The sequence below is a fragment of the Podarcis bocagei genome (genome assembly GCF_964188305.1).
Source record: "Podarcis bocagei genome assembly, chromosome: 11".
Lineage (NCBI taxonomy): Eukaryota > Metazoa > Chordata > Lepidosauria > Squamata > Lacertidae > Podarcis > Podarcis bocagei.
This window is the reverse complement of record NC_138136.1, coordinates 14,092,026-14,335,818: the sequence shown is the minus strand read 5'-3', so window position 1 is coordinate 14,335,818 and position 243,793 is coordinate 14,092,026. Positions and strand designations below refer to the sequence as shown.

The 243,793-nt window shown below is 42.7% G+C and overlaps 1 protein-coding gene across 1 annotated transcript; it reads left to right on the top strand.

Moving 5' to 3' along the window:
- The first annotated feature begins 1,706 nt into the window (after positions 1-1,706).
- On the top strand, positions 1,707-114,243 carry CHSY3 (chondroitin sulfate synthase 3). Its single transcript, XM_081213667.1, has 3 exons — positions 1,707-2,659; positions 8,876-9,159; positions 109,615-114,243. Exons 1-3 carry the CDS (start codon positions 1,900-1,902, stop codon positions 111,175-111,177), a joined length of 2,607 nt encoding a protein of 868 aa, XP_081069793.1. The 5' UTR covers positions 1,707-1,899; the 3' UTR covers positions 111,178-114,243.
- The last annotated feature ends 129,550 nt before the right edge of the window (positions 114,244-243,793 follow it).

Here is a 243,793-nt window from a genome sequence, read left to right as displayed (position 1 = left end):
AAGGTGCAGATGAAGAAGGCGGTGGGTGGTGAGAAGGGATTTATGTGACCATTTGTGAAGAAATGATGAGCTGCCGACGTACGAGAGGAATCCCGAACTCTGGGCACAAAGAGTTACTGGAAGAAATGCATTGTGGGAAGACTAATTCTGGGGTTGCCATATTTCAAAAAGTAAAAAGTAAATTTTTTAAAGGAACACCTGGGAGTTGTTCAGCTTTTTTTAGGAAGACCCAAAATTGTTGAGCTATTTTTTTTTAAAAAAATAAAATAGGAAAACCCAACAATTGTTGAGCTTTGTGGTGTCCAAACTTTTTCCAAAGGGGGCCAGATGTGATGAAGTGAAGGACCATGAGGGCCGACCAAAGGAGCAACCAAAGTTGTTGACCTTTTTTAAGCTTTTTTTTAGGATTGAAGTTGTGGAGGTTTTTTAGAATTTTACCCCAAGAAATAAACTGCCACAAGGGCCGGATTAAACCAACCGGCGGGCCAGATTAGGTCCCTGAAATGGACTTTGGAGGTGCCTGGTTTAGACATGTCTAACATTTCAAACATTTGCCCAATTTCCGAAAAATAATCCAGGCCCGCCTATTTCTGGTTTATTTCTGGAATTATCACGTTTAACAAATGGAATGTGAGAGCAAGAAGAACCGGTATTTAAAGATGAGTGGGGAAATGATACAGTGGTACCTCTGGTTACGAAATTAATTCATTCCGGAGGTCTGTTCTTAAGTTCAAACCGTTCTTATCCTGAGGCGTGCTTTCGCTAATGGGGGTCTCCTGCTGCACGTGCGCCTCCATCGCATGATTTCCGTTCGCATCCTGGGGCAAAGTATGCAACCAGGAGACCTACTTCTGGGTTAGCGGAGTTCGTAACCAGAGCTACCACTGTATATGGAAAACCATAGCACAGGTGAAAACGCGGGCAGAATGAGACAAAATCGACATTGCAAAGTGACATTTGTGGGTGTTGCAGGAGCGGAGAACTAATAAAGAGTGGCTATAGTTAAAATATGCAGGAATAATTGTTAACAACAACAACAATAATAAAATTTATTTATACCCCGCCCTCCCCAGCCAGGACTGCGCTCAGGGAGGCTAACATCAAAGTATGATACATTAAAAACATAAATCAAACAATCAATTGAAATACAGTTTAAAATCAAATTTGGAGCAGAATAAAATCAGATGGCAACCCACGGATTATAACTATAACTATAGGGGATGAAATGAACCTTGGAGGAGGGAAGAAACTGAATATAGAGAATACGATGGGAAATGTTTGTAGTGAGACGTAAAAATGGAAAACTCAATAGAAACTCTCTCTATATATAAAATAATGAAATTTAATACTAATCCCGGACGCGAGGCGAATTGCTGGACGTGTCCTGGAAAACACGGACGTATGGCAGGCCTGGGAATTCTGAACCGATTCCCTTGCGGAGAGGCGGTTGCGGAGGAGTCTCGTGTAGCAGCAACCCCCCCCCCCGTGGGAGTGGCGCCGGCTGTAGCCGCTCCTTCCTGAGGGAGGCGCTCGGAATCCACGGCCGGCGGCGCAGAGCGAGGCGGCGCCGGCCTCCTTGCCCGGCTCCAGCAGCAGCAGCAGCAGCAACAGCAGCGGCCGCTCGTTCGCTGGCCGCTGCTTCTTCTTCTTCTTCTGCCGCCCTTGCGCGGAGGAGGCCGGGCCGTGGGAGGGGCCGCCGCCGCCGCCCAGGTGCCGCCGCCGCCGCCAGCGAAGCCCGACGTGTGCCTCCGCGGCGCCGGCGGCGGGAGAGAAGTTTTCGCTCGGAGCCGCCGCCGCCGCCGCCGCCTTCTCTGCCTCAGCTGCGCGCCGAGAAGCGGACTCTGTGGTGACGGCGAAGAGGCGGCGGCAGCGGGACCCTCAGCTCGCCTCCCCAGCGCCATGGCCGCGCGCTCCCGGCGCCCGTGGCTCAGCGTGGCGCTGGGGCTGGTGCTGGGCTTCACCGTCGCCTCGTGGCTCGTCGCGCCCAAAGTGGCCGAGCTGAGCGAGAGGAAAAGGCGAGGCGGCGGCGGAGGAGGAGGCGGCGGCGGCGGCGGCGTGAGTTCCGCCGGGGCGGGCGTCGTCGGCGGCCGCCTCTGCGCTTTCTACGGCCGCGCGGACAAGAGGCAGCTGCGCCCTGAGGCGGCTGAAGGGGAGAAGCCGAGGCGGGAAGCGGAGGGCCAGCCCGCGCCCGCTTTCGCCGTGGCAGCCGCCGGAGAAGGAGACCCGTCGCCGCCGCCGCCGCCTCTGGAGGCGGAGGAGGAGGAGGAGGAGGAAGAGGAAGAAGGCGCCGGGCGCCACGGCAGCAGCAGCCACAACGGCAGCGGGGACTACGCGGGCGCGCCGGGCTGCGCGCCCCGCGGCCGCTTCCTCTACGTCGGGGTGATGACCGCGCAGAAGTACCTGGGCAGCCGCGCGCTGGCGGCGCAGCGGACGTGGGCCGCCTCCATCCCCGGCCGCGTGGAGTTCTTCTCCAGCCAAGGCTCGGTGCCTCCGGCCGCCTCGAGGGGGGAGCGGCCGCTGCCCGTGGTCGCCTTGCCCGGCGTGGACGACTCGTACCCGCCGCAGAAGAAGTCCTTCATGATGCTCAAGTACATGCACGACCACTACCTGGACGCCTACGAGTGGTTCATGCGCGCCGACGACGACGTCTACATCAAAGGTGAAAAGGGGAGGGATGGAGAGGGGCGCCCTAGTTCACAAAGTAAAAGCCAGGGCACCCCAAAAGTTGTTGAGGTGGTTTTTTTTTTTTAGGAAGACCTGAAATTGATGAGCTTCTTTTTAAAGGAAACCCCCAAAAGTTGTTGAGTTTTTTTAAGACAAAACCCAAAAGTTGCTGAGCTTCCACCCAAAAATGATTTTTTTGATTGACTTCAGAAATCGCCCCCCCCCAAGTCAATCCCGCCTTTGAAATCTCAGCAGTGTCTTTGAAAATCTAGACATATGGCTGCCCCATATTTTTATGAACATGAAATTTATAATGCAAGTTGTATGTTCTTTGGAGCAAGTGTGAAGTTGATTTGTCGTTTGGCCTGCTAAATGATGCTCAAGCTGTGTGCAGTGTTAAAACACCTGAAGGTATGGCAGCCCTGTGGATGGATGGCGGGGCTGAAGGGCTGAGCCCCGGGACTTGCTGCTGACGTTTCCCGGGTTTTTAAGCTCTGAACAACCGTGTGAGGTATGGTAAACAAGGCGGACCTGAGCATGGGCAGAGTGCATGGGCGCACCACTGAGAAAGTCTCGGTGCCTGCACGTGTGAAACTGTAGACCACCAGGACTTCTGGGCATGCAAGAGTGGAGACTCAATGCCACTCATTTTAGGAGTTGTTCTGGAGCGGCGTCTTAAACGTGTCCTGCAATCCTGAGCGTTAGGGCAGTGATGTTCCCCACTGACCTCAGTGCAAACATGAATAGGATTGTGCTGCAGCCCATAGGTGCTGGTGCCCTGGGTGCCCGAGCACCCACCAAATTCCCCATGAAGGGGTTGGGCAAATTTCAGTGCCAGGGCCATTCACACTGCATGGCAACCTACAAGTGGTTAAGAGTAGCACCTATCCTATTCAGGCGATTTCTCCGGTTGGCTTACCTTGCAGAGTTGTTCAAAAGGGACACACTGAGATGTATCCCTCCCCCCCCCCCGTAAAGCTGAGTTTGTTTCATCAGGTTTCAACAAGTTGGTTAGAATCTCAGGTGCTTTGGGTAGCTTTCTGCTGCATCCTACCTGCAATAAATAACTTGGAAAGTTATGCCATTTAATGACCCCTTTTTAAAACAGACGTGAGTGTGGCAGCGTGGCTGGCTTCCTAGATCTCTAGTGGTTTTGTTGAGCACACGCCTGCCTATGCAGGTCCCTGCCCCACCTTCCAAACTCCAGGACTTTGCTTAGACCTGTCAAGTGTTTGTCAGAGTTTTAGGCTCTGTTTTTCCTCTGGCCGAGAGCCCATCTTATGGAAGAATCTTAAGTCACCTGCAGAGTGGGATGAAAACAAACAAACCCAGTCTTCCCTCTGGCCTTAATTGATAGAAATACACACATTCACTTATTATTTCTACAGATTTGGAGTTTTACCTGCATTAACATATTATCAAGAGCAGTGATGTTCACAGTAAATGTTCTGAAGTACTGTACTCACAGAAACTGTGACTTGCTTGAAAGTGTGATGGGAGACCTGTGGCAACAACCAGGAAGCTTCAGGACTATTTTGTTGTGCATTATTATTAGACTATTATAAAAGTTATACTGGTAGATGGTGGATGAGTTGGATTTCTTCCTAGCAGTATACGCAGTCTGATGTGGTATTTAATTGCATGAAAGCTTTTATGGTTTGCAGCTTGTTAAGGATTTGCAGGTTTGTGATGAGTTCCAGCAGAACAGCTGGAATCCAGTGCTTAAGTATAAAGACAAACCAGTTTATTGTCTCAGAAAGTTTTGCAAAGTGAAGCTGGAAGTGGACAGAGAAAGTTGTAGGATGCATATACATTGTTGTGACAGGCTGAAGGGAAGAGAAGTGAACAAGGCAAGAGGTTGAAAGTGCAAGGAATAATTCATGCCAATAACTGGGTGTAAAACAAGATTATGATGCCTCATCCATACATAATCTATTCTCTTTTTTTAGATTTAGAAAGCATAGCCAATATTTTTGTACTCAGCCACATGTAAACATTTCTTTAATGTCATTAACAACAAATACTGGAATTATCCTTCAATTCTTTGCTTATTTTCAAGATCACTTGGCATGTTGTGCGAGTGACATGTTGAGATCCTGGTGTCCATAGCTCTGTGGGCAATGCAGAAAGGAGCATGTTTTTCAGAAGTAATGTGCTTGTCAGCATAATAGTTTACTCCATGCATAAGTAGTAAGAAATGTTGATAACATTTACTCTTAGAAATAAGATTGAAGTGTTCACTTCAGTCCCTAATGTGGTTTAAAAGGTCTTAGTTTCACTTAAGTAACTGTTTATGTGTTACAGAGGCAGCAAATGGTCAAAGTGTGATCATTCAGATGTTATCTGTTTCATATTTCTGCATTGCACTGGTTACCAGTGTTGTTCTTTAGTTGGAACTTTAAGTTACAAGGCAAAAGGAATTGACTCAAGACTTTTCAAGGAATATCAATATTAGTTATGGAACCAAGGCATCTTTTTCCTCAACTATGCCCCTTAGTGATCTCTGTGACCAACTGGGAATCTAGCCTTCTAGGAACACAGTCACAGTTCAATATGTCTTGGGCTGCAACCCTAGACTCATTTACTGGTAGTAAAGCACATAGAACCTAGTGGAATTTACATTTGAGTTAATCATGAGATAACAAAAAGGTGCTGGAACCTGTCAAATGTTGTCCAAACATAATTGTTCTCTGGCCTCTCCAGTAAAAATAAATAATCCTCCCTGAGCCCCCCGCCAGGGAAAAAGGGCGGGAGATAAACAAACAATCTAGTTTACATGGTGTGAAATAAAATGCTAGGGAGATGTTAATTTAGGGTTGCTAGGAATTCAACATTGTTGTTTTTTAGTATGCTACAGTTGAATTTCTTGCATCACTCAGCTTTGCAACCTAAGGGTGGCAGTCCATCCTCATCTTACCCTTTGTAAGTATACAGGTAGCATTACATGTTGGTTATCCATTGCTGTCCTTTTTAACTTAGGAACTGGAATGCAAACGCTTTGTTTCTTTAATGACTTTAAATACCCCCCCCCCATTTTAAAATGTAAGGAAGATAAAAGTAAAACATTGTAAAGTATATGTTATGTTGTTGCTTAATTCAGTGCATTTTTGTTGTTGTTCACAATCTTCCCTCCTCTTCAGCTCTTAATAGAGATAGGCAACTTGTCACATTCCTGGTCTGGGTTTGCAGCAGGGCATTGTGGGAAACCTTTATACGGATTCATCAGGACAGAATCTGCATGCATAAGTACCCTCCCTTTGTGCACATTGCTGATGTACTTCCAGGTGCACATCTCTACGTGCATTAGGATACTTACCTGAGCCCCACTGAAGTGGATGGATGTGTCGCTTGTTGCAAATGGGAATGCAAGTCCTTTGACTACAGCTGGCTTTGGGCTACTGACAGTATATATGTTTTATTATTGTAAATCCAGAGAGTATGTTCTTGAGTGGAGAAATTTTAAAGCAGTGCCCAAGGTTTTGCAGTACTTCCTTAAGAAACTCAAGTCCATTGATTTCATTGGGTATGTTCTGAGTATGGCTAAGGTTGGACGTCACACACTGTAATTATGTAGCAAATAATGGTCAATATTACCAGTGATGTTAAGAGACTGTGAAAATTGGTAATGAAGTGGATCAATCTGAGTTACACTGCAAAAAGAATAAAAATCATTTAATTTGTGCATTGTGGTAATCTCTCTCTCTCTCTAAACAAACTGTGTGTCCTCATATGAAATGGCCTTCGTTACAAGTTTCAGTTTTCAAGTTAACATATTCAGCCATGGAAGTGCAGGGGAACATGTACTTATTGATGGTTCAAATTGCTTTCTACACTAGGGCTAAACTTTTAAAAAATGTTAATAAACTCAGCCAGATGGGCAGGGTATAAATAAATTATTATTATTATTATTATTATTATTATTATTATTATTATTATTATTATTATTATTATTATTACTTTGATACATAACATTGGACTCTGCAGCTGCTTTTGAAATTTGCCAGGTGCTAGGCACATATTGTACCTGGCTATCAGTCAATTGTGGCCAAGTGAAGATGTCCGGGCGCCAGAATGATACCTGACGTCTCCACCATCTGGAGATACATGCCTGGAGATCCTTGGCTCTAGTTGAGGCCAGCCTAACTTCTCTGTGGCCTGGGACCTTCAAGATGTTTTTATTTGAAGACCGTTTCTCTGTGGGGCATACCAGGAGAGGCGGTCCCGTAGGTACGAGGGTCCTAGGCCATATAGGGCTTTAAAGGTTAAAACCAGCACCTTAAACCTGATCCTGTACTCCACTGGGAGCCAGTGCAGCTGGTATAGCACCGGGTGAATGTGATCTTGCAGCAAAGACCTCGTAAGGAGTCTCGCTGCAGCATTCTGCACCCACTGGAGTTTCTGGGTCAGTCTCAAGGGCAGCCCCACGTAGAGCGAGTTACAATAATCCAGTCTGGAGGTGACCGTCGCGTGGATCACAGTGGCTAGGTCAGGGCGAGAGAGGTAAGGAGCCAACTGCTTAGCTTGGCGGAGATGGAAAAATGCCGCCTTTGTTATAGCTGCAATCTGCGCCTCCATGGAAAGGGAGGTGTCGAAGATTACACCCAAACTCTTAACGGACGGTGCCTCTGGTTAAGAACCTCTGGTTAAGAACTTTGCTGCAGGATGAGAACAGAAATCGGGCGGCGGCAGCGGGAGGCCCCATTAGCTAAAGTGGTCCCTCAGGTTAAGAACAGTTTCAGGTTAAGAACAGACCTCCAGAACGAATTAAGTTCTTAACCCGAGGTACCACTGTATTGAAAAATAGACTTTTGAGGCATCTCACCCCAAAATGGCAACCAGGCATTCCGTTTTGGCAGCTGTAACTCTGGTTTAAGGAGCCACTTGGCGCCTAGAGTATATACAGTATCTGAGTTTATAACACTGCTCTGCAACAGTGACGTTGCGGTAGCCTGCAACAGAATCAAAAGAGGAATGGAGGAAGCTGCCTTATACTGAGTCAAACCATCTAACTCAGTACTGTCTGCACAGACTTGCATTGGCTCTTCAAGATTTCAGGCAGAAGGTCAAACCCAGTCCTATCTGGAGATGCCAGGCATTGAACCGCGGGCCTTCTGTATGTAAAGCAAATACACTGCTACATTTCATGGCCCTTCCCCTTTAGAAGGTTTTTATAAAGTTCATTTATCCATATAACTATTGCCCTCTATTTTAAATTTAATTTGCACTTCAGTATATTCAATTAGAACTAAATTCCATCGATTTTAGTGGGATTTACTTTAAGGAAAATAAATAGTCATAGTTCCTTATTTTAACTTGCATTATTTTTCACTGTCATAAACACATCTCATCCTTGCAAATACACGTCTATGTCGGTAATTTTATTTTAATTTTTTTTTAAAAAGGTGCATGCTCCAACTTTGCTTGCTTGGGCTCTTCCTCTACTTTTTCCATATTCTTCTTGTTCCACTGTTGTAGTTACTTACCTCCCTTTATTGATTTTGGATCTAGTTGGACGAATGGATGACCAAACTATTTTAAGTTTAGGTATGCTTTTCTTTCACCCAGGGGCTTGAATAGCCCTTGAATGCCCAGAAACTCAGCAGTGTGTATATGATGGTAACAGTCATAGAGAAAGGGAAAATGGGTACAGTTGCATCAGTAACTAAGTGGGGAGAAATTGGATGGCGGAGATTGGTGTATTTTAAGCTTGCCACTTAACTCTTGAATCTGAGAATTAGTTTCTATCCACAGAACTCAGTGTAGAGTTCTGCTTGCGTAATGGGGCTTTCCATTCTCTTTATCCCACTGCAGATTCTGAAAAGGTTGCTCATGAAGTTTGAAATCCAGTGTAGAAGGTTGACTGGGGGTGATGGAGGTTGGAAATGGTAGGAATCTGATTTCCCCTTGTGTAAGCAGAAGTGTCTTTTACTGGTTCTAGGGACTAAGCCACTGTCCTAGAAAAACATTGACTTAATGTTACAGGCAGTCATGGCCCCAGTAGCGTGTAGAAAGTTTTTCAAAGTCCTACTATCCTTGTCTTCCTCTTGCCTTGGTATGCTTGCATTTCGTTGAAGTGGAAGAGAGGTAATTGCTGTGTTAGTGAAAGAGAGGTAATTGCTGTGTTAGAGCAAGTGATTATAGTTGTAATGTTGAAAGACAGAATCTCTTGATTGTGTGTCATAAACAATATTTCCTCTCCTTTTTCTTACAGGGGAAAAATTGGAAGAGTTCCTTCGGTCACTGAACAGCAGTAAACCTCTCTATTTGGGCCAGACAGGACTGGGGAATATTGAAGAACTTGGAAAACTGGGCCTTGAGCCAGGAGAGAATTTCTGCATGGGAGGACCTGGGATGATCTTCAGCCGCGAAGTTCTTAGGAGGATGGTGCCACATATAGGTGAATGCCTTCGAGAAATGTACACTACTCATGAGGATGTGGAAGTGGGCCGATGTGTTCGCCGGTTTGGTGGAACTCAGTGTGTCTGGTCGTATGAGGTAAGGAAGAGTGGATTAGTAATGGTGGTTTTTGAAGTTAAACGTCTTCCAATATACATAGAAGTGTAAAGCTGTCATCACACAGTCCTGATTGGAGGATATGTCCGCACACTGGAGGATTTGTAGTGCTCCATCACAATCCTGGATTTGCATGAAGTCAGGTTGGGGGGTGGGGGAGCAAAAGAGAAGGCAGGTTTTAAAATGGCGGTTGAATAAAGGAAACAGAGGGGGGAGTGGTTTTTTAAAACAATGCAGTGGCGTAGCGTGGGGGGTGCAGGGGGGGCCGGCCGCACCGGGCGCAACATCTGGGGGTTAGGGTTAGGGGGCGCAAATCCACGGGTTAGGGGGCGCAAATTACTTGCCTAGCCCCGGGTGCTGACAACCCACGCTACGCCACTGAAACAATGGCAGAGGTGAGAGCTGAGTGAGCAGGATGGGTTGGGAGAAGTGGCCATTTAAAGCATAACTGCTTTGCCTCAAGCTCATTTCCTGCCCCTCCCCCCCCCTGCTATATAGGTCCAATCTCTGATGACACCGATCAACCCACTAGGATGAGGGGAGCCAATTTAGGGGTGTGACGAAACTACTATATGTCTGCTTAATATACACGGAACAGAAAAACTCTGTTTTCTACATCCATAGCCCACCCTAAAAAAACAGCTGTGAAAATCTGTACCAAGCTTGAAGCCCTATGCACATTTGATATATGTTTTGTCAAAATTACATGAAAACATCTGAGTGAGTGTGGTCAGGATCAAGTTATTAATCCCCATAACTTTTCAGCAAGGTGACATGCCTTTTGCATAACATCAATGGATGACATAAACAGTCATAACTTTTATTATGCATATGATCCATGTTTTTGTGTTGGTTTAGTATTAGAATATGCTTGCCCCAGTGTCACTATCTCATTAAGTAGTGAAAAAAATCAATTTAAATAGGCCAATGAAAGAGGTTATGTGCCATGAAAAACAAAACGCAGAAGAGCAATTGGATTTGTGCATTATACAGCAAATTTCAGCTAAGGGTACCCTGTTCTTTTGATTGAATGTGTTTTTTAAGTAACGCCTATGATTTCTAAACATCTATGTTCTATAAATATATTAAAACCAGTATGATATATTAAAATGTAATATGTAAAATATCAGCTTTATAATTATTTCAATGAAACTCCTTAATTGAGTTGTGACCTTTGGGAGGAAAATACTATTTTCAGGAGTTTTTCAGGGCATTATTCAAGAATCTGTTTTGAGCTTTGGAAAGTAAGATGATGTGCTCTTTCTTTATCCAAAACATTTACTTGTGAGTTCATCTTCATTATTTCAGGCTGCAGTCATAAGGACAACCACCTTGGAGTAAATCTCATTGAATATAGTGGGGTTAACCTGAGTAAATATGTATTTGTTGTTTAGTCGTTTAGTCGTGTCTGACTCTTCATGACCCCATGGACCAGAGCACGCCAGGCACTCCTGTCTTCTACTGCCTCCCGCAGTTTGGTCAAACTCATGCTAGTAGCTAACATGTTAGTTAGCTACTAATTCATGTTAGTAGCCAAACCTAAATATGTATCTGTTTGCATAATGTGTTGGTTTTTAAAGTGAGAATGTGACCATTTTTATTTGGTTGGCTGTACATTTACATTTTCAGTGTGCAAATGCTGAAGTACTTACATTGTCTTTAGTGGGCCTTTGCTGAAAGTAATTTAAAGTGAGTGCAGATTATTTGCCGACCTTAAAAATAAATCCTTTGAGAAGAATCTCTACTGGCATTTTAGATATATTCTTTTTCATTTCATGTTGGCTATCAGCACACGGTTTCTCTAGATCCCCTGGGATTAATGGTGTAATGCTAAATTAAGTACAGGATTTCACTGAATTTGCGGGAGCATACGTATTAATGGTACATAGTTCAGGGGAAGACCTGAAAAGGCTTAAAACATTGGGACTATTGGGATGGCCATTTAATCTTGGGTCGTATATGGAAATTTCTGAACACACTGCAACTCTGTGATGGAGGATCTTTGAATCAAATACCTGGAACATGCCACAAACAAGACTGATACTCACTGTCAAACATTTCTAGCTTGAAAATGTGACTGCCATGCAGAGTGGGAATATTCCCTGTAAATGCCTTGCTCTTTTGTGTTGGTACATAATTTCTTCACAGCCACTGCTTCAGTTACATTTTTCTTTGAAATCAGAACCTTGTCTTCCTAGGTGACGGCTGTCAGATTTTGCCTGGTAATGATGTCAGTGAGAGCAAACCAAGCTAGTTCAGAGTGACGACAACTTTGTTATCATCTCTTGTCTTGTACTTAGTTTGCAGCCTTAGGAAAACAGTTCGTCTATCTAATCCAGCATTCTGGTTGCAGCTGCTTTCTGTGTGGCAGAGAATATGGACAACCGTGGCCCCATATTTGTCTTAATGTTGTTCAAGGTAGAAAGATGAGGAATGTGTCATTTGTGACTTGGCTCACTTTCCGGAGGTATTTGCTTGAACAGCAAATTCCAACCAAAGAAACTGCATTGGGATGTCTGTTTAAGAGTGGAGGAGCAGTGTGTTTGGTTTTTTTGGGGGTGGGGGAAGATATGGTTTCAAAATCAGTTTGGTTTGGTATGATTTAACAAACCATAGTTACAGCATAGATCTCCCTGCAAAAACTGCTGCTGTGCCGTATAGAGTAGAGTGTATTCATGAACCTGATTTGTTTTTATTTTTCTCTGCAAAGGTAATTAAAAACCCTGTTTAGGGAAAGGTTATCTCAGTAAATACCAGGTTAATGAAATCGGTTCATTTTGACTTTCCACTGACAAGTTGCTATTACTTATTTTCTGCATCCATTCTCAGACATGCAGCATGACCACAAATATACTATACTGTACTAGTACCATCAGATTTCGAGTCCTTATAGTAAAAATACATAATTATGGGATAGTTTGGGCATCTTGCTAAACTGTAGTTTTATGAACATGCTGGAACAAGGCTTACAAATTCCCTCATTCATGGCTGCAAAGAGTTATGAAACTTTTGCTTCCCTTTTAGTTTAACTGTAGCTGGATGTGACATTTGAACTTGCGCAAACTGTGGTTAGTCGTAACTGTGGCTACTTCAAACTGTTTTTATATTAAGCTACTTTGTTTCAACATGCCATAGTTCAGACTCTCCAGTTCAGGATTTGATGACATCTGATCCAAAGTTGGTCTAGGATGAAAATGGAAGCTTCCAATCTCCTTCCAGACACACTGGAATCGGAGAGATGAGCATGTGAGCCCGTCTTGCTGCTGTTCGTTCACATAATGCAAATCTATTGTTTAAAGTTCTGTCTCATTGTGGCCATACTGGGGGAAAAATGCAAATATAGAAGCGTAAGTAACTTGCAATATCGCTTGTGAAGCTTCCTGACCCCCCCATATGTATTGTTTCTCTAATAGTTTTTGTATTTGTTAAATATATTTTAATTATTTCACATAGATGTATTGGCTTTTCCAGCTGGCTTTCATTGGTATTTGGGTTAAGATAAATTAGTTACAGAATGTAATAGCTTAATATCTTGCACTATTAGGCAAGCTGATGCTTATTTGCTGAATTTGTTGGCCTAGTGAGCTAGTAAAATTGCTAATGAACAAGAACCCATTTTTATGCCTATAACCTAGTTACACAGCAATAGCCTAACTGCAACATACAGCCAAATATTGCTCTGGGGCTTGTGGACATCACTTGTACATGTTAATATTATCTTAAAACAACAATTTGGCATTCCTTTGTTCTGTCATTGTACTCTAAGGAGTAAAGAGAGTATGTAAACAGAAGGAAAAGGCTGAGGGAAGGTGGGTGGCTCTTGTGTCCTGGAAATTGGCATTGATTCTGCTTTGGAATGAGTTGTGCTCTCCCAGAAAGAACAAGTATGCCATTTGATGGTACTCCTCGATCTATCGTTCACTTGGGATCCTGATGACCAGAGTGTTTTTTACCAGCTTCAGCTGGTTCACCAAGAGTGATTGTTCCTGGATAAGGATAGCCTAGCCATAGTGAGACAGGCTTTGGTGACCTACTACTTTATTACTGTAATGCATTCTATGTGTGGTTACCCTTCAAGACAATCTAGAACAGGGGTAGGCAACCTAAAGCCCATGGCCCACAAGTGGCCCACAGGGGTCATTTAACCACCCCACGAGCCACCCCCAAACTGAGCCGCCTACTCGGCGAGTCCCTGCGTGCGGTGCGGGAACTCACTTCCGTGGCCCCAGAAATCGCATCTGCGCAGACGCCGGAAATCGTGGGTGCAATCCGGCCCATGGAAGGATCTCCACTAGAGTGAAATGGCCCAGGCGAGGTAAACCTTGCCGACCCCTGATCTAGAAGCTTCATTAGTACAGAACCCAGTTGCAATAATTTTCATGGGGGTAGAAAGAGGTGTTCCATAATTTTTTGAAAAATCTGCATTGATATAATCTACCCACTTTCAAGCCCGATTTAAGATACTTGTGCTGGTCTTTTAAAGCCTTAAATGATTTAGGACCAAGATACTCTAGGAGAGCCTTTCCCCATCTTTTAGAATCCTGCTTTAGCCAAGGGTATGTTGTGGTTTAACGTAAAGGTAAAGGTGCCCTGGTCAGTTAACTTGCGGTTGCTCTGTCCAGCTTCTGCCAACCTAGCAGTTCGAAAGCATACTAGTGCAAGTAGTAAATAGGTACTGCTGCAGCGGGAAGGTAAATGATGTTTCCGTGCGCTCTGGCACTCATCACGGTGTCCTGTTGCTCCAGAAGTGGTTTAGTCATGCTGGCCAAATGACCCGGAAAGCTGTCTGTGGACAAACACCGGCTCCCTCAGCCTGAAGTGAGAGGAACTCTGCACCCCATAGTCACCTTTCACTGGACTTAATGGTCCAGGGGTCCTGTAACTTTTTTTTCTTTTCTAAGTTGTGGTTTCACTAAGGCAAGGTTTTTTGGTTTGTTTTTTTAAAAAAATGGAAGGCTTTTCCTAAGAAGACATGTGTGGCATCATCATTTGTAGGCAAATAAACAATTAAGAATTATTTAAATACAACAACATTTAGTGAGCATAATTTGGACTGGGGATGTGGAACATCAGTTCTACTGCTTTCAAAACATTTCACATTTCAGGCCAAATCTTGATTTTGTTATTAAGTGTGTCTCTTTACAATATCACAATTTGAAACCACACTGAGGTGAGTGTGCTCACTGTGGTTTGAATACAAACATTAACCATAGTTTGCCTGCTCATACTTCATTAAAAGGAGGAGGGAACTTGCATGAGGAAAGAGCAAAGACTCAGCCTTCAGGTTACAGCAGTGAAAAATGTGAGCCTTCTTTTAATTACTCATTTGTTTTTAGGAATAAAACATTTGTCAGAAATATTGAATGATTAATTACACTGTCAATAGCATTTTAATTTTATGTGCCAAGGAGACTTAAGCTCACTTCTGTTGGACAAAATGGCAATGGCAGCTGCCAGTGCTTATAGCTTAAAACTGGTAACTTGAGCAAATGTTTCAGATATGCTTCCCCATCAAGAGACGTTATAAGGTGGTTTGCAGAATCCAGCTATTTTCCAAAAAGAACCTAGCAGTTTTTCATGATAAAGCAGAGGGCCTCTTTGCTTTGGGAAACTTGTGGCTTAGAAAACTATTGGAGCGTCTCCCTATTTTATAATTCAATAGGTGTTTAATTCAAAAGGTTGAAGAAGGACACACATAGGAGCAATACTGCAAAAATAAGTGTATAAGAATAGATCTGTGTTCTTTGATTTCAAGCCTGAGGTGCAGTGCTAGCAGCTCAAAATAATTTTGACCTGTTGGTAGCTTCAGATTAGTCCTGGAGCATAGACAGGATTTTAGAAACTCTTAAGTATAATCTTTTTTTTCTCCCATTAGAGGTAAAGAAGACTGTGATTGTATATGTTGACTTTTCCATCTGTAAGAGTGTCTTCTCCCTGGATTTAGGAACTTACTCACCCCCCCCCCTTTATATAGAAAGATGCACTCTGATTCCTGCTTTCTAAAATGAAAACAGGTAGGATTTATCTAATTGTAGGAGGTTGGAACTATGGAAAGATTTTCTTTGTGATCAGATGGAGTGACTAGCACAGTAAATGTGACACAAAGTAATTTATTAGTAATTCTTGTATGTATGCAATCTTGGTTTATTACCCTGATTTCTTAAGTTCCTTAAGGCAGAGTTCCCCTGTTCGGATGTATTTATTTTTATTTTATTTGCAACTGTTTTATACCATCAGTTAACCAAGTTCTCTGGGTAGAGGACAGAAAATATTCAAAATAACAAACTATTATATGCCTCAGGAACATAAAACCAGAAAGAAAATTTTTAAATCATCAGAAAACACCAAAGTAACATCAGCAACAGAGAAGACTAGTGATAAAGATCTCTAAAGCACTAAACCAAATTTTTAAAAGTTGGGAAAATGGAAAAGTTTTCACCTGGCACCGAAAAGATCACAAACTAGGCACCAGATGAGTCTCTCTATTGAAGGCATTCTAGAACCAGTGTGTTACCACTGAAAAAGCCCTTTTCTTTAAAGCCATTCAATTTGCTTCATTTTGTGGGTGCACCCAGAGGAGAGCACCTGATCATTATCTTGGGGTCTGGGCACATATCTATGGGAGGATGCAAAAAGTACCTTATGGTGATACCAAATGAGGGTGTTTTTTTGGTCTTTTCTCCAAGGACATCCAAATGTGGCCATATTCGCTAAAGATATTAAATACTTCAGGATCATTAGAACAAGAAGAGATGGACTTCTTCAAACTGAAAATGGCAAATTCACTTCAGTGTAAACAAGTGTAAAGACTTAATCTCACATATATGTTCATAGGATCTGAACTGGCCACATCTGACGAGGACCAAGACCTTGGGGTTTTAGTACAAAGCTGGATGAAGACATTGTCTCATTGTGTGTCAGCTGTGGAAAAGCCAAAATCCATGCTAGGGATCATTAGGAAAGGAAGTGACAACTGTTGATACCATAATGCTGTTACACAGATCTATAGTGTGACTGCACTTGGAGTGCATTGTACAGTACTGGAAGCATAGTTATACAGGTGAAACTAAAAAAATTAGAGTATTGTGGAAAAGTTCATTTATTTCAGTAATTCAACTTAAAAGGTGAAACTAATATATGAGATAGACTCATGACATGCAAAGCGAGATATGTCAAGCCTTTTTTTGTTATAATTGTTATTATTATGGCGTACATAATCATCAGTACAGTGTCTCCATTCCTTCCTCGAGGAATGAACCCAGAGTATGGTGTTGGGGGACTCCTGTTCAGTGCCTTGGCTGTTGGCTTGCAGGGTCCCTCCCTCAGGGTTCTGTTCTGTCTCCACATGCTGTTTAACATTGACAGGAAATCCCTGGAAGATGTTGTCCAGACTTTTGGGTTTCAGTGTCACCAGTATGCTGTTGACTCCCAACTCTATTTTCTCATTTTCTCCTAAAACCAAGGAAGGTGTGTCAGTTCTGAACCAGTGTCTGTCATCAGTAATGGACTGGATGAGGGTAAATAAATTGAAACTTAATCCAGACAATCAGAGGTGTTACCTGTCTTTCTTGGGAGACAGTGGAGGTGTGTGCCTTTGAGGGTGATGTCAAACTGTTGGAAGGTTACAACGCTTGCTGTGGTTGTAGAGACTGATATAGGAGAGACATAGTTTGTTGTAGCTGGGGCAGATGAAGGCATCTTCTCTTCACTCCTCCCAGCAGTTATTCCTTCTCTGGTCACTGCTATGGATGCATGACCTGACTGTCTCCAGACACTGTGGTCATCTGCAAGGGATTTCCGCATGGTGGGGTTGATGTTAACAGCCTTCATGTCGCATTTGCAGACATCTTTACAACACAGAGTTGGTCTGCCAATGGGCCTGGTGCCTGAAGCCAGCTCCCCGAGGACAAGACAGGTTGTGGTGACAAGGATGGCCGGCGAATGAGTACTGATTTTAATCTCCAGAATACAGATTTTAGCTGAAGGCCTCCTGCCGCCGGTGCCCTTCCACAGTTCGGCTTCCGTTCGTAGACCAAGGCAGAGTTTGCTAACTGGAATACCTACTTCCGGTTTTGCGGAGCTTGTTCACCGAATAGTTCGTTAACAGTGCTGTTCGTAGTCTGAGATACCACTGTATAGGGAATTTTTAATTACATCAACTTCTTCATGCAGATTTGGCATATGTTGCTGTTGTTAACTTTGCTGTCTGGTCTTTGACCACAGTAATGATTGATTGCCAGCTCCCTGTAGAGGACATCCTTGGGGATCCTGCCATCTTCCATTTTGTGGACATTTGGGATTTTTTCGTTCAGAGAAAAGGCGAGTAAGATGCGACATGATATAAATTTATAAAATTATGTATGGCATGGAGAAAGTAGTTAGAGAAAGGTTTTTCTCCCTTAACAACAAAAGAACTTGTAGACATTCAATGAAGCTGAACGTCAGAAGATTCAGGACAGATAAAAGAGGGTACTTTCCCCCCGCAAAGCACATAGTTAAATTATGGAACTCACTCTCAGAGGAGAAGGTGATGGCCATCAGTTTAGATGGCTGTAGAAGGCGATTAGAGAATGGAGGAGAGGGCTTCCAAAGGCTGGAAGCCGTGATGGTTATGCTCTGCCTCTACAGTCATGCTTCCATATACCAGTGGCTGGAGAACACAGGAGGAGAAAATGTTCTTGTTCTAAGATCTAACCCCTAAGTGTTCTTGAGGGTTCCCCACAGGCATTTGGTTGGCGGCTGTGAGAACTTGATGTGTACTGTTTATTAATACGTTGACCTGCGCAAAGGTGCTAAAATGTTCACATTTGCCAGTTATAATTTGGGAGGTGTCAGAATTAAGAAATATTTTGACAATGTGCACTTTATAAACTCAATGTCCCTGTTTTAAAGCAGCACATAATATCAGTTTTGTCTCTTTATCTTTATTTATTTCTAGGTTCCAGAAAATGCTGGTCTCTTGATTTGTTTACTTTTGCCAAAACACACACATATAGTATAGGCCTATGGGGCATGGGGAAAATAAGATTTTTTAAAATAAAAAAACCCCTCAAGTATCTGTAGTTATAAATAGAACTATTGACAGTAGTACATGGTGTTTTCTTGCATGAATATTAAGTGAAACACTGGCAGAAATAAATTTTAAGTGTGGCAGAAAAATATGGATGAAAAATGTGTTATATCTTACTGCAACATTGTGCAAAGCTATTTTAATTTGATTCTAAGAGGAACATTGCTTAGTTTATTGCTTCTGTAAATTAGTCAAGAGGACCACTGGTAAGTGAAAATAGTGTTATATTCCTAGATCTTGCCAGTGCAGATAAATATACCGTATTTTTTGCACCATAACACTCACTTTTTTCCTCCTAGAAAGTAAGGGGAAATGTCTGTGCGTGTTATGGAGCGAATGCCTGTGGGTGGCGGGGGAATCTGCTGCAGTCGTGAGCAGAGGATCCATGGTTCCCCTTCCTTCCCTCCTCCGTGGTTACAAAGCATGGATCCACATGGATCCTCAGGATTTTTGCATTGGACTACTCCAAAATCCAAACTCACTGTCAGATCACATGTCTGTGGCCACAGCATGAACCACAAAAATCATATATCCACTATTTTGTTCAGAATATTTTTTTTCTTGTTTTCCTCCTCTAAAAACTACGTGCGTGTTATGGTCTGGTGCGTGTTATAGAGCGAAAAATACGGTATATCTCTCACAATTGAAAAATGTGTACTAAGTAGAAACATACAAATAAGCATATCAAATGTCCAAATTAAATTCTTATACAAATTAAAGTTCAGAGCAACCCTTATTTTAACAACAGTCTTTACTGTCACTAGCTTACCTTGATCTCTGCAGGGAGAACATTCACCTAATCAGCTGAATGCCCTAGTTGGGATAATCGTGAAAAGGTGGCACTCTATATCAAAATTTCTGTAAAAAAACTGCACAATAGCAATATATAATTGAATGTTTCATTATTGCCATCTCTTCATACAGTTTTGGAATAACATGCTCTTAAAACAACCCTCAAGTACTGCTGAAGACAGCACATTAAATTGTTCTCTCAAGAAAGCACTTCTGTATTTTCCCTTGCTCAGGAAAGCTCTTTCATATTTTAGAATAGATACATCTTTTAGGTAAGATCATTGTATTATGAATGTTATGCTAGAAGCACATTTTGTTGGACCACTGTTAGCATTGCACATCCTGGTCATTTTCATGGTCTTATATTGTATAAAAAAGAGGCCCAATTTGATTTTTTGGGGGGAGGGGATCTGTAAAATTCATTTATTTTGACAATTTATATACCACTTAATTACAGTATAGTGTACAAGAAGCTCAATACAAAACCAATAAAAATCAGTTAAAATTATAAAACTAGAATTCAGTAAAATTGGCTGCTGGAATTTTTTTTTAAAAAAGTACCGTATTTTTCGCTCTATAACACGCACCCGACCATAACACACATGTAGTTTTTAGAGGAGGAAAACAAGGAAAAAAATATTCTAAACAAAACAGTGGGTGTATGATTTTTGTCAAAATAAAAAAATTCCTTCCAGTAGCACCTTAAAGACCAACTAAGTTAGTTCTTGGTATGAGCTTTCGTGTGCATGCACACTTCATGATTTTTGTGGTTCATGCTGTGGCCACAGACATGTGATCTGACAGTGAGTTTTGCCCAATGCAAAAATCCTGAGGATCCATGTGGATCCATGCTTTGTAACCACGTTTTTTGCAGCACTGCGGCCCCAGGCAACAGTGGGTGCATGATTTCTTTGGTGCAAGATGTAGCCATGGACATGCTATGTGATCTGATGGTGAATTTGGGGTGACCCAGTGCAAAAATCCTGAGGATCCATGTGGATCCGTGCTTTGTAACCACGTTTTAAGTGGGGAGGGAAGGAAAAGCACTCAAGGGACAAGGAGCACGCGTGGGGTGGGTGGAGAAGGATGCTGCTAATAATGAAGAAGAGGGGTATAAGGGGAGAAGGCTCCTCTCCTCTCCCGCTTTGCTCCTTTAAAGCAAGCAGGCTCTCTGTCCCTCTCTCCTCCCCACTCCGCGGCTCTTCTCCTGCTTTGCTGTTTCAAAGCGAGCCACGGAGGAGGGAAGGAAGGGGAACCATGGATCCTCTGCTCACGACTGCAGCAGATCCCCCCGCCATCCGTAGGCATTCGCTCCTTAACATGCACAGACATTTCCCCTTACTTTCTAGGAGGAAAAAAGTGAGTGTTATGGTGCAAAAAATACGGTATTTAGTAGGTGCCAGAATTTCAACAGGGAGTGGACCTCAGCTGAAGTGGAGTTCCATAAAAGTGAGCCCATGATACTGAATGCAAAGCTCCTGGTGGATACAGGCTCTGCATCTGAGCCATGGGGGTGTGCCACCACCACTGACTCCCCTGAAGACCTCAGTGATCAGGCAGGGATATAAGGGTACAGCTGGTCCTTGAGGTCTCCTGGACCCAACTTGTTAATGGCCTTGTGAATTATTACAAGACCTGGATAGCTCAGATGGTTAAAGCATGGCGCTGATAATGCCAGGGTTGCAGGCTCTATTACTGCATGGGACAACTGCATATTCCTGCAATTCCAACTATGATTCTATGAAGAACCTCAAACCTGGTTGCAAAATGTATGGCCAGCCAGTGCAAGATGATCAGCCCTGGAGTTATGTGCTGGAAACAGTCTGTCCGCATCAACAGTGTAGCTGCTACCTGCACTTTTTTCACCAGTTGGAGCTTCTGTATCAGGCAGAAGGGTAGCCTTAGACCTAGTAACCAAATATACTTGGGTCAGTTTTACTTAAGAATAAGCTAGGGTGGGAAGCCTGGTGCTATTTATCTCATATAGTTTGATGCAGTTTGCAACAGACTGCTAGAATAGGACTGAAAATTACTAAATAGCTCTCGTGAGGTTTCCAGGGGAACCGTGGATTGTGAGTCCTAAAACGATGGCTGTAATCCAACGCGTAGTTTTGTGAAGATATAAAACCTATTAAAATCATACTACCTGTGTACGGGATTGCAGCCCTTTTCTGTCTTTCAACTTGCAGTGTTTGTCATTGTGAAAAAGATTGCGTGGTTAGAAAGCCCAATAGATTACTTTGCAAGCAATCATTTTCACACTTGCAACAATACCATTATTTCAGCTTCAGAAAGCAATGTTTCCTGTTTCTGTAATGTTATTATAGCAATGTTTTTCTTAGTTTTAATATGCACTCTACATAACTAATATATGCACCAAGATGCATTGATGTGCATAAAGAAAAGAAGCAGGATTAGTAAAGCACATTTCCAAAAAGTGATTATGGGATTACAAATCTAAGCATGGTTTTAATCCCATAATGGTCTCATCACCCTTTTGAACCTTTTTGGAAATCTATATAGGTTTAGGAGTTGGGACTTTTTTTATATATAACAATGTGCTGCTGTTTTGTCAATTTGTCATCTATTTTCCAAGATGTATATTAAAGCCATAATTGTTTTGCAACTGTTTCCTTTTTTAATTAGCCAAGTTTATAATAGTGATCTGCCACATTGGAGAGGAATACAGAGGAGGAATGCTTCTAGCTTTGGAAAGCATTGGAAAGAGAATTTCTTGGAAGTATGGAAGGAGAAAGTAAGATATTCTCTGGAAAGTCTTAGCTCCCTCCCCTCCCATTTTTATTTTTTAATTTTTGCAGTAGTGGTTCTAAACTATGGAGCCAAGGGTTAGATATCTCTCTCTCTCTCTCTCTCTCTCTCTCTCTCTCTCTCTCTCTTTTTCTCTCTCTCTCTCCCTCCCTCTCTCTCGGTCCACAGTTATGATTACTTATTTAAATTCTACCCTTTCTCCAAGAAACTCAGAGCAGTTTACATGGTCCCTCCCCCTTTTATCTTCATAACCACACAGTGGTACCTCAGGTTACAGACGCTTCAGGTTACAGACTCCGCTAACCCAGAAATAGTACCTCAGGTTAAGAACTTTGCTTCAGGATGAGAACACAAATCATGCTCCGGCAGCGTGACGGTAGCGGGAGGCCCCATTAGCTAGAGTGGTGCTTCAGGTTAAGAACAGTTTCAGGTTAAGAACAGACCTCCAGAACGAATTAAGTTCTTAACCCGAGGTACCACTGTACAGGGAGGAACATTAGAGATTGTAATCAGCCCATAGACACCCAGTGAGCTTCATGGTTGTGAGGATTTGCACCTGAGATTCCTGGTCCTAAACGAACACTCTGAGCACTGTGCTACACTTGCTATGATTCTTTGTCAGACAACTTAAATAACTTTTTGCCTGAATCCAGCAAGTGTGATTTTAAAATGGTCGAATCACGCTTTATCCAATAGAGAGTGAATTGTTTTCTCTCCTCTTGTCTGTGATACAACTCCTGCCCAGAAACCTATGTCCCCTCTGTGGAAGGTTGTGCGGATCCAAAAGTGGCCTCCACAGTCACTTACGGACTCACTGTTAAGACCGTGTTCATGGAAGACAATCTTACTCAGCTATGCGTGATCACTACAGGGGGGGGAAAAAGGATATACAAGATAAATTAAATGGCAAAATTTCCACTCCAGACCATCATTGTAGGATCACCTTATTGGTTTAGTGCCACCCATTGTTTTTAGAAGCTGATCAGCTCTCCAAGGCATTCCTAGGAGAAATAAAGGGGACTGGCAACATCACTGGGGAGCTACAAAATATTGGTAGATGAATGTGAAGTTGGCTGGATCATGGTATCTTTGTATGTACATTTACAGCATATCTTCAGAGTGCCTTTTTGGTGTGTGTTATTGATGAAAGTGATTAATTTTAATAACTGAATTACTATAAATGATAAAATTATGTAACATATAATGAGATATTCCATGCTTTAAAATCTCCGTGAACTTGCTCAAAAGGCTTAAAATGTGGGTAAAAAATAATAATTCAATCACATTCCTTTTGTCCACAGGTGGTTTTGTATTTTAAATAACTTGCAGCTGTAGATTTTCCAAGTGTGATTGGTTTTAAAAATACCACTATGGCTGCTCTGCTGCTGATGTGAAAAATCATGTGTGACCAACAAGAACCTCTAATTTGAATGGTATCTGATCCTATTTATATATAATCTGGTGCACAGATTTGCCTAGTTATTGGCACATTTGCTTTCATAATACAACCAAGGAACATCATGCTGAAATATATTTACTCTGCGTAAATATAGAAGTGATTTTGCTGAAATTGCAGAAGAGGAAATTGGGAGTGCATAATTCAGAATATACTAATGAGAATTCATTGAATTGATTTCCTTTTAGCATGTGGATTAGAAACTGCATAAAACGGCAGGCGCCATCTATGTACCTAATAAGCCATGTGCTCATGTTCAAATCTGATGTGTGTGGTAATGGTGGTGGAAGACAAATGTTTTCGCCTGGTGCCTAAAGATATGTAAATTAGAAGATGGTACTATTTGCTTCAAGATATTACATTGGGATCCAGGTTGGCCATGGAATTTTGTTGTTGGATAAAAATTGAATGGTTTTTGTAACAGTTACTATCCTCGATCACATTATTGAAATATATTCATATTTCATTTATTCATTCTTTATGGGGGTATGGAAGGTGAAGGAATAAGGATATTGGGATGATAAAGGTAAAGGGACCCCTGACAATTAAGTCCAGTCATGAACAACTCTGGGGTTGCGGCACTCATCTTGCTTTAAAGGCCGAGTTTGTCCGCTTCCGCAGACCGTTTTTCCGGGTCATGTGGCCAGCATGACTAAGCTGCTTCTGGCGAAACCAGAGCAGTGCACAGAAACGCCGTTTACCTTCCTGCCGGAGTGCTACCTATTTATTTACTTGCACTGTGTTCTTTCGAACTGCTAGGTTGGCAGGAGCTGGGACCAAACAATGGGAGCTCACCCCGTCATGGGGATTTGAACCGCCGACCTTTTGATCGGTAAGCCCAAGTGGCACAGTGGTTTAACCCACAGTGCCACTTCTTTTGACTAGAAGTGAACCAGACCAGGATCCTGCCAGCAAGGTGTCTTTAAGGGGGCCTCTTTTGGTGGCATGTGTGGGGAACTGACTCTCCATGCCCAATGACTGTGGTTACTGTTGGGCAACCAAGTGTTACGACAATTCAAAGTGTTTGAAGATGGTTATGGTGATAGTTACTATAACCACAGTCTACTGGAAAGGGACTGGATGAAAGATCCTCAGATCACTGTTTCCTATGAAAAAGGCAAAAACCTTTTCCTTACCTCCCAAATGGATACCCAGGTAATAATTATTATTATTATTATTATTATTATTATTATTATTAGTGGCCTTGTCTGCTGGTAGCTGACAGAAATCCATAGCAATATGAGAAGTGGATAGATAGAACTTACTTTACCTCTTTCCCAACACTCAGCAATGCGGAATAGTGGAAGATTCTCGATGGATAAAAGGAAATATTTCTGTAGCCCTGAACTCAACTTCACTTTGGACCTATTTTTGTAGCTTTAGGAATAGATCAGAGGGAAGGAGGCTTTCTCATCTGCATCAACTAGAACTCCCACCCCTGAAGCTTGTCAGCTGAAGAGAGGGGTCAGTGTGGTGATGTGGCAAGGGACATAGGACTTAGAATTTGGGGTCGGGCGCTGAAGCCACATCTTTATGTGCTTCCCTCTTTCAGGCACAGTAAGCTTAGCTTATGGTCAGTGTATTCAGTCAAAGAAGTGGGCTTAAAGTTGAATATTCCATGATAGAAAATGGGGAAACAAAGGTGCTGGTTTTTGTAGTGAAAGTGTATATATAGTCATATCTTGGGTTACAGATGCTTCAGGTTGTGTGTTTTTGGGTTGCGCACATTGCCGAACCTGGAAGTACTGGAACAGAACCACGCTTTGCTCACGCGCAGAAGTACCAAATTGCAACCTGCGAGTGCGCAGACGTGGCGCTGCAGGTTGCGAACGTGCCTCCCACATGGATCACGTTCGCAACCCAAGCATCCACTGAATATTATTTTGTAGCCAAAAAGACATTATATTGCTGATGCAATCAATTAGATGAAAATAGCAATGTATCACATCACTGGATTCTGTCTCTTTCTGGCTCTGATTATATTATGGCTAGAAAACTACTTCTAAAAACTAGTAAACATTTCCATAGACATGGATTTTTGTAGTGAATAAATGCCTTTATGTGGCAATAAGTATGTTTCTCAGAAGTTGTGAGCTTTCTGGTGGATATTAAAGCCTTATTCATGAGCACTGGCAGACTTCTCCCTCTCTCTTGGCAAGGCAGACACTTTTGACATAAACGATGTGGTTGCCACAGTCAGGGTTTTTTATAGAAAAAACTGAAACACTCTAAAACAGTTTTAGGCACAGGGCATGACTTTGTGCCATGATGCCATAATTTACTCCTCTGACCTTAATATGTATTTAATAATCTTAAATATCCCACCAAACCAAGTATCCATCAAAAACAAGAAAGCTGAATCATAGTTGTGAGTGCTTCTTAGCATGACTTTTTTAAAAGCTTAGTTGTTTGAGCAATCAGTTCAAAGTAGGTGAAATATTTTCTACCCTTTAATGAGAACATAAATACACCATTGTTGCATGCTTTAAATGCAGCATACAGAACAGAAAATACTTTGTTACTGTACAAATTAAAATAATGCATGTTGCTCACCGATCTAAGAGGACAGATGAGATTTAAACTAAATGGAGCTCCAGGTTAAGAACCTTCATTTGTAAGAACCAACCTGTTTTCTTCCCAATAGCATTGATGTTCTGTTGTCATGATTCCAAAGAAGCAAAAGACACTACTCAAAACATCAGTTCATGCTATAGTACTTTTTCCATTTGTTTCCTGAATTTTACTTCCTTTGTATGGATGAGGTTATTGTTCAAGGCCTTAAAAAATTCCCACACCCTTGTGGGTCTAAACACACCTTATGCATCCTATAGATACAGCTATATAACCCATGAATATATCAACAAATTGACCTTCCTAGCCCTAGACAGCATCTTAAAAAGCAGAGACATCACCTTGCCGACAAAGGTCCGTATAGTTAAAGCTATGGTTTTCCCAGTAGTGATGTATGGAAGTGAGAGCAGGACCATAAAGAAGGCTGATCACCGAAGAATTGATGCTTTTGAATTATGGTGCTGGAAGAGACTCTTGAGAGTCCCATGGACTGCAAGAAGATCAAACCTATCCATTCTGAAGGAAATCAACCCTGAGTGCTCACTGGAAGGACAGATCCAGAAGCTGAGGCTCCAATACTTTGGCCACCTCGTGAGAAGAGAAGACTCCCTGGAAAAGACCCTGATGTTGGGAAAGATTGAGGGCACAAGGAGAAGGGGACAACAGAGGACGAGATGGTTGGACAGTGTTCTCGAAGCTACTAACATGAGTTTGACCAAACTGCAGGAGGCAGTGGAAGACTGGCGTGCTCTGGTCCATGGGGTCACGAAGAGTCGGACACGACTAAACGACTAAACAACAACAAGCCCTTGTGCAAAGAAAGAAGGAGTGATAGGGGGCCAGACTCCTTGGTGGATGAAGACTATTAAAAGGGACCTCCACTTTGACCTTGGCTAAAGTTATAGCAGAAGGATAGTCTTGAGTCATTGGTTACCTTACCTCACCTCTCATAATCTCAAGTTGCTGTGGGATCCAAGCATCATCAAGAAATTGTGCAGTGTGCATGTTTACTGCTAAGGTGTGTTTCAGTATGTCATAGTCCAGGATGTATGTTGCTTACCCTGCTTCAATGTATACAGGAGGAAAGACTGGCTATAAGTTAAACACATAGATAGGATGCAGACTGCTCCTCTTAGTGCTCTGGCTTTATACTCTGCAGATGACCCAGTTCCATGGAAAACCAATCCCACATTGAAAAATTTGGACAGTATATGGATGGTTGCAAGGGAGCCAGTAAATTTATTCTGCCTCTCACTTTCAGCAGAGGTGAGAGTGCCTGCCAATTGCACAGACAAGCTGATGAACAATTAGGGCACAGTGTCTGAATCAGCAGTGGTTGTTGGCGCTGTAAAAGGCAGACTGGCTGCCTAATATTTATAATTAAAGTATGAAGAAGGGACAGTCTTGACCTTAATGGGACTCTTGAGAAAGTAAACCAGGGGTGTCATCCATGCCAACCATTTTCATGGTGGTTTATTGAATCTTTACATAAACACACACAGTTTTTGAAGATGTTTCCTTGATCTAAACATTGTATGTGGAGGTAAGGGAGTCCCATATCTCTTTAGGATTGTTGGCTTCTTCCTGCAGATAGACATTTCTGAACTAGGAGAACAGTAGTCATGTATCTCCCCCACCTCAGAGTTTCTTTACTGGCATAAAAACCACAAGGCATGAAAGATTCTTTCTGTTGCTTCATGAATATGCAGTATCTAACTTGGATGCTAAATCAGGTAGACTGCTTTATGACAAGGTAGCATTATAGGTTTATTCAAGCCATTGACAAGTACATTTCCACTGATTAATATTTCATATTGACTGGGCAATATTTATTGCAGTTACTTTAGTAGTCTTCACATTTGCCTGTGCAGTGCTTCCCCCCCTAAAAATGTTTAGGGGTACTCTCCTTTTCCTACTCATATTGAAATACTGCCCCTCAATGAAGCCAAAGTTTAATTCACAAAATGTTTAGGGGTATGCGTCCCCTAACGTCCTCCCAGGAAAAAAAGCACTGAGCGTGTGTATAAGTTCTGCAGCGTTGGATGGGGCAAAATTATAAAAATCCTGCCAATTGTTGGCTTCCTTATAGGCTTGCCTTGGGGGAAATGAACAGCTGTCCCTATGACAGTGGTACATAAAATATGGAAGACAAGAAATGCGTACTTTAAGGCAGATTCATATGAGTGGCATATGTAGTACTTTTATGTTCCAAGTTATGGAGAAAATGTCAACCAATCATCAGATATGAAAGAAATCTGAATCCATGTGAAGAAATGTTCAAAGTATGTGACTTGTCTGCTGTAGAATGGGGATTAGACTTTGGCTTAAGATTTTTTTCAAGAACATGCTGTCTCCTACAGAGTGCCTAGGACTGTGATGAATTAATAAACTGGGAGATATTTCACTGAGCATTTGCCAGTACTAAACTGAAAAGACCATCTGACTACGAGGCACTAACTTGTAACAGTTCTTTGCATTTCACATTGATACCTGGTTAGTTATAGTAGCGGTCTGGGGTAGAAATAGCAGGAAACGGAGGTTTTCTTACAAAGTCTATTCATTTGTAGGTTAGGCATTTGTATGTGCCCTACAGTCAGCCAAAAAGGATACAATTACCACTTTTATCTACAGTGGTACCCCGCAAGACGAATGCCTCGCAAGACGGAAAACCCGCAAGACGAAAGGGTTTTCTGTTTTGGAGGCGCTTCGCAAGACGAATTTCCCTATGGGCTTGCTTCGCAAGACGAAAGCCCATAGGGAAATCTCCGGGGACCTCTTTTAAATGCTGGCGGTGGGGAGCAAAGCCTTTCCCCCCCTCCGGCCTTCAGAAGAGGTCCAGGAAGGCCGGCGGGGGCCGAAAGGCTTTGCTCCCCACCGCCAGCATTTTAAAAGCAGTCCGGGATAGCAGGGAAGCGCTTCCCGCTATCGCGGACGGCTTTTGAAGGCAGGCGGGGGGGAGCAAAGACTTTCACCCCCTGCCCGCCTTCAGAAGAGGTCCAGGACCTCTTCTGAAGGCGGGCGGGGGGCGAAAGTCTTTGCTCCCCCCTGCCTGCCTTCCCGGGAGAGCGGAGAAAGGCAGCGCCTTTCTCCGCTGTCCCGGACGGCTTTTGAAGGCAGGCAGGGGGGGGGGAAGACTTTCGCCCCCCGCCCGCCTTCCCGGGGCAGTGGAGACTTCTCTGCTGTCCCGGGGGATCTTAAAATGCTGGCGGGCGGCAGCGAAGCCTTCGCTGCTGACCCCCAGCATTTTAAAAGCCCCCGGGGCAGCGGAGACTTCTCTGCTGTCCCGGGCGATCTTAAAATGCTGGCAGGCGGCAGCGAACCCTTCGCTGCCGACCCCCAGCATTTTAAAAGCCCCCGGGGCAGCGGAGACTTCTCTGCTGTCCCGGGCGATCTTAAAATGCTGGCAGGCGGCAGCGAACCCTTCGCTGCCGACCCCCAGCATTTTAAAAGCCTCTGGGGCAGCGGAGACTTCTCTGCTGTCCCGGGCGATCTTAAAATGCTGGCGGGCTTTCGCTGCCACCCACCAGCATTTTAAAATCGCCCCGGGACAGCGGGGGCTTTTAAAATGCTGGCGGTCGGCAGCAGAGCCCTCCTGTCCCCGGAGCTTGCGGGGCGGGAGGTGGGGAGAAGGGCTTTTCTTCCCACCGCCAGCCTTCAGAACAGCCTTCTGAAGGCTGGCGGTGGGAAGAAAAGCCCTTGTCCCCCCCCCAGCCTTCAGAAGAGGTCGGGGGACAGACTGTCCCCGGACCTGGTCTGAAGGCGGTTTCCCTAGGAACGCATTAATTGATTTTCAATGCATTCCTATGGGAAACCGTGCATCGCAAGACGAAAAACTCGCAAGAAGAAAAAACTTGCGGAACGAATTAATTTCGTCTTGCGAGGCACCACTGCATGTTTAAGACTAGGTTGTTGTTGTTTTAAACCAAAAAAAAAAGTTTAAAATTGGGGCTTGTCTTATACCGTATTTTTCGCCCTATAGGATGCACTTTTCCCCCTCCAAAAATGAAGGGGAAATGTGTGTGCGTCCTATGGGGCGAATGCAGGCTTTCGCTGAAGCCTGGAGAACGAGAGGCGTCGGTGCGCACCGACCCCTCTCGCTCTCCAGGCTTCAGGAGAGCCCCAGCGCCAGCCCCACAAGGTCGGGGGACAGCGAGGAGGCGGAACGCCGCCATCCCGCTGTCTCCCCATGTGGTTTGGAGGCTGACGGCGGGGAGACGCGTGCTTCTCCCCGCCGCCAGCCCGCAAGCTCCGGGGACAGCGGGGAGGCGCAGCGCATCTTCCCGCTGTCTCCGGACCTGGTCTGAAGGCGGGCGGCGGGGAGAAGAGCGCTTCTCTCTGCTGCCTGCCCCGCAAGCTCCGGGGACAGCTGGGAGGTGCAGCGCATCTTCCCGCTGTCTCCCGATGTGGTTTGGAGGCGGGCGGCGGGGGAAAGAGCGCTTCTCCCCGCTGCCTGCCCCGCAAGTTCCAGGGACAGCTGGGAGGCGCAGCGCGTCTTCCCGCTGTCCCCGGACCTGGTCTGAAGGCGGGCGGCTAGGCCCAGGTTGGAAGTTCAGGATGATAACTGGGGGACTATTCCAGTACATTATTGGTCCAACACGCTTCACAGGTCACTTCCTTAAGTTAGGGTTTTGGGGGGGGGCTGGTCTTGGCTCCATATTAGAGGTGTTATGTCGTGAACTGACCATGTCCTGGTGAGGTTTGATCTGACAGTGACAGCCACCCCCTGAACAGAGGTAGGGAAACAATTAGAATGGTTCATCTCGAGAGACTGATTGACTCTCAAAGACCCTCCTTAACGTTTTGAGGAATTTCCTGGTTGGCATGTCAGAGGATCCCGTCTTTAGTTTCATTATTGAATGGCACACTGGAAAGGGCCTTCCAACAGGATTGCTCCTAAGAGACCTCTCTGATACCCCTGGTTTGCCCGTGAACGTCAGATGGGGAACACACTTGAGAGGGTTGTGAGTGTGCAACTTCAAGTGTTCTTGGGTGAAGCTATTTAAGTCTGGCTTCAGACCTGGTTTTGGCACTGACACAGTTCTGGTGTCACCCTTTTGGTTCTCCTCTTTTTTCTTCTATTTGTTTTTAAACACTGCATTATTTTGATGGAATGAATTTTATGGTGCATTGTTCCTTGAAGACAATTGTAGGCAATGTTTGCCAACACAGGTGAAAGCATTTAATTAGCTGAGGGTATGCCTCGTAGTTCTGCTTTAGGATTATGAATAGGACTACTGGGCATGAATGTTTAAAATGAATTCTGTGTCTGGATTCATAATAATAAATGTTAATATAGTAGACTTGAATGCCTTGAGGTCTGTCTAATGGCATTATTTTTTATTTTTAAGTTTTCCAGTTTTACATTTGCACCTTTCCCCCATTCTTATACAGTAGTTCTGTTTGACTTCCCACCCAGCATTCCATGACAGTTCTTTTTACATCTTACTTAGCTGCATATACATTAATTCCTTCACCTTGTTTTCCACACTCTCGTATCTTTAAAATTGTCAACCGTTGGTCACAAAGTACCCCCTACCTGGAATTTGTATTTGAGGTCATTTTTTTGGTAAATATTGCCCTAAGTACTCCCATTCACTCCTCGTCTGTTTATCATATTGATTTCTTATTTTAGATGTCATGCTGGCAAGCTCTGCATATTCAATTAGTTTATACAGTCATTGTTCTTTCCCTGGGGTATCTTTTTATTTCCAGTATCTTGCATATACTATTCATGCTGCTGCTGTTGCATATAAGAATAGGTTGTGGGCTTTCTTTGGTAACTTTCTTTGGTTTCTTGGGGAAAGTAAATTTAAAGATTTTCTTTAACTCATTGCACACTATCTCCCAGAATTCCTTTGCCCATTTACATTTCCACCATAAATGATGTCTAATGGCATTCTGTGCAGCAGGCATGTTGACATATGTATGTTGAAAAGTGCTCCATAAATATACTAAATAATTAAATAACATAGGCAATATATAGAATAGTTTGGCATAATGGCATAATATAGCCACTTTTTTTAGTTCCCCAAGTTCTTATAGTGAAAAGAGTGGATTTTAAGAGGGCAACTGAGAAACAACAAAAATCTTACTTACATATATAAACAGGATATTAAAGAGACTTGGGAAAACTGCATATAAACTACTCAACTGATCTTGATAGTAGCCAACCTTTAAGGATTTAAAGGAATTATTATGTGTTCTTACGAAAGTCATGGAACAGCAGATGGCATTTGAAGATTGGGAAGAAAAGCCCCAAATGTACTGCTGTTCAAAAATGAGAGAGAGAGAGAGAGAGAGAAGAAGAAGAAGAAGAAGAAGAAGAAGAAGAAGAAGAAGAAGAGGATGATCCAGATAATGTTTGATTATCAAGTCCCTATCCTTTATTCTTTAGTAAGCAACTAGCAAATGCATCAGAGGCACATAATGTGTAGTTGTAATGCTTTTGTGTGCTGAACTAAAAGAGTTGTTTGTTAAATATGGAATAGACGTAAGCAAGCAAATTCCAGCCTAAAGTCACCTACTATTTATACTACTATTTATACTACTAGTGCAACAATTATGGTACCCACTGTAGCCACGGCACAAAACAAAATGTCAATCCGGAGGGAAGGGACAAACAGAGGTTAGTACCCTGGTTGCCAACTAATTTTCAACAAGGGCAGTTGACCAAGGGCTGAAGGGACAACAACACTTTTTCTTGTCCCCATTCGAGACAAACACAGGAAATGGATTCCTGAATCTCCCAGTGTGCACAGGAACAGGGCCTTTTCTAGATTATCTTTTTGCTTCTGGGCTGCTTGCACTCATTTGTCTTGGGGATGCTTGGGTGCATAATGGGATAGTATTGGGATCAGAACCAAACTGGGGGGCAGAGTTTTGTGGGGCTGGACTAAGCCTCATTGATAAGGGACCAATACTGCCCCTCTGTAGAAGTTTTCCTGCATATACTGAGCTTTGCATAGAGGAGAGAGCAATACTGTGGTTGCTAGCAGTGCTCTGACATTGTGCACCCTGCCTCTGACATAGACTTGCCTTTTGCAAATATCATGCTTCGTGCAAGCATATGTTGGGCTGTGTGGCTTGCAAGAGTGGCCCTGCTCTTTTCTCCACATGTAGTGTCAACACATAAATGGAAACATCTGTATAGAACTACTGAGAAATAGGGATACAATATATCAAGGGTGGTCTTCCCATTTGGCCTGTGAGCCCATTTACCCCAAACCACACCCAGCTTCCCCATATTGACAGGTGTGGAGCAGGTGGAGGTGTGGCTGGATTGGCTGTATATGCTCCCAAATCTTGCAAAATGCAGCATTAAAATGTATAGGGAGTTCAATTCTGCTCCGTTCAGTTGCACCAGTGAGTCGAGGATGGAGCAACATAATCAAGAAGATGGGAGATTTTCATTTATGTTAATGACTAGAACCTTGAACTAGACACAGAACAGAATAAGAAACCAGTGCAACCGGTCAGATAGAGAAGAGACATCTTCACATCAGTAGACAGTGTGGTGCCCTCCAGGTGTTGCTCAGCTACAAGTCCTCATCAGCATGGCTCATGGTTAGGGTTTGTGGGAGTAGTAGTTCAGCAATGTATTCACACCATATTGGCTATGCTGTGCTATCATAATGGCAGAAAAGACAGTTACGTTTGGAGAGGCATTCTGAACCGCTTAGAGAGGGAAGATGTAATTACTGTATTTTTTGCTCTATAAGACTCACTTTTTCCCTCCTAAAAAGTAAGGGGAAATGTGTGTGCGTCTTATGGAGCGAATGCAGGCTGCGCAGCTATCCCAGAAGCCACAAGAGCAAGAGGGATTGCTGCTTTCACTGCGCAGTGATCCCTCTTGCTGTTCTGGCTTCTGAGATTCAGATTTTTTTCCCCTTGTTTTCCGCCTCCAAAAACTAGGTGCATCTTGTGGTCTGGTGCGTCTTATAGAGCGAAAAATACGGTAATAATAATAATAATAATAATAATAATAATAATAATAATAATAATAATTATACCCTGCCCATCTGGCTGGGTTTCCCCGGCCACTCTGGGAGGCTCCCAATCAAATATTAAAAACTTCCCTAAACAGGGCTGCCTTCAGATGTCTTTTAAAAGTAGAGTGGTTGTTTATCTCCTTAGCATCTGATGGGAGGGCGTTCCACAGGGCGGGCGCCATTACCAAGAAGGCCCTCTGCCTGGTTCCCTGTAACCTCCCTTCTCACAGTGAGGGAACCGCCAGAAGGCCCTCAGCGCTGGACCTCAATGTCCATGTAGTATGGAAGGCAATCAAGATGGGAATTGCATTCGGTGCTTTCACAGTCACATATGGAGGGATGGTTGTATAGTGGACATTGTGAGAAGGAAAGACTACACAGGCTACTTGGGACCAACGTCTTCTTTAACACTACAGCTGCAGTCGATACACCGCACAACCGAACGAAGTCCCAAGTAGCCTTATTGTACAAGGACAATCGAACTAGGACATATCTGAGGAGCTGAAGGACCCTTTAACGGTCCTCCTCCAGCCTCAACAGTTGTTTTTTGTTTCTTTGTTTGTTTTGTTTGTTAAAGTAATCGCCCAGGACGATATCTACCTTTACCTCCCCACCCCTATTTTATGTTGTTATCTCAATGTATATTATGCTATGGCCACACGGCTAATGCAATAAATAAAGATGACTACACAGGGTTTGGGAGCTGCTTGGATTTGTGAGGGGGTGAATAGTTTGCTTGAATTCAGGGATGGCTGTACCTCAAGAGAATAGAATAAGTGTGGGAAGGAGAGTATATGCTGTACCATCATCTTTAAGATGTTGGCAATACACGTAGTAGCCAATATTGTATCACCTTAACATAATAAAAAAAATTTATAAACAGTTTACGTAGAAGTTATACAATGTAGAAAGTGGGCTTGGGATACAATATTTCATGTTAAGTTGCAGAATGAGAGAAGTCAGGCATAGAGATTATCTCTAAAAGAAAGAGAACAAATGAGGTCACCCAGTGCAGGGTGACAGAAGAAGAGATGTATCGAATCCAAAGGCTAAGCCCTGAAGAGCCAAAGCAGGCAGGGAAAACATTGAATGGAAACATGCCCCAAAGAGACAGAATGTGTACTGTATTTAGGAAGACAGAGAGAAGGGGACCCAGGAGATGGTAGTCATAAATATTTTTTGGGAACACAAAATTAAATATAAGCATCAATTGATTGGAGCAAGAGTTAAACTCCATGGAAATTGATTTTTTTACTTATTTATTTGTACAAATTTGTACACTCCTTATTCATAAAGACAATATCAAAGCAGTGACGAACAGTAAAACTGAACACCAAATATTGGGATAAAATTCCACAAAGCAATAAAACAAACAGTAATTGTTTATAGAATGGAAACATGCTTATTCATGCTACTGGATAATTTCACAGACTTCCCCTGTTTTACTGGGCATGTGTGGGCAAAGAAAGGACTTGGCAACTTGTAGAAATACATATTTTTTTTAAAAAAACAACAACCCAAAAACCCCCAACAGATGCTTAGTAGCACCTAGAGGGTTATATTGTGAATCCAATATTTTGTTATAGGAATCTTCACACTTCAGTTTATAAATCAATCACTGATTGCCTGAAGCTAGAAATAAACTTACCTGGGCTCCTTTTGCTCTTCTGAAACGTGAAATAAAAGCTGTTTTATGGGACAGAGTGCTAGATACATTGAACTACTAGGTAAATCTTTTATGGCATCTTCTCTCAGCTGGATCTATCAACCAAAGCAAACATGACACAATGCAGTAGAGAAGAATTTATAAATCCAAATGATCTTTTTTTTTTAAAGTTTACTTCTGGGAACTCATAAAATAAGGATTATACAGTATTTTTTTTTCTTTTGAAGAGGACAACATATCAACACCCCCCCCCCATTTTAAACTCTGCGTTCACAGTCACCTAACATTTGAACAAGTACTTTGAAAATCCGCCTCTTTTCCCAACGCTCATACAGATAGAACATCCTTTTTAAAAAAAAGAAGAAGGAAAATAAGCTTCTGAGGGCATTTGAAGAAAGTTGACTGATTTTTGATGCAGCTGGAAACTAAGGAGAAAAGATTGCAGTGTCTATGAAAAGCATAACTTCCAAATCTAAAAGTTCTGAAATAATACTTTGTTAGGTTCTACATTTACCCCAGATCACACATTTTTTATTTCTGGAACTGCACTAAAAATGCAATGTTCAAATTGCTGACGGTTTTTATGGTGTCATCAGTTCTGGAAGCTGCAGGGCTCATATTTAGAACCTGGACCTTACCACAGGTGAGATTTATGTTTCAGTGAAGATTACATCTGTAGTGCGGATACAGATATTTATCTGGTTCCTCTGTCAGAAGTACCTGATAAAATTTGATATCTGAATTGCCTAGATTGAGTAAGGAGTTTAAAGGCACTCAGTTTATCTGTTACTTTTCTTTTGCATGCAGATATAAGATAGACAGAATATCTGGTGTTGAGATAAACAACAGAGATGCAGTTGAAATCTGGTAAAAACTGCCAAATAGAAGGAAACTAATTTTCTTATGTTTCTTGTGCTAATTTTCGTATGTTATAACATCATAGCATCAGCACATTCATATGAAATTTGCATAGTTGTGAAAACATAATATAAACAAGAGTGATTGCAAATAAATTTCTTTTAAACTTTATATTTCTTCTCAATTTAGAAACTGGGATTTGGGGAAATCCTCTTAAACATAGCCTTTGAAGCAAAAGTAAGCAATCATTTATATCCTGTTTCTAAGGGTGAAACATTTGCTCTTCTAGTAAATGAGTCTAGAGGTCTACAGATTGATCTTCTGGTGTTTCAGTTGGGACTAAGAGTGACCTAGTTGATAATATCTGACAAAGGGTTAGTGTAAGATGAAAAACTGCAGAAGTTGTTCTATCTTTAGAACGTTTGCTAATGTCATTTTTTGTCTTTTCTGTCAAATGTGCTACATTTCTTAAGAAGAGGCAACTTAATCAGTGTCATGCTTTACTCATCATATAGCAGATGCAGTCATGAAATTTTCTTAACTGTTTTAAGCAAACAACAGTTGGGTCATCTTCAGTGAAAGAAACAGCATGCAGCATTTATCCATTCGCGCAACAACTTGTGCAATATGCGTTTGCCAGTGAAAATGTGCTGCTTTATGCTGTTGATGGCAAGGAAACTGAAGAAGTATGTGATTCTTACTGCATACCGGTAATTATATGGCATTATTAAATGATAATATTTAATATAATATATTTAGATATTCCTAATTAAATATGAATTAAAGTCTTCATATAAATTACAATTAAAAATATAAATCTTTTAAAACTTTTTTTAATATGCAGAGATCAAATTTATCTGCCCTATGGAAACGAATGTAGCTAAGATTGCAATCCTATATATGTGCACTCAGAAGTAAGACCCCCTGCATTCAATGAGGCTTATGTCCAGGGAAGTGGAAATAGGATTACAGCCTTAATTGTACAGTGATGAGTTTACAATCTTGTTATTTTTACTCTTGTTAATATTTAATAGACATATAGAACAATTATTAACTATTAATGAAATGCATGTTTAGTGTCCCCATACAAAATCAGTTCAAGAGTACATAAGTGGGTTCAAATAAAGGTACACTTTTAGAGGGAGGTTTAGAGAACCACCTAAAATTATAGGAATAGGGTCATTTTGTAGGATATTCACCCTCCCCGCTGGGAAGGCGCTCTGGCGATCCTCAAAGGAATGCCTGTGTGTCCCGGCAGGATTGGCTGTCATGCATGTGGAACGCTCCCTCCCATGTTGGGCCCAACTCAATGTGCCTGGTGATGTATATGCATATATTGAATATTAAAACGTGGTTTCATTTGCGTTGTGGATCTTGGTAGTACAGAAGATTGCTGCTGCAGCAGATACCATATTTTTCGCCCTGTAGGACGCACTTTTCCCCCTCCAAAAATGAAGGGGAAATGTGTGTGCATCCTATGGGGCAAATGCAGGCTTTCGCTGAAGCCTGGAGAGCGAGAGGGGTCGGTGCGCACCGACCCCTCTCGCTCTCCAGTCTTCAGGAAGCTCTGCGCAACCCTTGGGAGACTGGCTCCGAGGGTTGCGCAGAGCTGCCTGCAGTCCCGGGATCAGCGCAGCTCTGCGCGGCCACCAGGAGCCGGGGGCGAAGCCCCGCCCCGCTCCAGATGGCGGTGCAGAGCTGCCTGCAGTCTCGGGATCAGCGCACTTCTCCCCATCGCCAGCCCCACAAGCTCGGGGGACAGCGGGGAGGCAGAGCGTGCCTTCCCACTGTTCCCCGACCTGGTTCTTCCAGCCCCGCACCTGGGGGGGAAATAAATTTTTTTTTCTTTATTTCCCCCCCAAAAAACTAGGTGCGTCCTATGGGCCGGAGCGTCCTATGGGGCGCAAAATACGGTACTTTATTTTTTATAGTTATTTATAAAATAAAATGGTGTGTAGCCTACCTTGCACAGTGCTAAGAAACTGGTGTTGAGCTTTTATATTTTCCTTTGCTGTTCAATACTTTGGAAATGAAATAAGGCATTTGTCATTGTGGAGGCATTTGTCATTGGCTGTATTCACACTATACCTTTAAAGCACATTTGAATAAGGATTTCCCTCAGAGAATTCTGGGCACGGTAGTTTTGTTAAGAGTTGCTGGTAATTGTAACTTTGTGAGGGTTAAACTACAGTGCCCAGAATTCTTTGAGGGAAATAAGGTGCTTTGAAGGTATAGCGTATACACAGTCAGGATTTGTTTTGTTTCCTTTAACAAGGGTGGGGGCATAGGGAAGGTGTTTTTTTAAATAAAAACAAGAAACTGTAAAATGGCCTGGATGAGTTTTCAATTATTTCCTAGTCAGCATGATTACTGATTTATTAGTGCCAGCATCAACAGCCTGGCAATCTTGTGTAATAAGCAGTTGTCCTTTAGAGCCAATGTGATGCATAAGCTTGTTAATTTAATATACAAGCTGCTAAGGTAAGCAGAATTTGCTATGATATACTGCACTTCTGAATTAATAAGCGCATCCTATAAATATATTAGGCCTACTTCTTACTGAAATACTAAACCTGTGTCTGGGCCTGGACTACAGACTGCAAATGGGACTTCTAATTGATATATTTCTTCTTGCAAACAACAACAACCCTCTGCAGATAAAATGACATGTCAGTGGGAAGGCTGGCCTAGAAGCTTTCTCCTTTTACATCTATTTTTTTTATAGATTTTTTGGTCATTTCAGCCTGAAGTTGTACAGGCCAGGCACATGTTTAACACCTCATTGAGAACTAGGGCTTGGACTCAGCTACATTAGTAAAGAAAAGGCATTTTAAAATATGTTATAATACTGTGATGGCACTGTGGCACCCGTCTTTTGGCAACATGGTTTTCCATTATGAGGTCTACAATACGTTTTCCTGAAATGCTTTGTTTGATGTGTCTAGATCCTGCCCTTGATAGGAAAATTACACAAATTGCAGGTATTTGAGACTTCACATAGAATCATAGAGTTGGAAGGGATGCCCAGTGTCATCTAGTTCAACCCCGTTCAATGCAGGAATCAAAACACACAGTCCCCCATCCAGTTTGAAACCATACCGGCCCCTGCTTAGCTTTGCAAATGTGCTAGCAGTGACATCCGGCTTGTATGCACATTACACTGAGCCACAAACCAAAGCTTAATATGCAGAATCCAATTGCACTTCTCTCTCTTAGTACTGGGGAGAAACAAACAATGAAGCAAATCATGATTCCTGGTGTAGTGTTAGTTTAAACTTAAGGTTGTTTTAGGGAAACAAACAGCAATCCTTGTTTAGGATATAGGGACAAACCAGAGATTGTGGTATGTTTCTTCCATGCGCTAGTGGGGAGGAACAAAACAGCTCAGATAGGCATGTTCATGGGTTTACTGTGACATGTGAACTGAACCAGTATGAAAATTCTTGTAAGTGTTGAGACCAGATAGTTGTTTCCAGATAGCCTCAATATCTCTGAGTAGCACGTTGCTAGTTTCGGGAAAAGGGCAGGGCTTCTCTGATTCAGCGACAGCTTGCATGGAGTCTATAATATCTGGAGGTCACCAAGCTGGTAACCCCAACCATAATTTGTGCTGGAGAAGCTAAAATAAGAAAGAAAAAGAGCCTTCTCTTCTCCTTGTTTACCTTCCTCAAATAGCGGCACAAGCAGAGGGGAAATCAGAGTCTGGTCTGAGTTGCAGGGTATTGCTTTGACAGCCTGAATGGTGGAGAGATGACAGGGGAAAGGAAAACCCATCACAGATTTCTCAAACAAAGTGTGGCCAAAATAGAAATCAAGGTTTCTATACTCAGCTGTTTGCTGCAGCTTCAGTTTAGGATTCAGACACAATTATATTAGAATTATGACATTTATTTTGTTGTACAAAATTTCTTTACCATTTTTACTTTTCCAGTTTTTAATTTGAAAAAGTATTTTTTTGCTTTCCATTCAGTAAACTATTATTAGGGGTATTTTAATATTAAAATCATGCAGCTTTTTATTTTGTCAATTGTGTAGTCAAACCCTTCAGGGCAATTTTCATATATGATACTGTGTGCACTGCTTTAATATTCCAATCTAGAACTCTTAGCTTTTTGGTTTATATGCATATGATTCATATTCAGCAAATTAAAAGGTCTTTCAATTGTCTTTAAAGAGATATGGTGTAGCATCAATGACTTTTACTATGGTTGTTGCTGTAAATGAAAAGTGAATAAAGTATTTGTATGGATTATTGTTGTAGTTCGGGCAGGGAGGGAGTGCGAGAACTCACTCACTCTCTTAATTTCTTTTCTTTTTCGCTTCTTCGTGATTTTTTATCAGGTTTTTTTTTTTTAGGTATGCCTTATACCAAAAAGTAAGATACACTGATAAACAATGCAGTGTTACAAGGATTGTGACCATTTGGTGGGCAGAAAAGCTCCAGCAAAATGAGATTTTGGCAGCTTATTTTTTCCTTTGCTGCTGTAGTGCGTGTTTATGTATTGGTTTCTACATAATCTCCTGGGTTTTTCTCTCTCCCCAAATACTAGAAGTAATAATGACTTGTACAGCAGCTGTTTTGCTGTTTTTTACATAAAAGTACCACTATACACTTTTAAACCTATTTCATTGTGACTTTCTTTCTGTTTGTACATGTTTGTGTGGAGCTGCTTCCCCTTAACTAAGGCAAGTGCCCAAATTTAATTTAATTTAATTTAAGTTTAATTTGGCTAATTAAACTATCAATGGCCTTTTAAACAGTGTGGGGGGTATTGTTTTTGTTTGTTATTAGGGAATGTATTTTTGTGTTTTTATATTGTAAACTACCCTACTGCTTTATTTTTTATTGTAATTTTAATGTACTTTTTGCTACATACCAATACCGTTGACTGCTCTCCCTTTTCCCCATTGCAGACAGCATTTTCAGTACATATTTCTCAGAAACATGGAGACGGAAATAATGAGTAGGTTTAGAAGGAAGCTAGACATTCCACTAAAGAGTAATGACTGCATATTTTATGTAACTTGGGATATAAAGGCCAGGATCTAAAGGAACAGTTTGGTGTTTCGGATTAGTGTTTCTTAGACAGTAGCTCCCTGTGCTCTGCAGCAAACCACATTTGAAATTGTGGAGCTCATAACACAGCATGGAACTTGTGGCACAACACTCAAAAAATGAATAAAATAATTAAATTATAAGCAAATTTAAAATCTCCGTAATCATGTGAGCCTCTGGGTTTGCCGGAAGTAGTAGTACTTTTGATCCTCCCCCAAAAGAGTAGAGCCCTTTTCCTAATGGGTAGCAATTTATTATTTCCAATACTGAAATGTCCAGTAATATCTACAGAATGGATTGAATGTTCATTCAGGCTCCTGGAAAAAGCTAAGGATGTATTAGAGTAGCTGTCTCTTGGGAGGTGTTGTGTAGAAGAAGAAGAAGAAAAATTAAGAGTGCCAGATTTGTGGCTGCACAGCTGTTCCCTCTCCCAGATTAGACTTTCTCATCTGTTTTCTTGCCATGTCGACCTACCATTACATTCTGCATTCACTGAACTTCAATAATAAAGCCTAACAGACAAGAATATGCTGACTGCAAACAACTTGCAAACTGGATTTTAATTTACAATAGAAGGTCCAGCAAATCTGTTCACCTAGAAAATTCATTTACACATACAGTGGTACCTCGCAAGATGAAATTAATTCGTTCTGCGAGTTTTTTCGTCTTGTGAATTTTTCGTCTTGCGAAGCACAGTCAAGTCACAACTGCACCTCTTCAAGCGGTTTTAAGAAAAAGGAAACAAACTTGCAAGATGTTTTCGTCTTGCGAAGCAAGCCCATAGGGAAATTTGTCTTGCGAAGCAACTCAAAAAACGAAAAACTCTTTCGTCTTGCGAGTTTTTCGTCTTCCGAGGCATTCGTCTTGCGAGGTACCACTGTATTATTCATTGCACAAAACAGAGATTGGATTAGGCACCCAACTAGAGAGTAGTACTATTCTCTTCTGTTTCTTTTTTTAATAAAGAAATGAGAGTGTTTATAGATTCATGGAGTTGAAAGGGACCCCAAGGGTCATCTAGTCCAACCCCTGCAATGCTGGAATCTTAGCTAAAGCATCCATGACAGATGGACATCCATAATGTAACATTGCTCCATAACAGGCATTCTTATAAACTTCACGTTCTTTGTTCAGTGCAGGAAACCGCAACATCTACAGAGAGTTTGTGGTTAAGGGTGTTTTGATGTGTGGTGCTCTGATCATTTTGTGTGTGTGTGTCAAAATAAGAGTGGAGTGTTCATTCCACTCTGAAAAAAATATTCTATATGACAAATATATATTGTGGACCAGGCATCTGTCTTTTGCATTGCAATAGACCTACCGAAAATTCACTTGTGTATTGACAAGCACAGTGCAAGTATTTCAAACCTACCCATTTTCAAGATATGCTTGCTTGATTTTGTGGGACAGCTATACATGTTAAGAAGTGTGCATTTTGGGCCCCACGTTCAGTGTCTTGTGAGTGGACTGCCCTTTCTTCTCATCTCCCAGGCAGCCTCTCTGCTAAAGAGGGTCCCTACCAATCTTCTTGAGTAGATAGGGTGCGCGCAACAACAGTTGTGCATTCTATTGGTGGGAGAGCACCATGGCTATGTTCTACTTGCTTTTGCAGCCCTTTCTGGTTAGAATATTCTTTTGTGTGACTATGGTTTGTTCTCAGCTACAGCTCATGGTTAACAAGGACAGAGTTTTATCCATAAGTCCTGGTTTGGACAGCACACTCAGTCGAACCTTAGATTAGATTAGTGTGCAGATTTCTATCTGGAAGCCCACTTGATTGCATGGTTTCATTAAGCCAAGGTTTGCCTTAGCATGGCATGCAAATCATGTTTAAAAGATTAGAATATTAACAGTATTTGATCCTTCTTATAGCCTGCTTTTCTCAGGGCCAAAGTAGACATAAGGAAACTATTAGAACTGTCCAGTGGAATGTGATCTTCACTTGTAGTATGTGCTGCACACCTACACATTACAAATGTGTGTGCGTGCGTGCACGTTGTCACATTTTATGATACTTGGAAGCATGCACCCAGTGGAAGAAAATCCATAAAACTGGGAACTTTAGAGCAGTAGCACAGAAGCGAAGGAAATAGCTGAAGGATGGGGGAGAGCTTTTTATTTGCTACTCATCTCTTCCTGTTTCTGTTGGTGGGTAGAGCGAATTAGCATGCACACACCAAAAATATTTCTTGCTACTCCATAGGTTCCCTAAGCTCTTTGTTGCAATATGTTAAGGTTTTGTGTAGCATAGATCAAATTGTAAACTTCTGTAGGCGTCCTAAAAAATTAAACTCTGCCCTTCTGAAGGCAAGGTCAGCAGAAGCTCTAAGCCCAAGTTAAAAGCTAGGACATCTTGAGGATTATAGTAGTAGAAAAAATGATGTGTGTTGCCACATTTTTGTCAAATACAGAAAGTTTTCCCTTTAGTTTCTTTTTTCATTAGACTATTGAATCAGAACAGCCCAAATCCCCATTAGATCTGGTCTACAGCAGTGCATTTTGTGTTGAAGTGTGCATTAGTAAAAGTCCTGACTAGACATGAGACCCATCTACACTAATTGCTTTATAACATTAAGGGATCATTATGGAAGGGTTATGTTATGTACTGAGTTGACTAGGATCCAAACTGCAGCAGTCTGATTGGTCCTAGAACAATAGGATCCAAATTGCAGCAGTCTGATTGGTCCTAGAACAATAGGATTCAGAATGCAGCAGTCTGATTGGTGCAAGAACAATGCAGCAGTATGATTGGTTGGCAGGAACCACCCAATCATGCTCCAGATATAAGTGAATCCACAACCTGATTGGCTTACAGTAGAATTCCAGAATTAACCAATCATGTGCAGCCCATTGTGTAAATAATGTATATAAGCAGATACTTTGAGGGGACTTTCATTCATTCCTCCTCACCACTATGAGCTGAATAAAGAGCATGAAATCACTTTGCGACTCTGAGTATATTTCACTGGCGACGAAGGTGGGATCCCGCTGAGCTGACTGCCACACACAGCACCGCAGCACCGCCACCTGCCGCACCGCTGCCTCGCACCGTGTATCCAGGCTTCAGCTCCGGGGCACAAGGAACTCAGAATGGCAACCAACAGCAGCTTCTCGCCGTTCAACCCGGCATCTGGAGACTGGGAAGCGTACGCCTCCCGTTTCACCTTCCTCCTAGAAGCCAAAGGGGTCACCGACGAAGAAGACGCCAAGAAGAGGGTGATATTCTTCAGCGTCTGCGGAGAGGAGACGTTTGAAATCGCCCGGGCTCTCCTTGCGCCTGAAGACGTCGCTACTGTTCCATACAAAACAATAATGGAACAGCTGAAGGGGCACTTTTCGCCGCAGCCCTCAGTGGTGGCTCGTCGAAATGCCTTCTACGCAAAGCGGCAAGCCCCTGGGGAAACCATAACTGGGTTTGTGACCTCTCTCTGCCAAGCTGCCCGGTTCTGCAACTTCTCAGAGCTGGAGAACATGCTTCGTGACCGCCTCGTCGGTGGCCTGAAGGATGAGAAGCTGCAACGACGTCTCTACGCCAAGAAAGACCTAACGTTCCAGGTCGCTCTGGAGGAGGCCCTAGCAACGGAAGCTGCCAAGAGGTCGACGCAAGAGGCACGGCCGAGCCTGCCACCCCAACCGAGGGTCCACCATGAAGACCTCACCGACGACTCAGGATCTGACAGGGAGGAGGTGCACCGAGTACAGCAGCGCTGTATAAGGGCAGACTACGTCCTTCTATAATGCTATTAATGTGTTGTTACCTTGTATGTTATATCACTTCTCTTTTAATCGTTTTGTAGCATTTTACTTGCTTTTCTGCATTCAAACGCTGACCACCATCCAATGGTATTTGAGGGGCAATGTTAAGTAAAATCGTTCTATTCCACAAGCTTGTCCTGTGATGTTATAAAACAATCTATTTCAGATCATTTTGAAATCATTCTAGAGGTCAGTTTAGATCCAGCCATGGACTGTGTTAATGTGCACATTTTTGTACATATTACAAAAGCTTGGCTAGCTCACAGATCCTTCAGGTGGAAAGTGTAACTCCCCCCACCACAATGGTGAAGATGACCTGTCCTGAACCTGCTATCTGCATCTCGTTGAGATTCTTCCTCTCTACTCTCGTGGTCCTGGGGCGAGTTGGGCTTCTCCACAGCTGCTACTTACATAAAAAACAAAAGTGCAAATTAATTGCATCCATACAATTAATGCATTTGATTTGACTTTGAGTTTAATGATTTCGCTGGTGTCAATTCATAGTCTCTATAAGCTTCTGTTGATTGTGCATAATATATATTTCCTTCTAAAAACGTAGCGCTAGAATTAAAACCTACGATACTGATATACCCGCAAGATACTGAATGGTTTTTGAAGAATATTACAAATGAGTTCTCGCAAAGATGCAATTTAATTTCAAGGCTGTAGGGCCTGGGGTTAACCCAAGTTTTCAAATTGCTTTGAATAGTTTAAACCTAAAGGGTAACATCTTGGATTTATGTCAAAGTGGAAGGAGGCTGACTTTTGGCAAGTATTGGTTCTCTTTAGTCAAAATCTGCTCTCTGCCAAGACAGCCGTGCTTAAATTCCTGTTTTCCTTCTTGAGTTAAAAAATACACAAATGTTGCTACAGAAATGTGCGCTTGTGCATATGAGTGCACGTCTTGTCACTTGTCGGCTTTTGTTTTCACTCAACAGAGCATTTTAACTAAAATATGCACTGTGGAGAGTGCTGGGCTCGCCTCAATTTATGCCCCAGGGGGCGGACCCAAGCAAGGCCCATTGGCTGGTTGGCCCCACCCACTGGGGAATCCCCAGACCCAGGCCTGCCTGCAGTCCCCCCCAGCTGGCTGCCAGATTGCTGACCAAGTTCGTGGCCAGGCTGCAATACCGCCTGACCACTTAAGGTAAGCGGGCCTGTGGCGTAAGTTTAAGCATACCTTGTTTATTCAGTTTATTTCTTGAATGGTATTGTAAGAGTTGTCCTCTTACTTACTACATGTGTCTTTAAATCACTTTTCTTATCACATTTTGCTATACTTGTATGCGTGCAATATAATTTCAGTAAATACAATTAGAAAATATAAAGCAACGTCACAGAAGATGCTTCTTCCTCTTCTTTTATTTAAAGAAAGATTGGCTTTGTATGTGTCTGTTTAAAATATTAGACAGTAAGCCAACACTTGTAGTTTAAATCTTCCAATATCCTGATCAAGCCCCGAATGATTATTTTGTAAACCCATCTAATTAATATTTTAATATTTAATATTAATATTTTAAAACTTAAAATTATGTGGTACTGCCTTTTTTTCATTTTGGGGACTGGTTCATGCTCTGTGAGGAGCAAGTTTTCACCCTAAGATTTGAGTTACATAAAACTGTCTTATAGAACATGGGTGGGGGAAGACTTTGAAATATTGAATAGGTGAATAGAAAGATGAATGGAGTAGTCTTATAACTCATGCCCCCCCACCGCACACCTACATCACATCAGTTGTTTTTCTGCCAGCTGAACTATGAGGATGCATATAGACTATAACATTTATTATTATTGTTAGTTTCTATTAAATTTACATATGGCCCTTCATCTGAAGATCATAGGGTGGGTTACACTATAAAAACACAAAAACACATACCATAATAACAAACAAAAACAATAGCCGCCCGCCCCCAAGTTTAAAGCCATAGATTGGCTAATTAAATAAAGGGTTGGGAGTAGAGGAGCATTTCTGCATGGTGCCTAAAGATATGTATCAAAGGTGCCAGGCGAGTCTCCCTGGGGAGAGCGTTCTACAAGCGAGGAACCAGCTCAGACAAGGCTAGTTCTTCTGTTGCTGCCCAGCATCTGTGAATAGTATCCCTTGGGTGAACGTGCACAACTTTCCTCAGTGTCGTATTCTGAACTAGATGAAGTTTCTTCAAAGGTAGCCATATACACACGGGTGGCGCTGTGGGTTAAACCACAGAACCTAGGACTTGCCGATCAGAAGGTCGGCAGTTGAATCCCCGTGACGGGGTGAGCTCCCGTTTCTCAGTCCCAGCTCCTGCCAACCTAGCAGTTCGAAAGCACATCAAAGTGCAAGTAGATAAATAGGTACCGCTCCGGCAGGAAGGTAAACAACGTTTCCGTGTGCTGCTCTGGTTCGCCAGAAGCGGCTTAGTCATGCTGGCCACATTACCCGGAAGCTGTACGCCGGCTCCCTTGGCCAATAAAGTGAGATGAGCGCCGCAACCCCAGAGTCGGCCACGACTGGACCTTATGGTCAGGGGTCCCTTTACCTTTACCTAGCCATATACAAAGTGTATTGCAATGAGCCAGTTTTGGTGCAACTAAGGAATGTCTCGCGGTGGCCAGGTCTACATACCTACACAGGAAAGGACTCATTTCCCACACTAGCCTAAGCTGGACAAAGATAATCCTGGCTATAGCTATCACCATAGCATCCAGCTGCAAAGCACAACCAAACTGCAAACCTAATTCTGCAAAGGGAGTACTGTCCAGTAGAAGGTGCCACCCTGGGACTACTGTGGCACAGCCCTCCCAAGGAGAATGTCAAGCAATTAAAAACAAAACATAACACCTGAAATGGCCAGTTCTGACATACGTCTTTGCAACTGAATCCCCAACACAATTGCATTATTGTTTTGCATGTACTATCTACATTATTTATAAGATGGCATTGCTAAATGATACTTTCTGAAACATTTAAACATAGCCCAGGTTACAAAACACAGCAAAACCATATGTTTCTGGGACTAAATAAACCTGCATTTTCTAGCAAGTTGCACAAAATCCAAGGAGTCGAAATGAGGGATGATTAGTGTGATTTAAACTGAAAAAGTAATACACTTAGGTAGCATGTAATTATCTGAATTGCAAGTTGGCCAAGACATGAGGGTTAGCTCCTCACCCAGGAGAATGAAGAACGTTTTATTATAGCTAGCTACATTGCAAGATTTAGCTTGCTGAATATATATATATCATACACACACACACACACACACACACACACACAAGATTAACTGTTCATAATCCTAAATGATACTTACTGACAGTGCAATTTGGCAGACTTTATTACTATGCAGTGTTTCCTACTTCTTGAATGCATTAGCACTTTAATAGCACGTATATAATTTCTGTTGCTCATCTGTTGTTACCAGTCTGTGTTACACAAGAGAATTAGCTTGAGCAAGACAAATAATTCACATTATTGCTAGACATACATTGTTACCCTTTTACTGTCATTATTAAAGCAATGCTAATTTTCATTTTCCATAGGTGAAATACTCCCACTGGTCAGCAACAAGTCCTACTCTCTTTTGTAGAATAATATAAAAGTCCTATATAGTACATAAGTTGCTAAAAAAAAAGCAGTAGTGGATGGTACTTAGATCAGTGTGAAACCACAGTGTTCAGCTGGCTTGTAGCTAACATTTGGCCCTCAGTATTTTTTGGACTCAAACTATCATTTCTGACCATTGGGTGTTGTGGCTGATAGGAGCTTGATGACAACATCTGGAAAGCGATAAGATAGCCTTTAGTGCCATAAACTATAGTTAATACTAAAGCAGGATGCGGGTGGCGCTGTGGTCTAAACCACTGAGCCTCTTGGGCTTGTTTATTGGAAGGTCAGTGGTTCAAATCCACATGACTAGGTGAGCTCCCATTGCTCTGTCTCAGCTTCTGCCAACCTAGCAGTTCGAAAGCATACCAGGGCAAGTAGATAAATAGGTACCACTGCGGTGGGAAGGTAAACGGCGTTTCTGTGTGCTCTGGTTTCCATCACAGTGTTCTGTTGTGCCAGAAGCATTTAGTCATGCTGGCCACGTGACCCGGGAAGCTGTCTGAGGACAAACGCCAGCTCCCTCCGCCTGAAGCAAGATGAGCACCACACCCCATAGTCGCCTTTGACTGGACTTAAGCATCCAGGGGTCCCTTACCTTTTACCTACCTAGTTAATACTAACCAGGTTCAGACATGGGAAGTAACTGTAGCTAGCTGAAAATGCAAAACAAAGCTTCCCATCTCATGTCTGTGCTGGAGGAATAAAAGAGATGGATGAACTCAAGAATCTAAGTCTGACCCATATAACACTAGAGAACAGTGTTTCCCAAATTTGGGTCTCCATCTGTTTTTGGACTACAGTTCCCATCATCCCTGAACACTGGTCCTGCTAGCTAGGGATGATGGGAGTTGTAGTCCAAAAACAACTGGAAACTCCAGTTTGGGAAACCCTGGCATAGAGTTATGTCCCATCATAACCATATTGGCTGACTGCTTTATAACTCTTTCCCAGATAACTAACAAGCTAAACATAAAAAACAAAAAGCTCTCACTGTCACATGACGCAAATAATCTGTCCTAGTGGTTAAAACTACCAGTGACCGCTCAGTTCTAAACTGTAATTTCATTGTGTTTACACATGTCTCTGTAAGACTGTAGCCCTTTTTGAGGTGGAGGTTTCTCACTCATTAATTGGATACAAGAAAAACATTTTAAATGTATATGACAAAGATTATTGCTTGAATAACTTTGCTGGCAGCAAATATTTCAGAAATGAAGTGTTTTCGTGATTTGAAGAAAAGGGGCTAATAAAGTAGTGTTGGCATTTCATTACAAATGGCAATCGAACGTTGGGGTTTAGGTAATTGTACAGTTTATCTTTTTTTCCAGGGTTAATGGAATAGAACCAAATTCTGATTAATTCACCTGATGTGTCAGACTTATGTAAGGGAAGAGCAACATTGTTTAATCATTTATAATTGTAAAAGTACAAGTGATTTTGCTTTTCTACTTGCAGGCATTAATAATAAAGAGAAGTGAGCAAGTTTATATCCTTCATATTTCTGGTATAGCTTAGTGGAAAAACTATAAAGTAGTACTAGTAATAGATTTTATTTCTGTCTGTTAACTGTACTGTGGTACCTCAGGTTACATACGCTTCAGGTTACAGACTTCGCAAACCCAGAAATAGTGCTTCAAGTTAAGAACTTTGCTTCAGGATGAGAACAGAAATCGGGCTCCGGTGGCGCGGCAGCAGCAGGAGGCCCCATTAGCTGAAGTGGTGCTTCAGGTTAAGAACAGTTTCAGGTTAAGTACGGACCTCCGGAACGAATTAAGTACTTAACCCGAGGTACCACTGTATTACGTTGAGTTACAAATGGTTAAAATAAGAGGCACTTTGTTAGAATCATAGAACTTTAGAGTTGGAAGGGACCCCAAGGGTCATCTAGTCCAACCCCCTGCAGTGCAGGATTTAAACAGAAATGGCGGCTGCTTTCACAAGTGACAATAAGCCCGAAGCATGGCTCAGTGCAAATGTGCTTTACTGCTCTCAGGACTTTTCAGATATCCGAGCCCCAGATTATGGTTAAGGTCTCTATTCCTTAACGACGATCTGTAGGCAAGGCTTTTCCTATGGTTATAGATTGTGGTTAAACTGGTTTTGACGTCATTTGTTTCAGCTAGCCATAGTCAAGATGAATCCTAGTTTTTCCAGGATCGGGCAGCATGTCAAGAAAAGAATCTAAAACAGAAGCAAAAGCTTCCAAGCTCTCCTGGTGATTGGAGCATATTAGCCAGAAGTTCACTGCAACTCATTCCTGTATTGTTAAACTATAGCTTTTAGAATGCTGGAATATTCCCCTTCCCGTGCAGTTAATTGTGTTAAAACTATCTTGTTTAATAAGATCGCATTTCAGCAGTAATGATTGTCCGGTAGTGCATTGTTTATCCTTAATTTAATAATTGAAAGATTAAATGAAATCTTAAATGGGTGGTTTGGTGTTATGTAATGGTTCACTTGCTTTGGTAGCTGTTAGAAATTCAATTAACCTTAGACTCTTTTTCTAGCTCCTTGCCAGCAGAGACTTAAGTATTATGAGATGCTGTATTTGGCATCTGAGAAAATGGAACTTAAATGTACTAGATTATATACAAAAAAGGTAAAGGACCCCTGGACGGTTAAGTCCAGTCAAAGGCAACTATGGGGTTGTGGCTCTAATCTGGATTATTATGTATGTAATCCTGTTGCGGGTAATGCCTCTCATGGTAGCTTGTCTCCAAGAAAGAGTGTATAAAAAAGGTAGAAAGAATACTGATGGGAGGGACTGATTTATTTATTATTTAACATAATTGCATACCAAGAAAAATGTAAGAAGCTATTACAGAAAACAAAACACTAACATTCTTGATAAAAGCAGTCATATGAAAGACAATTAAAATCAACAGTGGCTAAAAGAAGATAAAACACATAACTTCTGTATGCTTGGATAGGTTTGCCTAAACAAAAACGAATAATGCAGGTGCTGGAAAGAATACAGTGATATCAATAGGTGGGAAGTTCTGAAGTATGCTGGAAGACTGATTTCTTACAAGTACAGAGAAAGTATTATATGACGCTTTCAACAGTGCCAACTGCACAGATTGAAGCAGTTGACTGGGCACATATATTTTAGCACGTGGTTGGGTAGGCGGCTGCCACCACACTGGGATAAGTTGAAACAGATCCCACAACACATCAATCATGGCACTGGACCTGTAGTAACTGCAGTGTCAAGAAGGAGAAGAAGAAGAGGAGGAGGAGGAGTTTGGATTTGATATCCCACTTTATCACTACCCTAAGGAGTCTCAAAGCGGCTAACATTCTCCTTTCCCTTCCTCCCCCACAACAAACACTCTGTGAGGTAAGTGGGGCTGAGAGACTTCAGAGAAGTGTGACTGGCCCAAGGTCACCCAGCAGCTTCATGTGGAGGAGCGGAGACGCGATCCCAGTTCACCAGATTACGAGTCTACCGCTCTTAACCACTACACCACACTGGCTCTCAAGGTCAGCAGTAGTGTAGCTGGGGGCGGGGGCGGGGGGGGAGAGCCTTCTAGAGGACAGCCCAAAGCTCACTGCTGGACACTGGTTGCGTGTGGCCTGCAGGGTACCCCAACCGTGCCCACGTGCAAGATGTGCACGCCTGCCCCGAGCACCTGAGCAGCTTGCTATTCCACTGAAGGTCACTGTAAGCAAATGTGTCCTCAAAATGTGTAATCAGATGGGCACAGCGGGTCATCAAATGCTCTAGAATTCCTTCCGCACAGAGGGAGTCAGTAGCCTTTGGACCATCTGAAATAACTCTGTGGGCAGGCTACTAGAAGGTCCAGTGCAAGCTGCCAAATAAGCCACCTTCACAACCTGCATTGCCGCATGATTATGTGTACTACCCAGCAATTGGTTGGCTTCAGAACAAGACTTGCACCATTCATGCTCTAGTTTTCATCACTATGCCGGCATGGTGATGAAAATTAAGATGAATCATTTATCCATAGTGGGGGAAACTGATAGATTTATGTAGGAGATTAATTGGTAAATATAATGATGATTGCACAACTGTATAAGTATATTATATTTATCTTATTTGTCTTGAACTCTTACTACATTGCTACTTACATGTTGAGGAAATGTTATGCTCCCAAACTTTAAAACTTCATATTGCAATTTCTTTTCTGTGCATGTCAGTCTCTTGGCCTCAGAAAATACGTGATGGCATCCCCTGGTTATTTAAAGGAAAGTGTTTTGCTCCATGGGTTATCAAAAATGTGCCTTATCAAGAATGATGTCCTTGCAACTCACTCATCTTTTAAGAAGTGTGAGAACGTTTTTTCTAGCTTCTGTTGCTCTTTCTCCCCCTCCCCCCTTTTTTCTGAAGATCTGAAAGGGTGGTGCTTTATAATTCTTCACGCTGAGCAGATATTATTCACAAACATTCAAATCATCTTGCTCTGTCTAAACTCAGAGAGCATAGAACCCCTGACTTCCTTGAATTTTTGCAACCTGTCTTAAGCTTTCACAATAATGTAGCATTATTTTACTTACAGCTCACAGTAACCTCTTTTTAAATTATGAATCTCCTCCATGTATAATGCTTAAACCAGAACAAGGAACCCAGTGATCATGGAATATTGGTACGTTCATTTAAGAAATCTCAGAGTAGCTTTATGATGCAAATACAGTAATGGCCTATAATTCTAGTCTAAACTGGTTTATCCTTTAATGCCTGGATGATCTTTTATTTAACTTTGCCATATTTAATACTCTTGAGTGGGAAATAAGGCAGATGCACACTTAAAGATTTTCCAGAATCATTTCTTGTAGCAGTCTCTCACTTGAAATATTACAGGGACTTGAATTCATAAGAGTTATTGCATGAGTGGAGTCATTGTGGGAGAACTGAGAACCCCCAGAGCAGATTTGTATAGGTTTGCAGAGGGAGGAGGAATGAGGAGGGGAAACTTCATTGCACAAGTGGAAGTTGTGAAACACAATCATTTTATGATGATTCATAAATCTTTTTTGGGGGGGATTTTTTAATTACAATGAGTGAATGAATGAATAAAAACAGAACTGCACTTTTAAAAAATGCATTTTGACTGCCAATAATAATGATGCACAAAATGGAAAAAGAAGCTTAATAAAACACAACATTGTTACCTGTATCGACTGCGTTGTTTAATGAACACATTCAATACTTTACCATAATCTCCCTTCTGGTTGCAGCGACAATCATAGACACACTCCCAAAACAGAAGCAACACTGAACAATTGTTTAGCCTTATGGGAAATGAGCCTGCTGAAGCCTTTGGATTTAGCACTCCCCTTTCCTCTTTGTGTCTCCAATGCATCTCAGATCAGGAGACTAGAAGCAAATGCATCCTGCTTTAAGCTAACTATTGTGTGTGTATATCGATGGATTCTTCCAGGGATGGGGAACTGCCATCCTCTTGCTTGGCTTCAGCCTGCAGAGCCTTTCTATTTGGACCATAGCATCTCCTCTTTCATCAGATTTTTCCACCAGATTATAATTGCCCTTATGAAAAATATTCAGTTACTCAGGGCCGTCTTAAGCATATCTGGCGCCGTGGTGCAAAGATGCCCCCTTCTCAGAGCTGTCGACCAAAGGGCTGGAGGAGACGGGCAGCAGCTGGAGGGTGGCTCCTCTGGAGGGGAAGAGGCAGAGGCTGGCTGCGGCGCCTCTTGGCTCAGCTGGCCGCTTCGTGCTGCGGTGGCTATGGCAGGCAGGACACCGAGCGAGCGGCCTGCACTGAGCGAGCGAGGGTGCATGCGCTGCTCCTGATGAGCGTTGGCTCGGTTTTGTCCCTTTTAGCCTTCTGCCGCCCCACAGAATTCGGTACCTGTAGGCTAAAAGGGAAAAAGCTGAGTCGACGCTCTGCGGGAGCGGTGCACGCACCCTCACTCACTCACTCAGCGTGCTCGTTCGGTGTTCTCTGGACTCTCGCCTGGTGCCCTCCAGAACCTGGTGCCACTAGCCTCTATGCATAAGACAGGCCTGCAGTTACTCTTCCAATGTCTCCTGAGACAATTGGATGCCAAAAATTACCCTTACAACTACTATTCAGTTTGTTGCACTGACAACATTCTATATTTTAAGTAGTAAGTAAAGGTAAAGGGACCATTAGGTCCAGTTGTGGCCGACTCTGGGGTTGCGGCGCTCATCTCAGCTTTCAGGTCATGTGGCCAGCATGACTAAGCCGCTTCTGGCGAACCAGAGCAGCACACAGAAACACCGTTTACCTTCCCGCTGGAGCGGTATCTATTTATCTACTTGCACTTTGACGTGCTTTCGAACTGCTAGGTTGGCAGGAGCAGGGACTCAGCAACGGGAGCTCACCCCGTCATGGGGATTCGAACCACCAACCTTCTGATCGGCAAGTCCTAGGTTCTTTGGTTTAACCCACAGCGCCACCCGCATACCTTTAAGTAGTAGATTCTCCCTCTATTCTCTAGAGATGTTTACTCTTGAGATTACTGTTCTGAAGATACATTTGTTAATATTTGAAACTTTACTTTGTTCACTTTATATCCAGATTATTTAATATAAATTCATATTATGCTTTCTGAATTAACAGGGTCAGTAATTGAAACAACACTGTCATTCACATATAACACAATTAAACTCATTGTTGTGAATTGTATTAATTCTTCATTGTTTTCCTCTGTCCTTGAATAATGAGAGTCAAGGGCTTCATCAAGAATATGAATATTATAGGAGGGAATGGACTCCTAACATATGCTGCTCTGAAGATAAAAAGGTTCTTTGTAATTCACTTTTCCTGCAACTTTCATGTGAATACTTCCTTTAATAGAGAAAGTAGGCTATCATTCACAGGATTACCTGATTTATGAGGTGTGACACAGTATGGGAATTGACTCAATTTTGGCTTAAAGCAACAAACCCAAACTTCCCATTGCTGTATTCTTCAGCCATCTGAACAACATCTTTATTATTATTTTTAGTTTCATTTATACAGGAAATTGCTTGATACCACATAGAATCTATGTGAAACACAAACCATAGCAACAGTAAAAGCAAAAATAGGAATAGCAGCAGTTCATTTTTTTTTAAAAAAAGGATCAGTCAAAAGTCAGCACCATCTGTTTCACAAAAGCCAAAGTAGATGGAAAACTTTTATTTTGCTTGTAGAGAAAGACAATTGCTGTTTCACCACATCATGCTAAGCCAAACCATGGCTTCGTGCAAACGTACAAGGACCTGAAAAGACAATCAGCCACTTTGTCCCTCTCCAATCATTTTATCATTTTGCTGATGTACTGTGCTTTGGGTTGCCATATTTCAAAAAGTAAAAACCAGGACACCCCGAAGGTTGTTGAGCCTTTTTTAGACAAACTCCAAAGTTGTTGAGCTCTCCCTAGACTTACTGGAACAGTAAGCCAGGTTTGTCCTGTGGTTTACAGCTCTTTCAGTGGATCTGGGAAGGCTCCCTCGCAGAGAGAAGCATTCACCACCCTGCAGAGCCCATCGCCCAGCGCTTCCCAGCTCTCTTTTATTAGCCCGGATGGGCAAGGATCAAGGAGACACATGGTCAGTTTCACTCGTCCGAACAACCTGCCACATCCTGGGAGGTAACAGCATGGAATTGATCCCATGTAACATGACTAGACAGGACTCTAGCACTCTCCCCTGCTCCCACGGTGGAGTCTACCTCCTTCCAAATCTGAGCGACTTTATCTGCAAAATACTTTGCAAAAGCAAAATAACTCTCTTAAAAACAGCACTGGGGGGGGGGGTTGGGGGACAGCACTAAATCATTTCAAAACCTTTAAAAGCACACACAGAAGTACAACACCTACCCTCAGAAGACTGTGATAACAGCCAGTTAGTGGCCCAAGGTCTTTTAGAACAAAGAAGTATTTGCCTCCCAGCAAAAGGAAATTGGGGAGAGAACAAGTCTAGCCTCCTGTGAAAGGGGGTTTCACAATCTTGGAGTAACCACTGAGAAGGCCCTCTCACCTGTATTCACCAAATGTGTCTGCAAAGCTCCTTTCCAGAAAATCTCACAGCGCAGGCAGGCTCATATAGGGAGATATGGTCCTTCAGATGTAGGAAGATGTGATCTTTAGTTTTAAACTTAAACATGAAGGTATGAGAAGTGGTCAAGGAGGTTAATCAGCCGTCAGAATAATATAAGATTCACCTGATCTGTTATGTGGTGGTTTAAGCAGTGTTAACTCAACCACCATCCAAGCAACAACTGCCCTGTCAGGGAAAGAATATGCTATTGCCATAAATTAAAATTACTTTAAAATTTTGTTCTTTTGTTGATTTTTGCAGAAGGTTCAGGATCCAAATTTTCATCAGTAGGGAAATATTGCCTGCTTAATGTAGTTTCACATAGGGCAGTACTACAGTTGTGGGCTTACTTAACTTTGCTGCCCTATCCTATTTCTGCTCTGCCTCCTGCCGCTTAAAAAACTGTCCCATGGCGTTCAGTGAGGCTTTCTTCCAAGCATATGTGTATAGTCCCCCCCCCAGCATTTCATTTTCTAGAATATGAATTATTTTTATATATGCTTATATGCATAATTTGAAAATTTGTTTGCTCCCTATACTTAGCATTGCTCCTGAAGGGTTCATGCTAGGGAGCAGAACAATAAATGTGTAAAGCATGAAGAAAAGACACCTGAGGCACAAAATTATTGTGGAATCAGTTAAATGTTTTCATGTGTTGTTGTTGTTTTTAATTTTTTTATCATTTGGATTTCCTCAAATCGAGTTCCCTCCCCATCTCACAATTTATTTTCCTGGTGGGGAAGGGGCACAATTGGTTGTTCTGCTTCAGGCAGCAAAATGTATTGGACCTTATTTAGGTGGTAAATTTTATGAGTGACTGCTGTTACGGATAACCATGGGTATTTTTTTCCTTTTCACACAACAACAGCAAAAGTTGCTGGTTTGCTAGTCCCCCCCCCCCCCGCTTCTTTTGATTTCTTATTTGCTGCAGATGGTGGGAACAGATCATTTGTTCTGTAACTCGTTAGTTTGGCAAAGGCCCATTTTTCCGCTACTGTTGAAGCAACAGATGTAAGTAGCTGAGAACAAATGTTTGGCATAATCTTTTTTTTAATGTGTGGCTTTATTCTAAGAACAATCCACTTTATTGTTAAACTTAGTAGCAAATTAGGCTATAGGTACTAAGGAAAGTCAAGGAGAAAGCGCACCCATGTTCCACCTTTTAAATGGTAATATCTGTAAACTTTTTAAAAGACAACAACGTGAACATTCAATATGTAAGCTTAGGTGTAAAGTCAGTGGAGAGAATAAACCATTAGTTGCGTGTCGAGGTCCCCAGGTCCACCCCAATAACTCACACATCACACAGAAGTTTTTGTTTAAGATTTTTGGCATAATTTTGGCCACAACTTTATTAAAATACAGATTTGTGAGTGGTTGCGTAGGCATTGGTTGCGACTATCTGCCCCCACCATGGGGGACAGACTGACATTCCGCACAATGCGAATCACCCCAAATGCAACCAGGAGCTCATTGCTATGGCCCGAGCCCCCTTGACAGAGTGGACAAGCAATAGTTAGCCCCCAATTCCTTTAACAGAATCCCTTGCAGCAGCAGCATTAGAGGGGCAGGCACAGCCAATCCATGCCCCTCAACCAACCAAACCAACCATAAACCAATGCCTAACCGCGAACCTTACAAGTTGTGACGATTTGCTACGCAGTAGGCAAAAACCAAATGGCCCCAGCCAATCAGCCAGATGGACAAAATTCCTACCAGGCCCCCGCTCCAAAGCAGACGACCCCATGACAGGCATAGCAAGGTCAAAGCGAACAACCCTATTCTAGTAGTAGATAGGTAGCCGTGTTGGTCTGCCATAGTCAAAATAAAAAAATTCCTTCCAGTAGCACCTTAAAGACCAACTAAGTTAGTTCTTGGTATGAGCTTTCGTGTGCATGCACACGAAAGCTCATACCAAGAACTAACTTAGTTGGTCTTTAAGGTGCTACTGGAAGGAATTTTTTTATAACCCTATTCTAGGGAGGGAGGGACGGGCAATCTGATGCATGGGCGAAAAGAGGAAGCTCTAGCCTCGTGCAAGGAGTTTTACTATTTCTGGCTGTCAATCAAAAAATGGCAACATTAACTTCTTCCCAACAACAAGGGAAGCCCCAATCGTATCAGTGGCCAACGATCAATTAGCCCGCCCCCCAACTTTGGAGTGTCCTGGCAGCCCCCACCACAACACGTGCTCTCCATGAAGGAGAACACGCTATGTAGTCTTGTATAAGTGTAATTGTTCTTGTTTTTGTATTTGTTTAAAAACCAGTAATAATAATAATAATAATAATAATAATAATAATAATAATAATAATAATAATAATAATTATTATTATTATTATTATTATTATTATTTTTAAAAAGGTGTTGGTGTGACACCACTAGAACAGTTTCACAAGTGCAGCATTTAACAGATTTATGGGAAATCCATCACTACAAGTTTAACACATACTCCAAAGATCTTTCGAGTCAGTTTATTTAGGGGTTGCTCTGTTCAGGGCCTAGGAATGGTGAACCTAACAGCAAAATTTTCAGCAAAGCTCAGTAAAGGCTTTAAGTATCGTATGCAAAAGTGCAGCATTAACAAATGTGTGTGTTTACTTAGTATATAAAATTGAAAAGGTTGCAGCATTAAAGGATGGAATCTACCATGTTTACTCAAGTCTAATGTGCCATCGAATCAAATGTGCACCTCAATTTTCAGAACCTTGAAACAAAAAAAAAAAGTATTTGCTGGCGAATGTAAATGTGCCATTGAATCAAATGCGTGCCTTAATATTCACAATGTAATTTGGCCCGAAATGGTGAGCATTAGATTCAAGCAAATACAGTATTTTTATTTGAAAGTAAGTCCCATTAAACTTGGAGGAACTTTCTTTCAAGTAGACATGTATAATAAGTTCATGCTTCATCTTATCACCCATGCATGGAATACTCCTAAGCGATGGAGAATGGAGGGAATATCCATGGGGATATTGATAGCACTGTCATGTGGCAAATATAGCAGACACCTTCCCTCTTAAAGTGTGCTGTTGACCACATATTTCATGGCCACCAGCCTTACAGTTTACATATCCACAGTTCATGCATGTGTGGTAGTTTGCAGCACAGTGATGACCAGCAAGGTCAGCTACACATTGACAAGGTCACTGGGGCAGGTCTTGGGGTCATATTTTTCTGCCACCACATTTAGGAAGGAGCATGTGGCTAGATATACGTACAGAGGAAAATGTAGCATAACAAATGTGCCCAGTAGTTCTCTTTCCATAACTTTTGGGAGGTGAAGATTTCATCTAATGCATTTCTCTATGCTGATATTGGAGAAAAGGAACTCATGGAGCCCGGAAAAAAATACATTGTTCGAAAACCATGCTATAAATAGGACTTCCGGGGGCGGCGCGAAACTGTAATGGCGGTCCTCTTCGGGCTCTGAAGAGGGGCTCCGCGGAAAAGGGTCGTTCGCTGCGGCATAGCGACGACCCATCAAGATAAACCACGGGTAGAGTGAGCCCGTGGCCGTGGGACTCGGCGGGCACCAGAAGCTGCTCCGAAAGCACAGAAGGGACCCCGTAAGGAGACCCGGAGTGAAGGAGGGGTAGCGGTGCTGTGAGTTCATCGCTCTTTCCGCGGAAGCGAAGCCGCGCGGCTGTTACAGATGAGCGCTGATCCTTCTTCCTAAAATCAACGCTAAACTGCAAGCAACATACCCGTGAGTAAAGGGGTTTAAAATTTGGCAAAGAAATTCGGTTAATTTGGCTGAAAGCGGGAGACGAGAAAAGGGAAGTCCGTCTTCCGACATTGCTGACAAGATCAAAGCAAAGCTCTTAGAAACGGAAGCATTTGAAACGGGACTTTGGGAAGCTTAAACTTTTTCGTGCTATAAAATTTGCCTTTTTTAGGTGGAAATGGACATTGACTAAAAGAAGCAGCAGATGGTGACTTTCCTCCTATCTTCTCTCTTCTTTGGGCTGTATTTTTAAAGAGCCAGATTGTCGGGCTGCCAGAGAGAGAGACTGTGTCAAACTGCGGAAACAGTTGCAAACTGTGCTAGAAAGTAATTGTTACATTTGAGCAGAAAAGACTGATTGGGATACTGTTACAAGCACCTTTCGTGAAACTTTGTCGATTTATAAAAGGTGCTTTGGGAGATCTTGAATTTATGAAGGGACTTTTGGATTAACGAATTTATTGTTTTGAAACAATTTGGAACTTCAATGGCGGATTACCTCCTTCCTTCTCATTGAAATCGGGTGGCACTCCCCCTACAGGGCTTTCGGATTACAAAATCCTGGGAACTGACTTTTGTTTTGAATTCCATCTCACTGGCTGTTTACTCCTGAATTTGTCTTTCCCATGGAACAATAGACAATTTGACCTTGAACATTGACAGATGTGTAATGAGTGGTGCAGGGAGAACAAGAGCGTCTAAAGCAAAGGAAACTAAAGAGGCTAAGGAAAAAGAAAAGGAAAAGGAAAGAAGACCAGCACAATTTGTACAAACAACATTGACCCAAGGACGCCGTTCGTCGGTTCCAGCTGTACTGGTGTCTCATAGAGAACAAGGGGAAATAACTGAGAAGTCCACTGAGGAAGATATGGCAGCAGGTGGGTCAGACACACTATTAAAACAAATATTGGAGCAACTATCAAGTTTAAATCAGAAGGTGGACGATCAGTCTGTGAAGATAGATAAAGCAACTTCCTCGATCCAAAAACTGACTGACCAAGTTTCCCAGCACACGCAAGCCATAGAGAAATTGCAAGGAGCAACAGCGGAAAATCGAGAATTAGCTGGAGAAGCAATCCAGAAAGTGGGAGTCCTACAAAAAGAGGTTGAAGAAATAAAAGGAGAAGTTAGGCCCCTGCACAAACAGGTGGGTGAACAACAAGTCTATCTGTCAATGGTGGAACTGAAAAATCGTGAGAGCAACATCAAATTGAGAGGTATTCCAGAACTCGAGCAAGGAGATTTGATTGGATACTTAACACAGGAATTCTCGAAGTTCTGGGGTTTAAAGGAAGACACGGATTTTAGGATTGTCTCGGCATATAGATTGGGAAGACTGGTAAGGAAAGACAGATCCAGAGACTGCTTGATAATTTTAAGAACAAAGGAAGAGAGAGACAAGATCCTAGGCCTTCACTTCAAAAAAGCAATTGAAATACAAGACAAAAGAGTGGAAATTTACAGAGATATCCCGAGGCAGCTGCTGGACCTTAGAGCCACCTATACAGAATTAGCAAAATTGCTGAGACACAACGCAATCCCCTATAGGTGGGAGTTTCCACAGGGATTATCCTTCACCTACAAAGAAAGGAAGGTTAAAATAAGAACACCTGAAGATAACCAAAGGTTCCTTCACGATCACGGAGAAGATCTCCAAAAAGGAGCGGATTGGTTTCCAGTTTTACCAGCACCAGCACCGCCCGGAGGTGGGCCAACGCCTATACCTTCGGGATCTGAACAAAAGGAAGACACCCCATCTTAAGAACATCTTAAATAGAACAGGATGTCTCTGCAGCTACTTAGTTGGAACATAAATGGCGGGAATTCTCCGGAAAAAAGGAGAAGGATATTTCATATCCTAAAAAAAGAACAATTGGATGTAATATGTTTGCAAGAAACACATGTGACTAGGCTCCACAGGAAAGTATTAATTAATAAAAGACTTGGCCAAGAATTTATCTCATCAGACAAAGTTAAAAAAAGAGGTGTTGTAATTTATGCAAAGGAGAACCTGTCGCCAAAATTTTTATTTAAAGATGATCATGGAAGAATCCTCGCAATTGAAATTCAAACACAAGGGGAAAAGATTTTGATATTAGGAATCTACGCGCCAAATGATGGAAAATCAGAATTCTACAAGAAGCTGCATGAGACAATGATGGACTATTTGGACTATGCTAATATTATTGTGATGGGAGATATGAATGGGGTGGTGTCTACAAATATGGACAAATCCCAAAATCAAAACTTAACATCAGACGGCAGACTCCCTAAAACTTTCTTTGAAATGACAGACAATATGGACTTGATTGACATTTGGAGGACAAAGAACCCCTTGGGTAAAGAAGGAACTTTCTTTTCTGAGGCCCACTTGTCATGGACACGAATCGACCAAATTTGGATATCTAGAGGGCTGGCTCCGAAAACGAGAAAAGTGGAAATCTGCCCAAAAACCTGCTCCGACCACAATGCCATAAAAATGGAACTGAGACTTTTCCCAACTGGATCCTTCAGATGGAGAATGAATGACACCTTGTTAAGAGATCAAGAGATTGTGAAGAAGGCCCAAAAAACACTAAAGGACTACTTTGAAATAAATTTGAACACTACGGTGGAGAAAAGAACAATCTGGGATGCAAGTAAAGCTGTAATGAGAGGGTTTCTGATTCAACAGAATTCGATAAAAAGAAAATATTGGAATGGAAAAAAAGAAAAAATTTTAGAGAAAATAAGTGAAGGAGAGAAAAAATTGAGAATCAAACCGAAATCTAAAGAGGTGCTAAGAGAGATCAAATTTCATCAAGCACAATATTCGAAACTGATCAATCAAGAGATTGAGTGGAAAATCAAACAAATGAAGCAGAGATCGTTTGAATCAGCAAATAAATGTGGAAAGTTGCTGGCTTGGCAGCTGAAAAAAAGACAAAAGTTAAATACGGTTACAAATCTGGAGATTCAAGGAAAAATAGTTCAGAAACCAGAAGAAATAAGAAAGTGCTTCCACAGATATTTCAAAGAGCTCTACGCACAGGGGCCTCAGAAAGAATCGGAAATGGACCAATTTTTGGAAACAAATGGACTACCTAAAATAAGTCAAGATAAAAGATCAATTCTTAACAGCAAAATAACTCAACAGGAAATAGAAGGTGCCATCCAAAACATGCAGCTGGGCAAATCTCCAGGCCCGGATGGACTCACCTCCAAATATTACAAAACTTTGAAGGATTTCTTGATACAACCGTTGTTGGAGGTTTGTAACCAGATCATGGAGGGGAGGAAGGCACCGGAAACGTGGAAAGAAGCATTTATCACATTGATTCCCAAGTCAGAAAGGGAAAAGACTCAGCTTAAGAACTACCGTCCCATCTCACTCCTGAATGTGGATTACAAAATTTTTGCAGACATTTTAGCAAGTAGACTTAAAAATGTATTAAATGAAGTAATTCACAAGGACCAAGCAGGCTTTCTCCCTGGTAGACACATGTCGGACAATACCAGGAACATTATTGATATTTTGGAGCTGTTGCGAATTAGAAATACAAGGGCTGCTTTAATCTTTATTGATGCGGAGAAAGCATTTGACAACATTTCTTGGATGTTTATGAAGAAAAACTTGAAGGGGATGGGAGTGGGACGGGGGTTTGAAAATGGACTAGAAGCAATTTATTCAGAGCAAAAAGCCAAGTTGATAGTGAACAATGTGGTGTCGGATGAACTTCTAATTGAAAAAGGGACACGACAGGGGTGCCCCTTATCCCCTCTGCTATTTATCTCTGTTCTGGAGGTATTGCTGAATATGATTAGGGAGGATCAGTTGGTGCAAGGTATAGAGGTCGGAGCGAAACAATACAAACTGAAAGCCTTTGCAGACGACCTAGTCTTGACAGTACAGGAGCCAGTATCTAGTACAAAAAGAGTTCTGGAACTTATCCTGGAGTTTGGTCGGGTGGCGGGATTCAAGTTAAACAAACAAAAAACTAAGGTTTTGGTCAAAAATTTGACACCTACAGAGATAGAGGGGTATCAGAAAGAGACAGAGCTAAGTGTGGTTAAAAAAGTGAAATACCTGGGGGTATACTTGTCCACCAAAAATTTAAATCTTTTTAAAGACAATTATGATAAATGTTGGTTGGAAATTAAAAAGGATTTGGATATTTGGTCAAGATTGAAACTTACCTTGTCAGGCCGAATCGCAGCTATAAAGATGTGTGTTTTGCCAAAAATGCTATTTTTATTTCAAACCCTTCAGGTCGTGGACAGAATGGAATGTTTTGGAAAATGGCAGAAGGATATTTCTAAGTTTGTCTGGCAGGGCAAAAAGCCCCGAATAAAATTTAAAATACTAACCGACTCAAAAGAAAGAGGGGGGTTTGCCCTGCCGGACTTAAGGTTGTACTATGAAGCTGCAGCCTTCTGCTGGTTGAAGGATTGGTTCCTGTTGGAAAACACTGATGTCTTAGATCTGGAGGGGTTTGATAATGTGTATGGTTGGCATGCATACTTGTGGTATGACAAGGCGAAGGTTCATAAACTGTTCAAAAACCATATTGTCAGAAAATCAATTTTTGCCGTCTGGATGAAGTACAAGGATTTATTAGAAAACAAGACCCCGAGGTGGTTATCACCTGTGGAAGCCAAGATCTCAAAAAAAAAGCCCAATATGGAGGCCTATTGGCCAAAATATTGGGAACTGATCGAAAGAGTTGGAGACAATTGGAAGCTCCAAAGCCAGGACAAATTAAAAGGTAAGGTGCGAGATTGGTTACATTATGCTCAAATTCAAGAGGTATTCAAAATGGACAAAAAAGTGGGTTTCCAGTTGGAGAAATCGAAACTGGAGACGGAGTTACTAGAACCAAAGATTAAGGTACTTTCGAGGATGTATGACTTGCTGCTTAAATGGAACACACAGGATGAGACAGTTAAATCTGCTATGATAAAATGGGCACAGGATGTAGGACACAACATTATGTCTGAGGACTGGGAAAGGTTATGGAACACCGGTATGAAATTCACGGCATGTAGTGCCTTGAAAGAGAACATTATGAAAATGGTATACCGGTGGTACATGACCCCAGTCAAGTTGGCTAAAATATACCATCTTTCTGATAATAAGTGTTGGAAATGCAAGGAGGCAGAAGGGACATTCTTTCACCTCTGGTGGACCTGCCCGAAAGTAAAGGCCTTTTGGGAAATGATACATAATGAGTTGAAAAAGGTATTTAGATATACCTTTTCTAAGAAACCAGAGGCCTTTCTTCTGGGCATGGTGGACCGGAAGGTGCCAAGGAAGGACAGAACCTTGTTTATGTATGCAACCACAGCAGCTAGGATTCTCATCGCTAAGTTCTGGAAAACACCAGATTTACCCACACTGGAGGACTGGCAGACGCAGTTGATGGACTATATGGAGTTGGCAGAAATGACTGGCAGAATCCGAGATCTGAGCGAAGAAACTATGGAGGAGGACTGGAAAAAATTTAAGGACTATTTGCAAAAACATTATAAGTTGTTTGAATGCTAAGATAGCGCACGATTAAGAAATGTTATGTTTCCGCAATTTATTTTAAGAAATGATAAAGTAAGTAATGATAGAAAAAACGAGAAATATTTGAAACAAATTATTATGTTTATTAACAATGTCAAAACTAAATTACAATTTTTTGAAATTGGTAACATAATACATTTAAAGGTATAATAAGATGGGAAACAAGATAACAAATTGCTGAACTGGCTAGAACAATGAATGCAATGCTGAGAGGATGCGAGGAGGTCCAAAAGTGAATTGCTGAAAGATGTTAAGGAAAGTTTCATAACATTTTTTCTTGTTTTTATTTTTCTTTATATATATATATAAAAAATGTTTCTTGTATGTTGCCATGTAAACAAATTTGTTAATCTATGAAAAGAAACGCAATAAAAAATCTTTTTTAAAAAAAAAAAAGAAAACCATGCTATAAATAGTAGTGGGCATGTATATGAAATCCTGCCCTCTCATAGGTGGAATATTTGAGAAGCTTTCATGTTTCACCACCCCACTTCAGTGGTTGCAAAAGAGGCTGCATTTAATCATCCTAAAAAACTGTAGAATCTGATATCTAAACATTTTAATAAAATAATAAAGGTAGTTTTTCTATATCCTGAATGTTTTCTAGAAAAGATGCAAAATATTATTTCTTCAGATATTGTCATCAGTTAGCAAATCTTGTTAGCAATGCCCTCTTTACTACAAAGCCTTATTTCTTTCTCCACCCATCAGGGCTGGTACCCAAATCTCATTTTCAGAGCAGGGAGCAGATTATATTCTGTCTTCATACGCAAAGAACAGGCATTAGACAGCAGAACAAGTGAACCCAATTATTTCACTGTTCATCTGAATAAAATGAATACAGATTCTGGAGATACTTGCAATTTTTGAAGCTGTTCGCTTGTCAAAGATTCCTGCCTTCCTAATGGTAACCATTGGAAGGTCATTTCATGATACTTGAAAAGGTATTCTTAATTGATGTGGAGAAGAGCTGGGAAGTTTTAAGCAGTTCCTATTGCTGCAGACCCATATAATAGTTTAGACAGCTCCAGTAAATGAAGGGGAAACTTGTTGGAATGAAAGCAGTCTGAGGGGGAGAAGGAGAGGGAGGAAGGGGTAGCTAGCAATAACTTAAAATGTGCTAGGAAAATAGGTCAGGCCTAATCGTGCTATGCTTCCTTACATAAGCATATCCGTTTACATGTGCTCATGTAGACTTTTGTTTAAAGAACTGTGCGTGCAAGTGTGTTCAAGTAGGAACTGAAGCAAGAGACATTATTTTATTTTTTGTCAACTCCCCTCTGCCTCTCCCCAAATTATCATCTGCAAGAGAAAGTGCTTTTGTGGGCAGAAAGGCTTGTTTTAAGTAGGGTTGCCATATGGCCACAATTTCCCGGACGTATACTGCAGTCGGCAGTAGTGTCTGGGTGAAAATCGGGCAAGTGTTTGGGAAAAGCCAGACATTTCCCATAAAAATAGCTCCGTTTTTTAGGTGTGTGTGTGTGTGCGCGCGCGTGCGTGCTCATAAACCAAGAATTTTAGTGGGCTATGCAACTAGTTGCTGGTGTGCCAACAGCAATTGGGGGAGATTTCCCTGCCCCCCACTGACTGCGTTATGACACTGGACACTTACTGTATGATAGAAATACAGAGCAAAATCAGTTAACTTCATAGGATAGCTTTGAACAATAGATATGATAACGATCTATCAGGCAGGGTTACCAAACCACCCGCCTGTGGGGCTTATAGTCTTTCCAGTTCCTTGAAACTGAAACAATTCTAACTGTTCAGTCTATTAAACACTCTTTGCATATAGAACAAACAAACGTGCCTCTTTATGCTCTATATGCTACAAAAAGGAGTCATCAGAATGTTATAGTGGCTTCCTGGATCAGGCTAATGGCCCATCTATTCACTGTGGAAAAAGCAGTAATGTATCAAAACAAACTTTATCTTCTTGCTTTGCTATTTTGAATAAATATTTTTGAATGCAGGGTATTTCAAATGGGGTACTTTTAGGAAGTGACCTTAATGTAGACGAAACCTTGACTTAATAGTTTGGGGATACATTTATATAAATTCAAATTGAAATACATACTAATTTTTTTATTAGAAAATGTTTGTTTACAAGTCAATTAATAGGCAGTGATGCGCATATATAGATATATTAATAATAGTAATTCCTGTGGAAATGGGGTGCGCACAGAAGCAGCTTTAATAATAATAATAATAATATTTTTTATTTATACCCCATCCTCCCCAGCCAAGGCCGGGCTCAGGGTGGCTAAGAAGCAATAATAAAAACAAGCTGAATGAATACAACTTAAAAACAAGATTAAAATACAACATTAAAATACTGAAACAATAAAATATTAAAATGCAGCTTCATCACAGGAGGAGAAAAAGAAAAAAGAAAGAGGGGGAGGGAATAAAATTGGCTCCAAGCCACAGGCCAGGCAGAACAACATAGGCTTGTTTATAACTATGCAGTCAATAGATTAGGCTTGCATATCTTCTGTTATACAAAATATTATAGACTATATCTCCTAGGTTTATTTTTACACTGCCTGAAGGCCTCCTCCTCCTTTTCAACAACTGGAACTGGAATATTTTAACTATGCAGGTTATTGCTGATACAGTATTGTAAGGGTCTCAGCCCTTCATTCCACTTCTCACTTGTTATTACCATATGAAATGAATGGATAGTTATAAGATGTTAAGATGCTTATAGTGCATTCAAGTATCTTGAGTATTTCTAACCATTCAGTCTATTAAGCACTCTCTGCACATAGAATAAAGAATAATTGTGTCTTTTGTTGTCCTGTATGCTACAAAAGCAGACTGTATTCATTCTGCATTTTCAAATAGCAAAGTATTACAGTGTAAGTGTTTTCCTACTTTATTAGGTGTTATATGGCTACTTCTATTCCATTATGGCTGGTATCCAATAAATATTTTGACAATCACTTAGTTGTATGAACATGGCAGCCTTAAGAACAGGGGTCAGCAAACTTTTTCAGCAGGGGGCCGGTTCACTGTCCCTCAGACCTTGTGGGGAGCCAGACAATTTTTTTTTTTTTTGGGGGGGGAAATGAACGAAATCCTATGCCCCACAAATAACCCATTTTAAATAAAAGGACACATTCTACTCATGTAAAAACACGCTGATTCCTGAACCATCCGCAGGCCAGATTTAGAAGGAGTTAGGTCCGTATCCGGCCCCCAGGCCTTAGTTTGCCTACCCATGCTTAAGAAGCACAATGATTTTCTTTAAAAATGATAGTCTTATCTAAGAAATGGTGGAGATATCTTAAAAACAACAACACAGCAAGGAATGTTTGCAGCAGGTTAAGTAGTAAAGTGATTTAGTTGCTCACCAGAGAAGTAAGTGCTGGTGCCTATATTTATATTTTAGACAACTGTTAAAAAAGGAAAACACCTATTGGTATTTTTTTAGAGATCTTTGAGAATTTGTGAATTGCGTTATGGCAAGATAGAGAGAGAGGGTTCTCTAGTCACTTACTGACAGAAGTTTCAGGTTTCGTCACCATTTGGGTTCAAACTTGAGATTTAACTGCCATTTCAAAAATGTTTGGAATGCATGAATGAAAGATGGGAAGTTATGTACTAAAGTGCAATCACAGGTCACTTATAGGCTGATATCACCCACTTAAACTGTATTCCAGAGTCCTCTAGTATGCTTACCTAAAATATTGATGGAGGCAACTTTAAACATGCCTTGGTAGTTACTTGTCAGGCACTCTCTAGCTTGCTATTTTATGAACTCTTGGGCATGAAATTTTAAATGCAAGTTGTATGTTCTTTGGAGCAAGTGTAAAGCAGATTTGTCATTTGGGCTGCTGAAGCTGTTTTCTGTGTGCAGTGGTAAAACACTTGAAATCATGTGAAGCGTTCTTTGCACATGACTGTCAGGAACAGTGGAAAATACAATTGGAAGAGATGGGCTTGTGAAATATTTATAATGACTACTTTAGCAGCGGATAAATGCTAACGAAGTTGGAAGCACTGCCAAGACTGCTCAGATTCGTTTCCTTTAAAAACCTTTTTAGTTCTTGTTTAACTGAAAACCTCTTGGTTTAATTCCTGCTTGCATAAAGGAGAGCTGATGTTACATACAAGGCCAACAAAAGGTGGTTTCATATCTTGCCTTATTGATTCAGTCACATAGTGTGGTGCAAACGCAAGAGTTGTAACATCAGGTCATTTTGCTGAGGGTTAAGTTCAGTCATCTGATACTAAGAATTGAAAGGGCTGATATGCTTCTGTAATTTTAGTGATGGATCTTGCTTTTCATTTATATCAAAAATTGGGGGGAAAATTAGTTTAGAAGAAATATGTTCTTAACCTTTTATTAGTTCCTTTAAAGTAGCATAGATTGATGATACTGTTCTACCTACTAAAGTCGTCTTCTTCTTTGGCGATCACTCGTAGCCGAATAAGATTGTCTTCCATGAACACTGTCTCAACAGTGAGTCTGTAAGTGCCTGTGGAGGCCAATTCTGGATCCACATGTCCTTCCACAGTGGGGACCTAGGTTTCCAGGTGGGGGAGTTGTATCACAGACAAGAGGCAAGCAAACCCCTAGAAGGTTGAAATCATTTTGGGATTCAGGAAGGATATCTTTGGATATAGTTAGACGGCTTGCAAGAATTTTGCTGGCTGCAGATAATAAAGAGATGCGTCGATAATTTCTGCAATGTGTTCTATCCATTCTAAAAGGTAAAGGTACCCCTGCCCGAACGGGCCAGTCTTGACAGACTCTGGGGTTTGTGCGCCCATCTCACTCTATAGGCCGTGGGCCAGCACTGTCCGGAGACACTTCCGGGTCACGTGGCCAGCGTGACAAAGCTGCATCTGGCGAGCCAGCGCAGCACACGGAACGCCGTTTACCTTCCCGCTGGTAAGCGGTACCTATTTATCTACTTGCACCCGGGGGTGCTTTCGAACTGCTAGGTTGGCAGGCGCTGGGACCGAGCAGCGGGAGCGCACCCCGCCGCGGGGATTCGAACCGCCGACCTTTCGATCGGCAAGCCCTAGGCGCTGAGGCTTTTACCCACAGCGCCACCCGCGTCCCATATCCATTCTATAACCCACTAAAGGAGGAGGAGGAGGAGGAGTGGAAAACACTGATCTGCAAAATTCTTCCATCCTCATGGCTAGGTGTTGCTGAATAACTTCGAATGCCTGGAATGGATCTATAGGAACACAATCTGGGGCTGTTGTCAGTCTTGTAGGATCTGGTTCAAGTGCAACCAATCTATTACTGGGGGTATTACCCTTAATAGGAAATGCTGGAGAAACCAAAAGGAAACTCTTTTGTTTTGGCTTGAGCACATAAGAAATGAAGCTGGGTCTACTTTGGCACCTGATAAATTGAGAAAAAAGATGATTAAAACACAACTTATTAAAACATCCCAAATTAAGTGAAATCCAGAATATGACTAAAATAAAGGATGAAATTTTAAATCTTGGTATGTCATATATATTTCAGAACTCTGAGATAAAAAGAACTTATATAAAGGCAATTGATGATTAAGATACCGTATTTTTTGCACCATAACACTCACTTTTTTCCTCCTAGAAAGTAAGGGGAAATGTCTATGCGTGTTATGGAGCGAATGCCTATGGGTGGCGGGGGGGGGGGGATCTGCTGCAGTTGTGAGCAGAGGATCCATGGTTCCCCTTCCTTCCCTCCTCCGTGGCTCGCTTTGAAACAGCAAAGCGGGAGAAGAGCTGCTGAGTGGGGAGGAGAGAGGGACAGAGAGCCTGCTTGCTTTAAAGGAGCAAAGCGGGAGAGGAGAGGAGCCGCTTACACGAGTGTAAGCGGCTCCTGTCCGGTTGGCTCCTTTAAAGCAAGCAGGCTCTCTGTCCCTCTTTCCTCCCCACTCAGCTCGCTAAATAGCATTATTAGCAGCATCCTTCTCCACACACCCCATGCGTGCTCCTTGTCCCTTGAGTGCTTTTCCTTCCCTCCCCACTTAAAACGTGGTTACAAAGCATGGATCCACATGGATCCTCAGGATTTTTGCACTGGGTCACCCCAAATTCACCATCAGATCACATAGCATGTCTATGGCTACATCTTGCACCAAAAAAATCACGCACCCACTGTTGCCTGGGGTCGCAGTGGTGCAAAAACGTGGTTACAAAACATGGATCCACATGGATCCTCAGGATTTTTGCATTGGGCTACTCCAAACTCACTGTCAGATCACATGTCTGTGGCCACAGCATGAACCACAAAAATCATACATCCACTGTTTCGTTTAGAATATTTTTTTTCTTGTTTTCCTCCTCTAAAAACTACGTGCGTGTTATGGTCTGGTGCGTGTTATAGAGCGAAAAATACGGTACATTCGTGTGTTTTTTCTAGTTCTCTAGAGTGAAGTTAGTGTGTTACACACTGCCAAACATTCTTAAAACAATGAACAGGTGATTAGGCAGCTATAATTTTTCATTTGAGCCTTCTAAATCTGTATTGCAACTCCTACAATTATATTTTCTTGATACAGCTCCACACATCTAAAGGACAAGTTCTTATTTTCAAAATAGCAATTAATTAGAAATGGTGTGATACAGTTTCCATAGCAGCTTTACAGAAATGATGTACTTTTCACTGGTTTCTGGCAAGAATGTTATCTCTTTGAAATTCAAATTCAAAACTTTATTAGCAAAGCCAACAGGCCACAGCTGTACAAGAGTTAAAAGTGAGAATAGGGATAAAAGGAAGAAAAGAACAGGCAAAAGGAGGTCCGTCGGGTGAACAGGTCTGTCACTCAGATGGTGGCCCTCAATTTCGCAGCTCTCTCGATGTACCTCGCGACCTTCTCTGTTATCTGACTATCCGTATCAGATAATAGAAAATACAGTGTAATGTCTGGTGAACGGCCGGGGTTGGAGAGAATGAGTGGAGTAATAATCTCATTCCTTAGGTCTTTATAAAGGGGGCAAGTAAGAAGGACGTGGGACACTGTTTCCGTGTTACCATCTCCACATGGGCAGAGTCGTTTTTCAAATGGAGTCTTTTGGTAACGACCTTCGAGTACAGCAGAGGGAAGAACATCCCATCTAGCCAATGTAAAGGCACGTCTGTATTTTGGGATGGTTAGTTTAGACAAATATGAAGCTGGAGAATCAAAATGAGAAGGGGGAAAATAGGTATACCATGGGCACAGTTTCTTTAAGATAGTCAGGTTGTTTTGTCGTTCAATGTCTTTCAGGCGCTGGCCTATTAGACTCTTTGCTTTAATGAGGCCCATTGATAGTAGGGACTGTGAGTGCAGACCGCATGTAAGGAGTTTTTGCTGCACAGTTTTAAACCACTTGCTTTTGTGAGGGTCTTGCATTACTAGCGGCAGTAGACCAGGAGGATTCAGATTAAGACGAAGCCAATAATTAAATGTTCTCTGCCAGGTCCGAGTTTCCACAGATGGAAGGCAGGCCTCGAGTCGTAATGCTGCGTTTGGAACACAGGAGGGGACACCGAGTATCTGTCTTAGAAATTTGGACTGGACAGTTTCGAGACTGGAGCAATGGATCCCTGTCCAGATTTGCGCCCCGTACAGTAACTGCGCCAGAGGTTTTGCTTGAAAAACTTCAAGGGCTGCTGGGATGTATCTGCCCCCCTTCGTATAGAAGAAGCGGGACAGCATCTTGATGCTTTGAGCAGCTTTTTCTTTGGCACGTTTTTGATGGACATCCCAGGACCCGGTCGACTGGAAAACGATACCCAGATATTTGAAGGCTTTGACTTGTTCAATTGTCTGGTTGTCCATCCTCCAGCTGTACTGTCTGTGTTTCCTTGCAAAAACCATGATTTTGGTTTTCTGATAGTTTATTGCAAGTTGCTCTCTTCTACAGTATGCTGAGAATTCACCTATGAGCCTATTTAAACCTATTCTTGTTCGAGATAGGAGTATCGCATCGTCAGCGTACAAAAGCACTGATATTGCTTTGTCAGCCAGTTTGGGGGCGTGGAAGTCCGGAGATGACAAACAGTTAACCATATCATTGATGTAGATGTTGAATAGAACTGGGGACAGGATGCAGCCTTGCTTGACCCCCTTACTGACAGGAACTGGTCCTATAAGAAGGCCATTTAACGAAGTTCTTACATGCAGCACCGTGTCTTTGTATAAACAGCTGATCAGAAATAATAGTCTTTTGTCTATGCTAGAGGTGCTCAATTTGTCCCAGAGTCTTACACGTGGAATTGAATCGAAAGCAGCCTTTAGATCGATAAAGGCTGCATATAACACCCCATGGGATTTTTTGGCATATTTGTCAATTAAATAGGCTAGGGTGAAGCAATGGTCTATGGTGGATCTGCCTTGCCTGAAACCCGCTTGCTCTTCCGCTAGAATAGCTTCGGTTTCCAGCCAGCTAGTTAGCTTGGTATAAAGATGTTTGGCATATAGTTTGCTGGGTATAGGCAGAAGGCTGATTGGTCTATAACTCGCCGGATCTGTCATGGGTCCTTTTTTATAGATTGGGATAATTATTGCCTCAGTCCAACCATCTGGGAGTAAACCCGTTGAGTCGATCCAAGAAAATAAAGACGCCAGCAGGGGGGCCCACCAGCCAATGTTGGACTTCAGAAGTTCGGCAGGGATGTAATCATTCCCTGGGGCCTTGTTGTTCTTTAATTGTGCGATTAAATTCTCAACTTCCTTCGCAGTTACTGCTGGCCAATGAGGTAGGTCCTCCAGTTGAATGCATAGTTTGTAATGTTGGGCTTCCTGGTCATAGAACAAAGATTGAAAATGGCGCAACCACTCCATTGGTTCCACTGTACAGATGGAATTAGTACGCTCCTGGTCCAGTAGACCAGATATGGTTCGCCAAAAGCAAGTAGTATCTTTCTCGTGCGATGCCTTAACCAACCTGTGCCATGCGGCTCTTTCAGCTTCCAGTTTCTTTCTCCTTAATAATTGTTTGTACGACCGTCTCAGATAAATATAAGCATTAAGTAGGAGGGCAGTCCCTGATTTCCTGTATCTCCGGTAGGCTGTTCTCATTTGTCTCCTTGTTTGCCTGCACTCCAGGTCAAACCAGCTAGCTCCGTCCTTTGCCCTCTTTGTAGCGGAGCTATGTATCGCTGTTGTTAAATGGGGTTTCAATCTTTCCAAGAGTAATTTAAAGCGTTCCATAATCGCAGCTGCTGAATTTCCTGATACAATAGCGGAGCGAATAAGCTTTAACTCCACTGACTGAAGAAGGAGGGTTAGGTTTTCATTCAATATTGGGGACCATTTGAGTCTTTTGGGGGCAGGTATATCCAAATTTACAGAAGGTATATATTGTGGCTCGGCAATAGAATAGTCAAAAGGCCCACCTGCAAGCTCTAAAATTAGAGGTAGGTGATCACTCAGAGTATTATGGCCCACTTGAAACTTCCTTATAAAGCTGTGAGCAAATCTTGAGATTAAGATATAATCTATAACACTTCCCCCAGCCTTGGAGAAATGGGTATATTCCCCGGGGCGGTCCCCCTCTATATTGCCGTTTAATATCAGCAGTTCCCTCCGTCTAGCAGCCTGCACTAAGCAGAGACCTGGGAAATTACTTCTACTATCTTTGGACAGACGTGTCGCGCCAATATCCATCTGTTCTTCAGGGTCCATAAATTGGTTGAAATGAGTGTATAGACTGTTGTCATCTGTTCCTATACGAGCGTTGAAGTCTCCACACACAATAGTCAGGGCAGACGGGTAAGTAGATTCGAGAGGCTCTAAGAACGCCTCTAGCTCCGCCCATGTAGCCTTAACAACGGGTTTTTTTTGGCCTGGGGGAATATAGACATTGACCAGCAAGAGAATAGTTCTCTTGAAGCTAAGTAGAGCGGCTGTTGCTAAGGAATTGCAGCTGGGTAGGGCTGTTAGAGAGTGCGCTAGCTCCGTGGAAATGAAGCAAGCTAAGCCACCACTAGATCTGCCGCCCCTTTGAGATGGAGAGGCAGGCAGGTAGTGGCAGTTATACCCATTAAGAAATATAGGGTCATTCTGCCATGTCTCCTGAAAGAAGATGATGTCAAATTGCTTAAGGTAACACAAAAATTGTTGATTATTTTTCTTGGCGTGCCAGCCCGCGATATTCCAAGACAGCACTTTTAGGCCCCGGGCCCTTCGGGGAGCTGGATCTATGTCACCACCATGTCCAGCAATTCTTTGGTGTCTAAAAAAACACACCCGTTGGTTCTTTTCGAGGCTGGCTGCTTGGAGAGAGTGTAGTGATCCTCTTTTCTTGGTGATTTGGGGCTAGATTTTGGAGTTGGGGGGGAAGCTAATTCATTCGGAGACAATTTAAGATAGCTGTGCCAGGAGCTTTGAGGTTTCACACCTTGCTTTGGTCTTACTTTATTGTACATCACAGGGGGCTCTGATTGTAATTCCACGTCTACACATTTAAAGGTGCCTCCCACTGTCTTCTTATCCACCAGACATTTGGGAGATATGGGCTGCACATAAGGGTCCTTCATTGTCTCACCTTGATCATCCTTTTTTTCTAGTCTACTTCGAAGTAAATCAAATCTTTTCAGGATCTCTGTTTGAGCTGGAGAGTGCAGTGACCAGAATCGCTTTATCAGCGAGAGTTCTTCCTCCCAAACGGAGTCCTCACTATCCCACGTGGGAGGCCCGACGCCAGTTGGATGTGAGGCTTCCTTTTTTTCATTTGATGCTGTTTGGTGGGGATGATCCTGCTGGAGCTTATGCTTTCTATTTCGATGGTTTTGGTGGTTGGTTTTTTCCCTTTTGTGAACTTCCACTCCTATGCTCTTGGGCCCTATCAGAGAGGTTGCAGGTGCTCTATTTTCAAATATTCTTAACAGAACTATTCTTTCTTTTTTGAATAGGTTTTTAGCTCTAAAAATGAAACTGGCCAGATTATGATCTAAAAAAGTAATCAATGCTCGTACCGAGCAATCATCTTGATGTAGATACTCTATAGCGGCTATGTCAGTTGCTTTTACTACCCCCGGTAAAATGCCACTTATAATAAACAAAAAGTGGTCTATACGGTCCAACCCTGCATAAAATCTAGGCGGTTTAGGGTAATTAGCAAAGACAAGCTTTTGTGGGATTAGGACTAAACTCCATTCTCTTTTGGGACACAACATCTGTCGAACTTGGGAGGAGTGGTTCCCCTCAATAGTTTGGATCGCCTGCTCACCTCTGTCTGCTGATTCTGTGCTGGCCATGAGAGGACTCTGGGGCGATATGACTGCAGACGGATCAGTTCCTTTGTCCCAGCTCGGTGTTGATTCTTCAGAACTTAATTTAGATTCTTTTATGGGTGTATCTACTTTACGTGTCTCTTTGATGGCACTCGACTTGGATTTGTTTTTTCCACTTGTAGAAAGGGATGGAAGAAGATTAAAGAGCTTCTGCCAATATTTTTTACAGGTACGGTGAGTTGTCTTAAGCCGCCTTAGGTTTTTCATGTTTTTGCTTTTCTTCATCTTAGGCTCAGCTTTTTTCCTCCGGGGTTTGCTGGGGAGTGGTGGATCCGGGCTGGCTAGGGGATTTGTATTCTGGTCTGAAGCGCTCACATGTTGTTTGAAGTTATCCACTAGGGTCAGGAGCAGCCCGTTTGTTATCGCTAAAAAATTTTTAACGTTAAGGAGATCCTTAGAGATCTGGTATATCTGCTCCTGAAGATGATCACCCCACATTTCTATTCCACAGTCATTGGCTTTCACCCAGTGGGTTGAAAGATTACCTCCAAGTTCCAGCGGTGACAAATGAGGATTGGCATCGGGTGTGTTGGCTGTGTTAGCCTTTGTAGCATTCTCTGCTATGGCAAGTTCTTGGGCCAGGTTTGTTGGATGGTTTGTCCTCTTGTTGTTTGTTTGCAAGTCCTTTAGCTGTGTTGACCAATCCAACACTGTGAGTGGCAAAGGCATAGCTACATCTAGGATACTCTCATCCTGAGTTCTCTTGCTCGAGTCTTTTTGGGGAAAGTAGCTGGTAATTTTACTTTGTCTCCTTCGTCTTTCCATCGGCCTCTGTGGTGAATTAGGCAGAATTCCTTGGTCCTTGTAATTTTTCCTGGTGAGGACCATAGTGGGTATATGGGTATATATGGATGTATAGTAGGAGGTGCTTGCTTACCGGCGGCTTATCTTTTGTTCTAAGCTGGAGTAAACAGTAGCAGAGGTGCCGATTTATGGAGATTTATGGAAGTTACCTCCTGAACCTCTCCAACCTCTCCAACCTGTTTAGTTCTCCAGCAATTTACATCGGGACTTGTGAGGTATCAGTCATTTAAAAATGTTAGAAAATATTACTGGTCTTATGCTTCCATACTGTGCCTTGTTTCGTTAAAGTTCAACTAGGTCTTTCTCCCTCATTCAACAGCCTCACGACGTAACCAATAAAGTAGCTAGGCAGTATAGCGAAGCAGAAAAAAGAAAACAAAAGTCCCTTGTAATAAATATCGGGTTGAACTTGCCTTGTGTTTCTTGAGGTTATAGCAGCTTCAATTCCTTCCCTTTTTTTTTATAGATAAAAAGCTCGGCGTCCTTCCGAAGGAGTAGTTGGCCTCCCCCGTCTGCTAATTACCAGCTTCGTGAAGATAGGGCGGCTTGCTGAGCCTCCTTTGGATAAAAATAGGCCTTTGGCAGTTAATAAAAAAGAGTGATAATTTAAAACTGCTAAAGCTCGGTTAAAAGAGAGGAGAAGAAAAAAAAAAAGAAAACTTTAAAAGAGCTGAAAAATACTAATAAATCTATATATCAACGCGGAGCACAAAATTGAGCTACCACTAACGACGCCATCTTGGCTCCTCCCCAAATGTAATTTTGTGTAAGCAATAAATCAAACAAAGCCCTCTGAAGTTTCAAAGAGATAACATGGCAAGAATGTTATCTCTTTGAAACTTCAGAGGGCTTTGTTTGATTTATTGCTTACACAAAATTACATTTTCCCTCTAATCTCACACATACGCTGATTTCTCTCTCTCTCTCTTTCAATGCAGATAGTTTCATAGAAACTAGTGGGGCTGTTGATCATTTTAAGGTGCTCAGTTTATTTTAGGATATAACATTGTGAGGTCAGAGGAGCTGGGTTTACTCTTAAGTACCACAGAGCTGTATGCTGTACTAACGGTGTAATAGCTAGTTCATGTCTTCCATTTCTATGCAAATGTCTCAAAGAATTAATTAGATTAGATTACTATTGTGTACCTATTTTTCCCAAAGGCACCAAAAGAGATGTAGGAAATACTGTTCTCTCTGAGTGCCCTGGGGACACATGTTTGATGTTTTGTTTAAACTGGATTCCTCAGTTGCAATTCCTACACTATGGTAGCAATTTCCACTATTTTAGGTCAACTTCTTTTACCCCCTTGCAATCACTGGAATCACCCAAGAATAATCATTCTCTGTGTGAATGCATCCCTGAGAACTTTGATGAGAATCACACGGAGACAGTGTTGATAATAGTGCCAGGCTGTTGTCTAAGAAACGCTGAATTATAAGTAATAATTTATCTACACTGAGACCGTGACTGCATTAATAAGGCAAGAGATGAACACACCTTTTGTCTGCCTTGTATGTAACATCATCTCTCCTCCTTTATGCAAGCAGGAATTAAATCAAGAGGTTTTCAGTTAAACATAGCTTAGCTCTCTGTTTGCATCTAAACCAGGAAACTATTTGAAGGAAACCAGGGCTGGATCTACACAGATATAAAAAATGCTATGAAAAAAATGCTATTAAAAAACACAGCTCCCAATGGAAATTTTCATTGAATTCAGATCTCTGCTCTACAGTGCCATCTGGTGTCACCTTTTTATAACGCATATATAGTGCTATAAATTTACCTGTGTAGCTGAGTCCCAGATTATTAAATCACAGTTTATGCTGCCTTGTTCTGAAGCTGGTACATAATCAATTTCCTGGTTTGGCAAAATGGAAAACGGTGGTTAATTGCAGGATTCCTGGTTTGTTTAATCATTCCACAAAGGGAGATATGGTCAGTGACTCATTCATATCTCTGCTTGTTCAGTTGATATATGATCACCCAGCAGGGCTTGTCTCTTTATTCAACATGTATTATTTGTCACTGTTACAATTCATTACAGTGTTTTTTTGCATTAATTTAAAACTGAATGAATGCAAATTAGACTAGCAGAATTTGTTGTTCTATATTCAGAACTCAAAGGAGACCTGAAACTCAGTGCAAATTTACACTTGGTTTCTCAATACTCATTCTTTCTATCATCACAGAGAATTAAAATGTGTTTCTAAGGACTTGGGTGGTTAATTCAATAATACCGTATTGGCCTGAATATAAGCCTCACTCCCCCCCCCCCCAATTCTGACCGTGAAAAGTTAAAGTGCGGCTTAAATCTGCGACCTTACAAAAATTGGCTTTTATAATATCACTGCTGAAACAGACATACGGTAAAATGGAATGGGTGAGTGCCTGTGGAATTTTAAGGGAGCGGCTTCTATTTGGGTATTGATTTTCTCTCCCTCCCCCCCCCCAAATTTTAAAGGTGTGGCTTATATTCAGGTGTTGCTTATATTCAGTCCAATACGATACTAGTGTGACTAAAAATATCATAGCAATGCTTTAAGTCTGATTGATGGAGCATAATATTATATGATGTACAACTGAATCAGGTTGTCATTGATATTGCTTGCTGCTCCAATGTTGCTTGCTTAAGGACACTAAAATCAGTAGTAATTAGTGAAGATTTTGGAAGTGGCAGATACTTGCCTTCCACATTTTCATTCAGCCCTAGTTAACTCACAGCCTGATATTTGAAACTTCCTAGAACCCTTGAAGTAACTTTCTGCTTTTAGTAACCTATTTGCACACCTTGTTTGATTTTTATATACTGGTCATCTAAGTGCCAGGGACGTGGGTGGCGCTGTGGGTAAAACCTCAGCGCCTAGGGCTTGCCGATCGCATGGTCGGCGGTTCGAATCCCCGCGGCGGGGTGAGCTTCCGTCGTTCGGCCCCAGCTCCTGCCCACCTAGCAGTTCGAAAGCACTCTTAAGGGCAAGTAGATAAATAGGGACCGCTTTATAGCGGGAAGGTAAAAGGCGTTTCCGTGTGCTGCGCTGGTGCTGGCTCGCCAGAGCAGCTTCGTCACGCTCGCCACACTCGCCACGTGACCCGGAAGTGTCTCCGGACAGCACTGGCCCCCGGCCTCTTAAGTGAGATGGGTGCACAACCCTAGAGTCTGCCAAGACTGGCCCGTACGGGCAGGGGTACCTTTACCTTTTACATCTAAGTGCCTGTAGCACATAAAGGAAGTCAATTTAGTTGAGTTGATGTTTAACAAATATCTCACTTCCTAAAAAAAATATATATACTTTAGGTAGAGCAAATGCACTGCAAATTGGAGCAGTGTGGATTTCTTATATTGCAGCATTTGCAATATGTTATCAAAACCATAATATTTTCTTTTAGCCTTTCTAAGGTTCTACAGATGCAGTACAGTCAGTGAAAGTTACTCTTATAAGTGAAGTTTATTTTACTCCTGTATAGTAGATCTGGTAATTCTTTTTCAATGTTTCCCTTTACAGCGTTGGTCGTAGCGCTACGGGCATTTTTCATGGAATAAAGATCCATAAAACAGGAAACACAATGAGTGATTTAGTACAATGCATTAGAGTATACCATAGGGGGGTGATTTTGTATTAATTCTAACATGAAAATGGTTGTGTTGGCTTCTGTTCCATTGTTTCTGCAAAGGGAACAGTTGTCACATATGTCAATAGGAATCTGAAATTGAGTTTTGCTAGCCCTTCCACGAGTCTTGCCATATTTTTTTCACTGGACTCTAAGGAGAAGACATGACTGAGAAAAATACTTTGGCTTCCATTTAGAGTCACTGATTGGTAGTCAAAATGCATTTGCTTTCTCTGGTGATACATTCACTTAAAAATGAAGACATCAATTATGTTCCTATGCATTCTTAAGTACCACTGGTGTTAACTGAATTTGTGAGTCGGTAAATAATTTTACGACGCCAGACTCTTTCCACTTTTATTTCCTAATTGATAACAAGGCTTGGTTTTTGATACGAAACACATACGTACTTGGGTTACAGAATGTAAATGTTGACTGCTATGAGCCACAGTATGCAAAGAAATCAACTTCAATATTTGAGTGATACAAAAGCCAGGACCAAACATAGATTAAAATGTTTAGCGAATGAAAATATGAAGCTGGTACTTTAGGTCTGTTATGTCAGGTTTAATAAAAATGAAAGAAATAGCTGTTCTCAGAGAAACATGCTAAGAATTGAAATAGATTTCATCTAAGGATGCAGTCTGCCAAGCATTTTTCTTATTGAAACGAAAGGGGGGGGGTCACAGTTTTTGCACTACTTAAATAATTTACTAGGGGATGCCTCTTCTTGCCAACTTCCTCTCCATGTCTCAGTTTTCTTTCCCTAGAGATTCCCTCTCCAGGATCATATCTCCTTCTTGCCTGCCTCATTTCTCCCTCACAACCATCTTGCACCCTCCTCACGCCTCAGTTTCCCTAACACCTTTCTTCTGAACCCACAAAATGTTCACAATATCTGCCCCACCTTAGACCATGCTCTCTTCCAACTACAGCTTCCCACCAAAGAATAGTGATATCCCCCTTTCTCCCTCTCCCTCCTGCTAAGGAGAAGAGAGAGAAGAGAGCCCCACAACAGGTCTTGGCAGTGCCTCAATCTCTATCCTCCCCCCCCCCTGCCAAAGTGACCCATTTGGGCTATGAAGTGGATTGCTGCAGGATACATCTTTCAAGTCTCAGCTCAGTCTTGTGCCCTCTAGCGACTCAGACTGACATCACAGTATAATGGCAAGCCAGATATTTCTTGGACTTGTTCTAAGATGAAAGTAAGTCCCCCCCCCCCCCAGCAATGAGCACTGCAGCTACCAGGCTGCCTTTCAAGGTTTGTCAGCTCTTTACCATATTGCTGTAGTGACATTATTTACTCTGATGTGTCTGCCCAGCTCGTGTGTGTGTGTGTGTGTGTGTGTGTGTGAGAGAGAGAGAGAGAGAGAGAGAGAGAGAGAGAGAGAGAGATAGCCTGTTGGTAAAATAATGGGAGCAGTAGATCTATTACCTTCTTTTTTTAAAAAAAAATACTAGACAAATAAAAACCACCAACCATAAAATTGGTTCATTTTGTCTTTGGTGGCAGATACCAAATGTTTTATTTCTTTCCACAAGCTGCAAATCCATCTCTCTGGCAGTTGAGATAATGAAACAGGTCTTGGGGCTTGAGAATGGTTGGACTTTTGTCTTCTCACAGCAACCTGTTTTTGAAACAGGATGTTTTTTTTTTATATAAAATTTTTATTGGGTTTTCCGCTTTTATAAAGACAATACAGACACAAAAATAACACAAGACACAAACATGTATAAATTCAGCAGATCCTCATTTCATAACCTTGTTCCCTGACTTCCCCCACCCCCCCTCGTGCATCCCAATTCCCAAGATTATATCAGCAAGTTGGTATTTCTCCTCTTAACCATCTTATTCATTTTGTTACCTCTTTTCTAATAAAAAAAAAAATTGATTTTCCTAAGTTGGACTTAAGTTCTCTTCCATCGATTTTTCATTTTATCTTGATTAAAAGTCATATTAACCAAACCTGAAAGTCTTAAGAGTTTTTAAGTATCTCCTCTTCCCTCCCTCCCATCCCCGGTTTTTGTCCCTTCCCAATAAAAATCCAAAATCAAGATTCTCAGCCTGGGTTCCTCACGTCCGAGGCTTTCAAGTCTCTTTCAGTCCCTCTCCGCCGGTCTTGTTGGTAGTCCTTTATGTCAGTCGTCGAGTCTGGAAAAAGATCTTTCACCATCAAAGCATATTCTCTTCCCACAAGGAGATTTGAAAGCAACTGCTGGAGTATTTCCACAAAGCCTGTATCTTCAAAATCAAAGTCCAAACGGAGGCCCCAATCATATTTCTTTATTTTAAGTTCCTGTATTCCATATTGTCCCAGAACCTCCTCCTTCTTCTTCTGCGTCTTTCGCAGACTTGTGGTAGATATGTTCCCAGAGTCTCCTTGCTTGTGTTCCACAGATGTCAGCTTTTGGTTGTTGCTTCCCAAGGTTACTTTCTCTTTTTCTTGTTTAGTCTCTTCCTCCTCTGTAGACATTGTTTCCCATTCAGCTGTGGATTCTTTCTCATTCAGGTCCTCAATACAAACAGCAGAGTTGCCTGTTCCCAAGGTCATAGTGATAAGTTGTTTATTCATGGCTAAGCTCTGCTCTTGTAAGATTCCCACCAATTGAAACATCCTTTCGATTTCCACTAGTAACTTTCCATCCACAGCCATTGTATCCATTGTAGTTTCACAGAATTCCCCCTAGGGGGAATCTGGTTACTTATTAGTCTTTTCTCCAACAGTCCTTTAGCTTATTATTATTACTTTGTTTCCAACAATTTTAGCTCAATTATAACTCGTCTTAATCCAGAGGGATCTTAGATAGTGATTTTTCCACTTTAAACTGCCCGTTTGGCAGCTTTGACAGCTGTCAAACTCCGCAGCTCTTACACAGGCACAAAGGCAGGACGTTCCCGAGCCCGGGAGGGGGGGTTGTTTAAAACATAAAGAGGGTCTCCAAAACTCCACTCTCCAGCACAAAATTTCCTTTAGCTAAATCTTGAAAGTTAGTGTCCTTTTTAACTCACCCCACCAAGGGTAGGCTCTCCAGCTTAGCTCTTATGTCGTTGCTTAGATCGTCTGCAGGGGGGGGGGTGCGGACTTCCTTTTAGCACACCCCCCGGTCGTCTCCAATTCAGAGTAAAATTTTTAAAGTCCCAATCCGTCTTACTCACGGGTAATTCTTTCAGTCCAGATTTTCAAGGAAGAAAGTCAGCGCTCTCTGGTCATGGCTCGCGGCTTCGCTCCACCGAGGTAGCGGTCGACTCTCAGTGCCACGCCACCCCCCGTATCCTCTCCGCAGCCTTTAAAAAGGCTCTTCGTGGATCGGGGGGGCGCTTAAGGCACCCGCCGAGTCTTCAGTCCGCAGGCTTCTGCGCCTGCGGTTTTTAAGGGTCCCCGCGTCGCTGGCGCGGCAAAGACCCGTCCTCAGTAGAGCCGATTCCCTCCGCAGCTCGGAGGGAATCCGCCATTTCCAGATCGCGTCAACCCGGAAGTCCCCTGAAACAGGATGTTTGGCCATTGTTCCACAGCAGACAACTTGCGCAAGAATATATAGTGTTCAGTATTTCAGCTTGAAAGATATGTATACAGACAAATTCCTACATGATAGTACACACTGTGTTAGATTAGATTTTATTTAGAACACTTTGCCAAAACAATAACAACTGTCAAACATAAAAAACCCCCAAACTTCTAAACCCAAGGATCAAATTCAAAGTTACACATGGATATGCGTGATGTTTTCTCATTAATTTTTCTTAAGCTGAAAAGCAGCTTTGGAGCAGTGTTAGAAACTGAGATACGACTGTTAGGAGATAAATGGCACCTTGAACCTAGGCTATGGGTGCAACAATGGAACGTCTAGGCACACTTTTTGATAACAAGAATACAAAGTTGAAAATTAATGAACTGCAGCTGAAATATTGTGTTCATTTTTCACATGGTCTAGTCCTTCCCTGCCCACCCCATAATATTCTTAAGAGGGTCATTATCCAGCCTTCAGAGAGTAGCTGGAAGTGGGGAGGCAGAAAAAGGTCCTCCTTTCTTTCCACTTTGCATTTTTAATCTGAAATCTTAGGCGCAGTACTGCACCCAGAGCTCAGAAACTGCTTGTGCTAATGAAATTCCCTGTCACAAAATGCGCCTGGAACAATGAAAGTTTCAAACACTGCTTTGGAGGTGAATAGTTTGATATGTCATGGGGCAAGGGATGGTGGTATATTCCACTGAACATGGTTTGTTTTCGCAGCTACTTGCCCCATAAAATCATGCAAGTTAACCATACTGATCTTGATTTAACTAGCTAACTGCATGGAGAGGTACATGAAGGCAGATGTGATGCTATAGTAGTATCTGGTGGGCTTTAAAAGAACTATTGGAGCATGTCTGCTTCACCTTTCAGTCCTATTATGTTTTTGGTTAACACGTGTGGGTGCCCATATCTTTGTCCCCACAGGCATGAAAATTATCTGGGGGCTTGGACTTTTGAGTAGAAATGCAGTTGGTGAAAATGAGTTAAGCATTCCTTTCCTTCACCATAGTCCTCCTATTAGACAAACAGCCATCCTAGGTTGCTTTTCTTGTGCATTGAACGTAGTACAGTTTTGATAACCAATTAGGTAACTAAGATTTGATTAGCAACCAAGAGCTTATTACCTTTATTTGAGGTAAACCTGAGATGTTAATCTTTGCACAAAGAAACCTTGATATATTTTGATATAAAATGGTGCTTTTTGATCCATTAACTACTGTAGGGGCTTATTTGTATTTGAATAAAGATAGGCAATGAATACAAATGAATGACTGATTGCATTTTCACTCTTTCACCCCTATGTGTGCAAATTGGGCACATACCTGCTGTCCTTAGACAGTGTCAAGGCAAGGTTATGCCTGTTTCTCATAGTGACAGGAAGGTTGGATACGTGGAATCTAGTATTTTACTTCTTCAAGAGTTCGTTTAGAGTTTGCTTCTCTAAAAGCAAATGATGGCAAAGTGATTTGAAAACAGCAGTAGATTACCAGTGTTAACTTTTAAAGCGCCCCAGGTAATCACTCCATTTCGAGCTTGCTCTGTGTGTGGCTTGAATTCTAAGAGTCTCATTGCTGTTAACGTAGGTTTATAAATAGCAATTTAAAAGTGCTTATAAAAAGCTTTGCAAAGTATGTTCAAGAATAGTCGACGAGAAGACTTCAAAATGGCATTACTTTTTAATAATCCCTAAAATAAAGATTCATTGTTTATTAAAGTATATTAGGAGATCGTTGGCATAACATTATTCTTAAAAATTGTATTGACCCATAGAAGCAGAGTAACAACCTGGACATAAAGAAAGCCATACCCTCAGGGATGATAATCAAGAACCAGGATCCAATTATGATAGGTTATTCCTTCCCAAGGGAAAGGTTTTCTTGAAGGGCTAGGCTGCTTTCCGTTTCAGAGGAGACTGCAGAATCTTGACCCAGCTCAGAAGGCAGCATCCTGAGAGTCCACTGTTGCTTATGCTGTACCTCTGGGTGCATTTCCCCCACTGTTCTGATGAGTGCAGAGTGACTACAGACTCAGCTACATTAGTCAAGAAACAACGTTTTGAATGCGTTATAAACATGCAACACCAAATGGTGCCAGACAGAAAAAAATTCTGAGCAATTTTCCATAGCATTTTTGTTTTGTTTTAACGATTTAATTTCTGACTTATTTATAGTGGTTTTCCCCCTGAGTGTAGCTCTCATCAGTGATCTGCTACTATTACAGACACCACTGCCCATGTCCTCTATTTCTGCTCCTGCCAAGAGCAGCTATCTACCGCCATGAGGAGGCCACATGCTGAGGGCCTTCTCAAACCCAAGTTCCTACATAAAAAGGAACAAGAGGAGACACAACAGACCTCAAAAGTCTGAAATGCTCTTGTGCAGATGGTTACTTTTTACCTGTTGCAACAGAGGACAGGACTAGAATCGATGGTTGGAAATACTTGCAAGGGAAGCAGTTTTTGGCTGAAAATAGGAGAAAGAGCTATTTGATAGTGAAACAGACTTCTGCTCTTTCAGTGGAGTTATTTAAGTGGAGGCTGGCTAGTCACCTGTCAGAGCTGCCATAGTTTCATACTGCACTGTAGATCTTGCATTGAGCAGGGAGTTGGGGTTGGGTTAGACGCTCTTCCGTGTCTCTGCTAATGTTATAATTGCATGCTTCCAAAGAACAGAGTTATGTTCTTGTTCAGTTGCATTTTATGTGCATTGTTCCTCCCCCCCCTTAAACCCCTTAAATGCAAATCATATTAGCTGGAAGGGGCCCTGACAATTAACTGGATCATATCAGGTGTGGAGGTGAAATTATAACCCCTTTCTCCCAGAGTTTTGGAGCATAGCTGAATATGCCTGTACAGTGGTGCCTCGCAAGACAAAATTAATTCGTTCCGCAAGTTTTTTCTTCTTGCGAGTTTTTCGTCTTGCGAAGCAAGGTTTCCCATAGGAATGCATTGAAAATCAATCAAAGCGTTCCTATGGAGACCGTCCGGGGACAGAGGGGAAGCGCCGCGCGCCTTCCCCTCTGTCCCCAGACCTATTTTAAAGCAAGGGAAGGGGCGGAGGGGAGAAGATCGCTTCTCCCCGTTGCCGCCCCTTGGTTCAAAAGGGGTCCGGGGAGAGAGGGGAAGGCGCGCGGCGCTTCCCCTCTGTCCCCGGACATTGCGGGGCTGGCAACGGGGAGAAGCGATCTTCTCCCCGCCGCCCCTTGCTTCAAAAGAGGTCCGGGGACAGCGGGGAAGACGCGCTGCGCTTCCTCGCTATCCCCGGAGCTTGCGGGGCAAGCTTCGTTTTGCGAAGCAAGCCCATAGGGAAATGCGTCTTGCGAAGCAGCTAAGAAAATGAAAACTCCTTCGTCTAGCGAGTTTTTCGTCTTCCGAGGCGTTCGTCTTGCGGGGTACCACTGTATGTGAAATTAGCAAGTGGTTACAACGTTTTGGAATCAGCCCTGTCCAAATACCACTGCCATCCGTCTTGTAAGCTCAGCCATAGGGCATGAGAAGATTGTAAGGAAGGCAGCTGAAATAGTGCTGCAGTTCCCTGTAGCTAGGTCTCTGCTATCCCTCTCTGATAATGAACTCATGCTGCAATACAATTCCTGTACCATCACATTATTTCTGAATTTTTCACTACAACATAGTTATTAGCCTTTCTTGGAATCACTTTCTGTGACTACTGTTGGCGTGGTCACACCTTGGCACCTTTGGATATTTACAGTGGGAAAAGAAATGGGTGAATGCAGAAGCACCAGATATTCTGGAGTTACCATTGTAGGACAGTTTGCTGGGGCTTGCATAAATGTTGGTAAACTTCAGACCATTTCTCCTCATCATTTTTCATTTTAAAAAATCAAGTCTAATTTTCTAAGTCCCACTGAAGTCTAGGTCTCAAAAGGCAGGTTCCCATCTTGTCATTGCTTAGATTTCTCTTTGCATTGTAATATAAGACTAATAACCTGAAAACTTAAAATGTATGTAAATTCCACATTGAAGACAAGATTGCATTCTAAAGTAGTACCGTTCTGCTCTGTGAATGCTTAAGTGTCTTCTATACAGATGGGGGTAACTAAGCTTTTATGACAAGTTCACAGTCTCTGAAATCAATGTAATTAAATTTGGACTTTGGTTAGGGCATATGTACTCTGGTTTTAACTCATTCAGCTTTTAAGCTGTTTATAGACTGGTGTTTAGACGTATGAATAAACATATCCCAAAATACCACTGAGCTGTCAAGTTCGCCAAATGTTTCAGAAATAGGAATTTGGCTGAACTGACAAAACTCATTCATACAGCTGCATGAGGCTCTCATTGGCCCAGAAAGACAGGCAAAAAAATATTTTAGAAAGTCTAGCTGCCATTAGAATGACCTAATTATCTCTAGTTTGCCAGCTGCTGAACTGAATAGGGCTTGTTTTAGCACAGCAATTGATTGACTGAGGTTCCGGTTATCTATGTAGTGCAGCTTAATGTGCACTGCCTACTCTCAAGATGATGCTCTGAGGATTCAGACAAAATGCTCTGAGACACAGGGACGGCTCAGAGTTATTCCAGTACTGCAACAATTTATTACAAAGCTACAGCAGACTCTGCTGTTTACTGCTTGTTCTCTTTGAGGCCTTCATCACATACTCCTGGTCTTGATAGAAATGGTACAGATTCATACAGTCAGCAGCCCCCAGCCATGTGAAGGGGCCCTTTCTATTAATGAACAAAAAGGCAAGTGACTGAAAAAATGGACATAGCTTGTTGTACAAAGGTAGCAGTCGCATAACTTTGCAAATGTCCCTATTTTCAAAGGGGCAATCCTGGATTGACAGATGCACCCACATTTTCTGATTTGATCCTGAAATGTTCTACTTTCCCTATTTTCATCAGAGAAATGTTGGCGGGTACGGAATCAGCTGTCCCTATTTTCATTGGAGAAATGTGGAAAGGTATGCAATTACGCCACCCACTTTTGTCTCTGCTCCCCCCCCCCATTGGCACGTAGCCTCCCAAAGTGCAGTGTTTGGGCTGAAAAAGGTCTCCCACTTCTGTTTTAGGGGGATGGACTAGGAGTAATTTTGAACCATTTCCTTCTGTAATTCATTCATCTTTTTTCTTTTTAACATTGAGCTTTATGATCATAAATAATAGTTCCTGCTCTTCTTTTTCTTTTCTTCTCTCTCTCTTTTAAAGAAACACATTTGCTGGATAGTGTGCTTTGCTAGGAATAGCTATTGATAATTATGCTCACACTTTATGGCTTTGTAACATGAAAAAAATGAAGTGTATAAAAGTATGCTTATTAAAACTGATGTGCACCGCAGTCTGTCTATAAAAGCTTTCAACTGTAAAAGCCTTTGATTGGTGTTTCGAGTCACAAAATGAAGTGAAGAGCACTGATTGTTCCAGATCTTGTTTGCCTCTACTCCTGCAATTAGAGCTTTTACAACAGTTTTGATGTTTTCCTTCATTTTCAAAAGGAAGGGTATACACTTCCAGTTTTATTTCAGCAGTTCTTCCTCCTCCCACCATTATTTATGACTTCAAGGCAATTGTGTAAGATGGCTGTTTAGAGGATAGCTTTTCAGTCATAATTATCAGTCAGTGTGTGGTGTGATATTTTATGATGGCCCCAATCCAACCGTGTGCACTTGCAGCAGCTGAGGCTGTGCACATAGAGACCTGTCAGAATAACAGTAATTACACCAAACAGAGGGGAAAGTCAAGGAGACTGAATATTGACTTGGCTTTCTTTCCTGAACAACCGAGTGGCACAATTATTGCTGTCTTAGCATAGTTCCATGGATGCTAGAATTGCAATTGGACTGGTGGATAGAGGATATGATGGAATATCATTTGTGCTGAGTTTTCCTCCCAGGTAGGTAAACAGCTGTCCCCATCATGGTTTCTTCAATATGTTGTTTGAATATAAGCCCCATGAGCCCTGACCATTGGCCATGCTGGCTGGAGCTGATGTGATGAGTTCTAGTTCTAGTTTGGGAAGGCTGAGCAGGAGATCTGGTACACAGGTGTTTATAGGCAATGATGGCCATCTGTGGGCCTCACCCAGTGATGATGCCATAAGAATAGTGCATTCAAAACAATAACTTTCTTAGGATTAGCCAGTGAACTTCACAACTGAGCAGGAATGTAAACTTGCATTTCTCAAATCCACACACAAGTATGCTCTCAAGCCACATGGTGGTGACCAACTATTCAATAAAAATGTTCCTGTTGCTACTTGCCAACGAAATGTCATGTCTCCCTTTCATAAACCTGAAAAAATATAACAAATGACACTATAATGGCAATGCAACCTCAGGAGCAGAGAAAAGGTAATCTTGCTCTATGATGGGTAAATAGCACCAGTATATGAATGCTTAATTGAAATTACCTCCTCATTATATGTAGAAACCTGGCAGCAAAAGCTTGCAAGAGGGTTGATGGTTTTGTTACATGGCTTCATACTTTCTGATATTTCAGTATTTAGCAATAATCAAAATTAAATATATTTCAACTATCAGTTTGTGGGTTCTTGAAGTCCTAAATGTTAAGTCATGGCTTAATCATAATTTAGGGCTGCCATATGTCCGGGTTCTCCCAGACACATCTGGGACTTAGGCAGGAAAATGGTGTCCAGGCAGATTTTCAGCAAATCAGTGAAATTTCCAGCAGGGTTTCACTTTTGGCAATATAGCAACCCTATCATAATTTGAATTAAGGAAATTACCTGATGTGGAAGATATTGTATTTACTCAAGTCTAATGTGCCATCAAATCTAATTGCGCACCTCAGTTTTCAGAACCTTGAAACCAAAAAAAGCATTTGCTGGTGAATGTAAATGCACCATTGAATGTAATGCACACCTTATTTTCTGCAATGTAATTTGGCCAAAAAAGGTGAGCATTAGATTCAAGTAAATACAATAGTAATGGGGTTCAAATATAGGCTTCCCTTGGGCTTAACATGGAAGCTGTAACTGGGACAGAACGCAGTATAATATCCAGGTTGTTGACTGGGTCATCCTGTCAGGCACCCTATAACACCTCTCCTGAGGGAGAGTACTGTGCCTCTCCTTATGCTACTGGGTGCTCTTGAAGGTTTTGCTATTAGCATTTGGAGCCCTGAACAACTTGGGACCAGGTTACCTAAGGAACCACCTCACCTCATGTATTCCTGCCTGCCAATGGCACTCCTCAGATGTGGCACTTTTGAGAGTACCAGACGCCCTAGATGTGCTCTTGGTTTGTACTAAAAATCAGTTCACTAGTGTTGCTCTCTGGAATCAATTGCGTGCCAAACCGCAGAACTCCCACCCGGCACACCTAACTACTGAGTGGGAAATCAATGGACACGACAACTGTCTGGGATTTAGAATGGCCACAACTTCATTGATTTCTGGTGTAGGAAGCCTTGGCATAGGCATTGGGCGTGTATCCTTCTCAGCTCCCCTGTGAGGGGACTGAGGCATGACATTCAGGGGGTAAATCCATCGCAAAACACAGGTTTTCACGGATTGCCCCCAAACACCGAAGGAAACTCTGTGGCCTGCTAGCCCTACGCAACTGGTTCTTTGGACAGAGACTTCCCTCCTGACCCCTCTAACAGGGTACCCTGTTATCACCGCCACAGACAACAAGGGGTGGGTGAGTCACCACTTTACTGCACCCCAATTGGATCCTGGCTGAGTAGTTGGCTGAGCTAAACAGATGGTGAATGGACCCTAGGGAAGCCTCCCTGCCTCAGGTCCACTCACCATGCCCCGCCCCCCTGGGCTGCCACAAATTGGCCCATTTGAATGGACGAGTTTGGCGGGAACTTGTGAGCCTCTGTGGTGGTTGAGGGTGATGGGAAAAACAGCAAAATGGCATGGTGTGTGCAGGTGAGAGTGGAGGTGCCGCGATTGGCCTCAACCACCACTCAACAGGAGGATGGTAAGCGGCCATTAGTAGGCAAAATTATAGGTGCTCCGAATAATGACGGCTAGGCCCCAGCTAAAGATATTTCTGTTTTAGAAGGCTTTATCTGAGGTGTGACCCACCGTACATCTGTAGGACTGGCTTTTTGCTTTTAATTATCCTTATCATTATTAAATTTATATACTGCCCTCCGTTTGAGGAGCACAGGGTGGTTTACAGTAGAAAAACACAAAATACATGACATTATAACAAACAAAATGAAACAATCACAGCAATCTTACAGGGTTTTTGCAGTTCACACTGGGCTATACATAATGGACAGATGCTTTTTTCTTTGTCTTCATCTTTTTATTCTTCTATGATTATGTTTGTTGTTGTTATTACTATTTATTTCATTTGTACCCTGCACCTCCTTCCAAGGGGAAATGCCTCTTTAATGAATTGTTTCTCACAGAGAAAGAGACCACGGGCTTCATCATGCCATGTACTATAAGACATGAACAAACCCTCACACCAGTAGTGTATAAAACCCCAAAAAGTTGTAAAACGTTGTTGCCTGTAAATTTAATATCTGCTTCTGTTTTTCTATCAAATAGACCAGCTTTTCAATTTAATTTTAAATACACTTCATTTACCTTGTGGCTTCCACCTTCAATAGCAGCATAGAGCAAACATTTTTATTAGCACACCAGCTAGATATTAAGTTAGCATCCCAATCCTTTTTAAACCTTTCTGTTGTGCTTGCCTAATGTGTTTTGGGAAAATGAATCTTTCATACTTCTATTTGTACATTAAATTATGAACTGCGACATTCAACCAGGTAAAGACTTATTGATACCATCACAGGCTAGGATTTGTAAGCACCTATTCAGCACTATGATGTAATATATTCAGATGAATATGCAACTGTGAAATTATGTAATTTACTGTAAAAGCAGAGTATAATGTTTGCTCTTTTGGCTGCTTGCCCTACTGGGTTTCATTCAGATATAAGGATCTTTGTTCGGTGTGAAGACTTGAGAGCTTTCTTCTGAGACTGCTCCAGTTTATAGCCAAGTCTCTCTTTCACTCTGTCATAATTACCTTTACAGCAAAAAGTAAAGTGTGTGTCATATCCAGAAATTAACCAGTGTATAGTCCAATTTTGATACATCTTCTGAGGTGACTTGTTATACAGGGAATATAATTCCAGGAATCACTGGGAAATGTGTTTATTTAATTTGTTTTAATAATTTTTAAAAGTTGCACACATTTTTCCATTGTGGAAGAAAGGTTTACTTGTTTTTTTATTTCATTTTAAGTTTAATGGGCGAATCCTGAGTTGACCAAAGCTTGAAGCAAATACAAGAGAAAATGACTGCTTTCACTGCACTGCCTGAGCAAGGGCCCCTGAACCTTTGAAAACGTCAGCATAGCCCTGGGTCCTTCACCACATTTTAGATCCCCCCCAGCACCCCAGTGATTGTGTGATGCTGACCCAGCAAGGCAACTAATTTTCTTATTCTAGCACCAAAGCTAAGGGACTGTGTTTTCCTCCAGCTGAATGTATGTGTGTGTATGTCATTGGAATGGATAATGTATTTTGTTGTTATAGGTGTAGGTTCTTAAGAATGCAGTTCTTGAATTAGACTTGCAATTATATGAATTACAAGCAGCTCCCCGTTTATGCCTGCTCTGTTTGTACACAACCACACACACACATGGTGCCAGGACTCTAGAAGTGAATCCCAGAAATGCGGAGCACCCTGGAGAGTCCTTCTGGCTTGCAAGGAGACCCTTCCCAGAGCCCAAAGAGGGTGTCCTCCTCTTCAGGCACCTAACTAGCTGGTGTGCGGGGTAGCACAGCAGCAGAAATTGCTTCTCCGCATGTCAGCTGACATGCATGGAAGAACTTTCTCCACCCATCAGCTGTGTAAGAGCCGCACTGTTGGGTATGTGTGTGAGTGTGCATGTGTGTCTTTTCTCAGAGCAATATATTCTGGATTGGTGTCCGAAAAAGTGCCTTCATAGGTGCCACTTTCTGCAGCAAATAAATGCTTACAAAAAAATGCAAAGCTATTTACACAGTGAATTGACAAAGCCATAATCAGCAAATTTCGAAGCAGTTGTTCTGTGACTACAGTACTATGTGACCTAACAACCTGGGTCCAGCATACCTTAGGAAAAAGGCTCACTATGTATAGACCAACCTGTTCCATGATATCTCAAGGAGCATGTGGTAATGTAGGAGTCCATGTGAATGGAGGGTTCATCTGAATAACCACCTTTAGTGTGTATGAGACATGAATGGAAGCCTGTTCACATGCCAAGATTGTACTTAATTGAGTTGATAACAAAACTTCCTTGATCATATCCTGCTTTCTTTTACCTAGGAGATTGTGTCTGCTTTACTAGGAATAGTGAAAGCTATTTCATTTTCATTTTCTCTGTCTCGTTATGCTATATTTATGGGCAGTCAGTTCTTCATGCATAGACCTTCCAAGAGACAGCATCACTTTCAGGGCATCACTTCCAGAGAAAATGAAGTTATTGGAATTCCTAGCCATGAGTAATAATAAAATGTGTGTGGTTTTGTTTCTTAATTTTAAATAGGGGCCAAGGGGGTAATTCAGGGTTTAAGATGCATGGATAGAATACGGGTGATGAATATAGACTACATAAATTATGGAGAAGATCTAGAGACCAATATTTTAAAAGCAGTTTTTGAACATCCTACTGTGCCTTTTTATTTGTTTATTTATTATAGGTATTTAGATATTTGCTGTTGCAAGTGTATCTGTATATGTTGAACAAGACACTTTCCCAGCAGCAAAAGCTTCCTTACATAACATTTCCATTATTAATCCAGGAGCTCCTTTTCACTCAGTTAAATTGTATTTCTGTACTTGGTCTATAATCCCAATTAGCATTCTAACTGCTGTAACCAGTGTACATCAGAATATTTGTACATAAACACTTAACCACAATCATCTTCCATGGGGAAATGACCATTAAAACATAGTTGTTTTTTCTATCTATGTCGCTGTTGAGCACGATTGAAATAGAGAACGGCCTGGAGGCAATTTTGCAGTGAAAGGCAATTATAAAAAAATATACTAAATTATAGGAGCTGCATATAATCCCCAATTAGTCTGTGTTTTAATGACCCAACCTGTCTCCAGTGTTTTACCCCAATGGAACAGATTTCTTGACAAGTCATACATATTTAGTTCTGCATTTTCTTGTCAAGTCACAGGTTTTCACTATTATATTAATAACAAAGCAATTTCTGCTTGTGATAAAACCTGTTATATAATTTGTCAAATCAAACTCCATCCTGAGGGTCCTAAATGAAGGATTTCCCATGCCAGAATTCTGGTTTCATCTTGAAGTCTGATTAAGAAGAAACATTGAAGTAGATTTTAGCCTATAAAAATGTATCCCACAAAAAGGTTGTTAGTTTTTAAGGTGTCACAAGACTCATTGAAAAGTTTCAAACAACTTAAATCAAATAAAGCAATATTCAATAATCCATTAGTATCTGAAGAAGTGTGCATGCACACGAAAGCTCATACCAATAACAAACTTAGTTGGTCTCTAAGGTGCTACTGGAAGGATTTTTTTTTAAAAAAAATTATTTTGTTTCGACTACGGCAGACCAACATGGCTATCTACCTGCCATTGGAATCTAATAGTAAACAGTAAAATTAAACATCAGCAAATAATAATTAAGCAGTTTACACTTATCAGTTACAATAAAGAATTACTAATCTATGATCTAAAAATAACAAATCACAATGCATAAAATACCATAAAACGTACAAAACCATGTAAAACGATCAAATTGAGAAACAAGGACACACAACTTATAAAATTATTTTTTAAAAAAAATATCCCTGAACTCTTCTATTCCCAGATGATTCTGCAGTCTTCAAATTCATGCTCTGGGAAAGGCTCCCATGGTTGGAGTTGGGGCAAGGCGAGTGGAAAAGCCATTGCCTCATGACCATCAGAAAGTCTCTCTCCCCCCATAAATGTCTGCCTTACTGGCTAAAATGCATACTTCCTCCACATTTTTGTCCTGACCCAAAAAACCCCAACAACAATGTAGCGACCGCTACACTATTGTACTTTTATGGAAATACATATATTGGTGTGGCAAAAGCTGTCTTAAAACTTTGGAAATGAAAAGAACCTGTCCCAAACCACAGAATGAATCACAGGTAGATTAGAAAGAAAAGACAGAAAGACACTTCCATCTGTTTGTTAACCTAGATAAAGCCTGATCTTACATAAATCAGTTTTATTGGATCAAAAAATATTTATTTTGAAAAAAAGATAATATTGGTGCAGTATCATAGTAAGCTTGGACCATAACTGGTAATGGTTTGCTGCCAGGGCCAGGCACAATTTATGCAGTTGGCACTGGTCCTACTCCTCCACTTCTCTTCTATAAGCAGTTTCGTGACAATCTTTCAATTTTATGCTTGTGTAGCTTATATTAAAGAAAGGGGTTGCAATTAATTATTTACCTTGGAGTGGCAATGTTATATTGTGTTCAGCCTATTTTGCAGATTATTCAGCACCCTTCCTTCTGCTTTGAAGAAACGGCTTTATTTTGAAGAGAATTCTGCACTCAAGCAGCAGTCCTCCAAACACTGAAGATCCACTGAACAAAGTGAAACTTATTTATGAGTAAACTTGAAAGTTGGCATCAAACTATCCAGAATATTGTGTCTTTTATTTCTAGAGAAAATTATTTTCTACAAGTAACTCTTGCAGCAAAAGGAGTGTATCCTTCCTCCTAAAAAGAACTGCTCCTGTTCAGGGTTCCAGTTTGCCATTCCTTCCTTGCAGGACATTCAAAGACCCCCCCCCCATGACTCTTCCCATTGCACCCGTCTTTTCCAGTCCCAGGGCTTAAGCCCTTGTTGGACTGGTTTTTGTTTTGCATTGCTCCACTGTTTTTTAAATATTCTTTGTACTTCTGTAAACCTCAGAGTTTTCTCAAGCATGCTGATACTTTCCTCTTGTTTCTCATGACCCCGTTCTGGCTTCAGTCCTGGTGGCACAAGTCTTGAATTTGCTATAAAAGATGGGAATAATACAGAGGATTTGGGCATGTTTCTTAACTCATCCCATAGATTGATAGATAGAATAGAAATACTTACTACGTATATAAAAATTACTTGGAATCAGAAAATATTTATAATGTAATCTTCTGGCAGTTTTTCTGGAAATTACAATTTTCAGTTTCTAATGTTACTTAGTCCTGGTAGAAAAGTGAACCTTCTAAGGAAGGAATTTTCAAAGAATACTAATTTGCTTTTTAATGAAATGGTGCATAAGTCTTGAGTTTGCTATAAAAGATGGGATAATACAGAGGATTTGGGTGTGTTTTTAAACTCATCCCACAGCTGATAGATTAGAGATAGATAGATAGATAGATAGATAGATAGATAGATAGATAGACAGACAGACAGACAGACAGACAGACATACTTACTACATTATAAATTACTTATTTGGAATCAGAAAGTATTTATCCCATAATCTACTGGCAGTTTTTCTGGAAATTACAATTTTCAGTTTCTGATGTTACTGAGTCCTGGTAGAAACAGTGAACCTTCCAAGGAAGGAATTTTCAAAGAATACTAATGGTGAAAACTTTTGAAAGATGTTTATTTATTTATTTAATAAAATTTATACACCACTTGACTGTGGCTGGGGAAACCCAGCCAAATGGGCGGGATATTATTATTATTATTATTATTATTATTATTATTATTATTATTATTATTATTATTACCACTACTACTACTTGTTACTTGTAGTGTTCAGAGCCAGTCAATATTGAATAAAAGAATCTAGGAAATAAATGATAGGATAGGAAATAATGTTTTTCAACTGATTTCATTATTATGCACACTATGGATTTTTAGAAGGTCACAGTTGGGGTGGTTTTAATTAACCATATGGTTTGAAATTGACAGATGTGGGTTGTGGATTTGTCGGAGGAAATAAAACTTGATTCCCAGAATTAACCAGATGTTCTATGCAGTAATACAGTGACCTTGTTGATTAAGCAACATCTATGTAATGCACACAAAGAAGAAACTGGAAAAGTTTGATATATCCTATCTGCTTCCCACAACAAATTTACAAGTATCATTCACTGAAATATGAGGTAGAAGATGACAGATGTGGAACTGTGACTAATAAACAACTTGTATTCCTCTAATAAGATTTCAGTGATAGCGCTGACTTAATATCGCTGGGATTCTATTGAGCATCTCTAGTGCAGCTAAATGTAGTTAGATATTTGTACCATACAGTAGAGCAATAGTTCTTTTTAACTGGAAATGTCTCAAGCACAAGATTGCTGGTTTTATGACATATCAAGGAGTTGTGATCACATTTGTTACTGTATTAGACCATCAGCCTAGGGATTACATTGCTTCTAATATCATCTCATGAGTCACAAAATGTATTAAGACTATTCCATTCAAACTGGAGTGACATTGACATAAATGAAAATGTAACCCCAAGAGGAAAAATAAAAGATCAGTTTGTTAGAACATTTACACCCCATCTTTCAGTTCTACAATAGTACCTCCCACAAACATATTATGATCTAAGCAAAAAACCAAAACCAAAATACATACCATAGCTATAAACAAAAACAATAACACAGAGAGAGATTAAAAGGCTATAGATTGGTTGGTAGTTGTTCTAATCCTAATTAAACAATCACAGATGTCTCTTGTGCAAGGTGTTGAATTGTGTGGTTGCTGACTAACTCCAGATGAAACTAATACCTATATTTGTTGCAGTTTGAAATCTCACTCATATTGGGAACTGAATCTACCTTGGTTGCTGTAATTGATGACCTCTACCCAGAGAAGTTGGGTGAATGCAGCTGAATTGATTCTGTTGGATTTATTGGTGGTATTTAATACCATCAGCCATGATACCGTTCTGGATAGGCTCTCTGGGATGGAGATTGGAATCACCATTTTTCATTCGTTCCATTCCTACCAGGAAAGCCAATTCTACAAAGTAGTATTAATGGGCTTTACTTTTCTCCCATGGCATTTATGTTAGGGGACGCCCTTGGGGATCCATTCTACCCCGCTAAGTTTTCAGCATATTTATTTGAAGCCAGTGGATGAAGTCATCAGAAGATTTGGAACTGGTTGTCACTCATATGCTGATGATAGTTGACGTTGGAGAGATCACTTTCAGGATAGTGGCATCCACAGTAGGATCAGCCTTGCATTAAGGTCAGCTTTGTGTCAAGGGTAGGTTATAGCAGTGTTTCCCAACCGGTGTTCCGCGGCACACTAGTGTGCCGCGAGACGTTGCCTGGTGTTCCGTGGGAGGGAGGCCGGTGAGTCGGGCGGTGAGAGGCGGGGCGGCGGCGGCGAGGAGAGGCCGCCCAGCGCGGGGCTCTCGCCGTCTGCCTGCCTGGCTGCCTGCGTGGCGCTGATGTCACGGGGCTGTAACGTGCCCCACATAGGCACACGCGGGGTGGCGAGCGAGCTCCCTCCCACATCCCATCGCCGCTCGCTTCGGCCGGCCTACTGGGCTGTCGCAGGCGGAAGGCCTGCGCATGAGCGAGGTTTTCGTGCCTTCGGGATTCCCTTCACGCCTTCCTCCTCCCGGGGCCTTGAGAGCGCGGGAAGCGGCAGCGCGAGACCGGCCGTTGAGCCTGGCAGGTATTGCGCTTGCCAAGGCAGTCATGCAGATCATCCTTTATTATCCTTTTTTAAAGTTGCATGTGGGATTGTGGCATTGTGCAAAATGCATGAATAAATCTTTCATGGAAATGGGCAGGGACACAAATCCATAGTCATCCAGGAGGTTCTGTAAAGCAGGCAGCAGTTGGGCTTGTTTGGGCGGACAGTCTCTTCCCATACTATGAAAGAAAATGGATAGTCAGCACAAGGAAAGCCAAGGCCAGGTGAAAAAAGGATCACCTGGGAAATACAGAGAACTGGACTATCAGGAAATTATTGAAATCCTAATCACAAAGAGTTTGAACAGTGTCCCACATAACCTTTGTGGAGCTTTAAATAGATTTTATTTTATTTTATTTTATTTTATTTTATTATTTTATTTATTGCAATGCATTGCATTGCAAACCACTCTGTGGGGATTTCTTTATCCCGAAAGGCAGCCTAAATACTTTAATAAATAATAAATCAATTCATTATAAATGAAATTGAATTTAGATTCACAGTATAAGCACAATTTAAATCAGACTCATGCCAGCTACATTACTGCCCTGGAGATGTTTGGGTTGAAAGGCAGAATACTAATTCAATTAACAACGCCAACAACAACCTTTTTACAGGCATATGTCAAGGGCTCAGCACCTCCTTTTAAGTATTTGAATCCGTTACGTTTACATGGATATTTCCCCAGCTTCTAATAACATTTGCTCTCTTCTCTCATAGGATTTTCTCATAGGATTTACTTTCTTTGTGTTTATTTGATTCCTATTAAAGAGAATTACTTTATATATAGTCAATATAGGCGCAGAGTTAATTTTTTAAACATTTTCTAATGGTGGTGTGCCTCGAGATTTTTTTCATGAAACAAGTGTGCCTTTGCCCAAAAAAGGTTGGGAAACACTGGGTTATAGCAACACTCCTATAATTTTGGCATATGCTGAGCTGTAAAACAGAAGAGGTGCGGGGTGCGTATGAGCTGTTCTTAATATATCATGTATTATTGTCTGTGGGTTTTCTTTTGTTCATTAGCGGTAGCAACTAATTCATAACCCTTACAGTGCGACAATCCATAACATCCTGTTAATTCTCTATTAAGATGGAAGAGGAATTGTAAATGTGGTATTTTCAGTCTCTGTGAAGCATGTAATTCCAGCTTGGATTTTACTTTTTTTTTTGGTTAAGACTGATTCTCTATAAGGTTTTAAGAATACATTTATGCTAATTAATGCTGTATTTTCATCTCATCCCCTAACAAAACATAACTATGGCACTGGAAAAGTATAATGGCAATATAATTAAAATTTCTTCTAAGAAAAACATTGTAATAGACATCCTGCCATGCTTATGCTATTTTAATTGGATGTTTAGCTCTAGGGATGTTCATAATTTATCATAAAACTTTAATGTTAATAAAATCAGCTGGGAGGAAGCTGTACTTAATCTCCTTGATTACACCATAAGGGCTAAAATCTTAATTTAATTTTTTTATGTGCTAACAATGGAAGAAAGAGAAGGCAGGATGTTTGGTTCCTCATTTGTGAACTGGCTGCTCCTCTGTGTGTGAACATGTGTCTGTATGCAAGAAAATTAATTCTGAGCTAAGATAAATCTTGTTATAGAAGCCATGCTATATGTTAAACAGTTTTGGTTTGTAGTCCTGGGTGAGCTTCCCAAAGAAAGTTTGATATCATTGACAGTGTTCTAACAACTTTTAGCATGGTTCTAGTTTCTTTTAGTCCCCTGCTGTTATTACAGTGGTACCTTGAGTTACATACCCTTCAGGTTACATACGCTTCAGGTTACAGACTCCGCTAACCCAGAAATAGTGCTTCAGGTTAAGAACTTTGCTTCAGGATAAGAACAGAAATTGTGCTCTGGCGGCACAGCGGCAGCAGGAGGCCCTATTAGCTAAAGTGGTGCTTCAGGTTAAGAACAATTTCAGGTTAAGAACGGACCTCCAGAACGAATTAAGTACTTAACCCGAGGTACCACTGTATTGAAGTCACTCCAGTCCCCTCTCCCCATGGGTTTTTAATCTAGTCCACTTAATCAGTTTTGAAGAAGTATTGCACATGTTTCATCTGTTGTGTAATAACACCTACTGTTGTAACATAGAGTTAAAGTCTTAGTGGTAATTTAAAGAAGGTAAATTTCCAGGGGGGCGCTGGGTAATATATATATTTTTTTTTCTGAAAAGGGGGCGGTAGGGTAGGCCAAATATGTTGGGAACCTCTGATCTAGTTCAACTCTCTGCAATGCATGAATTCTGCCCACAGCTGTCCCTGGGTGGGCAGGCTTGAACCACCAACCTTCTGGTTAACAGCCTGATGCACTGACTTGCATGTGTGTGAGAGAGAGAGTGTGTGCACGTGTGCACACACAGCCCTTCAACAGGCAAGTGCATGCAGTACACAGCTGCCCAAATTAGTGAACAATGGATGTCTCTGTGTAATCTGAAACCCTTTGGCCTTTGGTGGCTGAGATGGAGCCACCAGAATGGAGTCTATATATTGCCATTCAGTTAACATTATCTAGAGAAGTTTACAATACAAAAGCAAAAACAACACTAAAATAATATTCAAAATATTATTTGTCTTAAAACTCAGTAGATGTATAAAAAGCCTGCGAAAGGAGAAGGTCTGCCTGGAATTGAAAAGCTAGTAAAATGAGTTGCCAGGCAAGCCTTCGGGGGGGGGGGGGAATCCATTGGTGAATGTCATCTGTTCAGCTGCCTCCCATCCTCCTCAGATTGAAGGGGGGGGGTGTCATCTAAAGACACAGACACAGAAGTCATAGACACAGAAAATCCTTCAAGCACCCAGATCTTACATAAGCTATGTAGGGCTTTAAAGCTAAGCCCCAAACCCTTGCATTTATGTTAAGCATACAGCTGGGTAATTGGTAGCCAGTACAGTTCTTTCAGCAGTGGTGTAACATGGTGGCGATCAGCTGCTCCAGTGAGCAAGTTGAAAATTTTGCACTTGCTGCAGCTTCCTGGCCAGTCTAAAGGACAGCCCCACAATAGAGCTCATTGAATTTTGCTTAGAAATGGATCAGGAGCTATTGGAACTGTTAAGCACTGACAAGAGGTATTCACAACGACCAGTCTGAGTTACGTGTCTGTGTTGTACCGGATGCAGTTTCTGAACAGTCTTGAAAGGCAGTCCAGTGTACAACACTTTGCAGTAGTCCTCCTTAGAGGTTACCAGAGTCTGGGTAACAGGAGTGCCAAGTCGAATAAGATATTGTGGGTGCCCAGGTAAGCCCCATACCACATAATTGATCGCATGATGCAGTGCACACACACCATTTGAATGGCAATGGCCACCAACTTTGTGGGGAGCCAGCCTCCTCAAATATTTTATTTGAGCCCCTAGGAGTTGGCTCCTATGCAGGGTAACTATGGGCCAGACTATCTGTGTCTGCAAAGAAGAGCTGCTGCTTCTATTTAGTCCAGAAAGTCAACTTACACCTCCTTGGTCTCAGTGGTGCCCTTGTAGAACTCAACAGGGAGGAGAATGGGGACAATGACTAGAATGAGTCATTGGGTCTGGTGCAATCTAGTGTTGGCCTTTCTATCTTCTGCCCGACCAGACCCAGTGGGCGCCAGCCCCCATTGAAAAATGCATAAATCAAGACAGCTTATAAAGCCTTGATGCAGGACTTCAGAGCAGTTGCTGCTCTTAGAAAGCTCCAAAGTATCCTTCCCTTGCTTCAGGGACAACTCAGTTCGCTTTGGAGGAGGTCCAAATACCAAACTGAAGTGGAGCTTCACTTTAGCATTCAGGCTTTGTTTGAAGTAGATGCATATTGCTAATACGTAATTGTACAAGTTAGCAATATGCATTCAGGAATATTATATAGCTAGAAACCATAAACCGCAGCAGCCTACAAAGAGTGTGTGTCTTCTGAGTTGTCTGTGCAGTTTCTGCCATTGCTGTTCCATCTGCAAACCACAGACTGCTTTTTAAATCTAATACTTAAACAGTGGTTTGGATTTGCTAAACTTCAGCATCAAACACTGGGGGGAAACTAGGTTATTTGACTTAATGATTAACATATTTTATACAAGGGAACTGGCTTTTAGTTTGATTCTCAGTTTTTATTTTGTTTTTATATACTGGTAATGAATTCTGCAGAAAATGTTTATTAGATTATGGACTACACCATCTCTGACCTGTTGTAGATAATTAGACTTCTATGGGGGACAAAGAATGGATTGTGCATTGTGACCTTAAAATTGAAATATCCTGCTCCGTTTACAATGGAATCCTCTACTGGACTCAGAAGTCATATACTTGCAGGAAAAATACTATGAATCATTGCTAATTACAGATAATCACATAAATTGTTATGTATTGCTAGAATGAAATATGTGACTTAAACTGAAGTAAAAGGGTCACTACAAGTCAAAAGCAGAAAATCTTGCACTCTGTAGGAGCCTTCTACGTTGCCTTTGATTGTATTCCATTTTTTGACTGAAATCAATAGGCCAGAATTGGATTTGTAGTGGTGCAGTATTGCCTGAGGGCCCAGCATAATTGTGTATTCTGTACTTCCACAAAGTTTCTAATGGTTTAAAAGGAGGACAAAGACTTATAAAATCCATTGTACCAGGCCTCTGCATGTTTGCATAAATGTTTTTGAAATGTCCTCTTTTTAATAATGCTTTCAAAACGTTGTGTTTTTTTTTCCTTACGAGGCCCTCTTTTGTAATAATGTTTTCTCCCGGAGCTAAAAGGATTTCCCATTTGAGAAGATGGGAATGTAATCCATAGAAATACTGAGTTGCTTTAACTGTAGTCTGAAAGCCGGGAAGTGTAATCAAAACGGAGAAAAAACAGCTGTCATTCCCTTTATTTCTGATGTTCAGTCTCGAGTGCTGATACTTATGTAGACAAAAGGACATCACACAAATGGGGTGGTGGCGGTGCTGTTGGCAAGTTCAGAAGAACTCAGAACTTTTCAGAAGTACATTTTTTAAAAAACACACCAAAGGGGTAAAACCATATCCAAAATAATCTGCACATGCTTGTACTTGCACGTGTGGAGAAGGAGAGAGAAAACACCGAGGAGGTGATACTTTGGAGATGTGGCTCTCTGCTTTCAAGGCCTCTCTGGTATCCCTCCACAAGCAAATAAATTTCCTAGAACTGTACATTCTCACCTAAGAAGGGAAAGCATTGAAGATGCTATAGAATCATAGTTGGAAGAGACCATGAGGATCATCTAGTCCAACTCGCTACAATACAGGTATATTTTGCCCAATGTGGAACTCAAACCCACGACTCTGAGATGAAGGGTCTCATGCTCTCCCGACTGACCCACTCTCATTCCTGATATGCACACACAACTTTGCATATACATGCTCCACATTTTTTGGTGGGGTCCAACTTATTAATTCATCAAGAACTGCACAATTGTATAAATAGTAGGAATGATCCAAAAGCAGGTATTGATGATGATAATGATGATGAATGCCCATGCTTTTTGTAGTGTATGTAGCAGAGCTGGAAAAGCCTGAGCAGTCTTGGGACAGGGTGGGTCTTAAGAGATGCAGTTTAACTCTGCCTCTCACTGCAACGGATTTAACATTAATCACCTCAGGAAAGCTATTGTTTGCTCTAGAAGAGAAGCCTCCTTTGGCACCAATGGGAGCTTCCTTTGAAATGCAAACAATAGCTTCAGAGAGGTGATTTTTTTTCAGGACCATGGAAGGGAGAGAGCCAGCAGGCTAACTCAAACCTTCTACAGTGCCAAGGGTCCACAGAGCTGCTATTTACATAACAAAAAGCATGCACATGAATTTCATTAACACAATTAATACCATGTTTAGGTTCGCCTTCCTTAACTTCCTTCTGGACTGCACTGTTTCTTCTGGCATATCTTGTTAGCTTCTCCCTGCGAGGCTGCTATACTATGTGAGTCTTTTTACTCACTAAAAACAGAAAGTACAACAGTGTGAATTGCCATACAGTGGTACCTTGGGTTACAGACGCTTCAGGTTACAGACTCCGCTAACCCAGAAATAGTTCCTCGGGTTAAGAACTTTTTTCAGGATGAGAACAGAAATTGTGCGGTGGCAGGGGGAGGCCCCATTAGCTAAAGTGGTACCTCAGGTTAAGAACAGTTTCAGGTTAAGAACAGACTTCAGGAACGAATTAAGTTCTTAACCAGAGGTACCACTGTACTTGAAAAAGTATTATGAACTTTTTCCAGAAAGTGACAACATCATTTTAGCAGTTGAATAGATAACGCTAGTACTGAATCAGCAGCTAATAAATATTTATTGTTGTAATAAACAAGCAGCCACAACCTCTTGATGATTGCTTACTGGATTTGCAGACTACTGTAGGAAAGAATGCCTAACTATTAAGTATAAGGAAACAAAGGTTTTCTGAAATGGGGGCCAAATATTCTTGGGCCACGACTGGCCATAATTCAGAACAAGTTGATTCTTCCAAGTACTTTGGGATCTGATTTCATGACTCTACCAAATGCATTGTTCCAGGCAAGCTAGGAAAGGCTATAGTGGTGCACTAGAGCATTGCTTCAATTTTTTTCTGCGCAAAAGGAGGTGCAATTGCTCTAGCGGCCCTAGGGTATGCACGGCAAAAGTTGTGAACCAGGTTTTATATGGAGCCTCCGTCTGGTTCCTTGGACTTCAATTTTCTTTTGCTCTTCTTTGAGCTATAATAGTTATACCTACATTTGTTGCTAGCGCTGCTCTTAATTTCAAAGTGGACTGAATGCATTCAGTAGCTTAGCATAAATATCCTCCATTCATTATGGTCTCTGAATCTGCTGCTCTGTCTCTGGCATTGTTGCTTGAGTCTTTTGTATCCACATAGAGAACAGAGTTGTGGGGAAAGATTTCAGCAGCACGGGTTGCCAGTTCCCCCCCCCCCCAAGTCCAATTTGATGTGTTCACATTAATCTTTAAAGCCCTAAATGACTCAGGCTCCAAGTATCTGAAAGACTGCCTTCTTTGCTACACACACTTGGGTGCTAAGAAGGCAGAGAGGGCCTTCATGATAGTTCCGCCATCCTCAGAGGCTTGGCGGGGATGGCCTAGGAGAAGGGCATTCTATGTGGTGCCCCCTAAGCTGTGGGACTCTCTATAGAGGTGTGTCTGGCGCCTTCATTTTACAGCTTCTGTAAACACTTGATTGAAAGCCTCCCAGAGTGGCTGGGGAAACTCAGCCAGATGGGCAGGGTATAAATAATAAATTATTATTATATTATTATTAACTTTGGCTTTTGACCCTTGAGGTGCACATTTTTAGGACCCGCCTTGCTTTTCTGATTTTAACTTGTTTTAAACTGTTTTTAATATTGTGCTTTAATGTTGTAACCCACCCTGGGACCTTAGGGTGAAGGGCGGAAAACAAACAAACAAATGTTAATAAATGTTGGTTTTCTGTTGTCCTTGGACCTAGTGCAAACCAAATCTATTGTTACGCAGAATAAAATATAACAAATGTGCAAAGGTTGATGCATCAGCTTAAGGGGCAACAATCATGGGTAGGCAAACTAAGGCCCGGGGGCCGGATCCGGCCCAATCACCTTCTAAATCCAATCTGCGGATGGTCCGGGAATCAGCATGTTTTTACATGAGTAGAATGTGCCCTTTTATTTAAAATGCATCTCTGGGTTATTTGTGGGGCCTGTGTGGTGTTTTTACATGCGTAGAATGTGTGCTTTTATTTAAAATGCATCTCTGGGTTATTTGTGGGGCATAGGAATTTGTTCATTCCCGCCCCCCCCCCAAAAAAAAATATAGTCCGGCCCTCCACAAGATCTGAGGGACAGTGGACTGGCCCCCTGCTGAAAAAAGTTTGCTGACCCCTGGGCCACGTACACCACCCTCACTGTGCCATACTTAATCTACTTCAAACAAATGTACACCATATCTATATTTTTTAACAATAGCCAAGTGCAGAAGAGTAGTTTGGCTGGCACATTTTAACATTTTATCCTCCAAGATCATGGACGACAGATTTGCGAAAGTTCCTTCCAAGGACAGATGGTGTTCTTTCATTCATTCAGAGCTTGAAGCAGTCTCTCATGTGTTTTTCTGTTGTAGATTCTATAGAGGGGTCAGAGGGCACAATTTATCCCCTTAAGAGGCAGTTTATTGTTTGATCCTTGGAGATGAGACCCTGTTGAGTAGAAGGGTTCTAATAAATTCATTACTAAACAAGTGGCAATATGTCTGAATGTAATACGTCTTAGACTCACTCTGATTGTTGGCTCCTAACTTGACACATTTGTTCTTCTGAGGCTTTGATTTTATATTTTTTTTATACTTTGTACTTCCTTTAAAACTTTGATTAATTGATAACAAGTAGGAGCAGAAATGTATACACGATCACCCAACTGTAGTAGCAATATTAGGTCACTAAAAATATGAGACTTGGACGCTTACAAAAATGTACTTGAAATAGTGTTTTCACATTTTAAGATTAGAAGAACTGATTAGCTGGTCCCCCCGTTCCCTCTTCTTTCCTTACCCTTCTCCCCAATATACACATTTGTACTCTAAAATAGAGTAATTTTCCTGTAAAATAGATAGAATTTCTTTTCCTTACATGAGTGAGTGAAGAGAAATACTATAGTTGGAAAAACCTCTTTTTTAAAAAAATAATAATAATTCAATGGTGAAAAGCAAGCTTGCAGTATAGCGTATTATTTAGGAAAAAATAAGTTAATATAAGTGAGTCATTGTTTTTCCTGATATGTCATAGCTGGAAGAAACACACCTAATAATAGTTATTATTTTTGTTTTCTAGATGCAGCAGTTGTTCCATGAAAACTATGAACACAACCGGAAGGGTTATATACAAGATCTTCACAACAGCAAAATTCACACAGCCATTACACTTCATCCAAATAAAAGGCCAGCCTATCAGTATAGGCTTCACAATTATATATTGGCCCGTAAAATTTCAGAATTGCGTTATCGTACCATCCAGCTTCACCGGGAAAGTGCCCTCATGAGCAAGCTTAGTAACGATGAAATCAGCAAAGATGATCAGCTTCTTGGAATGATGCCATCTTTCAACCGTTTTCAGCCACGTGACAGGAATGAAGTCATTGAATGGGAATTTTTGACTGGAAAGCTGCTTTACTCAATGGCTGAGAATCAGCCACCTAGACAGAGTATTAATAGCATCCTGCGGGCAGCATTAGATGATACTGTAATGCAGGTAATGGAAATGATAAATGAGAACTCTAAATCTAGAGGAAGGCTGATTGACTTCAATGAAATACAGTATGGGTACCGTAGGGTTGACCCTTTGCATGGTGTGGAATACATTCTGGATTTGCTTCTTTTGTATAAGAGGCACAAAGGAAGAAAAGTCACTGTTCCAGTTCGGCGCCATGCCTACCTTCAACAATTATTTAGTAAACCATTTTTCAAAGAGGAAGAAGAGCTGGATGTAAGAAGCCTGGTAGAAAACGTGAACAGCGACATGCAGTCTTTCTCCTTCCTTTCTAATTCTCTGAAAATTTTTTCATCATTCCAAGGCGCCAAAGAAATAGGGGGAATCAGTGACAAGAAGATTCACATTCTTGTCCCTCTCACAGGGAGATACGATATATTCCTAAGATTTATGGAGAATTTTGAAAAGACCTGCCTTATTTCCAAGCAGAACGTAAAGCTGGCAGTCATTCTCTTTAACTCTGATTCTGGTCAGGATTCCAGCAAACACACAGAGCTGATCAATGAATATCAAAGGAAGTATCCTATGGCAGACATGACCGTCATTCCAATGTCGGGAGTTTTCTCTAGAGGTTTGGGTCTTGAAATGGCCTCCTCTAAGTTTGACAATGACACTTTGCTGCTATTTTGCGATGTTGACCTGATATTTACCCCCGATTTTCTCCAGCGGTGTAGAGCTAACACCATTCAAGGACAACAGGTTTATTATCCTATTATTTTCAGTCAGTATGACCCCAAAGTAACACATGGGGGCAACCCTCCAGCGGACAGCAACTTTGTTTTCACAAAGAAAACTGGGTTTTGGAGGGACTATGGGTTTGGGATTACCTGCATTTACAAAAGTGACCTTGTGAATGCTGGTGGATTTGATACCTCTATTCAAGGCTGGGGACTTGAGGATGTAGACCTCTTTACTAAAGTAATAAATTCTGGACTTAAGGCGTTTAGGAGCCAAGAGGTGGGAGTTGTACATGTATTTCATCCAGTTCATTGTGATCCCAACCTAGATCCTAAACAATACAAGATGTGTTTGGGGTCCAAAGCAAGTACATTTGCCTCTGCCATGCAACTAGCTGAAATATGGCTAGAAAAACATTTAGGTGTCAGGTATAACCGAACACTCTCCTGACATTCTAACTCGCTCTGCCATCCTAGGGGATTTTACCTCATTCCTTCTTTCTTTTTGTTTGTTGCATTCTTACAACTCCATTTTTGTCTTCCAAAGGATATGTTTTTGACCTCAAACGAACAGAGTCTGCTGTCGGGGACATTACAGATTCCTACTGAACTGATTCAGTGTGGTCTCTTTCTACTCCCTTTGATCAATAAACTGAGTGAAATCATGGCAATCAAATAATCCCACGGAGCACATCCGTCACGTGGAGCTGCAACAGAAGAATGTTCTCTTTGGGCTGTAGGATTCCATATCAATCTTCATCATGTCTGTCAAACTTAATGTGATACAAATATTTTCTGGTGAAGATACCACAAAAGTGCTTTATGCTTCCTCTGGGAAAGAGACTCTGCCAAACTTGAGTTTTATAATTTATATGAGAACTAAAATAAACAGTATTATTCTTCATCTTTATAATTTTTAAAGTAAACAAATAACTGACTGTATCTCTATTTTTTTAAAAAAGAGGAAAAACCACATACAAACTGAGGGTTTTCTTTCCTAGTGCAACTGGTACTGGCTACCAAGAACCTTAAATGTCGTACGCGAATGATCTCCTTATTACCGTCTACTCTGAATGCAATTGGACTGTGTTTTCTCAAGGAAGCATGACTTAGTCAAATATTTACATATGCTGAGAAGGTTTCTGAACCAATGTCCTTCATTTGCTGGCAAGAAGAAATCATGACACAATGTGGTTATTTATAATAAAAGTACAGACACACCGTATTTTTTTGTCAAAGACAAGAATATGTTGCTTTGTCTCTGTTTAGAATGAGCCTCTAATATATAAATAATTTTATATTTTGTTCCTTTCATAAGACTGCACTTGATACAAAGGGAAATAAAAGGGTACTTAATATTGTCTTTTTATAATTGTGCATTAATATTGATATTCTGAACCAATCCTTGTTAAACTTAAAAGGAAATGTAATTATTTAAGTATGAAATGACTATTGCTGGTCAAAGTTCTTGCCAATATATTTATATTAGTGAAGATTTATAGGAAATGGAATGTGTTAAGACCTCTCTCTGAAGAATACAGAAATGTCAAGGTATATTGATGGAATACTGAATGGAAAATCAATTAGATACCAAAATGTTAGGTCTGTTTTTTGTATTAGTACTATTATTATTATTATGTTGTAAAAGCAAAGGAATAGCCATTTCAAACCATTTCTTGCCCAAATTCTTTTAAATTGCATTTATGACAGAGAGGTAGAATATTTTGCAACAAAACTGTTCTAAGAATCCAGAGGACATATCCAAGAAATTTAAAAAATAAATAAATATCAAGATGCATATGTAATATAATGCAAACAACAGGGAATCTGAGCATATAATATTTATGGATGTTTTAAGGAAGCAACCCCCCTTACAATACGTGTTCAAATACATCATATGTATGTCTTTCGGTTACAATAACCTTTGATCCTATTTCCATAAGTTTCCAATGAATCGCAAATCAGCAAATGCCACAGTTGAATGGGCTCATAAGGCTTGTAAGGAAATGAAAGGGGAATGGGCATTAAAGCGTGTATCCTCAAAACTCCTTTAAAAAATGACAAAGTCCTACCTAGCAATCATGTATCTAGATCAGGCATAGGCAAACTCGGCCCTCCAGATGTTTTGAGACTACAATTCCCATCGTCCCTGACTACTGGTCCTGTTAGCTAGGGATGATGGGAGTTGTAGTCCCAAAACATCTGGAGGGCCGAGTTTGCCTATGCCTGATCTAGATACCCTTAAACCAGCATGAATTGTAACTGGAGAGACATCACATAGATTTAAGAACTAGAAAAATATTGTGAATTGATTAGAATATTTAAGTCAGAGCAGCATTATCCCCTGAATATTATCACCAGGTTCCCAAAGCCTTTTTCTGCCATATTTAATCTTCCATTCTTCTTGGTGTTGGGAACCTATGATGCTGTTCTTAAATTATGATTTACTGTTCCTGCCCTTCATCTCTCAGAATCTCCCTGCAGATCTGAACAATCACATTTCACAGTCATTTGCGCATGTATGTATTTCATGGCTAGCAATCCATACCAGTTCAAAAACAAGCAAGGCATACCCTTCCACCAAGCACTAGCAGTTTCTCTCCTCTTGTGGTTGAGCGTTGCTACATGTTGCTCCCTGCATTGCTTGCGCACTTCATCGAAACCAGGTTGGAGCTGTCATGAAATAACTATCATCTAGGGGTTTGTCCCTGACATATATTTAGCCTAAGGTGTAAATCCTTTTGGCACATGACACTCTCAGAATTTCTTGCATGCATAATAAAAGTTTAGGTTTATCAAAAACTTCACTAATACAAAAGCTAGATCTGGGTAAGCCAACACATTAGATTGATGTGTCCATCACAGTACTCCCATCGCCTTATATGAAGTCAGATTAGGCATCACTCATTTTTCTGGCATTTAGACAAGATGTTGAAAGGCAGAAGAACTCACAGTCTCAGTCCTTTGTCTCTGAAATATGTTGTTCCCCAGTTACTGAACTAAATTCTTCAAATTGAAATGCGTAACCATATGTCAAAGCCAAAACCTTTACTTTCCAGGATCTGCACATTCTTATGTTGTTCTGTTTTAATTTATCCAGCCAAGCCAAGCTTTGCTTGAAACTCCAGATAATTTACAATTTGACTATATATATATTTCATTTGACTGTGCACAGCATTTGAAAAACTAAGCTCATTGCTGATGGCAAATAAGTCCTGGCAGTCTGTCTTAATTATTCCTTTATATACCTGCTAAAATATTTGTGCTCACCTTTGAACTAAATTTACATTGTTTGATCAGACTAAATTGCACCATAGAACGTGAACTGAACTGGGTGACTGCAGAGGGAGTTCTGTGTATTAAGGACTTGCCGGATCGGGTCCTGTGTTGAAAAAAAACTTTAAAATGTTAGTTCCTACTATTTAGAGATATTTATTTAGTGTATGACGAATTCATTTGTTTATATGATGGATTTCTTTGTTACAAACTGGATTATAAATGTTTGTTATAAAATATTGCATTGTGTTTGGAATAACTGTTCTCAGATAAATCGTGGTAGCTATTTTGTGGTAGCAGATACCTTCTATAGATGACATAATGGTTGTAGTCTACTGAGGTTTTGCCATGCCCAAGTCCTAGTGGGTGAATAGGAGCTGTGCCCAAAAAATTACAGCTGTTGTCCATTCCAAAGGATCCTGTTGAATTGCAGGTTGATTCCTGCTGAGTTACACCCAGAATTAGAAAATACAACACAGCATTATGTTGTGAACATACGTCTCAAAACTACATTATCTTACAGTTCCCCCCTTTCATCTAGTGTCTTGTTCAAGCATCATTGCTTATGTTTCTAGCGTGTCTTTTTGACAGTATAGATAGTAATAGCCAATTTCTGCAGACATCCTGAAGATAAAATGATATATTATTTCTCACACAATTCTCTATTAATTTATGGTTGGGGGGGGGGAATGTGTAATTTGAAGTGCAAATGAAAACTGAGATATTTTTGTCCTCTCAATTCAAAGTAGTTTTCATTGTAGTTTAATTAGCAGTATATCTGGCAGAGAAACTTAGGTGCTAGCTAGTCATGTTGATTTTAGCCATTTGCTTTTGGTACAAGTTTTACGAGAGACCTAATGATGGTGCAAAGGTTTCCCTCTTGAAACAGTTTGGAATATTGCAACTGAGATCAACAGTCATGTGGGACTTAGGACCCTGTTTTATGTAAAATTCCCAATTGCCAAGGACAAATGACTGCATATAAGAGTAGGATTTATTCACTCCCTCCCATGCACACCCACAACTCATTACTTCAAGAGTTGTATTGTAAAATACTATCTGCCCAATTACACATTACCCATCCCCATGAAAGCAGTGAGTAGGTTTTAAGAAGAAGAAAATATTAAACCTGTTCAACCTAATGCTTTCATTTTCCCAATGACTGTGTACCCCAATCATGTCTACCCTTGGCATATTTCAAGATGGTTAGTCAAAAATGCCACCGACCTAATTAGCCAACAATCTGATTAAAGCCACCGATCTAATTAAATCTTTCAAAAGGGGGGGAAAGAGGGATCAATAATGCAAGGTGATAGCTGTTCTTTTCAAGGTTTAGTTCTGAGAGTTGTGAAAAACCCTCCGGAAAAGCCCTACCTTTAAGTTCACCCCACCCCCATTTTTTTCATTCCTGTTTGGAAACATTGTTCAGCTGATGCTTTATTGTCATTTCCCCCGTTAACATGGAGTTGTTGATAATGTAATACATATGATGATTTCACAGAGCTACGAGCTATACATCCAGTTGAAGTTGACTGTATGCTGCCTTGAGCGAAGAAAAATCTGTATTTTCCCCGCTCTGAAATGCCAAGCCAGCTTTAATTGCACCAAACAACATCTGGGCATAGCTGCACATGGATGCACGTTGAACCCAGCCAGTTCAGACCACCTCTAGTTCAAATGGCCAGTCAAATGATACTAAAAGGTAAAGGTAAAGGACCCCTGACAGTTAAGTCCAGTTGCAGACGACTCAGGGCTCAGCTCGCTTTACAGGCCGAGGGAGCCAGTGTTTGTCCGCAGACAGTTTTTCCAGGTCATGTGGCCAGCATGACCAAACCGCTTCTGGCACAATGGAACACCGAAACCAGAATAACGCATGGAAACGCCATTTACCTTCCCACCGGAGTAGTACCTATTTATCTACTTGCACTTTTTAGGTCTTTCGAACTGCTAGGTTGGCAGGAGCTGGGACCGAGCAATGGGAGCAACGGATGCTAAAACCAGCTCTCAAATCTAGTAAACCAAACAGCTAGTTTCAAAAATGTTTTAAAACCAGAACTGGCTGCCAAATCAAACCAACTGAAATATATAAACATTCCTCTTTCTTTCTCTCATTTGTATCCATGGTAGTGCAGTTGATGAGATGATTTTGGAGGAGGAAACTGAACAGCTTATCTCAGCTTCACTGTGCTCATTCCATCACTTAAGTCTCCTCAACTCCATGTTTGTTGTTAATACCTCATTCTTGCCTGTTTTCCCTTTGTCACATGATTATGATAAAAAAGTACTTGAAACAACACTACATGAAGCAGAATATGAATAACAATGCTGGTTTCTCCACTCCTTAGAACACTCCCAAGCCATGCGCCTTCCACAGGCCTTGTTACATGCCCTCTTCAACTGGTTTGTTTGTTTGCTGAATTTCTATATCGCACTTCACCCAAAGATCACGGCATGGTTTCCGCCTGGCTGAAATGTGTTGTTGAACTATGATAGATAAAGCCTTTTGCTTGTTTCAGAAATGGAGAGGGGCATGTTTATAGAAACATTTGGATTTTGCATGGCTGGAATGTAGGTATGAATTCCATCATCCATGGTCTCATCGACTTTTGGCTTCTGGCTCCAACCAAGCATTGTCATGTGACACCCCCCCCCAAACATGGCTTCCAGACTAGAAAAATCTTCTGCACCTGTTCCCTATGGACACTAATGTCCATTCGAGAGAGGGGAGTGTCATATTCCTGAAAGGGTAAAAATTTGGAAGGTAAACTACATCTGTCTAAACTTCCCGTAAATGTTGTGGTAATGGAAATTTGCAAGGGGTAGTAGGGGAAGGAGAGTTCTACAACATGTTCATGTACTTCCTGTTTCAAATAGGGTTCCCATCTATTCATTTTGTAAAGACGTATTCCTATTGTGGGAGCACCTGTTTCAAGGAGAAGACATAGGGTATATTCAGATGTGAGATTATTGCGTTAGGGGACCCTCAGTTAAGTTCCACTGCCTGGCTCCCTCAATTTTAGCCAAATCATCTCCCCATAGTCTTCTGAAAGCAGTAGCTAAGTTGAAGCTTTCTTGTGAAATCACATAGTGATGAAACTTTTAATTGTAAAGCGAAACTATAACTTAATTTAAATAACAGAAAACTGTGTTTTCACTTTACGTAAAAGCAAACATCCATGCAGAACCAATGATAAGCTTTGTGCAATTTTTTTTCTTCATTCCACAACCTAGTTTCTTGAGTAATGCTGTTCCAGGACACATAATAAGGACAGAAAGCCATGTCTGGCTATATTTCTGTATAGATGAGTAAGGCTTTTAAAGGGTTTCCTTGACTCACTGGGATTCCTGGATGAACAAGGAAAGGTTAGGGATGAAATAATACCATTCATGAGGCTATTAAAGTATTGTTGACAGGCAAATGGAAATCATTTGCAACAGAAGTAGAGACTCATTCAAGAAAGTGCTCTGCTTCAGCTTTTTTCAATAAACCAAAACCAGAAATATCATTTTAGGAGAAGTTTGTGGCAAATCTAAAAGGGTAAATGCCAGAAAGAAGGAAAACTTGGAAAAGTAGTACTGAAAGAGTGAATCATGGAAATTTTTCAGCACTGTAGTAGCACGTTAATAAATACTAGCCTCAGAAATGTAAGACTCCAGACTAATTGGTAAGATGATACAGCCGTTCATGTTGACATTAGCAGTGTTCAATACAGTGGTACCTCAGGTTACGTACTTAATTCGTTCCGGAGGTCCGTTCTTAACCTGAAACTGTTCTTAACCTGAAGCACCACTTTAGCTAATGGGGCCTCCTGCTGCTGCTGCTGCACTGCCGGAGCGCGATTTCTGTTCTCACCCTGAAGCAAAGTTATTAACCCGAGGTAATATTTCTGGGTTAGCGGAGTCTGTAACCTGAAGCGTATGTAACCTGAGGTACCACTGTATAGTATTTTTGGTCACAATGTTTAAAGCACTCTTACACCACTTTAACAGTCATTACTTCTCTCAAATAATCTTGCGAGCTGTATGTTAAGGATGCTGGGAATTGTAGCTCTGTGAGAGGTCTCCTAACAAATCTCAGAGAGTGAGTTCTTTAAATGTGATGTGTATGTGATCAACAGTGGAGGCATTTATAGCTTAGTGGGACTCCTCATGTAGGTTTTTGGAATCGACCAGGGCTATCTTTATATTGGACAATACAAGGCTTCCATAACAATTAGCTTAGTTGTGCAGCATATTTCATTGTCAAGGTTCTTCCATGGCTTAAGCTGGTATTTATTGTGTGGCTGAGCTTAAGAAAGGTAAAGGACCCCTGACAGTTAAGTCCAGTCACAAACGACTCGGGTTGTGGCGCTCATCTCACTTTACTGGCAGAGGGAGCCGACGTTTGTTCGCAGACAGTTTTTCTGGGTCATGTGGTCAGCATGACTAAGCCGCTTCTGGTGAAACCAGAACAGCACATGGAAACACCGTTTACCTTCCCACCAGAGCAGTACCTATTTATCTACTTGCACTTTGATGTACTTTTGAACTGCTAGGTTGGCAGGAGCTGGGACCGAGCAATGGGAGCTCATCCCGTCGTGGGGATTCGAACCGCCGACCTTCCGATCGGCAAGCCCAAGGCTCAGTGGTTTACACCACAGTGCCACCTGTGTCCCTTGTGGCTGAGCTTACTTTAATCTATTTATTGTGTCATAGAATAATAACAACAACAACAACAACAATTTATTATTTATACCCCGCCCATCTGGCTGGGCCTCCCCAGCCACTCTGGGCAGCTTCCATAGAAACCAAAAATACACTAAAATATCACACGTTAAAAACTTCCCTCAACAGGGCTGCCTTAAGATATCTTCTGAATGTCAGGTAGTTGTTTATCGCTTTGACATCTCGTGGGAGGGCGTTCCACAGGGCGGGTGCCACTACCGAGAAGGCCCTCTGCCTGGTTCCCTGTAGCTTTGCTTCTCGCAATGAGGGAACCGCCAGAAGGCCCTCGGTGCTGGACCTCAGTGTCCGGGCAGAACGATGGAGGTGGAGACGCTCCTTCAGGTCTACTGGGCCGAGGCTGTTTAGGGCTTTATAGGTCAGCACCAACACTTTGAATTGTGCTCGGAAACGTACTGGGAGTTCGGAAAGGAATCCCAAGGTGAACAGCAAAGTAGGAAATAATTAAAAAATTGAAATACAAAACAAATATCCTAAAATGGTTCATTCAAATTCACCAAAAACAAAAATATCCACCCCAACTGAGCACAATAATGAGCACTGACAACATCCACTCAAAGCAGGACTACTGAAACTGTCGAAATGCCCAGCAAAAAACACAAAAACACAAACACAAAAAATATTACTGCCTGATGCCAGAGAGCCCTTGGCAGGCAAGTCTTAACAGTTGCACTGATATAATAAATCTCATATGAGGGATTGCATGTACTGAAATGAAATGAGAAAAACTGGGTTAGGAAACTACCTCATTTTGATTTTACCAAGTATGGGAGTATCATGAGACCCAGACCTCAAATATAATTGTAAATTACTTGCAAGTCTATAGGATATAGTTAGGATATTGGTCAGAAGGGGAGATGTCTAAAAATAAATTCCTGCTTTGTTCAAATTGCAGCTTTGATTGTAGCTTTCTTTCTCTTCCCATTACGTAGCTAACAATTATCCATCCTGAAAATTGAAATATTTAGAAAGACATTTCCTCTTATTTCAGGAAAGCTCTTAAAAGCCAAGCTAAATAGTTCCAAATGTGTTTCATTTCTACAGACAGGGCAGGAAGATTAACGGGGAAGTTCCTCCCCATCCTTCTTAGCAATATCATTATTATCTTATAACCCATGGCAATCTCTTAATGTCTTGAGTTCTAAATTGGATTTCTTAGAACTGCCCTCTTTTATCAAGAAAGATGCGTAACTTCATGAATGAAAATTCTGGGCTCCATTCCCGTTTTAGAAAAATTGATTATTATTATTATTATTTTTTTACAATTTGAACCATTAATTGATGCAAGTAAAAAATTGCAGAAGCAAATTCCTTTGCTGGAAGCAAAAAGTGAAGAACACTAAGGCAAGGGTTGAATGGAAATATCAGCTAAGGACACGGAGGAACAGGAGAAGGGGTGCTGTGTTTGTTTAAACCACTGACTTGGAAGGGCTTATTGAACTCCTTCACAATTCTTCTATTAAAGAGTAATATCCTCCTAAATAAACATGTTGTGCTGTAGCAGCCTGCACACTGTCAAATGGCTGGGCATGTACTTTTTAAATTGCTGCCTTTTGCAAGTCAAGGAAAAGGGTAGGTTGTTTTGAAACATCTGAGAAGTAGTCAGGGCAGAGGTCCTGCCAGATTCATCTACAGCAGTGATGGCCAAACTTGGCCCTCCAGCTGTTTTGGGACTACAGTTCCCATCATCCCTGACCACTGGTCCTGTTAGCTTGGGGTGATGGGAGTTGTAGTCCCAAAACAGCTGGAGGGCCAAGTTTGGCCATCACTGATCTACAGCGAAACTTTGAGCCATTATACTAGAGCCAAGGTGGTTGTGTCATACAAAATACCTTCTTAGGCAATACCCAGTGCAGCTCCGCTGACCTCAATTGCCTTGGACCGTTAGAGAGGGAGCAACTTCGGTGTGGTTTAGGCTAACAGAACGTCTCATTAATTCTGTCAATAGCAGCAAAGGGAGAAACGTAGAAGAAGGAAAGCACAACCTTAGACACAGAGCCAAAACAGGCAGCATGCGAGAAGTCTATGATCAAATTTCCTCATCCTCTCCTTCCCCTACTTGTCTGGGGCATAAAATACTGTGTTGTAGAATTGCAGAGCTGAAAGGCTCATCTTGGAAAATCCCCTATGATGCAGGAATCTTTTGCCCAACGTGGGGCTCAAACACACAACCCTGAGATTAAGGGTCTCATGCCATAGCGACTGAGCTACCCTGGACTTAGTATTCTGGAGCAAAATGGTAGCCCCTCCATTGCTAGGCAGCTGGGTTTTTCAGATGGCACCACAGCTGTATGGCAGCATCCGTACAGTTTTATTTTATTTATTTGCTAGTCTATTACGATGCAAACTGCACATCTGTGATCATGAATTTTACCTGGTGTTCGTTGGTTGTACATAGAGGGTCTGTACCTGTGATTGATGGACAGGAAAGGAGCCAGAATAAAACTCTGACCTCTAATAGATCCTGTGTGGCTAACTCAAAAATTCCTTTCGGCAAATGAAAGAAGAGGAATCCATTGCACCAGAGGCTGCTTTGCAGAAAAATAAAATCAAAAGTCTCTTTATATTGCTTATTCCTGTGACCATATGCACAGGGAGAGGGAATCTTTGTTTTCCTGACGTCTTTTCTTCAAACTGTACATACTATGGCTTCATATTTACTAGTTAGCATTAATCATGGAAACAATGATATAATATCCAAAACTACACCAGGTTTATTTAGCAGTACTGGTCTGGTATGAGTCTACTGAACTATGTAATTCAGTAATGGACAGAGAAAATTGAATGGATAAATGTGATTTTCCATTTTTCTCTTTGATTCCTGCCTTGTGGGGGTTGGACTACTAGATGACCCTCCGGGTGAGAAGACAAGTTTTATCTGCTGATACTGAATTCAGAGGCATACGAAGTGGGGGGCAGAGGGGGCTGTCTGCCCCAGGTGCCACTCTGGGTTGTGTGTGTGACAAGATGACCCCTGCCTCCCCCCAGCTGTAGAGCGGCCAAGGGTGCGCACAGTCAGTATAGGTGCCACCACTCTCATGCGCTGCCCATACAGGCATACGTATGGGCTGCCTCTCACACAGCGACCATACGGGCTGCTGCACGTGCACATTCTGTACGGGATGCCACACATGCGCATGTGCAGCATCCCATACGGATTGTGCATGTGCGGCAGCCCGTACCGAGTGCGCACGCGCGGCAGCCCGTACAGTTGCCGTGTGAGAGGCAGCCCATATAGGATGCTGCACATGCGCAGTCCGTATGGGATGCCGCTTGCGCAGCAGCCCATATGGATGGCACGCGAGCGGTGGCCTGTACAGACTGCGCATGTGTGGCAGCCTGTACCGAGTGTGCATGCATAGCAGTCCATATGGTCGCAGTGCGAGCGGTGGGCTGCTGCACATGCGCACTCTGTACGGGATGCCACACATGCACAGTCCATACGGGATGCTGCATGTGTGCAATCCGTATGGACGTCATGCGTGCACCACTGGGTGGTTTGTCCCACCCCTCAGCGTCCCACCCTGGGTGCCAGAGAGGATTCCTCTGCCACTGATTGAATTATGCCTTACATTTTTGACAGTGTTCCAGTGGTGCTTAAAGTCATTCTGTAGGAGGCTTATATGTTTTGATTGGAGATTTCTATTGAGCCAGAGTTGGGGGAAGGATTATTTTAACAAAATATGCTCCATATAAGAGCAGCAGTGGGAGTATGCATGTGTGCAAGAACACTGATTTACAAACCATATGGGAAGACATCAAATGTGCTTGCCGGTGTTTTCTTACTAAAAATGCATTTATTCAGTTATTCTGGTTGGATGTGAAATCCAGAATAAACATGAATAATACCGAGGAATCTGTTTCTCTATAAAACCTATTTTAAGTAACTGGTCCAAATGGAACAGAAGATTTGTTATTGAACTATGTCCCAGACCACGTCTGGAAGATAAGATATTAAACAAAAGACATACACACACCTTGGATGAGAATAATTTTAATATCTTGGAAATAGGAAAAAGGATATCATCACATCTTTTCACTCTAATACATTTTGTAGGTCCTTCATTTTAGATGGTTGTGTTTGTGTGACAAATTCACTGCGGTTATTCTATGAAGATAAATTTATATGTTTCCTCACTTGCTGAGAGGTGTTTAGAAAGAATAATCTGAATCAGCAGTTGCTTTTAGGTATCTGATATTTGCTCACCATGACAGCTTTGTATCGGATTAGATTTTGTAATATCTTTTATGTAAATTTATCTTGCTCTGAGAAGAAGTCAGGATGGACAATGTGTGTTTCATTGGTCATTTAAGGAGATAAATGGATGACCTTTCCAGATGTTTGCAACAATATTAAAGAGTTGGTGTGGTACAGTTTACTAAGGTTTCAATCTTATGAACAGCTACCAGGAAGTAAGTCCCACTAAAAGTAAATTTTGGTGGTGGGGATATTATTCTTAGCAAAGAACCATCAGGTATATTCAGAATTAACTATAGCAATAATATCAACCAAGGACAAACAGACATCCTTTCTTTAAGCAAAGGGATTTGTGAATGTGTGAATGTGTTCCGACATTGCTGATACACTCTCATGCTGTGGCAGTGTTTCTTGTGGTGGGGAGCCACATAATTTGTAGGATAAATTACCAGAACCTCCATGATAGCTGGATAGAGGTGTTTTTTTTTGGGGGGGGGGATACAGGGAAGGGAAAAAACTTAGCACAGCAACCCACTGAATGTCTGCTTAGAAGTATGCCCCATTGAGTTGAATTGGATTTCCTCCCAGGTGTGTATAGTAGGGTTCCCAGACGTCCCCAGTTCCCAGGGACAGTCCCCGGATTCACCAATCTGTCCCCGGACAAAATCTGTCCCCGGAATGTCCCCGGATTTTAATTAATGTCCCCGATTTATGCCTGGTTGACTTCCGGCGAGGCAACATGGCGGGTGGCATGGCAGCGAGCAGCACTGGAGGTCCCGGCCACGTCAAAGTTCCAGCCAGCCAATCTGCTGGCTGGTGGGGGGCGCTATTTAAACTGAAGCGTGAGCCAGAGAGCTTCCTTCTGGCTCGCTTCCTTGATCAACACTTGCCCTGAAATCGTGCAGAGCAGAAGAGCCTGTGGTGCTTTTCTGCTACGGGCTTTGCACACCCAAGTTGGGGGGGGGGGGCGAGTGAGGCGCTGAAGTGGTGAAAAAGAGGAGGAGAAGCCTAGAAAAGAGCTGTGCTTTGTTGTGTGTGTGTGTGTGAGAGAGAGAGAGAGAGAGACAGAGCCTTGTGTGTGTGTTTTAATGCGTGTTTCCCCAAGACCAGCAAGCGCCTTTACTCAATCTCTCTCTCCCCCCACCCCAACCCCTCTTTTGGGCATTTGTGTGTTTGTAGATGGGCTTCTCTGCATGACTTGTGTCAAGGTGAACGCCCGACAACTTTGGGGTTCCCCCCTCTAAAAAAGGCCAAGAACTCTGGGCAACCCTTTCCTAAAATAATAAAGCATGGATTTTTATTTTTTTTAAAGTCTCCCCGGATTCCTTGTAAAAAAATCTGGTAACCATAGTGTATAGAGTTGTGCCTTTCTAGAAGAATGCAAACTTTCAGAAAAACGTGCTTCCCCGTTTCAGCTCTTTCCTAGTTCCATATAGGACAGGGGAATAAAATGTCTTGATTTTTACAACTGGAAGGAATTGTCTCTGTAGGCAGTTTTGCCCATGTGTCCATTTCACACAGCGTTACATAAATCTCAGCTAGACCAACTTTTTCCTACACCTCGCAGCCTATTTATAAAACTGCAATGAGTTTGGATGCTTTTACGTCACTGCTTCATAACAGCATGGTCAGAAAGACTGCAGAGGGAGTTGTCAGGTCAATTACTAATGGTTTTGAAATGCCTTTCCCTGAACTTGAAAGAATTCTGGGTTTCATTACTTCACTCTTTCCTCTCTCGTGTACTTTTGTTTGAAACCCTCAACTGAAAAGGAACAGAAGAAACACAGCCGGCTCCCTTCTGTGGAAAAAGCAAGGCCAGCTGTACTAGCAAAGTCTGTCTCCATCCTTAAGTGAAGCACACAGGTTCCCTGATGGGCGAAAAGCAGGAAGAACGAGAAATTGGGCAGTCTTTATATTAGCAAAAATGAACCTGGTGGTGTGCCAGGTAAAAATAACTGAGTAGCTTTTGCTAGCGTTCGGAGAGTATGTTCTTTTGGAGAATAACATTCTGTTCTTTTCCTGCTCCAGTTTAGGGTCCCAGTTTTCAACTGCTATATCTGCTTCTTTCACAGTTACACAAAGGCAAATAGTGTTGGCCAATATGGAAAAAAATAAAAATAAAAATAAAAACCACATTAGGCCAATACATTTATTAGGCCAATCCAAATAACACAACATAGGGTACCAGCTTTTGAATGCTCCAGAACTCTGCATCAGCCTAGTCAATAAACAAAGGGCAGGGGAATGTGTTCGAAGCAGTATTCAAGGCAGCACACAGAGAAGGGAAACCTCTCACATGCACACATTTAAAGCCAAAAATAATAGAAGCATCAGCCTGAGGACACAAGCAGAGTCCTGTTGAATCTGCCCAGTGATCCGTCTAGTCCAGAATCCTCTTTTCCACAGGGACCAATCAGGTACCTCTGGCTAGCCTGCAAGCAGGGCCAGAAGGCAGGTACCCTCTCCCATTTCTGCTCCTCAGCAACTAGTTTTCAATAGCATATTCAAATACCTCAAAGCAGTGAGGTGGTCCCACAAGAGGAGCACAGCTACCACAAACCTATTGCCAGGCTAGAAACCTGCAATAGTGTCTTTCATTCTTCCACATCAGAGCCTCCTTGCACATCACTTTAGTAAGAGTGCATAGAATCACATAGTTTGGAGAGGGCACTGATGGCCTGAAGGAGCATCTCCACCCCCATCGTTCAGCCCAGACACTGAGGTTCACCTCCGAGGGCCTTCTGGTGGTTCCATCACTGCGAGAAGTGAGGTTACAGGGAACCAGGCAGAGGGCCTTCTCGGTAGTAGCTCCCGCCCTGTAGAACGTCCTCCCATCAGATGTCAAGGAAATAACTATCTGACTTTTAGAAGACATCTGATTGCAGCCCTGCTTAAGGAAATTTTTAATGTTTGATGTTCTATTTTTAATATTCTGTTGGGAGGTGCCCAGTGTGGTTGGGGAAACCCAGCCAGATGGGCAGGGTATAATTATTATTATTATTATTACTATTATTCCGCCCAGGAACTCCAGAGTTGGAGCATCTCCAATAGCTATCAAGCTTGCACTTGAAGACATCCAACAAGAGATTGCCCACCACCCCTTCATTTTCTTTAACAAAATTCATATACCTCTTTATTCAACAGAAAGCCACTAAGTGCTATGCCTTCAGAGCAGTGTCATTTTTCTAGAAAAAGAGGTGCTGGAACTCATCTCTTTTAATAGCAATGACGCCCACCTGAGAAGTGCTGGAACTCATCTGAGAAGTGCCAGGACTGAGTTTTGGCGAGTTCCCCCTGGAAGCGCAGCTTCAGAGTACAATGTCCTGTCTAGGAAATAAAGCTCTGTCTTAAGAGTGTGCACCCATCACATTTCCCAGTGACTACGTGCCTTTGCTGGAAAATAGCCACATTTGAAACCTTTTCTACTTGACATCCGCTTGATCCGTAAGACGCAGGTATGAGCCCACTACTATCTGCTTGTCTGCATCTGTCATCTAATCTTTAAGCTGCTTGTTGGCCGGCCAGCAATAATTTAGTGCTGTTCTAGTTTTCCACCGCATCATTGTGGTTTTCCCTCTGCTCTGTGCTGACCTCGTATCTTGCTGCAAGTATTTCGTAGCATAATCTTACCTCGAGGGCTGTTCTCTCATGGAGGGGATTATACACAACTCCCATTAATGCTAATGGAGTTATATGCATCGTTGGCTCCAGAGACTATAAAATGTATGCACGTCACACTCCTCCAAAGTATAATCCCATTGAATAGTGATGGTACATTTGTGTTTCTCACAGCAAATTATACTGAGAGAAAGGCAACTGTTTTGTACGATGCTGAGATCCACTCATGTATTTTTATCTTATTTTGCAGCTCATGATTATATTAGGATGGGCACACATTCACAGAGCCACGTTTTCAAAACAGTTTTGCATAAATTCAGTGCTGATAAAGAATGCTCTGCTTTGGGGGTTATTTTATTTCCAAGTAACTTGGTTCAGTAATCCCCTTTCCCGAATGCCTCAACAAAAGCTATCTAGGCCCCAGGGAGTCTTCCATAAATGTCCATTGTTAGTTTCAATAGGCAAGTCAAAGAACAGAAACAGACTCAGAAGCCGTAAAATGCTTCAGTGCAACGGGTGGTTAAAAAAAACTGACTGAAGAGAATCAGAAGATTGCACAATTAGCTTGTTAGAAATCTCAAAGCTATATGCATGACATCGTCTTCAAAAAATATCATACTGGTTGCAAAGGAACAACATTATTCATGAAGATCAAGCAGGGTTCATAGGAGGATACAGGTGGTTTTTTTACAGTACCATGGATCCATGTTTTAACCTAAGCCATATTATAAGGAAATACACTAAGAACAGTAAGAATAGTCTATGTAGCTTTTATTGATATTTCTGCTGCATTTGACTCTACTGGTTGAAATAGACTGTGGGAGAAATTTCAGTTTGCCAACATTGACTGCAGACTTTTGCTATGGACCCAAGAACTATATAACAACAAAGAAATGAGGGTCAGAGTAGTTTTAAATGGTGGTATGACTAATAATAATGATGGAGGTGATAATAATAATAATAATAATAATAATAATAATAATAATAATAATAATAATAATAATACAGTGGTGCCTCGCAAGACGAAAAGAATCCGTTCTGTGATTCTCTTCGTCTAGTGGTTTTTTCGTCTTGCGAAGCAAGCCCATTGATGGATTAGCGGATTAGCGCTATTAGCGCTATTAGCGGCTTTTAGCAGCTTTTAGCGGCTTATCGGATCAGCTGATAAGCGGCTTAGCGGCTTAGAAAAAGGGGGGGGAGAAAAAACCCCGCAGGAACTCGCAAGACATTTTCGTCTTGCGAAGCAAGCCCATAGGAGATTTGTATTGCGAAGCACCTCCAAAACGGAAAACTCTTTCGTCTAGCGAGTTTTCCGTCTTGTGAGGCATTCGTCTTGCGGGGCACCACTGTAATGTATTTATTATATTCTGTCCATCTGACTAGGTTGTCCCAGTCACCCTGGGTCGCTTCCAACAAAAATACAGGAACAATAACAACAAACATTAAAACCTTTCTTGGAGTGTCTGGAAGTGTTTGGAGGATGGATGGCAGCTAACAGATTGAGGTTGAATCATGACTAGACAGAAGTACATTTCTTGGGGGACGGGGTGGGCAGATGTGGGGGTCTCCCTGGTTCTGAATGGGGTAAATGTGCCCCTGAAGGACCAGGTGTACATTCAAACTCTATTAAAGTTTTGGAAATGCTGCAGAATATTTCCTTTCCAGAAGCTACATTTGCTACCATCAGGAATATCAACAGTTTCTCTTTGTACAGAATCCGGTTGGCCAACAATTAAGGCAAGAGTGGATTGCACTCAGTCAAAATATATTTTTAAAATTGCTGCTATGCCTGTTGAGCATTTTCCTGCTCTGTGATATATGAAACTGGATGGTAAGCAACTCTCGAAAGCAGCTTGTCAATTTAGACTATTATTTTCCTGAACTGAGCTCTGCTTTGACCGTAAATAAGTGTCATCTAAGCGATTGGCTCTTCTGGATAGAATCCAGAAGGAACCTGAAACTAACTGGAAACTGAGCATTTTGGAGCTGGTTATCAGACCAAACTCACCAGCTTCCCTAAGAAATGCTTTTAGTGGTGTCCACTGCAATCTTAGGTGGCTCCTACAACTATGAAAGCTGTTTTCTATTAATATGCTCAGTAAACGAATCATAAATTATCACTGTGTTCATTTTCAACAGTATTGCCTGAACAAATCATTTGCTGGATGAGAAATATGCCTTGTTAATGATTTAATAACAATACACCCATAAGTCATCTTATATGTTTCTGACCCAATATTGACTTTCTAATTTGATCTTTGGCAATTGGCGACTGTGGGGAACACATATGAGACACCTTTAATCGTTCAGGTAATTTCATTTTATACAAGCAAATGTCAGGTGTCAAATTCATAATTAACTGAGCAAACACTGTCTTCCAGAACACTGATGGCAGAAATTATGGATAAAATAGCTTTATTTCTAATTAAGTGATTATCACTGATGACATTTTTAGCAAATAAAAAGGGCAGTAATGACAGTTTTGTGAAGCTGCAAAGATTACCACTAATAATGTAACATCTGTTGGAACTTTATATGAAAGTTCCTCTAATTAAAAAAGAGAAAGCGAGAGAACTGATGAAGGATTGCAAGCTGTAAAATTCATATCTCTGTCCCATCCCATGCGCAGAATGCTGGTTGATGGTGTGCTACTAAATTGCTGATTATACCCATCAGAGTTCTGCAGTTTCAAAGTAACGTTAGCTTTCACTTGTTCCCAATGACTAGAACAGAATCATTCCTAATTCTGCTTGCACTGCTGGAACATGACACACCAGTGGAGCAGTATCCCTTCGCTGGCAGGACACAAGATGGCCACAGCAAGGTGGAAAACTGGATAAAGTTGGGGTCGGTTCGGTATTTATGTCTTGTATATCAAGACACTTGGCTCGGAGTTATATCACTCGTTCTCCATGTTCAGAGAACTAGAAGCACACGATAAGGAGTTTGGGTAATGACTTAGTGCAAAAGGACAGACGGATAACACCTATGTTCCCAGAACTCTAAAAGGTGTGTTAGGGTTTGGTTTTACCCAGGGGCATTCTGAGGGGTGGGGTGGAGGTGGGGCGGTCCACCCCGGGTACCATTCCAAAGGGTTTTTTTTTTTTTGACAAAATGTCAACCCCTGATCGGTGGCATCCCCCAGGGCATGCACCGTGCACTCCCCCGGTACAGGCACCACACCCCAGGGATGCATGCCACGCCCCCCGTGGGCAGTGCGCCATGTCCTCTGGGACGAGCGCCACTCTTGATACCGGAGCAAGTTGCTTCGCTTCTGGTTTTATCTGTGGCAATAGCAGAGCTCTTACAAAGATTAGATGGACTATGAAAGAACTTAATGAAAGGAAGTGACTGAAGAACAGATATAAAGGTGAATTAGATAACCAAGAGATGTGTGGTGAATGCGGTGGAAGTCTTTCATAATATTTTAACTAGGATTTATATATTGTAATGTTTGAAGTATGAATTTGGAATTATTGATTATGAAAAGTATTTTTTCTCTTCATTTTTTTTTTGTTTCTTTCTTTTATCTTTCGTCTTTCTTCTTTTCTTTTCTGCATTCTGGAAAATTGTGTAGATAAATGTTTTTATGTATGATTATGTATTGTTTCTATTTCGTTTTTTCTTTTCGGTGTTTTTTTTTTTTGGTAACATCTAATAAAATTTAGCGTGCTCTGGTCCATGGGGTCACGAAGAGTCGGACACGACTAAATGACTAAACAACAACAACAACAAAATTTAATTAAAAAAAAGAATGTGCAGACACAGTTTCATTCTAAGAAGTGATTGTCATGAAATCGGGGGCTCTCATTGATGCTTTGTTTGGGAATTCTGTTAATAAAAATAAAAATGGCAGTTATGAAGTTGAGCTGTTGCTGGGTGGTGAGTTTGGTCACATCCCTGAAAAGTTGTTGAAATTTTCCCAAACCACTATTTTTTCTGCTTGTAAATGGGGTAGTAAAATAGAAGGGCATTTTAGTTCAGCCTTAATTTTTATAGCGGGGAAAGGAAACAGCAGCAACAAAGCAACAACGAGGAGATGAACCCATGATGGGGGCGAGTTTCTCCCATCGATTTACTTCTGTTCCTTGTGAAAGTTGCAGGGTGGTGGTGATTCAGCCAACCTTTGGAGCCCCAAGTTCAGAAGTTCTCCATAGCTCACTCTCAGCAAACACTCAGAACCAAAACATCTAATTTCTGTTGTTTTCTTTGGTTTTTGAGACACTGAGTCACAAGCCCTAATGGACAGGATGTATTTCCTAATATTGATTTATTAGAATGACGCTGAAGCACCTTAAACCATTAGTAAGCCGAGAGCAGCTTGCAGTTTGATGAATTCCTTAAGTTTTATGAGGTTATGTAACCTGAATTTTAATAGCTCTAAGTGCTAAAAAAGAAATCTGTAAAACTATCACCCAGTTCCACAAGTGAAACACTTTCTGTCTCTTCATCTGCTCGCACTTGAAAACTAAGACAGAAGGAATGGCTGTTTTTATTTCATGGCTGATTTGAAGATCCTTTGATGTAGGATTTTTCAAGATTTTTGCAGGGAGAGGGTTTTTTTTTACATATTAAAAAAACCAATTCTGTGGGGAAGAGGCATGGACGAAAGGACGAATGTCATTTGGATGACATTAACTGACAGATTAAAAGAACACAAGACAAGGTTTGAAAAAACTGAACACAGTCCTAAATAGTCTCAGAGGCGCTTCCAATTCTTTGTTGTTGTGACTTAAGAAGAGCAGAATTTGAGAGAGTATTATACCTGATAATGATATTCATTCCCTCTTCCTGCCTACACACACACACACACACACACACACACACACACACTGTAATCTCTGTGAAGAAGAATTAGTGTAAAAAGTTGTGAGACACCATACTATATTTAGTTATGTTGAAGTCTACCCCTTACCCCTGGCTCACCCCAAAAGCCATCAAATCTGACAATTCTTGTGGAATATTTAAAAAACCCAAGTGGGTAGGTGAACCTATTTATCTGCCCTTGCTCCTTCCCTGAGCCCTCTCACTCGAAGCCTTACCTGGCAGAAGGGAAGGAGTAGCAGGTGTTGAAGAAGGCCTATTACCACACAGGGGAGACCCTTTAAGTCAGGCTTTCCCAAACCTGGGTCTCCAGCTGTTTTGGAACTACAACTCCCATCATCCTTGACCACTGGCCCCACTAGCTAGGGGTGATGGGAGTTGTAGTCTAACAACAGCTGGAAAACCGAGTTTGGGAAACCCTCCTGTAAGTTCCCCCAAGCTGACCCAAATGCCAGGTAGAATGAAGTGAATGCCTCAAGCAGCTGATCTGGAGTGTCATGACAGCAGCAAATATTTACAATAATGTATTATTGCTGAATTTGGCTGCCAGGTAGGGGGAGAGGTGGTGGTGTAGGAGTTTCTGCCTAAATTCCCCGGAATAACTGAATTAACCTTTAGTGCTAGGCTCCTTTGGTGTTATATTCCTATGGATTGGGGGGACTGCTATTTGCTGTTCTAATTCAGATAGCGAGATGCCCTGGGTCAGCCCTGGTCAGCCATCATGGCAGGGATCTGTCAACATGCAGAGGGCCGGGAGGCCAGCTGGCTAGCCCCAGCTGGGCTGTCTCCTTCCAGCTGTCCCGCTGCGAAGACCCATCGGCCTCTACTCTGACTTAAATCAGCGACCCGGGCTTCAAAGTCAAGGCACACTAATCAGCAGATTGAACTGTGCACACTGAATAGGCGTGAGGCTTGTGAAAGCATACTACAACTACAGATTTATTAATCATAAATCAGGACAAAGAAACATGTCGTCTTGTCTTCTCAGAGAGAACAGGGAAAAGCAAAAGCTATACACACAACGGAAGTTCCCAGCAAGCTGTGCTAGAATGTAAACAGACATGTGACACAGAACAGTTCTACATGTGTGCTCCTTAAGGTGGAATGGAAATTTCAACAGGATCCTGCTGCTGTCCATCTGGCAGCAACCAGAAAGAGGCCCTTCTCTCACCAGACTCCGGAAGGGCACTCTCCCAGAAATAAGGCACATGCCAGCACTACTGCAATTTTGATGCATGTTGAATATCTTATTTACCTTGGCCTTTGCTAGTTCATCAGCCATCATGAGTTTACATTTCTTTGGACTACTGATTGTATTTGGGTTTTCATTTTATTGTGATTGTGTAACATACCCTCCAACATTTCTCCGATGAAAATAGGGATGTCCCAGTCCACAATGATAATTTTACTATTTGTACCCCACACATCTTACTGGGTTGCCCCAGCCCCTCTGGGCAGCTTCCAACATAGATAAAAACATAACAAAACATTAAACATTAAAAAACTTCCCTGTGCAGGATTGCCTTCAGACGGCTCAGGGGTTGGATAACTCCATACCCTCCAACATTTCTCCAATGAAAATACGGATGTCCTACCATATCCTTCAACATTTCTCCAATGAAAATAGGGACATCCTGGGGGAAAGTGGGACATTCCAGGATCAAATCAGAAACCGGAACTGCTTCTCTAAATCAGGGACATCCCTGGAAGATCGGGACACTTCTAGGGTCTTGTGTAATGCCTGGAGAGCAGATTTTTTCATGCCCGAGGCCCTAGGTGCAAACCCTGGCATCCCCAGGTAGGGCTGGAAAGGTTCCTGTCTAAAACCTTGGAAAACCACAGCTACAGCAAAAAACATTGAACTAGGTAAAGGTAAAGGGATCCCTGACCGTTAGGTCCAGTCGTGGCTGACTCTGGGGTTGCGGCGCCCATCTCGCTTTATTGGCCGAGGGAGCCGGCGTACAGTTGCCGGGTCATGTGGCCAGCATGACTAAGCTGCTTCTGGTGAACCAGAACAGCACATGGAAATGCCATTTACTTCCCGCTGGAGTGGTACCTATTTATCTACTTGCACTTTGATGTGCTTTCGAACTGCTAGGTTGGCAGGAGCAGGGACTGAGCAACGGGAGCTTACCCTGTCGTGGGGATTTGAACCACCAACCTTCTGATCGGGAAGTCCTAAGCTCTGTGGTTTAACCCACAGCACCACCCGCTGAACTAGACGGACCAGTAATTTACCTCCATATAAGGACACTTCTTTAATTGCCTTGAGTTATGAATTCCTCTCACACTGGATATGCCAGATGGTGTACTACCACAAAAGATTTGCACTGTATTGAGTTATAATGAACAAAGAACTCCCCTATATGCTGTACTTTAAAATAATAGTAAGACATTTTTTAAGGGCAAAAATCAATGTGACATAACAAGTCTCTAGTGCTCTAAATAGAGGAGAATTAATTAATCCTCCTCCTTGTGAGTGGGAGGCTTTGAGGCATTTTTGTGCTCCATTTTATGACAATAATATGAGACAATTCTCCTGACATGTGGATCATCATAGCTCATGCAATTCAAACTGTAAATCCTCCCTGTCAATCCATATCCATCTCAGTTCCAGGTCTGCAGGTTTCTCTTGATCCATTTTTTGGGGACCCACAGTCTTAGGGACAAACTACATGTTACACCCAACCGTACCACCTTAATGAAAAACACGATGGAGGAACCTGCAATTCTTAATGAAGGAGTGGTGAGGGAAGAGAGAGGCCAGGAAGCTCACATATCTGAAAAGTGACTCCTGAACCAACTCCAACTTGCAAACTGGCCAATCAGCATTGGTGTATGTTGCTCTGCCGCCCAAAACACATATTTTCATTGGACTTTGACAAACTGCCAAATTTTGATTGGCCAAGACCAGTATTGCAGTGTTTTCTTACAAAAAACACACAGGCTTCCTCTGCTACTGTTCTGCCTGTTATGTCAGCATACAGTCTGCCAGAGAAGTTGGGATCTCCATCTCAAGAGGACATAGCAGTTTGGAGTAGTTGGAGACCGTTGAATCGAAACGCATGAAGGCAAATATGGTCTTAAGGGGAAATAACTGTAGATATATAAGGGTGTATGTGGTGCCTTCATTTACATTTCCTTCAAATCCCTTCTAAAGTGTGTTGTTGTTGTTGTTGTTGTTGTTGTTTTGGGGGGTGTTTGCATGCATTTTTGCCTAGACTCTGAATCTCTATCCCCTACAGTAGCGAAGTACACATAATGATAGGGTTGCCATGTGTCCTCTTTTTCCAAGACACACTCTCTCTTTCAGGGGTAAATTTTCTGTCCAGGTGGATTTTTTTAAATTTGCCAAAATGTCTCTGGCTATACTTTCTAGATAAGACATAGACATAACTGGTGGTTGAAGACTTGCTTTCCTCTTCTCTTCTTCTGCCCCCCTCAGTAATATTATCACACCTTCTATAGCCGACATATAGTAGGAGTATTTAAAATGAGAGTTGTCATGGCATCCTCTTTTTTGCTCTTCAAAATATGGCAACCCTACATAATGATATCTGCCCCCCTTCACCCCTTCCTACCAGTAGTGGTGTTTTGTTTTTAGGAAATGTCATTGATGTGTTTTATTCTTTTTATGCAAATTGCTTAGAATTTTTTTATTATATTAAGCAATAAATAATTGCCATACATGAATGAATGGCAGAATGGTAGTTGCATCCTTCCAGTGGCAGGGCTTAGAATTTGCCAGTTTGGTGGTGAGGTGTGTGAGGTAGTGGCAAAGTTGAAAGAGCTTCACAACTTCATCGACACTTTACTTCACCCTTCCCCAGCCCAGTGTACAGCAGCAGCACTGCTGCCAGGGGTACAGTACTACAACTCTGCCCCCCACCCCATGCCACTGCCGCTCCCTGTCCCCACTTTCCTCTGTCTTCCTTAGTTATTTCTCCAATGTCTATTTTATATTGTACATTTCTTGGAAATGGGTATATCAGACCCTTCAAGTGTCCCTTTTTTCCAGTGATGTCCTTGATTCATAGAAGCTGTCTCGGTTTCCAGTTTGATCCTGGAATGTCTCATTTTTCCTTAGGATGTGCCTATTCTCATTGGAGGGTATGGAATTATCTGACCCTCAAGCTGTCTGAAGGCAATCCTGTATAGGGAAGTTTTTTATATGTTTAATGTTTTATTACGTTTTTTATATGTTTTGGAAGCTGCCCAGAATGGCTGGGGCAACCCAGTAAGATGTGTGCGATATAAATAGTAAAATTATCATTGTGGAATGGGACGTCCCTATTTTCATAGGAGAAATGTTGGAGGGTATGGCATGTTTATGTTGCCTTTGTAGCTCTGTAAGGCACTGAATATATTGCACGCTGGTTGTACGATATAATTAGTAGCAGTTAGGAATAAATCCCCATGCAATTAAAGTAGCTCTTGGAAATAGAAAATGCTAAGCAGAATATGCCAGCAGAGGGGCAATATCATTGAGCTGAAATTGAATCACTTCTGACTTTTCTTGGGTGGTGGGTTTTCCAACGCAGGCCTGTGTCTAGAGAAGTCAGGGGCATTTCCAGAATCAGAACATGGGATTTGTACTTGAGCAGAAACCAAAGGTGACTGTGTTAACAAATGTAGTCTCAGTATGAGGAACAATGGAGTTTTAAATGTTAGCTGTAATTGAAGCAAATGAGATTTGACAACCTTTATTTTTTATAAAAAACGGATCAGGAGTTTTTCATAGCAGCAAGATTCTTTTTAAAGCGTCAGCATATTATTATTTTTTGTCACCACAGAAACTCTCCACAACCTTCACTGTCATCGCTTTCAAGGAGCAGCTATGACTTTTTCTGAAGCTGCCTGTTTGGCCTTGATAACCTTCAACTGCTTAGTAACGCATTCTCCATGTTTCACAGAGATTTTTGTTAATTGTCTGTAAATCACAAAAAGCATATCATTTTGACAAGGACAATTATGCTTATTAACCCGCACACAACTCTTCAAAAGGTGTTTTTAATTTGCTTGAATGTCATGAGGAAGAATCCAGAAGCCATATCCAGGATGAAGAAACAAAGCAAAAAGATTGGTTTGGGCCTCTTCCAACATCAGCATAAAATTTGGAAGTACCCTGAAGCAGTTGCCTCTCAGCAGTTAAGTGATGACATCGCCCCCTTTAGCCACATGTGTGATGAAATCAACATGCTAAGTCACATGATGCACCTTCTGTTTAGTAGAAGGCAATAGAAACACAGAGTAGAAGATGATATTGATGGTGGTGGTGGTGTTGCTGCTGCTGCTGCTGCTGAATTGAATTTATATTCCACCCTATACAGGGAGGTCTCAGATGATGGCAGAGTGGGAGAAGGAGGAGGAGATGGCTCCAATAGTAGTGAAAACTTGAATGAATGATAAGACAGCATCAGCAAAATATTGCTGAGGACAGGAATTATGGACCTGAAAGGGTCTTGGGAGATCATCTCGTCCTATTAGCAGAGTGACTGGAATAAAGCAGATGGAGTCCAGAGAGGAAAACTGATAATACTGATAATAACTGAAGAAAAACAGTACTATTATAACAGTGTTATCGATTTGAAATTAATAAATGGAAGGGTTTTGATTGATTGGGATATGGATGATAGTAGAAGCTGCAGAGCTGTGCCTGACAAGGAATCCCTAGGCTGGTTTATGCTGGGAAAACCCAGCCAGATGGGCGAGGCATAAATAATAAAACTGTTGTTGTTGTTGTTGTTGTTGTTGTTGTTGTTGTTGTTGTTGTTGTTGTTGTGCAAACCAGCCTGGCTGGCCAAGTGAAAATCAAATCTGTTAACATGACAAAAGGAGTTGATGGGAACACCTGAGAGGAATCCTTTGGCCTAGAGATACAGATGTAGTCAAGGTGCTGGGGCGTGTGTGTGAGGTGACAGGAAAAGAGAAGTTTTTAGTAGGGTGCTTTGGGAAAATGAAGAAGAAAAACTGGGATCCATCTTGGGCAGGTTAGCTGAAGGCAGGCTGGGAGTCTTGGCCTCCAGGGCTGCATTGCTGTGAGGGACAAGTCCCTCTTGAAATGACCGTGCTGGAAGATCTGGACTCCCTCCACGCAGACTGAAGGTGTAAATAGGTGAATAAACCATATTTCTTAAAGTCTCCACCATGTCTCAATTCTCCATGGAACACAGATGCTGGGTAAGTGCCTGGAACCCCCTGGGATCTTGCTATCATATACCCAACTTTTGTAACATTATATAGCATGAGGAGAAAATAGAGAGTACAGTATTGTCTTTCTTAGGTCAGGAGGGGAAGAACTCCTTCAGAACCGCTTCGCCTGGCTTCCGGCACCAAATGTCAAATGCCAATTGCCTTCCTCACTGACAGCTAACTCCCAGCTGACAAGAACCTCCATCCAATCAGTGTCTGCTGTAACTCAGACTAATAAGAGAATTAAGTCACATACTGAATGCTGCCTGCTCAATGCAGGTTCTGTAATGCAAGATGCAACTACACTCTACAAGGCATTCCTGATGGATGGCCATTCAGGCTCTGCTTAAATACCTCTGGATGCAGCTGTTGTACCTTCTGCTGTTATCGTAGTGCTATTATCGCCATAGCTGAGTTGAGCTGGCTTAATAAGGGAAAACTCCATGGGATTCTCCCACGCCTGGGCATCAGCCACAGTGATAGCAGACCTGCCAGTTGCCTGAGAGTAGCCTGGCCCATTTGTAGCAGTCTCCTCATTTGTCTGGGAGCAATTTGGCTACTTAGATGCACTAAGTACAAGTTACGCAAATTAATGCTCAGTAATGGTCATAATAGGTGCGCTTGGGAGTTAAAGTACAGGTGGTACGTAATTTGTGGTGTTTGTGTGTGTGTGTGGCCACAACCAAGCAGCCAAAACAGCATCGGATTTCGTTTTACAACCTTTTAATAATTTAACAAGGGCATGTTGCCGTGTCGTCACCCCATGTCAGACACATTTCTGTTATGTGAACAGGGAAGCAAGGGCTGCTGCCAAGTCAGGCCAAGAGCCAAAATATATTCAGCTGTGCTCTGCTTTGCTCTCTCTTTTCATGTAGAGCCAGGCACAAGGAAAGCAGCTGATAGAGGAATAAGATAGCACCGTGGTCATGTCCAAGAAAGGAGAGTCTGCCTCTGTGAGTGCAAGGATAACGACTTGATCTAAATCTATTTACCTGGGAGTGAGGTAAAGGTAAAGGACCCCTGAACGGTTAAGTCCAGGCAAAATCGACTATGGGGTGTGGCACTCATCTCCGCTTTGAGACCGAGGGAGCTGGCCACAGACAGCTTTCCAGGTCATGTGGCCAGCATGACTAAACCGCTTCTAGAGCAAAAGAACATCATGACGGAAGCCAGAGTGCATGGAAACACCATTTTCCTTCCCACCACAGCAGTACCTATTTATCTACTCATGCTTTTGAACTGCTAGGTTGGCAGGAGCTGGGACAGAGCAACAGGAGCTCACCCCATTGAGCGGATTCAAACCGCCGATCTTCAGATTGGCAAGTATAAAAGGCTCGTGGTTTAGCACCAGGTGTGTTTGGGGTACCTGGGAGTGAGCCCCATTGAATTCAATAGACTTGGCTGGGATGTTGTAACTCAGTAATGCAAGAGAGCATGGCATTTGGCCCTTAGGACACTGTTCTCAAATGCTATCCTACTATAGCTCCTTTGAAGCACATTTCCCCCCTCACAGAGCTCTGGACACTGTACTTTGTTAAGGGTTGCTGGGATTTGAAACTCTGTGAAGGGTAAACTACAAAGCCCAGAATTCTTTGAGGGAAAGAATGTGCTTTGAATGTACCTCACAAAGTATAGTGCGTACCTAGCTGCTGATCAAGGGAATCACATTAAGCTCAGTAGGACATAGGAACAGAGGAAGATGCTTTATATCACATAGAACTATTTGTCTATCTAGCTCAGTGATTTTCAACCTGTGGGTCCCCAGATGTTGTTGGACTACAACTCCCATGATCCCTGACCACTGGTCATGCTGGCTAGAAATGATGGGAGTTGTAGTCCAACAACATCTGGGGACCCACAGGTTGAGAACCACTGACTGTTAATACCAGTTACTGTAATTGATATTAATATTTTCCTGATAGGCTTTTACCAAAATGCTTCATGATATATCATTACATTGTTTGGGTTTTGGGTTGTAGAGCCATTTTTGGTATTCTCTGAGCACAAGGTGGTATAGACATATCTTTATAAATACATAAACAGCCTACTACTGCTTACTGTGACTGCTGGCAGCTCTCAGGTCTCAGCCAGAGAGAGGTCTTTCACACGTATTGATTCTTTTTACCACAGAAACTAGACATTGCATCTCGGACAATTCTTTCTATGTGCAAACAATGTGTTCTGCTGAGAGCATTGATTGAACCTCACTACTTTTTGGCTACTAAATAATGGTACAGTTGCATGCCAGGACTCTTTGCTCTCTGCCCTCCTGGCTGAACAGTAATAATGGACACAAAGCAACTTAGTTTTTGGAGCGGATAAGGTCACAACTTTATTGAATATAGATGAAAGAGGTTTGGCATTGACATTGCGCAACCTTTAACTACCAATCCATCTGCTGCAAATGACACCAAGGGTCAATCTGTCAGTACTGGGACCAGGGTGGGCAACCTGAGAGCATATCTGAGGGTAGCAAACATGCTCCATCAGGTCCTCCCCCAAGACAGACCCAGCCTCGCAGTCTGCTGCCTGGGATTGGCCAATCGTGCAGGCAGGCTTGGTTCCAACTGCCAATAGGCATGGGGTACAGGGGCACTGACTTGGGCTCCAGATTATGGGTGCCCAGCGTCGCATACGATATAACATGACATCATGACATCACATTGCTGTGTGATGTCACTACATCAAGTTATTTTGCACACCACAGCAGTGCCTGGAAGTCATGTTGGAGGGCCCGGGATGTGCATCCCAGGGCTTGAGGGTCCTTGAAGGTGGTATCTGAGGCCTTGCGGTGCCTCTGATGTGACTTTCAATGCTTCGTGAGTGTCAGGAGTGAGTGCAGGAGCTAGGCCCTGTGACCAGTAGGGCTTCGCAGGACTGGGGCTTTCCTAAGTTTCTTCTGGAGAGGCAAGGCGTGGCCGCACAGGTGAGGCCGCTTGGTAACTCACTGCACCTGGTGGCAAGAGCTGGGAAGGGATATAAGGTCAGCATTTCCCTTTGGCTCTTGGCCACAGCAACATGTTTCCTGCCTTGCTGCGTTTGGCTTCTTGCTTCCTGATCCTCGGACCTCGGCTTTTTGACTCCTTGCTTCTTGACCCTCGGACCCTTGACTTTGTGACTCCTTGCTTCTCGACCCTCGGATCCTTGACTTCATGACTTCCTGCTTCCTGACCCTCGGACCCCTGACTTTTGGACTCTCATTCCTGCTCCCACCCAGCCATCTTGCCCCCAGTCCCAACGTCCTCAGCTGGGACTTTGATCACCCGTTGACCGGACTGTGATAGCAAGTCCCTGGAAGTCACGTTGGAGGCCCCACAATGTGAGTGCCGAGCACTCGCAGCCATTTTTTGTGGCTGTCTGGGTCCATTATAGTCGGCACCAGTGATGGGGAGCGTTGTACCACCGACCAGGCCAGGAGGCAGCAGAGAAGCCATTGCTTGCCTGCAATTCTGTCACACCATTACAGGCTAAGTGAACTTATGTCCCCTGGTCTCTCGCACTGTTGCAGTTGTGCTCACAAATCTCCATTTCTCTCTCAGCCTCCACCCTCCTGCTACCACCATCAAAGTGAGTTCAAATCACTGTAAATGTGGAGAGTGAAGCATTCTGTGCAGGAAGCACTGTAAGACCGTTGTCGACTGGGGTTACTGTTGAAAGAAGGCAAGGGTTACCAAAGAAAGCCTAATGGATTGCAGCAGATTGCAAGCACTCTTCTTAATCGCAGACTTGACAGCTATGACAAAACAACTTGGGCAAAGATGGAAGCTCTTAACGGGTTCAGTTCTCTGCACTGTCGAGGCTGTCATCCCTGACATGCTCTCACACACGTTTCTGACAATTTTCAAAATATGTTCTGTGCATCATAGCATTAATGCATTTCTGTAAAATTACTGTTCGCATTACTAAAGGTTGCTCTGATAGATTTGCATTAAGAGGACTGGAGAACAAAATTTTACAAGGGTGCTTTAGGAAAGAAGAATCAACAATGTCTTGGCCGATTTCCTTGAGCACTTTTAATAGCTGGCCAGCACAATAAAACTGTTCTCTGGGAATTCTCTTCTAGGTGGTTCAATAGCTGCTTCAACTGCTGAACTTAACTAGCACCATCTGTTAGAGTTCTAACAGTATACCACATATACTATGTGGGATGAAACCTGTGTTTCTTCATATGGTGTTTGACTATAGCTCTCATCAACCTTGACCACTGGTCATGCCTGCTAGGGCTGATACATAAAGGTAAAGGGACCCCTAACCATTAGGTCCAGTTGTGGCCGACTCTGGGGTTGCGGCGCTCATCTCGCTTTATTGGCCGAGGGAGCTGGCGTACAGCTTCCGGGTCATGTGGCCAGCATGACTAAGCCATTTCTGGCGAAACCAGAGCAGCGCACGGAAACGCCATTTACCTTCCTGCTGGAGTGGTACCTATTTATCTACTTGCACTTTGACATGCTTTCGAACTGCTAGGTTGGCAGGGCTGATACATATTGGAGTTCTAAACATTTAAAGGTCAACAGTCCCCCATCCCTGACATGTACCTTAGATTTGTCTGTCAGCTTTGCAAGTACAGGAATTTAGTCTCCACCCTGTGCGGTCTTCCTCTTGCTTTACATCTTAATTCTATTTTATGCAAAAGTCATGGTCACCTCAATAGTTTTTGAGCAAAGCTGAGACACAATGGGTTAGAAAAAACCTCCAGTTTGCACAGATGAATGCTAGAATCAAGGTAGCTGCCGTTATACACACTCTTCTGTGGAGAACTGTTTGGGGGAAACTTCTTACTCTAAGGCAGGGGATGAGTAACCTGTGGCTCTCCAGATGTTGTTGGGCCACAACTCCCATCATGCCTGGTGATTAGCTGACTGGGGCTGATGGGATTTGGAGTCCAACATCATCTGGAAGGCTATGGATTACCCCATTCCTGGTTGGAAAAAGGGGGAATATCTAGGAACGAAGGGTTATTGGCCTGGAATTGTATCCAATGACAGAGTCTGTGCTTCCACTGGCTTGTTTAGTATGCAGCAGAATTCCAGGCTTGCAACCTTTGAGACCAACTGGAATTACATGCTAATTCCCATCATCTATTATATGGGTAGGCAAACTAAGGCCCGGGGGCCAGATCTGGCCCAATCGCCTTCTAAATCCAGCCCACGAATGGTCCAGGAATCAGCGTGTTTTTACATGAGTAGAATGTGTGCTTTTATTTAAAATGCATCTCTGGGTTATTTGTGGGGCATTGGAATTCGTTCATCCCCCCCAAAAAATACAGTCTGGCCCCCCACAAAGTCAGAGGGACAGTAGACCAGCCCCCTGCTGAAAACGTTTGCTGACCCTTGAATTCTATTACATTCTGCTGTGCTGTGGCAAGAGACATTGTATTCTCATTATTGGTTCGATTCAGTTATCCTCTTGCTCTGGTGTACTGACTCCGTCCTGCTCCAGCAATTCAGGAGATCCTTATTCTGATGCAACTGTAGCTTGTCTTTGGGGGATTCTGGGATTGGGATTGCCCCACTCCTAGTTAGTGACTCGTTTTGTTGCTTTAGAATGACAAAATTACTTCTACCTATCCCTCAATGCAATTTTGCAGTGTTCGGTCCCCATTTCCAGCCTATTTGTTTATGGAAATTTATTCTCCCTTTGCTGTGTTAAAAATGGGCTCATATTGATAATTGCGGTGTTTGCATTCATTTACAAATGGAAATATGTTTTCAGTAAAACATTTTCTCCCCTTTCTTTGTGGGGGCTTCCTTCTCAGTTGCAGCATTTAGCCCGTGCAAAACATTCCCCCAGGAGGTTTAATTTGGCCTCTTATTGACCTCCAGACATTTAGTGAAGCCCTCTCATGTTTTAATGGGCCCTCAAGAAGGATGGTTTTGTTGAGGCTGCTGGCTGTTAATTTTGCTTCTATTTGTTCTGTTTGCATTGTTTGTGGGATTGTTAATGTTTATTTATTTTGTTGCATTTTTATTGTATTTTGATTGCTTTCATGTACACTGCCTTGGGGGCTCTTTGGTTAGAAATGGGGCTTATGCATTTAAAATGAATATAGTTTTTTTCTTTTCTGTAATAAATAGCACTGTTTGCATACCTCTGAAATGGTGGGTGGTTTTAATTGGAATTAACTCCATGTAATCTCTAAGCACATGGGAAAGTGTTTTTCTTTCCTTTTTCTAGTATCACATTTGTTGAGTAAATGTGCACACACATGATTTCAGAATCTTAGAAGCTGGCCATAGAGGACAAATAATAATAATAATAATAATAATAATAATAATAATAATAATAATAATAATAATAATAATAATAATAAATTTATACCCTGCCCATCTGGGGAAAATGTTTGAAGGGCTGCCTGGTCCAAGTACTATTAAAAAATTAAAAATAAAATGCTAGGAAGGGATAGCAGGGACCTTGAAGTTGTCCACTAACAGCCACCATCCAGACATCAGACTGAGCAGGAACAGTCCACTGGTCAGGCTTTTCTACTAAGGTGAGGTGTAATATACACTTTGAGATCCCAAAATGTCCCTATTTTCCAGGCACAGTCCTGGATTTACAGAAGCCATCCTGGTTTCTGATTTGATCCTGGAATGTCCCACTTTCCCTTAGGACGTCCCTATTTTCATCCAAAAAATGTTGGAAGCTATGGAGTTATGCAACTCCAAGCCAAGGAGATAAGTAACTACTGTATACCACTTTGATAAGACATCTGAAGGCAGCCCAGTCAGATGGACGGCATGTTATCATCATCATCATCATCAAATAGAACATCCCTATTTTCATCAGAGAAATGTTGGAGGGTATGTACTTTTGGTGAAGCATTTTTTCTTTTCTTTTTTGGTGATACATATTATCTACCCTAGACTCATATTTTCTAAAGGTGTTTCAAGAATTACAGTAGCCTTTCCCCCATCATGTTTGTCTGGAAGCAATTATGGAGCTACTGTTGAGGCCTAGAGGTATCAATAAGGTCACTTGTGGCCATTTGTGACTGGTTGATTCTAAGAGGACACAGGGAAGGGGATACACCACATAAGAGTCTTACTCAGTTACGGTACTTTGGCAATAACAACCAACAATGTTTGAACTCATGTCAAGATTCAGAAGAAAAACTGGCATCTTTTATAGACTCACCAGTTTCTGTAAATGCAGCATCTTTCCCCAACAATATGGAATTATAGTCAGGACATGAGAGGAGGGGCACACACCTCTTCCCCCAAGAAGTTGTTCATCTCCCAACCTATATATTGCTTTTCTTTCAGAAATCTTACAAGGGGGACAGAACTCAACCAATCCATCTGGCTCCCCTACTGCTACTAATGCTATATTGCTGCTGTGTCTAAGCAATGATTCTTCAACATCAACTTCGTTGGACTGGTCATGTTGTGCAGATGCCTGATTATCGTCTTCCAAAGCAACTACTCTATTCCCAACTTAAGAATGGAAAGTGTAATGCTGGTGGTCAACAAAAGAGGTTTAAAGACTATCTCAAGGCAAATCTAAAAAAATGTAGTATGAACACCGACAACTGGGAAACACTGGCCTTCAAATGCTCCAGTTGGAGAACAGCCTTGACCAAAGGTGTCATGGGCTTTGAAGAGGCCCAAACTTAGGACAAAAGGGAGACACGTGCTAAGAGGAAGGCATGTTTGGCAAATCCTCACCATGATCAACTCCCGCCCGGAAACCAATGTCCCCACTGTGGAAGGACGTGTGAATCCACAGATTGGCCTCCACAGTCACTTACGGACTCAATGTTAAAACCATGTTCATGGAAGACAATCTTACTCGGCTACAAGTGATCGTCAATTAAGTGATTGCCTACAAATAAGAAATTAACAACTCTAAACTGCAATTCTGCCCCCATACCAAAAGTGATATTAAAAAATATATATGAAATAAACACATCAGCAACTCTGAAAATTGCAACCAAGCCCTTCTTATGACTATGGCTGGAATGTGTGCCGCTCACATAGGCTACACTGAGCACCTGGGAGGAAGTTTATTCACTATATGGATCATTTCCCACTAAAAATGTCCTGAAGCAATTTACAAGCGAAGGGGAGGAAATGTAATAAAAACAACCCATTTGTAAACAGTACCACTGACGATAGCCAAATGCCTAGGTAAACCCAAAACACATTTACCTGTTTGGTGCCCTGCTGTCCTTCCTGGTTTAGGATCAGAGTTTTCCTTTTCCTATATGGGCTACCTTCCCAAATTGATGATGTGCCCTTCACTTCCCTCTACAGCACAGGCAGCAGCTGCCTTCTTGACCATTCAACTCACTATTGGTCTCATCTGCTCAATCTGCTACAGCCTGTCTTTGCATGCACGGGAAGTCCCTAACTTACCAAGGGTTTGGGCATCTGCATGATTTAATGATCAAAATATGCTCCTCCTATGTTTTCTATGAGAACGGCGGGTGGCGCCACTGAGCCTCTTGGGCTTGCTGATCAGAAGGTTGGCGGTTCGAATCCCTGCGACAGGGTGAGCTCCCGTTGCTTGGTCCCTGCTCCTGCCAACCTAGCAGTTCGAAAGCATGTCAAGGTGCAAGTAGATAAATAGGTACCGCTGCAGCAGAAAGGTAAATGTCGTTTCGGTGCACTGCTCTGGTTTCAGTGTTCCATTGTGCCAGAAGCTGCTTAGTTATGCTAGCCACATGACCCGGAAAAACTGTCTGTGGACAAATGCCAGCTCCCTCGGCCTGTAAAGCGAGATGAGCACCACATCCCCAGAGTCGTTTGCGACTGGACTTAACTGTCAAGTGTCCTTTACCTTTACCTTTTTATGTTTTCTATGCTCAGATTTCAGGGGCGTGTCCCCTCCAGCTCAGTCAATTCTACCTTTAAACACACACACACACACACACACACACACACACACACACACTGGAACATCAGCACTATTTTTCCAGGTAAACATGGCTTATCATGCACTTATTCCACTTAGTTATGATCCGTATTGTTTCTTCTAGATGTTTTCTTGGTTGTAGTCCAGTTTTACTCCATAGGAACCAACTGTTTCACTTTCTTTTCTAAATAGCAATGCCTTGATATTGGTATATTTTCTTCCTATCCCCAATTGGGTGGGTGGGTGGACAACTCTGATTGGAAGTGCAACATGTATTTCATCTTTTCCTCCCACACGATGGTCCCAGTGACAATCATCACTCGCAACAAAGGGGAAGCTGCCCATCTGGCAGCAGAATGTTGATTAGATTCTAGAAACTGCTATTCCACTTTTAGGTTAAGCCAGAATATAAATGACTGAGCGCTACTAAATTGTCAACATTTGGGAGTACCTTTAATGCTGAAACCACAGTACCTGCATTTAGTCACAAAACGGAATGTAGGGGGAGACTGGAAATTTAATTGGCTAAGGCTCTACCATGTGCTCTAGGAAGCAGACATTTGATGATCCATTATTGTTGAAAAGACTAAATCCAGCTGCTATCTGGTTCCATCTCCACTCCCAAGCAAACGTCTCCATCCTAAACTTTCCTGTTGTTGTTGTTTAGTCGTGTCCGACTCTTCATGACCCCATGGATCAGAGCACACCAGGCACTCCTGTCTTTCACTGCCTCCAGCAGTTTGGTCACACTCATGCTGGTAGCTTCGAGAACACTGTCCAACCATCGCGTCCTCTGTCGTCCACTTCTCCTTGTGCCCTCCATCTTTCCCAACATCAGGGTCCTTTCTAGGGAGTCTTCTCATGAGGTGTTCAGGGTATTGGAGCCTCAGCTTCAGGATCTGTCCTTCCAGTGAGCACTCAGGGCTGATTTCCTTCAGAATTGATAGGTTTGATCTTCTTGCAGTCCATGGGACTCTCGAGAGTCTCCTCCAGCACCATAATTCAAAAGCATCAATTCTTTCCTGTATTTTGCATGAATTGGGAGAGGACAGCTGAACTGAGCTGTTGTGCCTCTTTAGCTAATCAATAATTAGTGTGGCTGGAGGAATTAAAGAGAAACTGGTATCTATTGCAGATATTAATGTTCACAGTATGAAGCAACTGGATGTCTAAAAAACTGATTCCTTTTAGAATAAAACATTGTCCAGACCCATTAGATACTGTTCAAACTTTACTTTCAGAACCTTCTTCAAAACATTCTTCAAGGATACATCCAAATCATTACATAGGACATACACTTATCCAAGCATAGGCTCAGCATCTTCTTAGAAATATTATATAATTCCAAGCAGACCTAGAATCAAATGTCTGTCTCCTTAGCAGTGGTGTCCAAACTTTTTTCAAAGAGGGCCAGATTTGATGAAGTGAAGGGCTGTGGGGGCCGCCCAAAGTTGTTGACCTTTTTAAAGGATTGTTGGTTTTTTTTAGGATTTTACCCTAGGAAATAAACTGCTACAGGGGCCGGATTAACTGACCGGCAGGGGCTGGATTAGGCCCCTGTAATGGATTTTGGACATGCCTGCCTTACAGCCTCCAGATTGCCTGGAGCTGTTTTCTCTCCCTTCAGGAGACTCATTTACACATCCTTACTCCCACAGAGCTTGGGAACTAAGACTAAAGGCAACCAAAAACAGAGATTTGCAACCAAATACGTGGGTGGCGCTGTGGGTTAAACCACAGAGCCTAGGACTTGCCGCTCAGAAGGTCGGCGGTTCAAATCCCCACGATGGGGTGAGCGCCCGCTGCTCGGTCCCTGCTCCTGCCAACCTAGCAGTTCAAAAGCACGTCAAAGTGAAAGTAGATAAATAGGTACCGCTCCGGTGGGAAGGTAAATGGCGTTTCCATGTGCTGCTCTGGTTTCGCCAGAAGCGGCTTAGTCATGCTGGCCACATGACCCGGAAGCTGTACGCTGGCTCCCTCAGCCAATAAAGCGAGATAAGCGCCACAACCCCAGAGTTGGCCATGATTGGACCTAATGGTCAGGGGTCCCTTTACCTTTACCTTTACATTTGTCACATTCAGTATTATAGCAGAGAACATCCCCAATTAATTATCGACTAGTTAATGCTCACTTTGCTGCCATGGAAAACCCTCAATGTTAGCAATACACATTTAGCCATTGTGCATGTCAGTGACGATTAAACAGTTATACTTAACAGCAGCTACTCTCAGAAGCTTCTGCACCTTTTTATAAGGCCTTCTGCCATATTTTGAAGCCTATAGTTCTATGGTAATTGGCACCAGTGGTCATGTGTGAAAAGGCAGTAATGCCCTGTCGCATATCCTCCAACATTTCTCTGTTGAAAATGGGAAGTTCTATTCCGTAATAATAATTTTATTATTTATACCCCGCCAATCCGACTGGGTTGCCCCAGCCGCTCTGGGCAGCTTCCAACATATATAAAAATGTAACAAAACATTAAACAAGTTTCCCTATCAGATGTCTTCTAGAGGTTGTATAGTTACTTATCTCCTAGGCTCAGGGGTCGCAAAACTCCATACCTTCCAATATTTCTCCAATGAAAATAGGGAGCTCCTATGGAAAAGCGGGAGATTCCATGATCAAATATGAAACTGGGACGGCTTCGAAGAAATCCCAACTAAAGAATCATGGCAAGAGAAATTGATGGATTATACAGAACTGGAAAAATTGACACATAAGTTACGGGACAAGGACAACTGTGATTTCAGAGATGAATGGAAACCCTTTACACAGTACTTGAAGACGCAACAAAGTGAATTGGACACATTGGCAGGTTTTGAATAAACACTCACAAACTCTTTATTGACAATAATCAGTTAGACAATTTAAGGACTTAGACAATTTTGCAACATGCAGAGAATAGCATCCATAGAGAAACCAAAGACTGGAACTGAGGGAAGTCGGGGGGAGGGGTTATGGGTAGGAGGAAAATGGGGGGAATGAAGGATGTTATGTTTTTAGATAATATGTTTTGTTTAAGTTTCTAATAAAAAAATATATTTTAAAAAAGAAAGAAACTGGGGACGGCTTCTGTAAATCTGGGACTGTCCCTGGAAAATAGGGACACTTGAAGGGTATGCTGTTGTCTTGTGACTGAAGCAGAACTCACGGCTTTGATTTCTGCTGTGACAGGCCAGCTCCATCAGACCTCCTCTCCTCTCAACTGCCATCTGAGGGCAGCCAGTTCGTCAGGCTGCCTCAGGGAGAGAGATAAGAAGCAGGACTCTCTCATTTCATCAGTTTTGCTGGAGGACCAGCTCCATCAAGCACCTTCTTCCCCTGACCAGTGACATAGACATAACTGGTGACTAAAGTCTTGCTTTCCTTTCCTCTTCTCCTGCCCCGCTCAACAATATATCACACCTTCTATAGCCTACATGGAACGTGGGTGGCGAGGTGGGTTAAACCACAGAGCCTAGGACTTGCCGATCAGAAGGTCGGTGGTTCGAATCCCCGTGACGGGGTGAGCTCCCGTTGCTCGGTCCTTGCTCCTGCCAACCTAGCAGTTCGAAAGCACGTCATAGTGCAAGTAGATAAATAGGTACCACTCCGGCGGGAAGGTAAACGGCGTTTTCGTGTGCTGCTCTGGTTTGCCAGAAGCGGCTTAGTCATGCTGGTCACATGACCCGGAAGCTGTACGCCGGCTCCCTCGGCCAATAAAGCGAGATGAGCGCCGCAACCCCAGAGTCGGCCACGACTGGACCTAATGGTCAGAGGTCCCTTTACCTTTACCTATAGCCTACATACAGTAGGAGTATTTAAAATGAGTCTTCATATCATTCCCTTTTTTGCTGTTCAAAGTATGGCAACCCTAATTATGCGAGCCACTGTTTAGAAACTGGTGCCTAAGTTTTGCTTTTATTTCCCTCTCCCCTCCATGTCCCTTTCCCCCTGTGTGCTGTGTTCTTTTAGATTTTAAGTCTGCAGGTAGGGACTGTCTTGTTTTGATTGTATGTAAACCACTCTGGGAGCCTTTGTGGCTGAAGAGCGGGGCACAAATGTTACAAACAAACAAACAACTATTGTGATCTGGATCATATCTTCTTTTAATGTAATGGGAGTCTGAGAGCAGCCCTTTACCACTAATTGCTTCTCTTCTCTTGAGTAAGCTTGCTCCCTCTTGTGCTTTCCTTTATCTACCCAACGTGTCTGGATTCTCTATTGATCTTCACTTCACCAAAATTTAGAGCATTAGTGCGGCAGTATGCAGAGGGAGCCCTGCAGTGCAGAGATTAAAGGTCTTGGGAGCGATATTATGTGTAGCTCCTCCCTTTCGGTACGATAACAGACGAGATCTCTTAATTCAGTTTATCATCAAAGGTGGAATCTCAAAATTGAGATGTGATGACAAAGTGTGCTTCTAGCTTAAAGCTATTCATTAATTTGGTGGCTTTCTAAGAAGGCAGAGGCTTATTTGAAAAGCCTATTTAGTTAGGTGAATGCCCCCCCCCCTTCTGATTTAATGTAGACTGATCCTTTTAGTTACTTTTAAAAGCAAAAGCTGTTTAACATTATCTGCCAAGATAAGCCCATCTGAGTAATTTCTGATCAGCAGTGTAACAGCTTCCCCCCTCTCTCTTTCACACACACACACACACACACACACACACACACACACACAAACAAACCAGACTGTCGTAGTACTGTGGGAATGTGAAGATCTATACCTCACATATTACCATCCACTCCTCCTTGACTGGATAGAAGTTATTCAAGGTCAAGGTTTGAGTAATCTGGACCAACAAGAGAGAGAGGAATGGGGAAATGTGTACAGATCTCCTGTCTGTTGTGTTGCTGAGGGGGAATATAAAAATGCATAATAATAATAATAATAATAATAATAATAATAATAATAATAATAATATATTTATTTATACCCCGCCCATCTGGCTGGATTTCCCCAGCCACTCTGGGTGGCTTTCAACAGAATATTAAAATACAATAGTCTATTAAACATTAAAAGCTTCCCTAAACAGGGCTGCCTTCAGATGTCTTCAAAAAGTCTGGTAGTTGTTTTTCTCTTTGACATCTGATGGGAGGGCGTTCCACAGGGCGGGCGCCACTACTGAGAAGGCCCTCTGCCAGGTTCCCTGTAACCTAACTTCTTGCAATGAAGGAACCACCAGAAGGCCCTCAGCACTGGACCTCAGTGTTTGGGCAGAACGATGGGGGTGGAGGCACTCCTTCAGGTATACTGGACCGAGGCCATTTAGGGCTTTAAAGGTCAGCACCAACACTTTGAATTGTGCTTGGAAATGTACTGGGAGCCAATGGAGGTCTTTCAAGACCGGTGTTATGTGGTCTCGGCAGCCGCTCTCAGTCACCAATCTAGTTGCCGCATTCTGGATTAGTTGTAGTTTCTGGGTCACCTTCAAAGGTAGCCCCACAGAGTGCATTGCAGTAGTCCAAGCGGGAGATAACTAGAGCATGCACCACTCTGGCGAGACAGTCCGCAGGCAGGTAGGGTCTCAGCCTGCGTACCAGATGGAGCCACAATCTGTCTACCTGTGAGTGATGTAGATGCAGCCACTGAGTGGCCAAATCATGTCCATGATTATTATGAGTCCCCATTTAAGTGGGAAAGAAAGTAAATGTTATATCCTTTCTTTCTTTAGTATGTTGTAAATGGATTCCTGATTAAAGGTAAAGGTTAAAATTTGATTTTTTTTAAAAAATGTTACTTATTAGTGTGAATTCCCAGATGAGTGTGCATATAACCTGCTGTTGTTTCATTGCAGCAAGTCATCATCTGCTTTGATAGGATGGTGATATCCTTAAGTGCTCAGCTTATTTCACATTATTTCCACTGCTGGCATTTCAGAATTACACTCTAGGATTAATGAAAATGGTCAGAGGCTCAGTTAGGATCAGTGACTGATCTTCTAGATGCTTATCTAAAGCAAACTTATGGGTCAGGAAATCTAATCAGAACTAGCATTCCTCTTCATATGTTGAACTACAGTTATAAATAAACAAACGCATGAGAAGATGATTTCTTGCTCACATTCTCCTTTTAAATTATGGATCACAGAGTTAAGAAACAGTAATTCTGAACCAAGTCAATGGGAACTTTGATGACATCCCTAATGAAGATGGGATACCTCTTCTGAACTATTGCCCATTTGACAAATTAATGTGGCAATTTAATCATTCATTACCTGATTTCATTTAAATATTTTCTTTTTTAAAAAAAGATATTTATTGAGGTTTCAAAAATTATATATAAAAAGAAAGAACAATAATACACAATAGTACAAACAAAACAAAAACAAAAAACAGGTATAATTTCAATCCCTTATTTTCTTATCACTTACTTCCAAACTTAAAACACAATTAAAAACACGTAAAATTTCAATTGCTTATTTTCTTTAAACTTATTTCTCAGACCTCCTCACACCTCCCCTTCTTGTGTTCCAATTCTAATTATTAGCTCAGCAAATTCTTATTACTTATTTCTCAACTTTAACTTAATAGTTTATCTTAGATTAATTTTTGCAAACCTTATTTTCATTTAATTTAGTTCATTTTAGAAATCCAATTTTACCTTATCCAAACTTAAACCTCGAACTTATACATTGATTCTTATTCTTAAAACATTTTTTCCTAAGGTCGACCATAGTTCCCTTCCACGAATTCCCCATTTTACATATCAATAACAAACAAAATAAAAACAAAATAAATTGTAGTTATGAACCCTTTGGATTCCCAAACTCCACCCCCCTTTCCCGGCTTCAGCCCCCACAAGTATCCATCAGTCTTAATCTACTATCAGCCTGGAGATCTCACGTCCGAGGCTCTTAATTATCTCTCAGTTCCTCTCTGCCAGTCTTTTTGATAGTCCTTAATATAAGACACCAAATCTTGGAGAAGCTCTGGCCCAACAGGAACCATGTTTCTTCCAGCTAGGCCTCCATACTTAATAGAGCCTATGGGGTGTTCCAATTCTTGTTTCTTGTTCCTTTCAAGTCCAAAAGTCCCCAAAGCTCTAACTTCCACCTTAATCACATTTGTAATCCTTAGGTCTTCTGATCTCCAAATAAGAAGATCTCTCCATTTCTCAATCTCCAGTTCAGGCCGCGCTTTCCACATCAGATTTTTATTTTCCTTTATTACCATCATGTCAGGCCTCAAAATACAGCTCTCCTTTAACATCTGCAAAATTTCAGTTCCTCCTTCCTTTTCTTCAGGGGCGACATATGTCTCCTCCATATTCTCAAAGCTCTCAGGTTTCTCTATTTGTCCAGTTGAATGGGCTTCTTGTTTCAAGTCCTTATCAGATTCAAGAATGTTATTTACTGTTAAGTCCAGAGTTGTAACATTTGTAGCCAAAACATCAAACTGGCCTTGTAACTTTCCCAGGAGAACAAATGCTCTGTCCAATTCAGCCTGGATTTTCCTTCCTCCAGCCATTCCTGTAATGTCACTGAGTCCCTCTAGGGGGATTTTAGCTCCTTAATATTCTTTTCAGCTCGAGTCCAAAGATCAAGTTATTTTGTATCAGCCCTTCCTTATTTTCAACAAATTTTCAACAAATTGTAGCAAATATAACCAGCAGAAGCAACAAAAACATAGTTCTCTTTTTCCGGGTTGACAGCTAATTTGACAGATGTCAAGCTCTTCAGTATTTCATCAACCGGCTCTCTCACGGAGCGATCCCGGGTCCGGGGGGGGGGGTAAGCACTTCAGCTCTCGAAATTAATTTTTTATCCTCCAGTAAAAATTCTTGTAATATCAAACCGTGAAATTAAAGTCTTTTACAAAAAAGAAAAGGAAAATTCTCTCGACCTTAGCTAGCAGGTCCTTTGCTTTAAATTGTTTACAAAGAGGGGGGGCGGACTTCCTTTTTAACCCTTCCCTGCTCGTTCCTGATTCCAACAAATTTTTCTTTAAACTTCCAATTTCCGTATTACTCACGGGTTGATGTTTTAAAGTCCGAATGTCCCAAGGAAAAAGTCAGCGCTCTCCGATAATGGCTTGCGGCTTCACTCTGCAGATGAGGGAGTACTCTCAGCACCGTGCCACACCCCGTCCCTGTTCCGAAGCCCTTAGAAGGGCTCCTTCACAGATTGGGGGGGCGCAAATGGTGCCCACCGAGTCACTACGCTCACAGGCTTCTGCGCCTGTGATTTTAAGGGTCCCCGCGTCACCGCCGTGGCAAGACCCAGCTCTGCAGAGCCGATTCCCTCCGGAGCTCGGAGGGAATCCGCCATTAAACGATGGCGTCAACCCGGAAGTCCTCATTTAAATATTTTCAAACCACGCCTTCGTAGAAAATATGACAAGGTAGCTGACAACATAAAATGAGAATACAAAATACACAATAAAACAAAAATAAACCAATAACCTCACTCCCCAAAACACATTTAAAGGTCACAGAATGTTTAATCTGGTTATAGAGAAATGTTTTTGCCTGGCACCTAAAGATATGGAGTGAAGGCTCCACGAGAACTTCCATAGGGAGAACTGTGGCTTTTGCCTCCTAGGTGGGTCATTAGGAAAGGGTTAAATGAGTGAGAATGTGATTGGCCAGTGGGAATGCAAGGGGGGGAGTAAAAGTTAGAGTGGGAAGTTTTGAAAGGCAGTTGAGGTTTGGGAGTTGAAGAAGGAAGAGGGAGGATTAGGTGTGGGTTGGTAGAGTTGTATTGTGAGAGAGTGAGAGGAATTGTCAGGTGGAGTCAGATAGATAGTTGGGAATAATCAGTTTGAAGTTGTTAGGAACTAAGATTTAAGAAACTGAGAAGAAAAAATAACCGAAACCATAAGCTTGTTCCTGCATTTAAAAATAAACTTGATTATTTGTTTATGTTAACAACTGTCTGGACTCCGTGTGTCCCCGTGAGAAACGGGGTGGCGGCAGCGAAGAAAGCATTCGCAGTGGTGGCACAGGGTCAATAGACCATCAAACATCCGGGGGCCCTGTGTGATCGCCACAAGAACATTGTTCAAATGGAAAGCCACTGCAAAAAAGGCATGTTCTTGTGTTGCCTCCCTCCAGACCTCTCCTGGAGGAGGCACACAAAGGAAGGCCTCAGATGATGGTCTCAGGGTCTGGGTTAGTTCATATGGGGCAAGGCGGTCATTGAGGTATTGTGGTCCTGAACATCTACAATAATGGCAATATCTTTATCAGAACTGGCCCATAGATGAGGTGGGATGTGTCAGTTTGCGTTTCTTAGTGCAGAAAGAATTGATCTGATGTGTAGAGATCTTTAATGTTCTGCTGAATTCAAGAGGGTTCTGGAAGCTTCTCTGTGTGAAAGAAACTTCATGATGTTTGGGTTATATACCTTCAGAGAAGCTGAGCACAGCTGGTTTAGACTGGTTCTCTTATCTCTTTCTGTCAAGGTCTTGCTAACTATAAAAGGAGGGCCAGAAGGAGCCTGGGTTTCACTTTCTCTTTCTATGTCTTTTCCTTCTGGTGTGGTGTTCTGTACATAGTGTGCTTAGTGTTAAGGTTTAGACTTATTATAAGTTATTGTAAGTTTAAGTTAAGTTTGCTGCAACTGGATTTCTTATGGACAGGGCCAATCCTGAATGTATTGGATTTGTGACCATTACGCTGATTTGCCTTCAGTAGCAGTAAAGCTCTGCTGGATGAAATATTACCGTAATTGCCTTTTGGGAATCCTGCAATGTGTTTTAAGTTTTTACCCTGATAACTATACATTGGAATTTACTCTGGATCAATATTGAGTAGAATTTCAATGACAGGATGTACTCCGCAAGTGAGACAGGCAGCACAGCAGCTGCTCAGAGGTGAGCTCCTCCTAATATCAGGCTCAGTACAGGTGTATTACCTGTCTGCCTCTTGGCAGCCCTGGTGATAATCTAAAATACTTTGCATAAAACCGTAATGTGCTCTTGAGGCTCCTTTGTACAACATTTCTTGTGTACCAAGGACTGACCAAATTTTTGCCATGGATCACCATTTTCAACCACCCCTCTCTGCTTTTGTGGCCTGAGACAATGCCTACTCAGATAAAGGTAAAGGGACCCCTGACCATTAGGTCCAGTCGTGACTGACTCTGGGGTTGCGCGCTCATCTCGCTTTATTGGCCGAGGGAGCCAGCGTACAGCTTCCGGGTCATGTGGCCAGCATGACTAAGCCGCTTCTGGCAAACCAGAGCAGTGCACGGAAACGCCGTTTACCTTCCCGTCGGAGCGGTACCTATTTACTTGCACTTTGACATGCTTTTGTTTTTTTATATATATAAATATTTATTAAGATTTTACAAATTATATCAAACAAAACAATACACACAAACACAAACAAAAAAGAACAAGTATAATTTCAAAACCTTATTTTCTTAAAACTTACTTCACCGACCTCCTCATACCTCCCCTGTCTGCATTCCCATTTCAAATATTTAGTTCAGCAAATCTTCACCCTTAATTTTATCTAATTGTCAACCTTTCTTTTCTTTTAACTTAATCTTTACAGCTGTACTCCATTTATTTTCTAACACCACATCATTCTAGCACTCCTTAATTTTACAATATTTCTTAAGATAGTTCTTAAATTTCTTCCAATCTTCTTCCGCCGTCTCTTTTCCCTGGTCTCGGATTCTGCCAGTCATTTCTGCTAGTCCCATATAGTCTATCACCTTCATCTGCCATTCTTCCAGAGTGGGTAGATCTTGTGTCTTCCAATACTTTGCGATGAGTATTCTTGCTGCTGTTGTAGCATACATAAAGAATGTTCTGTCTTTCTTTGGCACCAATTGGCCGACAATGCCCAGGAGAAAGGCCTCTGGTTTCTTAAGGAAGGTATATTTAAATACCTTTTTCATTTCATTATATATCATTTCCCAGAAAGCCTTAATCCTTGGGCACGTCCACCAAAGGTGAAAAAAAGTACCTTCAGTTTCTTTACATTTCCAACATTTATTATCAGGCAAGTGGTAAATTTTTGCAAGCTTGACTGGGGTCATGTACCACCGCACTTTGACATGCTTTTAAACTGCTATGTTGGCAGGAGCAGGGACCAAGCAACGGGAGCTCACCCCGTCACAGGGATTCGAACCGCCGACCTTCTGATCGGCAAGTCCTAGGCTCTGTGGTTTAACCCACAGCACCACCCGCATCCCGCCTGCTCAGATAGGGGTGTCTCAAACAAAAATTCTGCAATCACAATTTCCCCCCTCCTGAAAATCGAAAGCAACAGCCTGGCTTTGTGGGGTCCCTACCATCCTGGCATCTGGCTCAGATAAGCCTTCTGGTGACTAGATTATCATGCTCCAATAATCCGAATGAAATACTGGTTTTATTTAAGAACGCTCCTCAAAAACATGAAATGGCTTGATAAGTCGTATGGAAAATATGGGTATTTTTTTGTTTTTTTAAAAGGGTTAACTTCCATGGCCACAGTAATCCCTGAGTGCTCCTGTAGGGCTGATTGCTACTTCCTGCTGCAAAAGCAATAAGAGTTTATTGAGATGGAGCATTTCTGAACAATTGGGATTCAGCTCTCCTGCTTTCTGCCCTCTCTTCACGTGTGTCCCGGAAGTCTGTGCCTGTCATGCATTGTTACTTAAATTGCAGAGGCAGAAATCCAATCAGCTTTCTGTGCATTTTTTTTTTTTAAAAAACCAGGGCCTGCAATGCAATAAAATAAATGAAATAGCAAATTATATACAGTGGTACCTTGGGTTAAGAACTTAATTTGTTCTGGAGGTCCGTTCTTAACCTGAAACTGTTCTTAACCTGAGGTACCGCTTTAGCTAATAGGGCCTCCCGCTGCCACCAATTTCTCTCATCCTGAAGCAAAGTTCTTAACCTGAGGTACTATTTCTGGGTTAGCGGAGTCTGTAACCTGAAGCATCTGTAACCCAAGGTACCACTGTAACTTACAATTTGCCACATCCAAAATTGGTCACTTCACTTTTCTTCATGTGAAACGTGGCCAGGATTTACTTCTATATTGCACTGCATTTTTTGAATTTACAGATCAAATATTGAGCAGTTTGAGTAGTTTAAACCAGGGCAAGTGAGCTTTCCTCGTCCGCCTAGCAGAATAATTACAAACCAGAAATGTAGAAGAGACTTAAACTAAGAAAACATTATCTTTTTCTTTAACTTTGCTACTCAGAGCGAATATGAGTTCTAGGAGATTGCCTTGCTTTCTTGCATGGAATGGAATAAATAAATCTGACTAAAAATTACAAACATACCATAGAACATTTTGTATTCACAAGAGGCCAGGTAGCACGCCTGAATTCTGCTATTAAAAGACATCGGAAGGGTGGAAGTGCTTCTATTTTAACCACAAGCAGGAGTAATAGCCATCATTTGCTCAGCAAATGCTAATCTAGCCCATTTATTTGGGTTCAAATGAGAGAGATGTCATCCATTCATCCTAACCTTTTGTGCTGAAGAGGAAAAAGCACACTCTCTTTGAATATTATAAAAGAGGATTTAAAGTGGTGGTGGTGGGGGGAGTTGGAGAAGCAAAACAATCCGTCAGCCTGTTGGCAGGGTCTGGTCCTCTGAATGTTAGATGTCAATACATTGCCTTTCATAATCAGATGTCATGCACTATATTTGACAAATAAAACAACAGGAAATAATTCTAACGTGTTTGCTTGGAGATGTCATATCTAAAAATGCTTTCAAGAGCACCAGTCAATTGCAGTGTTCAATTTGTAAAGAGTCAGGTGCATTTCCAAAAATGCCATAAGGCACGCGCTGCAAATTGGTTAAGAAAAGAAAGCATTTTAGGAAGGAATCAACATATGCAGTCTGTCAGTCACGTGTTTCTTGCAAATGCATTACAAGTTTGGATAGCAAAAATGGAATATTTGTGGAACTTTGTTGCTGTCCACAATGGGGGAATGATCAAGAACAGGTCTAAATTCAATGGTATTGGTGTCTCCTGTACCTATCAGACTTGGCGTCACTGCTGAAAAAGTTGATTTTCTTCCCTGTTGCCTCTTGCCTGGTGAGGGCACTCAGAAAAGGGCTCCTGGAAAAACTTAAATTTTGGGCAGATTCATACAGCGGCAGCACATGGGGAAGACTGTCCCCTCAGAAATTAGGCATGCACTGACTGTATTATGTTTATGAATAATAATAATAATAATAATAATAATAATAATAATAATAATAATAATAATATATTAAATGCCACCCATCTATCTGACTTGGTTGTCCCATCCCCTCTGGCAGCTACCAACAAAAATTAGTAAAAACATAATACGACATCACACACTAAAAACTTCCTTCCCCGAATGGAGCAAGCCTGTTTTCTCCTGCTCCAGAAGTGAGGACCCAAAACAATGGATTCAAGTCACAAGAAAGGAGATTCGGACTAAACATCAGGAAGAACGTTCTAATTGTAAGAGGTGTTTGACCATGGAATGGACTCCCTCAGGAGCTGGTGGACTGTCCTTCGTTGGAGGTTTTTAAGCAGAGGTTGACCACTTGTCATGTTCAATTTCGCTGAGATTCCTGCACTGCAGGACTGGATGAACCTCAAGGTCCCTTCCAACTCTTCAGTTCTATCATTCTGTGAAATCTTAAATGGTCAGCTTGTGCATTGAGAATCATAGAATCATAGAGTTGGAAGAGACCACAAGGGCCATCGAGTCCAACCCCCTGCCAAGCAGGAAACACCATCAGAGCACTCCTGACATATGGTTGTCAAGCCTATGCTTTGTTGTTGTTGTTTAGTCGTTTAGTCGTGTCTGACTCTTCGTGACCCCATGGACCAGAGCACGCCAGGCACTCCTGTCTTCCACTGCCTCCTGCAGTTTGATCAAACTCATGCTGGTAGCTTCAAGAACACCATCCAACCATCTCATTCTCTGTCGTCCCCTTCTCCTTGTGCCCTCCATCTTTCCCAACATCAGGGTCTTTTCCAGGGAGTCTTCTCTTCTCATGAGGTGGCCAAAGTATTGGAGCCTCAGCTTCACGATCTGTCCTTCCAGTGAGCGCTCAGGGCTGATTTCCTTCAGAATGGAGAGGTTTGATCTTCTTGCAGTCCATGGGACTCTCAAGAGTCTCCTCCAGCACCATAATTCAAAAGCATCAATTCTTCGGCGATCAGCCTTCTTTATGGTCCAGCTCTCACTTCCATACATCACTACTGGGAAAACCATGGCTTTTACTATACGGACCTTTGTTGGCAAGGTGATGTCTCTGCTTTTTAAGATGTTGTCTAGGTTTGCCATCGCCTTTCTCCCAAGAAGCAGGCGTCTTTTAATTTCGTGACTGCTGTCACCATCTGCACTGATCATGGAGCCCAAGAAGGTAAAATCTCTCACTGCCTCCATTTCTTCCCCTTCTATTTGCCAGGAGGTGATGGGCCCAGTGGCCATGAGCTTTGTTTTTTTGATGTTGAGTTTCAGACCATATTTTGCGCTCTCCTCTTTCACCCTCATTAAAAGGTTCTTTAATTCCTCTTCACTTTCTGCCATCAAGGTTGTGTCATCTGCATATCTGAGGTTGTTGATATTTCTTCTGGCAATCTTAATTCCGGCTTGGTATTCATCCAGCCCAGCCTTTCGCATGATGAATTCTGCATATAAGTTAAATAAGCAGGGAGACAATATACAGCCTTGCCGTACTCCTTTCCCAATTTGGAACCAATCAGTTGTTCCATATCCAGTTCTAACTGTAGCTTCTTGTCCCACATAGAGATTTCTCAGGAGACAGATGAGGTGATCAGGCACTCCCATTTCTTTAAGAACTTGCCATAGTTTGCTGTGGTCAACACAGTCAAAGGCTTTTGCATAGTCAATGAAGCAGAAGTAGATGTCTTTCTGGAACTCTCTAGCTTTCTCCATAATCCAGCGCATGTTTGCAATTTGGTCTCTGGTTCCTCTGCCTCTTCTAAATCCAGCTTGCACTTCTGGGAGTTCTCGGTCCACATACTGCTTGAGCCTTCCTTGTAGAATTTTAAGCATAACCTTGCTAGCGTGTGAAATGAGTGCAATTGTGCGGTAGTTGGAGCATTCTTTGGCACTGCCTTTCTTTGGGATTGGGATGTAGACTGATCTTCTCCAATCCTCTGGCCACTGCTGAGTTTTCCAAACTTGCTGGCATATTGAGTGTAGCACCTTAACAGCATCATCTTTTAAAATTTTAAACAGTTCAGCTGGAATACCATCACTTCCACTGGCCTTGTTATTTGCAGTGCTTTCTAAGGCCCATTTGACTTCACTCTCCAGGATGTCTGGCTCAAGGTCAGCAACCACACTACCTGGGGTGTACGAGACATCCATATCTTTCTGGTATAATTCCTCTGTGTATTCTTGCCACCTCTTCTTGATGTCTTCTGCTTCAGTTAGGTCTTTACCACTTTTGTCCTTTATTATGGTAATCTTTGTACGAAAAGTTCCTTTCATCTTTCCGATTTTCTTGAACAGATCTCTGGTTCTTCCCATTCTGTTGCTTTCCTCTATTTCTTTGCATTGCTCGTTTAAGAAGGCCTTCTTGTCTCTCCTTGCTATTCTTTGGAAATCTGCATTCAATTTCTTGTATCTTTCATTATCTCCCTCGCATTTTGCTTGCCTTCTCTCCCCCGCTATTTGTAAGGCCTCGTTGGACAGCCACTTTGCTTTCTTGCATTTCTTTTTCATTGGGATGGTTTCAGTTGCTGCCTCCTGTATAATGTTGCGAGCCTCCACCCATAGTTCTTCAGGCACTCTGTCCAGCAAATCTAAATCCTTAAACCTGTCCCTCACTTCCACTGTGTATTCATAAGGGATTTGGTTTAGATTGTATCTTACCTGTCCAGTGGTTTTTCCTACTTTCTTCAGTTTAAGCTTGAATTTTGCTATAAGAAGCTGATGATCTGAGCCACAGTCAGCTCCAGGTCTTGTTTTTGCTGACTGTATAGAGCTTCTCCATCTTTGGCTGCAGAGAATATAATCAATCTGATTTCGATGTTGCCCATCTGGGGATGTCCATGTGTAGAGTCGTCTCTTGTGTTGTTGGAAAAGCGTGTTTGTGATGACCAGCTTGTTCTCTTGGCAGAACTCTATTAGCCTTTGCCCTGCTTCGTTTTGATCTCCAAGGCCAAACTTGCCAGTTGTTCCTTTTATCTCTTGATTCCCTACTTTAGCATTCCAATCCCCTATAATGAGCAGAACATCCTTCTTTGGTGTCACTTCTATAAGGTCTTGTAATTCTTCATAGAATTGGTCAATTTCAGTTTCTTCAGCACCAGTAGTTGGTGCATAAACTTGAATTACTGTGATGTTAAAAGGTCTGCCTTGGATTCGTATCGAGATCATTCTATCATTTTTGAGACTGCATCCCAGTACAGCTTTCGCCACTCTTTTGTTGACTATGAGGGCCACTCCATTTCTTTTACGGGTTTCTTGCCCACAGTAGTAGATATGATAGTCATCCGAACTGAATTCGCCCATTCCCGTCCATTTTAGCTCACTGATGCCCAGGATGTCAATATTTATTCTTGCCATCTCATTTTTGACCACATCCAACTTACCCAGGTTCATGGTTCTTACATTCCAGGTTCCTATGCAATATTTTTCTTTACAGCATTGGACTTTCCTTTCGCTTCCATGCATATCCGCAACTGAGCGTCCTTTCGGCTTTGGCCCAGCCGCTTCATCAGCTCTGGATCTACTTGTACTTGTCCTCCGCTCTTCCCCAGTAGCATGTTGGACACCTTCCGACCTGAGGGGCTCATCTTCCAGCGTCATAATTTTTATATGCCTGTTGTCTTTGTCCATGGAGTTTTCTTGGCAGGGATACTGGAGTGGCTTGCCGGTTCCTACTCCAGGTGGATCACGTTTGGTCAAAACTCTCCACTATGACCTGTTCATCTTGGGTGCCCTGCTCGGAATAGTTCATAGCTTCTCTGAGTTCTTCAAGCCCCTTCGCCACGGCAAGGCAGTGATCCATGCTTAAAGACCTCCAAAGAAGGAGACTCCACCACACTCCTTGGCAGCAAATTCCACTGTCGAACAGCTCTTACTGTCAGGAAGTTCTTCCTAATGTTTAGGTGGAATCTTCTTTCTTGTAGTTTGGATCCATTGCTCCATGTCCGCTTCTCTGGAGCAGCAGAAAACAACCTTTCTCCCTCCTCTATGTGACATCCTTTTATATATTTGAACATGGCTATCATATCACCCCTTAACCTCCTCTTCTCCAGGCTAAACATGCCCAGCTCCCTTAGCCGTTCCTCATAAGGCATCGTTTCCAGGCCTTTGACCATTTTGGTTGCCCTCCTCTGGACACGTTCCATTTGTCAGTGTCCTTCTTGAACTGTGGTGCCCAGAACTGGACACAGTACTCCAGGTGAGGTCTGACCAGAGCAGTATACAGTGGCACTATTACTTCCCTTGATCTAGATGCTATACTCCTATTGATGCAGCCCAGAATTGCATTGGCTTTTTTAGCTGCCACGTCACACTGTTGGCTACCAGCAGTACCAGGAATGAAGTAATCCGCAATGTTTATCCCAAATGCACAAAGGAACAACCAGCAGGTTCCAGAACACTTGTTTTCCAATTAAATCAAAGGGGACAAAATGAGCTCTGCTCATGCTTAACATGCTAAAAAAAGAGAGAGAGGCACATTTGGGAAAGGTGCAGACAATATAATAGGGCAGAAAGCAGCCCTCTGCATGCCCTATACAAGCAATGTGGAGCTAAAGAGAAACCCTTAGCTATTTGGCTGGTGTGATCCTTCCTTTTTCGCTTAGAACTGAATACCACAGCTTTGCTGGTATATGTCTAACCAGAAATGTTAGTGTTTGGGGACCAGCATCTCAAGTGACCATGGTTAAAATATGAACGTGTGTTTTCTGGGTCATAGTTAAAAGCATCTCTTTGTGTCTACGTAATTCTTGGAGAAATGTCAACCAAAGGTGTCTTGAAGCATTTCTGCAGTGATGTGGGAGATAGACCACACAGGGTCCAGGGTCCATGGCCTAACTCAGTGGTTTTCAACCAGTGTGCTGTGGCACATTGGGGTGCTTTGAAGGATGGTCAGGGGTGCTGTGGACAACACTGGCCTCTGTCCCTTTTTCCTTTCCTCCCTCCTCTGATGCCCTCTTGCATCTCTGCCTCCCAAAGGCTTGCGTGCCTGTTGGTTGCAGTGGCCCTGGCTACAAGCTCTCCTGGCAAATGATGCCTCTGGGGCTGGCCAGGGGATGCTGGTTGCTAGGCAGCCTTGGAGTAAGCAAGCAAGCAGGCGAGGGAGCCCAGCCAGCCAGCCCGCCAGCCCTTGCTGTTGAGAAAGGACAGACAAGTCCCAGGACCCTGTGGGGCAGTGTAAGGAGGCATCTCTCTTTGGGGGTAGGGGGGCAGCTTAGAGACCAGGGGCTGCAGCTATGGCTGCCCAGAGGACTCCCAAGGAGAGGGAGAGGAGAGAAGGCTAAGGGAACCCTCAGCAAGGAAGGGTGTTCGAAAAAGGGTGAGGAGCTGCCAGCTCTGCAGGCAAGGGGTGACATAACTGGGCTTCCAAGCCCCACCGGGGTGCCACAGAAAGAATGTAGTTGGTCAAGGAACCGTGGACTCAGAAACGTTGACGACCTCTGGCCTAACTCCTTCCCAAGCCACATTTCTCAGTTAAGGAAACATATGAAAGTGTGGCGGTAACGCTCCGCTTTGCGAAGGCAAACCTCGCACCAGACACGCAACAGTATGTCAAGAAGCGTTACACCTGCTTTTCCTGACCTTCATGGCTAGAAAACAGGGTTTCCCCCTGACCTTTTGTCCTCTCACAATTTGTTTGTTAGACATATCGCTTGGCTGGAGCATGACCGGGGACGCAGACGTAATGAAGTATCTGGGGGGGGGGGGATTTCTGAGGATAACACCTGCTGACATGTGTATTTGCTAAAGCTGGAAATGTTCCTAGATGGAAATACGTTAAGTTCAGGGTGGTTTCACTACTGTTTCCAGTTGTTGACTTCTGCTAATAAAAGGAGCCTCAGCAGAGCTAGCCGGCAGCTTGCTTGGAGCATGCTTTCCAGTGTGCTTCTGCACAGCTCACCTGCATCCAACCTCCTGTCGTCTCCATTATTCCTACATGAAATAAATTGAAAATTCATCTTTCTCATGGGAAATCTAGATTACAGGGTTCTGTGCACTGGCCAGTTCATACAACTGCCCTGAACTTTTGTGTGCATCAAACAGGCAATGACACAGTGATCTGCATGCCATGCATGTTCAAAGCATGCATGGTGCAAAATGTAGTATTTGGGTACATATGCAGTATCCTTCACTGCAAGCAGTGCTTTTTTTCCTGGGGAGATGCAGGGGTACACATATGTTTTGTGAATATACGTTTTGCCTCATTGAGGGACAGTATTTCAATATGAGTAGGAAAATGAGAGTATCCCTAAATATATATATATATATTTAAAAAAGGAAAAAAGCACTGGCTGTAAGAGGAAGGCACGCTTGGCAAATCCACACTGTGACCAACTCCCGCCCGGAAACCTATGTCCCCACTGTGGAAGAACATGTGGATCCAGAATTGGCCTCCACAGTCACTTATGGAGTCACTGTTAAAACAGTGTTTATGGAAGACAATCTTACTTGGCTACAAGGGATCACCAAAGAAGAAGAAGAAGAAGAAGAAAAAGAAGATTGCATGCTATCTTTGTAGCAGATTTCCTTCATCTTGAACAAATGACCCAGCAAAGGAGCTAAACAAAGGTTCACTAAGAGTAAGCTTAAAGCAGATGGAGGAGGAAGAATTATAAACATGCTACAGAGAGAAAAGTGAGGTGAGTTTACACAAGCTAAACACCAGCCAATTTAGTGAGCAATAGTCTGATTTTACACCAGGCACTAGTGAACACAGCTTATATTTTGTGCTGTTGAGTTCTTGCTGTATTGATGTTAGCCGTTGCCACTGAACCATAAACTTGTAGAGTTGGAAGGGACCCAGAGGGTAATTTAGTCCAAGCCATAGCTGTCAACTTTTCCCTTTTCTTGCAAGGAATCCTATTCAGAATAAGGGAATTTCCCTTAAAAAAAGGGAAACGTTGACAGCTATGGTCCAAGCCCCTGCAATACATGAATCACAACTAAAGCCTTTTTGACAGGTGGCTATCCAACCTCTGCTTAAAAACCTTCATTACTTTCTGAGGCAGTCCATTCCACTGTCAAACAGCTCTTACTTTCAGAGAGTTGTTCTTAATTTTTTTTATGCTGAGTTCTCATTATATTTTCGTTTTTATGGTTTTGACCCGTATTTTAAATATGGAAGTATTGTAAGCCATCCAGAGAACTTTGTTACTGGGTGGTGGATAAATGCTGCGATGAATAAGTCCCTTTCAGGCTATTATAAGGTGAGAAATTGACAGGAAATTGGCCAGAGGTGCGCCATGCCAATTTCTAAGATCATTTCAAGGTCAATGCGGTGAATTCAAAGAAATAATTTAATGTTCTTTAAAAGGCTCGTGCCAATAGCGGGCTTTCAGAGAGCGTCAGAAGATGCCTGCTTGCTATAGCTCAATTGCAAGAAAATGATGAAAATTGTTTTAATTTCAGACTCTCAGTTCAGATGAGCCTCTCCATCGACCAGACTTTTAAAAATGCTGTTATTTTTAGGGCTTCTCATGAAATAATCTAAATTGGGACATGTTTGACGCTGGCTTTGCGACACTGTGAAAAAGCGAAGTCGAAAAGTTCTGCTAAGTAAGAATTGGGTAAGATGAATTATTTGATGAGTTCTCATTTTGCTAGATGTTCATAAGGCAATCAGAGGGTGATAATACAGTTCTTAAAACATAGTATTTGGTAAATTATTCTGACGCATGCCTTATGACTCATCCCGTGGTCTTTCTGCTTCTCAATATTCTTTTGGCTGTTCCTTGTCTTTGCCTGGGGCAAGTCTCTGCCTGTTTATTTCATTATCTACCATCCTGAAGCACCGTCCTTCGAGATCTGTAAACCACTGGAGGAGGCACAGCTCTATATTAACCAAAGATGTGAGCAGATGGGAAAGAGCAGATGTAGATAACCAATAAGTGGCTTGACCTTTCTGTGACAAAAGCCCAGCTGCCGTAAAAGTTATTTGAAGGGGTCCATGACTTTCATTGCTAAAGTCAGGGGGGTTTGTGCTGTGAAGTCACACTCCAAGGGGATGTCTGCTGGGAAAACATAGTGGATTTACACAGGAACATGGAAAGTTGCCTTACTATTATTATACTGAGTCAAACTGTTGGTCCATCGAGCTCGGTATTGTCCAACTAATAGTTTCAAAGTTGTCAGAAACAATGTATTTCAACAAGAGATGGGGAGAAATTTAATTCAGTTTGTATCAATGGCAGAGCTACCTCACCTGAACTTTCCGAAGCAATTGACGAACTGAAAGGGCCACCCTACAAAATTTGAAATTGTCTGAATTTTGTGATACAGTTTGTGATATAGTTCTCCATCCAAGTAATGTGTACAGAATGCATATACTAGGGTGAAATGTGCATCAAAATGTGTATAGTGGTGAAAATAGCATAAAATGCATTATAGTAGGGTGAAACTGTATACAAAAAAATGTATGCATTAGGTGAAATCCACACTAAAATGCTGGTGATTATATTATTCTCAACATATATAAAAATATATATAAATATATATATTTATTTTATAAATATTTTATAAATAATATTATACATACACCAACACAAATATAAAATATATTATCAAACTGGCATGAAATGGACTTAAATCGGGGAAAATGAAAATTGGCAAGAAACCTAAGCTGATATATTCACCAATCCCTGCTATTAGCAAGCAAAATGCCTGGGTGAACAGGAATGCTTTAGAATTTTGCCTCAGCTTTAATAATAAGAACTTCCTTTTTTATTTTAGTTCTCATAAGTGTTCATCCTATTTTCCACCCAACTCTTCTGTCTATCATCTTTCTCTCCCTCTTGGTATGAAATGCCATTTTATGAAGATCAACGGATATTTGCATTTCTGTCACTTTTGTTTAGAGAACTGAAAAATATCTGATATAGGAGTTGGAACATATGGATTTTTATAATTCCCCCCTTCCCAAGATAACATTATGCATTTCAGAAAATGCAAAATTAGTTTGAATGAACGTCAGATTTTTAAGGTCCAGATATACAGTAATTAAAGAATACAGAACGGTAGCCTTTTGAAATATATTGAATTATTTATTTTTAGAGCCCCGACATTGCTTAATATAATAAATATCTATTTGAAGAGCAGTTGCTTTTTACTTTTTGTCAATGGCTTGGTCACCATCTCTCATCGCATAGTTACTCAACACTTGGGCTCCATTCAGACATTGGGTTTATTGCATTATTTTTACTGATGTTCCTGTCCCAGTTTCCAGCATTTCATTTACACTGCAGTACCTGCTGTGACATGAAATGGTGGCCTTTTCATCAACATACTGCCATTTCAGGGTAAATTTTTGATGGTGGGAAAGAACAGTATGCTGGGATTTTGCCCCAAATTTTCTCATGTGAGCAGCACTGCCATGGGCAGGAAAATGGCAGGAAAATTAAGATGTGGAACTGTCACAATTTTCCAAGTTAATGAGGTTGCAAGCAATTTCCCCCCTGGAAACAACATGAAAAAGAGTGCTAAACTTCTGCTAGATTCTTCTATGTTTTCAGAAATGGCTTTTATGTCATCTGAAAGTTCACATAATACTTGAAAATTAACCGTTCTTGAAATGTTGGGAAGACAGGTAAAGGTAAAGTTAAGTCCAGTTGAATTTTACTGCAGACAACTTTCTGGGTCATGTGGCCAGCAGGATTAAACTGCTTCTGGCACAACGGGACACCGTGATGGAAACCAGAGCGCATGGAAACACCGTTTACTTTCCCGCCGGAGTGGTACCTATTTATCTACTTGCACTGGCGTGCTTTCGAACTGCTAGGTTGGCAGGAGCTGGGACAGGTCAACGGGAGCTCACCCCGTTGTGTGGATTCGAACTGTTGACCTTACAATTGGCAAGCCCAAGAGACTCGGTGGTTTAGACCACAGCACCACCCGTGTCCCTATTGTTGGGAAGACAGAATAAATCACCCTTGATTATTTCCTCCTGAAGCGTCCATTGAAACATAATGCTCTTTGATTTGATAAGACACTAGATCAGTGGTGTTTGTTCAGTCACCAAGTACACTTGTAAGCATTCCGTCCAGAAGTAAGTGCCTATTTGTGGAGTGGAGTGGCCGGTGGTTTGCAGTCAGTGGGCTGCGGGGCTAATCTAGTCCCCTAAATGTTTCTCTGGTGCCTCTTTTCCAAAGCCTGCGAAGCTTTTGCCCAGCTAAGGGAGGGAGGCGCAATGCTCCAAAGGCTCTAAAAGCCCTCCCACCACCTTCCCAAAGCCTACCCAGCTTTCGGAAGGAGGCAGGAGAGCTCCAGCCTCCTGTCAGGGTGGGGGTGGGGAGTGGAAATGGGGTACATATTGCAAAAATGCACTTTCATAAGTGGTCGGTTGTGGCGTTTGCCCTCCTAGGTGTGTGACATCATACAGGGTTCGTCAGGAAAGGGTTAACTAATTGTAAAACGACTAACCAATGGGAACCCATTGAGTTAGAGCTAGTGTGGTTGAGAAGTCAGTCTGGAGTTAGAGAAGAGACAGAGAGGATAAGTGTGGATTGGGTTAGTGTGGTGTGAGAGAGTGAGAGAATTTGTTAAGAGGTGTCAGTCAAACAGTTGAGATAATCAGTCAGAAGGTATTAGGAAGGTATAGGGCAGTAAAGCAGCACAAGGGGACGCGGGTGGCGCTGTGGGTAAAACCTCAGCGCCTAGGACTTGCCAATCGTCAGGTCGGTGGTTCGAATCCCCGCGGCGGGGTGCGCTCCCATTGTTCGGTCCCAGCGTCTGCCAACCTAGCAGTTCGAAAGCACCCCCGGGTGCAAGTAGATAAATAGGGTGTTAGTTTAAAGCAGAGTCCCTTGGCCAGCGGAAGGATGAGGAGTACGTGCTGCATACTCTATATTGCTTTATTTACAGTTCAAAGCTGGTATATTACAGAAAGACATCTTGCCTCTGCTGGAGCAGAAAATGCATCCTCTCTCCTCATCAGCTCGGAGAGAAACACACAGTGAAAAACAGGAAACCAGTGTGTGTCACATCCAGCTTCACATTCCCGTGAGAAACTCCAACAGTACAGACTGTGGAATGTAAACACCTGTCTCGTGACAAGCCCTTTCGCTGCACAGTGAAGGAAAGCAGAAACCAACATAGGGACCGCTTACTAGCGGGAAGGTAAACGGCGTTCTGTATGCTGCACTGGCTCGCCAGATGCAGCTTGTCACGCTGGCCACGTGACCCGGAAGTGTCTGCGGACAGTGCTGGCCCCCGGCCTCTTAAGCGAGATGGGCACGCAACCCCAGAGTCGGACACGACTGGCCCGTACCTGCAGGGGTACCTTTACCTTTACCTAGGCCGGTAAAGAAACTAAAGTTAAAATACTGACAGGAATATTATTTGTGAAACCATAAACTTGATAATGTTTATAAAATAAACTTATTTATTTGGTTCACTTTCACAACTGTCTGGACTCAGTGTTTAATAATAATAACAATTTTTATTTATACCCCACCCTCCCCAGCCAAGGCTGGGCTCAGGGCGGCTAACAAGCAATAATAAAAACAAGTTGAATGAATACAACTAAAAAACAAGATTAAAATACAACAATTAAAATATTGAAGCATTAAAATATTAAAATGCAGCCTCATCACAGGAGGAGAAAGGAAAAAGAAAAAAGAAAGAGGGGGAGGGAATCAAATTGGCTCCAAGCCAAAGGCCAGGCAGAACAACTCTGTCTTGCAGGCCCTGCGGAAAGAAATCAGATCCTGCAGGGCCCTGGTCTCATGAGGCAGAGCGTTCCACCAGGCCGGAGCCAGTGTTGAAAAAGCCCTGGCTCTGACTGAAGCCAATCTAACTTCCTTAGGGCCCGGGACCACTAGGGTGTTGCTATTTATGGACCTTGAGGCTCTCCGTGGGGCATACCGGGAGAGGCGGTGCCATAGGTACGAGGGTCCTAGGCCGTGAAGGGAGAGTAACGGGTTGGTGGCAGCGGGGAAGCGAGCACAGTGGTGGCACAGGGATCAATAGACTGTTAAACGTCTGGGGACCCTGTGTGATCGCCACATCAGTTCACATGGAACATGTGGTGGCAGCTTCGTGTGCTTCCAAAGCCTGTGTTGGTGCCCCACCACAAACAGGAGTCTACTGCCAGGCCAAATCTCTGAACTCATCTTCAGATTTCCTTTCTTCTGGCTCCGTCAGAACCCCCTAATGCATGGCATATGGAACACGTCCTGCTGCCAATTTGCTTATTGGGAGTTCTCCATCTTTTCCTCTTCCTTTGCTTCTAATTCTCTTCCAGACTCTCAGCTTGAGATCTTTAAAAAAGGAATAAAGTGACACCGCTAATTGCTCCAATTAGAGCTACTGCTGTTAAAAAGCAATTATGACGATACATTTCGAAAGGGGGGAAAATATTATTTTCTTGCAGTTAGCGGAGGAAAAAATTGCTTCACCATCTTTACATTACAGAGACTGACTATGCTGTGAAGTTTGCACAGGCCGAGAAACAGCCTGTTTTCTTAAATAAAGGCGAGGGGTGGCTGGATGAGTTTTAACAGCTGAAGTGTTTCCTAGCTTGGCGCTTAAGAACAAGTCAATAGAGCAAGAGACTTTTAATGTGAGGGTCATGGGTCCGAGCCCCACATTGAGCAGAAGATCCCTGCATTGCAGGGGGTTGGACGAGATGAATCTTGTGGCAGTGGCAGAGCTTCATGCTCCGGCGGGCGGAGAGCAGGTGGGGTGGGACTGGGACACGTCCTGGGGATGTGATGCGCTACCCACAGGGGCGTGGCACCCAGCACGGGGGGGGGGGGGAGCCGCAATGGCACCCCCCACACTCCTCTTCCTCCGCTACTGCCTTGTGGTCCCTTCCAACTGTACAATTCTATGATGTTATGAACCAGAAAAGTCCTCCAGCAGTCATGGGGATCTTCCAACCTGTGGGCAACAAGCCTCTGAATTTGGTTGGTGGGGCCAACTTTGCCCACCTGCCAGGCACCTGATGTCATATGACATCAGGCATGGAGATCTGTTACCTCTGGTCGAAGCACTAAGCACTAAGATATAGACTGCAGTACAGTGCTAAGACTGGAGAGTGAACTATTAAAAGAGTAGGCAGTGTTTCTCTAAGTGCTAAGCACTAAAATCAGACATAAGGGCCAAGCACCACAGCACTAAGATGAGAAATAAGCCTCTAATTTCTCTAAGACATTATAAGAAAGCAGCAGGGACTTATATCTCATCTTAGCACTGTGAGACCACCTGATGTCATATGTTTCTTAAAAGGCGCTGGGCAGTGGCTTATCTCTCATCTCAGTGCTGTGAGATCACAGTGCTAAGACTGGAGAGAAGCCTTTTCCTGCTTCCATGTATTGGCACACCATTGGAGCCAAACCAGGGCTCCTACTGATGTTCCTGCATAGCCTGACCTCACCACTGCCCTATTCCTGTGGGGTGATGTTGCTGCTGCTGCGAGAACAGCTCCCCACCCAGCACTTCACAGCACCACAACTTCCTTCTTAGAAATGTATAATACAGAAATAATCAAACCTCTGGATTCTTGCCAATGCTGCTTTCAGAGTTTGGTTTATGAGATTTACATATACCAAAGTCCAGGTTGACTGGTAGAATGAGGAACAGATCCTTTCTCTTTCCTGTTTATAACAAATAAGCTAAAACATTGTGTTCAATGATATACAAGCCATGGTTGTCCATTACATTACCTTTGCTTTTGCCCTTTCTTCAAGTTGCTCAGGGTGACACTGGAGTTCCCTAACAACTTTTGGAGATATATTAGGCCAGCGTTCTCCAACCTGGCATCTTCTAGATCAGGGCTGTCCAACTGGTCGACCACAATTGACTGGTCAATCCCCTGGGAGGTTTTTGTCGATCGTGGTCGATCGCGGGCTCTTGTCCCTTTGGGGGGGGGCATCTGCCCCTGCCTCCTTCTCCATTCTTGCATGATCGCCAGAATGGAAGACAGAGTTTTTGCTGTGAGGCTGACTGTTTCCTGAGCAATCTTTTGGTGAGCAACTTTTTCCTTTCCTCCTGAAAGAAAGCTCAACATTTTTGACCTGCTCCTCTAAAAAAAGGTCAAAAACCTGAAATCTCTCCCCCCCAAAAAGGGGTAGATCATTGCCAGTTTTTTATTCTGTGAGTCTCTTCTGAGCAGTCACTTGGGAGTTGGATGTCCCTGTTCTAGATTTTTGGGACTGCAAATCCCATCAGCCCAGGTAGAATGGCCAGGGATGATGAAATGAAATGAAATGAAATACTTTATTGTCACTTGTACAACTTGTATACAGTGAGATTACAGGAGCACCCCCCACTCAGATCTCTTAGTCTTAATTCCCCTCGTTTACTGACGCACACCCACCAAACCCAAAAGTCAGTTGTCCTGTTGTTATATTTTCATTCAGCAGCCTAACACCCCACGGATAGAAGCTATTCTTTACCCTGTTGGTGTGACTAATCATGCTTCTATATCTTCTGCCCAAGGGCAGGAGATCAAGAAAGTGCCAGCCAGTGTGTGAATCATCCCTGATAATTTTCCTCACTCTCCTGAGGCAACATTCTTCCGCAGTGTCATCCAGTGGATTCATGGGACAGCCCATAATATCTTGTGCTATATTCACCACCCTCTGTAGGCACTTCCTATCAGCTGATGTCAAACCAGCGTACCACACCGTGATGCAGTATGAAAAGACACTTTCTATTGTGGATCTGTAGAAGGAGATCATCAAATGTTGATTGACATCATTCTTTCACAATACTCTGAGGAGATGGAGTCTCTGTTGGGCTTTCTTAATCACCTGGGTTGTATTGATTTTCCAAGTAAGGTCTTCACTGAGATAAACTCCTAGGAATTTAAAGGAAGAGACTCTCTCCACACAGCCCTCCCCGATGTACAGTGGGGCTAGTTCTCCTCTCTTCCTCTGAAAGTCCAACACCATCTCCTTTGTCTTGCTGATATTAAGGTGCAAGTTGTTCCCTAGGCACAATGTATCAATATCTATATCTATATATCTATATCATCTATATCTATATCTATATCTATATCTATATCTATATATCAGAGCTGTAGTCCAAAAAATCTGGAAAACGCCATGTTGGGGAAAGACTCAAAGTTAATATTTTGACCAACGTCACCAGCTAAGCTCCATCAGAAAGCAAGGGCTTCAGCTTGGATTTTCCACATTCCACCTTAGCATCAGGACCACAACATCACAGATAACTGTGTAACTTGATTTTATCTTGCTCACATGAACTTCTCTCATTGTGATGGAGTAGACCGCACCTGAAAATTCTGGTATGATCATGGAAATCTCCACTGAAGACACTTGTAGGTTGTTCTCAATGGCCAGGATTAGGAATATTGCTTCTGATCTCCCATGCTTATATCTGTAAGATGTCTCCCACCCCGTTTGAGTAGTCTAGTTCATGTCAGGTCAATACAGCTGATGAGAGAGTTGGCTGGGAGAAGCAAGGTCTACACAAGTGCTTTCACCTAGTAAATATGGCTGGGGTGAGCTGTTCGCAGATAAGATGCTTATATCTTTCTGCAAAACATTTCCTTTCCTTGGATTGTGTTGCAAGCACCTAGCCAGAAGCATTGGAACCCGATCTCTGGTTTGAATTTATAAAAGTCACATTTTAAATCATCCTCAATTAGGAAACACACATGCTTTGAACTGAAAATGAGGCCAGCGGAGGGGAGGGGAGAGGGATGTTATTTCTGGCACAAAGTATTGCTTGCCGTTCTATAACCTCATTCATTTTCATAGCCTTTGCCTCTTTCAATATGGCTATTCAGTGCTTTTTCCCCTAAATAAATAATGCTGTGATGACATTCAATACTGTAGAATACCCTAAGAACTATTATGGAACGTTTATGGAACAATTTTGGCACCATAGAGAATTTCATCAAAGTAGCAGAGTTCTACACCCTTGTTCCAGTTCTGTGTTGTCTTCTACAATGGTGTTACACAAGGTGATGGTCCACAGACTGGTGCCATTCCACAAGTGATCAGCTACTCTTTTCTCTTTTTTGAAAATCATTTTTATTTGATTTTACAAATATAAATTTATAGCCATACCAAATACACATCCATATAAAGAGATTACTCTGAATCTCAAGACTTTCCCCCATCCCCTCCATGGTCCTTTTGTCAACATTTTCAACTGCACATTATTTTGTAGTCTATATTTTATATCTATCCATATTATCCATAGTATTTGTTACATTACAAGTGAGATTAAAATCCTGCTAATGTTTTCATCTGCTTGCAGTGGTCTCCTAAATAAATTATAAACTTTTCCCATTCTTTCTTGAATTCCTTGTCTTCTTGGTCCCTGAGCTTTCCGGTCAGTTTAGCCATTTCAGCATATTTTAAGCTTAGTTTGCCATTCCTGTCTGGTAGAGATGCTTTCTTCTTTCCATCTTTGGGCTAGTAGCATCCGTGTTGCTGCTGTTGCATGCATTAAAAGTCTTTCCTGCTCCTTTTGGATGTTGGTTAAACCACAGAGCCTAGGACTTGCCGATCAGAAGGTCGGCGGTTCAAATCCCCGCGATGGGGTGAGTTCTTGTTGCTTGGTCCCTACTCCTGCCAACCTAGCAGTTTGAAAGCACGTCAAAGTGCAAGTAGATAAATAGGTACCGCTCCGGCGGGAAGGTAAATGGCGTTTCCATGCGCTGCTCTGGTTTGCCAGAAGCGGCTTAGTTATGCTGGCCACATGACCTGGAAGATGTACGCTGGCTTCCTTGGCCAATAAAGAGAGATGAACGTTGCAACCTGAGAGTCGGTCACGAGTGGACCTAGTGGTCAGGGGTCCCTTTACCTTTACCTACAATTCCTAATAAGAAAGCTTCTGGGTTGTTGGTTTTTTTTACAAAAGTTATTTTAAACATTTTTTTCAGGTCATTATACAGTGGTACCTCAAGTTACAAACGCCTCAGGTTACAAACTCTGCTAACCTGGAAGAGTTACCTCGAGTTGAGATCTTTGCCCCAGGATGAGAACGGAAATCGTGTGCTGGCGGCACAGCATCAGCAAGAGGCCCCATTAGCAAAAGCACGCCTCTAGTAAAGAACTGTTTCAGGTTAAGAACGGACCTCCAGAATGAATTACCGTATTTTTCGCCCCATAAGACGCACCGGCCCATAAGACGCACCTAGATTTTTGGGGGGAAAATAAAGGAAAAAAAATTTATTTCCCCCCCAGGTGCGCTGCGCTACACCAGGAGCTTGGGGCGTGCTGAGCTCAGCGCGCCCCAAGCTTCTGCGTGCCGGCAAGCAGTCCGCTAGCCCTGGGAGAGCCGCGGGGCTCTCCCAGGGCTAGCGGATCGCTGCGCTACACCAGGAGCTTGGGGCGTGCTGAGCTCAGTGCGCCCCGAGCTTCTAGGTGCGCGCAAGCAGTCCGCTAGCCTTGGGAGAGCCGCGGGGCTCTCCCAGGGCTAGCGGATCGCTGCGCTACACCAGGAGCTTGGGGTGTGCTGAGCTCAGCGCGCCCCAATCTTCTAGGTGCACGCAAGCAGTCCGCTAGCCTTGGGAGAGCCGCGGAGCTCTCCCAGGGCTAGCGGATCGCTGCGCTACACCAGGAGCTTGGGGCGTGCTGAACTCAGCGCGCCCCAAGCTTCTAGGTGCACGCAAGCAGTCCGCTAGCCTTGGGAGAGCCACGGGGCTCTCCCAGGCCTAGCGGATCGCTGCGCTACACCAGGAGCTTGGGGCGTGCTGAGCTCAGCGCGCCCCAAGCTTCTAGGTGCGCGCAAGCAGTCCGCTGCCGCCCCAAGCCTCGCGCACCCGGTGGGACCTCCTGCCGGGTGCGCGAGGCTTGCAGACACTCGCCCGAAGCAGGGGGAGCCCTCCCGAGGGCTCCCCGTGCTTCGGGCGACAGGCTGCCGCCCCAAGCCTCGCGCACCCGGTGGGACCTCCTGCCGGGCGCGCAAGGCTTGCAGGCATTCGCCCCATAAGACGCACCCCGATTTCCCCTTCATTTTTGGAGGGGAAAAAGTGCGTCTTATGGGGCGAAAAATACGGTAAGTTCATAACTAAAGGTACCACTGTATATCATTTCCCAGAAAGCCTTTATCAGCTACTGTTTTCTACATCAATCCTTCAATCCTTTCAAAACTGTGGGCTGCATAGCTACCAAGAGAAGAACATGTGTGGTCAGACATGGAGGATTAGCAGCTTAGACAAGGTACTGGCATGTTAAACTGGGTCAACTCTGCACTCCTGCAACTTCTCGCTGTCCAGAGAAGAGGGGTATGTATCAAAGTATCTCCAAAGGGGTTAAACACCCATTGAAATGGGTAGCAGTTACTTCTCAGTAGCTGTGCATAAGGTTGGGTTACAGTGCTGTGAACCAGATTCACTTGTGCTCAACAGAATGATGGTCAAAAATCCATGCAGAGATTTTGGATTTGGAACAGATGCATATTCATTGCTGAGCTGAGAAAGTAGCAGGAGATCACACCTTCAGCCTGTCCCTTGGAATCCATACAAAGAACTTCCACTATTCAATAAAGTTTAGCACTGGGAAATCTTTTCTGCCACACTCTTTGAATTGCTTTGCCTTCATGTAATATGGATTTCTGGGGCATGTAATTCTACAGCTGCTCTAGGTTTTCACACACTTATCTCAATGCAAATAGAGCCCCAATAAAGCACATTTATGAAAGGTTGCAAGATCTGGTTCACAAGAGGCAGCTGCATATACAGTAGCTTGGACGAAAATTCAGTTTGCTACTAAACAGACTAGAACAGTCTGAACCAGAAATAACATTTCACTTGGCTGGACTCATCCAAGGATAAGGATTTTCTGAATCCAGGGCATAGTTAAGGAGGTTGGGATTTGAAGGCAGATCATAACTTTTGGCCTGATTCACATACAAACACAAGAAGAGTCCTGCTGGACCAAGCCCAAGGTCCATCTGGTCTGGCATGTTGTTCTCACAGTGACCACCCAGATGCCCATGGGAAGGCTGCAAGCAGAATCTGAGTGCAATAGCAGTTTTTAGCAGCTGGTATTCAGAAACACACTACCTCTGCCATCCTGGATAGCTCAATTGGTTAGAATGTGGTGCTGATAATGCCCAGGTTGCAGGTTTGATCCTTGTCTGCAACAACTGCATTTACCTGCATTGCACCTTGGTTGGACTAGAAAAGAAAAATCTGTTCAAATGCCCTCAAATCCAAAGCTAGTCATTGACACCAAGTTAGAAAGTTTCTGCTGCTTCAATTGACGCAAAGTACCCAGTTCCATGGACCGCAAGAAGATCAAACCTATCCATTCTGAAGGAAATCAGCCCTGAGTGCTCACTGGAAGGACAGGTCCTGAAGCTGAGGCTCCAATACTTTGGCCACCTCATGAGAAGAGAAGACTCCCTGGGAAAGACCCTGATGTTGGGAAAGATGGAGGGCACAAGGAGAGGGGGATGACAGAGGACGAGAACTTTTACCCCTGAAAAAGAGGACGTGTCCTGGAAAAAGAGGACACATGGCAACCCTAACCTACAGCTTAAACCTGGAGGCAAGACTAGTTGGGCATTGTCTGATCCAGTGGGCTCACATAGATGTGGCTGTTTAATATTGGATTAAACACATTCTGCATGATGTCAGGGACTGTGCTGAGGAGGGCTGCAATGAGGAGGAATGGTAGGAGCCTCCCTCTCCCCCTGCTCCTGATCCTCAAACTTCCCAGGAGCAGGAGGACAGTATAGATTTGGAACAGTGGTTTGCAGAGGGACATAGGTCAGAAGGCAGAAGCTGGGAAATACTGGATGGGGAACAGCTAGGAGAAGAAACACTGGGAGAGAGAAGGTTAACAGATTCACAGTCTCTGGGCAGCATTCATCCACTCTCCCCAAGCTCAAGAAGAGCTCAGAAAGTCTCAGAACAGAAAGCGCAGAGGGTACAAGCTCCGATTACAAGGTGTAGAAGTGATGTAGATTAATAGGGACATAAGGGGAAGCCTTAATTGGCAGCACCGCTGTTCTAGGATATGGGTTCTTTGTTCTCTCGCTGTGATTATTAAAGTTTCCAACTGGTAAGAAGACTCCTGTTCCTTTGTTCTGCTTATCTACTGCCATGGAGGGAGGAAGCTGATTGCGTGGCGAGTTTCCGCTCCCCAGCAAGGACAAAATAATGACACAGGACACCAAGTAAAAGGTTAAATGGGCAAATTAGGCCACAACTTTATTGATTTCAGGAATGAGAGGTATTGGCTTAGGCATTGGTTCTATCGACTAACCGGCTCCAGCCCGATTGCATGAAGACCAGCATGGGTTAACACCAAAAGGGGGAGTCCTGCTGAGGCACGTCAACTAGGAACTCCCCCTGGTCACCGCTCAGGGGCGTGCCTTAGGCCCACACCTCCATAGGTTTCGGACAGGGCCACGCCCCCCCCCCGGAATCCTTTAATGGACTACCCTTAGCTCTTGGGGGAGGTGATGGCGTTTCCTCCCCCCACATCTTCTTAACCCCTTCTTACCAATGCCTAACCGCCAATACCGAGGAGTTGTGACGAGTTGCTACGAGGTAGGCAAAAAACCGACTGGCTGAAATTGCCAATTGGGAAGAATTCCTACCAGCCCCCTTGCAGCGACCGACCGAAGCCCATAGCAAAGTCAGGAGCCTACCTAAAGGGAGGGAGGGTGGGAAAATCAGCTGGCTGGCGCAGCAAAAAGAGGGCGAGCCCCGGCCATGCTGGCGCTAAATAGGGCAGGCCACGGCCCCCAGCCACCCGATTGGCTGGCTGGGGTGGGCGACGCGGCTGGGATTCCCTCGGTCTCGCAGGGGCTGAAGCCAGCCCCCACGCACGTGGGGTGGGCATGAAGCCCGCAACCCCACCTCCTCCCCAGGATCAGAAGTGGCTTTCCCGGAGCCTGACAATGTGCTCGCTTCACTTTGTGGACCTGAGCTCAGTATTAGCATTCAGAAGTTGTTATGGGACTTTACTGCGGTCAGATGCAATTCATGATCCAGAAAGTGTGGGGGATTAACACTCTAAAGTTTATGCTACACCACCTACTCAGACATCCCTTTCATTACAGACCCAGGGTTTTGTATAATAGAAGCAGAGGGTTGAGCAAGGAGGACCTCCACTGCCATTACACACACCACAAGCATCCATTTGAATCGCAGATCATACGCAAGTGCTGCAGTCTTCTGAGCCTCTTCTGGCTTCCCTGGCGCAGCTTGAGTGACAGCTTGCACGGTGCGCTCATGATGACTGATTGACAACTTCATTCCCTATTTGCATGTGCATCTGGCCCCAAAGGGGGAGGGGAAGCATCCTGCCATCTGCAGAGTAGTCTGCCTGATCTGTCCCTTATTGAACAGAATTGAAATATTTCCCCAAGTCTCTCATTAAAAGCTTCTGTTATAGCTAAAGTGGTACTTTATGGATTTATGACATGCCTCTTTGGCCGCCTGTCTTGAAAATGAGGCAAAATCAACAGACATTTTCCTCTACTCTGATGGATATTAATAAAAGCCTGGTTGTTTCCACCCCACCCCACCCCACCCCCCAATATATATAATTACATCAACTTGTTTATTTAAGAAAAAATAAATATATAAAGGCGTGATAGGGGCCCTTGGTGGCTAATTGCTTTTCAGCAAGCACAGAAGCATCAACAGGAACCTGTCAAAATGACTTTCTACCTTTTCAGACAAGTTGATGTTTCATTAAGCAGAGGATAATTATTTTTGGGGGGTGGTATTTAGGGGTGTGTGAAGGGACTTTAAATCTCACCAGTTGTAATCTTTCTCAGTTTTGAAATGTTAACTAGTTGATTAATTTTCGTACTGTGGCAATCTATCCTTTTAAATGAATGGACAGAACTTCCTTCTCCTAGGAAGTTTGGAAAGTTATTTTCTTCTGCACAGAAAGGACCACAGTTTTGCTTCTCTGTCGGTGATGAATCTGGGTACCTTGATTCTAAAGAAATCTTGAGCTACAATGATTGTTGAATAGCTTGTCATTTTAAATGAATTGTGTCCTCTGAGGGGATCGAACCCTAGTCCCATCATTTTCCCACTGAAATAATTCACTAGCTACCCCACTAGAGTAGTTCAATTATATTATAGCATCATACTAGAGACATTCAGTGGCGGAGGAACCCTCTCTGGCACCCGGGGCGGGACACCGAGGGGCGGGGCAAACCGCCCAGCGGCGCACGCGTGGCATCCAGTATGGACACCCATATGGATGGTGCACGCGAGCAGCAGCCCATACGGATGCTGTGCAAGCGGTGCCCATACTGACTGTGTGTGCGCCCTCAGGCACTCTAAAGCTGGGGGGAGGCAGCAGACCACCTTGTTACCCCCCAAGTGGTACCCGGGGCAGCCCACCCCCTCTGCCCCCCTTCGTACACCCCTGGAGACATTACTGGTGGGGAAGAGTGGTGGCTCCCATCTTTTCTTCCCCAAAGGTTCCCTGCTGTTTGAACATTTTTGTATTTTATCCCCCAGCCCCAAATATTTTATTTTCCCATTCCTGTATCCCTTCTGCTACCCGCCATTTTGATTTCTGCTTGTTGTTATGAACTGGCTCAGATTTAGAATAACCTCTTCCTGAAATGAACAGTACACAATACTGGGCTGGAGGAACAAACAGTGTAACCCAGGATTAAACAAGCTTCCTTTGTTCCAGAAAGGAAGGGGTTTTTTTGTTTTTTTAAGTTCTTTATTGATTAATAGAAACATTATATGCTATCTCTTTACATATGAAGAAAAAGAAAATTATGTAGAGAATAGAAAATTTTTAAAGGAACAAAAAAGAGGAAAAGAAAAAATACAGAAATAACAAACATACGAAGTAAAAAAAATCAAAAGAGGAAAAGAAAAGAGGACATTATTTACACAATAGAAGTCTTCATCAACACAATCCTTCTCATTATACTGTAATAGAAACATTATAGAATAGAATCATAGAATCATAGAATCATAGAGTTGGAAGAGACCACAAGGGCCTTCGAGTCCAACCCCCTGCCAAGCAGGAAACACCATCAGAGCACTCCTGACATATGGTTGTCAAGCCTCTGCTTAAAGACCTCCAAAGTAGGAGACTCCACCACACTCCTTGGCAGCAAATTCCACCGTCGAACAGCTCTTACTGTCAGGAAGTTCTTCCTAATGTTTAGGTGGAATCTTCTTTCTTGTAGTTTGGATCCATTGCTCCGTGTCCGCTTCTCTGGAGCAGCAGAAAACAACCTTTCTCCCTCCTCTATGTGACATCCTTTTATATATTTGAACATGGCTATCATATCACCCCTTAACCTCCTCTTCTCCAGGCTAAACATGCCCAGCTCCCTTAGCCGTTCCTCATAAGGCATCGTTTCCAGGCCTTTGACCATTTTGGTTGCCCTCCTCTGGACACGTTCCAGTTTGTCAGTGTCCTTCTTGAACTGTGGTGCCCAGAACTGGACACAGTACTCCAGGTGAGGTCTGACCAGAGCAGAATACAGTGGCACTATTACTTCCCTTGATCTAGATGCTATACTCCTATTGATGCAGCCCAGAATTGCATTGGCTTTTTTAGCTGCCGCGTCACACTGTTGGCTCATGTCAAGTTTGTGGTCAACCAAGACTCCTAGATCCTTTTCACATGTACTGCTCTCAAGCCAGGTGTCACCCATCTTGTATTTGTGCCTCTCATTTTTTTTTGCCCAAGTGCAATACTTTACATTTCTCCCTGTTAAAATTCATCTTGTTTGCTTTGGCCCAGTTCTCTAATCTGTCAAGGTCGTTTTGAAGTGTGATCCTGTCCTCTGGGGTGTTAGCCACCCCTTCCAGTTTGGTGTCATCTGCAAATTTGATCAGGATGCCCTTGAGTCCATCATCCAAGTCGTTGATAAAGATGTTGAATAAGACCGGGCCCAAGACAGAACCCTGTGGCACCCCACTAGTCACTCTTCTCCAGGATGAAGAGGAACCATTGATGAGCACCCTTTGGGTTCAGTCAGTCAGCCAGTTACAAATCCACTGAGTGGTAGCATAGTCAAGACCGCATTTTACCAGCTTCTTTACAAGAATATCATGGGGCACCTTGTCAAATGCCTTGCTGAAATCAAGGTAGGCTACATCCACTGCATTCCCTTCATCTACCAGGCTTGTAATTCTGTCAAAAAATGAGATCAGGTTAGTCTGACATGACTTATTTTTCAGAAATCCATGCTGACTATTGGTGATCACAGCATTCCTTTCTAGGTGCTCACAGACTGTTTGCTTAATGATCTGCTCCAGAATCTTCCCTGGTATTGATGTCAGACTGACTGGGCGGTAATTATTTGGGTCCTCTCTTTCCCCCTTTTTGAAAATAGGGACAGCATTTGCCCTCCTCCAGTCTGTCGGGACTTCGCCTGTTCTCCAGGAATTCTCAAAGATGACTGCCAGTGGTTCTGAGATCACATCTGCCAGTTCTTTTAATACTCTTGGATGCAATTCTTCTGGCCCTGGAGACTTGAATACATCTAAACTAGCCAAATATTCTTGTACTATCTCCTTAGTTAGTCTGGGCTGTGTTTCCTTTGCTGAATCATTTGCTCCAAATTCTTCAGGTCGGGCATTGTTTTCTTTATCGGAGAAGACTGAGGCAAAGAAGGCATTGAGGAGTTCAGCCCTTTCTGTGTCCCCTGTTTGCATTTCACCATCTTCTCCTCTGAGTGACCCCACTGTTTCTTTGTTCTTCCTTTTGCTACGAACATACCCATAAAAGCCTTTTTTTGTTGCTTTTAACCTCTCTAGCAAGCCTGAGTTCATTCTGTGCTTTAGCTTTTCTGACTTTGTGTCTACACGTGCTGGCTATTTGTTTGAATTCCTCTTTGGTGGTTTCCCCCCTTTTCCATTTTTTGTACACATCCTTTTTTAATCTTAACTCAGTTAAAAGTTCTTTAGATAGCCACCCTGGCTTCTTTAGGCACCTTCCATGTTTCTGTCTCATTGGTATTGCCTGAAGTTGTGCTTTTACTATCTCCCTCTTATCAAACTCCCAGCCATCATGAACTCCCTTTCCTTTTAGTATTACTGTCCATGGGATCTCACCCAGCACTTCCCTAAGTTTTATGAAGTCGGCTTTCTTAAAGTCAAGAAATTGAGTTCTAGTATGCTTGGCTGCTCCTTTCCGCTGTATAGTAAACTTCAGAAGAGCATGATCACTCGCGCCTAATGATCCTTCCACTTCTACCCCACTAACCAGGTCATCAACATTGGTTAGGACCAGATCTAAAATGGCTGTTCCTCTTGTTGCTTCTCCCACTTTCTAGACAATGAAGTTGTCTGCAAGGCCAGTGAGGAATCTGTTTGACCTTATGCTCTTGGCTGAGTTTGACATCCAACAAATATCCGGGTAATTGAAGTCCCCCATTACTGCTATCTCCCTTCCTTTTACATGCTTGGCCATCTGTTCCAGGAAGGCATCATCTATGTCCTCCGTTTGGCTTGGGGATCCATAGTAAACTCCCACAATGAGGTCACTGTTATTCTTCTCTCCCTTGATTTTGACCCAAATGCTCTCACTTTGGCTTTGAGGTTCTAAATCTTGGATCTCTTCACAGGTATACACATCCCTGACATATAACGCCACTCCTCCTCCTTTCTTGTCTGGTCTGTTTCTCTGAAATAGATTGTATCCCCCCATTACTACATTCCAATCATGGGACTTATCCCACCAGGTTTCAGTGATGCCTATTATGTCATATTTAGTTTGCTGTACCAAGAGCTCAAGCTCATCTTGTTTATTTCCCATGCTTTGCGCATTAGTGTACAGACATTGAAGTCCATTAATCATTCCCCCGTGACTCTTATTTAAGGATTTTTTCCTCCCACCACTAGGTCTGCGTGCTGTTTGCTCCATTTGGTCTATGACATTTGGATGATCATCTTCATCAATTGATAGACTCCTACCTTCAGGAGCACTGTCTCCCTCCCCCACATTAGTCAGTTTAAAGCCCTCCTGATGAGGTTTCTGAGATTTTTGGCAAAAACATTCCTCCCAACCATTGTGAGGTGCAGCCCATCGCTTGCCAGAAGTCCATCTTCAAGAAACTGCAGTCCGTGATCTAAGAATCCAAACCGTTCCTGTTTACACTATTTATACATTATTTTTTAACACAGATCTGTATTACATAATATCATTTCTTTCTACTTTGTATATATTCTTCTAATCATTTTCTTTACAAATATCACTCAATTTCTGCTAATATGGAATTATTTGTACAATAATTTTTTACATAGTTCTTGAATATTATCCATTCTCTAGATGTTTTTTGTTTCAATGTTCCTCTAAGGTTTTGCCATGTCTCCCTAGCATTCTTTAGGGATGCTACATGTCTGGATTTTCTCCGGATGTATCCAGAATACTGCAGTTGGTAGCAGTGTCAAGGCAAAAATCGGTTAAATGTCTTTGAAAATCTGGACGCATGGCATCGCATGTCGGCAGTGCCGTTTCCCCATGAAAACATCTCAAAAATGTCTCTTTTTAAAAACTGATTTTGCCCCCAAAGTGTGTGATCTACCCTGCCTGCCTTGTCACAGAAATAATGTGGAAGCGTTTCATGTCCGTTTCCAGTCTCTTGAATGGAGATTGTTGGACACTGAGGGATTGCCAAAGTGCAGATTCATTCTCTGTGAAAAATTCCAGCCATAGAGTCACAGATTTAACTTGGGATAATGCTAGTAGATGATACCCTACAGTCCTCAGTTCCTGATGGCTTCCTTACTGCAGTTCCTAGCACTAAAACTAATAATAGCTTTCCAGATTGAAAGCATGTAGGTTATAATGACAGACCCTCCAAGTGTCCCTATCTTCCAGGGACAGTCCCAAAGCCATCCTGGTTTCTGATTTGATCCTGGAATGTCCATTTCCTTAGGTTGTCCCTATTCTCATCAGAGAAATGTTGGTGGGGATGTAATTTAAAAGGAAGGGTTATGTTTACCATTGCATGGAATCTTCATTGTATAATTCAAAGTAAATAGGAACAGACCGATCTACCACATTCCAGTTTTCTCTGTTTTCCACTTTTCCAATCAGATATTCAGTTCATATTTTTTTGCAGTAATTTCTGATTGATTGATTGATTGATTGCTTAAATCCTTATGAAAATTCTTCAGCATTTTAGTGTGAACATATTTTTGTATGTCGTTTGACACATATACTCAGGTTTTTGTTTTTAAAAATACCCCCTTAATATAATACAATTTTGTATGTTACTTTCACTAATATGTGTATTTTTATACACAGTGCTTGGATGGAGAACTGCAAAATATGGAAAAGAGTATTTGACAGGATGGCTGCATTTTGGTTTTCATTTAATTTTGGAAAGTGTGCTAAGTTCTCCTAAAAATGTGAACTGAATTGAATGCCTCGCCCATCCTTAACCAAAAGCTCAGAATGCATTTTGACAAATGATTTTTCATTAGTAAAGTTTTCTTGCAGCATAAATATAGCAATATCTGACTATGAATAAAAACGGAACATTGATACCCAGCATAGTTTTGCCAAACCTAGAATGGAGGATGACATAACACAAAGGGAATGAAAACCAGCTGTCCTATTTTGCTGCAATCATCCAGGGATACAGAAAGTATTTCAGATGTGTGATTCTGGCATATAACAATAAAAGGAAGGAACCACAAAGGCAGCATAGTGCCGCATGCTCCCCATTTCTCAGACGGATGTGAAGCTCACTCCAGGGACAACATTTATTTGGTTTGGTTCCTTTTGGAAGCAGAGAAGGCTGGAGACTTACAACATTTGTGTCATATTTGATATACAAAGTGAGCATACTGTAGGTGGAGTTCATTTACTTCTTTACATTTATAAAAATAACACCAGAACCACAAATCAATAATAATAATAATAATAATAATAATAATAATAATAATAATAATAATAATAATAATAATAATAATAATAATAATTTATATCCTGCCCTCCCCGGCCAAAGCCAGGCTCAGAGTGGCTAACAACAATAAAATAATACAACATAATAATAATAATAATAATAATAATAATAATAATAATAATAATAAATTTTATTTATATCCCGCCCTCCCCAGCCGAAGCCGGGCTCAGGGCGGCTAACAACAATCAAATAATCAATCAAATAATCACACAATCTAAAAATATTTCATTATAAAAATTAATTAAATCAAATTGATGGCAACCAATTAAGCAAAATTCTGAGCAGGTTGCTAGAGGAGGGAGTCAGGCTGCGCCCTGACCAAAAGCCTGGCGGAACAGCTCTGTCTTGCAGGCCCTGCGGAAAGATGTCAGGTCCCGCAGGGCCCTAGTCTCTTGTGACAGAGCATTCCACCAGTTTGGAGCCGCAGCCGAGAAGGCCCTGGCTCTAGTTGAGGCCAGCCTAACCTCTCTGAGGCCTGGGACCTTGAGGATGTTATTATTTGCAGACCGTAGGTTTCTCTGTGGGGCATACCAGGAGAGGCGGTCCCGTAGGTACGAGGGTCCTAGGCTGTATAGGGCTTTAAAGGTTAAAACCAGCACCTTAAACCTGATCCTGTACTCCACCGGGAGCCAGTGCAGCTGGTATAATACCGGATGAATGTGCTCTCGCAGCGAAGACCCCATAAGGAGTCTCGCCGCGGCATTCTGCACCCGCTGGAGTTTCTGGGTCAGTCTCAAGGGCAGCCCCATGTAGAGCGAGTTACAATAATCCAGTCTGGAGGTGACCGTCGCATGGATCACAGTGGCTAGGTCAGGACGAGAGAGATAAGGGGCCAACTGTTTAGCTTGACGGAGATGAAAAAATGCCGCCTTTGTTATAGCTGTAATCTGCGCCTCCATAGAGAGGGAGGTATCGAAGATTACACCCAAACTCTTAACGGCCGGTGCTGGCACTAATTGCACCCCTGCAAGAGATGGGAGTTGCCCCCTCGATCCTATATCGTCCCGCCCCAGCCAGAGGACCTCTGTCTTCGAAGGATTTAACTTCAACCGGCTCCCACGTAACCATCCAGCCACAGCTTCCAGACATCTGGTCAGTGTGTCTGGGGCCGAGTCAGGATGGCCATCCATCAACAGATAGAGTTGGGTGTCATCAGCATACTGATGGCAACCCAGCCCAAAACTCCGGACAAGCTGGGCAAGGGGGCGCATAAAGATGTTAAAAAGCATCGGGGAGAGAATTGCACCCTGAGGCACTCCACACACCAAGGAGTGGCGTGATGACAATTCCCCCCCAAGCGCCACCCTCTGTCCCCGACCAGAGAGAAATGAGCGCAGCCATTGAAGGACTGTGCCCTGGATCCCCACGTCGGCAAGGCGGTGGTCCAGGAGTTCGTGATCGACCATGTCAAAGGCTGCTGACAGATCTAGAAGAATCAGCAGCCCCGACCCGCCTCGATCCAGCTGCCTGCGGAGATCATCTGTTAGGGCAACCAGAGCCGTCTCGGTCCCATGACTAGCGCGGAAGCCGGACTGGAATGGATCCAGATCAGATGTTTCATCCAGAAACCTACCAAGCTGTTCAGCAACCGCTCTCTCAATCACCTTACCCAGGAATGGAAGATTCGAGACCGGGCGGTAATTGGATAGATCTGAGGGATCTAATGATGTTTTCTTTAAGAGCGGACGCACCACCGCCTCCTTCAGTTCCCCTGGGAATATCCCAGTGCCAAGGGACAAATTGATGATATCCCCCAGGGGGCCCCGCACCTCGTCTGGACACGCTCTAATCAGCCATGACGGGCACGGGTCAAGAGGACAGGTGGTGGGCTTTCCAGCTTGGAGGAATCTGTCCACATCGGCTGGAGATATCCGGTCAAAGTGGTCCAATACTGGACCCGAGGACAGTCGAGGGGCCTCCAGTTCCTTTATTGTATCCAAATTGGCAGGGAGGTCATGGCGGAGCAACAGGACCTTCTCCGCAAAAAAGCTCGCAAATGCCTCACAGCTGTGTGTCAGATTGTTATTTAAATTTGGCTGTCCTTCAAGGGACGTTAAAGACCGAATTATACTAAATAATTGTGCCGGGCGAGAGCTAGCGGATGCAATGGAGGCCGAGAAGTAAGACTTCTTAGCGGCCTTCACTGCCATCTCATAGGTTTTCATAAAAACCCTATAAGATGTTCTTGAGGCTCCGTCACGGGCACCCCGCCATACTCGCTCTAGCCGTCTGAGGTCCCGCTTCATTTTCTGAAGCTCCTCGGTAAACCAGAGCCCGGTTTCTGCGGGGTTGCAGAGGGCGCTTAGGTGCGATCTCATCGATGGCTGCCAGGAGCTGGGTATTCCAGCCCTCAACAAGCTCAGTCAATGAGTCGCCAGGGGGAGTAAGGTCCCGCAAGGCTTGATGGAATCTATCCGGGTCCATCAGCCTCTGCGGGCGAGCCCAAATCGGCTCGCCACCTAAGCAGGGTGGGGGTGGAAAGTCAATCCTGGCTTTCAGAGCGTAGTGATCAGACCATGGCACCTTCATCGAAGGAGACATGATCACATCTATACCGGCGCCAAAGATCAAATCCAGCGTGTGGCCTGCTTGATGTGTGGGGCCCGAAACAAACTGGGAGAGCCCTAGTGTCGCCATGGAAGACACCAGGTCCAGAGCCTGTGAGGAGGGAGTGGCATCAGCATGGAAGTTGAAGTCTCCCAATACCAATAGGTTAGGGAACTCCAAGGCCCAGCCGGCCACCGCCTCCAGCAGGCCTGACAGGGTGGCTGCTGGTGCGCTAGGTGGCCGGTACACCAGCCAGACAGCCAAGCTCTCCTCGGAGCCCCACACTAGGCCAACACATTCAATGCCGGGGATTGATGGCGATGGTAGAGCCCTGAAAGAACAATTTTCCCGGATTAATACTGCCACCCCTCCCCCCCGGCCCACAGTCCGTGACTGGTGGAGGACGGTGAAACCCGGGGGCGCCATCTCTCGTAAGGTAACAGTTACCCCTTCACGCACCCAGGTCTCCGTCACACAAGCCAGGTCGACTCCCTGCGAGATAAAGAAATCTCGCACGGTAGCGGTTTTGTTGCCTATAGACCTGGCATTGCACAACACCAGTGAAGGAGGTGAGTAATCCTTGCTCACCCTACCCTCGTCTCTCGGGATGGGGCGCAGATTGGAAGGGGTACGAGCATATCCGTATCTCGATCCCCTTCGCCTATAACATCTGCCTCCACCGCCATACCTCCCTCGCCCCTCCACGGTAGCAATCCCAGGCCTCATACTAACCTCCATTTACAAAATAAAAAGCAAAACAACCAAAGACAATTATGCCCAAACAAAACCAAAACCAATCAATTCATTATAAAATCAGTTCAAATCAAATTGATGGCAACCATTGGGCTAGAGTTCTGTGAAGAATACCAAAGGCCTGGTGGAACAGCTCTGTCTTGCAGGCCCTGCGGAAAGATGTCAAGTCCCGCAGGGCCCAAGTCTCTTGTGACAGAGCGTTCCACCAGATCGGAGCCACAGCCAAAAAAGCCCTGGCTCTAGTTGAGGGCAGCCTAACCTCTCTGTGGCCCGGGACCTCCAAGGTGTTTTTGTTTGAAGACCGCAAGGTCCTCCGTGGGACATACCAGTAGAGGTATGAGGGTCCTAGGCCATATAGGGCTTTAAAGGTTAAAACCAGCACCTTAAACCTGATCCTGTACTCCACCAGGAGCCAGTGCAGCTGGTATAGCACTGGGTGAATGTGATCCCACAGCGAGGACCCGTAAGGAGTCTCTCCATGGCATTCTGCACCTGCTGGAGTTTCTGGGTCAGTCTCAAGGGCAGCCCCATGTAGAGCAAGTTACAATAATCCAGTCTGGAGGTGACCGTCGCGTGGATCACAGTGGCTAGGTCAGGGCGAGAGAGTTAAGGAGCCAACTGCTTAGGCGGAGATGGGAAAATGCTGCCTTTGTTATAGCTGCAATCTGCGCTTCCGTGGAAAGGGAGGTGTCGAAGATTACACCCAAACTCTTAACGGACAGTGCTGGCATTAATTGCGCCCCTGCAAGAGATGGGAGTTGCCTCCCCAATCCCATATCATCCCGACCCAGCCAAAGGACCTCTGTCTTCGAAGGATTTAACTTCTACTGGCTCCCACGTAACCATCCAGCCACAGCTTCCAAACATCTGATCAGTGTGTCTGGGGCCAAGTCAGGATGGCCATCTATCAACAGATAGAGTTGGGTGTCATCAGCATACTGATGGCAGCCCAACCCAAAATTCCGGACAAGCTGGGTGAGGGGGCGCATAAAGATGTTGAAAAGCATCGGGGAGAGTATCGCACCCTGCGGCTAGAATTTCTTCTTCTTCTTCCTTACAACCTTCCCAGGAGGTGGAACTTCCTATCATCTTCCTTCTCCTTAGTCTTAGTGTTGCCCCTCCTAGAAGTCAGCAGGGAGGAGGATGGGGCAAAAGTAGAATTAGTTGGCTCTTCCTGTCATTGGGTCTGACGCCTTCTATTGTTGGCCTCTCTGTCTTCTGCCCTATCAGTCCAATGGGCACTAGTTACTGATCAAGGAAGGTCTGAAGAAATAATCTTAATCTTAAATCCCTACCTGTACTCATTGTACACATATGACTGCATATCATCTTATCCATCCACAGTAATTATTAAGTTTGCAGATGACACTACCATAAAGGGCCTAATTGCAGGCAGAGATGAAACAGCGTACAGGGGGGAGGTTCAAAAAGTATCTACATGGTGATTAGAGAACAACTTGCATCTAAATATTAGCAAGACAAAGGAGATGGTGTTGGACTTCCGGAGGAAGAGAGGGGAACAACCTGCCCCATTGTATATTGGGGGGGCTGTGTGGAGAGAGTCTCCTTCTTTAAATTCCTGGGAGTTTACCTACATCTAAAGCACGGCTTTAAAAACTAAATAACCTAACTCATAATTCTGAAAAATGCTGCACAAGATACTTTAAATCTATTTTTTTTCTACTAAGAAACACAAAGAAAAAAATGCACCACCAAGAAATAGAGCAAAGCCCCACATTATTTTTTCTTAATTTTCTTCCTCCCTCCAGTTCCCCCCCTCCCTGGACCCCCATGCCTCCATCTCTTTCTCTTGACTGCTGGACACACTCTCAGAAGCAATCTATGTATCTGATTTATTACATCCAGGAGTTAACAACTCTATGATAGAACCAGACCCTGCCTGATCACATCAACAAGCCACTTTTCCTGAATCTCAGTCTTTGACATGCTGGGGAAACTGGCAAACTGATAGACCACATATAAAGACATTTCTCCTCCTGTGCTGATTTCAATATGATAATGAAAGCCGGTAGTTTCTTGGCCTGCTGATCCAAAACATATGCTTAGCATGGGGATTAGAATATTTTAATAGGCTATGAGAACTAAATAGCTGCCTTAAGGAGGGGGCTGGAGTGACAGCTCTCTCCCAAAGCAGCAGACCTTGCAGGTAAAATTATTTCTCAGTGCTTGCTTGAAAGTTCGGTTTTGGGTGACTAATAATAAGGCTTTAATGGGTGTTTAATATGCTTGAGATTTACAGTATAGCCCAGCAGCAATGAAATGAAGGTGCTCAAATTAAGCAACTGCAGCCTGGCATTCCATCTCATCTGCACAGAATAGGTTTTTAAATTTATTTTTAAAAATCATATTTTATTTTGAAATGTAGCAATATTATATCAGAATTCCAAAACACAGAATGAATGCAATATTTTATCCTCCTGTTATCCACCCAGCACTTCATCATAAAATGGCATCCACCCACCCAGCTGTTCCATCCCTACCCAGGGATATTTTCTGAGATTCCCCAAGTAATAAGAGATCCATACATCATCTGAATCTGAGGAGCCCTGCTATACACATCCTCAACCTTATTCAGCTTTTCTATTTTCATGTAAACCATTTTTTAATTGACTGCAAGGGTCAAAGGGCTGTGGAAAAAGTGATCTTGTTCATATTCAGTTTGGGTTTTCCGTCTTTACGCAATCAGCCTCTTGTTTCCTTACATGTCTGCCTTATTATTCTGATACTTCTTATCATTTTGGTGCTCTGAAATTGAAGGAGACTTCTACAGAGAGAGGGAGGGAGGGATAGAGAGAGAGAGAGGACAATTAAATCACAAATTTACTCACCTTATTTACTGTTTAAAAAGTTGGTTCTTACACATATTTACAATCCATTCTTTTGGGAATCTCCTAAGCAGATGCAAATAACAGCCTGTTCATAAATATGTTTTGTTTTGATAAGTTTTTATTAGATCTCAGGAGGGAGGGGGGAGAATTTCAATTCAGTTCTTATTTAAAGGTGAATCAACCATAGTCACACTTTCCAAAACAATACACAAAATGTGTAGATATCATATATCTCAGGCATAGGCAAACTCGGCCCTCCAGATGTTTCGGGACTACAACTCCCATCATCCCTGACCACTGGTCCTGTTAGCTAGGGATGATGGGAGTTGTAGTCCCAAAATAGCTGGAGGGCCGAGTTTGCCTGTGCCTGGTATATCTCATTAAACTTAGTGCATACTCAAACGAGTGATTTACAAGATGTGCACCATGTGTTTGCCATTTAGGGATGATCCTTTCTGCCCAACAGACATTAGAAGAGAATCAGATCCTGCTATAAACCTTGTTGTTCTTACATGCTGTATATATATATATATATATATATATATATATATATATATATATATATATATATATCCTGACCCTGTTTAGAGCGTGAAAGCGAAGTAGGAAGGCCTGAAGCAGTGTTTGCTGTGCTGTAACTCAATAAAACAGAATTAAACAAGAGCAAACAGCTTAGGAAAAAAACAAGGGGAAACCTAGCATTTCTAAATTAGTAGCTCAGAGGCATAAAGACGGAATCGACTGAAACCACATTTTGGCCGGCTGCAGAAGGTAAGCTGTCTAGTTGGCAGTGTGACAGGCAATGCATGTGTGTGTGTTTTCTTGTGTGTGCATGTCCATTGTCGAGAAAGAGTACATCAGGTCTGATTCAGATAAAATCATGCAGTGAACAGACCATTAACCCCCATCCCTACTGTTGCAACCTTTGGTCGGACAAAATAAAGGACAGGTCAAGCAAAATATGGGACCAGTCAGAGGGGAATTGGAGGGCTAAAAATCACTTTACCTGTTGCAGAAATGACTTCAATCCATTACAATGACTCCAAGTCTCCACGTCTCTGCCTCAGACCCACCTGCCTCTGTCCACACAAAAACTTTCTCTCCTCCCACTGCTCTCAACCAGGAGGGAAAGAACTTGACAGGCATGTGTCTCTGCCAGGGACCTATACAAGAGTAAAGGTAAAGGGACCCCTGACCATTAGGTCCATTTGTGACCGACTCTGGGGTTGCGGCGGTCATCTCACTTTATTGGCCGAGGGAGCTTGCATACAGTTTCTGGGTCATGTGGCTAGCATGACTAAGCTGCTTCTGGCAAACCAAAACAGCGCACGGAAATGCCGTTTACCTTCCCAACGGAGTGGTACCTATTTAACTACTTAAGCACTTTGACGTGCTTTCGAACTGATAGGTTGGCAGGAGCAGGGACCGAGCAAGGGGAGCTTACCCCGTCACGGGGATTCAAACCGCCGACCTTCTGATTGGCAGGCCCTATGCTCTGTGCTTTAACCCACAGCGCCACCCGCGTCCCACATGAGAGTAGGATGATCCTAACAGTGCAAACCCCATCTTTCGCTCTCTAAGTCCAACCCACTCCTGCCTCCTCTGCCTGCTCAAAAACTCTCCCCGTGCACTGGACCAGACCCTGCAACCCCCCTTTTCACTCTCCAACACCCCCCAGTCACTCCCCTTGCCCACGGAAAACATGAAATGCATGCAAAAAAACTCCACCATAGCTGGCCTATGCACTGCAAACCCCCTCTCACTCACCGTGACCGCCCCCTGCCTGCACAGAAACGGAATGCATGCCCATATAATACCAGTCCTGAAAGACCTACATTGGCTCCTAGAATGTTTCCGAGCACAAGTGTTGGTGCTGACCTTGAAAGCCCTAAACGGCCTCGGCCCAGTATACCTGAAGGAGCGTCTCCACCCCCATCGTTCAGCCTGGACACTGAGGTCCAGCTCCGAGGGCCTTCTGGCAGTTCCTTCACTGTGAGAAGTGAGGTCAGAGGAAACCAGGCAGAGGGCCTTCTCAGTGGTGGCGCCCGCCCTGTGGAACGCCCTCCCATCAGATGTCAAGGAAACAACCAACTATCTGACTTTTAGAAGACATCTGAAGCCAACCCTGTTTAGGGAAGTTTTTAATGTTTGATGTTTTATCGTGTTTTTAATATTCTGTTGGGAGCTGCCCAGAGTCGTCATCATCATCATCATCATCGGTATGATAGCAAATGCAGTAGCTACAAGCCACAAATGGCAATTGTAGCAAGTGAGTATGTGGCTTGGATCACAACTAGGAGTCACAAACAAAAGTTGACGTCCTTCTTTTCATTTTGCCAGGAGTGTCACATGACTGAGACTACTGCCATCAAAGCAGTCCCCAATCCCCAAATTGATGTTTCCAGTTTCCAAACCCAGTCCCCTAATGTCAACCAGAACTCAAAACTTAGTTCCAGAAGCAAAGACCTAGACCAGGGGTCAGCAACCTTTTTCAGCTGTGGGCTGGTCCACTGTCCCTCAGAACATGTGGTGGGCCGGACTGTATTTTGAAAAAAATAAATTAAAATGAACGAATTCCTATGTCCCACAAATCACTCAGAGATGCATTTTAAATACGTAAAAGGACACATTCTACTTATGTAAAAACACACTGATTCCCAGACATTATTGACTGAGATGTAGGTTAACTACTTCTTTCATAATATCTCAAGGTGAAAGGAAGACAAAATATGTGTGGGGCACATTAAGAATATGCAGTTGGAAAGCAGTCAGCTAACCTGTTTCCTGCTGCTACATCCACTCAGACATGGTATTTCCTTCTTCACTTGTAGCTCACAAAATCTTGGAAACTACTTCAGGAGTGGAAATGTAATGGTCAGGTAGGAGGGAACGGTGATTGTCAGTGTGATATTTAGCTCAGCTAAACAAGAGAAGTGGAGTTTTGCTTAGCGATTGTAGTAGATAACAAGGATTATTTCAATGTAATACAGTACCTCTCTCTTCACCAATAAAAGCTTTAAATTGAAGCAGCAGCAACATTGATTTCTGGTTACTGTTACATTGAAATTGCCCTGAACTGGGGAAAACAAGGATAGAACATCAGTCTTGCAAGCAATTGCTTAAGACTTTCCCCATCTAATTCATATACCTCTCGGCAATAAAACCTGTTTTTGGTATGGAGAATGATTTATATATTTGACAAAGCATTTGCAAACAATCTTAAAACAACTCGTCTAGATCTGACACAAATACATCAGAGGGACTGTTGTGCTAATGTGTTACAGGCAAGCAGACAAAAAGTCTTATGAGAAAACATATGTGGGGCAAAAATGCTATGAAATGAAAGGGGTAGCAATAGGCCTTTTAATGCAGAGTCTAAATGCTACAGCAGGATCAATCAGCAACAGCAGTTCAGTGGAGATAAGCTACCTTTCTTCTTCTTTATTAAATTTCTATAGCACTCTTCATCCGAGGATCACAGGGCGGCTTGCAATATAAAAACACAATATATATAACATAATAATGAGCAAAAACAAAAATCCATGTGCAGCTTAAAAAGTCATAGATTGTTTAATTAGCTAAAGGCCTGAGAGAAGAGGAATGTGTTTGCCTGGGCCCTAAAGATATGCAATGAAGGTGCCAGGTGAGACTCCCTAGGGAGAGCTTTCCACAATCGGGGAGCCCATTCTTGTATCGCCACCTCTGAACCTCTCAAGGAGGACATTGCTTTGTCCTAGCCCACCTCATAGATAAGTATGCCAAGCAAGCTTGCGGTGTGCTGTATGCTGCTTTCATTGATTTGAAAGCTGCTTTTGACTCAATCTCATGAGTAAGACTATGGGCTAAATTGAACACCTCAAGCATAGACCGAAGATTATTATATCTGATTAACTGCCTTTATAAAGACAGGGTCGTGGGTGGCGCTGTGGGTTAAACCACAGAGTTTAGGACTTGCTGATCAGAAGGTCGGCGGTTCGAATCCCCATGACGGGGTGAGCTCCCGTTGCTCGGTCCCTGCTCCTGCCCACCTAGCAGTTCGAAAGCATGTCAAAGTGCAAGTAGATAAATAGGTACCGCTCTGGCAGGAAGGTAAATGGTGTTTCCGTGCGCTGCTCTGGTTCGCCAGAAGCGGCTTAGTCATGCTGGCTACATGACCCGGAAGCTGGACGCCGGCTCCCTCAGCCAGTAAAGCGAGATGAGCGCCGCAACCCCAGAGTCGGCCACGACTGGACCTAATGGTCATGGGTCCCTTTACCTTTACCTTTATAAAGACACTGTGCTGAAAGTACGTTGCTCTACAAATGGCCAACTTACAGGATCTGTACCAGCCACAAAGGGAGTCAAGCAAGGATGCATTTTAGCTCCGGCGCTCTTTAACCTATACATAAACGACATGGTGCAGTATCTAACAACTCCAGAGTTCCATGCCCCTAAACTGGCCTCAAAACCAATCTCTGTACTATTATATGCTGATGATGCGGTCCTCTTATCCCAAACAAAAATAGGCCTAAAAAGATTGATAAGAGAATCTCAATGTATTGCCAGAGAGAACACCTGGTTGTAAACTATCAGAAAACCAAAGCTATGGTTTTCTGAAGAAAATATAGGCCCCACAGTTGGCATATGGACAATCAGCCAATCAAACAGATCAAAGCTTTCAAATATTTGGGTCTTATCTTCCAGTCCACGGGGTCATGGGGTGCACACCAAAAATGTGCAAAAGAAAAAGCATCCCAAAGTGCCAATTGCTCTCAAGGAAGAGCCACACAAAGAAGGTGATAATTATTGCTATTTTGGGGTCAGATTTGTTTCTGTTTATTTTGGGTAGAAACTAACAGAAGGAGATTGTTACAGGCTATGAGATGCGATACAGTGGCTGCTGTTTTGAAACTGGCTCTCCATTTTTATATATCTGGGTTCAGCAGTGAAGTGTCCCAAATCTGGAATCCTTACCTTTTTAAATTTTTTTTTTAAAATTGGTTTTACATAAAGGTGGCGCTGTGGGTTAAACCACAGAGCCTAGGACTTACCGATCAGAAGGTCAGCGGTTCGAATCCCCGCGATTGGGTGAGCCCCCGTTGCTCGGTCCCTACTCCTGCCAACCTAGCAGTTCAAAAGCATGTCAAGTGCAAGTAGATAAATAGGTACCGCTCTGGTGGGAAGGCAAACGGCGTTTCCGTACGCTGCTCTGGTTCGCCAATAAAGCGAGATGAGCGCCACAAACCCAGAGTCGGCCACGACGGGACCTAATGGTCAGGGGTCCCTTTACCTTTACCTAAAGGTTGTGCAAAACAAACATAACAATTTCATATTTTTTTTAAATGATTCTTTCGAACCTTCAGACCTCCTTCCTTCCCTCCATGGGTTCCATTTCTAATTTTTATTTCTGCATCTTTTACTGCAATCTATCTATTATATAATCATAGTATCCAAAATTCATGTTACTTTACGAGTGTCGTATCCCTGCCAATAATTCCAACTGTTTGCGGTGGTCTCTCAAATATGTGAAAAAGTTGTTCCAGTCTTTTAAGAATACTTGGTCTTCCTGGTTTCTGATCTTTTCCAACAGTCTCTCTCTCTCTCTCTCTCTCTCTCTCTGAACAAAGGATGGGGGAGAAAATCATGTTGCGGTTGCATTAGGGGAAATGGCTTGCAAGAAGTAGAAAAGGGATTTTAGGCAAAATTGTCCCACAAAAATGTGTGGATAGGAGAAATGTGCATGAAAATATGTCTGAATTTTCATGTAGATTTGGTTTTTTTAAAATCACAAACTGATACAGAAAGGGGAAAACTGAAGACTGGAAAAATGAGAAACCCAAATGGACCAATTCTGCCATCCCTACGCTGAAGCCTTATGCATGTCTATTGGCTAAAGGTGAATAATTCTCCCTCAGCCTGGCAACATGGGCTCTAGATCTCAAAAGTTTATGGCACAATAAAATCTATCTGTTTTTAGGTGCCTCAAGGCTCTATTATTTTTTGTTAAATAAAAAGCAAACATAATATCTAGCTAATTAAACAAATCAATATACGGTAAGCCACCCACGCGCTGTTTCTAAATGTAGGTCAGTATGGTTTCATAACATCAAAACTAATTTATATTCTGCCCTTTATCTAACTAGACAGAAACAACATTTTTGTCTTTCTAAAGCTCTATTTCAGGAAGAATATGTGAGCTTCAGGTGCTAGATCTTTTCTGAGCTCCCAACAGCTAAATGACATTCATATTGTTGCACACACTGCTCAGTAAGATAGAATACCCACCCTTGGACGCCTTCCCTATAAAGAGTATCAACTCTCTGCTCATTCATGCTAAGCCATTGTGTGCAGACTGGGACATTGCATCTTCCCACTCCCCGATGTTTAATATCTAATGTGCGTGTATGTGATTTGCATCACGGAAAGACCATGAGGGAAAGGGAATGTTTAGGGATACAGGGGAGGATATATTGTCTAAGATATACTGTCCCAACTTGTCTTTACAAGTTCAACAAAATCAGCAGAGTTAGCATTCCCCTTTTTTTAAACACACGCACAGCAGATAGCTTGCTCAGACTCATTAGAGTCTCTGTAAATATTTCCTGGTATTTCCCCCGTTTAATCGCTCCTAAAATAAGACGCTACACAGTCTTCTGTAAAGTATAAAACGTTTATTGACAAGTAATCATCTGTTCACACAAAGGTTCCCAGAAGGCAGACTTAAAAGGTTAGAACATAGTTTAAATGTGGTGACTATCTCTTGTGGGAGAAAGCCCCTCTATTCTTCTCTTGGCCTGGAGCCAAGGGCGCATCTTAGTAGTGCTGTTGTTAAGATGGCATCAGTAGAGACAAGAGGAGACAAGATGGTCGCCAGCCTGTGGTTCTAGTTCTTTTACTTGGGGAGAGGCCACACCCATCTCAAGTTACACATAAGAAGTTTCGTCTCGGTCCTGGAAAGCAGAAAGTTCCAGCTGGAGGACTAAGACAACCTTCATATCTATTCTAGCAATGTTGTGTTTGACTGCACCTGATTCCCACATTAACCTCATCCCTTAGTGCCACAACGCTGATCCAAACCCCTTCCCTTTCCCACAGCTGCTTGCAATGAAAGAAAAAAGACACTAGGAGAAGTTGATAATTATATAGGGACACAGAAAAAATAGTGCCTCTCAATTAAGTATAGTGGGCAGCTCTCAGTAATGTATTCATTTGAATATGCAAGCTGCATCATTGATGCTACTGCCTTTAGAACAGGCATAGGCAAACTCTGGCCATCCAGATGTTTGAGACTTCAATTCCCATCATCCCTGACCACTGGTCCTGTTAGCTAGGGATGATGGGAGTTGTAGTCCCAAAACATCTGGAGGGCTAAGTTTGCCTATGCCTGCTTTAGAATGTGTTAGGATGCATATCCTTTGGCCAGAAATATTTATTATGAATGTTGCTGGTTGTTGCTTGGTCCTCTCCCTGAAATGTGCATTGCGGTTGCTCTCTTTCTCTCTGTGGCATTGCATGCATGCCACCAATGACCCGCTCCCTGCATGTGCATTACAGCTCTCTTTTTGTGTCACCATTATATCACAACAGTACGCGGGTGGCGCTGTGGTCTAAATCACTGAGCCTCTTGGGCTTGCTGATCAGAAGGCTGGTGGTTCAAATCCCCGTGACGGGGTGAGCTCCCGTTGCTCTGTCCCAGCTCCAGTGCTAGTTTACTACTATTACTACTATTACTGCTATTAAAATTTGAATACTGCCCTTCATTCAAAGACCACAGGACAGTTCACAACATTACAACATGAAAACACAAAATATATGAGACTCTTAATTTCAGGGTCATGGATTTGAGCCCCACATTGGGCAAAAGATTCTGGGATTGTAAGGGTTTGGGCTAGATGACCCTCATGGTACCTCCCAAACTTGATTCTCTAATTTTCTGAAACCTATCTCCCTCCTCCCATGGGTTTCATCTATTCTTTCACGCATCACATTCATGAACATGCAAACACCATTCTGCCTCAACCACATTTGAAACCTCCTATGTACTCACACAAACATATACCAGCCGATATCTAAAAAGATGACATCCACTCAAGTTCCTGCCCTGGCTTCAATCCACAAATATCCACTGGCTTCTGTTGACTGTCTTCCAAAGGTGAACTTCCATCAGCCGACATCCACAAACACCAGTCTGCTTTAGCCTTGTAGCCTTGTAGCCTCCACCAACCTCTGAATCCAAATGCCACTGGTTTCCATCTACCAACATCTGCCAGCTTCTGTTAGGTCCATCATGAGATATCAGCCAGCTTCCAACCACGGATACCAGCAGCCTTCAAGCAAGCAAACTTGCCTTATTATTGCTCCCTAGCATCCCACTGCCAGAGGATTGCCTCCTCCATTCACTACTTTGCCTCCTCCAAGTGGAAGAAACCTGGGCAGTGCTGAAGGTCACATCCATTGCCAGGTGTGTCCTGCTGGAAACAGAAAAGGGCTTTCCCCTTGGCCTGCCTTTATATCCACTCAGTTGCCAAGTGCTTTTGTGACATCACAAGAAACCCACAGCCAATGGCAACAGCTGGGGAGGCATTGTCTTCATTGCTTTGAGCCTCACAGTGGTGGGTGGAGCTATCAGTGATTGTGTGATTGTTTATTCGGGACATGGGTGGTACTGTGGTCTAAACCACTGAGCCTCTTGGGCTTCCCAATCAGAACGTTGGCGGTTTGAATCCCTGTGATGGGGTGAGCTCTTGTTGCTGTTTCCCAGCTCCTGCCAACCTAACAGTTTGAAAGCACGGCAGTGCAAGTAGATAAATAGGTACCACTGCAGCAGGAAGGTAAATGGCATTTCCGGTCTCTCTGGTTTCCGTCACAGTGTTCCGTTGTGCCAGAAGTGGTTTAGTCATGCTGGCTACATGACCCGGAGAGCTGTCTCTGTACAAACGCCAGCTCCCTCAGTCTGAATGCAAGATGAGCGCCACAACCCCATAGTCACCTTTGACTGGACCTAACCATCCAGGGGTCCTTTATCTTTACCTTTACCTATATCACACCAATTACACCAGCTTGTGGAACGTCTTTTGTGCAGGATGACAAAAGCTACAGTGAAGGTTAGTTTCACAAGCCTGTGGATACAACCTAATGCAGCAAAGCATCTCCCTGCCCCCTTCTGCCTTGGAGGATTCCCAGTTGAAAACTGAAATTCTTCCATGCCCGCAGTTGAATTGTATGTACTGCTAACTTTTAAGCAACACCCCATAAAGCAAAACCAAGGAAAATTTTGCGGAGAGGGTAATTTTGTGATAGGTAACATGGATTTTGCTCTTAATATTAGGCTTGGGATTTCATAACACTATCAGGAAGACACATGTGTCAAATGGAGTATTCTTCCATTTATGTGGTTGAGTAATCCAGAGGAACGATGGATCTGGGAGGGGGGGGAGGGATAGGAAAAGAGTTTAATAGAAAATTTGCAACTCTAAGGAAAAACGCCCACACCACAATACCATGGAATTAAATGTAACTGAAATGAATTTATGACAATGGATTTTAATTTAGTATATGCTGACTTGGGGAGGGGGAAGCGTTTGCAATTTTCTTCATCTCGTTGGTGAAACCTGTATGAATATCTCAATTATAATTGCATCTTAAAAAAAAGAAAAAGAAATGGGCAACTCTATTGTTCTGCCAGCTGGTAAAATGAGCAGACTAGATATCAAATTTCCCACCCCCGTCCCAGAAAAGACAAAAAGCATTCATTTGGATTCTGGATTGTTTACCGCTTCTTATCAACTCGGTGATTAGATTAATCATCATGCTTATTATATTTATTAGACACTCCAGAGGAGAGCACAGATAATATACTGGCTCTGCCAGAGGCATTGCATGCATTTTAATGGTGTCCTTCGTCTGCCCAACAATAAAGGAGGTGGTTCGGATCAAGTTTATTGGTGAATAATTATACACATAGCACTAAGAGTGAGGTGAGGTATCCACATGACACTTACTGCTCGACAAAGCCCATTCACTGCAGTTATCTTTGCATGGTGTTCGTCTCTGAAGCAGAGCCCAGTTACCACCACCCTGGGCCAACACTTCAAGGACTATTGCAGAGACCATTGAGAGGGCTTGAGCCATATTGTTCAGGGCACAGCACAGATGGAGAAGCAGCTTTCTGGGTTGGATGGAGCCATTACACTTCTAATCTGGTGAGTTGCAGGACGGACCAAGGTGGTGGGGAGATTGTTGTTGTTGTTTAGTTGTTTAGTTGTGTCCGACTCTTCATGACCCCATGAACCAGAGCACTGCCTCCCGCAGTTTGGTCAAACTCATGCTGGTAGCTTCGAGAACACTGTCCAACCATCTCATCCTCTGTCGTCCCCTTCTCCTTGTGCCCTCCATCTTTCCCAACATCAGCGTCTTTTCCAGGGAGTTTTCTCTTCTCATCAGGTGGCCAAAGTATTGGAGCCTCAGATTCACAATCTGTCCTTCCAGTGAGCACTCAGGGCTGATTTCCTTCAGAATGGATCAGTTTGATCTTCTTGCAGTCTGTGGGGCTCTCAAGAGTCTCCTCCAGCACCATAATTCAAAAGCATCAATTCTTTGGCGATCAGCCTTCTTTACGGTCCAGCTCTCACTTCCATACATCACTACTGGGAAAACCATAGCTTTAACTATACGGACCTTTGTTGGCAAGGTGATGTCTCTGCTTTTTAAGATGCTGTCTAGGTTTGTCATTGCTTTTCTCCCAAGAAGCAGGATTCTTTTAATTCGGTCTTGGTGGGGAGATTGGTGCAGTACAAATCCACCAGCAGGAATATCAGATTGCCTCTGCTGGTGTGTTTGCCCTGCACTGACCTCCACACTGTCTGGCTTCTCCCATTTCCCTCTAAGTAAGCATAATGTTGATCAGAAAGCTAATGCAACAACTCCACTACACCGAACAAGCTGCTTCTGCACAAATGTCTAGATCAGGAGTGATGAATATGGTGCAATATGTCTGTCTGTGAGGTATCTGTTATACCCAATAAAGGATTCAGCTACGTTAGTAAAGAAACAACGATTTGAATGCGATATAAACATGCCACACCAGAAGACACCAGAGAGCAGAAAAAAAATTCTATGTGATTTCCCATAATTTTTTTACCTGATCTAATTTCTGACTTATTTATAGAGGGTTTTTCCTCCTGTGTGAAGATCCACCTGAATTTTCAGCAGCTTACCAGAGTGTGTAGACATGCGATGGATTTTATATACGTATATATAATTTGTAAAAGTCACCACTCAGTTTGCTATGGACTAAGATCTGGTGTTTTCTCCCATAATGAGCCTTGACATTTTGTTTGTTTTCCCATTTATACCTTTAAGCGCAGGAATTAGCTACTGGTTGCAAGGATGCAGGAAGCATGGAGAGCAGACTCTGGACCAGAACTACTACTTCCTAGAAGTCAAAAAAGTAAAAACCAAACCAAACACCAATAGGATCCAAGGTGTTTCTCTCCAGCAAACAGGTTTATCTTAAATCATAGCTCTCAGGCATAACTGTCAGAGCTGATAAAGTATTCTGTTTATTGATGCCACCAACGCCAGCTCAAGCATTGACAAGGGAAGGCCCGAAAACTAATCACTCCAACGCCGGGGACAATTAAATTTCAGTGACAGTCAGCCTTATCATTGAAGGGTTCATTTTTCAGCCATTCTCAAATTGCCACTGGAAGGTCAACAAGATCGAATTAAAAGTGCTTCAATCTCGCAGTGCCGTATCTCAGCTCTCATGATTCAATGATGCGGTGCTCAGGAGACACTGATAGGTTTCACAGATCAGAGCAGATTAGCATTTAAAATTAACGTATCCCACAAATCCTTAATTACACCCACCACCAAATAACGTTTTAAAGGAACAAGGAATTCAAGTAGATTAAAAGGCCCACTCATTATAATGGTGTGAGCATGCACAAAACAGGTTCCCTTCCATGTAAAGAATTAAATATCAGTGGCGGGTTTAAGTAGAAAATAAGTAACAAACAGAAGACAATAGTTAAATTCAAGGTGACAACTGTGCAGGATATTGTGTCTTGCTTCTCATTGGTTCATTCCAGCCTTGATTCTTACTATCTTCACCTTCCGTTGGAAGCGTTCTTCCTGATGCAAATAGCAGCTCCAGGGAGACGCATTTTCATCAAGACCATGTCAGGGGGAAATGGGGAAAACTCTCCCTCTCTACCAGAAGCAGTACTTTTTCACTTGGATTGCTGTGAGCTAGAATTCTTGTGAAAATAGGTTCTGCCTTCAACACTGAGCTAGGGCAGTGCTCTAATAACTTTATTTCCATCCAATCGTAAAGTTGTGGGTATGGGGAGAGATAAAAGAGTGCCTCTGTCTCATCCAGTGCCCTGCTGGGCTGTTGCTGGCAGGGCAGAAGTGAATAATCATCCATCCTTTCCCAGTTTTTGTTAAAAGAAACCCCAGATCTCACTGTTATTGTCCTCAACATGCCTATTTCCCCTACCAATATTGGTTTCTTTTGTGTTAGTAAGGAAAGAGCCACAGGAGTTGCACCAGAGACAGGAATAGGGAATTGAACATTTAGGCTGGATCTGGACATATAATATGGGCGACGCTGTAGTCTAAACCACAGAGCCTCTTGGGCTTGCTGATTGAAAGGTCGGCGGTTCGAATCCCCATGACGGGGTGAGCTCCCGTTGCTCAGTCCCAGCTTCTGCCAACCTAGCAGTTCAAAAGCACACCAGCGCAAGTAGATAAATAGGTACCACTCCGGTGGGAAAGTAAACAGTGTTTCCATGCACTGCTCTTGTTTCACCAGAAGCGGCTTACTCATGCTGGCCACATGACCTGGAAAAACTCTGCAGACAAACGTTGGCTCCCTCAGCCAGTAAAGCAAGATGAGCGCCGCAACCCCAGAGTCATTCACGACTGGACTTAACTGTCAGGGGTCCTTTACCTTTAGACACATTAAAAAAAAAAGTTTCAGAAAAACACGTTGTAAACGTCATAATGGGAAATCACGTTGCCGAAAGACGGAACTCTACAGTGCCATCTGGTGTCGTGGTGTTATAATGTATTTTAAACACTTTAAAAAAACCTAATGTCGTTCAATCATTAGTCTCCCTCACTAATGTCAGAGCGCTCTCTCTCACACACCTCTCAAAGAGCGCAACTTTATGCATTATATGGCTTCTGGGATGCCTCCCAGGGGCAATAGGACTTCATTCATAGTATCTAGAGGTCCACTGCTGATTTGTAATTTTTTTTGTTTTCAAGTTTTTCACTGAAGAACTACTCAGATGATTATCAGAAAAAGATCCAGATAAACTTATCATCCTCCTAAAAGATTTGACTAGTAATCATAATATGAAGACAGTTCTCAGACAAGTTTCCAAATATTGATTTGGTTATGCTCGCAAATATGCAGCATTCTGTGCCTGGCTTCCGAGGCTGCTGGGCTTTCTTAGTGTAGAAAGGCTGATCTGCAAATACCAACAAGCTACAGAGATCAGCAGCCGCTACAGGGGCCGATAATCCTTTTAAGGAATTTGAATACATTTGTCCCTTATCAGACTCGTGCATGCCATAGCAGTCTGGTGGCTTCTGTTGTAACTCATTGGCCCAGCCAGGCCTTTTCCCTTCCCTTTTTGCAGATGGTTGTGGTTCTCCCCATTTTTCCTCTGGGACATCACTGAGTGCCACAATTAACTAGAGACAGGATGTTCTGTTACATAAGGCTGCAGCCAAAAACATTTTTTATTGGAGTGACGAAGGGGATTCGCTTTGCTCAAACAGGATCTGTGCCTCATTTAGGGAATCAATAAGGAATTTCCCCACTGGTCAAATTGGCTGGTTGTTTTGCTTCTTTTCCATATAACGATGGGGCTTGAGTTGGTTAGAGCAGTGTTTCCCAACCACTGTTCCGTGGCACACTAGTGTGCCGCGAGATGTTGCCTGGTGTGCCGCGGGAAAAATTAAAAAATTCGAAAGATTTTTTTTTAAAAGTCAAATTTTCGATTGGGGCACTGTCACTAGATGACCCCTGGGGTTCCCTCCCTCCCTCCCGCTCTGCGCCTCCCTCCTCCTCCTCCTCCTCCGGGGAGGCCCTTCCTGGCTCTCGGCCAAGGCTTGGCGGCTGCCACTCACTCACTCGCTCGCCCACCCGTCCCTCCATCCCTGCACCCGGCCTCTCCCCCTCCGTCCCCGGCGCGGGGGCTGCCGGGATCCGTAGTCCCCGCGCCCGCGCGGGGTGCGCGAACTACGTTTCCCAGCGTGGCCTGGCGGGCCGGGTGTTTTGTTTGAAACGCTCTTCTCCCGGCCATGGAATGAGCGCAGCGGCGGCGGCCGGGCGGGCAGGGGCTCTTCCGCGCAGACCCCGCGCAGCCTGCCTGCGCCCCCGCGGAGATCGGGCGGCAGGATGGAGCCCGGGGATCCCCGCGGAGGCGGAGCGGCGGAGGCGGAGGCTGCCCCCCAGGTAGGGCTGCGTCGGGGGGGTTATTTTTGCAATGCTGCATCCGCGCCGGAGGGGACGCATCGGACCGCGGGGAGACCCCTTGGCGGGCGTGCAAGGCAATGCATGCGTGCAGGCGTTGCATGGAGTGCAGTGCAATGCAATGGCAACGCAGCGCCCTGCATGCATGCATGCAACTTCCACCGGCGCTCCGGACTTGGCAGGTGAGGGGGGTCCCCAGTGGGCGGCAGAGAGAGCCGGGAGGGCGAAGGGGAGCCGGGGGGGAGCAGCGCTGCTCCCCGAGCCGAGCCCAGGGGGAAACTTCGGCGTCGTTGCGCCGGGTGTTGGAAGAGGAGGCTGGCGGGGGCCCCTCACCTGCAAAACCTGGTCGCCTCTCATATATTTCGTGCATTGCATTCATCGCCCGCTTTCTCCTCCAAGGAGCTCCCGGGGGCGCGCGTGGTTCTCCCCGTGTTATCCTCGCAACAACAGCCCTGCGAGGTGGGTCAGGCGAATGGCCCAAGGGAGCACCCAGGGATTGTCCTGGCCAGGTGGGGTGATTTGAACCCTGCTCTCTGCCCGGTCTTCGTCCTCATTTAGCCCCCACATGTGCATGACTGTGCATGACTGAGGTTTTCCCCCCTCGTCTTGGCTATGGTGTGAGTCTGTCCTGTTAATTAATGGGGTTCTGCCTTCGGAGAAGATGAGCCAGCCCTCAAGGAGGTGATTATGTAATTTGCTAGCAATTCATGTCCCTCCCGGCGTGACGCTGCGCGCTGACGTCACGGGGCTGTAATGGTGGTGTGCCTCGAGATTTTTTTCATGAAACAAGTGTGCCTTTGCCCAAAAAAGGTTGGGAAACACTGGGTTAGAGCATGGTGCTGATAACACCAAGGTTACCAGCACCTTAACAAAGTACAGTTCCCAATACCTTTGGGGTAGAAACCATGGGATTTCAGCCTGCATTGGGTGTGCTTTAATTGTATGGTATGGATCTGCCCTAAGTCTGCAAGCACTTTTCTTCAATATGCCAGCTTCCATTTATGGGGTTGGGGAAGGCGGAATTGGTCAATTCTGTTTTCTCTCAGTTCCTCAGTTTTCTAATGTTAAGTTCGGTTCTCCACATTTCCACAATTTGTGTGCATGATATATATATTTAAGGTGTCCTGAAAAATCACCAGTGGTTTAGTTCAAATTTCTCTAAATATCTTCTCTTCCTTGGGAATGCTATCGAATTGAAGGTACTCTTCTGAAGGAAAATGACATATGGAGTTGTTCCCAGATATTTATTTTATTACTGCTAAAGGAATGAATAATCTAGAAAACTGTGGAGCTGTTTCTTAACAAGTGTGATGAGAGATTATCATGTTTGATACTCTAATAATTTTATGCTTAGTTAACCAGATGAAAGCAAGATGTTTTATATGCACATCTCAAGATTAGATATGGGTGGGATCTGTTTGTCATTCCTTTTTCCCATTGATGCTCAAAGTGTAGGAGTGTGTTAAAGTACACAACAAGTGTTATATAAGATTATAGTGGTACAATCGTCGTGGCATGAAAACACCGAGAATGTCTCTGTCTCTCCAGTCATCAGCCTCCCATATGAGTGCCCTAGAGGAGAACATAAATTTGACTCTGATAAAATTGGTTTCGTAATCACAAATGACTTCATTTGCGTTTACAGCTATTAGCAAATTTTTAGAAACGACGAGCGACAATGTGCCACACATGTATTCCAGGTCAAAATCTGTCCTTCATTAAATCTTAGGAAATTCTGTTGACACTGGAGGAGATGAGATCAGTATTTGGAAACCTGCCTTCTTATGGACTGCAGAGAACAGATGGCAGTACTTTTCATTTTCAGGTACACTTCATTGCTGGAACTTTTGGCTGTCAGAATTACCACAAATGGGTAGATTAAAAACCTGTCAAACGTCACCACTCCTTTGCCTCAAGAACTGTATCTTGGAAAATAGATATCTGTCGGACCATCTCTCCATCCATCCATGTACTTTCTTCTATAAAAGAAAAATTATTGCCCGTTTCCTTTGGAGATCTTATTGGAACAATAAACAAAATGCTGGTCATTTCTTGAACAGGATTGGACAGAAACAGAAAGTTTCTGGAAAGGAAAGGACTAACAACCTATAGAATGTGTTGCATCAATAGGTAAACTAACAAAAACGGTTCAGTCATGTGAAGTAAACAAAAAAAAACAAGCCCTGAGCAGCGTTGGATGCCATTTATTTATTATACAAAAGGACAATTTAATATGGGTATTAACATGTATAGAGTATTTGCTTTATTGGTGTGACTATATTGTGATGAGTCTAGATCATTGAGTTATTTTGTACACAATATGAAAAACCAGAAAGGTTATGAATTGGTCACCGAAGTATTATGAGTAAACTTGTTTTCTAGTGTCTTGTGATAGTTTATATAGTATGTATTTATGAGGTTTTTTTGTACGTGTAGCGGGTGGCGCTGTGGTCCATACCACTGAGCCTGCTTGCTGAGCAGAAGGTTGGTGGTTTGTTTTTTTTGTTTTTTTAATAATATTTTTATTTGCTTTTTTTCCAAGGTCAGAACACATCGTCAATAATACAACAAAAGCGATTTTACAGAAAGAAAGAGAAAATTAAATACAAGAAAATTTTCTTTTTCAGATCTTTTTTCGTAATCAACTGGACTTTCCCACATGTTCCATCCCCTGTTTTCTTTGCAATAAAAAATAAACAGCAAATTGATACCTTATTTCGTGTGTTTTTGTACTTTCATCTAATTATATACTCTAAAATTTCAACTTTTCACAGTTATAACTTAATTTCCATCGTTTTCAAATCTCAATACTGAAGCATGTTTTTCCCAAAACTTAGCAAATTCTCAACATTCATATAACTTATAATGTTTTTGTAGATAGTCCTTAAATTTTTTCCAATCCTCTTCCACTGCCTCTTCTCCCAGGTCTCGGATTCTGCCAGTCATTTCAGCTAGTTCCATGTAGTCCATCAGTTCCGTATGCCACTCTTCCAGCGTCGGTAACTCCTGTGCCTTCCAATGTTTGGCTATAAGGATTCTTGCTGCTGTAGTTGCATATAAAAAGAAAGTTCTATCCTTCTTTGACACTCTCTGGCCTACAATGCCCAGGAGGAAGGCCTCTGGTTTCTTATGGAAGGTGTACTTAAATACCTTTTTCAACTCGTTATAAATCATTTCCCAAAAGGCCTTCACCCTCGGACATGTCCACCAGAGGTGGAAGAATGTACCTTCAGCCTCCTTACATTTCCAACATTTATTATCAGACAGATGGTATATCTTTGCAAGTTTGACTGGGGTCATGTACCACCTGTACATCATTTTCATAATGTTTTCTTTTAAGGCAGTACATGCCGTAAATTTCATACCGGTGGTCCATAACCTTTCCCAGTCTTCAAACATAATGTTGTACCCAATGTCTTGTGCCCATTTTATCATGGCTGATTTAACTGTCTCATCTTGAGTGTTCCATTTAAGCAGCAAGTTATACATTCTTGAAAGCACTTTCGTCTTAGGTTCAAGTAGTTCTGACTCTAATTTTGATTTTTCCATCTGGAAACCAATTTTTTTATCCTTTTTAAAAGTCTCTAGAATTTGGGCATAGTGAAACCAGTCTCGCACCTTTCCTTTCAATTTTTCAAAACTCTGCAGCCTCCAAGTATCACCAACTCTTTCTATTATCTCACAGTATTTTACCCAGCCACTCTCCATGTTAATTAGTTTTCTGGTCTTAGCCTCCATCGGTGATAGCCACCTCAGGGTCTTATTTTCAAGTAAGTCCTTATATTTAGTCCAGACAATGAATAAAGCTTTCCTGACAATATGGTTTTTGAACAATTTGTGGAACTTTACCTTGTCGTACCACAAGAAGGTTGGTGGTTTGAATCCACGTGATGGGGTGAGCTCCCATTGCTCTGTCCCAGCTCCTGCCAACCTAGCAGTTCAAAAACACGGCAGTGCAAGTAGATAAATAGGTACCACTGTGGCAGGAAGGTAAACGGTGTTTCCGTGCACTCTGGTTTCCATCACAGTGTTCCGTTGCGCCAGAAGCGGTTTAGTCATGCTGGCCACATGACTCAGAAAGCTGTCTGTGGACAAACACTGGCTCCCTGGGCCTGAAATTGAGATGAGCACCGCACCCCATAGTCGTCTTTGACTGGACTTAGCCATCCGTGGGTCCTTTACTTTTACCTTTGCATATCTATAATTTAAAATGTGTGTGTGGCCGGGGGGCAGGTGGGACAGTGATCTCAGCTGCTGTCACCTGGTACTACATTGAAGGATTGGACAAAGCAATTGCACAACACATAATTGGTCTAAGAGAGAATATCCTGGTGATGGGACTGTAGACATTTGGCTGCATTATAGATGGAGCTGCATTACTTTAGTCTAAGTGAACCTAATCTTAATGATGTAGCAAGGAGAACTGGGAAGGGGGCAGCACATTATGATTGCATTTCCCTAAACAATTATGTCATTCAGTTCAGAGAGTCAGACTCCTTTCTACCTTTCTTCTGCAGCCAGGAGAGTGCTATAATGCACTGAATAGTCACTGGCTATGTTTTAACGGGCTTAATGTGCCTACAGTGGGCTAGAAAGTCAAATTAATAGGCACAACTGATGTGGCACATGAGAGACTGAAGCTGCCTCTATTTGCTGATGAAGCTGTATCAGGGCACCACCTTCTGTGCTGTGGATGCTACAGATGTCAGTATATTCAGAGTAGCACAATTTACTTGCTCCCTCTGTGCCTAGGGCTAATGCACAGGGGGCATTCTGCAGTCTAGGGTCCATTTGTGGCTGCAATCTCATTCCATGTCTCCTGAACTGTTTTCCTTCTAATGTTGCACCAGAGATTCCTCCTCCTTGTTTCCCTCCTTATTTTCACTGGTTTTTAAAAGTTTCCCTCTAGATGACATAGCACTGTGTGTGTAACACATTTAAGTCAGAAAATAATTACTTTTGCTTGCCAAGAATAGTAGCTATTCCCTTACACTTTTAAAAAACCATGGCATTTGATAATAATTCCATCAAACCCAGTGGACCTTACAAGCGAAGTAGACTGGTGAAGTTTGAGCTGTGTGAGCAGTGCACATGAACGGGATGCTGAGACAAGGAGGCACCATCTCAGAGCCCGTTAAGCCAGGCTCTGAACTTTGGGAAGGGATCAGGAGGCTCTGACAAGGTCCTAGAGTCCTCCCACCTCCTTCCCAAAGCCTAGTTAGCTCTTTCCCAGCTTTGGGAAGGAGGTGGGAGGGCCTATTTTTATTGTGTGAAATCGCCCTTGTACTGCAAGGAACTGTGATGTCACTGTGCTCTGCTCAGTTCCCATGAAACTGTTGTCTTGAATGTATATGTGGTGAGAACTGAAGCCCCACAACATCTACAGCAGAGCTTCCCAAACTTCTGAGTTCATTGGCCCCTTGCTGAATTTACAAAGTCGTCACCAACTGAAACCCAAAATCTCCTTGGAAAAACTACTTTAAAGCTCTTTGAAGGCAGCTTGCTTTTATATCTTGGCATCTTTGGGGGAGTGAATGAGGGATGTTGGAATTATTCTTTGGATATTGTAACAAATACTGTAATTGTTTAAAAAGTGAAACTTTGCAACTCTTCCTTCCTTCCTTCCTTCCTTCCTTCCTTCCTTCCTTCCTTCCTTAGCAGAATCGTCTGAGAATACAGTGGTGCCCCGCAAGACGAATGCCTCGCAAGACGAAAAACTCGCTAGACGAAAGGGTTTTGCGGTTTTTGAGCTGCTTCGCAAGACGAATTTCCCTATGGGCTTGCTTTGCAAGACGAAAACGTCTTGCGTTTTTTGCAAGTTTGTTTCCTTTTTTCTTAACACCGTTAATACAGTTGCGACTTGACTTCGAGGAGCAACTCATAGAACGCGGTGTGGTAGCCTTTTTTGAGTTTTTTTGGTGATTTTTGAAGCTTTTCCAAAACTTTTCCGACACCGTGCTTCGCAAGACGAAAAATTCGCTAGACGAAAAAACTTGCAGAATGAATTAATTTCGTCTTGCGAGGCACCACTGTACTATTGTATTGTGGAAACATTTTATTAAGCACAGAGGTTCCTCATTGGCAAGGAAGGTGCATTCATAACTCATAAACTTTTTTTCCAACACAGGACCCCTTGACCCTATTTTATTTACCCACTGTAAAATAAAGGTAAAGGTAAGGGATCCCTGGATGGTTAAGCCCAGTCAAATGCACTCATCTCGCTTTCAGGCCAAGGGAGCCAGCATTTGTCTGTAGACAGCTTTCTGGATTATGTGGCTAGCAGGACTAAACCGCTTCTGGTACAACAGAACACTGTGATGCAAACCAGAGAGCATGGAAATGCCACTTACCTTCCTGCCGCAGCAGTACCTATTTATCTACTTCCACGGCGTGCTTTCAAACTGCTAGGTTGGCAGGTGCTGGGACAGAGCAACCAGAGCTCACCCAGTCACGTGGATTCGAACCGCCAACGTTCTGATTGGGAAGCCCAAGAGGCTCAGTGGTTTAGACCACAGCACCACCCGTGTCCCAAATAAACAAGCACACAATCACTGATAGGTCCACCTGCCATTGTGAGGCTCAAAGCAATAAAGATGATGCCTCCCCAGCTGTTGCCATTGGCTGTGGGTTTCTTGTGATGTCATAAAAGCACTTGGCAACTGAGTGGATATAAAGGCAGGCCAAGGGGAAAACCCTTTTCTGTTTCCAGCAGGACACACCTGGCAATGGATGTGACATTCACCACTGCCCAGGTTTCTTCCACTTGGAGGAGGCAAAGTGGTGAATGGAAGGAGGCAATCCTCTGGCAGTGGGATGCTAGGGAGTGATAATAAGGCAAGTTTGCTTGCTTGAAGGCTGATGGTATCCGTGGTTGGAAGCTGGCTGATGTCTCATGATGGACCTTAGAGAAGCTGGCAGATATTGGTGGATGGAAGCCAGTGGCATTTGGATTCAGAAGTTGGTGGAGGCTACAAGGCTAAAGCAGACTGATGTTTGTGGATGTTGGCTGATGGAAGTTCACCTTTGGAAGACAGTCAACAGAAGCCAGTGGATATTTATGGATTGCAGCCAGGGCAGGAACGTGAATGGATGTCATGTTTTTGGATGTCGGCTGGAATATGTTTGTGTGAGTACATGGGAAGTTTCAAATGTGGTTAAGACAGAATGGTGTTTGCATGTTCATGAATGTGATGTGTGAAAGAATAGATGAAACCCATGGGAGGAGGGAGATAGGTTTCAGAAAATTAGAGAATCAGGTTTGGGAGGCACCATGAGGGTCATCTAGCCCAAACCCCTACAATACCAGAATCTTTTGCCCAGTGTGTGGCTCAAACCCATGACCCTGAAATTAAAAGTATCCTATATTTTGTGTTTTCATGTTGTAATGTTGTGAACTGTTCTGTGGTCTTTGGATGAAGGGCAGTATTCAAATTTTAATAGTAATTATAGTAGTAAACTTGCACTGGAGCCGGGACAGAGCAACGGGAGCTCACCCCATCATGGGGATTTGAACCGCCAGCCTTCTGATCAGCAAGCCCAAGAGGCTCAGTTGTTTAGACCACAGCACCACCCGTGTTGTGATATAATGGTGACACAAAAAAAGGTAAAGGTAAAGGACCCCTGGACGGTTAGGTCTAGTCAAAGGTGACTATGGGGTTGCAGCGCTCATCTCGCTTTCAGGCCTAGGGAGCTGGCATTTGACCACAGACAGCTTTCCGGGTCATGTGGCCAGCATGACTAAACCGCTCCTGCTGCAACAGGACACCGTTACAGAAACCAGAGCGCATAGAAATGCCATTAACCTCCCTGGCGCAGTGGTACCTATCTATCTACTTGCACTGGTATGCTTTCGAACTGCTAGGTTGGCAGGTCACAGGTGGCACTGTGGTCTAAACCACTGAGCCTCTTGGGTTTGCTGATTAGAAGGTCGGCAGTTTGACGGGGTGAGCTCCTGTTGCTCTGTCACACAGTGTACATGTTAGGATATTTCCATTCCACCTTAAAAGGGAGCAGGCTTTGTGAGTCACAGAGTCTGCGTATTTCCTGTTCACATGAAGTTTATGTTTTCCTTTGCTTTCGTTTCTCTCTCTCTATGCCTGGACACTGAAGCAGGCAGTCATGTTTTTCTTTGTTCTGACCAACACTGAATAAACTTCTAAATAATACTCTCCTGCATGCATCTTTCGCTGTGCATTATCTGCTGATAAGAGTGTGCATCAGCTCTGGAATGTGGCAAGCTATTTCTGGAGCTCGTGTCGCTAATTGCTGATACTGCATGTCTACGGGAGATCGATGGACGTCCGGAGACGACGTGAAGCCATGATGGACTTTGTCTCCCTGGCAGTATCCCAACAGTACAGTCCCATCAACCTGATGTTTTTGGGGGTCAATATCAACCACTCTGAGAAAACCAATCTAAATTGCCAAATTTTAAGGAAAGAAATGTGGAATCCTAGTGGTGGCAGAGTGATGATTCAGAGAAAGCTCATTATGAGCCATGCCTGAACTTCTGTGGCATTTGGACTCGATTTATAATAAACTCCGTGGGCAAACCATTAAATCTACTTCTGCAACATCCATCACTACCAGTTTCAAACTTTGGCACTGCCAGAAGCTTAAGCTCCTATACAGTCTCAAAGGGGCAATTTGGCTCCATTTTCTTCTCCTAAAAACAGGCCAGCAAAGTTTCCCTAAAGTATTCTTTGCTAGCATGCTTGTCCTTTGCCTTGGAAGCGGGGACTGTTCTGGTGTGATAAAGTCTTATCACTCTTCCAAATCTTTAATTCCCCAGATGACCTACTAGTAAATAGGATGCAGATTCGGTCCCCAGCTGCACTATATTTGAATTGTGAAGTAAATGAAAGCCACAAGAATCCCCTCTTATCAACTTTCTACCCATTGGGAAGGTACATGCGAGAAAGGCTTTGATGTTTGATCCCTGAGAACTCCATCTGACTTTGCTCAGTTGTGTAAAGTTAAATCTCCACAAAGTATGATAGCATAAGCAAACTGCTTGGTTTGGAGATTAAATATATAATCAAGGTGGGGGTTTTTTATTAAAAAAATAATAAACTCACAAGAGATGTGCAGCAAATTACTTCTAGTGGACTTTGGTTCAGATCACAGTTCCTCATCTTTTTCTAATTATTGAATGGTAATGCCAGTCCCTGGCTGACAGACCACTTGTGATATTAAAGTTTTATCCTTAATTACCAAGTCTAATAGATTAGCAGTTTACATGACACAGAGGTCAAGACTTTCAATGCAGCTTACACAGACCTACTGGTTTTCCCTCATATATATTTAAGGTAGTTTTCCGGTTTTATGATTAGTATTAATTGATTTTATTATTGTATGCTTTTAACAATTTTTATGTACACTGATTAAACAAGGAATAGATACACGTCACCCTAATCTTCAAGAGGTGAGAAATTCCAGGGGTTCCAGGCGTTTATCCAGGGTTGTTTCCTCAGAATGATGGACAGCAGAGATGGTGATATCTTGATGATATATGGTTTATTTACATGTATATACAACCTGAGCCTACGATGAAGGGGCTCATAGCAGTAACTCCCAAAGAGGGTCTTGCTTCTCCCATAGCCACGGCAGAAATAATCAGGTAAGGCTCCATCTTTCCACTGCCCAGCCTGCTGTCTGCAGCTTCTTGCTCGCTCGCTCACACAACTCAACTCTTTGTCTTTCTAACTAATAACTAGACAGTTGATGGAGAGGCCCCACCCATTTTTCCTCCGGCCCAGAGCCGTTTCCTTTGTTACCTCAACAACTCATACTTGGGCCATTACCCAAGCCAAACTAAATAAATAAAAAAATGAGAAGTAAGAAAATTGTCTAGTAACACCTTAGAGACCAACAAAGTTTGTTCTGGGTATAAGCTTTCGTGTGCATGCACACTTCTTCAGATACCAAATATAACCAAGCTTGGCTATTCCAGCAATTTGAATCCCTGCTGGATCCAGGGATTGGAAGAAACTCAGACATACAGCTCCTCCACCCCCAAACTCAGAACAATATAAATCCTTTGCCACAGACAGATTCCCTGCTTAACATACCTTTTGTTAAAACTTCACCCCACTTATCCCCATATATTTTGGTTTTGCTTAGTAAGTTGCAGTAACTGTCACAGCACTCTTCATTCCGTACTGTTTTGTGATCTCTGTACCGCTTCACAGTCCTTCCCCACAATCCCTCACAATCCCTGTACAAAGGGATGTTTTATTGCCATTGCACCCCAGCTAAAATGTGCTGTTCATGTGAGATGATAGGGTGCTGCCTGGGTGCTAAGATACTCCTGGATATTCTTCAGCATGCCACTTGCTTTGAAGGTAAGAGATAATGGACTCCAGAAGCATGTTCATGTGAGGAAAGAGGAAAAGGTGGTGTCCACAGAGAATAAATAACCCCATGTCAGCAAACTTCCACCTTTCTGAAGAAGGGATGCAGCACTGTTTGGTGCAAAAGGCAGCATATGTGTGTGTGTGTGTGTGTATATATATTCTGTTTTACAATTTAAAATACCCATTTTACATCCTTAAGATATCAGTGACTTCCCTTCTCTTTCCATGGTTCATTTTACATATCATAAATCCCTGCATATTTTACAAAAAACTACAGTGGTGCCCCGCAAGACGAATGCCTCGCAAGACGAAAAACGCGCAAGACGAAAGGGTTTTGCGTTTTTTGAGTCGTTCCGCAAGACGAATTTCCCTATGGGCTTGCTTCGCGAGATGAAACGTCTTGCGAGTTTGTTTCCTTTTTCTTAAAGCCGCTAAGCCGTTAATAGCCGCTAAGCCGCTAATAGCCATGCTTCGCAAGACGAAAAAACCGCAAGACGAAGACACTCGTGGAACGGATTAATTTCATCTTGCGAGGCACCACTGTATACCATTCAGTATTCCATTATTGCATCCATCAAAACCTATTTACACTGTTGAATTTATCTTAATGCTGCCAGCGTTTTCAGCTGTACACAATTATTTCCCACATATTCAATAAACATTTTCCAATCTTCTCTAAACGTATGTTTTTCTGGTTCTCTTATTCTATATGTTAAGCCTGCAAGCTGCTCATATTCCATCGGTTGAAGTTGCCATTCTTCTTTAGTTGGGTCCTTGCTCGTTTTACATTTTTTGGGCTAACTAAACACGGGCTGCAGTAGTAGCATACATAAATAACCTTTTTTTGACACCTGGGAGTTTCAGTCTGAATTATCCCCAACAGAAAGGACTCTGGGTTTTTTTGGGAAGTACTTTTAAACATTTTTTAAAAAATCACTATGGATCATTTCAGCAAACTTCTACCTTTCTGAAGAATGAATGCAGCACTGTTCGGTGCAAAAGGCAGGTTGTATCTTTGGCAGCAGTAACTCTCGCAAAGTATAAAGCAATCAAGGAATTGGCTGTGTATTGTTTCTTGTTTTCTCTTATGCCTCCTCTTGTCTTTGGATTCCAGCCACTGCATATTAAACACCCCTATCGAAGATAAACGTCATGATTCTGTTGTCTCACCTTGTCTATTACAACCATGTGTAATGATTTGTGTTAACTTGGCATGCAGTCCAATGGATTACCTCATGATCAAATATTTCAGTTTCTCATTCAGCACATGTGCCTTTCCATCACTGGCAAATATAGTGATTCAGCTGACAATTGTCTTGTTGACCACAGTACTTAATAATAAAACAGCTTTAAAAAATCTTCTGTATCGATACAGTAGCTGATCAGCTGCTTATTCTTGTAAGTAATCTTGTAGTTTCTTGTTTGATTATAAAATGTACTAAAAATTAAAAAGAATAAATAAAATTACAGTACTGTGTTTTTCTGGTTAGACATAAAACAGCCTTCTCATTTTATGTCAAAGTCCTCTAACTGTAATGTTGCCTATGACCTTACACTTTGATAAACAGTTCAATTAACTTCTGTCCTGAAAGTCATTTGACACCAGAACACAGTATTCATCATCTCTTATCCCAAGTAATTTCCATAATCCTTTGTACCATCTAATGCCTAATAGAAAAAATATAAATAAGTCAAACAACTTATCTATTTGCGTAGTTAACCCCCCGCTTCTCGGCTCCTTCCTACTCTCATATATTAATCTTGCTATTTTGCTGGAATGATTTATCCTCTAGATGAATGCCTTAGCCTTTAATTACTGCAGAGGAAGCTTAACTGAGATATGAATAATCCAATAATAATAATAAAGAGAGCTCCATTTTGCTGGCTTCTGATTCCATCATTGGATGCACGTTCAGTATATACCTGCCAAAACTTTCATTGATGAATATGCAGCTAAGGGCTCTTATTGATGGCATGAACTCTGAAAGGAAATTATATTATATGCAAGGAAATTATATACTAAAAACAGCAATGTTCTTTACTGCATGTGTCATCACGTCCAATGAGTGTTCCCCCTCCCTTTTTTTGGATCTAGTTTTTAGGATTTAAACTAGTAGACCAGAATTGTATGCTCCCACTTTTAAAGCTCAGTTAAGCTCAGTTTGCTTCTTTATTGATTAATTTTCATGATCTTTGCTTTGCTGTTGCTACCTGTTCACTTGCTCCAATGATCATGGATCTCCAATGATCTCCAATGTCATGATCTCCAATGGCAAGAGCAAGGAGATGGAGTAGCAGCCTCCATCAGCTTTATCCTCTTCTTCTGGGCAATGGTGCACATTGGACCAAGCAGGAGACAGATAGTGGAGATAGTAACAAGGAGATGGTTCCACCTGGAGGGATGGGCCGCTGATGGCATATTGTCCAAGGAGCTGCCCAACACCATCTCAGGCTTCAGGGAATCTGATCCCCCTCCCTCTAGGCAGGCTGCCAGTAATTTTCCAAGAAGCTCTTACCAATGCCTTTTATTCAATATTCATAGAGAGAGTCATAGAAACGCAGCCTCTTTTGTAATGGTGTTGCTCTGAGTAATATCCTCCCTCCTTTCCCTTCTCAATTGTCAAGAGTTCCACCCCTCTTACAGTGGCTGCCTAGGCCAATTGTCTCTTAGCTCTCTGGTCTACTTTCTCTGCTCACCAGGTTCTGGGAGAAGGGGTGGTGTGGAATGCTCTCTAGTATGAAAGTGTCAGCCAGCTGTTTCTGCTCTGCTTCTCCCATTATCTCCCAGCTTTGCCCCTCTTCTGTCTCTGAGCTGTGACCCTCTGCATACCACCATTGTAAATCTATACCATGGGTAGACAAACTAAGGCCCGGGGGCCAGATCTGGCCCAATCGCCTTCAAAATCCGGCCCAAGGATGGTCCAGGAATCAGCTTTACATGAGTAGAATGTGTCCTTTTATGTAAAATGCATCTCTGGGTTATTTGTGGGGCCTGCCTGGTGTTTTTATATGAGTAGAATGTGTGCTTTTATTTAAAATTCATCTCTGGGTTATTTGTGGGGCATAGGAATTCGTTCATTCTCCCCCCCCCAAAAAAAATATAGTCCAGCCCCCCATAAGGTCTGAGGGACAGTGAACCGGCCCCCTGCTGAAAAAGTTTGCTGACCCCTGATCTATACTGTCCTCCTTTTCTTGGGGAGGTTCGGGAGAAGGGGGAGGTGCTCTCCTGCATTCTTCCAGTCCCTGACACATTACACTGGTCAACAACAAATTTGTTGTCTGCGTTTTTTCAGTTCATTTAGGACGAATCTGATGCGCTGAATCCCAAAATCACATTGGTTTTGCTCAATCAGGTCAAGTTTTTGAGCTATGGCCACATGTCATTTTTTTACGTTTTTGTTCACATGTACGCTTGTGTGGAGCATTTTAGAAGAAGTTGGTGGGAGTAAAATGCCATGTCAAATAATTGTTTTGATTGGAAATGATTATTTTAATGACAAGAAGTATTCAGGTCCGATAGTTCTGGGTGATTATGTCGAAAAGGGATCAGTTTGAAGTCATAAAACCTTGAAATCTTCCATAAATTATGCGGCAAAGCATAAAGTTGGGGGATCAAAACTAAGTTAATGGGGCTTGGAGTGCCACAGTACGAAACCAAAGATTGGAGACTGTTCATTGACAGCAGCAAGCGATCACTGAAATGTGTTCTGCTACACAACGGCAACCAGTTTGCCTCTATACCCCTGGCTCACTCAACTACACTGAAGGAGAACTATGAAGCGGTGAAGTATGTGCTGGAGAAAATTGGTTATGATCAGCATAAGTGGTTTATTTGTGTTGACCTGAAGATGGTGAACTTTTTGTTGGGACAACAGTCTGGCTTCACCAAGTACCCATGTTTTCTGTGCATGTGGGATAGTAGGGACCGTGCTCAGCATTACACGAAGAAGGACTGGCCTGTGCGGGAGGAATTGGTGCCTTGCAAAGAAAGGAACATCATCAACGACCCTCTGGTGGACAGAGACAGAATACTCTTCCCACCACTGCACATCAAGCTCGGCTTAATCAAGCAGTTCACCAAGGCTCTGGACAAGGATGGTGACTGCTTCACTTACTTGTGCCAGGCTTTTCCAGGATTGACCACGGAGAAGTTGAAAGCTGGCATCTTTGATGGTCCTCAGATCCGTCAGCTCATCAGAGATCCAGAGTTCGGAAACTCAATGAACAAAGTGGAACTGGAAGCGTGGAAGGCATTTGTTCTGGTAGTGAAGAACTTTCTTGGCAACAATAAGGCCAGAAACTATGCAGAACTTGTCGACAACATGCTGACTGCTTTCAGAAACCTGGGCTGCAACATGAGCGTCAAGATGCACTACCTATTTTCACATATGGACCGGTTTACTGAGAACCTGGGTTCAATGAGTGACGAGCAGGGGGAGAGATTCCATCAGGACATGAAAGAGATGGAGGCTAGGTATCAGGGTCGCTGGGACGCAGTCACGATGGCTGACTACTGTTGGACTCTGAAGAGAGACCTCCCTGCCGCTGAGCATTCCAGGAGTTCCAAGGAACGGAAGTTCAAGCCCTGAAGTTTGAAAAATGGTGAAGCAACGTGCAATTTACGTGTACTTACCTTTATCAATGCCCACCATTCAGTTTACAGTAAACCTGACCTGATGGAGAGAAACGGATGCCATTTCCTGATTCAGCAGTGCAAAAATACCCTAAATCAGTTGAGGAAACCTAGACAACATTCAAAAAGTAAAAAATTGTTGCCCAGTGTTATCAGTGGAAATATCTAATCCATATCCCAATGAGGCAAGGATGTGAAAATGCAAGGATGTGTACAAAGCAAGATTTCATTCCAGGGACAGACAGGTGGGTGGGGCACTCCCATGGACCTGTCCTCCCAACAGTTGCATCACTGGATTACTGGGAGGGAGAGGGGCAATGCAGTGGGAAGGTTAGTGCAGTGTTAGTGCAATGATGGAGGCAATCTGGTGGCTCCACCACTGCACCTAAATCACATGGAGCTCCTGCTATTCCAATCCTGCTGGTAGGCCCAGCAATGCGGCTGGAGGGAGGTCATCATCCCTGTGTGATTCTCTCATAAATGAGATTAAGGGAAACAGATGAAAGTACTATGCTGCCATGCAAATCAGTCAGTCAACCGAAAATGTTGAGTCCAATATTTTATTTGGACAACTGTAAACACAGCTGGGCATTTTCCAGAGCCCGCTTTAATGTCCTCCCTTCTGCATTATGAGAGGGCAGATGTCATGATATCCCAGTTGTACAGAGATTGTCCACGTAATTCTGATGAGATTGAATCCATTGGGCATGCTCTTCTATATTGCCTGCCATAGTGAAGGGAGCAGATTCAGCCATTCGGAGGAAACTAGCTGGTCACCCAGAGGAAACCTACATTAAATACCTTCTTGCTGACAAAGATCTGAATACCACCAGGCCTGTTGCAAAATTCTGTTTTATGGCAACAAGGACAAGACAGGCTGTGGTGACAGCGATGGTCAATGAATGAGTATGGATTTTAAACTCTGGAACATAGATGTCATGGGCTGGACTGAGGAGGATGGTGGGAACTGCTCCCCTCTCTTCCTGCACTTTCCTGAGAAGAGGAGGATAGTATAGATTTAGAACAGTGGTTTGCAGAAGGTCATAGTTCAGAGGCTGCAGAGGGGAGAAGCTGGGAAATATTGGGAGAGTAGCAGGAAGAAGCAGCAGCACCAGGGGAGAGACAGCTAACAGACTCAGTGTCTCTTGAAAGCATTCCTGACCCCCCCCCCCTTCTCCCAGAACCAGGCGTGCCTTGAGGGTACTAGAACAGAAATCTCAGAGGCAGAAAGCACAGATCAGCCAGTGCAGGGGTGACGTAGAATAGGAGGGACTGAGGGGGTGGGACTTTACTTGGAGCAACGCCATTATCTAAGAAAGACCACATTCCTTCGTTTCTCTCTGTGAATATTGAATAAACTACTTGAATCATAGAATCATAGAATCATAGAATCATAGAATCATAGAATCATAGAATCATAGAATCATAGAATCATAGAATCATGGAATCATAGAGTTGGAAGAGACCACAAGGGCCATCGAGTCCAACCCCCTGCCAAGCAGGAAACACCATCAGAGCACTCCTGACATATGGTTGTCAAGCCTCTGCTTAAAGACCTCCAAAGTAGGAGGTAAGAACTCTTCTTGTTTTTCTGCTTCTTGGCATCCCACCATGAGAGAGATAGGATTCCCTAAAGCCTTGACAATAGATTTTAGCTGAAGGCATGTTATTTTTATTGCAAATAAGTTTACAGGGAATTTGCAGTTTCGTCTACTGCATCCACTCCTTGGTGCTGATGTAGTATATGCGGCTGTTGTTAATTCTGCTGTCTGGTCTTTGACCGCAATAAATATGGATTGACTGATTGATTTTATTTGTGGGATCTGATGCCCCTTCTTTCCAAGTGCCAACAATCACTCATACAACTGGCAGTTTCAGAAAAGGCCACAGCTTCTTCTTGCCTCGATAACCAAACCTATTGATCCTTATGACTTGCATTTTTTGACACTGGCTCTTGGAATTTAGGAATCTCCTGCGCAAGTGCTAGTAAATGGATGTGATTCAATGGGTGGCATCAATAACCTTTGTTTTAAGTAAATAATATTTTGAAAGGTCCTTGTTCAGAAAGAATAAATATTTCTAATACCATTTTCTTCAAACCTCCATTTTACCACCAGCTAGAAATTACTTACAGATGCTTGAAATGAATGCTAACAAGCCGGAGTTTTCGACAATGCTCCAAAAGGCTGGCAGTCTGTTTTTGTCATTTGTTTAAATAGGCCATTCATTTGAGCCATGCTATAAAGTGAAACGCAAGCCAATTTTAGAAGTGACCTTGTCCTTGTCATGATTTCAAATGATTGTGTGAAAAGCCTGAAATATGATATGCTCGGCAGAAAAAGAAGAAGAAAAGAAAACACTGAAGGCACTTTGTTCCCTTAATTACAGGAGTCCAAATTTTGGGCTATTTCCAAGCAGAAGAAAGAGAATGAAGCATCAGTCTTCCCAACAATGGTTATGGCTTCATCTTTTCCGTACAAAGAATTAGGATGTAAATTTTTGGGGGAGAAAAAAAAAATAAAGCAAGCCCCATTCTCTGATTTATATTCAGGAACCTTAGATCACCATACATCAAACTCTCACATTCAATTGCGAACCACAAAGTGAATTTCTACATGCTCACTATGGGCAGGAAAAAGTAGACAGACTACATCAATTATGCAGATTCCATTCGATTATTTGATCTAATAAGTCAGTCAGATTTGATTAACCATCTGCCTAGAGAGGGAATCACAGGCTCAGTCAACCAGAATCCCTTGCTGGGTAGGGATCTAGCCAAAGGATGGGTTAATGCTGCCACACACATAGGAGCCAACTCCTAGGGGCCGAGGTCCCTTCAGTCCCCCCAATAAAATATTTGAGCCCCCCCCCCAGTTGATGGGCTGTCAGGAGTCCAGGTTCGCAGCTTGATAACACAGTAAGCGTAGCTAATTAAAAAGGATTTATTACAAAAATAAACAGATAGTTCCAGACGGCTCTAACAAAGCCTACGGCATCATCACTCAAGATGACCCTTCTGAAGATGCCTTCCGGCGTGGCCAGAAGCAATTGAACTTACGAACCTTATGTCTCTTGTTTTGCTTCCTGTCTTGCAACCCTCTCATCTGCCGACTCTTCAGACTTCGTGGATTAGCTCCCACCTCCTCCTTTTCTGAGAGGCTATCTCTGAGCTCTTTCACACCTGATTGTGCTTCCGGGGATCTTTGACTACGTTCTAGCCCGCTCTCAGCTACTGCCTTATCAGCTTTCCCATCAAGGTCAGGAAGAGCTGAACTCTGCAGCTGCTGGCTCCCCCCTGCCTGACTATCATCAAAGCCTCTCTATTCCTGGTCACTTTCTGGAGTTGGTTGCAAACCTTCGCTTTGAGCTGGCTCATTCCTGACATGGGCATTGCCATTCAAAAGATGTGCATGTGTCACATCATGTGATTGATTATGCGGGGTACAGCTTACTTGACCCCCCTATTTTATTCAAGTTGGCACCCCTGGCCACAGAGATTCTTTTTGACTAGCCAGGATTCAGCAACTGTGTAGACATCTGATAAGAAGCAGTTACAGATTAGATGTTACTGTGTTATGTCAGATGCAGTTCCCATCAAAACCATGTGTTGTGCCTTCCCAGATGAACAGTACTATCCTGTAAATATCTACCCAGAAGTCATCCCAACTGAGTTCAATGGGACTTGCTGCAGGTAAGTGTTAATTTAAGTGTTACAGTCCTAAATGTGTTGTTGTCATAAACTTTTATTTCATTTGATGATAAAAACTATGGGGATTCAGTTGAAGCTTTCATAGAAAATGTTGTTTGGGAGGAGAAATTTAAAGAAAGGGGATGGCATGGACTGTGGTGTTTTTGAAGAGCATTCTCATCATAAGTGGTAACAAGAGAGAATGAGAGAGAGTTATTTAAGTAAGCAGGGATCTTTTGAGTGGGTAAGAGTGTTTTGACCTTGATTCTATTCCAAGCAACTCTTTGCAAACCTCATGTTACATTAATCATAAAAAGGATAATACCTTCTCTCCTGGTACACATAAAAAGGCCATGATAGATATTCCAAAAGCAACCTTGAACCAAGGTAGGAAACATTTGATAGATGTAAAGAGACAAAAAGCAGAGGAAGATAAGGTGGATATAGAATAGTTTTATTTTATATAACTATTCAGCGTTTATTTTGTGTACTGATGCCATATAGTTAAAAAAATAAAATAAAAATGGAGGGAGCAAAAAAGGAGTTATAAATAACTCACTGGTATCACAGAGATAGAAGAGACCTAGTAGATTGTCTGCTTGAAAAGAGATATGGGTGAAGAACGCAAAAAAATAATATGCTAATTTGGAAGAAGCAAGCAGGAAAGAATAACCTGCAGCCTGACATATAGCCTGAGAGGATAGATGATAACCAAGGATGAGGAAGAGTTTGTGCTTAGGAAAGAGCAGAACCAGAGAGGACTGTTACATGGAAGACTTGAATGCATTTGTTCCATGTCATTCATGGATTCACTTCGCAAGGTACCAGAAGCATTCTGAAGCACAGTTGCAATCCTTCAAGGGCATGAAGGGCATTCACAATTACAGAAATTACAATGGCAATAACCTAATGAACCATGTAATGAAATTGTGGGGAAGGAAATATAATTATGTTTTAGACAGTGGTTCTTAGGGACCTGCTTTTAGGCTGCAGAAGATTAAAACTGATCTCGTCTGTGCTGTCTTTTTGCTTTAGAATACTTGGAGGGAAAGGCAGAGAGGAAGGACCCCCAGTATCAACTGGCCGCAAGTAAGTCTGTGATTCTATTTCAATAGAACAGGAGTCAGCAAACTTTTTCAGCAGGGGGCCGGTCCACTGTCCCTCAGACCTTGTGGGGGGCCGGACTATATTTTGAAGAAAAAAATGAACGAATTCCTATGCCCCACAAATAACCCAGAGATGCATTTTAAATAAAAGCACGCATTCTGTATGCTGGCTCCCTCGGCCAATAAAGCGAGATGAGCGCCACAAGCCCAGAGTCATCCGTGACTGGACCTAATGGTCAGGGGTCCCTTTACCTTTTACCTTTAAAGCCATTGTATCATTGTGTTCTGCTCTCCCATTTTTATTCTTTATTCTTCTTCTTCTTATTATTATTAACATTAACATCTCCATTTCTGGGCACGTCTTTTCAGAAGTAAGTTCTGTTGAGCACAGTGGGACTTAGGCTCATGTACAGCACTGCAAGTTAATTTGAGTTTACCTCTGCAGGTTTGCATAAAGTACATTTCACTGTATTCAGTTAGGCTCCCTGCCCTGCCCCCTTCTCAGTCTTCACTGGCCACTGAGCAGCCTATAATTGAAGTGAAATACAAATGCAATTAAGCTGTGAATAAATAAAATGTCCAGAAGTGCATAACTGCTTACTCAAATGCCCCGAGAATTTATGCTAGTGAAATCCGTCATTTTATTATTATCATTTTTTTAAAAATAGACTTTGCAAGTTGCCACACATTGTTTCCCGAGGCCTGCGTCTCAGTTGGATACATGGCTTCATGCTCCATTCCCACCAGAGAACAGCTTAAAAGCTTAATGCACACCAGTGGACCTAGTTAGCTGAGCACAGATTTTATGTAATTTTGATTGAAGATTCCTGTTCTACGGCTCTCCAGTTTAACTTATAAATATTGGACTTATTATCAGGGGTGTATTTCCCCAAAGACCACAGTTCAGCATATTATTCTATTTGTATGTGCTTCATTACAGCGCCACATTTTTAGCATCTCCCTTTATAATCCTGGCTGTAAAATTTTCCTCTGAGATAAAAGGTTCAGCAAGTCTTAGCTTATTTACAGACCATTAGGACGAATCCATAGAGGAGTTTCAAAGTAATCTACCACAGGTCCTATGTAGCTATAATATTATACTATTTGGGAAGCTGGTAGGCTTATGGTTCCCTTCTTTCAGTGGCCCTTTTGTGCTGGAACCCAGTGGATCACAAGCAGATATCAATTTGCCTTTACAGTGGTACCTCAGGATGCGAACGGGATCTGTTCCAGAGCCCCGTTCGCATCCTGAAGCGAATGCAACCCACGACTGCGCATCTGCACGTGCGCAGGTCGTGATTCGTCGCTTCCGCGCATGCGCATGATGTTATTTTGACTGTCTGCACATGTGCGAGTGGTGAAACCCAGAAGTAACACATTCCGTTACTTCCGGGTCGCCGTGGACCGCAACCCTAAAGTGCTCAACCTGAAGCTCATTCTACCTGAGGTATGACTGTATTTTGTCTTGATATTTTTGTATGCAGCAAATTTGATATACTGTTTGAAAAAAATAATACATTTCTCTTAGTGGTTTACAACCAAACCTTGCAGGCATCATTTTTGAGTGGATTGAATAATGGCAGATTTTTGGTGAAATTGTGACCCAGCGGGTTAGGGATGTTTTTTGAAACAATGTTTTTCTGTGGTTTAAGGCACCGAGGGCTGATTTTTTTGGTCTATGATAAAACGTGCTTTTTGCACCGCCAAAAGTTGCAGGGGAGAATTTGCAACAGTTTGGCACCATTTTTGAGTGAATTGGATAACACCAGATTTTTACTGAAATTCTCAGTCTAAGAACGAAATCCAAACAGTGGAAGGGCACTGTCGGTGGGAGTCCTCATTAGGGAAAGTGCACCTCAGTTTAAGAACGGACTTCCTGAACGGATTAAGTTCGTAAACCAAGGTACCACTGTATTAATTTGAAATATCAATTAAAGCAGACTTTGGAAGTCGTAGACATCATAATGTCAACACAGAGATAAAAGCAACATAACAGAACCACAAGTCTGGGTAAGTTGTCCAAGCATGAAGTTTATCAGCAGACATTGGAAACAGCACAGCAAAGGAGTAGGTGCTGACACACTAAAGGATCAATTTCTCACAGGTTATGTGACACTTACAAAGTGGCCAGATCTGCAGACTGAAGCAGTTGAATGGGCACATTTGGCGCAAGCCTATCCTTCAAGTAAACTGGTCCCAAACTGTCTGAGGGCTTTTCACACTACAGTCATACCTCAGCTCCCGAATATCTTGGGAGTTGAATGTTCTGTCTCCCGAATGATCGAAAACTGGAAGTGAGTGTTCTGATTTTCAAACGTTCTTTTGTTGTTGTTTTTTTATAAAATTTTTTTATTGGTTTTACAATTTTTTTTAAGACAATACAAACATATAAAAAGACATACAAACACGTATAATTTCATAACCTTTTTTTCATAAACCGTGTTTCTCAGACTTCCCCATACCTCCCCTTTCTGCATCCCAATGTCCAAAAGTTTTTAGCAACTCTAAATACATCTGTCAATCCTCTGTCCTCTCAATCTTTCCTTCAATCTAATCTTGTATCGCTGTAACCCTTTCTTACTCAAAACCTTGACATTCTAACATTAAACAAGTTTATAGTAGTCCTTAAGGTAAATTTTAAATTTCTTCCAATCTTCTTCCGCCGTCTCCTTTCCCTGGTCGCGAATTCTGCCAGTCATCTCGGCTAATGTCATATAGTCCATCACTTTCATCTGCCATTCTTCCAGGGTGGGTAGATCTTGTGTCTTCCAATACTTTGCGATGAGTATTCTTGCTGCTGTTGTGGCATACATAAAGAAAGTTCTGTCCTTCTTTGACACCAATTGGCCGACAATGCCCAAGAGAAAGGCCTCTGGTTTTTTAGGGAAAGTACATTTAAGTATCTTTTTCATTTCATTGTATATCATTTCCCAGAAAGCCTTAATCTTCGGGCATGTCCACCAAAGGTGATAGAAAGTGCCTTCAGTTTCTTTACATTTCCAACACTTATTATCAGGCAAATGATAGATTTTTGCTAGCTTGACTGGGGTCATGTACCACCTGTAAATCATTTTCATAATGTTTTCCTTTAAGGCATTACATACCGTGAATTTGATACCGGTGTTCCACAACCATTCCCAGTCAGCAAACATAATGTTATGACCAATGTCCTGTGCCCACTTAATCATAGCCGATTTGACTGTTTCATCTTGTGTATTCCATTTCAGCAGCAAATTATACATTCTTGACAAGTTTTTAGTATTGGGTTCTAACAGTTCAGTCTCTAATTTTGATTTTTCCACCTGAAAGCCAATTTTCCTGTCCTGTTTAAAGGTCTCCATTATTTGGTAATATTGAAGCCAATCTTGTACTTTAGATTTCATTTTCTCATGACTCTGTAATTTCAGTTTATCTCCCTCCTGTTCCAAGATTTCCCAATACTTCGGCCATCCGACCTCCATATTGAGTTTCTTCAATGCCTTAGCCCCCACGGGTGACACCCATCTAGGGGTTTTGTTTTCCAACAGATCTTTATATCTTGTCCAGACATTAAACAATGCTTTTCTGACAATATGGTTTTTAAAGGCCCTATGCACCTTGATTTTATCATACCATAGATATGCATGCCAACCAAATGCATTATTAAAACCTTCCAAGTCCAAAATGTCTGTGTTCTCGAGGAGCATCCACTCTTTCAGCCAGCAAAACGCTGCTGCTTCATAGTACAATTTTAAGTCTGGCAGGGCAAATCCCCCTCTTTCTTTAGCATCTGTCAGTATTTTAAATTTAATTCTGGGCTTTTTGCCCTGCCAGACAAATTTCGAAATATCTTTCTGCCACCTCTTGAAACAATCCATCTTGTCAAGAATCTGCAAGGTTTGAAACAAAAATAACATTCTAGGCAATACATTCATCTTAATCACTGCAATTCGGCCTAACATTGACAATTTCAAATTTGACCATATTTCTAGATCTTTTTTAATTTCTGACCAGCATTTTTCATAGTTGTCCTTATACAAATTCAAATTTTTTGATGTCAAATAAACCCCTAGGTATTTCACCTTCTTAACCAGTGTCAATCCTGTCTCTTCTTGAAATTTCTCCTTCTCCGTGGCTGTTAATTTTTTTTCTAAGACTTTAGTTTTTTGTTTGTTCAATTTAAATCCGGCTACCTGGCCAAATTGTTGGATTATCTCCAACACCCTTTTCGTACTAGTGTCAGGCTCATGTAGGGTCAATACTAAGTCATCTGCAAATGCCCTTAACTTATAATGTTTATCTCCGACCTGTACACCTTTAACCTGCTGGTCATTTCTAATCATATTCAGCAACACCTCCAGAACCGAGATAAAAAGCAATGGGGAGATTGGGCATCCCTGTCGTGTTCCTTTTTCTATCCTGAGTTCCTCAGTTACCACATTATTTACAATTAGCTTAGCTTTTTGTTCAGAGTATATCGCACCCATACCATTCTCAAATCCTTGGCCTACCCCCATCCCGTGAAGATTCTTTTTCATAAAACTCCAAGAAATATTATCAAAGGCTTTCTCCGCGTCCACAAAAATCAGCACTGCTTTAGTGTTAATTTTCACCTCTAGCAATTCCAAAATATCTATTATATTCCTTACATTGTCTGATAGGTGTCTTTTTGGGAGAAAGCCTGCTTGGTCCTTATGAATCTTCTCCATCAACACTCTTTTAAATCTTTTTGCTAAAATGTCTGCAAAAATTTTGTAATCCACATTAAGTAATGATATTGGGCGGTAGTTCTTAAGTTGAGTCTTTTCAGTCTCTGTCTTTGGTATGAGTGAGATATACGCTTCTTTCCACGATTCTGGTGCCCTTTTCCCCTCTAAGATCTCATTGCAGACTTCCTTTAACGGATGAACCAACCACTCCTTCAAAGATTTGTAGTATCTGGAAGTCAATCCATCCGGCCCTGGAGATTTGCCCAATTGCATGTCTTGAATGGCACCCTCTATCTCTTGTTCTGTTATTCTCTGATTTAGATCCACCTTACTTTGATGAGAGATTTTTTGTAATCCATATTTATTAAGGAATTTATCTATGTCCTCTTCATTTTGTGGTCCTTGAGAATAAAGTTTTTTTAAAATAACTCAAAAAACAGTTTCTGATCTCGTTGGGTTTAGATGTGTTCTTTCCGTCCACTTCTAGGCTTGTAACTGTATTTAGTTTCTGCCTTTTCTTCAATTGCCATGCCAGAAGTTTACCACATTTATCTGCCGATTCGAATGTCTTTTGTTTCATTTGCTTTATCTTCCATTCAATCTCTTGATTCATCAATTCCATATATTGTGTTTGATATAACTTAATCTCTCTCAAAATCTCCTGGGACTTCGGTTTTGATCTTAATTTTTTCTCTCCTTCTTTTATCTTTTCCAAAATCTTTTCCTTCTTCTCATTCTGCTTTCTCTTTTTAATTGAGTTTTGTTGAATCAAAAATCCTCGCATCACAGCTTTACTTGCGTCCCAGATCACTCTTTTTTCCACATCGGCCTTTAGGTTTATCTCAAAGTAGTCCTTTAGAGTTTTTGGGGCCTTCATGTGGATCTCTTTATCTCGAAACAGGGTGTCATTCATCCTCCATCTAAATTGACCAGTTGTTGTAAGTTTCATTTCCATCTTCAAGGCGTTATGGTCGGAGCAAGTTTTTGGGCAGATCTCTATTTTCTTGATCTTTGGAGCCATCCCACTAGTGATCCAAATTTGGTCGATTCTGGTCCAGGTCATCATTGCTTGGGAGAAGAAGGTTCCCTCTCTCTCCAGAGGGTTCCTTGTTCTCCATATGTCTATTAGGTCCATATTTTCCGTCATCTCAAAAAAAGTCTTCGGAAGTCTCCCTTCATTGGAGATTATCAGTCTTTGTGCCTTGTCCATATTTGTAGAGACTACACCATTCATGTCTCCCATGATTATCATATTGTAGTCCAGATAGTCCGTCAAAGTTTCATGGAGTTTCTTGAAGAATTCCGCTTTGCCCTCATTTGGTGCATAAATTCCAACTATTAGGTATTTTTCTCCTTGTACTTGTATTTCCACTGCGAGATATCTTCCTTGTTCGTCTTTAAACATCATTTTTGGGGCCCATTTCTCCTTTACATAGATCACGACTCCTCTTTTCTTAACTTTATCCGATGAGATGAATTCTTGTCCTAATCTTTTATTTGTAAGTAGTTTCCTGTGTGCTCTGGTTATATGGGTTTCTTGTAAGCAAATCAAATCCAGTTGTTCTCTTTTCAAAATATGAAATACTTGGCGTCTCCTCAAAGGCATGTTCAGCCCATTACAATTCCAACTAAGGAATTGCAGGGCCATCTTGTTATTTTTCTGTTACTCCTCCAACCGCTCCAAGTTTTTGCTCTTCCTCTGATGGTGCTGAGTCAAGTCCATAGGATAAATTAAGAATATCTATTGCTCTCCTTTGTTCTGCAAGTGGGTCCACCGTTCCCTTCTGTAAATCCTCTTGATTTCTTTCCAGGAATCTTTCTTTGTCTTGTATGGTCTTTATTTTCACCTTCTTTCCCTTATAGTCAAAAGACAGCCCTTGTGGGAATTCCCACCTGAAAGGGATGGTGTTCTTCTTCAGCAGGTAGACCAAATCCTTGTAGAAGGTTCTCAGCTCCAAGATGTGTTTAGGGATATCTTTAAAAATCTGTATAGATGAGTTTTCAATTTGCAAGGCCCTTCCGTAGTGTAATTTTAGTATTTTGTCTCTTTCTTCCCTCGATCTAAGGGTGATCAAACAGTCCCTCGGGGTCTTTCTGTTCTGTCTTCTGCCCAGTCTGAATGCTGTTATTATTTTAATTTCTTCGTCCTCCAAGTCTTCCCAGAAATCAGCAAACTCTTGTGTTAAAAACTCCACTAGATTTTCTCCTTTGCTCTCGGGAATCAGTCTTAATTTCAGATTTCTTTCCTTTCTCTGTAAGTCCCACAAAGCCAGAGTTGTATCATGTTCATAAACTTTTTTAGCAATCGGTTGCAAATTCTGTTGAGTCTCTCCAGCAATGGTTCTGGCTTCCTCTGCAATCTTACGTGTCGCGGAATTTTCTTGAACGAGCTTGTTTATAGATTCTGTATTTAAGTCTAATCTTGCTGTTAGCTCTGTTAATTTCTGTGTATTTTCTGTACTCTGCTTCGTCAAGTTCTCCAAAGACTGATTTATCTTGAGAAGCGCTTGTGTCACTGACTCCATGGAAGCAGCTGTCACTTTTTCTTGTCCTGTTGTTCCTGTAGGAGTTGCACCAGTAATTGAGCCTCTTTTTTGTTGTTATTGTTGCTGATATTGTTGTTGCTTGGCCTTAGCTCTTGTGGTTATCTCTTCCGCTGAGCCACTCATGTCCCAAGGTCGTTCCCAGGGAAGCAATCCCCTAATGGAAAATTCCACAGTCCTAGGCTTTACAACTGTTACTTTAGCCCTCTAGGGGGAGCAGACCAAAAAATAAGTAAAGAGACGAAGAAGTTTAAAAACAAGTATAAACAAGTATATCAGGAGGCTTGTAAAAGTCTTTTAGAACACTTTTTCCAGTAGATACAGTTCCAACATACTCCAGTAAACTGTAACAACAGAGTCCAAAAACTTTGTATCAGCAGAAACTTCAACTATGTAACTTTCCCCGGAGTTAAAGACAGTTCAGTGCTTCACTATCTTGTTTGGCAGTCTGCTTCAGGGCAGTGAGGCAGCAGAAGGGTTTTTTCTTTATTAAATAAATCATGCAGTTCTTAATATCCTTCCCCACCCCCTCTGCCCTGCTTGCTAGAGGGGAGGTCTAGGTTCAATGTCAGGTTTAAATAGTCAAAAAAAGAAAAAGAAAAAGAAAGGTCTCTTGCGGATGCAGCTTTAAATTTCCGTTGCTTTAGCTGTCATGCAGTCAGGGGAAGGCAGACTTCCTTAATTTTTTACCTTCCCCGTTTTCAGCCAAATTTTCTTTTAAAAGGTTCCAAATAGCGTTCAATCTTACTCACAGGTTTTTTCCAGTCCAAATTTACAGGAAGGAATCGGCGCTCTCCGTCAATGGCGACGCGGCTTCACCCTGTGGGCTGGGTAGCGACTCTCAGCACCGCGCTCTCCCGATGCCGTTCCGTAGCCTTTAAAAAGGCTCTTTCTGCGGTAAAGGGGGGGCGCTTCTGGTGCCCACCGAGTCTCCGTGTTCACAGGCTTCAGCGCCTGTGATTTTAGGGGTCCCCCGCTTGCCGTAGCGGGTCAAACCCGAACTCGCAGGGCAGTCCTCCTCCGGAGCTTCGGAAAGAGGACCGCCATTAACGCTGGCGCCGACCAGAAGTCCTGATTTTCAAACGTTCTTTTGGAAGCCGAACGTCTGCCGTGGCTTCCGAATAGCGGTAGGAGCTTCCTGCAGCCAATCAAAAGCCAAGCTTTGGAAGTTGAACATTTTTGGAAGTCGAAGGGATTTCCGGAATGGATTCTGTTTGACTTCCGAGGCACGACTGTAATAGGAACACCCTGAATCTGGCTTGGTCACAAATGAGGGATGCAGGAATACGGGTTGTTGAGTTTGCAAATACCACCAGTTTTCACATTTCTGGCAGCTGTCATTCTTCTTAGCTGTTGCCAGGGCCGGGCATTTGATCAGCAGTCTCCAAATTCATTTCCCAAGCCAGCTACATGGTTCTGCTTCCCAATATTTGCCCATACATGAATTAGGAAAGGAGCTCTGTCAAACTGGGGACACCACAACCATTGCCCTTCATGTAAATTGCAGCAAGAAGGTTCTCTTTCATTAGCAGCCTAGGAGCGAAATGTTGAAAGACTCCTGCTCTTTGACACAACAGTGGGGAAATCAATAAGGCTATTTGAGGCTCTCTCTTGCCTGTAAAAGTCACCTCTGATACTCGACTAATTAGAATCTACTTTTATTTTTCAACAGCAAGAGGTAGATGTTCCAAAAGTGTCTGACAAGCACATTCCGTGGAGCTTCTTGAAGCCCAGAGCAATAATGAAACAAGACAATTTTGAATGGAAATCAGTCCTTTATTGACAGCTGCTGGATGCAGTACAGCAATAATCAGCATGTTTATTAACACATTCAATCACTTGCTTCTTTAGAACTTAAACGACTGCCATTTGGTAGCTCAGACCGTGCAATCTTCTTCAATTAAAGGGACAGCCATGGAGCAGTTAATTTATAGATCCAATTCCCGGTTGCCATTAAGCTGCTTCAGAGATCTGGCTCTGAAAGGAACCTCTGGAGACCCAGTTCATAACATGCAGCGTTCTAGCTTGTATTGAAATTCCCCACAATTGTGGTTTGCAATTGTATTTGTGCTCCCCGGGAGGAATGTGGATAAGCCTAGGACTGGTGGCGATTTATTTCTCACACTCAATTCCCCCCTCTGCTTTCCCTTCCTGATTTTAACTGTTCAGAGAAACAAGAAACTGAGAGCGACAGAACCGAGAACAAGAGAAAGAGAGAGCGCAGCAGATGTCAAAGCATTAAAGACTAACCCTCTGACTTTAGCTGCTGTGTAATCTCTTTTGGTGTCTTGGTGAGGAACCTCAGGCCTGTGGGCCAAATCCAGGCATCTCTGTCTGGCCCTTGGAACTTTCCTGAGACCACACTCTCCCACCAGCCACACCCTTTGCCAATGTTTCCTCCTTGATTATTTTCATATTGTCCTTGTATGTTTTTCCCTGGCTGGAGGAATAATAATAATAATAGTAACAGTAATAATATTTATACCCCGCCCACTCTGGGCAGCTTCCAATACACTGGTACCTCGGGTTACATATGCTTCAGGTTACATACGCTTCAGGTTATAGACTGCGCTAACCCAGAAATAGTACCTTGGGTTAAGAACTTTGCTTCAGGAAGAGAACAGAAATCGTGCGGCGGCAGTGGGAGGACCCATTAGCTAAAGTGGTGCTTCAGGTTAAGAACAGTTTCAGGTTAAGAACGGACCTCTGGAACGAATTAAGTACTTAACCCAAAGTACCACTGTACATATTAAAACACAATAAAACGTCAAGCATTGAAAACTTCCTGATATGGGGCTGCTTTCAGATGTCTTCTAAAAGTTGCCTAGTTCTTTATCTCCTTGACATCTGATGGAAGGGCGTTCAACAGGTGTCTTTCAACTCTGTTAGTCCCTATTGCTACCCTGGCTAGAGAAGACAGAGGGATGTGTGACTCAGTGCACAAATTAGCCTACTGTACAAAGGGATGGGTGGATGGGTGCGAAGGAGACGAAGAAGAAGAGTTTGGATTTGATATCCTGCTTTATCACTACCCGAAGGAGTCTCAAAGCGGCTAACAATCTCCTTTCCTTTCCTTCCCCACAACAAACACTCTGTGAGGTGAGTGGGGCTGAGAGACTTCAGAGAAGTGTGACTAGCCCAAGGTCACCCAGCAGCTGCATGCGGAGGAGCGGGGAAGCAAACTCGGTTCACCAGATTACGAGTCCACCACTCTTAACCACTACACCACACTGGAAAAAACTATGCACAAATTCAGTACTTCTGGGGGGTGCTTGAGGAGAAGTTTCCCCAAGTGGCTTCTGCATTTGCTCGTAAGAATCCCAATCCAAACTAAGCCTGGGGAAGCTCGCCCACCTTTTCTGCTCACGCTGCAAACAACTCGAGGTGGATCAAAACCATAAATAAGTTTCTGGCAGCGCCGAAGTGATATTTTGTAGATGGTCAATAGGTTTTAGCATTTATGAGGCAGGCATGTGTAAAGTGCTCGTTCCTCTTTTTTGGGGAGGTGTGACAGTCCATCATGCGAATGGCTTGTAAAACAGGGGGGAAGAAACGCTTCCCCTTTTGAGGCAGAGTCATTTCTCATTCTCAAGGTTAGATCAATGTGTATTGTTTGGCATTAGTAGAGCTCAGACAGGGTCACCTCCCATTGACAGAGCTTTATTCCCTGTCCTTGGAGTTGCCGTCTCAATTTACAGCACTTTGAAGAGTCTGGCATTTGGGATCATGCGGTGTTACTTTGAAGAGACAATATTGATCAATAAACACTGTTTTCCGCTGCAGTGCTGAATGTGGAATGGGAGTGTGTGAAACTCTCAGCTAAAGAGGTATTCCATTGGCAGAGGAGCAGGTGAAAGTAACTTTCACCTTCGGCCACCAACTGAGCACAGCCCTTCTGGAACAACAGGTGGACAGTCATAGCGTAGCCGTCACTGAAAAATCAATTAGGTCTGGATTATTAAAACAGACCACCAGGCGCAACACATCAATATTCATTCATACGTTTAACAGGAGAGGAAGTGAAAGAGGAGCCCTTTTCAAATGGCCTGCCTGACCCAGGGCACTTTCAGACAGATGCTGTTTTCAGGCAGGAGGTAATCGCATACCTGGCAAATTCAGGGTTGCGCATTTAATGTCTATCTCGGTTTCTCATTTTTCTAGCTTTATGGTCAGTTCTCCACACATCCACAGCAGTTTGTGATTTTTTTTTTCTCATTAAAAAAATCTCCATGAGAATTCTTCAGCACTTTAGTGTGAATATCTTGTCTGCAATCTAATGGCATGTTGAGTGCAAACACGTTATAGATATTTAGGTAGACACTTAAATAGCCTAGTTATATGACCTAGAATCTAATGTGTGAAAAGTCATTAATTTCTTCAAAATGTGTTTGATTACTGCACAACAGTAGAACTGACTTGTCCTCATTCAATCTCTATTAAATTCAAATTTTGTTTTAAATACTGCTTTCAACACATTCAGTAATAACTGAGATATTTTGTCTAAGATAGACAAAAGCTCACCTCTCAAGTGACCCTAAACATAATTGCATACCGATTATTATTATTATTATTATTATTATTATTATTATTATTATTATTATTATTCCACCCTAGACCTCAGGGTGGTTCACAAGATAAAATCTGGGACAAAGTGATTCCCACTTTCCTTTAAACTGAAGACCAAGAGGCATTCTTATGGCATCTGCCTACACCTGGTCTCCTCCCTATTCTTTTGCCTATCACACCTTGGTTTGAGGTGCCTGGTTTATAGAGCAGGTGAAGAAGGAGAGTGAGCAAAAGGAAAGGGGAAAAACGTGATGGGAGGTCTGCATTTCTCCTATGGTGACATCGATGAGCTGTCATAAGACCATGAGAAGGCCTATCTTGTTTCCTACAGCAACCAACTAGTTGTCTATAGGAAGCCCAAACTCTGCCTCCATACATTAAATACCTGTAGAAGCATGGGATGCGGACGCATGACACACTCCTCCTTCCTGTTTTGATGCTGTCCTGCAACATGCAAAGTCACACTTAGCCTCTCAGAATTGAGTCAAAGCTATTGCTCAGTGCATTATTTTTGAAAAATACCGATAGGTCAAAACAGGAAAGTGTGCTTCTTTTGTGAACAAGCATCATTCTCAAAACCTATTATATGTCCATAAACTTTCAGATTTTCTGGGTCACTGATGTTGCCTGGATACAGTTCTTAAAATATTTAACAAGGAAAAAGATGGCACACAAAGCCTGTACAATCTCTTCTTATCCGAGAAATCCATTGTGATCTATTATTAAGCTGCTGTGTTCACAAAGAAGGATAAATAGGAAAAGGAATTTCCATCGAAATCGACTGGGGTCCTTCTGGGGGTTTGTGCTGGTAGCAGTGCTTAAAGTAGGAGATATTTCATAAAGGTTTATAGACAAGACAGAAAAACATTAAAAGATATCTCGGGCAAATCCAATATTTTAAAGATATATTTGGGACAGTAGGAGCCCCTGTTCTGTCTTTGTACAGGAGACAAAAGAATGTGGAGATGTTGCCTCAATTTCCCTACAGCACCTCTCACTATGTTTGACACACATAGGTAGAAGTTTTCAAGACTTGCAGAACATTCAGAGAAGCAGCAACAGAATGAAGAGCTCATTTCCCTTGCCTGTTCCTGTTTCCTTTCCCTCTGGCTACCCCAGCCTACATTTATTTAAAACTACAACTCCCAGCTCTTGCCAGCATGCCCAACGGTCAAAGATAATGAGGGCTGCAATTCAAAACATCTCAAGGGCACCAGGAAATCTGTGGTGCTACATCTCTGTCCATCTCTGACAGCAGAGATGGCCACAATTAACTGGGACTATTTCATTTGGAAAGACTAATACATGAATTGATTTTTAAAAGAGCTCTGTAAGTGGAGTTATGGGGCCAAATAGGGTCTTATAAAACCAACCTCTTAGGTTCTGCACTCTCCGTCAGTTCTCTGGTTAATATGAAACAATAAAGCACAACAGTGGCTTGCCTTGCCATCACCCCCAATATGTTTTCCTTGTAGGTCTGCCAACATGGCTGGAGGAGGGAGCCTAAATTCCTCAGGGAAAACTTGAGTATCAATGTAAAAGCATGACTACCTAGCCTTGCTTGAATTATGCCAATCCTTAGAGGTATACATCTGTGAAACCATTTTGTGCTTTTGCTATACGTCGCTATAGTGTTAGCTGTGCTAGACCCGGGGGTAACCCAAGCAATGTGGTCTAGGTCTGGTCCCAAATCCAAGGGTTCTGCAAGGAGTCAGTCCGACAGGGCCACCTAAACATTAGGAAGAACTTCCTGACAGTAAGAGCTGTTTGACAGTGGAATTTGCTGCCAAGGAGTGTGGTGGAGTCTCCTTCTTTGGAGGTCTTTAAGCAGAGGCTTGACAACCATATGTCAGGAGTGCTCTGATGGTGTTTCCTGCTTGGCAGGGGGTTGGACTCGATGGCCCTTGTGGTCTCTTCCAACTCTATGATTCTATGATTCTATGATTCTAAGGCAGGACACCAGGCAGGAAACCAGGCAGGGTCAAGCACAGGGTCTCAGGCAGGTTCTAGCAAACAGCAACATTGCTCCTGCAACCTGGGGCGGGGTCTGACAGCCTTTTATCTTTGTCAGGGTAACGGCCGGTCCTAATCCCCTGGTGACTCACCTCCCTGTTTTGCTCAAAGGTGAGCACTCCTCCTACGAGTACTCAGGTCTCTCCTTCTCTCAGACCTTAGTCTCTGCAGCTCGGGAGATGTCGGTGGGTTACTAGACCCAGAGGCCGCCTCAGCCTCTCCTGACCCAACTGGTAGTGGAGCAGCTGTAAGTGATTGCCCCTCTGAAGGCAACGAGGTCATCCCCGCATCTGGAGCCAGGGCAGGCTTAGGCCCCTGACTCGGCCCGGCTGGTGTTTGTTGCAGGGGAACCTGTGCAGACTGGGGCTCTTCAGAATCAGGCCCCAGACTTGGTTCCAATGCTGCCTGAGGCAAAGGATCCGGTGCGGGCTCAGACTCCTCTGGTTCTGAGCCCGAGTCCCAGGCCATCACATTAGCAGCCAGAAAGGGCAGCAGAAGAATGAGTAGTTGCATAACACTGGCTACAGACACTCTGGGTGATTGTGCATCCTCGATCAGCATTGCACAAGCTGCAATGTCTTTTCTCCCCCACCCCACAGGACTCCTGGGGGCAACAGGGTTTTTGCTAGGGGAGGGCGGGGAGGACGCAACAATAAATATAAAATGATCCACCCCAGGAACACGTTTCAGCATTTTTATGCACAGATTACAAGCATTTGGGGACCACCTTGAAATTGCAAAGCGATAGGATTGTAAGTGTTAAAGATCTGTTTCTAAACTATTCAAAAAACAAAAGAATATATTGCTTTAAAAGTTCTCTCTGCCACTTAAATTGTAAGTATGCGGATTCTAAGAATCAGTAGTTCCTTCACAGGGCCTAGAAGGTCACCTACTAGTCTTTACTCTGGAGGAGAACACATCCTTCCAGAAGAAAGAAACTGGAACACATCATGACAGGGGGCTGTAGCCGAAACCAATATTTCTAATCTACAATCTAAATCTTTCCAGAATTTGAGTCCTGATCGGGGGAAAGGTTGGCTGTACCTCCCCAGAGAAGTGGAACAATTATCATCATAAAGATAAAGGTAAAGGTACCCCTGACCATTAGGTCCAGTCGTGGCCGACTCTGGGGTTGCAGCGCTCATCTCGCTTTATTGGCCGAGGGAGCCGGCATATAGCTTCCGGGTCATGTGGCCAGCATGACTAAGCCGCTTCTCGTAAACCAGAGCAGCGCACGGAAACACCATTTACCTTCCCGCCTATTTATCTACTTGCACTTTGACGTGCTTTCAAACTGCTAGGTTGGCAGGAGCAGGGACTGAGCAACAGGAGCTCATTCTGTCACGGGGATTCGAACTGCCGACCTTCTGATCGGCAAGCCCTAAGCTTTGTGGTTTAACCCACAGCGCCACCCGCGTCCCTAATTATCATCATACCAACCTGTAAAAAGTAGAATTTGCAAAATGACAATCCGAGCTCGCCAAGAAATGAATTAGGTCATTGACCAGAGCCGAGCAATCTCCTTCTTCCTGACAACAGGTCTGATTAGTAGGTTAGTTTATGAAAGGGAAAAGCAATCTAACCAGCTCCTTCAAAAGAACTTACAGGTATTTGTGGCTGAGTAGGCTACTGCTTGCATGGAGTGGGAGACCTAGTCTTTGTTGGGGAAGGTGACAAGCCAAAGATGCACATCAACCCAAGGGTTGTTTGTTCTGCTGGCTGTTCAGATTGATGCTTGTCCCCTTAAAATGGAACCTAGCAATGTCAAGTGGGTCAGACCTTAGGTAAAGTTATTCAGCTGCTCGGTCTTAGGTGAGAACTTGAGGTCCACAAAGCTAGACACTCCTTTACACACACAAGCACTCACTCACCCATAGTCTACAGTCATATTGTTTGGAAGTCTCAGATACCTCTTTAATTTGAGGGAGAAACATGCCCAAGAGTCCCCTCACCTTTGAAAATCAAAGAGGTTATAAATCCAGGAGATGTCAAGGAGTAGATCTGGGAAAGAAGACATCGCAAAGATGATATGATTTTGCCTTAGGCCTATGATTGGGACGGCCTCTGAGACCACATAACACCGGTCTTGAAGACCTACATTGGCTCCCAGTATGTTTCCGAGCACAATTCAAAGTGTTGGTGCTGACCTTTAAAGCCCTAAACGGCCTTGGTCCAGTATACCTGAAGGAGTGTCTCCACCCCCATTGTTCTGCCTGGATG

Bases quoted from the DNA above. Each gene is read 5' to 3' on its own strand.
- CHSY3 (XM_081213667.1), top strand. From the start codon at position 1,900: ATGGCCGCGCGCTCCCGGCGCCCGTGGCTCAGCGTGGCGCTGGGGCTG. The intron at 2,660-8,875 runs GTGAAAAGGGGA...TTTTTCTTACAG, and splicing joins CGACGACGTCTACATCAAAG to GGGAAAAATTGGAAGAGTTC. The intron at 9,160-109,614 runs GTAAGGAAGAGT...TTTGTTTTCTAG, and splicing joins AGTGTGTCTGGTCGTATGAG to ATGCAGCAGTTGTTCCATGA.